The sequence below is a fragment of the Pseudoliparis swirei genome, chromosome 22 (genome assembly GCF_029220125.1).
Source record: "Pseudoliparis swirei isolate HS2019 ecotype Mariana Trench chromosome 22, NWPU_hadal_v1, whole genome shotgun sequence".
Classification (NCBI taxonomy): Eukaryota; Metazoa; Chordata; class Actinopteri; order Perciformes; family Liparidae; genus Pseudoliparis; species Pseudoliparis swirei.
The window spans coordinates 6,874,187-7,162,544 of NC_079409.1; the positions used below are offsets into that span (position 1 = coordinate 6,874,187).

The 288,358-nt window shown below is 43.4% G+C and overlaps 12 protein-coding genes and 2 long non-coding RNA genes across 27 annotated transcripts in view; 12 read left to right on the plus strand and 2 right to left on the minus strand.

Annotated features, from left to right (window-relative positions):
- Nucleotides 1–5,898, plus strand: part of LOC130212557 (mannosyl-oligosaccharide 1,2-alpha-mannosidase IC) — a 183,627-nt gene extending 177,729 nt beyond the window's left edge. For all 5 annotated transcript variants that reach the window (XM_056443558.1, XM_056443557.1, XM_056443561.1 and 2 more), the window contains exons 10-12: nucleotides 641–813; nucleotides 3,213–3,328; nucleotides 4,341–5,898. In XM_056443558.1, coding sequence (XP_056299533.1) covers nucleotides 641–813; nucleotides 3,213–3,328; nucleotides 4,341–4,482 — 431 coding nt within the window. In that variant the 3' untranslated portion in view covers nucleotides 4,483–5,898. The remainder of the gene's footprint in view (nucleotides 1–640; nucleotides 814–3,212; nucleotides 3,329–4,340) is intronic.
- Nucleotides 5,899–20,790: 14,892 nt separating this feature from the next.
- LOC130212568 (uncharacterized) lies at nucleotides 20,791–21,383 on the plus strand. The gene is made up of 2 exons (XR_008835375.1): nucleotides 20,791–20,863; nucleotides 21,118–21,383. It is a non-coding gene; the product is annotated as an uncharacterized LOC130212568 (long non-coding RNA).
- A 38,076-nt stretch (nucleotides 21,384–59,459) lies between these two features.
- On the plus strand, nucleotides 59,460–71,683 carry ifnlr1 (interferon lambda receptor 1). 2 transcript variants are annotated; one of them, XM_056443564.1, is made up of 8 exons: nucleotides 59,460–60,282; nucleotides 61,860–61,986; nucleotides 63,137–63,306; nucleotides 63,406–63,590; nucleotides 64,003–64,144; nucleotides 65,328–65,458; nucleotides 66,831–67,743; nucleotides 71,605–71,683. In XM_056443564.1, exons 1-8 carry the CDS (start codon nucleotides 60,234–60,236, stop codon nucleotides 71,610–71,612), a joined length of 1,725 nt encoding a protein of 574 aa, XP_056299539.1. In that variant the 5' UTR covers nucleotides 59,460–60,233; the 3' UTR covers nucleotides 71,613–71,683. The 2 variants fall into 2 exon arrangements, with proteins under 2 accessions (XP_056299539.1, XP_056299538.1); XM_056443563.1 differs by lacking the exon at nucleotides 71,605–71,683 and having other exon boundaries at nucleotides 59,465–60,282; nucleotides 66,831–69,214.
- A 6,579-nt stretch (nucleotides 71,684–78,262) lies between these two features.
- myom3 (myomesin 3) lies at nucleotides 78,263–133,047 on the plus strand. Of its 6 annotated transcripts, XM_056443548.1 has the most exons (37): nucleotides 78,263–78,360; nucleotides 81,402–81,524; nucleotides 85,971–86,075; nucleotides 93,456–93,603; nucleotides 94,508–94,665; nucleotides 95,759–95,851; nucleotides 96,417–96,505; nucleotides 98,847–98,891; nucleotides 101,209–101,328; nucleotides 101,412–101,573; nucleotides 103,389–103,530; nucleotides 105,304–105,503; nucleotides 107,715–107,768; nucleotides 109,552–109,679; nucleotides 113,514–113,697; nucleotides 114,786–114,960; nucleotides 115,107–115,228; nucleotides 116,387–116,577; nucleotides 119,854–119,980; nucleotides 121,763–121,944; nucleotides 122,185–122,299; nucleotides 122,962–123,118; nucleotides 123,505–123,611; nucleotides 123,945–123,989; nucleotides 124,094–124,230; nucleotides 126,162–126,306; nucleotides 127,820–127,879; nucleotides 128,407–128,474; nucleotides 129,184–129,294; nucleotides 129,569–129,656; nucleotides 129,921–129,959; nucleotides 130,179–130,284; nucleotides 131,351–131,514; nucleotides 131,642–131,678; nucleotides 131,798–131,820; nucleotides 131,930–131,985; nucleotides 132,133–133,047. In XM_056443548.1, the coding sequence occupies exons 2-37, from the start codon at nucleotides 81,418–81,420 to the stop codon at nucleotides 132,409–132,411; spliced, it is 4,269 nt and encodes a 1,422-aa protein (XP_056299523.1). In that variant the 5' UTR covers nucleotides 78,263–78,360; nucleotides 81,402–81,417; the 3' UTR covers nucleotides 132,412–133,047. The 6 variants fall into 6 exon arrangements, 4 of the variants coding, with proteins under 4 accessions (XP_056299523.1, XP_056299524.1, XP_056299525.1 ...); XM_056443549.1 differs by lacking the exons at nucleotides 101,209–101,328; nucleotides 101,412–101,573; XM_056443550.1 differs by lacking the exons at nucleotides 131,351–131,514; nucleotides 131,642–131,678; nucleotides 131,798–131,820; nucleotides 131,930–131,985; nucleotides 132,133–133,047 and adding an exon at nucleotides 131,288–131,338.
- A 591-nt stretch (nucleotides 133,048–133,638) lies between these two features.
- On the plus strand, nucleotides 133,639–134,529 carry fabp10a (fatty acid binding protein 10a, liver basic). The gene is made up of 4 exons (XM_056443576.1): nucleotides 133,639–133,797; nucleotides 133,911–134,083; nucleotides 134,175–134,264; nucleotides 134,388–134,529. The coding sequence occupies exons 1-4, from the start codon at nucleotides 133,731–133,733 to the stop codon at nucleotides 134,436–134,438; spliced, it is 381 nt and encodes a 126-aa protein (XP_056299551.1). The 5' UTR covers nucleotides 133,639–133,730; the 3' UTR covers nucleotides 134,439–134,529.
- A 92-nt stretch (nucleotides 134,530–134,621) lies between these two features.
- Nucleotides 134,622–138,769, plus strand: srsf10a (serine and arginine rich splicing factor 10a). 2 transcript variants are annotated; one of them, XM_056443570.1, is made up of 6 exons: nucleotides 134,622–134,885; nucleotides 136,091–136,195; nucleotides 136,933–137,036; nucleotides 137,162–137,330; nucleotides 137,764–137,814; nucleotides 137,917–138,769. In XM_056443570.1, exons 1-6 carry the CDS (start codon nucleotides 134,821–134,823, stop codon nucleotides 138,188–138,190), a joined length of 768 nt encoding a protein of 255 aa, XP_056299545.1. In that variant the 5' UTR covers nucleotides 134,622–134,820; the 3' UTR covers nucleotides 138,191–138,769. The 2 variants fall into 2 exon arrangements, with proteins under 2 accessions (XP_056299545.1, XP_056299547.1); XM_056443572.1 differs by lacking the exon at nucleotides 137,764–137,814.
- Nucleotides 138,770–138,820: 51 nt separating this feature from the next.
- On the minus strand, nucleotides 138,821–142,725 carry pnrc2 (proline-rich nuclear receptor coactivator 2). 2 transcript variants are annotated; one of them, XM_056443575.1, is made up of 3 exons: nucleotides 142,547–142,725; nucleotides 141,856–142,062; nucleotides 138,821–141,633 (listed from the first exon to the last, which is right to left on the minus strand). In XM_056443575.1, the coding sequence occupies exon 3, from the start codon at nucleotides 141,609–141,611 to the stop codon at nucleotides 141,141–141,143; it is 471 nt and encodes a 156-aa protein (XP_056299550.1). In that variant the 5' UTR covers nucleotides 141,612–141,633; nucleotides 141,856–142,062; nucleotides 142,547–142,725; the 3' UTR covers nucleotides 138,821–141,140. The 2 variants fall into 2 exon arrangements, with proteins under 2 accessions (XP_056299550.1, XP_056299549.1); XM_056443574.1 differs by having other exon boundaries at nucleotides 142,543–142,725.
- A 5,337-nt stretch (nucleotides 142,726–148,062) lies between these two features.
- On the plus strand, nucleotides 148,063–152,529 carry cnr2 (cannabinoid receptor 2). Its single transcript, XM_056443565.1, has 4 exons — nucleotides 148,063–148,102; nucleotides 150,842–150,876; nucleotides 151,157–151,251; nucleotides 151,417–152,529. The coding sequence occupies exons 2-4, from the start codon at nucleotides 150,866–150,868 to the stop codon at nucleotides 152,499–152,501; spliced, it is 1,191 nt and encodes a 396-aa protein (XP_056299540.1). The 5' UTR covers nucleotides 148,063–148,102; nucleotides 150,842–150,865; the 3' UTR covers nucleotides 152,502–152,529.
- Nucleotides 152,530–155,450: 2,921 nt separating this feature from the next.
- akirin1 (akirin 1) lies at nucleotides 155,451–167,355 on the plus strand. Its single transcript, XM_056443573.1, has 5 exons — nucleotides 155,451–155,778; nucleotides 164,169–164,315; nucleotides 165,538–165,666; nucleotides 166,645–166,716; nucleotides 166,846–167,355. The coding sequence occupies exons 1-5, from the start codon at nucleotides 155,574–155,576 to the stop codon at nucleotides 166,854–166,856; spliced, it is 564 nt and encodes a 187-aa protein (XP_056299548.1). The 5' UTR covers nucleotides 155,451–155,573; the 3' UTR covers nucleotides 166,857–167,355.
- Nucleotides 161,590–162,827, plus strand: LOC130212569 (uncharacterized). Its single transcript, XR_008835376.1, has 2 exons — nucleotides 161,590–162,126; nucleotides 162,478–162,827. It is a non-coding gene; the product is annotated as an uncharacterized LOC130212569 (long non-coding RNA).
- A 1,600-nt stretch (nucleotides 167,356–168,955) lies between the features above and the next one.
- On the plus strand, nucleotides 168,956–177,266 carry rhbdl2 (rhomboid, veinlet-like 2 (Drosophila)). The gene is made up of 8 exons (XM_056443569.1): nucleotides 168,956–169,372; nucleotides 170,367–170,610; nucleotides 172,752–172,900; nucleotides 174,415–174,527; nucleotides 175,028–175,128; nucleotides 175,377–175,437; nucleotides 175,522–175,583; nucleotides 176,106–177,266. The coding sequence occupies exons 2-8, from the start codon at nucleotides 170,380–170,382 to the stop codon at nucleotides 176,283–176,285; spliced, it is 897 nt and encodes a 298-aa protein (XP_056299544.1). The 5' UTR covers nucleotides 168,956–169,372; nucleotides 170,367–170,379; the 3' UTR covers nucleotides 176,286–177,266.
- A 2,545-nt stretch (nucleotides 177,267–179,811) lies between these two features.
- On the plus strand, nucleotides 179,812–181,193 carry gja9a (gap junction protein alpha 9a). The gene is given in 2 exon segments (XM_056443931.1): nucleotides 179,812–180,184; nucleotides 180,187–181,193. Coding segments are annotated over 2 exon segments (831 nt in total). The 3' UTR covers nucleotides 180,645–181,193.
- Nucleotides 181,194–181,262: 69 nt separating this feature from the next.
- On the minus strand, nucleotides 181,263–183,491 carry LOC130212759 (c-Myc-binding protein-like). The gene is made up of 5 exons (XM_056443932.1): nucleotides 183,243–183,491; nucleotides 182,667–182,739; nucleotides 182,208–182,256; nucleotides 181,913–182,042; nucleotides 181,263–181,824 (listed from the first exon to the last, which is right to left on the minus strand). The coding sequence occupies exons 1-5, from the start codon at nucleotides 183,474–183,476 to the stop codon at nucleotides 181,783–181,785; spliced, it is 528 nt and encodes a 175-aa protein (XP_056299907.1). The 5' UTR covers nucleotides 183,477–183,491; the 3' UTR covers nucleotides 181,263–181,782.
- Nucleotides 183,492–184,184: 693 nt separating this feature from the next.
- rragca (Ras-related GTP binding Ca) lies at nucleotides 184,185–196,858 on the plus strand. Of its 2 annotated transcripts, XR_008835415.1 has the most exons (8): nucleotides 184,185–184,418; nucleotides 188,561–188,764; nucleotides 189,685–189,884; nucleotides 192,228–192,342; nucleotides 193,426–193,568; nucleotides 194,114–194,262; nucleotides 195,024–196,433; nucleotides 196,566–196,858. XR_008835415.1 is itself a non-coding variant. In XM_056443930.1 (7 exons), the coding sequence occupies exons 1-7, from the start codon at nucleotides 184,236–184,238 to the stop codon at nucleotides 195,176–195,178; spliced, it is 1,149 nt and encodes a 382-aa protein (XP_056299905.1). In that variant the 5' UTR covers nucleotides 184,185–184,235; the 3' UTR covers nucleotides 195,179–196,858. The 2 variants fall into 2 exon arrangements, 1 of the variants encoding a protein (XP_056299905.1); XM_056443930.1 differs by having other exon boundaries at nucleotides 195,024–196,858.
- The last annotated feature ends 91,500 nt before the right edge of the window (nucleotides 196,859–288,358 follow it).

Below are 288,358 nucleotides of genomic sequence, written 5' to 3' on the forward strand. Positions count from 1 at the left end.
TAGAAAAGCACCTGTTTGATGTTTTTCCTCCTGTTTACACGCACTATAAAGGACCAGGTGGCCCTGCTGCCTGTCCCACCTCTTGTTCAGGATGAGCGTGTGGTCCAATCGGATGCCGATACTGCCGATCCCTCCGAGAACCCGCTCGCAAAATCACAAATGATAAGCCAGAGAAGAAAAAAAATCAACAAATCAATAGGCAGAAAGAAAATGTCAGCCTCGCCATAATACACCTTCCACTTCTAACGTGTTTCTGAGACGTTGCTATGCCGATGCTCCTGGCCTGACCGTGGCGAGAATAGATTCCTTTGTGCGGTATCATGAATAGAATCTCTTTGCCATGCAGTGTTGTGTTGTGATATAAATATAAAGGGAGAATGGGGAAGAGTAAGAAGGAAGGAAGAAAGAGAGAAGCCAACAGACCGTCTGGAACGCTGGAGAGGTCCTATTGGTTTAACCTTGAGCCCTTTTTGGGGGGAAACTAACAATAACTGAATGTTCTTTGTGCTCTGGGATGTTTTGTTCTCCTGCAAAAAAGAAAAACATTCAGTGTGTTCGGATTTTTTGGAGATTGCCAATCTGTGGGAAAAGTTCCCCTCGGATAAAGAAGTTCTGTTTGTGTTTCTTTTCCTCCCGTCAGCCACCAAACTGGGACCGGAGGCGTTCAGGTTTGACGGCGGAGGGGAAGCAACCGCGACCAGGCTGAGCGACCGGTACTACATCCTCCGCCCGGAGGTCATCGAGAGCTACATGTACATGTGGAGGCTGACCCACGACCCCAAGTACAGAGAGTGGGGTTGGGAAGCTGTCGAGGTGAGCTCCTCCAACAGAGCATGACATTTTCAAATGTTTTTTGCCTTTTTATATATTTTTTTATATATATATTTACACATACACAAACATGTACATATAAAAACAAAAATGTCGGGATGTCGTATGTGTACAGATTGTAAAGCCCTCTGAGGCAAATTTGTGATATCGGGCTATATAAAATAAACTGAATTAAAATATATATATATATATACCCACATATATATATATATATATACATATATATACACATATACCCACATATATATATATACACGTCATTCCGTATTGGCCCAATTTTTTAATTTTTTAAAATCTCTGGTCATATCTTATTCAACAACTTTAAATGTGCATACTAACCACATCAGAATATTCAAGACATGACGACGTGTCTTCAGATGTATCAACCAGAAAGACATATTGTCATATGTTCAGACTAGTGTGCTAAAAAGATTAGTTTCACAATTCCACCTTATTTTTAATTGGGACATGGCCTCGACATTTCTCTGAGGCGTAGCTCGGACTCTGATTTTATAAATTGTCCTCACCATGATGTCAAGCCCCTTTAACACCCTCAATTACCCCCTGGCCTGCCTCCGTGATGTCGTACGGCACGATACATTAGCTGCTCGATCAAGCAATCACACTGGCGGGAGGTGAAGGTTGTGGAGGGAGCACCGTTATTAATGTGGCAGTGGACAGGACGTTAGCTGGAATCAACGCTAGCGGGCTGGCGTGATAGATTTAGCGTTAATTTAGTGTGCACAGAAGTGGAGAGATCCGGCTGACGACTTTGACGGATCCTTAATTATCGGGCACAAAGGTTGAAAGTGGCGCACACCGCTTCCCTTCATGAACATCAAGCGTTAACACACCGGGGTCTTTGTTAATTAGCATATATAAGCCAGCCCTTTGGAGCAGGGGTCATAATGTGCTAATCCGCGAGGCTAGCTCAGCCACTCACCATTAGCCCGTGTCAGATATTAGCATTGCTCCGGCTCCAGTTGTGCAGCCGGCTCGACGCGTTCCTTCATTTTACGGTTTCGTTAGCCGTGTACTGACGCACTGCTGCGGCGTCAAGGATTTCCTCTCGCTGCACCATGATGCATCAGAGGAACAGGGTTTCACTTGGAGGGTTTCCTCTCTCCAGTGGGGAGGATGGATGCTCCTCCCACAGTGTGAGAGCTCCTCCCACAGTGTGAGAGCTCCTCCCGCAGTGTTAGAGCTCCTCCCGCAGTGTGAGAGCTCCTCCCGCAGTGTTAGACCTCCTCCCGCAGTGTTAGACCTCCTCCCACAGTGTGAGAGCTCCTCCCACAGTGTGAGAGCTCCTCCCGCAGTGTGAGAGCTCCTCCCACAGTGTAAGAGCTCCTCCCACAGTGTTAGAGCTCCTCCCGCAGTGTGAGAGCTCCTCCCGCAGTGTTAGACCTCCTCCCGCAGTGTTAGAGCTCCTCCCACAGTGTGAGAGCTCCTCCCGCAGTGTGAGAGCTCCTCCCACAGTGTTAGAGCTCCTCCCACAGTGTTAGAGCTCCTCCCGCAGTGTGAGAGCTCCTCCCACAGTGTTAGAGCTCCTCCCACAGTGTGAGAGCTCCTCCCACAGTGTTAGAGCTCCTCCCGCAGTGTGAGAGCTCCTCCCACAGTGTTAGAGCTCCTCCCGCAGTGTGAGAGCTCCTCCCACAGTGTTAGAGCTCCTCCCACAGTGTTAGAGCTCCTCCCACAGTGTGAGAGCTCCTCCCACAGTGTAAGAGCTCCTCCCACAGTGTGAGAGCTCCTCCCGCAGTGTGAGAGCTCCTCCCGCAGTGTTAGAGCTCCTCCCGCAGTGTGAGAGCTCCTCCCGCAGTGTGAGAGCTCCTCCCACAGTGTAAGAGCTCCTCCCACAGTGTGAGAGCTCCTCCCGCAGTGTGAGAGCTCCTCCCGCAGTGTGAGAGCTCCTCCCACAGTGTAAGAGCTCCTCCCGCAGTGTAAGAGCTCCTCCCGCAGTGTGAGAGCTCCTCCCGCAGTGTGAGAGCTCCTCCCACAGTGTGAGAGCTCCTCCCGCAGTGTTAGAGCTCCTCCCGCAGTGTGAGAGCTCCTCCCGCAGTGTGAGAGCTCCTCCCGCAGTGTTAGAGCTCCTCCCACAGTGTGAGAGCTCCTCCCGCAGTGTGAGAGCTCCTCCCACAGTGTTAGAGCTCCTCCCGCAGTGTGAGAGCTCCTCCCGCAGTGTGAGAGCTCCTCCCACAGTGTAAGAGCTCCTCCCACAGTGTGAGAGCTGATTGAGTTGGTGAATAAATATGAATGCATGGAGGAAGTAGAATTGATTCTGTTTGTACAATCAAGCTGGCAAATGTAAGAAGTGGTCTTTACCTTGTCCTGAAAAATAACACATGAATGTTCTTGAGGATTTGAATGTGCCCTCTCCCTCTCAGGCCCTGGAGCGACACTGCAGAGTGGAGTCGGGCTTCTCCGGGATCCGAGACGTTTACTCCATGACAGCCAGCCACGATAACATGCAGCAGAGCTTCTTCCTCTCAGAGACACTCAAGTAAGTCCCGTTTCCTCACCACAAATGGCTTCTTTATTCTTTTATTTTACGATATGCATGCATGAACCATCAGAGATGTAGAAAGTAATAATAGGGTCCAATGCTGGAACCTTTTGATCTGATCTGGTGAACAAAATTAAGAGGCTTGCGAAAACAAAAAGGGAGGGATGGGTATCGTTGGAGTTGTATCGTCGTCTTCAATCTCATGATAAAACATGTCACCGAGGATATTGGCCTTTAAATGTGAAGATACAGGAAAGACGGCCGTAATGGAGAAATACGAATTTATCTTGGGAAGAGATCTTAGTTGAGAAAAGGCTCGGCCTCTTTTTTCTTTTTTCCCCACCAGAACGATCCTGTTGATGAAGTTTGTTTGTCAGCTTTATTAACACGGGCCAGGATGGTCAGAGTAATCAGGTTTCACAAGAATTTGGTCAGTGTAATTACGCTGATGCACATATTCATCCAGCGGGACAGTAATTATGTTTCCCCTCTACCTCAAACCATATGGCTCACTTATTGTAACTGTATTAGCGGTATTAGACACGGCTTCCTGTCTTTCTGAATCTTCAAAATATAACAAATTAAACGGAAACCGACTAATTTCTACATCAAGAGGCTCTTAAAGGGAGTTTTAGTTCAATCTGAATTTAGAAAGAAAAAAAAAGTGAAAAAAATGACATTTTGAACGGGAGGATGTAAAGCTACATGTCGCTATCTTTCCTTTCATCTCACAGCAACGAGTCCAACAAGCTGGTTAGAAACTTGGTTGTGAGAATAGATGACATGAGCATGTACTAGACCCATGTACCGAAGGTCCCGTTCACAAGAATATGATTGATGAGCTGAAACCATTGATGTGTGAATGACAGTTGAAACGAGGGGTGCAATCCTCGAGAGTGAAGACGTGTCACTCTGATGGATTTGTTGGAACCACAGAAAACAGAAGTATTCAATGATCCGAGGTTTGGATTAAATCCAACTGTTAAATGCATTTCTCCTCTCTGCTCAGGTATCTGTACCTGCTCTTCTCCGACGACGACCTCCTCCCACTGGAGGACTGGGTCTTTAATACAGAAGCCCACCCGCTGCCCATCATCCACAAGAACTGCCAGCGGGACGAAGCGACGCAGGGCAAGACGGCGTCCGAATGAGGCCGAACGCGCCCCCGGCGGCCGAGACGGACGCGTTAGCACGGCTCCCGTGTGAACACAGAGTCGCAGCAACATGGCGACCACCAACTCAACGCCGGTTCAGTCTTTTCAGGAGTGCGTTATGGACTCTCGACTACTTTCCAGTAAAGGACGCCGTCGTTTTACGCTGTGATTGTATATCCTTCTCGCCGAGGGGTGACTTCCTGCTGGCGTAGTTTTGTTTTTTTCTTGTGAACAATCAAGACACACGTGACTTTTGTGAAAAGAGCACCTTTTTTTTCTTTCCTTCTTTCCTCCGTGAGGAAACCAGTATAACTTGCAGACCCAAATGTAGTGGGAGGAGGGTTGAACTTATGGGCCATAGTGTTAGAAAGAGAGAGAAGCGGATTGAAGACCACGTGAGTTTTGCTCTTGAGTTTGTCGTTTCGTTCAACTTAAAGTGACGAATGTTTTCCTTTTAATGTCATTGCATCTTTTCCTTTGCGACTACACTCTTTGACCAAAGGTTTCTTTGCATTTTTATTTCCCTCTTTCCAGTAATGTGTTTTTTGGTGAGTTTTGACTGAAAGTAAAACAATGTACAATACGGCTTGAATTGTAATGATTATTGATTAATGTACAGACAAACACACACACGTGATTCTCAAATTCACCTCCAAACTAATGTTGATGTCATGTTTCTTACTTGAAACGAGCTTGAATTAATTTCTTAAAAAGCTGGGAGGTGTCAGGCGAGGGGCAGTGTCTTATGCATCCAGGGGACAATGAAAAAAACAAATGATGTTGGGTCGGCTTTCCGTCGTATGCTCGGGTTATTTTATGACGAGGACAACGCTTTCTCAGTCCTCTCAGCCTTTCAAATCAAAGTAACTCATGGAGTCCTGTCCGTTCTGTGGCTGTAATTCATGCATTAAGGGTAAAAGAAGACATGTGCTCCATCTCCCAATGGGTTTCCCCGTTTCTGTTGTCGTTATTCTGCTTCACCCTGCCGTTTACATGCGAGTCCACACAGCTGACGACACTGAGGTTAAAGGCCGTGAGCCCGAGAGTGGAGAGAGATCTCGTTTTCATCACTGTTCTATTCATCACTGCTGTCCTGCAGTTGTGGAGTGACTGTGCTGTACATACAGATGAAGTGGAAGACCCTGTATGAGCTTGTCTTGATTTTAATTTGTGATCTTTTCTTTTTTTTCTTTTTTTTTACTTCAATGTTTTTTTTTCTCTTCTGGATTCTCTTTTGATTTGCTTCCCTCAGGTGTTTCAGTAAAAAAAAAAACTAAGGTTTTCTGACTTAAGTCTAGTTATCGCTGATATTAATTATTATTACTTATTCTTACTGTTTGATTTAACTTTCATTGTTGGATATTTTCAAATACTGATAAAAAGACCTGTGCAACTTTGTACATTTAAAACAATCCCAGTTGTGGCGTGTGCGTGTGTTTTTTTGATCAGCCTTGTTTGCTTACAAATTACATACAAAGTAAAATACTTTGCCCTTTTTACAAATAATTGTGCTGCTTTAAGTTAGAAGGAAACATGCAGTGACTCGCAAAAAGGAAAGAAACTACTTATTTACTGCTGGCGTTTGTTTCGGTATTTGCTCATTACAGATTAAATTGAAGGGGAATGTCTCGAGGTTGTGGAAAGTTCCAGCAATCACAAGGAGAAAGCGACTAATGGGGTTGAGCCGCTGCTCCTCTCTCGTGGTGTCAGCCTAACAAAGCAAAATGTAAAACCTTCCTCCCCAAACCATTTGACTCCAGCGGCTGTCAGAATCCTAATTTCAGTGTGATGGCTTGAAGGGATTTTTGCATTTGCTTTTAAATATAAATCGACATTCATTCTTGACACGGTTGACATTCAACAGTCACATTTTCATGAATCTAGTTATATGAATCTTGCCAAAAGGACTAATTCTAAATGTGCTTATGTTTAAATTCTTAGGGCCAATGTTTCCGACATTGAGGCATGCAGCGCTCTGCTGCAATCCACGACTTTCCCTCCCGGTAATCGGCGAGGACAAAGGAATAATATTTAAAATATTGTTTTCAAGCCAGCCGAAGAATACCGGAGCTAAACCGTAGACATTTTTTAAAAGGTGAATTTAAGAAATTGTGTAAAATCGAGAAAATGCCCCCAGACCCCAAAGGTCCAATGCACTTTGATAAAGGGTTGTCTGATATATCTCCATCGCCCATGCATTGTCATGACCTTTATATGACCTATTATATTACACTATGATTTTGTTTTACAACCACAGTCGTGTCTTATAATTCTTTCCGCTAACTTTTTTTGGGCTATTCCGTACGATGTTAGCACGGATCAGAATCGGATGCCTGGCAACGGAATAATTCAGCCAACGACCTTCTCTCGTTCTCTCCTCTGTTTCGGGAGACTTTTAATCTCTGATCACATGTAAAATACGAGCTGGCATGCGATTGCGATCACAGCGGGGGTCCTCGCCAAAAACGACTCTTCCCCCCCCCCCCCCCCCCCAAGCCAAATACGGCTCCCTAAGCACCCACATGTCGTGACGTCATCCTCATCTCGGATTGGCGCTGGTCTGCTCCATCGCCCCCCCCCCCTCTCACAGGACGGGGCCTCGTCCCCCACCTCCCATTGTAACAACATAACAAGTGTGTGTTGCGTTTGTGTGAGGCGAGTAGCGAACTGTGAGAAGCAGACGTACTATTTCTTATCAGACACATATTCCATCTGCTATGTGATGTTATTCTGAAATTGCAGGCGCTTGCAACACACCAGTACCTTCAATAATTCAGTTTTATATAACAATTAGGACTTTTATGCACTATATTTTTTCGACGTACGATACTATGATTTTTTTTATTTAGAGTATAACATGATTGTTTTAGACACACTGTCTTTTTATGATTCTTTGGGCATACTTTTTACTTAAAAAATGTCATGAAACATGACTTATTACTGACATACTATAGGATTACTTTTTTTGTGACTAACTACATTAACCTGCTTTGACAACAACTACGGTAAGATATTCCTCACCAGACACTCTGCTGGCACTTCACTCACGGGGCTCATAGGATCAAACCCTCCTGTGCCTTTGAGCAGTGCAGATTATGTCCCTTACTGAACAACTCAGAGAACCCACAACCTCACTGTATAACCTCCAATGCAATGAAGACACATATAAACTAGAACGGACACTCGGTAGAGCGCATACCTTCGCATATCACAAGATTGGGCATTGAATTATGAACATTTTGGCATTAGTTGCATGCCAATTTGGACAAAAATGTATCGTGCTATGGTAAAAAAAAAAGAGTTTGACCTTTCCATGACCCTTGACCTTTGACCCGATCGATCCCAAAATCTAGTCAACTGGTCCCCGGATAAGAAACAATCATCCCACCAAATTTCATGCGATTCGGTTCAATACTTTTTGAGTTCTGCGGAAGATTTTGACCTGTTCATGACCTTTGACCTTTGACCCGATCGATCCCAAAATCTAATCAACTGGTCCCCGGATAATAAACAATCATCCCACCAAATTTCATGCGATTCGGTTCAATACTTTTTGAGATTTGCGAATAACACGCATACAAATAAATGAATAAATAAATAAATACACGGCGATCAAAACATAACCTTCCGGCATTTTCAATGCGAAGGTAAAAAGGCAATGTGTAAGCTTGGTCAAACCCACAGTAAAAGTCTAAGACGTACCTCAGAGAAACGGTGGGATATGTCACGTCCTGGAGAAGAAAAGTTGATCCAACAATACCTGGCATCTTCAAAGCTGTAAATATCTGCAGAGAGCGGTAAGCGGTGCGTCACAAACTGCAGCGTCGGCATTTTAACATTCATGACAGAAACAATTCACATTCCAGCTCATATTTACACATCTAAGTGTTCCGCTTTGAGTCACAAGACATCATACTACGATATTGTTTTACACTGACACAATAGGGTTTGAGGTATATTTACAGAGTTCACGCTACATATTTGGAAAGGTACGAGCAATTAAATGTGAAAGTGGGAAAAATGTTTTCCCACAATGTTTTTGAAGTCATGAAACCTTCAGGCGCCGTCTTCTAACTCTTTGCCTCTGGCCTCTTTTCCTGTTGCATTGTTGTTCATTCACAAATCCCTCAAAACTACATTTAGTAAATGCAAACTCATATATTTCAGTGGTAGGGTGATAATTTTGAATTAAAATAATAAACTTTACTACCACCAATATTGTTGTGGGCTTTCCTATTCTATTGCCATAGAACACCTGGTTATTTCTATTAGGGCCTTCTGCCACTGGTGGTGTGCTCCGCATGTCTAATGGGAAGTTTAGAAAACTTAACGTAATCTGGAAAGCAGTGGAATCTTTTTGGTTTTTTTATGTCACCACACATCTCCATCATGGTGGAAAACAAGGTCATAAACAGCTGTATTTCTTCAGGACATTTAAGAAACCAAAACCTTCACAGAGAAGCAATATAAAGCATCCTGATTAGAGACATTACACACCTGCATGCACTGTGCCCAACCCACATCGCATGGGGGGGGCAACAATGCCCAAAATATAAATGGGTACCAATCTGAAGAGCCTCGGGGATATTGGTGACAGACGAGTCTGCAGAGTGGATATTAAAATACAATAAGGGGCGTCCACCCTGCTGCGTCCGGCTGGCTTACAGAAGTCTTCATCACACTTCAAAGCAGCTTCTTTCATCAGGTTATGAGACCCCTAAATTCATTATAAATTAAAGCATTGTATTTTCTTGGAGCAAAATTGTGCAACACAACTTAATTTTACTGCACAGACCTGTTGTACAATGACGATACATGAACGTTGTACCAAGGGGCCCTCATTACAAATGGACACAATATCAGGAGCTGGACATTGACCCCCCCAATATTTTCATGTATTTCTTACGTTTATTGATTGCTAATTCTTTCATTTATTCACCTGGCATGTATGTTGTGATCAGATATATGCTGTGGTCAAAGGAACAGCTGTAAAAAGGCGAACACATTTCATTTCCTATAGGTTCTTCACCATTAAAGTCCCCTGGAATGTTTTCCTCACTGCAGTGTTAGCAGACTTGTGTCATTGGAGATTATCCACCAGCACAGTTCTGCTAATTCGATTATAGATACATTTTACGTGTACATTTTAAAACCGTAAAAGTCCCGTTATTGTTATTTTGTTAAGCAGTCAAATCAGGACGTGTTGGGTCTCCATCGGGAGAACCTTCAGACGACTCAGACTGAGCAGCTCAGCCGTGCTGCAGACTTGTTTTCCTCTCTTTTCTCTTTTCTCTGGGAACTGGCTGATCGGATCCCAATGTGAGCAAGGTCCAATCCCAGAGCGGACGTACTTGAGCACCCTGGCATGATAGGATCACAACAGTTATCTTGAAAAGACAACAGCAGACTTCACATAACAGCACACAGCCACAAACATATTGGAGACGTGTTCTTTCACAGCATGTACACTACCGTTCAAAAGTTTGGGGTCACTTAGAAATGTCTTTATTTTTCAAAGAAAAGCACTGTTTTTTCCAATAAAGATAACATTAATCAAAAATACACACTATACATTGTTAATGTGGTAAATGACTATTCTAGGTGGAAACGTCTGGTTTCTAATGAAATATCTCCATAGGTGTATAGAGGCCCATTTCCATCAACTATCACTCCAGTGTTCTAATGGTACATTGTGTTTGCTAATCGCCTTAGAAGACTAATATCTGATTAGAAAACCCGTGCAATTATGTTAGCACAGCTGAAAACAGTTATGCTGGTGATATAAGCTATACAACTGGCCTTCCTTTGAGCTTGAAGTTTGAAGAACAAAATTAATACTTCAAATATGAATCATTATTTCTAACCTTGTCAATGTCTTGACTATATTTTCTATTCAATTTTCAATTCATTTGATAAATAAAAGTGAGTTTTCATGGAAGACACGAAATTGTCTGGATGACCCCAAACTTTTGAACGGTAGTGTATAGCAACAAAAAAATTATTAAAACGTCCATTAAATGAATAGAAAGATACACTTTTCGCATTCCTACGAGTTTTCTTATTGGACCGTATAATTGATTGTGAATATTAAATGATAACGAAGCATAATTTCTCGAAAACAGAATGGAGTTAATCATTATAATTATCAGCATGGGTTTCCATATTATCTGGATTATTCAATAATGAATCTTTTCGCTCATCAAATACCTTAACCCCAAAACAATGCGTCTGCATCTAAGAGAGCGACTTCAGTTTGTTACCAAAGCAACCCGGAGGCTCAGGCATGTCCCTGAAAACATGCACATGGAATTCATTAATGAGTCCCCGAATAATGAAAATAATTCAATATTCCTCTCATTGTGAAGAACAAACTCACATCTCTCTATACTTGGCCTCCTGTTGAGTGAGTTTAATATAATGCTATAGTCTTTTGACATCTCAAGTATTAAAATCACAAAAGGAAATTGTTCAGCAATAAACTCTTCTTCCACAATTAAGAGCAAGTACTTCACCATCGGCTAAACAGAGTAACAAGAACTATTTAGCAGAACATTCCAGAGTGGCTCCTCTTCCTTCCTTCGAGCCCGAGAGAAAATAACCACGGTTAACTAACCATGAAATTGTGCTGACAAGACACCAGAGGTAGGAAAAGAACAAAAGGAAGGAACAGGAGTTTACATTTAAGACTTGATTTGAAAAGACCTCATTGCAACACATGAAATGTTCACGACCTTAATTATTGTGAAAAGCTAACTGCAGGGGTTATACGTCCAACTCACTGAACTATTCTTTCAAAAGTTGTTCACTCACGGTTTGTATTTCCCTTGTCGGAAAGTGACATTTCAGGTGTGTCTGTGTTTGTTTTGAGCTCTTCGTGAGGAGACATTGTTGTCCCGCAATACATCAAAACGGACTTTGAAGAAAACTCTTTCATTTCCTCCAAAGGTCAAAGCAGGTGGTTTTATGATATAGGATAAGGACACTAAACCTGTCGCTGGAGATGACAAAGAAAAGCTGGCTTCTATTGTTATTATCTGCTGTTTGTGCTCTGGCTTTTTACTTTCCCTCGTGTCACAAATATAGTTTGAACTCAAGAAAATGATGGATGTTCTTTGACAGAAGAACACTTAGTTATGTCTTGAGTTTATCCGTATAGTACCTTCACCTTGCAGTGCCAAGAAAATGCTAAATCAGAATCGGTTATCAGTGTAATTCAAATCGTTTTAGGAGAGTCTGAACTCTGATGCTGGAAAACGTACAGCGCGTGCAGCAAAGCATCCACATCAAAGATGAGTCCAGTCGGGCATCTAAACCCTCTGGATCAAACAATTCTGGTCAAATAAAAAAAATGACATTTCATTCTAATCCAGATTATGTAAAAAACATTACATTCTGGTCTCTTCAGCACTTCTAATAAACCATGATTGATTTGCCTGAGTCACGTGACCAAGTGGATTGCAGGATGCTGAACACAGAGCATTGTGGAGAGGACCGAAGAGGGTGTAGACGTTTAAATAGTTTATATACGGTGTGTATACAGCACGTATAAAGCCTCCACTTGTGGGCACAGATGTTGGATATACTGTGTCCCACATTGTGTCAAAGAATATCTCAAAGCAATTCAACAATTTTCTTTAACACTGCACAAAAAGACACGTCTGAGTTCTCTCTCCTTCTAGCCATGAGTGTGCTCTCTCCACAGAGGTGCAGGATGCATATCTTTCAGGAAAAATCAAGGCCACAGAGAGAGATGTGACAGGAGCAAAAAAAACCTGTATACTAACTGGGAGAGTTGAATAAGACCATAAATAAGTTCCCACAACACTGAAAAACAAAGAAAAACTGGACCGCCATGACCACCGAGGCTGAGGTTCAGGAGTTTGGTCTCAGCTCGCTCCCAGTCTCTTCCTCCGCACTTCATGATCTTAACCTTTATTTAATAGCGTTTCTTTTTTTTATTACTTTATCTTATCGTCAGACACATTCACACCTGGGAAGTGGCTCAAAACGACGGTGTTCTACAGATGGACACTCGAGGATGAGGCCTGGAGGGCAGCGAAGAGGACCACACTGGGTGTGTGGCGAGCAGGCGTCGGGCATTGCTTAATTGGGCTGTAACCAGTTGTAAAACCATTACAACCAGTAGCCTACAGCGGAGGTACTGTAGCAGCGCTACTGTATATTATTCTCAGGTAAGACGTTATTATGAAATATAGCCTTAAATGTAGGACATGGGCTGCAACTTAATATTATTATCATCGCCGATTAATTGATTCATGGTTTGGTTTACACAACTTCAGATTCAATTATAATGGATTATTATGTAAAAAACTGCTCCTCAACTACCAGTTGTAAGCATGATTATTTAATAATTGTATTTGAGCCTAAATCAATACATTTAATATATATATACATATATATATGTATATATATATATATATATATATATCCTTTTTTTAACAGTCCAAAACCCACTTTTTTTTTTACAATAATAAAAAAAGAGGAGTTAAGTCTGACATTCAACATTTGGCATATTTGCTTTTAAAACGTCTCAAATGTAATTCTTTTTATTCTGTTGATCGTCTCATCAAATCCTAGTACCGCAGCGTGTTAACAGATGGTGTAATTTTGTCTAATTATTCCCTCTTTACACTATAAATACATACACGTATTGGCTGTGGACCGATACATTCAACATGGATTGACTGCTTAACTGCTTTGTTGCTTTTGCAATTGAATGTAGTTTATTAATTAGAGCTCCCATTTCACACCCTGATGTGGTGATCTGAGGATTCTCACAGGAGCCATCCGCTCTGTAAAATACAGCAACACAATTAACTTATCTTCGGCATTCACAAAACACGCATTATAGCTTTATAATGTTAACATAATCATCTGATCCTTATCATAACAGCCTGAATGTAAAAGGGAGTTCATCCTACTCCAAATATGAAATCCCAGCTGCGGTTTAATTACCTTCCATGATTTCTAAATCTCTGGATGTGTGTGGCTGCAGCGCTCGACACAGCTGGTAACTAATGGAACTCATATTTCTTGTTTTGGGTTGAACTAATGTTATTTGCATTGTTCTCGCTGCGCGTATTCACGCAGAGACATTTTGGGATTAATGCAAAAATAACGTGCAAAATCCATCGGTTTTGTTCGACACTCATTCTTTTAATTCTTTTCATCCTTGTTTGGAGCATACTGGATAGACATGTTGGGGGGGGGGGGGGGGGGGTGATGCTGAAGTGGTTTTAGGTGCTGTTTGACTCTTTGTCACCTTGGCTATCGGGCTCGTTTTGTGACACTCCATTTATGAATTTATCGTGAATATGATTGGCAGATAAAACAACAATGAATGAGTGTTTTTTAAAAACTTTTGTTTGCCATTAAAACTGGTTCCATCACACATTAAAACTGACGAAATTCAAAATGACCAGAAAGGAAACTAGTTTAAAGAGACAAGGAGAGAGCGTCTGATAATCAGACTTACAACACAGTACACACTTAAAACTGGAGGGTATGAAAGACCTTCTCACCCGGCGGTGAATTGCAAGTAGACATTTACAGCGATATTTAAGCGGTCTCCTAATCTTAGCCAAACTCCTCTTGCAATAGCAGATGGTAATTATCAGAATCCGGCTGCAGCGAGTGACGACTTGGCTATAGTCTCCACACTGGAGTCCTCCGGTTAAAACATGTTCTCAGTCAGTGACAGGCGGCCAGCTGGCGGCTTCTTTTAAAACAAATGTCAGAGGGTTTATAACTCTCCATATATTTAAGAATTAAGATGACCATTTGAGGCATCATCTTTCTGTCCAATGTGACGAAAGCACATTTAGAAATACATATAAATAACATGCCGGCGGAGGATGATCGAAACTTCCTGGTAGATTACATGACTGTTTAAATAATGATGTTCTCTTTGCTCAATATGCAGTTTGCAGTCTTTTTGCTTGATTACAGGGACAAATATATCATTTTGGAATTAAGCATGCAATCTGAGGATAGCAATACCTGTCTATGAAATATCTACATTTAAATAAAGATTTCCCTGCTGGGTGCACACGCGACCGAGCCATGTTTTCAACCGATTATCCAAATAAGAGATCCGCTGACTTCTAAACTTAGTTTATTATCCAATCACACTTGGTATAATCACCTTTTAGTTCTGGATTATGGTTTTTAGTGTTTCAATTTCCCTTTATCTGTCATATTTCTCACCTTTTAGCCAACATTTTGTTGATTAGCTGTGATGTACTTGATTAGTATTCCAGGCACGGAGCTCAGAAATGGATGTGCAGTTGCACATAATATCTAAAGAGGCCGCTGATTAAAAAATAAATAAACAAGACAAACGATACGCAAGTCTAATTACCCATGTGGTCTGCAGAGAGCCTGCAATGACACTTCAAGTTCATTCTTTTCTAAAGAAAGGCCACAATATTATCGTTTTACTTTAATAAAACTATGTTAATGACTATGAGTCCACGCTCACGTCTTGCTAATTTCCCATGAAGTCATTTCCATAAATAATATCTCCTGTTTATTACATCTTAATCGCACTTACGATCTAATATTGTACGACAACACCACAAAGCAAATAAAGTGCAGTCCTGCAGTTCATAACACAATTATATCATATTAATATAATGTACACTTTATTGATCCCACAGTGGGGGAATTCTTCTCTGCATCAAAGGTATAACCATGCTTTAGACATTAATGGGACTCAAATGAGATCCCACATCCAGAAAATATGTCCCACCTTCCAATCATTCATGTAACACAACGCATACAATCGGATGCTGCTCTTTTAAAAGTGTTGGGTATCATGCAAACAGCCTATATTTCAACTAGCACTTGTTAAACAGACCTAGACCACTGTGACAATGCGTCTTGCCGTCACTGGTAGGTTCCCCTTTAAGCACCCCGGAATGATCAGCCAGAGCGATAGTTCGTAATGTACTTTATTGCACGACCGCAGACAGTGTCTCTGCTCCAGCACTCCACCCCGTCTTCAGCCCGTCCCGCTCCTTTTGAAGCCAAAGCCTCGCAGATACACCCCCACAGATTGTCATCAGCTGGTCTGATTGTCCTCAGACCAGCTGATGACAATCAGACACCGTTCCCTGAACCACACCCCCGCTCCACCCACTCTGCAGCCGAGCTTACACACACCCCCCTGCCACATACCTCCACCGCCCGACTTAGGCCGGGGCAACATCCGGCCTAACCTACTCCCCCTCCCCCCCATGAGAGCGGGAGAGGAAGTCGGCCACGACCATCTGTGTCCCCGGCCTATGGATCACTTTGAAATTAAAAGGCTGTAAAGCCAGATACCACCGAGTGATTCGGGCGTTGGTATCTTTCATGCGGTGGAGCCATTGGAGCGGGGCGTGGTCCGACCAGAGGGTGAATGAGCGTCCCAGGAGGTAGTAGCGCAGGGAGTCGACCGCCCACCGGATGGCGAGGCACTCCTTCTCCACCGTGCTGTACCTGCCCTCCCTCTCCAACAGCTTGCGGCTGATGTACAGCACGGGGCGGTCAAACCCCCCTACCTGCTGGGACAAACCGGCCCCCAGCCCTCTGTTCGACGCATCAGTCTGCAGAGTAAAAGGGAGAGAGAAGTTAGGTGTGTGGAGGAGCGGTTCCCCACAGAGAGCTTGCTTTACCTCCTCAAACACCAACTGGCACTGCTCCGTCCACTGGACCGGATCTGAGGCACCTTTCCGGGTCAGGTCAGTCAAGGGGCTGGTCAGCTCCGCAAAGTTCGGGATGAACCGCCTGTAATAGCCCGCCAGCCCCAAAAACTGCCTCACCTCTTTTTTAGTCTTGGGCCGCGGGCAGGCTGCGATGGCGGCGGTCTTGTCCACCTGAGGGCGCACCTGCCCGGCGCCCAAGTGGTACCCCAGATACCGTACCTCCCTCCGTCCAACTGCACACTTCCCCGGGTTGGCCGTAAGCCCCGCCTGCCTCAGGGACTCCAGCACCGCGCCGACCCGCTGCACATGCTCCGCCCAGGTGGTGCTGTGTATGATCACATCATCCAGGTAGGCGGCAGCATATGCAGCGTGCGGACGCAGCACCAGTGGCGGTTCGTCCATAGGGGGCGCTAGGGCGCCGCCCCTCTTAAAATTTGGAGATGAAAAAAAAAAAAAAAAAAATCTGTCAAAAAACATTATATGCCAAATCATTTAAATAGTAAATATACCGTGTTGACGCTAAATGTGTGTGGAGACCGTAAGCCCTGTCAACAACCACTTAAGTTAATGTGAAAAATATAATATATCGCCATTATCACGGAGAGAAGCCCTCCCTTTTGGGCGCTGGTCTAACGTGTGTACGGCATTGATACAACATTTCAGTCGTTTTGGCAAAGACCGGCTTCACATTGGCGGATGAAACCGGGAATCTTAGGCGCTACAAATATGCGCCGCGATTATTCGGCAGATCAGAGACCCGTATGTTCCCTCAGCCCATAGAGCAGTGTTGCCAGGTCCGGTTTTCCTGGAATCGGGCCACGGTTGAATTTTTGTCCTTGGTTCGGTAGACCTATTTTGCATGCAAATTACATGAATATCTTTAAATAAAATCCATATTTTAAATGAAATAATTTATTCATACCCAAATCCTACCAAACTGACTCCAGATCAGCACGTACACATTTTATTTATGATAATATACTGTATCTAATTACACAAGGCCATTTTAGGACATAGGGAAATAACTGTTTAGGGAAAACTGCTTTTAATGCTGGCAAACTAAACATATGTTGTTACTTTGTAGATATTACAATATATTTGGCAATGATAGCAATGCTGTTGGACTTTAAAAGCAGTGTATATGGTTTGGCACGGGCATATTTTGAGTTCTGATATTGGGCTGGTTTTGGGCTGGTTTTGATTGGCCATTGGGCTGGTTTTGTCACACAGACCTGGCAACCCTGCTCACAATGGTTTTATATTGCTGAGGGTGAGTTGAGTGAAAACGATGTTGCACTATTTTGGCTATATTCTTTATAAAATTAACCGTTTATGTTACATACAGTAATGGTCGAAATCCAGCTGTCGTGTCATTTAGACCGTCAACATATACGTTTGGTGGCGGTCTCATTGAGCCACTTTGGCACCGTTTGTTTAGCTACATCCGGTCGCCCCGACGTATATTTTCCTTGTGTAAATTGTGTTCAAGATTCAAGATTCAAGATTCAAGATGTTTTATTTGTCACATACACACACAGGGTGTGCAGTGAAATGAAAGTGGCAATGCTCAGCAGGAATGTGCAAGGGCAACAAGTACACACTATTTACAAATAAAAAAACAACACAATATTTACAGTAAGTGTGTGTGTGTGTGTGTGTGTGTGTGTGTGTGTGTGCCTAAGAGGGGCAGTTGTGTGGGTCTATGTGGGGGTCCTGGTGAGGTCGGAGTTCACAATCCTGATGGCCTGAGGAAAGAAACTCCGTCTCAGTCTCTCTGTTCTTGCAGCGTGACTACGGAGGCGCCTGCCTGACCGCAGCAGCTGAAACAGTCTGTTGTTGGGGTGGTGAGGATCCTTCATGATCCTGCCGGCTCTGGTTCTGCACCTCCTGGTGTACAAGTCCTGCAGGGTGGGAGTGTAGTTCCAATAGTGCGCTCAGCCGAACGCACTACTCTCTGCAGAGCCTTCCTGTCCTGAGCGGAGCAGTTGCCAAACCAGGCTGTGATGCTTCCTGTCAGGACGCCTCTACAGCTCCAGAGTAGAAGGACTGAAGGATCCTCTGGGAAACTTTAAATTTCCTCAGCTGCCTGAGGTGGTAGAGGCGCTGCCTTGCCTTTCTCACCAGAGTGTCTGTGTTTGTTGACCATGTCAGATCCTCGGTGATGTGGACTCCCAGGTATTTATACCCGCTCACCCTCTCCACAGTAGTCCCGTTAATCCCCAGTGGTGAGTACGTCCTCTGTTGTTGTACCTTCCTAAAGTCCACAATCAGCTCCTTAGTTTTGGTGACATTCATGATGAGGCTGTTGTCCTGGCACCAGAGTGACAGATCAGCAACTTCCTCCAGGTAGGCCTTCTCGTGTTGTCGGAGATCAGGCCCACCACCACTGTGTCATCCGCAAACTTGATGATGGTATTGAGTTGAACCTGGCCACACAGTCATGTGTGTACAGGGAGTACAGTAGGGGCTGAGGACGCAACCCTGGGGGATCCTGTGTTCAGGGTGAGGGATTTGGAGGTGTCTGCCCACCCTGACCACCTGTGGCCTGGCGGTCAGGAAGTCCAGGATCCAAGCACACAGGGGTGTTCAGTCCCAGCTCAATCAGCTTGCCGGCCAGTCTGGAGGGACTATGGTGTTGAAAGCTGAACTATAATCAATGAACAGTAGTCTCACATAGCCCCTCTGGCTGTCCAGATGAGAGAGTGTGGTGTGCAGTACCTGGGAGACAGCATCATCCGTGGATCTGTTTGGGCGATAAGCAAACTGCAGCGGGTCCATGGAGGAAGGGAGGAAGGCGCAGATGTAGTCCTTTATCAGCCTCTCAAAGCATTTCATGACCACCGAGGTGAGGGCCACCGGTCGGTAGTCATTCATACATGCTGGAGAAGCATTCTTGGGCACAGGGACAATAGTGGATCTCTTGAAGCAGGTCTGGACCACGGACTCAGCCAGGGAGAGGTTGAATATTGTGGTGAACACTGGAGCTAGCTGGTTAGCACAGGTCTTCAGTACTCGCCCAGATATGCCATCTGGACCTGCAGCTTTCCTGGTGTTCACCCTCAACAGAGCCCTCCTCACACTGTGCTCGGTCACAGAGAGTGTGTGTTCATCCCCAGCGGTAGAACTCACCTCGGCTACGCTAACGGTGTTGTTGTTAGCTAGCGCTGTTGTTGCTAGCCTCAAACCGTGCATAAAATGAGTTCAGGTCGTCCGCTAGGGATGCGTCGGCACTCACCATTGCGTCTGCTCTGGTAGTTTGTGATAGTCCGTAGCCCCTGCCATAGGCGCCTGGTGTCGCGCTGCTCCATCTGTGATTCCACTCTGTCTCGGTACCTTCTTTTGGCGTCCTTCACCGCCCTCCTCAGTCCATAGACCGCTGCCTTGTACTGCCCCATGTTGCCGGATACAAGACCGGAGTTATAGGCAGCAGTACGGGCGTTCACAGCTTCACGGATGGATCTATCAACCCACGGCTTTTGATTAGGAAAGACCCTAACTTTTACCGTGGGGACGATGGTGTCCGTTAGCGTTTATGAGGCTCATTGCTACTTCGCTGACGCCACTGGAACTGGATTGGATCATGTCCCAGTCAACGATACTCAGAGCGTCCTGTAGCTCAGCCTCTGATTGGTCAGACCACCGTTCCTCGTCTCTACCGCTTCCCCCGCGATCCTTTGTTTATACTCCGAAACCAGAAAACTGGCGGCATGGTCTGATTTCCTAACGGAGGAGAGAGACAGCCTTGTAGCCTCTCTTGAATGGCGTATAGCAGTGGTCCAACGTTCTTTCCTCTGGTAGCACACGTAATGTGCTGGTGAAAGTTCGGCATGACTTTTTAGGTTTGCCTTGTTAAAGTCCCCAGCCACCACCACAGCCGCGTCGGGATACTTGTTCTGATGCCGACATAACACATCATGTAGGTCCGATAGTGCTACGTCGGTGTCCGCTTGTGGTGGAATGTAGACGGCTGTGGTGATGACCGAGCTGAACTCCCGGGGAAGGTAGAATGGACGGCATGAGATCGTCAGATGTTCAATGATGAGCGAGCAGGAACGAGAAAGAGTCTTAATGTTCTTGGGGTCGCACCACATGTTGTTTGTCATGAAGCAGACCCCTCCACCCTTAGATTTACCAGACTCTTCCGTTCTGTCTGCACGGAAAACAGAGAAGGACTCGGTTGGACATATGACTCGATCCGGCACCAGCGGGTCAGCCAAGTTTCCGCCAGACAAAAGATGTTACAATCCCGCATGTCCCGTTGGAATCTGATCCTTGCCCTAAAATCATCCATCTTATTTTCCAGAGACTGGACGTTAGCAAGAAGGATGCTGGGCAAAGGTGGACGGTGGGCTTGAACTCTCAGTCTGTTCCGACTCGATGTTTTATCGTCGCTGCTCCCCGTAGTAGCGGCTCCACTGCTGTTGTTGTGGTTCGCCGTACAATCTCCGCCGCCACGCTGGATCGATGGAAAAGTGGACAAAACCCTTGTTTTGCAAAGTTTATGTCCAAAAGTGTGCTGCGTCGTATGTTGTTAGTGCCGATGTGTTTGTGGCAAAGAAAATATTAAAAATAAACACAAAACTATCTCATAAAAACATTTGCGTGTCTAGGAAGTGGAAGTGCAGAGACAGATCAGAAGGCAAATGTGTGTGTTCTGTTGTCTTCTGCAGGTATGTGTTTCCTTTTGTTCAAAGTTAGAATTTTCTGTTTCTGCTGAAATGACTCTAGCTCATGTAGTTATTTATTTTGTCCATTAGGGTCTCTGTTTTCCCTGTATGTTACATGTCATGGTTTTGATGAGAATTGTTATTATTTAGATTTAATGTGGTCCTGTCTTCCATGGACAATGGTTTTATTTTGCTGAGGGAAGTGGAAGTGCAGAGACAGATCAGAAGGCAAATGTGTGTTCTGTTGTCTTCTGCAGAATAAATAAGTGCTGGGAAAATCCACCATCTGAGCCGACTTCTTCCATGCCCGTTCCACATCTGTAACATCTGCTCTGAACCTCTTTCATGTGAGGGTGAAACTCTTTTATTTTGCAAACCTCTAAAACCCAACCCAATGTTTCTTAAAGAATTCTGCTCTGAACCTCTCATGCCCAAAGTTACAGTGTGTTGATAGTTGTTATTGGACAGTGTTGATGAGCACGCTGTGTTCTTGAAATAAAGCTTTGGTTTTTACAATATTCTACTCAAAACCTCTTTTCTTCTCATTGTTGAGTGCTATTTAAACCGCGTCGCCCAACTGCGCCCCCCCAAAAAAAAATTTCACCAGCCGCCACTGCGCAGCACCCGGTCCATGAGGCGTTGAAAGGTGGCTGGGGCCCCGAACAACCCAAAGGGAAGCGTGGTGAATTGGTATAACCCAAACGGAGTGGAGAAGGCCGTTTTTTCCTTAGACTCTGGCGACAGAGGAATCTGCCAGTAGCCCTTGGTTAAATCCAGTGTCGTAAAGAAACGCGCCGTGCCCAGTCGGTCCAGGAGCTCGTCGACCCGGGGCATTGGGTAAGCATCGAATCGTGACACCTCGTTCACCCTGCGATAGTCCACGCAGAACCGTATAGACCCATCCTTCTTGACCACAAGAACAATGGGGCTACACCAGGCACTGTGAGACTCTTCTATTACCCCCATCTCCAGCATGGCCGCTAATTCCCGCTGAACCACCTTTCTCTTGTGTTCAGGTAACCTGTAGGGTCGTAACCGCACCGTCACGCCCGGAGGAGTCTCAATCTCGTGCTCTATGAGGTTTGTGCATCCTGGAAGGAGAGAGAACACATCAGCAAACTGCTTTTGCAACTGGGCAATGTCTGTTTTCTGGGTCCCGGAGAGACGGTCTTCACAAAGGAGCGAGGCGGATTGGTGGATTTTGGGACCTCAGGCCCCAGCTCCTCTCTCCGCTACCGAGGACACCAGAGAAACAGACTCCACCTCCCTCCATGCTTTTAGGAGGTTGAGGTGGTAAATCTGTGTAGCTCCGCCCCTATCAGAACGCACCACCTCATAGTCGACATCCCCCACTCGCCGTGTGACCACAAAGGGCCCTTGCCACTTGGCGAGGAGTTTAGAGCTGGAAGAAGGAAGCAATACAAGTACCTTCTCTCCCGGTGTGAATTGTCTCAGCCTGGCACCTCTGTTGTACAGCCGCTGCTGACGCTCCTGGGCCTGGAGCAAATTCTCACGTGACAGCTGACCCAGGGTGTGGAGCTTTGCTCGCAGGTCCAGGACGTGTTGGATCTCGTTTTTACTGGTGCTCGGCCCTCCTCCCAGTTTTCTTTAATGAGGTCGAGCACCCCGTGGAGTCCTGCCGAACAAAAGTTCAAAGGAGAAAATCCCGTGGAGGCCTGGGGAACCTCCCGTACTGCAAACAACAGAGCGTCAAGCCATTTATCCCAATTACGTTCATCGTCATTAATAAATTTACGGATCATGGACTTCAAAGTCTTATTCAGACGCTCCACCAGACCGTCGGTCTGTGGGTGGTACACACTGGTCCGAATAGACTTGATGCCCAGTAACCCGTAAAGTTCTCTCAGTGTTCTCAGTGTTCTCAGTGTGCATTTTCTACCTGTGAGGCGAGACTACTGACTACTTGGATCCTGCTAAGTATCTTCTTTAAACTAGTTTTATCTGCTAAAGTTACTGTTGTATTTGTTGTCTAAAGCTGCTAGATTGTTAGTCTGTCCTGTTTTAAGGAGTTGTTTTGGTAGAGAGGTGTGTCCTGTGTTCCGACACCTGAATCTTCACTGATTGGACGAGCGATCGTCACCTGGTTTCTATTGAGTGTCATTTGAATACCAAAAGCCAAGGGCGGTGTCAACGCTGCTGGAGGTAATTGGCACTAACTTGGGCTCATAACCGGGTGGGGTTTTTCGCGTCAGCTGTAGCGTCAGCGTGACTCATCGGACGAAGACTCGAGGACAAAGACATAGGAGTCTTCCGTTGGAGTCAAGACTCGAGGACAAAGACATAGGAGTCTTCCGTTGGAGTCAAGACTCGAGGACAAAGACATAGGAGTCTTCCGTTGGAGTCTTCGGGGGTGGCTGAGTATTTCCCCATTTTTTGAATATGTGTGTCTTTTCCATACCTGTGCGTATCTCTACTCGTAGTTACTATAGGACTCGCTCATTCATGTACCGGAACCCCTCCTCTGTTATCCTTCCTACCCGTTCTACTCACACCCAGCACCTGGTCACAGGAGGCCTCTGGAACTGTCAGTCAGCCAACCGCAAGGCCGACTTCATCTCTGGCTTTGCTGTGGAGCAGTCGCTGACTTCCTGGCTCTCACTGAGACCTGGATCACAGCAGACAACACGTCTACCCGGCTGCTCTCTCCTCTGCCTTCTCCTTTAGCCACACACCCAGACCCTCTGGTCGGGTGGAGGTACAGGTTTACTCATCTCACCCACATGGTGTTTCTGTCCCTACCGCTTCCACTCTTTATCCCACTGACTATTGAGCTACATGCGGTGACCGTTACTCATCCGTACCAACTTCACATTGTTGTTCTCACCGTCCCCTGGTTCTTTGGGAGATTTCTTGACGAGCTAGACGTCCCATCGAACTTCGGAACACGGCCCCGCTCATCCTTCTGGGTGACTTGAACATCCAGCCGCAGAAGTCATGTGATCTCTTACAGTTATTGTCTACCTTTAACCTCTCACTCAGTCCCTCCTCCTACTCACAAAGCCGGCAACCACCTTGACTACATTTTCACAAGAAACTGCTCTACCTCTAACCTCACTGTGACTCCTCTCCATGTCTCTGACCACTTCTTCATCTCTTACTCTCTCGCCTCTGGTACTGACAACCCACCCATATCTACAGACTCTGCACCTGTACCAACATTCGCACCCTCTGTCCCTCCTCTCTTGCCTCCTCTGTCCTATCTGCTCTCCCCTGAACTGACTGCTTCTCACTCATGCATCCTAACTCTGCCGCAGACACTCTCCTCTCTTCCCTGTCTTCATCTCTTGTTTCTCTTTGTCCTTTAAGACACGACCGGTTCGAAATCCTCTCCCGCCGTGGTTGTCGGACTGCGCGCGCAGAGAGCCACCCCTGCGGCGGAAAGAAAATGGCGCAATCGAATCAAGCGGAAGACTTGCTCTTCTATCAATCTCTCCTCTCCTCCTTCTCTTCCTCTATCTCTGCAGCCAAAAGCTCGTTCTACCTGACCAAAATTCAGTCTTCCTTCTAACCCCAAAAACTCTTCTCTATCTTTTCCAACCTCCTTGATCCCCCTGTCCCCTCCTCCTTCCACCCTTTTGCCGAGCCACTTTGTCGACTACTTTACAAACAAGATAGACGACATACGCCCTCCTTTACAAATCCATCTTCTATCACCTCACCAACACTAACTTCTTCATCCCCTCTTTCCTCTTTCACCCCTTGTCTCCCAATCAAGTTCTTAGCTTGGTGACCTCCGCCGACCGACCACCTGCGCCTTGACCCCGTCCCCTCCCATTCTCCAGGCTATTGCTCCTGACCTTCTGACCTTCCTCACCCATCTTATTAACAGCTCCTCTCAACTGGCTATTTCCCTAACTCTCTGAAGGAGGCGAGTCAACCCTCTCCTGAAGAAACCCACGCCGACCGTCTGAAGTCAGCAACTACAGACCGGTCTCTCTTCTTCCTTTTCTCTCCAAAACTCTGGAGCGAGCTATCTTGAGCCAAGTGTCCTCCTATCTCCACAGTAACAACCTTCTTGACCTCACCAGTCTGGATTCAAGGCCGGCCACTCGACAGAGACGGCCCTCCTTGCTGTCTCTGAGCAGCTTCACACTGCTAGAGCAGCCTCTCTCCTCTGTCCTTATCCTTCTCGACCTTTCTGCAGCATTTGACACGTGAACCACCAGATCCTGATCTCTTCTCTTCAGGACCTGGGGATCTCAGGCACTGCACTCGCTCTTTCTCTTCCTACCTTAAAGACCGCACCTACTGGTAACTTGGAGAGGATCTGTGTCTGATCCTTGTCCTCTCACTACTGGGGTTCCTCAAGGCCCGTCCTGGGTCCCTCCTCTCTCTCTGTACACAAATTCTCTCGGCTCTGTCATTCGTCGCATGGCTTCTCCTACCATAGCTATGCTGATGACACCCAACTGATCTTCTCGTTTCCACCGTCCGAAACACGGGTGGCGGCACGAATCTCTGCCTGTCTGACTGACATCTCTCAGTGGATGTCTGCTCACCACCTGAAGATCAACCCTGACAAGACTGAGCTACTATTCCTTCCAGGGAAAGGCTCCCCACCCACGACCTGACTATCACCTTCAACAGCTCTGTGTTGGCCCCTACCCGGACTGCCAGGAACCTCGGGTGACACTCGACAGTCAACTCTCCTGACGGCCAACATCGCTGCGACGACGCTGTTCCTGTAGGTACATGCTGCACAACATCAGGAGAATACGCCTCTTCTTACTCAGAAGGCGGCGCAGGTTCTGATCCAGGCTCTGGTCATTTCACGCCTCGACTACTGCAACTCCTCCTGGCTGGTCTACCTGCTAAGGCCATCCGACCCTGCAGCTCATCCAGAATGCAGCAGCTCGACTGGTCTTCAGCCTCCCGAAATTCACCCACACCACTCCGCTCCTCCGCCTCTCCACTGGTTACCGTGGCTGCTCGCATCCGCTTCAAAACACTGGTCCTGGCGTATCGTGCTCTAGACGGATCGGGCCCCGTCTACATCCGGGATATGGTCACACCGTACACCCCGCTCGGCAACAGCCAATCGACTTGTGCCTCCTGCACCTCGAGCTAATCACTCGAAATCCAGACTGTTTGCTGTCCTGGCTCCTCAGTGGTGGAACGAGCTCCCCACTGACATCAGGACAGCAGAAAGTCTCTACATCTTCCGTCGGAGACTGAAAACACACCTTTTCCGACTATATCTGGATTAAAACACAGATTAGCACTTCAGTGGCACTTAGATAGCACTTACTTATGGTACTTTTGTAGTTCGACTATGTTGAGGAAATGTTACTTCCTGTATTCTTGTTGTTCTTAGTTTGTACTCTAGGTTGAAATGCACTTATTGTAAGTCGCTTTGGATAAAAGCGTCTGCTAAATGACATGTAATGTAATGTAATGTTCTTGACATGAACTGGGTGCCCTGGTCAGTCAGAATCTCTTTCGGGATTCCGACTCGGGAGATGACCTGAAACAGCGCCTGCGCGACACTTTGCAGAAATGTTGCGCAAGGGCACCGCCTCCGGGTATCGGGTTGCGTAATCCACGAAGACTAACACAAAGCGATATCCGCGTGCACTCCGGTGAAATGGCCCGATGAGGTCCATAGCGATTCGTTCAAATGGAACCTCCATTAATGGCAGCGGGCGCAAAGGTGCCCTCGGAATGGCCGGAGGGTTTACCAATTGACACTCCGGGCAGGACGCACACCACCGGCGCACATCCGCCCGGATGCCCGGCCAATAAAATCGGGTCATTATCCGGTCCAGAGTTTTATCATATCCCATGTGACCCGCCATCGGGTTATAGTGAGCCGCCTGGAAAACCATTTCCCGGCGGCTGTTCGGCACCAGCAACTGGGTGCTTTCCTGCCCTGTGTGAGTGTCACGGCTCACTCTGTACAGTCTGTCCCTGATCAATGTGAAGTGCGGATATGTCTGCGCTGCGTCAGGGTGCACCAGCTGACCATCAATTCGCATCACTTGGTCAAAGGCTGAGCGTAGAGTATCGTCCCGAGACTGCTCGAGTGGAAAATCTTCCATGGAGTGAAACTCGGGAGCCGGAGGAGTCGCCATAGGAGGCTCCGCCGGTTCCCCCTGCAGTGTCGGACAACCTCGCGTCACCGCTGAGCACGGCGCACATACCGCATGACCCTGTCTGCCGTGACCGCACCCCCGCAGCCTTCCCCATTAACTTGTCAAACCCTGGCCAATCGGTTCCCAAGATTAAGGGGTGCGTAAGGCGGGAGCTAACCGCGACCTTCACGTTATGCTTTTTCCCCGTATCTAATTTCCGCTGACACTATGGGATACTCGTGAATGTCCCCATGCACACACCTTATCTTCACCCACAATGCCTCCACCAATGCCCCTGGTCGAACCAGGCTCTGGTGGATCATAGACTGTGTACAGCCGGAATCCACCATTGCCTGATGTATACCCCTGATTCTTACCGTACGCGGTATGTCGCTCCCGGACCTGGGGAGGGTGTTGGAGAGCCGGCAACCCGGATCACCTGGCCCACCTCCATCAGCGGACACTCCCGCCGGACGTGTCCGGGCTGCCTGCACCTCCAACACTCCTGCCCTGGCGTTTGAGGGACTACCTGTGGGTTGGGAAGGGTGCCGGTGTTTGCTGGGGCCTGTATGGGTCGCGTCAGTGGCGCGTCGGACTGTCCGGAGCCAGTGAGCTGTCGACCTGCCCGCCAGGGTGTACCGCCAGGTGGTCCTCCGCCAGTGCAATGGCGGCCTCCAGCGACGTGGGGCCGTGACAGCGGACCCACTCTGCTGTTCCGGTCGGCAGCCCCTCCACAAACTGCTCCCTGACGACCTTCTCCACCGCCGCCTGCGCCCCTCCGGAGTTCCCGGGCTGCAACCATCTGGTGGCGGCGTCCTTCAGCTGGTGTGCATAGGTAAACGGCCGGTCCTTGGGTCCCAGCGTTGCCTCCCGGAACCTCCGCTGGTGGTCCTGCGGAGTCAGTCCCAGCCGATCGATGACGGCTTTACGCACGGCCGCGTAATTGTGCCGCGCTGCCGGGGATAGCGACAGCGCCGCTGTCTGCGCCTCCCCGGTGAGAAGAGGCAGTAGACGGACCGCCCACTCCACCGCAGGCCAGCCACACGCCTCCGCCGTCACCTCAAACGTCTCCAGAAACGATTGAACGTTGTCTGCCGTCGTCATCTTAGTGACCTCCACCCCCGCCAAGGGTGAAGGGTTTGGTGGAGTCGCAGCTGTCCGGGCGGCGAGCCGGTCCAGGGCTTTCATCTGCCTCTCTGCCTGGGCCAGGAGTGCCCCCAATAGTTGCCGGTTTGCCTCTGACTGGTCCCGCTGCATAGCTGCCATCCCCTCCAGCATCTGCCCCAGCGCCATCAATAGCTGGGTCGGCAGATCCGAGTGTTGCTGGCTGCTCTCCATGTGCTTTTCCGAAGGAAAAAAAAATGTTAAATTTCCCCCCCCCCAAAAAAAAGGCTCCACGTTTGGCTCCACTGTGACAATGCGTCTTGCCGTCACTGGTAGGTTCCCCTTTAAGCACCACGGAATGATCAGCCAGAGCGATAGTTCGTAATGTACTTTATTGCACGACCGCAGACAGTGTCTCTGCTCCAGCACTCCACCCCGTCTTCAGCCCGTCCCGCTCCTTTTGAAGCCAAAGCCTCGCAGATACACCCCCACAGATTGTCATCAGCTGGTCTGATTGTCCTCAGACCAGCTGATGACAATCAGACACCGTTCCCTGAACCACACCCCCGCTCCACCCACTCTGCAGCTGAGCTTACACACACCCCCCTGCCACAACCACCAAAGCAAGAGAGATAAATATACCAATATTCTACAAAAGTCCTGCAAACACCGCCAAGCAGGCAATGATATGCTCCATTTGACTGATTAAGTACACACTGTGTCTCTAATCATTAGAGAGTGTTTGATTTAATATTGGTGTACCGGGAAACCGCTGTTCTCAATTTTGCAAAAAGCCTTCCACAAATGTTTGAGTTGAGATAATGGCCCTTATAATTTGAATTTTTTTCAGGCTTAAGAAAAATCCTAAGTGTTCCGAGTGACTGAAAACCCAATTAAGAACTGTGATTACTTTTAAACCCCGTTTAAATTGAAGTTAATTGTACTATTTACAATAGCCGTTGATGCCGTCTTTAAATTAAGTAGAATTAAAAATAACTGCATCCAAATTGTAGTAGCAGTAAATAAAACTCGTACGGAAGTGGCAGTGATGTGCGGGTTCTTTAATATTAACAAATAAGAACGTCAGCAAATGTCTGACTGTTCACCATTAGTCTAACAGCCATTTACATAATGTTTACCATTTTAGCTGAGCTTGTGTTTTCACGTGTCACACTCTACTCGACTCACAATGTGCACAATTTCGTTGGTGGGGTCCATCGGGTTTCATGACGTGCCGCTGTTAGCCGCTAATGGAGCTAAAGATGCAAGACATGGCGCTTTTACTTTTGATGAGATGCTGCCTTGGAGACACTTAATTGTATCTTAATAAACACGTGGAATCGTAAAACTGTTCCCAGGTGTAAAGGATCTAGCAATTTAACTAATGAAGTGACTCAGTTATGTCTAACTACACAGCAAGTAGCTCTCAGGCACGCTTGACTTCAGCTGCGATGCATCTTACAAGGCGTGTTTAACTGTCCATCATCTCAGGTGATGAAAAATCAATTATCACGTGGGTCCAAATTAAAGCGTGGAGCGGTCCGCATGCATTCATCATTTAGTAAAATATGGCCTTAATTACTTACTTCTATGGAAGTATAACAATAAGTATAAGAATAAAACATAACAAAACATCACAAGAGGTTCTCATCAAGCCTATGATTGTACATTTGAAAATTCTAAGTTGTATTTAAATTGAATAACAGCATAAAATATATTAATGAACAAAAAGATTTTTGAATAACATATTGGAGATAAACGTTAAAAAGTAAAAATGACAAGAAAACTGGAAGCTAATGATTTCAACTGCACAACTAAAACTGTTCAAAGGAGCAATAAGCATATTTCTGATTAACAACCCTAAACTGATTGATGAGTTATATTTAGGCCAAATGGTTCACGTTCTTCATGATGTATCCACTTGGTCTTTTTACATTGCACTTCGATGTGTTTAAAAAAAGATTCCAGCATTTTAATGCATACATTTAAAATGTACATTAAAACAAGTGGGTACCCATGCAGTCATTGTGTCTACAAATAGCCAGCGAAGACTTTTTAAAAGTGAGATTTAAATCCAGCAAGTTTTCTTTTACCATTTATCTGCTAGAGACCCAACACACCGAGATAACAAATCATGATCAGGAATAAAGGATGGAGTCTCCTCCGCTCCACTATAATCATCCCAAAGGGTGTTGAGGTGTTACACCAAGGACCAACCCTTCAATTAGCAACGGTGTTTGTAAGGATTACATGATTAATGGTGTCGTTTAAAAACATCAGTGCCTAGTGCAGGTAGACTGGGCTACCTCTTTTGGTACGCTCCTTAATTATCTCCCGACTCGCTTCTCTCATGTTTCCGGTCCTACCTCACCGTTTTTATTTCACCGGTTTGCCCCCTGTAGCCGTTTGAGTAACTGGATATTATTATTAGCTACTAATTTGACCTAAAATATGTTATAAGTGTCACGGGTGGTGGAAGGACCCAAACGCAACAGAATGAATGGTGGGTTGAAAGAAGAGGTTTATTCCAGCAGAAGGGAAACAGACCAGGAAGAAGGCAGAACACTTGGGGTTGGGGACAGAATATGATGGTGGCTGCCAGGGCAGAGGTAAGGTGGAGAAGTCCAAGCAGGCAGGGTCGTACTGGGGGGAGGGGTGCCGGAAGGTCACGGAGAACGAGCTGGTAGGTGAATGCGATAGAGCTGACGAGGTGGGCGTGACCAACAGGTGTTCAGAATGAGCTGACGAGGTGGGGGTGACCAACAGGTGTTCAGAATGAGCTGATTAAGTGTCAAGGCTTACTTGGAGCCGCTTGATTGTGTTTGTTTTCCTTTTGATTTGTGCTTCTATCTCTTTCTCTAAGTCTTCTGCTTCACCTTTCTGACTTCTTCTGTTACTTTTTCCCTCATCCTTGTCTTTTTTGTCCTACATTACACACAGAATCCAGGGCTGAAACTAACAATCTGTTTGTCAATAAATTATATGGATTTTTGAGTTGTGAATGTACAAAACATTGGAGAATAGTGACAAATATCCATCACAACTTCCTACAGCCCAATGTGATGCTTTCAAATTATTACAGTCTGAAAATCCGTCCAAAAACCCCAAAATATTGAATTTATGATGATGGTTGATTTGGAATGTGTTCCAAATGGAAGGCTATCAGACTAAACCACCAGCACGCCAACGCTTGTTGACAACTAGCCAGCGCTGTGGTGTGCAGTTTGTGCTTTGACTGTTGGGAGCAAATAATCACACTCAGTGGTCAAACTCTCGTAAAAAAAAGCGAGAACCGTTTTTTTATTTGGGAATGACAGGCCTTAGAACTATGGCGACGTTGACATTAAAATGCAACAGGCAGCGTAATTAGCAGCGTAAGCTGTCATAACAGATGGATTGCTCATACCTGCCGGAGACGATGTTGAGCAGATTAAAGTATCTGATAGTTAATGTGCGTTTGCTTTGTCTGAAACAGCCTCAAAGCTTTAAGGCACCTGCTGATAAGAACAAAGAGGGTACAAGCTCAGTCTGTTGTTGTTGTTGTGTTGGAGGTTATATCTAAGCACACGATGTCTACTTCATATTTTCTTCCCCCCAAATCAGCCTGCGAATAAGTGGAACTTGGGAATAAACTTTCAAGGTAAATGTTGTTGTTTTTTAGCACTACTTTCAAAATAAGAAAAATATTATTTATTACTAAAATTAGCATTTTCTCTAACTAGACATTGAATATGTATTCATACCAATTACTGTAGCGACGCCAACATATGTTAAAGCTATTTCTCCGGCTTTCATTACACCTTTGTTAAACACTGCAGGATAGATTTTCAATATTTAAAGTCCCGCGACATTTGTAACACTGTCTCCACGGCATCGTCAATTATAACAAACAAGAGGGCATTTCTTTAGTCGATCCCTTTCAACAAAGTTCACTCATCCGTCTTTTGCTAATCGCTGCAACGTCCTCTCGCGACAGGAGTGCAGAAGTTGTACTTGGCCTTGGGAAGCGGCAGACGAGCCGACACTTTCCCATTAAAAAGCCGCTTCGCCAGGTGTTTACGCTGTCGCTCAGAATTTTGGAGCGTATCCCAGTCGGCAGTGACGTCTCAGCAGAAGACAGCTTGTCAGAATAAGAACGGCATTCCTTTCAATTAAGAGGCGAATAAAGAACGTGTGATTAAGCGCTGGAGTCTCCGAGTAATATGCCGACATGGACTTGAAGCACGACACAGGACGTAATCATATTTCTGAGTGCTTATATCGAGTATATCCTTCATTCTTCATTCTGTCAATAAACACCATAAAAGATGTTAGACTGTCTCACAGCAAACTGAGTTAAACGTAATAACCTTATGAGATATACAGAAGATAAAACAACGTCATTTTGGGGGGGGGGGGTCTTTGAAGCCGGGCTGCATCTTGTGAATATTTCATCATTGGATAATCTGAATTATTGTTACTTTTTGCTCAATTATTCCAACGACCATTTAGCACATCAAAGGGTAAAACGTTTCGTTAAAAAAATCTACCAACACTAAAGATCGTTTTCACATTTTTCACAATAAATGAATTCAACAAATGATCAATGTAGGATATCCGAAGCATTGGGGGAGTTATTGCATAACAAATTGTTTCTATTTTTCTGCAAAACCATTTTCTCTCCGTCTGCCTCGCTGCGTCTTCCCGAGTTTGTGATGAACTGTTTTCCACATAATGCAATTTCCACATGGAGGGGATGCATCATAGGTGCATTTCATTGTTCTTATTTCATATTTCACCTCTTGTGTGACCTATAAATCGATTGAGCTCTTCCATGATTAAGTCTATTTCATTTCTCCTAATGCTGCTTAGGGAAGTGAGGAGGAAAAGTAAGAAACAAATAACCCGGGTAATGAGGCGGAAATTAATGTCAAGATATTAATACGAGTGAGTTGCACTATACTGCAATTCTATATATTTTACTATAATGCTCAAGTAACATTTTTCAACAGTCTTATATTATAATTAGTATTCATCTCTATTTTTATGGAACGTAATTTTAAATTGCATAATAACAGTGAACAGTGGTGGAAAAAGTACAGTAAAATGTACCATAAAGTGTTACAAGTAAAAGTCCTGCATTATAAATGTGACTTCAGAACATACATAAAAGTATCAAAATGTTATTAACCAAAGTAAAAGTGCCTCAAAATTTCACTTAAATCCAATACTTGCATACATGTACTTTCCACCACTGCCAATGAATATATTAGCAGTACCTTCTCAGTTTGCCTCTGTGTTCAGCTGAAGTTCTGCGTGAAAGTACATTTCAGAGGCTGAGGCCCTATATCATTCAGGAGTTTCAGGGGATAAGATACAGTTTTCTCCTTTCATATGAATGGTCTCCTCACTCATTCATAAAGTCCGCACATCCATCCGCACACCGAGATTGCACATGCATGCGCAGTAAAACACACGTTTCAGAACTCCGCCTTTTTTGTCCAAGCACCTTTCTTTTTTTTTTGCACATCAGAAATGAGAAGCAAATGAATGCTGCCAGGGTTGCCTGCACAGCTCATTGGCTTCGCGTGCAGCTTCAAAAGGTGCTCAGCCTTCCATACAAGCTCATGCAACAACATCACTGCCTGTTCAGGGGGTCTCTGTTGGCTAAGAAACAGACCATCTAAGGTCTCCTGGCAAGATTGAAGGACAACTTTACCTGCAGGGCCTGATTATTATTCATTTGTGCAGTGTAGTTGGTAATTGGATACAGATTATTAATCAAGTGTCAGCCTGATACAGGTAAATATATATATATATATATAAATAAATAAATATATATAAATAAATATATATATATAAATAAATAAATATATATATATAAATAAATAAATATATATATATATATATATAAAGATATATATATATATATATAAATAAAGATATATATAAAGATATATATATAAATAAATATATATCTATATAAAGATAGATATATATATATAAAAATAAATAAACAAACCAGTATGCTTCTGCGTCAAAGGTACAAACAGAAACCCCCAAACAGATACGGCCACCCCTTGAGCTAATCAAGGACACCAAGGAGAACAAGACACATTTAATCAGCACCAGATTCAGAGTTAATACCACTCTCCAAATGAATAATGATGATCTTTAAATACAACCACATTTACGTCAACCAATGGGATTTTTAAAGCACTGACATCAGTTGAGGGCCCTGATGTCGAACAGAGAAACACACAATGACAGTTTGGCAGACGACAACGTTTTGCAACGTCTTGCCTCAAAATAATCCGACTAGACAAACCAAGGAATGATCTGAGGAAGAGGAAGGCAGAACAGCACAATACACTCTTCTTCTCCAGTGTGAGATATGTCAGCTATTGTAGAGGTTTAGTCTGGAGTGTGTCCTTTGCAGGTTGGTTTCATGGAAGGAACTTCCAAAAGCCTGAACAATATATATGTATAAAAATGTAAGTAAAATTAAAAAAAGAAAGAGATCAGCTCAGAACAACTGCTGCAATGTCCTACTCATTTTGTTACTATTACATTATTAATATAAAATGTATGAATCTTCATTTTATACAATATGAAGATGCAGCAGCACTGGGATATAATTAGAATGGGATCCCAACTACAGTAATGCTTTATGGATCCAGGAATTATTTAGTATGCATTGCAGCTGTAATATAAGTATCTATAAATAATGTGCAATATACTGTTTACTTAGGGCATGCTTATACATGTAAATTATTCATTTACTGAGGGCTACATCTTAATTCTAGATATTTCTACATGCAGCATTTTAAATGATCAAATGCTGATCTATGCGTCACATGCTTTCTAATATTTGAAACAAGTGTTATTTGTAATCATCTAGCCTTCTGCCCACTGCCTGTAATAACAGTTTACTCAGAGGTGTTACACAATAATGAAAGTTATGCATCATTTCATTTAATTGTTCGTCAGCGTGGTCTGGTGGTTAAGTTCAAAGCTCATGGTTTTAGCAAATTATGGTACGAACACAATCAACCGTTCTAGTAACGCATATCAAGTTACATTTACCGCATTAATACACAACATTTTGTATTCATAGAACAAAGCAAGAGGTATGGGTTATTGCCATGCTTTGATGTGATTGAAGGAGCAGTGATTAGTTGGCCCCTCGAGAGGCCACGGGGGCCCCCTCCTGCATTTTCACACCGACAGTTGCAGAACAGGGAGAGCGAGATGAGAAATCCCTGTTTGTTTTACGTGATTGATTAGGTATATCTCTAAGAAACAAATTTCCTCTGGGTATCCGAGTCCGTTAAAAAGGCTCGAGAGCCCGTGTGGAATGGTGATATAGTAAGATGCAGAAGAAATGGACGCACCGACACATCTAAAGCCTGGCAAATATAGACTAATCACAGAGGCCCACAGCTCTATTCTTCATCCTATTACTCATAAACCTCCCCCCCCCCCCCCCCCCAGCTGTCATGCTTGCCACAGATAATGAGAAAGCCAAAACATTTTTCTCTCTGCTTTATGAGTCTCTCCTGTAAAAGTGGCTTTTCAGGCGCCTTCTACTGCTTTCCTCTCAGAAAACAAAAGTGACTGTGATTATCTTTGGAGGAGAGCTGTGATGAGATGCATTTAACAAACAGGAACTTGCTAATGCGCTTTTGCTCAGACCCAAACAGGCAAACATGATTTGTGACTTTAGCGTATAGCTTTCATGCGCTGGTTAAACTCTGTGAGAGACGAACGTCAAAAACCTGCGACTGTGAATTGTTATGATGTTCTTTCATTGTTCCATCTGAAATCAGACGGGACATAGTCATGGTCATAGTTTATGCTCTATTGATCGAGAACAACTCAAATTCTCTGTTCCATGCGAGGGTGGTGTTAGGTGGGCGGTGCGTTGGGCTGTGAGAAGCAGCAGGGTTTCTGGCTAAAGCCATCTGCACTGTTGGAACTGCTCTCCGTTTTTTAAGCAGTTGGATCAGTCGCTGCATCAGTTGCACTGTTGACACAACTCCAATGTGTGTGTGTGTGTGTGTGTGTGGGGGGGGGGGGGTGTTCTCTTCCTCTGTCGTCGCAATGACCATTTTGAGTTTAACACGTCTGTGCAACATACATAGGGGATTTATGGTTGAAATTATATTTATGATGAGGGCTATAGCATGTAGTGCTGAGCCAATTTGTCAAAAATTATTATTTATTGCTTTATTAATCAAGGACCGGCAGTGGCATGCACTTGTTGAACTGCCTGAAGTGCTTCTTTGAGGCCTTCACAGGCCAGCTTGTAACCTTCTCTGTAGGTTACTATAAATTATGTGGAAGTATTTTCACTATAATATAAAAGTATTCTCCTCGCCTTGCAAAAAGGCTTTTCATCTTGCCATTGTGGTACGTCTAAAGCACCGTGGTTGACTAACGTATTATTTTAAATCCTTGTATTATTCAGGATTGTTATATATATTGTTGTCTTGACCGATCCTACAGTCGGTTTATATCTGAATCAGATAATATAGTTTTATATGTGTATCAGTGCCAAGGCGTTTATCTCTTCACGCCCCTCGCTCTCTTTGGTGTAGTTTCTAGTTGTGTTATTGTTATTTAATGGTTATTTAAGAGGCCCTGACGTGTTGTTGCATCTCTAAGAGCTGCAGAGGATGTAACACACATATGTGTGATAGGTGTTGTTGTGTGTGTGTGTGTGTCGGTAGTATACATCTGTTATAATAGCATAAGTGGAGCCCCGAAGGTCGTATTTGGAGTACAATCGCTCTTTTGGAGTATGTTTGCCTGGCAGGCAAAGAAGACGTTGCAAACACACCTGAGGCGCATCACACCATCACGGAGGAGGCGTCAGATTGGACTGAGATTGATAAGGATGCTGCAGGGGCAGGCAGAGAAAAACAAGACCTGGTGTGGGGTGAGGGGAGAAAGAGCGGACGAGCACCCGGACTGTTTGTGCCATTTATGCTTTTAAATATAAAAAAAGATACTTTTTTAAAACTAGAGCACTGGTGTGTGTGTGTGTGTGTGTGTGTCATGTGTGTATGTGTGTATCATCAACTGCCAAAGGGCTTAGAATCTGCAAACCTGTTCCCCAAATTGCACACTTATTACTCGAAAAAAAGAAGCTTATCCAGTGAGATAAACTATTTAGCAGATGAGCTCGCAGCGAGAGGTGGTTGGAGAGGGGGTTTGGTGGCCCCGAGCCAGATCAGGGCACCATTTGGTCCACAGTTCACCCTGCTGGGTAATAATACGATTCACTCTCTCTGTTGCTCCTGTGCACTCACCATCTGGGGATTTAATGAGCCAATAACAGCCTTGTTGATGCCAACCAATTGCAGAGCATCCAGTCCTCCTGGTTAGTGAAACCCCAGCATGAGTCAGTAGCTTCATGTGTGAGTATAAGTGAGTCCCTACATGACGTGCATACTACTGGAACTATACACACACACTCTATCACACCAACATCTGTGTATTAATAGGCTGTATATTATATAACATGTCAAGTCCATGAGTGCTTTAACCCTCCTGTTACCTTAGGGTCAATTTGACCCCATTCGATGTTTAATGTCGGTGTTCTTTCGGGTCAATTTGACCCCAGGCTGTTTTTCACTGTGTCAAACATATAAGAAATATCAACTTTTTTATATATTTAAAGGGATATTTAGGTAGTCAACAAACAAACATAAAGTACCTCACACTTAAACTTGGAAAACAATATTAATTCTAATAATTTTCTGGAGGTTTTAATTGCTGGGGTCAAATTGACCCCGAGGGTAAAATATGTCAGAAAATATAAAGGCAACAGGAGGGTTAAACATTGAATGGGGTCAAATTGACCCTAAGGTAACAGGAGGGTTAAAAAACGATGAAGGAAACCTAACAGCACACGTGACCGAGCATCAGGCTTAGCAGCGTTCCATTATCTGAGCGAAACATCTGTAACTAGAATGGGCACTCGTTAGAGCGCATACCTTCGCATATCACAAGATTGGGCATTGAATTATGAACATTTTGGCATTAGTTGCATGCCAATTGGACACAAATGTATCGTGCTATGGTAAAAAAAAAGGAATTTGAGCTTTCCATGACCTTGACCTTGACCTTTGACCCGATTGATCCCAAAATCTAATCAAATGGTCCCCGGATAATAACCAATCATCCCACCAAATTGCATGCCATTCAAGAAGATTGGACCTGTTCATGACCTTTGACCTTGGCCCGATTGATCCCAAAATCTAATCAACTGGTCCCCGGATAATAACCAATCATCCCACCAAATTCCATGCGATTCGGTTCAATACTTTTTGAGTTCTACGAATAACACGCATACAAATAAATAAATAAATACACGGCGATCAAAACATAACCTTCCGCATTTTCAATGCGAAGGTAACAATGCAAAGGTAATTAGCAGGTCACATTGTTCGACTTTTCGTCAACACCTTGAAGTTCTAATACGTCAAAAACCGAACTCTCGGTAATTGAGAAAAGTTGTTGTTTCTCTCAAAACCCCCATTTCAACACAAGGACATCTGATAAGACGGGGAGGGAGCAGGAAGGGGGGGGGGGGGGTCAGTGTGGAGACAACTCCAAGTGGGGTTGAACTACTTTGCCTCGCAGTGTGTGGCAAAAAAAAGAAGAAGATCAATACTGCACATTGCTCATGTTGAGCCCTGCAGTGCTCTGAGTGGTGCCGTCTTGACACAGCAGCGGCCCCAGCTGAGGCTTCGGAGTGCACTGATGGGGGTGGAGGAGGACTTTGAAGCAGCAGCGCTCCCCAAAAGGCCTCGTGGGGCTCCGTCACACCACTCTGATGCTGCTCTTTAGGGATTTCAAGCGGTATGCATTTGGTTATATAAATAGAACCAATACAGCAAATGTGGACCCTGTTGTTTTTATGTATGGTTCTGATGCAATTACAAACCCTGTGGACGTTTTTATGTTTCGATTATTTCAGAAATAGAAATGTATTCGATTTCTTTGGCGATTTGCGAAATCAGCGCAATAGGGATAATTTGTGCAGATGTTTTTCCAACTGTTCAAGAGACAAAACAGAGTTAATAGTTGTACGACAAATCACGGAAGTGTTAGTTAATAGTGTTAATGAAGCTTGCTGTTGGTGGACTCGCAAATTCTAGGAGATTTTTTTTTAGATTCTCTTTTTTTTTTTACTACGCTGGTGAAATCAATTTTACAGGAACACGTCGGTGCCAATACAACTCAACAAAATCCTTATCAAATTTGCAACAGTGTGGAGCTTTGACAGGTTCTTAATCAGATTATGGAACAATCTGCTGCTCTTTAATTAATTTAGATTTGCCGATACAAGAATGAAATTGGGACGAAGTGGTTTTAGCAGATAGTCAAACACATATTCACACAAGATTGTTTGACGCCAAAAAACATCACGCTGGAAGAAACACGGCTTACACAACTAATTAAAAGCACACCTCAACTTTACTTGTTGGTAATCTTCCCAAATATCCAGTTCAGTTCAGTTTACACATTAAACGTTTGTTTTCACGGCTCCATGAGTAAAGGTTACATTCTTGGTTTCCACCTCGACCGAGGCCCCAAGCAAAGCGACGGTAAATAGCAGGCTCCATTTTTAACGCACACACCAAGGTAACAAAAAAAAAAGTCAGCTCGCAAAATTATACTTTCCACACGACGCACACCGTCCAACGAAGTGCACACGTGCCGCTTTCCACCCTGTGTCGTTGCTACGGCGACAGCTGAGAATCACGCCTACACGGGAGAGCGGAAACACGGATAAACAGCAGGCAGTGGAAACGCGGCGCAAAAGGCAACAAGCTGCATGAACTGTTGATCTAAGCCTTTGTAGAGTTTGCTTCAAACCTTTGACTTCTCACATGAGATGGTTCCTGCTCCTTTGAGCCAAGAAGAAAAAATGAGAGGAGAATGAAAGACCTACGAGGAACTAATAAACCTTTTTTTCCCACCCGATGCTTTTTCCTTACTCACACCACACAGATAAAAGTGACTTTGCTGGCTTTTCAGTCGTCTCTTTGACGAGGCCGACTTTGTCAACACAATTTAATTACTTCCTCGTTGGTCACACGGAGGGCTTTGTTTATTGACCGTCCCCATTTGTGTGTGTTTTTGATTCAGTTTTTCCCCTTTGTGAGACTTGCCAGTTATGCCCCACAGTCGCAAATAGCTAATGAGGAGCTTTGTTTGTGCATGCCACTTTTTCCTCTTCTTCTTTCAGCTCACATAATGTGCCCTTCAGGAGACCCTAAAAACTACTGAGGTGATTTTCTCCGTCTGTGCCTCTTCCCAACTGAGACTGTAATTAACTTGCACTGATTGAGCCATCAAGCCCACTCAACGTGTGCTCCCGCTCATTTGAATCCCACAGACGAATCAACGTGAACCGGACATGCTGCTGTTTGCTTGATTATAGTTGTGTGGTTTCCTGCTACCCACTCTTTCAAGTTGTATTGTGTTTCTATTTCAGGCGGTATCGCCTCCGACTCGACAATTGCACATTCCACCAAGGGTAAAATGCAAAAGAATAAATCAAGCATTAGATGAGAGCTCAGTCACGCACACGGAGGGCTTTCTTAGCAACAACTCTGAGTCATCTCTCTAAAGTCTCGTAGGCCCTGGCTCAGTGTGAGGCATTCTAACCAATCGGACGCTTCCCTATTGGGCTCGATTATGAGATACAAAAAAAACCTCTTCAAAGACCTCATTTCCAACCGAGGGGTCGGACGAGGATAGTCAGTTGTTTCTGGACCAACTACGCAGAGGAAATAAATTGTGTTTATTACCCTCCGGGGATTAAAGTACAGCGCACTGATCTTATCTTCAATTTGATTAGTTGAGATGCACTTGATGGGTTTTCCCAGAGGTTTCACATCTTGACATTTTATTTTAAAATTATTATTAAAGGAGTCACACTGGCTTTCAGAGAGACATGTCTCTGGAACTGGATATTACTGTCTGAGATGTCAACGTTATGCTATTTATATATTAGAAATGACATTAAATACATTCACGAGCCACCATCACTGGACTTTAGTAGCAGACTGTTGTTGCTTTTACATACAACTAATATACACAATATGTCCATTGATTGCGATTGAAACATTTCTTTAATTACTAAATTACCTCGTAGAAGCAAAGCTACTCATAAACAAACATGGCTTTCAGGAACAGACGGCCCACGTTCTAGAATAGGAATGCGTTCAGGTGATTCAGGTACACGTATGGTGTGCATAACACCACCAAAAAGACCCCTCCGCTAGGTCAAACACTAAACGTGATTTTCAATAGCAAAAGACAATATGTCCATATGCTTTAAAAAATAAGGATTTTAACTTATTAACATAATTAAATGACATTTTATGTGCATTGCTATGTGTCACAAATCACATTTTCCCCTCAGAAGCCTTTAAATTCTGTTCAGCATTCAGCAATATTGAATATTTGCTTCTTTTTTTGGTCACCATTAACTTTTAATTTTAATTTTGTTGCCGTTTGGCTTAGCACAAGTCCTGTTTGATAACGTATTCATGTGACAAACATTTATTACAAATATTACTGCAGCTGAAAAAATGAACAAACACAAACAAATGACTTTGTCCTGAAAAGGCCACATTACGAAAAAAGGTGACGCAAAATCAAATAATGAATGTCACATTGGCAAATTAATTAACGACAATATTTCTTTGTCACTTCGCGGCAACACCGGGTATCATGAAGTCAAATGAAGTCAGCGGATGTCGTCGGTGAATGTCGCCCAGACGGCACGTTGGAGTCGCAGATACGGCATCCCGTGCTGCTGTGTTGTTACCAGGGAGACGTGTGAGGAGAATGTGAGATTCAAGGCATTGTTTGGGAAACAGCCTGGAAAGAAATTAGGAGAGACAGCAGTGAAATGAATCCTGGTCGCTCGCTCGCTCCAGCTAATTAGAAAACAGCGAAAGGCGGCGGAGCACGGGGGTGTCTGTCGCTGGGAAGTTGGGGTCTGGAGACAGTGGGAGAGGAGCAAAGGCATTTGATTGGGGATGAAAGAGAACCTGAGGTCCCTCGGAGGAACCGAGCATCTAATTGCTTTTGTGACAAAGGCACCAGCAGGTGTCAGCAAAGCAAACGCTAACTAGGACACGGCACGTAAATTATTCACCCCGAAGTCTGATGATGTGTTGGGCCAAGCTGGAGTGTGAGGAAGAGAAGGTTAGTGCAGTCTACCGAAGATGATCCATCAGCAGTTTGAGGCCTGTCGTCGTGTTTTGCTCGTTCATATTCAATAACGTCTTCGCATTTTCCTCGAGTGGAATGATCGGAAGGATTCGGTGTTTTATCTACCCTGAAAAAAATTCAACGAATGACACATTTGACCGCGTCGTAATTACTCACTGCCTCTCAGATATGGAGCAGTCGGGGGTCCCGGCTCCAACTCCTTTGATATCTCTGTCTTACAGAGCGAGGGGCACCAAAACAACCTCAGACAGCATCAACACGGCTTCTACAGCTTGAGATACGGTGCAATAAACATGTCAATCAAATAATGAGATATCAACTGTGTCACTTATTGTTGTTGACGAGGCTCATTAACTTCACTTCGATAGGAGTTCAGCATATGTTTGATTGATGTTGATCAATTAAGGAAATAACCAGGAAGCTAATGATTATAGCATTATTATTTAAATGTTTACATTATTCAACTGAATACTTTTGGATTCCAGATTCTTGGTTGGACAAAACTGAAACGTTGCTATCGATCACTGTTTTTGACCTTTTATAGTCTAAACATTGACCAATAAATTGAGAGTATAATAAAAAACAAATTAAAAAAAGATGTTGGCTGCAGCTCTAATTTCATAAAAGCATCTCTTTCTGGCAGAAAACAATGGGTTTTCCCAGTTGTCATCAAATTATAGATTCAGCTGTTTCCAATGTCAGGAGTTAATTGTGGACTGCAGCATTTAAGCTCACATGGACAATAAGTCCTTCATGGTAACAGATCCTTACGGCACATTAAAACATTACTATGGTGAATCTGGGCAGCAGCAGAATACATTTATGTGTGCGATATGGAAATGTCCAAAGTTCATCATGCAGTTTTGATTAAAAACATTTAGAAAAGGTATAGTGCAGGTAAAGGTAAAAGCTGATCTGGCAAATGCTGAAACTGACTTCTAGAAGGTATTTAGTGACTCAAAAGTTGGCATTGTTGAGAATGAGGCAAAACTTTAAAACATATTCAGTTCATTGGACGGCACATTGAGACATCTTTATTCCTCTATGTGCATCAGTTATTTCACACTACATAATGGAGGATGTACTTTGTATCACAGAATGATGGCTCTGTAATACCACGAGACAAGTGGCAGTTGACAAGTTCATACCCGAGGGCGCCTCATGCACTGCCATCCACTGTGTGAAGCCTTCAATGGACTAATTCATAATAAATCCCATGGATGCAGAAAATGGTAATTATGGTAGTCCGTCATAAAGATGGAGTCCGGAAGACGTTTCGGGTAGATTGACAGCCGTCTTCCATGTCCTGTCAAGTTTATTTGCATCTCCATTCGGCTTCGATGCTGCTTGTAGCCAACAGCTGTCTGTCTCATGTCAGCGAGACGAAGCACTCTCTACTTCACTGTTGTTTTACTGTCTCACTCCCAGAGATGAGATTTATGCCTGGAAAGAAGTACTGACACTCACCATAAATACACAGAAACGTAATAAAATATTGAAGGAGAACATATTTTGGTCCACAGCTCAAGCTGTGGCACAGTTCTTTCCGCTATCATCCCAGCCTCCCTTTCGCCTTCATCCATTGGTAACGCTGTGTATTTTTCACGGCCGGCAAGATTGCGAAAAGAGTTTCAAATCAGTGTCAGCCCTGACCTTTCCTTTGAAAATTGGTCCGCATGCACGACATTAATTGTTGGGAGTTTGTGGGCGCGCATGTGTTTCCATGAGTATTTATGTGTGCGCATGTGAACGCGATCCATCACCACGAATAAAAAAACCAACCCGCTGTAATCAGAATGCCATGGTCATTACCCTTCATTTCTCCAGGAAAAACAGAAGAAGTTTACAAAAATCTATTTCGTAAAAGGTCACACTAGACCATCCAACGCTTTGCGATTTCATTTTAATTAGCAGGGCCCTCCTTCTTATCTCCCCCTTCACTGCCCCCACATCTGTCTTCCTCTCATTTCTCATCAGACAAACAGAGCCTGTCTTGCTTTCCAAAGCAGCCACGTCGAGCAGCTATCAGCCTGTCACATCTTATCGGAGTTTTCACCTTCTTTCCAGGGAGAGGAGACAGAGCTCCAGAGGAATTATGGCCCTGTGGGTTCTCAACCATTAAATAATAATAAAATAAAAAACAAGTCTGCCAAGTTCTCTTGGAAACCTGTTGACACCGTTTCTCGGTCCACACGATGTGTCACGGAGACGTTCTGGGTCACTTAAGGACAGAAAGTTGAATCTGGCTGGGTTTGGATACAGAAAACTCAATTTTTTTTCAGATGGCAGATTATTGCGTCATCTCTTATTGAGCCGTCAGTTGTAATTGTTTGTTTTACTAAACAGACGAAAACATTGACAAAATCCCCTTGGTGTTATGTTTCCATGTTGCATATTTTGCTGAAGCCTGTTTGTCAGACATTGTATCTCAATTAGCACATTTTACACTAAATGCATATTTAGATGCTGGTCAAAGAAAAAGAAAAACGTATAAGCAACATCAGATTTTCTTGAGTGCAGCATCTGTTTAGTGCCGATTTAATATATTATGTGAGGATAGGCTTATCCTTCTTTTTTTTTTTTAAACAACTAGAATCTGTTTATCCAACAATTTTATGAATCATGTGCCGATAATAACGCAAGCACATTTTCTATTCATTGATGCACTGGATGTTTTGCTTGTGAAAAAGTTTTTTTATAAAATCTGTATGGTAAGTGTTTGAGAGCTAAATGCCTGTGACCGTTAATTCACAACATGTTATCTTGTTAACCTTCAACATGTGATGTGATTGCTTTGCACAAAGTATGATGATTGAGAGCATTCTGCTTTCAAAAAGAAAAGGAGACGCGACAAGGATCACCGTGACGCTTCTTTGACATTCAGAAATGGGAACAGACATCCATGCCAAATTCTGAGGCAAGATGGATTTTTAAGAACAGAGCATGGGAGAGAATGCCTTTGTGGAGAGTGGCAGGTAACCTCGAGCAAGTCATTTCTTATTTGTATGGCTCATGTGGAGGATGATGGTCCAAATTCGCATTGCATTTTTCAGCTTTAGCTGAAACACCTTCAGGATTCTTGGTGACTTATTTTGCGTTGAACCACAGAAAAAATATGTTTTCAAAACCAATTTGTGCCAAGGTCACACAGGAAACAGAATAAATACGTATTATCCCTCAAATGTGTAAAATGAATTAAATAATCGAAAACATCGGGGTCGAAAAGGAAGAAAGCAAGAGAGCGTGAATAATTCTGCCCTTTGTTCGACCCGGAGTGTCGTGGCCATTTGTCCAAATAACTCAAATAAAACTATAAATCAAATTGCCACTGACGCACCGTGTGTTGTTTTTTTGAGTTGACGCAGCAAAAAGAAAGTAATGTCCTTTTCCCTATGTCATTATTCTTATAATTTATTTATTAATCAAACAAAAAGAACAAACTAAATGTTGACACTGCCTTCCGTGTGCTGGTAAAACACCAGATGCCACACTGGTGCATGCTGGTCCTGAAGCTACCCACACCTACATATAACCACAGGTGCCCAGAGTTACCCAATCAGCGAACCAATCCTAAAACTAAATATATTCAAACAACAATCACAATGAACTAAACTAAACTAAAATTATCATAAGAAAAAAGCTCTTCTAACATATCAAAATATAACCTAAATTGGCAATGATTAATCAATATTACTTTACAATAAAAGTAAATACAGATGTCAAAATAAATAGCTCCAACACAGAGGGTTAATGGAATAGCGTCTTATTTAAAGTCTCTGAACCAAGGAGTTGGGGGACTGGCAGCAGACACCGTGCATCTTTGATATCTGTGAGTGCTCGTTTTTGGGGGCGGTGTTCTGCATAATCTCTGGCCTCAGTAATAATTTACCAAACCACAGTTGACTCAAACCACAATTTAAGAAATTAATTGTTGTTAAGAATATAGCTTCTGTTGCATCACACAGTTGAGTCGGTGTGAAATGGAGAGAAGAAGAGACTGATTACGTGTTTACAAGCATCCTGCATTCAACTGTTTCCTCTATGAAGAGAGAGTGTGATTATCCTAGATTGATTAACTGGGGGGAATTAAAAAGTGTTGCACTCGATGGAGTATTTACTTGCAGATTATACCTTTCTGTTTTCTGTTGATAGATAATTTACTCTGACATTTCTTGATTTATTTCTGAGCAGGTTTTCACTAATTATCTCTGGCGAGGGAGCACTTTTCAATCAACGGTATCAAAAGGCACACTACCGTGTAAATATTATTTATTTAATATTTTTTTCAAGTTGTCTAAATGTGGTGCTTATTAGCACTCATTACAAAAGGGAAACAAGAAAGAAAATGGGTCCAGGGGAGTGATACATGATATTGTTTTTATCCTTTTCCTTTGTACTCATTTTTCTTTCTTCTTAGTTCTCTTTTGAAAAATTGCTTTATTAATAGAGTTAACTTAATAACCTCTTCTGTCAGATCACAGTATGGGGTTTGGTCCAATTGGGCAAACAATATTTGAGTACCTTGCATAAAATGCCATTTTAAGTACCTTCTATGGAGCTTTTGGATGGTTTTTAAATATTACTTTCTTTAGATTGCTTGATCAGACACATGGAAATAAAACCCAAATAAACCCCTGTGCAGATGTGTCCCAGCCAACCACACATCGTGGCTGGAGGTCGTGGATATGAGTTTTTTCCTCTCTTCAAAGTGAACTCCTGGTGACTCCTTTGCTCTTGTGTGCTCGGAGTCTCTTCTCACACATGAATTAATCACATCTTTAGAGAAGGGAAACATACGAGTATTTGGGGGAAAGGAGGAGGGGAAGGAAAGAGCCAATGGGCCCTAAAGTGGAAAATTGATGTGCGTCTAGTGTGTGCGTCAGAGAGAAAGGTGAAAGAAAATAGATTGATGAAAACATGAGGTATATAATTAAAAAGAGGGAAACATCTTCTGCTAAACCACTGGTAATAATAAATAATAAATCCACAGCTTTCCAATTTAATTTCTAGCATATTTTACTATTCTGGGAGGAATAACTCTCACTAACCTATAACATGAAGATAATATTTAATTTATTGATCTGTCGTAAAAATTGGGAAACGCAGCATAAGTATATTGATTAAAGTGCATAGTTTAAGAAATATTATATGGAGGTCAAAGATTATGTATGCATATTAATGGAAGTGAAGTCATTTTCAAAATTGGACATTTCAACATTGCATAAAATATTAACACATATTTCACAGAAAGATTGCTATAGTGACCTTTTCCAGGAGGCGGTTACTCTGCAATGAGATGCACCTGCTCTGAGAAACATTTCAGAAAAAATATAAAGATCTTTTATCCTGAAGGTAGATTTACAATAATAATCAAAGGATTACAACGCCACCTTGGGATTTACAACACAGGAAGTAAGTCCAACGACAACACGATATAGGTTTAGAATTATTATGACACACAGACTCTTTACCAATATTTGACCAGAGAAGGGTATCTTAAAATGAACCAAAGGTTATTAAATAATCAAACCAAACTATCCAACATATTCTGCCTCAGTCGTCAAGACCGCCTAAACCAAGACCAGAGAATGTAACACCCTGTCCCGTTTCTCCTGTGTTCTGTGTCTCCTGTCTCCTCTGTCTTGATTGTTTCATTCCCTGCACCTGCCATCAGCCACTCCTGCCCTTGATTGGTTAATTCCCTGCACCTGCCCCCAGCCACTCTTGTCTCGTTACTGTCTGATGCCATACACCTGTTTCGCCCCCTATTTTTTGTGTCAGTCTTTTCCTTGTCACCTGTTGGATTGTTTTGTCTATAGTTGTTGTCTTTGGTTCCGTCTTCCGTGTGCCCTGAAAATTCCTGACCTGACTGCCTGCCCTGACCCCCGATTCTCAGCCTGCCCCCTTTTGGACTTTTTTGGAACTATTGTCTCATTAAAGAGTTTTTTGTTATTCATATCGAGTCTAGCCTGTTTCTCTGCGCCTGAGCCTCACCCCGTGTTAAGACCCTGACAGAGAAGGGCGATTGTGGCTCGGTGGTAGAGCGGCTTGAGCCTGAGGACACGTGGACATCGAGTATCTCCCGTAGGTTGAGCGGTTACTTTATATGTGGGCGACACGTAGCTTTAAAGTGCTTTGAGTGGTCGGAATACTAGAAAGAGTGCCCCGAGAACCAAGACGTGTGTTACTACCACACCAACGATACAATGTGGATTGTGTTCGAACAATCTTAAAATAAATTCCTTTTGTCTTCATTTTTAGCGACCGAGACGACGCCAAATAAAAATGTGTTGGTCCAATTCCATCAAAAAGTGCAAAGAGCGATCTCGAGCGCTCCAACGCTGCTCCGCACCAAGAGTTATGGTTCCCGCGCGTCGTAAACGGGATTCAAAGACTTTGCTGAACAGAAGCTGCATTTTAGCATATAACACATTTGTCAAGCAGACAATAACAGCGGGCTGGGAATTTATACAACGATACAGATTTTGACATTTACTGTGTATTTATGGACCAGTGTATTGCCATATGAGGAGTTCTCAAAAATAAGAATCTCTCTAGGGCGGTGGAGTAATGAGTCGTAACCACACAGCTTTGAAATAAAATTATAAATGAGTAATGAGTAGTTAATCTTCACTTTGTTGTGACTTTTTACATAATTGCATACTAATAAGAGCCATATTCTTCACAGCTGTATGTTCTCACACAAATCCTGCAAATGCTGCAGTTTTGACTTTAAAAACAAAATTTAAGAGAAACTGCCAAAACATCTTAATAATATCCTCCATCACAAAACCCCTCTTCACTTCCCAGTGATGTCAAATAAAAGACATGGCTCCTCAGACAAAGTCCGACGACATTAAGAGTTGCATTTTATTTGAGTTCATCCCTATCATAATGCACTGAGTTATATTCGGATACTAGTGCTGCTATTTACTACACATATTTGATTACATCTGACATTCGTGCTTGCCTTTTTATTAGACATTTTCTCGACATTCCTCATCATTCCATCTTGCTGTCCGTCATCTCAGTCTGTGTAACCTGTGGCTCTATTTTAAGAATTTTAACCAAAGTCTCTGGACCTGTCACCAGGTTCGGCTACGGAGCTCAATTCTTGTGGGAAAAACACTAAAATCAAATAGTTCTGTTTTAACGTTTTTTACTGAAATGTCAACATAAATCAAGTAACACACACATTATTTATAAGTAAAAAGAAACGGTCAAAGTGGGCAGTCATCATGTTGAGCCAACTTGTGGGTAGCTCGCCATCGCCATCAGCTACAAAGTGGTATCACCTCAAAAACCTGACCGCTTTTTGGCACCCAATCAAAACAGGAAGTGACCTCCCTTGACCTGGATATTTATCAGGACTCTGGTTCTGGATTGGCCAATTAAATGATTTGCCTCCATGAGCCAATCAGTGGGTTACATCTGTCTTTCTTAAAGTTTAAATGTGTGGCCAATGGTGCCGGTTGAAAAAAAAACCCACCATAATTTAACCGTGTTCTCTCAACAGCAAGTCAAAACTTTTTGTTCGATTGTGTATCTTTCATTTCATTTCGACGTTGACTGATTTTGAAGGGTGGTGTTGTGTGCTTGGGCTTAACGCGTCCATGCTGTCAGAATGGGTAAGCAGCTTTCTAAATGTGAGAGGAACCCACGGGAGGATACGGCCACACACAAAATGTCACTACCGTGCAGCGTAATCCTGGTGCTGAAAGGCTGAGTGAGCGTAGTTTAATTGAGGATCGGATGCTCTGAGGACGAGGACCTGGGAGCTCTCTCTTCAAAAAAACAACCAAAAGTTGAAACGGGGACTCAGGGCTGCTGTCGAGTGGACGAAACAAACCGCAGCCGGCCGGGTCGGTGTCAACCATGTGAAAACCTGCGAGAAATGTCGACTCATACAAACTACCCGCAATCATAAAGCTGACCTGGATAGAAAAAAAAGGTGCAGCATGACTCAACCTCAGTGTTGTACAATTTGTTTTGGTCACAGTGACTTGAAGAAGAAAAATGCCAAAAAGGAGAAGCTGCAACAGTCGATTAATTTTGTTCAAGTAACTTTGCACTGTCTTAAGAAGATGGTAAAAAACACACGGTAAATGCATCACAGATGGATGTAACGGATGCAGACAGACCAACGTTAGGTTTATATTCTATGCAGGTCATTGATGATTTTTATTTAGACTGATCTGCGGTGAGTAAGCAAGCTCAATGTTGTGAGCACAGATGAAGTTCTCATGGCTGAGAAATGGTCCACATCGGATTGTCGCGGTGGTAAACCAAGCTTTCGGCTCGGGGTGGGAATCTTGTTGCGATTTGTTTGGAATTTCATAAAAAAAGTCTTCTTAAGCCAGTGAATAGAAAAAAGTAGCCCTCATTTCACTCTCTTATACTCTCCTATACTGTGAGCCAGATGATCATTTTCTGCTTTTAATTCACTGCATTTTAACTGGCAGCTTCGTAACTTCACTGATCTTGATGAAGGTCAATGTCAGATCAAACAGAAAGAGAAACGTGTGCGATTGTGCAGCTTTTTTCATTTGACAAAGTGAATTGCATTAATCTCCAACCTTGAATTGTGGAATAAAAGTGTGACATATTTCAGGCTACATGTCACAACAACAAAAAAGTTGGGGAGGAGAGCTGCTGTTACTAATGTTATGTCACACACTCGCACCGCTGCGTTGGTCAGCCAGCTTCTGATGTCAGGCTTTGGGTGGATGCAACCTGGCCTCACACCCAACTACCAACAGTCGGTCAGTGTCCTTCGGCATCTAATACCAACACACTTCATTTTTAACTAACTAAGACACATTTAATTGAGGGTCAGAGCAACTGATTGGGTATGAAGATAATTATGCATGCAGGCGGAAGAGAGGGGAGGTGTACGGGTGAAACAAACCACTTCATGTCCACAAGTGATACCAGCAGGGCAGCTAGAGCCTCATAGTTTGAAGCTTGGGGCCGCTGACCAGGCATTGCAATCTGACGAGTTGAGAGTGAGCATGTGTTCAACACAGTTCACACTAAAAGTCAATAATATGAGTATATGTTGTTACATTTTCCCAGCAGTGTTTGTTGCAGAAGGATTATGAAATAAAAGGCGGGTTCCTTCGTGCGTTATATTATTGTGTATTATTTATAGCTTTGCAAAGTGTTTTGAAAAAGAAACCTGATTAAATATCGACTAGTACAACAAAAGACAACGTTGAATCTTAAAAAACGAGAAAAAGCTGACCGTGTGAATCTATTGCCTCTGTTATAATTCAATTCCCAAGGTGGAGGGCAAATGAGTAAAATATTACACAGGCGACGGGCTATCGGCTGGTTTGTGCCTTTTAAATTGTCACGCTTTGATTTGTGAATCCGTAGAGAAGCCCAGAAGGGACTTGGATTCATTTACGCATTATTCTGTTGTGATGTATTTTGTCTTTTATCCACGCATGAAATGTTCAATATGCCTGCTTCCTCAGGAAGAATGATGGCATATGCTGACATCTTTTGAGCCAGTACGAGCATTTTATTAAAGTGTCACCAACATTTCACAAATACATTGTCGCATTATCCTTTGACCAGTCAGTTTAAAAGATAATTATCTCTGTGGTTTTGTGAAATGCCTTTTTTAATCTTTAAAAAAAATCTAGTTTTAGACTCATTTTCTCAGCCTTCAGTAATGTGTCAAAGCTACAAGAAGTTTTAGACCTGCTATTCCTCACCTGTCCACCAGCTGACGGTACAGTCATTGTTCTGCTAGTCTTCACTACGAGTCACAGCTGATAACTTACAGGTGTTGCCTTCGTGCCACAGCCTTCATTGTCTTTATTTATGACCATCTACTTGCTTTTTGACGACTACTTCTTGCTGCCTTAGCCCTCTAAAATTGTCTGATTCGAGATCAACAAGTCTAATTCTTCACCTTTGCCGGAAGTTGAATTGTTGTTTCATTGGCAAAAAAAATCAAGAAAGGACTTCTGGGAATTCTAGCACTGATGAAATAATGCGACTGTCATGACTTTTCCACCTTCATAGTGTATTCATCCTGCCTGCTTCATTAACTCTCCTGTCATTCCAGATCCTGTCATCCTCCCCTGATTGTCTCATTCCCTTCACCTGGTCCTCACGCCCTTCTCACCTGCCTATGATCCTCATTCCCTTCACCTGGTCCTCATGCCCTTCTCACCTGCCTATGATCACCTCGTTAGTCCCTCATTCCCTTCACCTGGTCCTCACATCCTTCTCACCTGCAGCCCATCCCCTTATTAGTCCCTCACTATTTAGCTCCCTCACTTGTCCTCTGCCAGATTGTCTTGTGTCATTGCCAAGCGCTCCAGCATATTCAAATATTAATTGTGATCTGCCTGTTCCGACCCTGTTTGCCTGTTGTCCCGATTTAAGATTTTTGCCTGCCCCTTTTGGATTTGTTACCCTATTTGACGGACCACCTGGTTTTGACCTTGCCTGAATTGCCAAGTAAAGATCGTTCTCCTGCATTCCTGTTTCCGAGTCGTGTTATTGAGATCAAGCTACCTTGCACTTGAGTGGACAGGTTGCACAGTGCCTTACAGATAAAAATTCACTGCGCTTAATTTTATTGTTGCATGACAACCTGGAATTTAACATGAATTTTTATTTGAATTTGATGTCGTGGACCAACACAAAATAGTAAACATTGGTGAAATGTAAAGAAAAAGCTAACTTATTTTCAAGAAGTGAAAAAAAAACTAAAATGTTGTGTGCATATGTATCACCCATCACTCCCTTTGTTATGAAGCCTCTAAAAAAGATCTGGTGTGTCCAATCACCTCCCAAATTCAGACTGTAGAAGAATCCATCATATTGAAATGAAAAGAATATGTCACGACAACAAACCTGCTGAAGAGAGGATGAATACTCGGAGACCGGGCAAAGAGGACATTAATCAGAGAGGCAACAAAGAGACCAAAGACAACCCTGAAGGGGCTGAAAGCTCCATGGCGGAGATGCAAGTATCTGTGTATAGGACCACTTTAAGATGTACACTCCACAGAGATGGGCATCCAGCTCCTTCAGGGTTATCTTTGGCCTCTTTGCTGCTCGTCTGATGTCCTTTTTGCCTAGTCTGTGAGAATCAGTCCTCTCTTCGGCAGGTTTGTTGGGTGCCATATTCTTTCCATTTGGTAAAAATTGATTTGATGGTGGTCTGTTTGATCATGTGACAAATCATGAGAGACTTACCGCTATTTTACTAATTCTGAGACTTCTGAAGTTGCTTTTAAAGGTTCCACAAAGGATATATATATATATATATATATACCACTTTCCAGGTACAAAAATAAATCAAATGTATTCATTTATTTTACTTCACCTACTATTCTGTCTAGCTCCATTACATAAGACCCCTCCCCCCAAATACATTTTAATTCCAGGTTGCAATGCAATCAAATAGGAAAAAGGGGGGTTGAATATAACATTGTACTCTGCTGTGTTTTAGTTGGTCCTTGAGGCCCAGTTCCTCTGTTTCACACACACTGCTGATATAGTCTCGCCACTGGGCTCCTCCACTTTCTGTGAGCTGCTGTTTTTCGGCATTGTATCATAGTTAAAACACATATTTAGACGCTCTGGCAAGCCAAGCACAGCCAGTCATGGTCCTGTGAAGTTATTGTTTACTTTTGGTTGCAGTATGCTCGAGTGACAGGGACAGCATGCTCTGACCTCCCCTTAGTTTAACAACATTTTGCATGAGTGAAATGTTGTTAGAAAAACTTGTTTTATTTTGTAAATAAAGTGTCGACAGGTTAAGTGGTCTCCATCCTGTGTGCTTTGAGATCGCAGGTTAAACTTGAGGGGTCTCCAGAAGATGAACAGTAGAGCTACAAAATTATGTTTCTGCTCCCTTAAATAAAGAATATACATTTTTCAAAAGTTCCTCCAAGCCTTTTTGAAATTATTCAAATGAAACAAGAAAAACAAGACGTATCTTTGGTTGAACAGGTCTCAACCGGCAGAGAAAGCAGACATTAGTTTGTTTTAAGGGGGCACAAGCTGCAATGATCGGGAACCGCTGGTTTAGTTGTGTAATGACATCATGTGTCTCGGCGTCCATCGGCATGGACACAGAGCTGATACAGCTGTTAACCAGAGGTGCGTTTAATGTTTCTTGTGCTTTTTAATATTCCTTATTGCAGAGTCAGTGTTGGATTATCTACTCTTTGCTATTCTAGAGGTGTAGATTTAAGGCATTTAGGAATAATTCATATGAAAAACTTGCATCATGGCCTTAACATTACATCGATGCATTCCCTCCTCATCCGAGCATTAATGCCGTTTCAGTTTCGCCCTTTTGACTCGTTGCCCTCACAAACATCTCCACCCCCCCTACTAAAACTATAATGATCTCGCCTTAATTGATGGGTTTGGATAATGCCATGGCACGAGGCCAGGCATGCGTGACACAAATCACATTACTGATGAGACCAAGGGTCTGAGCCTCGAGACACATCGTCGACGAGTTTAACGTAGGGAGAAGAAAAAAAAGAATCCATCCTAATTAATTTATGGAAAGGGCACATCTCACAACACTATTATGTTGCTGTTAGTGAGCGTGTCGTTCAGAAGAATCAAGCTATTTAGTGCTATAGTTTCAAGGTCAGATCTCTTGCTTCATTATGCGAATGTGGTGAGGCCTTAAGGAAAGGGGGAAATGAAAGAGATCAACAACGCCACCTGGGGCCTTGCACCCCAAGAAATACAAGTTCTCAACTCAAATATATAAATTAATTGTAAGGACACAGATTCATTTACCATGATTAGGCCAGAGACGTGTTTTAGTAGAATTTAAAACAAGTTTATTCCAGAAAATTAAGATGATTTAAAACCAAATAATTAAAAGCCCAAAACAATTAACCGTAACCAAACCATGCAAAAACAAGTAAAATAGTAGCAGGAAAACGGCAACAGGTAAATTTCTATACCGCCACTGATTGGGGCGGAGCCAGCCTAAGGGCTGCGTTCAAAATCCTACCCTTCCTTCTCTGGGGAGCGTTCCCAACGACGCATACCTGCTCACCTCCGTGCTGTGGTTCTTCAAAACGTTTGGATTCTATGTAATACGTCTCCAACGAGCCAGAAACACTGGAGGTGCTTTGCCTATACATTAATGCAGACCCAACAACAATGCAATCTTATCTAATGTTGTTTACGGATACGGATACTCTGATGTGCTTTTAATGGGAGATATCAACATGGTGTCAAGGAGTATCCCCTTGATTTAAATGCACAAGCTTGTCTTTAAGGGACGTGATCCGCTTACCCGCGTGGCGCCGCTCGTGTGTTTTCCGCCTATCTTTAGAACTGTATTTTTGATCTTTGTTCTCATTCTGCCCGTCGGTTAACTTGGCAGCTCGACAGCCGCTCAGTGATAACGCTAAACGCTGCATGGAACAGGCCTTTTTCTCTTTTTTCGTCCCGCATGTGTCCTCAACGCCTCGGGTAAATGTGTCACTGGGTTTGTCTCGCGATACACAAAAGACACTGCTGATTACAAAAAAGCCGCTGATTTACTACCCATCGTTTTAATTTTTTTCTTTCCCCAATTGTTTAAAAAGCTTATTTTCTTTGGGTCTTAGATAGATAGATAGATAGATACTTTATTAATCCCCAAGGGGAAATTTGTCGTCACAGTAGCAGCACCAATAAACTAAACACACGAGAATAAAATATAAAAAACAGGGATGAAAGATATAGATGTATACAAGTAAAATATAAAATACAAAATGAAGTATATATATGTATATAAAATGAAACATATGTATATATATATATACACACACACAAACAAATATAATACAATGACTGTGCAAAGTATACAAAGTAAAATATATATGTATATATATATACACAACATATATGCATACACAAATACAATACAATACAAATGACTGCAGTGTAAAATTAAATTAAATATTAAATATAGACAGTGTGCAAAGTGTGTGTATGTGTGTAGTCTAAATAAATGAAATGTGTGAAGTGCAGAACAACATAGTGTAAATATGAAGTTATTATTACAGTTATTGAACTAGGATCTGGCAAGAGGTGATCTGTTATAGAGGAGATGAGGTCGGGAAGAAGCGAGTTCCAAATTGCTCCAAAATCAAACCTCAATTGTAAAAATGGTTCTGCTGAAAAGTAACCTGGCCTCTCCTCACCTGATCCAGGATCTGCCCAGTGCAACTGGTGTTTACTGAATGAGATCAAAGGTGTGGCTCAGTCGTTGTGACTCAAAGAGGCCGACGAGGCGAGAGATGCAAGATGCATTTGATTTGCCGCGACACTGCAAAGGATGATTTATTGATGACGTCCTTGAAGTGCAAGAGCCCACAGCAGTGCATCACATCTCCTTCGGTTTGTGTTCAGCGACATCAAAGCCTTTTCTTTCGCTCACGAATGTAAATGGATTTGGTGGCGAGGGGAACAGAAATAAAGTCAAAACACCAGGTGCCATACCAGAGATGGTGTCAAACAGTGCGGCCAAAGAGACGATTCAGCGATAGTTGTGTTTTAGTTAACTCGTAAGGTTTTTCATGAGCCGCTTTCATAAAGACGGATGTTGCCGGAGTCATGAGCACAGTGCTAATGAGTCACAAATGCAGAAAACCCCAAATTATCTTTCAAAAGACGATACAGGAGATTCTGAGAGCCATTTTGTTTTCTAAAAACTTGTTCTCAAAAGTTTAGCACATCACGTACTCGACTCCCCACGTGTAACACCGGTCAATGGCTTCCATAAGGTTTACAAATGAGGCAGGGCCTTTATTATTTAGCAGCCAGGTGGCATATTGTGACGATGGCGGTTACAGGAGAGTCGTCAAACAACGGCCTAATTAAAACCAACCATCGGAACAAATCACCGCCAGGATGCTGTTGCCTATAAAAAGTTGTCACCGGCCATAACCAAATGAAAACAGCTGACGATAACACACAGTGTGTACACAAAGATCAGCACGTGCAATATTTGGAAAAGACTTGTAATCGATGAGGATTAAAGCGAGATTAGCAAAGTAGATTGTCTCAGCGTTGGTGCAACGGATCAATCTGGGCCTTTACGTGTCGTTATTGCAAATGCAATTTGAGTAAAGCTCGCAGTTATGTGAGACACAAGAACGACCTTCATTTACAGTCCGTCAGCCTGTTTGAGATTAGATGGATGGCTTCTTTTGTGTTAATAGTTTTAATAGTTTAAGGCCACACTGTTCATCAACACTGGAATAGTGGCAGCCTAATTATGACCATAGATTATTGCCTAAAACCACATTTCTTTAGCACAAATAGATTTAACACTGAATTTGAAGTCCGCTAAATCAACTTCTATACTGTGTCACATGTCGTTTATATTTTGGGATGCATGGAGGGAAACGTAGGGAAATGAGCCGGTGGGGAAAATCACAGTTTAGGAAAATCAAGAACATTTCCTTGCAGGAAACATAAAAGCAACTTGAGTGACACTTTCAAGGGATTAATATCATCTCACTAAGTCTAGAAATAATAATAATGCAGAAAGGGTTTTGTGAATACATTTACTATTTCCTTTGCAGACTTGTACAGAAAACCAGACAATAAATCCAACAGGCCGAGGCCATTGGACATTAAACATTGAGGGCTATATTGTTCAATCTGCTGATACAGTACTTCAATAAGAGAAAAAAGAGAACGGGAAAACCAAAGTCACCATCGCTTCTCCAAGTGTGATATCACAAATGAACAGATGCAACCCGAGCCAAAGGCATGCATACGTTCTGATGAGGTCTCGTGACTTCAAGGCTAAATTTAGTTGTATAAATTTGAGGGATTTAGATTCATCTGGTGAGCTGGTAGGTGTCTAATTCAAGAATGTCACTCTGCCACCTCGCCAGCTGCACACAGTAGAGGCGAACCTAGTTGCAAGAATGCTGTAATGCTTGTTTATTGTATAACACCATCTTTATGACATAACAACTTACATTTCTGTCACTTTCTGCTTAATATTTGGGTGTCTGGGTGTCCACTTCCAGTCACAAAGTAGAATTTAAGTAAAGTCATTACGCAGGGTTCAAACATCCTCAAATGCGTCACTTCATCGGGGCGTGAATCCACTCTCTAAATCGAGTTTCTGTTCACACGACTGCGGGAGGTGTTGACACCCGACACAGGTGTATCCAACATCCTTGATGATATCTGCATTCCATTCACAGGAGGCGGTCCAGCGACAGCTCGGAGTGCACGCTCGCCTCTTTACGAAATTGAATGAAAGTCAAAATGTCTGATGTGTGAATCATCTATGAGGCATTTCTCCGAGGCTCAGCTTGCCGACATGGATGCAACCATCGCTTTGTTTACCAGACACATTGGAAGTTCCCGTTCACCTCAGACCTTAGTGAAGTACTTTAGTTGATGGAGAAATGTCCAACCTGTACAAACACAACATGCTCAACTGTCTCTGTAATATTTTCTTCTTCAAAGTTTTCAATATTGTTTTAATCTAATATTCAAACCTGACAAGACACCCAACAAGGGTTTTTCATCTCAAAATGTCGATGCAGTATATTAGGTAGCATGCCATTACATTTTATGATTCTTAATAAACAGGCTGGTGAATTGACATGGAAAAGAAAAGAAACATTGTACTTAAGCAAAGTTCACATGTTATAGTATGACACACCCATTAGACAGGCCTTTAATTGTGTGTGTGTGAGTGTACATGCCAATTATAGGGTAATAACTCATATTTAGCGCGCATATTGGGTTTAACTTAGGGCAAAACAAGAGCACATCTCCAATGCAGGGCATTCATAATCATTACTCTAATGATATAATTAATGCAACACAGGAACATAAATTATCTCTTTTCATACATGTATTTAATCGCCTATTCATTTGCTGGTTACCAAAACAGTGTCATCATATTGTCTGAGCCAACGCCAGGTACACGATGGCCTTAAAACTATACACCTTAATCACCATAGGGACATTTGTTCAAACCAATCTGACGCTCTACACTAAAATAAGAGCAATGGTCTTTGAAAATGTTCGAATTCTCTTTACATAATCAAACGGATACTAAAAACGTTCCCATTGTGCGTTTTTTGTTTGTGAAAATGCTAAATAACACCTTCTGCTTGAAGATGAACATGGTTATGATGGTACATGAGACCGTAACATTACGCTTAAGTCAGAAGTCCGAGGTCATTGCTAACGTTGGTGAAAATGTAACATCAACTCAGTCAGCTTAGCTAAACATTTTATTCAACAGCATGGCGAACGACTTTCCAGTGCCCAGATACAGCTGCACCAGTCAGTGGTTCTCAGATTACCAAACGGCAAAATCCAACAGCAATCCAGATTTCCCAACGGCACAGTTTGTGCCAGAAGTCGCTCCGAGAGCCACTTTGCTAACCCACAGCATGTGTGTTTAAACATGTTCTTTCTCTTTCAGTCTTTTGCAGTTTGAATTAGTTTTTTTCCATTTCCTGTAAACTCTACAAACCAGAAATAACCTGAAAAACGAGCTGAGAAAGCGAGAGAGCGAGAGAGAGAGAGAGAGAGAGAATGTGAGTGGGCGGGACAGACAGTAAACTGAAAAACAGGAACAAGGTGATAACATGTGTCAAAGTGCACCTGCACACCTGAGTAAAGCCACTCCTTTCCCAGGACGGACACATTAGAGATGGTTGAGAAGCGGAGGCCGGAGAAATGCACTAAAACCCGATACAGCGTTAATATCTTTCAACCCTTTTGACATCCCCTCTGGTTTGGTTTTGAGGGATTTAAGAGATTAGAGTTCTTTTTTTTTTGTTGATTTAGTTTAGATTTGTATTTTTGTGCTTCGTATGTTGCTCTTGTTTTGATTCCACAACTTCGCGGCGGCAGCTTCAGAGTCCCAGACTTTGTTTTTCTTTTTGTGATCTGCTTGCCTGATGAAGATGTGGTCCATGAAGGTGATCATTCTCCTCCTCTTCTGCTATGGTAAGTACACAGGAGCGAATACGGTTTTATGCTTTGGATTTACAGATGTTGGTAACGGGCAGTCAAACATTTTATGGGTCATTTTCTTTTACAAAGCAGCATCGGCAAAAGGAGAAATAAAAAACGCCAATGTAATAAAGCCTGGTAATGTTTTTGACGGCTGATTTCCCTTCACATCCAAACAAAGCGTGGGCAATAAATAACATTACAGTTGAAACGTGCCCCTGATTTGTTAAATCACTAACTCCCAGGATGGCTTTGTGGTCTACATGGGAACGACTCAGAGCATCAACATGTATACAGGACTGTCTCAGAAAATTAGAATATTGTGATAAAGTTCTTTATTTTCTGTAATGCAATTAAAAAAACAAAAATGTCATGCATTCTGGATTCATTACAAATCAACTGAAATATTGCAAGCCTTTTATTCTTTTAATATTGCTGATTATGGCTTACAGCTTAAGAAAACTCTAAAATCCTATCTCATAAAATTTTAATATTTCCTCAGACCAAGTAAAAAAAAAGATTTATAACAGCTGAGTGTTTGTCAAGGCTCAGGAAACCCTTGCAGGTGTTTCGAGTTAATTAGACAATTCAAGTGATTTGTTTAATACCCTACTAGTATACTTTTTCATGATATTCTAATATTTAGAGATAGGATATTTTAGTTTTCTTAAGCTGTAAGCCATAATCAGCAATATTAAAAGAATAAAAGGCTTGCAATATTTCAGTTGATTTGTAATGAATCCAGAATGCATGACATTTTTGTTTTTTTAATTGCATTACAGAAAATAAAGAACTTCATCACAATATTCTAATTTTCTGAGACAGTCCTGTATTTACTTAAGCTATTAAATGTACTGTAAGACTTCACATGGGGAAGCTGGGGCTTCAACGTTGTCGTACAGGGAGACGGTGCAGAGTTTCTTCCCTTTTTTCCCCGTGAAGGGTTGTTTGGGAGTTTTTCCTGATCCGATGTGAGGTTTTGGGACAGGGATGTCTATTTGTACAGATTGTAAAGCACTCTGAGACAAATTAGTAATTTGTGAAAATGGGCGATACAAAGAAACTGAAGTGAACTGAACAGAGGGCTGTATACGGCTCTTGTTACAGTAGTGGTTCTCAAACGGGGGTACATGACGGCACGGTGAGATTAAAAAAACTATAACAAATATTTGCATATTTAAAAGTCTGTGACACATTTTTATTTAATTTATATTTAGTTAAATATAAGTAAGTTCATAAACTTAATTTGAGATGTTCTATATTCAGACACCGATGGCACGGCGCTGTGTATTACATCTTTTCTTCAACTAAAAATGTGTTGTGCTGGTTGGGTGGTACTTGGATGAAAAACAAATTCTCATGGGGAACATCATAAGAAAAAGGTTTAGCACCACTGCAGTAGAGAACAGTATCCTTAATTACTTGTAATTTAGCCCATGGTATTCAAACTAAATACTGCATTATATTATATGAATTTTACAGTCATTATAAAATGAAGCCAGGCTCATGAGAACATGGACATTAGTGAACTGATTTACAGACTTTTGCTCTCGTTCCCATTCTTCCAACAGCTTCTCTTTCGACTGGCAACGAAAGACCGTATTTTGTTTCAAGGAACTTTTACAACGTGCTCCACTGGGACCTCATGAAGCCGGCCTTCCCTGGGGAGAAGGTCCTCTATAGCGTACAGTACTGGAGGTAAGAGCCAGGATGACGGATGAGTGACTATAATTACACCTTTCCTTCCATTGCCCTCTTGCAGCTCGGTGAGAAGTGGGTCAGAGCAGGAAAACTATTTGAAGAGTAAACACCCGGTTTGCTCATTGTGTCAAAATGTGTCAAATCAGCATTTTGTAGACTGTTAAAAACACATTGGGTCAAACTCAAATCACATGTTACATTGTACAGTAGTTTTCATTTCAGCAACATCTCAGGCTGATTAAGACTTGTATTTAAATTGACTGGTTGAGATTTTCTACGGTAGGAACAATTAGATTTGGGATTTGTTGAAAATACAAAAAATTGCCATCCTAATCCTTTAATATCCAGGATTTCTGTTTTATGACGAGGCAACGACCAGGTGCGTTTCTGGCTTTCATTTGCCGCCAATAATCCCTTCGTCTCTTATAGAAATGGCTAGTGGCTCTATAAATGTAGTGTTCGAAAACTAGCATGCTGCGATGGATTCAACTCGACTACCAACGGCTTGGACGCAACAATAATAAGAGCTATAAGATCCGTTCTCAATCACAAGCATGATCAAGATGCTCACACAGAACTATATAATGTAACTTTCTTCAATCCGCTCAGACTCTAATATAGATCTCAACAAAGTGGAAATGTCATCTGGTTCTCGTCTAATTAATCATGACAGTCTCCAAGACAAATGTCAAGTGGCACCCCTTGACTTTTCTCCCAGCCACCGTCACCTGGAACTGCTGGAGCGACTTCCAGCATAAAATCTGCTGCAGAGGAAGACTGCTTTAACGACAATACCTTTAATATCGGTTCAAGGTTACCACAAAAGACGAGCATTTGTCTCCCATGAGGAGGAACCGTGTGTTCCAGTGACAAATAGCTGCTTGTGCGTGGTCGGTATGACCCTGTGTTTGTTTCACTGCAGCCATGAACATAGAACTGCCAGTATAAGAAAGACAAATATATTATAATATGTATATTTTGGAAGTCTGTGACTTATGTAACAATGAGAAGCAGTATCAAACGGTTCATATAACTCCCCACCAAAGATATTTTTTGTTTTGGTACCAGCGCACACACACTGGCATGATCCAGTGGTTCCACTACCAGTTTGATCACACTGTACTGCACCTTTTTTTTTTATTAATAGTGATGCCACGGAGAAATTCCAGATAAAAGAGGAGTGCCAGAACATTACCGCTCTGTCCTGTGACCTGACTGCAGAAACCCCATCAGTTCATGATGTTCAGTACCTGGCTAAAGTGTACTGTAACGGTCACTCGTGCGGCATCACCGAAAGGTTGAAGCCCATTGCACACAGTAAGAAGAGCCAAGCTCATCCATGAAATGATTTTACTTCCCGCCAAGCCAGATGTATTCTATCGTGACATTGATTCATTCAACTCTTTGCCTCCACAGCTGTTTTTGGTCCGCCCACCGTGTCTACGTACCCAAGAGTGTCGTCCTTGGACGTCAACGTAACCCTGCCTTTGGGCCCAAAGGGAGTCTCCATTGCCGACATCATCACCAGCAGCAAAAAAGGGCCTTCCAAAGCTGAAATCGTCTTCGTCTTAAAAATCACCCACCCAACGTGGGCTGCACAGGTGAGTCTCCGTTTAAACCATGCGATATACTCCACCAATATTCAGTCATATAATCATAAAAGCCCTCACATGTGTAATACAATGAGTAAATGCAATGATCAAAAACAAAGGTAATATTTTCAAATGCTGTCAAGAACAAGTCTATTTTTTCAATTAATATGAAATTAGAATTTTGTATTATTGTTGAGGCGAACTAAATTGTCTATGTGATTTACGCCCAATGGGTTGAAGGGATTTGGTCTTTAAAATGTGATGCAGTGGAGTTGCTCCTCTTATCATTCTGCCTGCAGGTTTCCGTGTCTCACAAAAGTGTTTTGTTTAATTTGATGATATACGTTTCAGGATTAACTGACCCATAAAACCAGCAACGGATTAAATCAGCTACAAACCAAATGTCCCTTTCTGTCTTCAGGTTCATGAATCCACAACTGGCCAGTTCGTCATCAGCTTGAAGAACAACCAAACCGAGTACTGCGGCTACGTGGTGTACAACGCTTTAACGGAGTGGGGTCGCCCACCGGGTGAGCAGGCCCCCTTCTGTGTCACACTGCCAGGTGAGGTCAATGCTGAACACAATTATCCTCTCACGCACTCTTGGTAAAAGCGCACATTATACTTACCAACACATTAATATTGACCATTAATCGCTAAGATATGCGTTTGGGAAATAGTATTTCCCAATATTTGATAAAAGATTTAGGTGTGGATGATTTATTTGTTAATACACGTGTGTTATCCACGATAGGCTCTTTCTACGTAATGTGAAAATCACTTGACAATCTGTAATGGATGAAGTTAATAATTCGCTTTATTTACATTACTTGAATTATATTTACTAAAACATTATATTTACTTGAGGCGACAGTGTGCCACTCAGCATCTCACTGGGAAGCTATGGAGGACCCTGCTGCTGTGGAGGAAATGCAAAACTTATCCTTGAAAATGTTACGTTTCCTGTGTTTGACTCGAAGTGATTGCAGCCACTCGGAAACAAGTGTTTGTAAATATATAAAGACAGTTTGTCATAAATCAGTTCTCTTTTAAAGACGCCTGCATCTGCACAAATCCTCAGTCACGGTATAAAAGGTAAACTCACTGGTCAAAAACCACCAGGAAGACTCTGGTTTGCAATGAAGCTGAATTTATTGATATTGGCCACAATGGCGAAGTTGTTCATACTGTGATCCAAGCCTCTAAAAATGATCTTGTTAACTCTTGAATGATAATACAAATAAATGGAGAGCTTTATTCAAGGAAGTCACTTCACAGGGAAGTGACCCCTCCCTCTTCTGTCGCTGTCAGACTGATGAGATTAGTCCGTTTACTCAGGTGACGTTCTTCTCCCCTTAGTTTGCCTTATTGTGTAATCTCTACAGCTAACACTGGCACTAACTAGTTCGAACATCTAGAGGCAACATTATACTTTGATACAATACACATGTGCACAAGCCAAAGCTCTCATACGCCTGAAGAGGGGACATCCCCGTCCGTCGGCTGCTGTGTATGTTCCTGTTAACCAACATACTTTTGGGAAGTACTTGGATATACTGGTACATCAACAACCCGACGTCACAAAGGCATTTCCACAGTGGTGCGTTGAGAACATGCTGAAGTTGTGTGTCACCATCGGAGCTTTGTACTCGCCGTTTTAAACGCCTTGAGGGTTGTCTGATGTTACGGCTGTGTGTTGTGTGTTTTCCCGAATTGGAAAATGACGGCGACTCTCTCCCCCCTCAGGTGACCCTCTGACGCTTTTGCCATGGTTTCTTGTTGGCGCTGTTCTCCTGACGGCCGTAGTCACAACTTCAGTTGTGTGCATGTGCAACTATGCGAGGGGTGGAAAAGAAAAGAGCATTCCAAAGCTATTGGTAAGATTAACTGCAGTGACAAGGAAATGTTTCCTGATCAGGAATTTGACACCTGCTGGCACTTGTCATGACTATGCACATGTTCAGGGGACAGATGTGTCACAGTAAGAAGTTGTTTTCGTGACTTTCAGTGAAGACAGGGAAGACATTACATGTTTCTTGCATGTGTATTATATATATATATAAATATATACATATACACTACCGTTCAAAAGTTTGGGATCACTTAGAAATGACTTTATTTTACAAAGAAAAGCACTGTTTTTTCAATAAAGATAACATTAAATTAATCAGAAATACACTCTCTACATTGTTAATGTGGTAAATGACTATTCTAGGTGGAAACGTCTGGTTTCTAATGAAATATCTCCAGAGGTGTATAGAGGCCCATTTCCATCAACTATCACTCCAGTGTTCTAATGGTACATTGTGTTTGCTAATCGCCTTAGAAGACTAATGGATGATTAGAAAACCCTTGTGCAATTATGTTAGCACAGCTGAAAACAGTTATGCTGGTGATATAAGCGATACAACTGGCCTTCCTTTGAGCTTGAAGTTTGTAGAACAAAATTAATACTTCAAATATTAATCATTATTTCTAACCTTGTCAATGTCTTGACTATATTTTATATTCATTTGATGAATAAAAGTGTGATTTTTCATGGAAGACACAAAATTGTCTGGGTGATCCCAAACTTTTGAACGGTAGTGTATATACAGGACTGTCTCAGAAAATTAGAATATTGTGATAAAGTTCTTTATTTTCTGTAATGCAATTAAAAAAACAAAAATGTCATGCATTCTGGATTCATTACAAATCAACTGAAATATTGCAAGCCTTTTATTCTTTTAATATTGCTGATTATGGCTTACAGCTTAAGAAAACTCTAAAATCCTATCTCATAAAATTTGAATATTTCCTCAGACCAAGTAAAAAAAAAGATTTATAACAGCAAAACAAAATCAAACATTTGAAAATGTGTTTCCAGGTGTTTCGAGTTAATTAGACGATTCAAGTGATTTGTTTAATACCCTACTAGTATACTTTTTCATGATATTCTAATATTTAGAGATAGGATATTTGAGTTTTCTTAAGCTGTAAGCCATAATCAGCAATATTAAAAGAATAAAAGGCTTGCAATATTTCAGTTGATTTGTAATGAATCCAGAATGCATGACATTTTTGTTTTTTTAATTGCATTACAGAAAATAAAGAACTTTATCACAATATTCTAATTTTCTGAGACAGTCCTGTATATACAAATATATATATAAATATATATATTTGTATATATTTATATATTTGTGTATATATATATATATTTAATATTTAGATTTTATATAAAAAAACATTTCCTGATCTTCAAAACAGGTAACCACCTTCAGCACCCCAACCACAGTCCTGCAGTCTCCAGACAGGAATCTCATCATTTCCAAGGCGGAGGTCTGCATTCAAAGTGACCAAACAGTTTACGCAACGATCCGGATGAAGCCTAATATGCCCTCAGTTGGGTCTGGAGGTTATTCCCCCCAGGACATCCTCTGCCAAGCCTGGCAAGATGGCACTGGCTCCTCTTTTGGCACAGGGGAACGCAGCATGACCCCAAATCCAGAGAGCACAAGTGCCCAGTCCTCCGAAATCTACAGTGTTGTAGCCGTCCATGCACATAATGAAGACATTCATCAGGCTACCAATGACAACAGAGAAACCTGTTACCTACCAACGTCCTCAAGTGGAGAAATCTGGGATAAAGCTGGAGCGAGTCCAAAGCTGAGCTCGCGTGGAGTACAACCGTTACCTCATCCCGACCCTTGTGAGGGCAATCCAGCCAAGCCACTGCTTTTGGAAACAGAGCGGGATACCAATGGACTACTTGTGTTGTCTCCACTCGTGTTTCAGTTGCAGAACAGCACAGATGACACAATGCCGCCCCTTAACCCAGACAGAAAACCGCTTTTATCTGACCTCACGGACTCCATGACGGGGCGGCCATCCTGGAAGAGCATCGACGGCTCAGAGTTCTCAGACTCGGGGTGTGATGAGGGCACCGTCACCACACCAACGCAGGCCTACTGCAACACCCATTATTCCCCATCGCAGCCAGTTGCTCCTTACTTCCAGCAGGGATGGAAGAACCCACCATCTCGTGATGGTGTGCTAGAAGCAGGCTACAAACAAAACTGGTTGCCCGCGATCCTTCTTGAAACTTCATCCGAAGAGCGTTGTGAATACAGAAAGACAGATTATCCGCGGACTTGGACGGGTCCCAAAATGGAGGAGCAAGGTGAGGAAGATGAAGACGAGACGAGGCACATTCTTCTCGGAAGTTGGGTGTTACCAATTCAAGAGTAATTTGCAATGAAGGAAGTTGATGCAGTGCAGAAAGCACTGATGGGTGCTTTAGTAACAGTTATGAACTTAATGTGACGACAGATGTTTTAAGTCTCCTTAAACATGCTTTTAACTCAGACATATCGAACAACCACATCTGGAACTTTAATTACAAATCAAAGTAATACATCATGCTTTGTTATTTCGGTTTTGAAAAAAAAATTATTCACATAATCATTTTTGACAGTCATACATTGTGTGTTTACATTGGAAGACATCAGCGAATATACATTATTACGTCATGTTTTTTTTGTTTTGGGACTGCAACCAATAATATTAGTTTTTTAATGTATCGACTTAATTTTTGGGTTTATAAAAAAATCGGAAAATAGTGAAAACTGAGAACCAGTTTGATACTGTATGAAGAAAAACAGGTCATCTCTTCATTTTGAGAAAAAGCATTTTCTACTATAACAAATACTACTATAGTAAATATTTTTTTCATCAACTAATTGTAGCAGCTCTACTTTGTTAAACAGAATTTCTATTTTGCTATGTGTTTATTATGCATATGAGAGAGGGACATATAACAACTGCAATATAAAGTATGAAGTTACGCTTACTCTTAACATTTCGATGTATAAAGCTGTGTTCAGACGGCTAATGTCTGTTTTGTTTACATATTGAGGGAAAACCCACCCGACACGTGATTTATTTTAAGGGATTTGAAATGAAGTTTAGATCTACTTAAGTGTTTTTCAACAGCGCCGCAATCACACAGTCAGAGTCGGCATATGCATCTGTGTGCTATCACCATGGCGACACATTATTACAATTTATTACACTCTAAATACACAATCTCAATCTGGTCGCTTTTAAATTACACTGTGGACAGTCGGCCTTAAAGATTAGATATGAAGTCAAATGTGATTGCTTTGTGGCTGACGTTAGCATCAGACGCAGCCGGGCGCCTGTTGTCCCTTTAAGCTGTTTACAATGGGACTAACATGACTGAATCTCCACTGGAAATAAAGAATTGTCCTAGTTTTAAACTTAAACATATTTCAGTATTTTCAGGGTTTGCATCTGTGGCATAATATATATTTTGTATTTTTCTGACAAAGTTCATGAACTCATGTTGGAGTCGTCATTGTTTGCTGTTCTTTCAGGGGGGAAATAGTGTGTAAAAACATATAAGGTGTGGCCACGCTGATAACAGCCTGAGCACAATCATTAACACACAGTTGTAAAGTAATAACATTGACGCGAGTGTTCCTAAATTAATGAATGTAATATGCATTTAAATTGTGTTTTATTGTGTGTAGACAGTGAATTTCGACTGAAATTCCAAATAATTATATTGAAGAATCTTTTCTCTAAAACAGAAATTCTGGAACTACAACAATAAAAACTGTCAAACTGTTTGGTGGCGGAAAGTTGTAAACGTTTTTTTAACTGGGAGTATTTCTTCACTCTATTGAAACCGGATCTCGCCGACAAACAATACCAGTCTTAGTCAATACTCCCGTCTCTTGGTGAGGTGAATACAATATGCCATAATAATAAACTTGCGTGAAAATGGAAAAATTCTTGCTACATACGGACCATGTTCCCCTTGTTAAACAAGTAGTTGGTGAAGTGGATAAACAAAGAATCCAAAGTTCAACTCAACAGCCTGTTGCGCAGCAGTGTGTGTTTTTTAAGGAAAGAGAAGACAAAAAAACAGGGACACTGGATGTCAAATGTCTGACTGACATCTGTAAGCTCCGTAAACTCCCGGTCATAGACTCCCTTCACACACACACAAGTAACACAAAAACAACAACATCCCACTTCACTCGCTCTGCCAATCCCAAGTACGCTCATGTGTCCCACCATCCCCACAGGGAGCTAGGATGATTGACAGCTTCCACACGACACAGAGGTCATGAGACCTTCACTGACCTGAACTCAGTAATTGCCATAACTAATGTTACTTAGAACACTTAATCCTGTGAACACAATAACACTTATAACAGGTTAAGATTACATGTCCCTCAGTCCGTTACAGTAGCATGACGTCCACCTGAAGTATCCTCTTCGGCTAACTACTCATTTAAAGTCATTCCACCCAAAATATCAAAGTTCACACGAAACATGTGTGAACTGTCAAGCTTGAACTGACAACTAATGGTGGCGCAAAATCTACCGTGATTATTATTTTGAGTGCGCGCTGATGTGAAAAACTCAGATAAATGTAAACAGCTGTGACATTATGGTTGGATAAAGTACACCTCGTGACTCACTCAACCAATCAGAATGCTTGATTACATCTACCTGTGTTATAATTGCAGAATCTCAAGAAAAGAAATGTAATCTGGTTTGAAATGATCTGGAAAAAAAGAGCAGCTTTTGTTACCATGAGGGGGATTTACCCACAATGTACAATTGAGGTCCTTTTCCTTCCCGAGCAGCGAGAAGAGGAAGCGATCCTCCAATTTAACTGTTTCACACGGAGAGAGAGAAACAGGGCACCTATGGGACTCGTTCCAAAGGATAACAAAAGCCGCCAGTGGTTCTCTGGTTTAATACCCATCGTGTGCTTGGTTATGCTGCCAGATACTCTCATGGAATATTTTACAGTAACATCCTGATCTGTATACACACAGGCAGGCACGTGCACAGATAGAGCCCTAGTGGTGCTCAAGCACCAGCCCTTTTGCCCTGGATGAGAAAAGTGCCCTTTTTGCTGGAGACACATTTTTTTCATTCATTCGTATTTAAGAATAAAAGTTACTCTCTCTGTCATCAAGTCCCCCCCAAATGTGTTTTAATATCCGACGGGGCATTTATTTGAGTTCTTGTGAGAATTTCGCCCCGACCTGCTCCGCGGCGCTCACGAGTTAAATCAATACATCCTGTGACGCAGTTTACATCATGAACATGTCAAAAGCTCAGCTGTATGGGCGGGTTGCCTCATACACATTCGTTGCACATGCATAACACAGCAGCACGCAGCTTTGACTGCTGCGTGAATGCAAAGACGTCATGTTGCCTGATGGTTCTTTCGTTTCCATTCCTCCACATCTTAATGATTCGATAGAAACACATTTAACTGTTCACGTCGTCTGCTGCCATGTCAAAGTTAAAGCCCGGTGTACAAGGAGGTCTGTGACTTTTACAGAACACAATGTATCAGGTGCTGCTAATATCTATATATACATCATGTTCTGTGCAAGCAGATCCAAAAGTATAAACCAGCAGGGTGCACATGATATTTCATAGCCCTTAGGCTTTCTGTGACCCGCTCTACATCAGAGCACACGCATGTCAATGAACACGCTGCATCTGTTCTACTACTGTGAGTGGGCTGACAGTGAGAATAGGGCCGGTAGAGAAGCAGAGGGAGAAGCGGGCATTGTAAAGGAAGGTTTCATACGAGCAGAGAGCTGGAGCTGGCAACGCACCAGGGAAGTTCACCGCTGCAACTGACATAAAAAGCACGTCGATGAAATGAATATGTGGCATGGCTATTGAGAGTGGGAGTAAGTGGGAAGTAGATAGACAAAGAAAATGGGTTGGATCCAGTCAAAAAAATGTTGGGACAACAACCGTCAGGAGAATCAAACAGGATGTGAAAAGGAGCAGAACCAGGGAAACCAGGTTTCTCACCCGTTTGGAAAATAAATGTCTGAGGGCATATTGTCCAGTTTTTCATCATGCTCTTTTCCTCTATCTTATTATCTTTCTTTTCTTTGGGTCACGTGCCTTTAAAGAAAATTCATTCTTTACTTGGCTGGCGGCTTTGACAGGTTCTTTTCTTTCTCTCTGCCAGGAGGCTGACCCTCCCCCGTCTTTCAACTCTCCAAGTCCCAAGAAGATCGAATGGGAGATTGCGGGGCCCTCTTGAGTACCACGGGCATGATACAACTTTGAATGGGGAGTAGTCGTTCAGACCAACCCAATGCTTCTGCACAAATAGAATTTCGATTATAGCAGAGGGTGTAATTAAAGTAATGATGGCCACTAAAGTCCTTTCTTGTCCTGCAGAGCACACCGGGACGCAAGCAGGTTTCGCAATTGTACAAAGTTGAAGGCTGGGTCAAATTCCTGAATGTGCAATACTTTGAGTCTTTCTTTCCTCAGAATAGAAACGAGGACGCAATGTGTCCTTGGAGCTTAATATATGCACTTGTATTGGAAGAGATTACAATTAAGGTTAAATGGCTCCTGTTTGGAGTGTAAACAGGACACATGTACACACAGTTTTCATTGCCTCATTTATTATATTGCTCATCCACATTCGAAGGAAGGTTCCAGCGTGGTGAAAAAAAGCCAATAAAGATCTCCTCTGAAGAAATGATAACCTTGGGCGTCTTTGTTGTAACACCATCATCCCAAAAGTCGCCCTGTCTTCGTGGTAGCCATTTAAAAACAATATCATTGTCGTTTCTGATGGGTCCAGTGAAATGAATTCACGGCTCACTGATAATGATTTTATTTTAGGACCTTGGAGTTACTTTATGAACGTTTCTAATTTACTTTCATGAGTTTAAAGACACTTTAAGGACACTTTTAATGTTGAATTTGAGAATGGAATTTGGTGTGGTGGTAGATTGAGGGTTACATTGGGCTTCTCACAACTGTACTGTAAAATACCAACGTTTGACATATAGGATGACGTATCCATTTTAAGAGTTGTGTTGTAGATTCAGTCAAGTCAATTATATTTATATATAGTCCAAAAACACAATTTAGCTTCAAAGTGCTTTACAATCTGTCCAGCAGCTCGTAGGACAATGATGTTCTCATTCCTAATCTCATTAGCTATCATTTTATTGGGCATCCGTTTCTCCAACTTGAATATAAACAGATCTATTTCGATCCTTAAATTAATCTGAGATCGAGGCGACTGATCAAAGGGCGCACCCAGACTGTCTGATAAAAGCTTCATTCAACAAAATGTCTCTGCTTCTTATATATATAAATATATATATATATAAAGCTCATTTTACTTTTCCACTTTGATGTGACATAAGGGGAAGCCCTTTCCCTGCCTCCCCCATTGAAAAGACACCTACCTCTCTCCAGACCAAATCACTTGATGAATTGAAGTCTGCGTGTAATTGGATGCAATCACGTCGTCCACTCCCTCTCCTCGCCTGCATCCTAATGAGCTCTTAATGGGTCCTTGATTAGAAAAAGGCACGAAAACAGCTGTCAAGGCCGGCCAGGAAATGATGGATCATCCCGGAGACGTTGGTGTCCATTAAGGTCTATTCTGGGCACGATCACGGGAAGGGGAGAAGATGAAAAGTGCGTTTCGTAATTTCCCGTTGAACATTGTTTCCGATTTGTAACTGACAGATGGCTGAACACTGAGTAGAGTGTCCAGCCTGAGTTTGCCAATAGTGTAAGAGTGATACCTCACTTTTATAACATGCATAATGCCAAAAGAACTGAGAGTAGCTTAAGGAGGATATGCTTAAAAGAAATGGATTAATTCAATAAAGGAATTGGGGTTTTGGAATATTATTGCTTGTCAAAACACGAAGAAGAAGAAACCCCACATCAAAAACAGTCATGCCAAGTCTACATTATTACATAATTGATATCCCTTTATATCCCGGCCTCTGGCTCATGTCATGCCACATTTACTGTTATGAGCCGCAAACTGAAGAAAAACATTAATACAAGCCTCGAAATTGTTATTACAAGTGGGGTGTGTGGGGATTTGCATCACGATGAGAGCTCAGGCTATATCACAGCAATTCATGCATTTAATGCAGCAAACACTGCTTTCAACTTAGTTTAAAGAGATGAACCGTACTTCGAGATACTGCAAAAAACTTGAGTCGATGCTGCTACACTTCATTTGCGGTGGATTTCCCAAAAATCCCTAAATATAATATTTCAGATGTCAACGGCATATCACAGTCCGTTCCCTCCACAGTGACCCACGGATATGGTATCCTTGACATCTGGGAGGTGCAGTCAAAATGCAAGAACAGCCATCAGGGAATAAATATTTGCAGACAGTCACTCTCCCTTATGGTTTTTATTCATAATTAATGCACGTAGCAGCACAGAGCAGTCTTGAATTTTGAATAGAAATCAATGATTGATAAAGCACATTCTCAGTGTGCGGCAAATATTTATTCCCTATCTGCCTGCTATACGTGGTCACCTTGTGCATGTACAAAATTCATTACACATTTTTGTGCTACAGGTGCTGTGGGAGAGTGCAACCAAATTGATTTAGCCTAAGTGGTCTAAATAAACATGGCACTAAACAGACAAAGGCGGCACAGGTTTAGTTTTTTAAACATGGCGGCTCTGCAGAAACTTCTTAGTAAAAGTGGTAAAAAAATCAGCACTTTTAATAAAACACAGCAGCGGCCAACTTTCTACTTTCAGCACGAAAGAAAATGGAAGCTGAAGCTATGAATAAAGATGTCGAAAAAAAGATCTACAATCTGATTTTCAACCCAAGGCTGACACTTCAAGTTACAGATAGACACGCAAGTCCAGTACCAACGTTAGCACCGCTGCCAAGACATCATTATTATCCTTTGCTCTGCACTTCGCCCAATTAGGTTGGGGCTACACACACACACACAGTATGTGGAGAAAATCTCACAACGCTATTAGAGTGGACCCAAGAGCTCAGACAGGAGTAACAAAGAATACTGTCTTTGGTTGGAAACAGGCTGGGTCAAAACCGGGAGATCAGTCGAAGAAGCAAACAAGTTCAAAAAGGGGCGGGGCAGAGAATCAGAGGTCAGGGCAGGCAGGTCAGGAATATACTCTAATAACACTGGAGAACTTGGCACGAAAACACAAGACAATCTGGCAGAGGACAAGTGGAAGTGAGGGAGCTAAATAGTGAGGGACTAATGAGGGGATGGGCTGCAGGTGAGAAGGGTGTGAGGACCAGGTGAAGGGAATGAGGGACTAACGAGGTGATCAGAGGCAGGTGAGGGGAGTTGGATTGACGAGATGGTGTGACAGGATGAAAACAACTATTACAAAAAGGAAGGCGTGGAGCTAAACTGTTACAGAAAAGCACTGCGCTGGACTGTCTTTTAAAAAAATAGTCCTCTCGATGCCGTCTCATTCAGCCTTGTGTCCTCTTATTAATGTGTCATGCAGTTGTTTTCATGAAAACTGAACTCCTGGTGTTCTTCACCACTGGTGTGAAAGAGGAGGTGCCATCACTGTGTGTGGGTGGTTAATCCCCCCCAAATTACAAAAGATGACCCTTATTCTGTGAATTTTCTCTCTTTTTTGCCGCTGTATCAAAAGAGGTACACAGAGTATCTTTTGTCATGCTAGTATTGAATCACGGCGATAACCTTACCCAGTAGTTATTCTCAGGCTGACAGTCACTGCTGATGTATGAGGGGAAGAGAAGGCCTGGCAAACGCAGCGTGTATAGTGTGCTTATGTACCGGGGGCAGGTGGAGCCGCTCCAGGCTTATAAATAACCCCCCATCCTTCCATACAGCGCTGTGGCCTCGAGTGGTGCCTTCTCTCCACAAAGCCTCCGTGTGCTTTCAGTTCCATGAGTCAGCTCCACAAGTTCACACACACACACACACACACACATTAAATCACACCACCATGACAACACAGATAACTCTAATGTCTGTCTTTGGACTCAAAGGGTCGGAGCATGTGCTCACCAGCTCTTACATGATAACATGTGTAACCCTACCAGCACGCAGAAGGATATTACTCAGCTGGAGGCAGGTAAAGACTCCGGCTCACTCTGCCGTGATGGAAAAGATCACACAGTACCTGCATTTGTGAATAAAAATAGTTCTCATTGAGAGAAAGTGAGAAACAGTTATAGGAGATCTGGCGCCTCTTTATCTACCGCTTTAAAAACTTCCCATAAATGGACCTGGATTTACAAAAAACACTATTACTACTTATCTGACAACTACTTACTTTTGTTATCTTTTCATCTAATATTTAGTTTTTATATTTTTGTAATGCAAATAGTTTAAAACGATTTAAGTAAATTTAATTATGTTTATTGTGTATAGCCCATTATCACAAATTACGAATTTGCCTCAGAGGGCTTTACAATCTGTACACATACAACATCCCTGACCTTTGACCTCACATCGGATCAGAAAGAACTCCCAAGAAATAGAAAAAAACCTTTCACGGGGAAAAAAGGGAAAAAACCTTCAGGAGAACAACAGAGGAGGATCCCTCTCCAGGATGGACAGATGTCATGTGACCAGAAGGAATCATTACAGAGTTATAACACATTCAATGAGTCTGACAGAGTGTATGAGTGGTCCACGATCCAGAAGGTCCAATGGACCCTTTGAGGCGTGGAGTCACAAGGACTCTGGGGAGGAAGCAGAGTTATTAATGTGTGATGGAGAGATGTAAATTCATCCATAAGGAGAGAGAGAAGAGGAGATAGGTGCTCAGTGTATCCCAACACGTCCCCCAGCAGCCTTTAAGCCGATAGCAGCATCTCTAGGGGCTGGACCAGGTGAACCTGATTCATGTGGGGACTATGTCTGCCTATTGTTCTCTATATTTAAACTGGACAAAATTAATTTGAAATCCTGCCTTTACCTCATACATGTATGCTAACGTTGGGTATAACGGTTGACTTGTGGTTGTCTGTTTTCATCTATTTAGTTGTATTGTTTTAAATCCTCTAACACCTCTACTTTAAATACTATATGTTCCACTCCGAAAGCCCAAATAAAAAGAAGTAGAAGAAGAAACTTTGGGCTTGCTTCACATTATTTGTAGCTCACACAATAACTACTGGGCTTTCTTCAAGTTATTGTTGGCAGAGCTAATAAAATAAAACTTTTCAGAGGCACTAGATATCATCCAAACAGACGCAGCTCTAATAAACCCTGTCTGAGTGTTTAATGAGACGACCGTGGACAAGTCCCCGGAACTAATCAAAGATCACTGTGAAAGGAAACGAGAGGCAAGAGCAAAGTGAAGGAGAACTAATGATATCAATGCTGGTCCCTGAGAATGAACTCGCATCAATGTACAGTGAAGCGGTAATATAACACACAGTATAAAATATAAGGGGATACTTCAGGTGTTTTTTCATCTTGATGCTTGTTACTCGGAAACTGAGTAAAAGAAAAAAGGCTGATGTGAATGTCATTAAAATAAAGTCAGAAAATACTGGATAAATTAAAAAGTTGACCTGATTATGGGCCGACAGGTAAAGTCGGGGGATCAGGAAGGTGACTTATTATCCGTGAATATCTGTAAACACATTTAAAGTGTGTGACCAGATCTGCCGTGCCCAAACTGCAAGCCTGACTAGGAAGTTACATCCAAAATTAGTTGATACTTCCAAACAAATGGCCTTATATGATATGTAAGAAATATAGGAGACGTGAAAGTGAAAGGAAGAGACAAGTGAAGCTGAAAATCCCCTAAAAAATCACTCAAAACTCTGCACTTTAATCACTTGTATTCACTTGTTTAAAAATTGTATTACGTATTTATAGTATTTATATATATATAGTATTTATAGTATTTATATATATAGTTTTTATAACAACTGTACGTGAATCTTTATGTTTACTTAGTATTAGGAAATGTCTTGTCTTATCTGTTGTGCCTGTGCACTTTTATATGTTTCACCGTGGGAGAGTGGGAAACGTCCTATCGATTCCTTTGTATGTCCTAACATGTGAAGAAATTGACAATAAAGCTACTACTACTACTACTACTACACAAGAAATAGAAATACAATGAATGATGTATAACGGCAGAATCCGGTGGGAGGTCCCAGGTGGTTTCTCCACCATCGTTACCGTCTTGCGTTTTCAAGTTAAAGGTCATATTTTTAATAAGGAGGAATCAAATAGTCCGAGTTCCTCTCTCCATCTCAACTCCATCTTAACAGCTGGTCGCCTTTCCCTTTGTTTCCATTCAGATCTTCCCACTCTTCTCTTTTGTTTTCCCTGCCTCACCCCTCGCCCCTTCCGTCTCCTCTCTCGTCCCGCTTGGCGTTTCCCCGCCTTTAATTTCTCATTTATTTCCGTACCCAGGTGGGATGGCGCTCCGAGGGCTAAAATACGTGTTCGCATTTCTTTTAGTGACATTTATGAAAGAGGCCTTCGTAATTCCGTCCGCAGACGGTTGTTCTCATGAGGTCGTTCCAGCTGCTACTTTCCGCTGCTCGGGTCATTCGCTCCAGCCTCTCTAATTGCAGAGGGAGCTATTGTGTTTTCTCTTGTCCTCAGAGCTGTCTGTAAATCGATCAGACTGGGTCTGTGCTGTGTGTGTGTGTGTAGGGGATGTGTCATTGGTCTATATTTACCAACTTAAGAATGAGGGCATTATGTTGTCCACATTCTTGGCACTGAGGGACACTTTGTGTTCAGGGTCACCGCCATCGCTTCATCAACACAGGCATAGTGACGGGAGGCAGTGGGGGAGACGACACTGAGAGGTGAGACAGCGAGGCGACGCACGCTCTTCAAGGAGAGAGACAGACAGGCAGACGGAAAGGGAAGTGAGACGTATCCGCCCTCAAGATCTTTGACACTCAGAGGACTTCACCTGTTTCTTTAAAGAAAGCGTGAGTGTGATTTCCTTTCCTCGGTCTTCATCGACACCATAAATGACATCCAGCTTTTCATCAGTTAAGACGGGTTAGCGACACATTAGAGTGCATGGTAATTGTTCATACAACTCTAAAAAGCATGTGCATCTCTGTCTGTGGGGTGAAACAGTGGAATATTTTAACTGATGACATCAGAGAAAGTAAAAATCTGGTGATATTCAAGAAAAAATGTAAAGACATGACTGGAGACGTACAGACGTATCAGCATTGATGAAGCATCATAAGTAACGGTTAATGGGGACAAGTTTTTTTTGGTTTTGTTTATTGTTTTATGTAAATATGTTTGTGAGTGTATTTATGTGTGTGTGTGGTGTATGTGTATGTATTTATGTATGTGTGTGTGTATATGTGGGTGTGTGAATGTGTATGTATATGTACAGTATGTGCATGTGTATTTGTGTATATATATATATGTATGTGTGTATGTATATATAGGTATACATATACCTATATATATATATATAGGTATATGTATATGGTTCTCTGAAATAAGTTTTTTCGTGAAATCATAGGTTAGGGCACTTATAAGCTTGATAGCTTAAGCCTTGACCCTTTCGGTCAGCCACTTTCTTCTTTTGTTGACATTTTGATTTTTGTTTATTATTGCTGATCGAAATAAACAAAACTAAACGAGAAAAAAAACTAAACCCCTCGAGGAATCTACGACCACAACACCGAGTCTGAGTCAAATGCATCTGTATGATGCTGTTAATTCTTCGTCTTTCTTTGTGTTATCACAAAGGATTCTATTCTCTGGTTGTTTCTCTCGAGTCTTTGCTCGCTTCTCCAGCTGGTTTAACTTCTTATTGGTCTCGCCCTCGTGGATGTACCTTTCATTTACTCTCTGGGGATGGCAAACAGAAGGTTCCTGATCGTGTTCATACAGCGACCTTCCTCTTCAAGTAAAATATGAAATCATTCGTGCTCTTGATCAGCCGTTGATAGTTTTATTTTCGTACATTTTTATTATGAGGGATCTGGAAACTGAGCTTTCAGTTCACTCCCGACTCCCGAGACTGAAAACTGCCCCGAGTGTAGAAAAGAGCACCGCTTCGCCTTCTGCTCCCTCCGGGGGCCCAGGATTCAGGCCGACCCATGGAGGCTGATCAATGTTAATGTGCCAGAGGTCGACCTGCCATCAACGCTGTTCAAACAAACCGCTCAGCTTGCACGACGGTGAACCACGACAGAAAAAAGCCACATGGGAATCGCCAGTCGTCTGTTAGCCTGTTAGCGAGCTCGCTGCGCTTTTCCATGATGTAATTGAGGGACACGAGAAGAAATAAACACATTACGCTTTGTTTATGGCGCTAACACCGGGGGGGGGGGGGGGGGGGGCGGGGTTGCGTCTGGGAGCGGGTGAATGAAGCTATCACTCAGGCACAAACTGATTTTGTTTGTTGGGTACGTTCTGCATTCACTTCCCCAGAGCAGCCGCGTGATTAATGACGGGCAGGGCGAGGGCAGCAGCGTGGCGGACCACGGCTGATGAATTATTAGCGGCTCAGCGGCCCACAAAGGGGTGATTCATGTAACACGGGACAAAAACACACCCAGCTAATACCACACTGGACTCCAATGGGAGAAAATGTATATGACGTGCATATATTTCATTCCAGAATAGCTGCAACAAAGGCCTTTTTCACTGCTCACATATACACTACCGTTCAAAAGTTTGGGATCACCCAGACAATTTTGTGTCTTCCATGAAAAATCACACTTTTATTTATCAAATGAATATAAAATATAGTCAAGACATTGACAAGGTTAGAAATAATGATTAATATTTGAAGTATTAATTTTGTTCTACAAACTTCAAGCTCAAAGGAAGGCCAGTTGTATAGCTTATATCACCAGCATAACTGTTTTCAGCTGTGCTAACATAATTGCACAAGGGTTTTCTAATCATCCATTAGTCTTCTAAGGCGATTAGCAAACACAATGTACCATTAGAACACTGGAGTGATAGTTGATGGAAATGGGCCTCTATACACCTCTGGAGATATTTCATTAGAAACCAGACGTTTCCACCTAGAATAGTCATTTACCACATTAACAATGTAGAGAGGGTATTTCTGATTAATTTAATGTTATCTTTATTGAAAAAACAGAGCTTTTCTTTGAAAAAGAAAGTCATTTCTAAGTGATCCCAAACTTTTGAACGGTAGTGTAAGTAAATCACATTACGACTCGATAAGTCAATTGACGCAAAAGCATACACCGTAAACTCTAGCCCAAATATTACTGATGGCAAAAAAAATGACATTCGCTCTTTTTTGTGGTCTTCTGTAAAAGAAAGTGTGGGACTGGGGGCTTGGACAAAACACCTTGGGCTGCCTTTTTGTATCGGTTTCTGACATGTTAACGGCCGACCCGTAAACAATTCATCGTGAAGTCAAACTGCGGATTAAAGAATCATCAAAGTAATCAAAAGTTGCTGATTTTTAAAGCGCCGAATTTCAGGTTTTCTGCATTCATGCTCTTTAGAAAATGGAAGACAGGAGGATGACATAAGGGTGATGCATGATCCAGGATGTACTTTCAGCAGATAGTAAATCAGACACATAATGTTATTAGTAGCACTCTGTCCTGTCCGGTCTTTGGGTTGCTCGTCCCAAGACACTTCAGCACATCTAAAGAGACTTATCTTTTGACCTATTCAAGAGATAAATGGCACAGTGAATATTTTGCATCCACTTTGACCACCGTCACGAGGCTGGAGACTGATTCACAATCCTGCACTACCGCAACTGAGCAAATGAATATAAATGTTACTATAAAGCCCCATATCAATAGAAAGCACAATAAAGATAGTCGTCTCTTGCCAAGACTAAAGTGACTAAGTGTTTAAAATGGACTTTCATTTGGCAGCTCATGAGAATGAATTGCCAAATGAAACTTACAGCATTGAGTTGGCTCCCTCGCCTTTAGTGTCTGACTGAGTCCCATTGACTCTCATCCCCCTGCATCTCCTAGCCTCAGCTCTCTCTCCACAGGTGCCATTTGGTTACCATGGACACCAAGATGGTGATGCAGCGGGAGCAGGAGGAGCAGTCGTCCCAGATGTCTCACAGCATGCAGCTGTCGTCCCAGATCAAGAAGAGGACCTTCACTTCCAGGTGCAAAAAGTGCTCTCCTGACTTCAGTGGTGGCAGTCGAGGTTTTCAGACCATTTACTTCAGTGAAAGTACCGCGACAATAAGAAATACTCTGCATGAGAAAGAAAACATTATTTAAGTAAAAGTACAGCAGTATTATCAACACAATGTATGAATACAATTAATAGTTTTTCCCCTCGCTTATATATTATTCAGGCATTATCAGATGTTCAATAGTGATGCATCAGCAGTATTTACCGTTGCAGCTGCTTGAGGTGAAGATAGTTTCAAACCAACATGAGATGAAAGCATTTTGATTGCCTCTTAACACGGCAGCGCCTGAGCCGGCTGCTTGTAGCTAACGGGCTAACAGTGCAAACTTAAAAAGTGTTCACTAATAAGATGTTTTTACAGAAGTGGAAATATACAATATGCCTGCATTATCTTTTAAGCAACACCCTGTGTAACTTTAATAAAAGAAAACAATATTAAAACTCTGGGCTTCCCATGACAGCTACAGTTTGGACGTTTTATTGGAGATAGATTAACAGCAATGCAAGAGGACATAGGCTCGTCTATTTTTACCACCCATACATACTTTTAAAACTATTAAATTAAGTACATATGATTCATATTTTGTTGCTCAAAGTTGACCTGATTGATCAGAGCAGACACTTTCACATACTGTATTTACAATCACACAATGTTATATTTCAGTGTTTCTCTGCACTTAACCTGACATTTTATAATGCAGAGTTTTCTGCATGTTTCTTATCAGTAAAGATACAAACAAACACACACACACACACACACACACACACACACTACTCAGTGGAGCTGGCCATTGAATAAATGAAGACAACTTTGCGTACGGTTGCAGTTCAGTGACTTTATGCAAAGCAGCGTTACTGTACCATGAATATTATCTTAAGTGTCTATTCCAGTAAACAGGAGGTGTTCCAGTCAACCAGCGCAGCTTGAAAGACAAATATGAGCAGCAGCAAACAGGACTGCAACCGAGCAAACATGTGAAAGACACAACAGCTCTCAAAATAAAGGGATAAAACAATGGCTTGACAGATTAAAATAAGAAACAGGGAGCGGCATTAGCTTCCTTATGTGTTCCATGAACTGGCTCCACTTTTTCCTGAAGTGACGTCTGAGACATGACGCTCAGACCTCATTCATGACAGTTGACCATTTCAAGGTGAAGAATGGACTTTGAACCTAATTTTTTTAAGCAAATAAAGACAAAACATTCTTAAAGTGTTCTTAAACAAATTTGAACTTCTACAATTCAATGACGATTGACCTCCAGGACAGGGACTAAATGAACCTCCAGATGAGTTTCACCCGAGAGGTATTGTGTTTCTTATAGTGTCACATTGGCTGCTGTTCAAGCCTCTGACCAGGCCAGCTTTAATATGTAAAATATCAATAATGTAAAATGCTTTTTTTCCATCACACTAAGATACCTGTGTCTCTTCCCCTCTCTCACTGTGACGATAGACACAAAAGGGAGAAGAGAACTAAAATAAATCAAATTCACAGAGCAAGTACCCCAGTGCTCCCAGATTATGCACAAAAAAAGAAGCAATTATCCTATCAAGCTCAGTTCAGATGATTTTAAAGTGCATCCCTCTATTTAAACTAGAACATCCTCAGTGGGAGGACACTTAAATCTATCTTCATGTTAGATTGAACAAAGTGGCCTCTGGGTCGGTTTTGCCCAATAAGTTCAGATCTCGTTTGAGCAACAGGTTCAAGACTGTAGGTACAGGTTGTTGACGTGAATACAACAATGAGGGCAGATCGTCCAGTGCCTCTCGGAGCTTTTCCTCATTCTTCATTACGCTCAGTTAATATTTTGAGGAAGCCTGTTGTTTCTAAAACACTAAAGCAGAACTTCCATTCTCCTGCTCACAGCAACAACATCAACCCAGGCTTGTTTGTTTGCGTGAGTGCACATGTGTGTGCATGTCCCTGTCCCTGTGTGTGTATATCTGTGGGCTTTACTTGAGCGATACTGCCCGGCCCTGAGCTCTGCGCTCCATTATTCAACAGCCTGAGCCTCTCTCAAACACTCAAAGGGAACCTAAACAAAAGGCAAAGAGAAAAATAAGACTGCAAAAGCAGAAGTCGTCCTCTGGATGTTGTGAAATGGGGAAATTTCCCAGGTAACAAACAAAAAAACGAGAAGTTGCATCAATTTGCATTGCCATTTGTAAAGTGGTGGGTTGAAAGTAATGCCTGAGGCTTAGAGGTTAACAGCAACAGTAGTTGGGGGTTGTGTAGTATTATACTGTATACAGGTATGGCAACTTTGAGATTTTAATTTTTGTATTTATCCTTCAATGCAGCGGTGTTGCCCTGCAGTGTATACTTTACCTCAACATTAGACCCTTAACCCTTGTGTTGCCTTAGGGTCATTTTGACCCGAATCAATATTACACCCTCCCCCCGCTTTAGGATTAATTTGACCCCATTCAATGTTTAATGTCGGTGTTCTTTCGGTAGTCAACAAACAAACATAAAGTGCCTCACACTTAAACTTGGAAAACAATATTAATTCTAATAATTTTCTGGAGGTTTTAATTGCTGGCGTCAAATTGAACCCAAAGGGTAAAATATGTTAGTAAATATAAAGGTAACAGGAGGGTGAAACATTGAATCGGGTCAAAATGACCCTAAGGCAACACAAGGGTTAAGCTTGCTGTAAACGTAGATCTATTAATAACACAAGTTAAAATACCCTCTCCCTGTGGTTAACTCTTGTTAAGAGAGCAAAAGCCATCCGTGGATTAAGGGGAGAGCAGAAATTATTGCCTCTCTTGTTACAAAAATGCCTTTCATTGCCTCAAGTGACCTTTTTCGAGAACAATAAATCCCCCTCTCCTGTTTATGGGGGTGCACATAGATAAGCTCAGTTTATTGTTGGTGCTCTAAATGGAGAGTTCGTATTGTCTTACACGCGTGGGCCTGTTGTCTATGTGTGTGTGTGTGCGTGACGATGATGAAGAGACTAATTTAAAGGTCCTGCAGAACGAGGCCGCAGCTGTCAGCGCTTTAGAGTTAGAAACCACGTCACAGCGCACGTGTCTGCAGCGTCCGCCGCGTGCGTTCGCTTCGTCATGTTCCGTTTGTGTTGCAGATCATCGGCTCGGAACACAACCCGGCTCGACCACCAGTTGACACGGACACATTGTGGGTTTAAAAAAAAAAAAAAGGAACGTTGCCAATAATTGCACGATGGCGCGGAACAGTTCAAATTGCCTTTGTACCGTGAGCGACCTGTTGGCTCACATCCAAAACCCGTCGGCTCATAAACGCCACGTTTTCATGATTTCAATGTGTGTGTGCACATCAACAGCTCCCGCTCCTCCTGATTATAGAAGCTCCCCGTAGACAATAGCACGTGTGGTCGTACTCCAGCGAGTAAAAGAGGAACACCAAGCGCAGCCGAAGCAGCTGATGGCGGCCGTCACATGTCTCACTCACCAGAAAGCAGCTCACTCCGCGCCCCGCTCGAGCAGCTGGATTAGGCTTTGCACCCCGCCCACGCCAAGCGGCTTGAAGATCAATCAGATGCATAACTTTAAAGTATTCCCAAAAAAAATGTTGCACAGTGCGCTCCAGAGACTACACACAGTTAATGCCCAGCAGCTGTGTGACACAAGTCGGTCCCCAAGCGGGGCCATCGTGCCGGATGCCTTCTTCTAGCGCTCTCATCTCTTGTTTGTCAGGAGAAAACGGTGGAAATTACAACACATGCACATCAGAATCTTTCAATTCCATTGTAAGACATATTTTTGGGGGGGAAAACTGCAGCGTCTCCATCTGGCGCGCCACACAATGAACGACCGTCGGCGGCTTACCCATGAGCCACAGGCCGCCGAGGGTACGAGTGGAAACACGATGTTGACATTGTAGGCTACTTTGAAGTGGGTTGTGTCGCTCATGGATTCTCCTTTCTTGACAGTTTACGTTGCTCTGTTCGATGTTGGTTTGTCAATGTTGACGCTATTCGCAACAGAAAGAGACGGCGAAAAAAAAGGAATACAAAAAGTTAGATAATGGTTTGCAGTTTCAAACAGAATTCCTGGAGAGCTCGATTTAAACGAGCCCTCGTGTGTGTATATGATGTTTGCCGACATTAAGCCGGGCTCTCTGATGTTGGGCCACCTCCGCGGTTCACACAGAGAAAAGGAGAACCGCTGCTGCTTTCTAGTGGCAGAGGCGAGAATAATGGTGTGATGAACTTGAGATTGGATAATGTGCCGTACACCATGACAAAAGGAACAGGCATGCTAATATGAACACCTTTCCATCAACAGGATACATAACTGTAAAGGATGACAAGAGGAATTCTCTTTTTTCTTTATCTGTCACCTGTGTCATTTGATGATGTGCAAGATAAAGTGTGTTAATCAGGCTCTGCTTCATTTTTTCATGATCCAACCCTAACAGTGATGAAGATGCTTCCTACTCTGATTTCTATCCCATCATCCCCGCTGACCTGATGTCCGTCAAGGAGATCCTGGACATGGACAACTTCCCCCGCCACAGGACATGGTGAGATATAAGATCCAGCTAAATACATGGCAGATGTTTCGGTTGTTTATGAACGAGACTCGGAGGGGTGGTTGATGTGAATAAAAAGCCTCCACTATCGTGTGTAATTATACCGGAGCATCAATTCAGAAATTGTTCAAGTGTTAAATAATCAGGCACGGGTGTCTGTTTCACATCACATTGATGCATTAATTATGAACATGTTCACGTTGCCATAAAGCAGACGATGGAGTCGCACACCATGAGAAGTTAAAGGGGGGCGGATACCAGAGTGTGTGCGGCATGGAGAAATCTCGGAGGGTTGACAAATGTCTTGCGTCTCAGTATCAGTCACCCTAAAGACGGGCACGATGCCAGATTGGGAACTCTTTTATATTCCCTCTACAGTTTTCATCGTGGTCGGCAGCGGCTCAAAGCTAACGGCGCTCACGCTACAAAGCTACCTACAGCTCCTTTAACGAGACTAATATGATGGTAATATGGTCCTTTAAAGGGTACCTGTAGTGCAAAACAACAACGTGCTACATCCATTCGGCGCATCAAATAAATCATATTTACCCCGCCGCTATTGTCAACAAGTCACGCATAGCCCAAGGATTTACATTTCTTTGTCAACATTCCGAGTCCGTGAACGCTTCAGGGCGCAGCCATTTTGCTAGTTATTTACTCATGTCAAAGCTAACTATGACGTTGAGTCGTTGAAAGGAATTCAGCCAATCCGGAGCCACTTCTACACGCGTTGCTTCTTGGGATAGATCGGTGGGCTCAAACCAGTTCACGTCTGGAGTTCACGCGGCCTTATTCGATATACCGCGGCCTCCATGGTGCGCGGCCTACTGAGACCGCTATATAAAGTATGGGCTTCTTAGTCTATGCTAAAGGATCATCATAATCATGGGCGATAGTATGCAGGCAAATGTTAGGCCTCTCGCTTATGGGAGAATAAAGGTGAATCTGGGGATACTGGGCCCCATCTGATACTTATATTTATAATGCAGCAGAAATGTTTTAGCAGGTCAAAATTTAAAGAAAATATCAACTTTATTTGTACCTGCTACCAATACATTAAAATGCACAATACTTAACCCTTGTGTTGCCTTAGGGTCATTTTGACCCGAATCAATATTACACCCTCCCCCCGCCTTAGGATTAATTTGACCCCATTCAATATTTAATGTCGGTGTTCTTTCGGTAGTCAACAAACAAACATAAAGTGCCTCACACTTAAACTTGGAAAACAATATTAATTCTAATAATTTTCTGGAGGTTTTAATTGCTGGCGTCAAATTGAACCCAAAGGGTAAAATATGTTAGTAAATATAAAGGTAACAGGAGGGTGAAACATTGAATCGGGTCAAAATGACCCAAAGGCGGGGGGAGGGTGTAATATTGATTCGGGTCAAAATGACCCGAAGGCAACACAAGGGTTAAGACATCTGTTGTTGGTTACCCCCAGCTGTTTTTCCTTCTAGGCAACACATTTGCATCATAAGTATTGTTGGAGCTATTTATTTTGACTTTTGTATTTTTATTGTAAAGTAATATTGATTATTCATTGCTTATTACCTTCGCATTGAAAATGCGGAAGGTAATGTTTTGATCGCCGTGTATTTATTTATTTATTTGTATGCGTGTTATTCGCATAAGTAAAAAAGTATTAAACCGAATCGCATGAAATTTGGTGGGATGATTGGTTATTATCCGGGAACCATTTGATTAGATTTTGGGATCGATCGGGTCAAAGGTGATGGTCAAGGTCATGAAAAGGTCAACATCTTCTTTTTACCATAGCGCGGTCAATTAATATTCAATTGGCATGCAACTAATGCCAAAATGTTCATAATTCAATGCCCAATCTTGTGATATGTGAAGGTATGCGCTCTACCGAGTGCCCATTCTAGTTTAGGTTATATTTTGATATGTTAGAATAGCTTTTTTCTTATGATAGTTTTAGTTTAGTACATTGTGATTGTTGTTTAAATAATATATTTAGTTGTAGCCTTGTAGGATTGGTTCACTGATTGGGTAACTCTGGGCACCTGTGGTTATATGTAGGTGTGGGTCGCTTCAGGACCAGCATGCACTGGGGTGACCTATCGTTTTTTACCAGCACACGGAAAGCTGTTTGTTTAGTAAATAAATTATAAGAATAATGACATACGGAAATGGACATTACTTTTTTTGGCTGCGTCAACAAAACAAAAAAAACACAGTGCTGTTGGAGTTGGACAGCGACACACCACACCTGGACGACACTCACTGGAAGAAAGAGCGGTAGACTTCTACGTTATATCTATAAGCGTTTTATTCAGAAATCAGGATACAAGTAGACATCATGCATGGACCCCCCTCCGGCTGGTACCTAGAGTATTCAGACCAGAGAGAGGCGCCTTAGCAGAGGGCGCAACGGTTTAAATAATCATCATGACCAGTTCTGATTGGTCAGGAGGTAAAGAGGATGGTGTCTCCTCATTGGTTCTTGTTCCTCTGCCTCCATCGCTGTCGCTCATTCATTGGTTCTTCGTGGGCCGCCAATGAGAGCACATGTTGTGAAAAGGTGTGGGAAGGGGAGATAGTTGATTTAATAGTCCCTCTCTTGTAAGAAGACTCCCTTCGGGCCTTATCTCTTCAGGGATGAGGCCTGGATCTTCTCCGAAGGTCGTCCACACACCGGGGGGGGGGCTTCTTCCCACGTGTGAGTGTGTGCGTGTGAGGGGGATCGGTGAAGGGGGGGGTCAGTGAGGAGAGACAGTGAGGGCTTAAAGTGTCTAAAAGGAGAATAATGGCCCCATCTGGACCCTTCGTTATCTATCCTCCCGACGAGGTAAGGACTGTGATTGCTCTTTCTAAACAATGAATACAATGAGCTCTTTCTCTAGTCATCTTCTTGGATGAGTGCAGTGCAGAGGGGGGTTTACATCAAAATTCCTTAGGTGTCACTGTTATCTTTCTTTAGATCAGCTCAGACACCAGAGTGCTCCGCTGGAGATTTTAACTTCCATTCAGTGTTTTCCAACTTACACATAATCTATATGCAAACAATACTAAGCTATGCTAAACTATAATATATATTCTTTACAGTGCGTCAGTGGCAATTTGATTTATAGTTTTATTTGAGTTATTTGGACAAATGGCCACGACAAGTATTTTGTATCTAATAAATACAATGCATAAGCTGTACATCTTGTAATAATGCAATAAAAACTATCTTCCTCTCATTGCTCGGACTGTAAGAGAGACTCCACATTTCTCCAGCAGACTTCCTTCCTGAATAATGTGAAGTGCTGGTCATGGCATCCTGCCTCTCCATCAGTAGTCTTCACCACCACATGCTCCCTCTCCACTTTATGTGAGAAAGTGGAGCGGGTGAAGTTTCACTGGAGCTTTGCCCTGCAAGCCGTTGGCTGCACATGAGCTCATATTCCAACAGAGGGTCTCGATGAACATCGGATATCCGGGCAAGTTCTTGACATTAATCTGTCTGTAAAAGGCCAGCTGGGGACTTCTGCCATCATTTGCTGCCTCGCAGATGTCAGTAAACCGGGACTACTGAGTCACAGTGGGAAGCTTTGTTTTTTTCGAATTGATGGGGAAGAGGAAGGAGCCTCACAAAAAGATGTTCAACATTTCATATTTCGGATGTTTTTACAGACCAAATGCATGAATAGATCAGTTATAATAAATAAATAAGTAGCATATTGATGGATAATTAAATACTGATTAGCTGTAGCCCTTGAAAAAATGAAAGCCGATCAACTTAATGAAAAACATCAAACTCTAAAAAACATTTGATAAACCAGGATATATAAATGATATGTTTAGTAACGGGTTGACAGATAAAGGTGCCAGACACTAGAGAGAAGTGAGCGCGTGGTTGGAAGCTGGAGATCATTTCCTGCCAGAACAGAAAGTATTTAACTTATTAGTGAATCAGAACCTGAGAGGATTTTGTCGATGACACGGATGAGCCGTCATTTACTTTCCATGTGTCTTATGATCATGTAGCGAGGACAGGATTACCTCTCAGCTGCCATGAAGAGGTGGTCACATATCTAAAAATAGGTCCCCAGAATAGGAAGGTATGACCCCTGTTCTTCTGGGGGTCCCGTAGCCCATCTGCAATGGTTCTCTCAACAGCCCTCTCACATTCGGTAGGCTTAGCTCTCTAATCTGTCCAGATATTAACTTGCTGTGTCAAAAATAAGTTGACATCTCTCACGTATGTAGACTTCTTTATCAACGCTAAGAATAAATAGATAATAATAATAATCTCGTCAGGAATCTCTGGCTGGCAACACTAATTAGATGGACGGATGAAGGTCCCAATGAGTATTGAAGAAGAAGAAGAAGATGGGTGATGCTAGAATATAGAGCTGTCAAGGAGGGAGAGTGAGAAGGGGGAGGGGGGGGGAGTCATTGAGGGTGCAATCTTATCTCACCCTCTTGAAAGACAAAACACATGGAAAGTGATGAGCCTCAGCTGCGGCGATGCGGCCCTGCCAACTTGGCATCTCCTTAGGTGCCCTCTCCCCAGCCACCGCCACCACCACCGCCCTCCGTCTCATCGTCAATCACCCCACCCCCCCCCTCTCAGAAGCGCTTAGAGGAAGATGGCGAGGGTGGATATTTTTAGGATGCAGGCTGGAAACCTAGTAATGCTGGATGTGATTGACTCCTCCCAGGATGAGAGAGGAAGGACGGAAGGATGATGTTGAAAGCTTTCGGGGGATTGGCGCCGCAATTTCTGGAAGGGCCCGAGCGTTGAAAGATGCCGGAGCATGACATTTGTTTTGATTTGTGTGTGAATGAATGCGCTCGATCTTTGTGTGTGTTGGCAAGTGTGGCTCCAATTGCTGCACATTTCCATTTGACTCGCATAACGGTTTCTCCCCTTTTCATCTCCAACATGTAAATGATGCAGCTGACCCACAAAGGCCGGGTTTTCCTCGGCAGGAGGTGTTTGCTGTTGTTCGCAGCAATAAGCAACATTCTAATTCCCATTTGGAGCAATAATTAAGCCATAAGACCTCTCTTACACACTGACGTTGTGTGTTGCACTGGTTCATTCCCTCTAGGCTTAAAATCTCCGAGCCCAAAGAGATTAGAAATACTGTCAGGCCGATACTTTAATAAACAATGAAAACTCAAAACCATCTTTCCAAACGCCTTGGAGGGCGAGTGTGCGCGTTGTCTGCATATGCATCTACGCATGCACATCTTTATTACCTTCGCATTGAAAATGCGGAAGGTTATGTTTTGATCGCCGCGTATTTATTTGTATGCGTGTTATTCGCCTAACTCAAAAAGTATTAAACCGAATCGCATGAAATTTGGTGGGATGATTGGTTATTATCCGGGGACCATTTGATTAGATTTTGGGATCAATCGGTTCAAAGGTCAAGGTCATGGAAAGGTCAAAATCTTCTTTTTACCATAGCACGGTCAATTTGTATCCAATTGGCATGCAACTAATGCCAAAATGTTCATAATTCAATGCCCAATCTTGTGATATGCGAAGGTATGCGCTCTACCGAGTGCCCATTCTAGTTTGCATATTTATTCGTGCTGTTTGGGCATTTCATTGAATTATTGTTGGGCCATTAATGCACTAGTGGCCATCAAAGCTTAGCTTCGTATTTCTGCTGTTTGTCGTGCATGTGTATGTGTGTGTGTATGTGTGTGTGTGTGTGTGTGTGTAGTACGTGTTAGAATAATTAATCCCAGGGGGCCGTCAATCAAAAGATGGTTCCTCCCCCCTCGAGAATGATAAAACGCTGCATTTAAAAAAGGAGGGAAAATTCATGATTGTGCATGTTGGAGTACATTTAATCGTCCATGCATGTGGATGTACACAAAAGAATATGTGTACATAAGCTATTTGGTATTCACATCCACAACGTACCGTTCACGTACAAAAGATGACCGGAGGGCCTTCTTTTGGTTCGGTTTGAAAGCCTTCACAATGAGCTCAGAGTTCAGGTTCACACAGCAACAATTTGAAGGGTCCACACTTGACGGAGTCTTGGAGAGGCACACGTCGTCACGCGAGAGATTTTTAGAATACCGGCAACACGTCTCTTCACAGTATTGTGAATCAGCCGTGGGACGTTATTTTTTTGACACGTAGGTTTAAATGGAGCAGCAGAACCACGACCTCATCGCCGAGCCTTTCAAACAGCAAAGTGCCAAATGCCATAAAAATAGCACGTGTGTGCAAATGGACTGAGATGAAAAGAAACGTTTACGAGGCAAAATCAATGTGAACGTTGCTGTTGTTTTCATGTGGTTTCAAACAGAGTGCCAGTCTTTGTCTGAACTGCTTTTACTCATCACCTCCTCTGATGGAGGGCTGAATTGCTTTGACGACCTATTCAAAATGTTCAGATGAGGCAAATTACTTACCTTGGTTGGAAATATGTGTGTGCAGCTGGAAATATCAAATGTGCATATTTAGGCCTTTGCTGTCCATCCTTCCAAGAGATATTCATCCTGAAAGTGCTTTTTTTTACGAGGCAAACCTCTTTTGTTGCTGTGTTAGATCTTTATTTACTCTTTACCAGTAACACATATACTAATATTTACACATCTGAACAAAAGATCACATTGTCTTTTATTATAACACCGACATTATTCAAAAACCTTTGTGGTTGCAGAGCGAAACACTTTTTAGTTTAGGTATGTTATTTCGAGCAGAAACCTCAAAACTCGAGTGGTTTGCAAAACATATTTACAATTGTTCATCGGTATTGTGAATTGGTCATTTGAAAGTTGCGGTGTTGTACACTACTGTTCAAATGTTTGGGGTCACTTAGAAATGTCTTTATTTTTCAAAGAAAAGCACTGTTTTTTCAATAAAGATAACCTTAATCAAAAATACACACTATATATTGTTAATGTGGTAAATGACTATTCTAGGTTGAACCGTCTGGTTTCTAATGAAATATCTCCACAGGTGTATAGAGGCCCATTTCCATCAACTATCACTCCAGTGTTCTAATGGTACATTGTGTTTGCTAATCGCCTGAGAAGACTAATATCTGATTAGAAAACCCTTGTGCAATTATGTTAGCACAGCTGAAAACAGTTATGCTGGTGATATAAGCTATACAACTGGCCTTCCTTTGAGCTTGAAGTTTGAAGAACAAAGTTAATACTTCAAATATTAATCATTATTTCTAACCTTGTCAATGTCTTGACTATATTTTCTATTCAATTTTCAATTCATTTGATAAATAAAAGTGAGTTTTCATGGAAGACAAGAAATTGTCTTGATGACCCCAAACTTTTGAACGGTAGTGTACATTTTATAACGAGTCTTCAACAATCTATATGTTCTGCATTTGAATATATTTGAAAGAAATGTGTGCTGTGCTCCACCAGGGAAATCCTGCAGGAAACGCTTGCTGAAGAGTATCACAGAGACAAGTGGACCATGTTTGGGAACGAGGCTGAGAAGGTGCAGCTGGACGTGAGCAGGAACCAGCGGGCTCTGCGCCGACGCGTCGACACAATGGCCATCCGCAAGCAGGTGAAGCTCGAGTTTTCGTCTAATGAAGGTCAAGGACAGCCTTGTAGTATTTATGTTGTATTGTATTATGACCGTAACCATGCAACATCACACTTTAGGAGTTAGCTGGTTTCACTGTGGCAGACAAACTATTTTATTAGAAAGAAATATTGCAGAATATTAGGTCCCAGTCATATGTAGTGATTTAAATATAATAATCTAAATAACTAAAATTAAATTTGCACTTTGCATAATTAGTGGACGCACACAATCGGACAGTGTTGTCATGATTTCCTTGCACGTCTATAATCTGTCGGAAGGAATGCATCTGGTTTATCATATGTGAGCCAACTGTCCATTTATAGGAAAATATAATGCTGTTTGGTAATTGCAACTATTAAAACTTTGAGCAAGTCCACATATATTAGAAAACATTAAACATGTAATGGAGACTTTTCTTAAATTGATGACTTTTTGCATTCTGCGCTAAATGAAATACAAACAAGGTGAGTCTGTCTAGAACTTCTTCAAGGTGGGCTGAAAAAACAAACACAGCATCAATGACCTAGTTTTAATCGACTTTGATATATCACAGGTTCAAATTAAATTCAGTTAATTTACCATTTGCGTTAATATTGTTGTCTTTTGGTAATTGGTAGCTAAACATGTTTATTTTTCACTTATTGTTTCGGAAAATGTTTCTCCTGCATCACATTATCCAGGCTATTTACAGTTTAATTCATTATTGTTGTGATTTGTATTAGTTTATCTTGTTCTGTTATCATGCCTCAAGAAGCAGGGAATGCTTGCAGTAAAAAAATATATAATAATGTACTTATAATATAATCAGTACATTTCATTACTTTGACCTCTTATTTGCAAAATATATTAATAGATTATTTCCCTGGCTTCATCTGTGCTGCAGGCAGAAAACAAGGCATCTGACCACCTGGAGTACCTGGAGCGTCTGCGTCAGAAGGCCCCAGACTTTCCAATCCCCCTGAGGGCTCACACTGTCTGGGAGGGCATGACGGTCACACTCACCTGTACCGTCCAAGGCTGTCCACCTCCAAAGGTCACATGGTAAGAGCTCCTCTTTTCTTTTTTAGACCCCCTTTGGCCTACCGTGATTTTTTTCTGGAGCAGTTTCTGGTACGGTCTATTGCTCGGGTCGCACTGCGAACCGGTGTCATTTCAATTTAGTTTCTCACTTGGTTTGGAAAGAGTTGGAGGAGAACAAGTGTCAGGGACCAAAGTTATAGCTCTCAGTGGACCACTACATGGATGTATAATAATAATGTGCACTTACTTTAACATTGTGTTGGAGCTGACACGATCAGTCGGTTAATCTACAAAAATCTAATTTACAACAACTACATTTACATGTAATCAATTCATCACTTCTTGATTGTGAAATGTTGCTTTTTTTGTTTAACATCACTGCAAATTAAATAGATTTCCATTTTTGACTGGCAAGCAAATAAAACAAAATGCGGAACATTCTAATTTACATCACAGCATTTTCTGACCTTCTATAGACTTTATCGTAAATAGAAAACACAGCTAGTTGCAGTCCTGCATTGTGTTATTAATTCATGTCTCATCCATGATGTGACACATGGAAATACTCGTCAATTTGTCATGTGGTCATTTGAGCAATAGTGTTAGACGGAAGGCGGTATGTTAGGTTATAACCTGGACATGCAAATGATGCAATACAAAGTAAGACTCAAAGTCCACGAGATGCTTTCAAAAAAACAGGTCATGACACTAGATTTCCGAACCCTGACTTGAATATGGCCCTTTGTATAAATATGAAATGACCCGAGTTAATTCAGGCAGCGTTCCACACTGTCGACGTTGATACTCGAGCTGCTGTGAGACTGGCTGATGAAGCGTGCGCTCAGTATTCATGAACCTAGGCTGAGATCAAGATGACTGGAAGATGGTGGGGGTCTCGCCATCCCATCGGGGGCCCATCGAGCCCAATGAGCTGCAAAAGCCTGCCCTCAGCGGTGCCCAGCACAAGACAGCATGGGAGATCAAAGGGATTCAGCCACACTAACATTTGATTTGTTAAAAGGCGTGCATAAGTGATCAGAGGGCAGGATCATGTGACATAAGTGAAGCCCGTTGTTTACTTTGTCTTTGATTGAATTCTAACTTCCTACCTCAGGTTTAAGGACGGTGTGCCACTGATGATGTCAAACCAGCCATGGAATTACCGTCTCCAACAGAAGTATGGTCTTAACTCACTGGAGATCAGAAGGTAGGTCACTCGCTCAAATCCCTAATTAAAGATGCAAATCTCTGAGCAGGACGAGAGTGATGTAGCGGGTGAGTAAGCTGGGGCGTGCGTGTGGATAGCACGACCTCGCTATTGATTAATTTAGAATTTAATTAAAAATTACAAATGTTCAAGATCCGAGAGTGGTAGCAATTGTAATTCCTCTCAACGGCTCTTAACATGTCGACGGCGAGCCGACGTCTCTAGTTAACGGTGCCGTAGGCATCACTCTCTGCTCAGCTAGACATTACTTCCCTGTCTGTTGTTCAGAGGGCTAAATGCAGCTCCTTTAAGAAACTACAGTTTCAGAAAATGTGGTGTTATAAGAAAAAAATGTCTGTCAAACTGAGAGATTAATGACGATGCTAAATTGTAAGTATGACTCCTTAACTAACTTCAAAGAATGAAGAAAAGTCTATTAAATTAATTCTGATCGTAAGGCACCACATGTTGTATTTGGGGTTAATTTGACAGCAATCACAATACTGCTACTACTGCTAAGATACTTGTATTCCAGCTGTGGGTAAAGATAGGTTTATATCCTCAGGTGCTCACCTGATGATGCTGGCGAGTACAGAGTGATAGCTAAGAGTCCCCTGGGTGAAGCTCGGACATTTGGAACACTTGTGGTGAACTGTGAGTAGTTTTGTTTCATATCAGCTCCAGCCTGCTGACGTATAAGACTACGATGGGTTACAAGAGTTCTGTCGCAGGCTCTAAACTGGTCACGTGAATATCAGTGATATTAAAAGGACATATAACCAGTCCAAAGTGAAGGAAAATTGATGTTTTTCAAAACATACGCTGGTCAGCTTTATTACTGAGCCCTTGGCACCAGCTGGTCCATCAAAACTCCCGGCACACTACTCAAAAACTCAATATATTGATGGCAATGCCTCTTAGTGTTTGGGTTATGTAAGCTTGACACGTTGTCAAGCGTAAACAGACAACAAAGCTTAGGCTTGACCTTCTTTTTTTACACAAACAGTAATAAATTTGAGGTCATAAAGAATATATTTATATATATATTCGTGAAATCAATGGATACACAAGAAGAAGAAAAAAACAGTTAACACCGAGTAGCTTTTGGGCCAAGTGTTGGCCACGTTTTGTGCATTTCTTTAAATAGTTTATATTTATTGAAAACACCTGGATAACATTAAAAGTTCAAATTGAGATTTTTTTTCAGCACATATTGATATTTTAAATCTACATAACATAATCAAGAAATAAAACAAATTTTTTAACAAAGGTCAATTTAATGTCACTTTTAATTTCATACAAAGAAATATTTACACACGGACCTTATTATTACTCATTATAGCCAAATAAAATAAAAAATGTCGAACTCAGTGCGAAGACAGTCCAATCTTAGTGTAACAAATAAGGAGGACCAAGAGACCGTTGAGAGGAAAAGGTTTAGAGACGAGGTGCAGCAAGGAAGAACTGGACGAACCAGAGCACTGACTGAATGTACAATGAGCCCACGGCAGCGTGTGAGTGATACAACTCGCTGTCATTCACAATTCAACAGCACTGAGAACAACAGCATGGTCCAAATGCCAACGGCCATTAAAAATTAATGAATGAAGCTTACTCTCAAGTCGTAGTCTGCTAGTGTTGGAGTTGACCCTCTCCAGGATACCCGTCAGTGGTTTCCTGCCCTTGCAGACCATGAGGTCTATTGCCAAGATCATGAGGTCTCTCGCCAAGGCCATGAGGTCTATTGCCAAGGCCATCAGGTCTATTGCCAAGGCCATGAGGTCTATTGCCAAGGCCATCAGGTCTATTGCCAAGGCCATGAGGTCTATTGCTAAGGCCATGAGGTCTATTGCCAAGGCCATGAGGTATATTGCCAAGGCCATGAGGTATATTGCTAAGATCATGAGGTCTATTGCTAAGGCCATGAGGTCTATCGCCAAGGCCATGAGGTCTATCGCCAAGGCCATGAGGTCTATCGCCAAGGCCATGAGGTCTATCGCCAAGGCCATGAGGTATATTGCCAAGGCCATGAGGTATATTGCCAAGATCATGAGGTCTATTGCTAAGGCCATGAGGTCTATTGCCAAGACCATAAGGTATATTGCCAAGGCCATGAGGTTGATTGCTAAGGCCATGAGGTCTATTGCTAAGGCCATGAGGTCTCTTACTAGGTCAGTTGTCAACTCTTATAATCAAATTGAATTATCAGGAACATTTTACGTGATGGGATTTAAGTTACAAAATGTAATTATATTTTCTAATCACATTTTTCAAAAAATCTATATTTTAAGAACCTCAGAAATCAAATAATGGTCAGGTTATTACATGAGCATTTACATTTTCCCCCTTAATTTTGCACAGACATTAATTAATGCCCCCAGGGTGCTGACACAGGCTTTGCCTAATTGTATCAGATATCCCCATCCTCCTAATACCTCCAATCTTATCATGGCCCAGGTGGGATGTATTTGATATTTTCTAAGTAAGCCCAAAGAGAATGATTTCTAGTTAGAATTTCTTTCATTTGAATGAGAGTCGACTCAAATGATGAGAAGAACGGATCTCATTGCAAAGCTCGTGCGTTATGAATTATAAAGAGGGCAGTGGATGTCGTGGTGACTGATGGGCAAACATCTCAAAGTGGCCTTACAGCATCGAGTCAGAAGCATTTACATTAATGAGTTCTCTTTACATCTTTTAAAGAGCTGCTCGCTGCCTGGCAGTGAAGCTCCCTAATGCTGTAGATCATTGAGACGGTCAGGGCTTTAATGATGCACTTCAAGTCTCCTCCTCGTCATCTATATTTCACACGCTTACTTCGGATGTTCAAAAACAGGTTGAAAGGGAATATTCGATGTGACTTGCATAAATGTGCCGTTGCCAGGTTGGATATATCTGCTGCGTCTCGTTTTCTCGACATCTCTGTTTCTGTCTCCATCTCTGACCTTGGCCGCCGCTCTCCAATCCGTCCTGCTCCGCCGCCCCTCCGATGCAGCGTACCGTGGAGCCGTGGAGGGTTCAGAGCGCTCGCGGACCCCCGGTGAGTTTCACGCCATGCAGGGCCTAATGAAAAAGTGTCCACCTTTGAAGTTATTTCCGCTCCACCTGGACGAGCGAGTGGAGGGAGGGCTTAGGGTATAGCTTTGAAGACTGTGACGCAACACTCTCCTCCTGGTACAGATGTGGATGCCTTTAAAAGGGAGCGGCGCATTTGACGTTGTTTACCTTCGCATTGAAAATGCGGAAGGTTATGTTTTGATCGCCGTGTATTTATTTATTTATTTATTCATAGATTTATTTATTTATTTATTTATATGCGTGTTACTCGCATAACTAAAAAAGTATTAAACCGAATCGCATGAAATTTGGTGGGATGATTGGTTATTATCCGGAGACCATTTGATTAGATTTTGGGATCGATCGGGTCAAAGGTCAAGGTCATGAAAAGGTCAACATCTTCTTTTTACCATAGCACGGTCAATTTCTATCCAATTGGCATGCAACTAATGCCAAAATGTTCATAATTCAATGCCCAATCTTGTGATATGCGAAGGTATGCGCTCTACCGAGTGCCCATTCTAGTTGTTTGTGTTTCTGTGTGGGCATGCGTGCAACACGGGACGCATGCAAGGCTACAGTGGCTGCAGAGAAACGAAAGACTTGCTTGCAAATGAGCACAAAAAAAGCGACAGCATATATCACTTCAGGGATAGCAGGAGATTTATTCCGTTTTGCTCCAAGCCGTGGAGCATCTTATTTTGGCCTGTGGCTCTCTTTGACCTAGATTAGTCCCCACCATGTGTGAGGATCATCCTGTACCTGCACACATGCTGAGTGTCGGATCAGGCTAGCTGTTCCTAAGAGGAAGACCTTCAGATTTTCTGTGAAAATGACTTGTGATTAATTTAGACAACAGCAATTTAGTATCATGAGATCTCAATATATGATTTCATCGCCATGTGGTTCCACTCCATTGTCCAGCCCGACTTATAAACAGAAACTTGCTGAGCCATAATACTCAATGCCCATCTGCATTGTCCAAGAGTGCAAAGAGACAAAGTACAGCGAAGCGTCTCCTGGAGGAGACAACAGACGCTGAAGATGTCAAAGTGATTCCTTCTGCCGCCGTCCTCTCCCTCGAAGCACTGAAGCAATACGACCTGAAAGTGAGAGATGTGCGAGCCACGAGGTCTCATCAGATCCTATTCTGCAGGGAATGCGTCTGAGAGTGTGTGCCATGTTTCTTATAATAATCTAGTTCTGCATAGTCGTCCATAATATCACAGGTGTGTGCTTCATCACAAAAACACCGCTTGGATCTTTATTTTCCATCATTCAAATCGTCCCTTAGCGCAGTGATGATTATGATGAATTCACCACGGTTCAACTTTTCTTTACTGAGTGATTCATGTTGGAAAGTATAATCTGCTTAATATATATAGGCTACACAGCATCATGGTTTTTTTCAACCTTTTAATGGAATTGAGCATTTTTGGACTGCGGAGGATTGATGCTATGGCTAAGTCGAGGCCTAAAGCATTCCCGGCTTTATGGTCTGTTCCCTCTAAACAGCACAATTATCACGATATAAACATCACGCTGGCAATCGCGACCATAAACTCATGTTTACAATGTTAATTTAAGTGAGAACTAGTGTGATTTTCCTCAGACTTCAATAAAATCGGACTTTTTTCCTAGAAGAGGATTCACCCCCTGATGGCCAAGAGAGAGAATGCAAGTTGAATGCTCAAGACCCTCCAGGATGCTTTGTTCAGTTTCATTCTCTACCACTAGTGAGAGAAACTGAGAGGAATAGAGTGTGTAACTGCTAGCTTGCAGATAATAATTTTTAAAAAACTGAGCACAGACCACAATACAGAGACATGAGAGCTTTTTTGACGAGCTTTCGTAAGCTGGGGACACGATGGAGTGAGCTTTGTTGTCGTTATTTTCAGGAATAAACATTTGTAAACCTGCTCACAACTACTGCACATCCTCTGCTCCCTGATTCCTCTCCTCCTTACGTGCCATGGTTATTTCATTTGCAGCAGCCCAAAGGACGTCTTTGCACTTTTAATATAAGTGCGACTATATCTGGAGTCGACCTACATTTCAATATTTATGTTTTCTTTGCCCAGCACCAGTGAGAAAGCAAATGCATATTGATGAAAACTTCTTCTCTGCGCTTCCTTTATCATCCGCAATCATTTATTTTTCCTTTTCTTCTGCCTTCCTGATTCGTCTACCGTTTCCTCACATTGACTCTTCCTTCTCGTCTTTCTACTTTTCCACGTTCATCTTTCCCTTTTATCTCTGACCGTGTCACCCCCTCTCCCCCTTCAATCGTGGGCATGAAGTCCAATTTGGCACCACCTTCCCCCCGACATGGGTGACAGAGGGCGACAGCCTCACCCTGCAGTGCACCTTCACCTCCGCTCTGCTGCCCTTCCGGCAGGACGTCACCTGGTTCAGAGATGGTAGGTGCCCTTCGAGGTGAATCAAATCACAACCTAGATGCGTGCTTGAGGTTCGTCAGTCGCCGTTTTTTTTCATTCTCTAGGCGTCCAGCTGTGTTCGTCGAGCAATGTGGACATCGAGACAGCCGGCGACAAGGCCTCCGTCACGTTAAAGGCTGCACACAAGGAGCACGAAGGCGTTTACACCGCCCGACTCCGGAGCTGGGATGAAATGCAGGAGCACAGTGCTTTTGTCTACGTCGAAGGTGAGGAACCCACAAGGAAGTGTTTTTTAACCCTCCTATTACCTTTGAGGTCAATTTGACCCCATTTAATGTTTAACGTCTCTAAAAAAATGATTGACATCATTATTTTTGCTTCATATTTCAGGACTTTTCCTAATTTATTGGGGACAACTGGGAAAACATCAAATTCACATGATGATATGTTTTTTTGTACGCATTGGTGTTCTTCGGGGTCAATTTGACCCCAGGCTGTTTTTCACTGTGTAAAACATATCAGAAATATCAACTTTTTTATATATTTAAAGGGCTATTTAGGTAGTCAACAAACAAACATGAAGTACCTCACACTTAAACTTGGGAAACACTATTAATTAAAATAATTTTCGGGAGTTTTTAAATTGCTGGGGTCAAATTGACCCCAAGGGTAAAAGATGTTAGTACATTTGAAGGCAACAGGAGGGTTGAACAAATCCTGTTCCTGTTTCTTTGATCCGATGTCATGCAATTAATAAAAAAATGTGCAATTATGTCGTTTCACAATGAAATGTTGAGAGTGTTGAGAGTAAAGTGTCAATTTTCAACCTAAATGATAGTTTTCGCAAAAATAATGTAAACACAAGTTCAGCTCACAGAGCCTGCATCCCAGATTACCTGTGTTTTAGTGGGGGGACTCGTCATGTGTTGTCCCAAACTGGATACATGGTGTTTTGATTGTCGCCGTCACTCAAAATGCTTTTTACATTCATCAGATTTCAGGTCTACTTTCATTTCCTGTCAGCAAGCTACCCTGATTCATACAGGGGAATTGCACCATCAATCAAGCTGTTCGGCTGTCGGGCTTGTTAACGTTGTTCTGTGAAACTATATTTTCTTCACAAGCTGCTATTTCCACTCTTACATTGTTCGCCGCGTGCAGAAAAAACCAGAGAACCGCCCCCACTTGACTCATCAAACATTTAAAATGCATCTCTGCATCTTTTCAAAGAGGCTTGGCGTCTTTCAATATAATACCAGTGCTTACTCATGTATATGTTGCACCGTAACAGCCACAATCGCAGTGTAATGTGCACTGAATCATTCATGAACTTGGTGCGCGCATATGTACGAATCGCACTCGCCCGAACACACACACACACACAAAACACTAAGCCGACACTTTAATGTAAAATTAATCTTCATGCAAAGCTCCCTTAAAACCTTGGCTCAGGCCTCTCTCTCTTATTAAGGAGCTTGTTTACAAGAGCTGGAGGTACTAATTAGTGAATCAGCAAACTTTCCTGCCTGTGCGGTTTTCTCCTTCATTCATCCATCCATCACATGTGCATTACAAATAGGCAATAACAAACGAGAGGGAAGGAGGTAAAGGGAGGGTGAGGATTTGAATTAAAAACAGGGAAGAGATGAGCTTGATGTCGGCATGTTGAAAAAAGGCATCTATTGCCAGCCTCAAGAAGAGGTTCAGGAACACATGCAGGCTCCTCAATCCGCTGAGCATAATTATCTCATTTAATTGTTCTGGCTTCTCTCTGCGGCCTCACTGGTTGTGATTGTATAGAGTATGTTGAGTAACATATGTTAATAACATATGTTAATATGTTACTTCCTCCAGCCTTAGCCGTCACGTTTCAAATAATACGTAGAAGCCATAAGCTACAGCTCCTTAAGATAGCATGTTCCTCCCTTCCAGGTTTTTCATCACTTTTCCCTCTGCCACTCGTTTCTTTTTGCCAATTTTCATTTCATATCCATCTCCTATTTGTTTAGATTCTTCACTTTGCTTATTTTCTGTGTGAAGTCTTCCTTCTCTCACTGACTCTCTCCCTCTCATCCGGGCAGATGCGTCAGCTGCAGCGCTGGGAGGCCCCGCTTCCCCTCTGGCGGTCCAGGTAACCGACGTCAACAAGGACTACGTCTTCCTTACCTGGCAGCCACCCAGTGCTGATGGAGCCTCGCCTGTGGAGGGTTATTATGTGGAAAGGTAAGTGGGCCTGTATATCGGGGTTCTCTTCACTTCTGACAATGGAGTTTGATTAGCGAGCTCGTAGTGAAGCTGTCAAACGCTCACGTGATTTTGAATACAAAGTGTGACTGTAAACTTTCAACAGCACAAAACATCTTTAAACCACGCAGCGTCAGCTTCTGTGACGTCTCGGTTATGAATTACAAAGCGTCAGCACATCAATTTAATCATAATGAGCAACTAATGATTAGATTTATGATAAATGAATCCGACAATTAACCAAATGAACATTTGGTGTATAAAATGTATGAACATCGTGCTCAATGAATGCTCGAGCTGACATGAAAAGCATCACATTTTTGTAACGGGTGGTGAAAGGACCCAAATGCAATGAATGGGGGGTTGAAAGCAGAAGTTTATTCTAGCAGAACACATTTGGGAAATACTGAATGGAGTTGGTGCAGCAGAGTGGGCAGGTGAGGGCAATAGAGCTGATGAGGTGGGTCTGACCAACAGGTGTACAGAATGAACTGATGAGGCGGGTGTAACCAACAGGATAATAAGGCAACGAGGTGGGTGTGACCAACAGGTGTACAGAATTAGTTGACGAGGTGGGTGTGACCAACAGGTGTACAGAATGAACTCACGAGCTGGGTGTGACCAACAAGTGGACAGAATGAACAGATTTAAGGTTTTACCTTGCAACTTTATTATTGTTCTTTGTTTGATAATCTGTATATTTTTTTCATATTTAGAAAAGCAGATTGTCAAGATATCAAATATATTATTATTATTTTTTTTTTAAAATATTTGTATCAGTTAGTTCATAATAATAAACTAATAAATGTAAAATCAGTTTTTCATTACATATGGCTGTTTTTTTTCTTTTTCACATGCACTTCAATAGAAACACATATTTAGAGTATTGATGAAACGTCTTTTGACTGCATTTCATTTTCCATTGCCAGAGGAAATGTACCTCACACTGATTTAATCTCCATAAAAAGTATTATTTTAGATTGTGTCCTGTATTGCAAGTCACCAAAAGACATACAGTAAATCCATGAACATGCATGCTGCCATTGAGGAAATTAGATTAGGGCAGATAAAGATGCCGCTGGTGGTTGTATCCATTTGGCAGTGTTCACATGAGATGGATGGTATCCATGATGAGTGTCATGTATACCCCTCAACACTATGTGAACAGCAGAGTGAAAGACTCCCACAGGAGAACAGGTGCTGCACTTATCACTAACACCAATCAATCAGGAGTGGCCTGTATATTTTTCTGCATCATTCTGTGTGTTTGTGTGTGAGTGTAAACCTGTTCAATTGTGTGTGTGTATCTTTGCTGGAAATGGAAGTCAAGTATGTATATGTGTGTGTTCTTGCATACACTCTTTATTTTGTGCAGAAGACTTTTGAATGTTTTTGGGTGAGGAGAGGACAACGCAAGACACTCAGTTCCCTAGCAACCTCCTTATCGTTAGAAAACTGCACTCTTTCCTGTCTTTTTTTTTCAAGTTGCAACAATTTGTTATGGATGTTGTATAATATGATCTTGCGTTCTTCTTAAAAAGGCCGTTTTTCGCTGCGTTTGGAGGCCCCTTATTTTTCAATGTCGCCGTCTGGTCACAATTGGGAGTCTTGGTGGGATACACACTGACATAGATGTGTTGTGCTTTAAAACTGTTTGCATAATGTGACACCCTGCATACTGAACATACTGTTATGTGTTTTGTTCTTTGTTTACCTCTTATTTAAATAGCTCTCTCTCTCTCTCTCTCAAAGATATGCCGTCTGTGAGGGTCAGTGGGTGCGCTGCAATGTGCATATTCAGAAAATGTGCTACTACCCGGTGTTTGGGCTCCAGGAAGGAACTCTGTACCAATTCAGAGTTCGTGCTGTTAACCAGGCGGGAGCAGGGCGCCCCTCCAAGGCTACCGAGCCCGTCCTCACTGCAGACCCCCTGGGACACACCAGGACCAAAGGTACCACATCACACACTCTTCACAGATGAACACAAATTGATGACAAATGTTAAGGAAAAAAAACAACATGATCCGTTTGGTTCAGACAAAGTGAATTAGTGGTGAGAAAAGCAAAAACAGAACAACCCCAAGATTGATTGCAGGTATGTGACTTGACCATAAATGAATGAGATGAATCCTTAATGAATCAGTATGCTGGTCTTGAGCTCTCAAGGCTTTATCATCGAGCAACCACGTGGGCTTTTCAATCAGAAAAAAAACAGAGGCGTGCTGAGCTGGAGTCCCACGCCGTGTACCAGATCCTTTATTTAAAAAAGGAGTGAAATGAGTAACTGTCACACAACTGAGCCCCCTGTTATGTTACATCACAAGATGCAGTTTATATTATGAATGCGAGCACGCAATTATTTATTCATGAGCTTGTTTCAGAGGATAACTAAATGCATGGCGCAGCTGTTAATCCCAAAATTCTGATCACCTGATCACCTCAGCTAGCGATGCATAATGCAATCAACCCAAACTGTCCAATCAGTACTTCTCTGTCCAAATTACTTAATGTTGTCCTGGTTCTGGACCAGGCGGCAACCTCAAGTTCTGAAAAGTGAAGCCAATGAGGAAGTGCTAACTTGCATTATCTCTAATAGCCATCAAGTTGGAAAAAGGAGTCCGCTCGTATGTTGTATGGTTGTATATGAGAACATTACACTTGTTCTCACTTGATTGGTTCCCGGAGGAAAAGTTGCAAACATGAGTTTATGGTCTTAATTGCTTGTTTCAAGTATCCTTCAATGCAGCATGATATTGTCACGCCGCTATTAGAGTGGACCCAAAAGCACGACTCAGACAGGAGTAACAAAGAATACTGTCTTTGGTTGGAAACAGGCTGGGTCAAATCCGGGAGATCAGTCGAAGAAGCAAACAAGACCAAAAAGGGGCGGGGCAGGTCAGGAATTTACTCTAATAACACTGGAGAACTTGGCACAAAAACACAAGACAATCTGGCAGAGGACAAGTGGAAGTGAGGGAGCTAAATAGTGAGGGACTAATGAGGGGATGGGCTGCAGGTGAGAAGGGCGTGAGGACCAGGTGAAGGGAATGAGGGACTAACGAGGTGATCAGAGGCAGGTGAGGGGAGTTGGATTGACGAGATGGTGTGACAGGATGAAAACAACTATTACACAAAGGAAGGCGTGGAGCTAAACTGTTACAGATATTCATTTTCTAAATGATGTTGCCATTTTGAGTAAAATAGACGATTAAGCACGGCACACTTAAGGGCGTGGCTACCTTGTGATTGAAAGTTCGCTATCGAGCCACATCATAAACCATGTACGGTGTCGCTACCACTGCTTCACTCCTACGCAGTCCAAATACAGTCACTTGGTTTGCAAAAAGCAAAAATGGCTTCACGAACTAGACATCCGCTTCTTCAAGGTCTTCCTTGGCGTACGCAAGTCCAAATAAATCTATAGGAGGGATGAACTCATTCGTGCATTTGTCTTTTGATGATGCTGGTGGTTCTGTCTAACACGTCGCTTTGACATCTTCCATAAGTAGAGGGGAGATCTGCAACTGTGAGGGTCACCGCACACAATTCAAATTATGTTCACACTCAAATGTGTCACCCGTTTGCATCTCCTACGACAACGAGCGTCACCGATGTGTTCACCGCTCCATCCCGCTGTTAAAATCACCTCGTCTGCCTCAGTCGCTGTGTTTGCACCTGCAACACTTCCAGCACCACCAGGGAAAACAGATGTGTGCAGATGTGGATTCTCATTTCATAACGCTGGAAGCTTTGTGCAGATGTCACAGCTTTTTTTTCTTTCTCGTGGCGTCCTCCACCGAAACACTTTGTTTCTTAAAAGGGCACTTTTGAGTTTTAAGGTCGTGTTGAATACGGCAGACACTGGAGGGATGGTCGAGAGAGACGTCGTGTGGATCACTGAGTGTGTTTGTGTGTGTGTGTGTGTGTGTTTGAGGTAGGACAGATGGGCTCTGGTCCGATGCTGTGGATCATTAACCACAGATGAAGGACAGACAGAAGGTTGACTTGCCTCCAGCCGGCTGTCCATCCTTCCATGTCGCTCCCTTTAATCTCTCTGTGTCTGTCTCTGGCTCTCTCACCGGTGACTGCTCCTCTAACATTAACGCTAATAGTGTTATCACGAGCTCTCGTATCTCCCTCTCCATCTCCCCCCTGTTTCTCAGTGGTCAAAGTAGACAAAGGGAGGACGGTCACCGTGACCAAAGATGAACTCGAAGGTGAGAATGACGCATTTCTATTTCACCGTGTATAATTTAGTCATTAAAAGATCACGTTTGAAAATAACATCGATGTTTTCCTGGCGCACAGGGCTCCGCCTCCTCGCACTTAGGCTGCCTCGGGCTCGTGGCTTAATGCATCTTCACATTATATTTAACAAAGAGCTGCAGTAATTGTATGGCTGAGCCATTGAGCATTTGCTCCATTTGCAGAAGTGAAAATAATGAACCGTCCTTGGTGGAGTCCTGCTAAATGCACATAATGGGCCAGAGGTAGAGTGAATGCCTGTGAAGAAGGCTGCTAACCTTGGCAATGCAACTCAAAGACAGAGATAAAGGGAGAGGAGGAAGAGGAGGAGGAAGATGTTTTTCGACGATGCAACCAAAAAATAAATATAGCAAGGACAGTGCATTCATATCTGTTTTAATTTTCACCCTGTTTTTTTAATGGAGCAGAAAGTAGTTTGTCAGAAAGTGTGTGGAAGAAAGAGAAGTGTGTTTTAGTGCAGCGCTTGTCAAAGTAATCAGATGACGGAGAGAGAAAGTTACATTCAAGCTCATTTTAAGGCCAATGACTCGTGACGTCACTTGAGCCTGTTGACCTTTCCCCAAGCCCAAAGATTTAAAAGTATTTTATTTAAAAAGTGTGCCACAAATCCATTGATTTCCTAAACTGTTTAATGGTCAGGAAACTTTTGCTCGCTACAATTACTAAAGTGAAAACCTTATCTTTTGTTTATCTTGTAAAATCAGGATGGGAACTCTCCTAATGACAAGTTTTTACAGGGAGTTATTTGCTGTCACTATTTATTCGTGCAAAGATAAGGTAATCGTGTTCTCGCTTCAGCTTCCTACTATTCCTTTCAATAAGATAGTGTGTAAAATACGAAATACAAATTTAAGGGGTCAAAAAGAAACATTATTTAAAAACAATATTCCAATATTTATTGGTTTTACAATTACCTCTTGAATGTTTCAAAAACTTGTTGGTGTTATTTCAGGTTACACTCCAGGTCCTCAGGCAGCTATCTGTACGATCCTGTACCTGTCAAGGTCCATTTCTCCCTAAATATCTCTTTATATCTATTTCATTTGCTGCATGTTTAAGATCATTGTGATGCTGTGTCCTACAATTTAAAAAAAAGAGCTATGAGTCCTACATTGTCCACCCAACATGGATGTGGACATCCACCTCCACCTCAAAATAACACATCAGCATTTTAACCTCATCGTCATGGTTTGGTTTCAAATGCAATGTGCTGACTGCAGAGCTACAGAGGAAAATACTACACACACACACACACATGCACACACACACATGCTTGCTACTTCTACCCATTCTTATACACTCTATGCTTCTCCCAGATCAGCGTCTTTCATTTCCTCTCTGACCCAGATCGCAGCTCTGTAACTCTTCGAGAGTCACAAACCAAGACTAACAAAGAGACAGGGGGGCACAAAAACGCAAGACGCTAGATCTGAAACGCTTTCTTAAATATTGTGGAGAGTTTTTGAAAAAGTGCTGTCTCGGGCCATTTGACTGTATTTTATCTAATATGCGTATTAATATACCAATATATATTATAAATGGAGGTGAAATGTGGGGCAGTAAAGTAAAATCCACCCGTCGTGGGCCTGCGATGCTAATATTTTGATTAAAAAGAGTATTAAAAAATAAACCTGACAGCACTTTTTGGACTTCACATTCTCACTGACCTTGTTCTAACTTTCCCTTGTCCTCCTCCTCCTCCTCCTGCTCCTCTTCCTCCTCTTTACTCTACAGGTCAGGTCAAAGCTCCTTTCCCTTCCACCAATGTCCACGTCTCTGAGGTGAGCGAAACCTACGTGGTGCTGAGCTGGACCGAGCCTGAGCCCAGAGGCAGGGAGCCGCTCACCTTCTACGTGGAGCGGGTCTGTCTACACCCACACACACACACACACACACACACACACACACACACACACATACACACTTAAACAAAACCTTGGTCTTCCTAAAAGACAACTTGCAGAAAACCGGCTGAAGATACTGTAGGTCATCCTTTTTTTCTGACAGAAGAAGTAATATTTTAGTTTTATGAAGTTTGGGAGAGCATGGAGGTTTTTGAAAGCTGGTAAATTCCAGGAAGCAAAGACATCTGACATATTGAGAGTAGGTTGCTATCTTTGAGCTGTGTTGTCAAGGAGAACTTATATAAATATATATATTTATACATTTAAATATATATGTTTTAAGTGTCAGGCCAATCTGTGAAGCAATATATATATATATATATATATATCTCATATCTGGAGAAAGGGATGATGAAAAGCACTGGTCTGGAGTGTTGACTGAAGACATGTGATTGTTTTTCAAAGAAGTTTCTTTATTTTCTCTTCATGTCTGACAAAGCCTCAAAATGTCAAACTTCTTAAATCCACTGAAGTCATTTTTGAATGAAAGACATCACCTTCAGAGATAGTTTTAAAAACAAATGCATTACTTCAAAGTAAAATAAAAAAGCTGACTACTTGGTTATCCCTCTCAAGCACGTTCCGGGTCTCAGCGAGTTCATCTTCATAACATATTTCAAGAAACAGAGACCAATGGCGGCCTTGAAGATGGGAAATCAACGTAATATATAACAGGATGCCGACCCACCGGGCAGGAAGCATCAGATATCCTGTATCGGTCTTTTACCGCAACTTTATATGAATCTAGTCTCACTGCTCCATCATCATCTTTTCCAGCAGCAACAGCAGACAGCTGTTACCTACCTGCCCAATCTTAAACAAAAGACAGACACAGTGAGCGACTAGCTATGAGCATTATGGAACATTTAACTCGTAAAATGTTAAATGGGTTGGTGGAGAGTAAATATTGGACTTATTTGGTCCAGGTTCCCAGACACATGACTTTAAATAATGAATGTGTTGCTCCATATATGCAGAATGAAACTAAATAGGCACCAGTTTGCTGGCTATTTGCCACCAGGAGCCCCTTGAAGGTTCTGTGTGTCGCATTTTTCTGGGAATCGTAAACAAGAAAAAGCACAAACACACCTACAAAGAGGTTTTCAAGCGAGCAAATACAGGCATGCTATCTCGTACACACTAGATCCACACAAGAAGTATGCATGTATTCAAACTTTAGCCCCCTTGAGGATGCATCCACTGAGCACAGGGATACATTTTCTTGCATCATCAGTTCCTCCATTGGCTTGCTGGGTTTAGGCAGTCCATTGCTGGAGTGTGAGCCAAATTAACAGCAGGCTCCTGACCACAGCACTAATTAAAGAGACATGAGGAGGAAACATGCACACTTCTATACCACTGTGTCAGTTTAAGTGGGAATTTGTGGACTCATTAAAAGTGAGCAGAGCTTGGTGTTGCAGTTTTGCTTCTTGCACTTTGCCATTTGGTTTATTTTTCATTCTTGCAGACTTTCTAATGGTGATTTTAAACTACCTGGATCTGTGATCTCAGGGTTTGGTTTCAAATAAGTTGGAAAAAGGATATTCTAGTGTTACCGTAAGCAGCACTGTTTAAATCTTGATGATGCATGGCTATAAAAGCTTAAGCGGCTTAAATAGTGAGTTTAAAAAGAATTCAGTGTTCAAAGGATGCTAATATAACAAACATTTTCTTCCTCATATCAAAGGCTCCGACCAGTTCATTATAACAATATAGGGCTTCAGCTCTCCTATATCAACCCACACACCCAACAGCTTCTACAGCTCCAATAATCGGAAAACTGCCACAGGAAATAGATTTTTTTATTGGACTTTTGTAAATTGCCGTGATAATAAAACTGTCAAATCTTTCAAAGGCCCCTGAAATTACTAAAGTCTGCTGCTTCACTTCTGCTTATGTAATGAGGTGAACATTTAAATATCCCCTTCACCCTTGAGCAAGCACTTTATAATCCCTGATCTCCTGAATATAACCTTTCTTCTTCAAACATGGAGCTAGAGAAGCAAATACTGGTATCCTCTGAGGAGGATAACCGGAAAGAAAACTCAGACTATGAAATAGAGAAGGTTAATGTCATTTAGCACCATTAGCTGAAACGATTAATTGATAAAGATGAAGAAAGATGTCAGTATAAGCCAGTTGTTCTCCACAAGTTACTTGCATGTCCATCGGTCTTTTTGACTCCATCTTGGGATTTGTTTACATCTTGTAAGATCATCTGCACTTTGATTTGCCTTTCTGAAACACACCAGACTGCTGTGATTTATTTATTTTTGCTCTTTTCTGCAGGTTTAGTGGTTTGCTGCAAAAATTAAATAATCACCATTTTAAGGGGCAAGTGTTTCCATCGCCTCTAAATGGCTCTCAAACATGATGTCGGCTGAACCGCCGAATGGTGCAAACAGCTAACAGGGCAAACTAGGGCACACTAGGACAAACTAGGGCAAACTAGGGCATTACTAGGGCACACTAGGACAAACTAGGGCACACTAGGGAACACTAGGGCACACTAGGGAACACTAGGGCATACTAGGGCACACTAGGGCAAACTAGGGCACACTAGGGTACACTATGGCACACTAGGGCACACTAGGGAACACTAGGGCAAACTAGAGCACACTAGGGCACACTAGGGCACACTAGAGCATACTAGGGCAAACTAGGGCACACTAGGGCACACTAGAGCATACTAGGGCACACTAGGGCACACTAGGGCAAACTAGGGCATACTAGGGCACACTAGAGCAAACTAGGGAACACTAGGACAAACTAGGGCAAACTAGGGCACACTAGGGCAAACTAGGGCATACTAGGGCAAACTAGGGCACACTAGGGAACACTAGGACAAACTAGGGCATACTAGGGCAAACTAGGGCATACTAGGGCACACTAGGGCACACTAGGGTAAACTAAGGCACACTAGAGCACACTAGGGCACACTAGAGCAAACTAGGGCACACTAGGGAACACTAGGACAAACTAGGGCATACTAGGGCACACTAGGGCACACTAGGACACACTAGGGAACACTAGGACAAACTAGGGCACACTAGGGCAAACTAGGGCACACTAGGGCACACTAGGGCAAACTAGGGCACACTAGGACACACTAGGGCACACTAGGACACACTAGGGCACACTAGGACACACTAGGGCAAACTAGGGCACACTAGGACAAACTAGGGCACACTAGGACACACTAGGGCACACTAGGGCAAACATGCAGACCCAGCTAACAGTATTCATCTGAAGGGGAACCGAAGGGTGGGCTCTACGCTTCCACTGCGACATTATCAACGTGTACGTCCGTATGAGAGCAGTGCAGAGAGACTAGCATGCTTATGTTAGCATGATAATGTTAGCATGATCAAGTTAGCATGCTAAAGTGAACATGCTAAAGTTAACGTGCTAAAGTTAGCATGCTCATAAGCACGAACATGCACTAAAAGCATGTGTGGCCCGTGCCGCGATGTCAAAAAAGCAATGAGAGGCTCAGATAACACACACAGAGGGACAGCGACTTCATATGCTCAGGTAGATATTACTACTCTATATCTTTACTTTGCAAATAGTTGTTTGCTGATATATTAATGCTCTGAATCCCGATATTTGCAAACCACACAGTAAAGATTATACAAAATCTGAATTAATTCTTAATTTTGTCTTCATTCAAAGCAGGTTGAATCCCCCAGGAAGTCTGAAGGAGACTGAATAATGAACATGTCCTTGAGTCCGATGTAGACGGTGCTTTGAAGTTGTTTTTGTTTGTTTTTTTGGGGGCGTGGGGATCAGTCCCTGGCAGGGAAGAGCAGCTGGGAGCTGGCCAGTCTGGACATGGAGGTAAACTCTCCCAGGTTCCCAGTGTTTGACCTGGCCAAGGGCGAGCAGTACTGCTTCCGAGTGCGCTCCATCAATAAGTACGGCGTCAGTGACCCCTCTGAGCCCAGCGCCCCGGTCTCCTTGGGGAAGCCACAAGGTGAGAAATGTGCTATGTCCGATATTGTAAGCATCAATTGCTCTGCCGGTTGTGACGGTCAATTGGGTTTTGTCGTGGTGTGAACATACTGTGTAGATCATCGTAACGTTCACCTATATTTTCCGTGGTTGTATTATTACCTCCTGTGAGACCATCTGCCCACTTGTGAAGCTGCACACTGCGTCAGGATCACAAGTTGCACAGTTATACTTCTTGTTTGATTATAATCATAATCGTGATTTTTTTTTGTGATAAGGTGTGTTTCTTAGTCTGCAACTAAATGGAAGCTGGAAGAAGTTCTCAGATCCCATACTTAAGTTAGAAGAAGTCGTAATATTGCACTGCAGCGTAAATAATACCTGCCTATTCAAGTAAATTGACTCATGATACAGCATTGCCCCTTTTAGAGTGTTACATTATTATAAACTAGATCATAATGATGTATTTATTAATGTATGAGCAGCAATCTAATGTTATAGCTGCGTAATTGGTGCTTATTTTAACTATTCTCTATACTTGGGGCGGCTGTAGCTCAGCGGGGTAAGAGGGCCGTCCTGCAACCGCAAGTTTGTGGGTTCGATCCCCGCTCTCCCCATTAGTTGCAAGTCGAAGTGTCCTTGAGCAAGGCACTGAACCCCCAGTTGCTTCCCGGGCGCATCACTGCAGCCCACTGCTCCTTAATAACTAAGGATGGGTTAAATGCAGAGAACTAATTTCCCCTTGGGGATTAATAAAAGTGTATATTATATTATATTACTGACGACATGATTTATCTCTCATATTCGGTTTGTTGATCATATTCTATAAAAAAATATGCAAAGTAGCTGAAAGCTAGTTGTCAAATCGATTGGTTAAGGAGCTATATTCATCCGTAAAACTAATTTAAAATAGTAAAAGGTATCATAAAAATGAAAACACTTCATTTCAAGTACCTCGAAGTTGTACTTAAGTGCAGCACTTGAGGTAATAACCCTCCACACAGGTTACATATCTGTACATCTCTGGAGAACGCGTTCTGTGTGTTCTGTTGATTGAATTGTCTTGTATTGAACTTCCACGTGATGATTTATGTGTGTGGGACCCATCAGCGGTGCCAACTCCGCCTCACTCCGTCCTGGCCGTCAGAGACACGGACACCTCGGTGCTGCTCCAGTGGCAGGAGCCCGAAGCGAAGGACGACGTCCTGGGTTACTACCTGTACTGCAGCGAGAGCGGCGAACAAGACTGGAAGACTGTCAACAACAAGCCTGTTCCCAAAACCAGGTAGCAGGGACAGATGAGTTAAAACATTGTCTCCGAATGTTTTCTCGTCATCTTTCTGTCTTGGAAGAGGAATGAAGAATAGTTTAAATCTAAATAAACCAGTCTGGATGCATCCAACCCGCCTGAACCTTGTCTCATCTTCTCAGATTTACAGTTCATGGCCTCAAGAACCGAAAGGAATACGTGTTCATGGTGAAGTCGGTGAGCCGAGCGGGAAACAGCGGCTACTCGGATGAGTCTCCCCCCATCCGCGTCAAAGCGGCCATTTGTAAGTGCACTCGCGAAATAATGGAGACGAAATGTCCTTCAGGACAGAACTCAAGGACATTCTGAGTCTTTACTAACACGTTTACTTAGAACGCAACTCTTGCATCGTTTCTTTTTACAGCGGGTAAGATTAAAATGTATCTAAATGTATTTGTGTTAAAGGTTTTGAGCTGATGTGTTATTCTTAGACCCAACAGTAACACGGCCGTTATGTGTTTTATTTCACCTTAGAGACATTTCCTGTGTAACTGAAAGGTTAAACTTTAGGAAAAAAACGTGAGATCACATTATTTTACTTTTGCACACTAAACGCCTCGGCCTACTTCGAAACGATCAGATTATTGACTCCATCCTAAAGTTTATTCACAAGAGCTTCCGGACTTATTCATGCGTTGTAGTTTTCTTTCACAGCCTCGGGAGCTCTGCATGCACCTGTTGTCCAAAGTTTAAAACGTGTGTACGTAATATAACTATGTTTGCATGTTCCTGTTTTCATTGTCGCTTTTGAGTTCAGACATGTTTTTTTCCAATCTTTTATTCAACTCACACATCATATAATGTCAAACAACACTCTTCAATGCCACTACTATCATATTCATACCCCACTGACATTGTGCTCCATCCACATGTCCTGCTCCCTGTGATTGTGGTTGGCTTTTAAAGCGTATTGCAAAATTGGTATCCCGCTGGTGAATCTAATAACGGTCAAGCAACTTCTAAATTCGAGATGATTTATTCTTCTGGCGGTGGAGATGTACCTGTTGAAGAGCTTTCTACTTCCTGTGTTGAAGTCCCAGATATAGTGCTCTCTGCATCCCGCAGTAAAGTGCAACGATGACTCATTCTGCTTTCCACTCACTCACCGCCGGCATATCCTCGCATCTACTCTGCCACTCAGCCATTACCTCAGGATGAATGGCTGCCGTCCAAATCTTTGGAAGGAATACAATTTTATCAAACAGAGGATATGAGATGAATATTTCTTTCCTCCTCATACAGAAACGCTCAATATTGGGCCTTTAGTTCTGAATTCGCAGTCGGCCTGGGAGTTATTGGCATTTCTCGGTCCATTTAACAAGGAGAGGTGCCTTCTGAGATTCTCCCTCCTGTCACGTATCACGCTTCATTTCTGTTTTTTAATCCCCTCTGCTCGCTGCAGCCGTTCCCTCTGCTCCCTCCGCCATCGCCCTGCTGCTGTGCACCGGTTCGGAGATGGTGTTGGGCTGGAGGGCCCCCGCCCGTCACGGGGGGGGGGACCCCGTGCGTGGATACTACCTGGACCAGATGGACCAGGGCACGACCGCGTGGAGGGAGGTCAACGTCAAGCCGGCCAAAGAGAGGAAGTTCAAGGTCAGTCCTGCCAGTCAGTCCACTCGTCGCTCCAGACTGAATCTCAACAATCGTTGGATGGATGAACTTTTGTCCAAACATGCGTGGTGCCCTGAGCCATGATCCTATACTGATTTTTATGATCCACTCACTTCTCCTCTAGCGCTACATTACTTGAGCTTTTACAAATATCGTTGTCTTCCCTAAAAGACCATGAGACATTGTTACACATTTCTGTACCAGGCCATATTCCACAGACTTTCTTTTTTATGTTCTTTACTGATGCCAAATATGACTAGTGGCAGAAGGAGCGAGAGACATTTTTTTAATCTGTTATTGTTTGTTGTCTGTGATTTATGTGTTTTTGTCGTGAATCTTTTGTATATGCCATCTTGTCCTGGACCCCCTTGAAGAAGAGATTAAAAATGAAATGGGAATATCCTTGCCGAATTAAAAAAAGATGAATTCAAATAGAGAATGAATACAATTGTTGCAGTATATCATTTGGTTTATGATCAAATACCTGCAAAGCTAATGACATTTCCATCATCCTCAGCTGTACCTTTTTTCTTCTTCTAAAAAGCAATTTAGCATGCTAACATGCTAATCTAAGATTGAGAACATTAAAAGGAGTACACCTGCTAAACATTAGCATGTTCTCACTGCCATTGTGAGCGTGTAAGCACGCCGACTCTCACATTTAGCTCACAGCGTGCTAAGAACAGTCTCAGACCTTGGAGACTCTTGTCTCTGAGTGTATATAACTTTCCTCCTTTCACATCACATGCATGAAGCATTCTCTGAAGCTGTTTTACATAATGCTCATGGGAACTTGCAGTGTCCACAATGCACGACAGTCTTTTCTGTTCACTGAGAGCACGTCAACAGATGATTACCTTTTCAGCGTTTGATGAAGGAGAAACAATCATTAGAAATCCGACGATCGAGCGATATCTCTTGACACTATTTCCGAGAAGAGCTTCCTTTTATTATAATCACACACATACACGTTACCTCTCCATTTAGCAGTGGCATCAACGTAATGGAAATACTGGCTAAAGCTCCCTCATCCACGTTGGCTGTGTCACCAGGCAACAAGCAGTGTCCATGGAGACCTGGAGAAAAGTTAAATCTTGAACCCGTCTCCGGGAGATTACAGGTGCTCTCCGTAATTAGACATTGTTCAAATGTGTTGTATGCGAGTCGTTGTTTTTAACTCGTGGGAAAGACAACGCCAATTAGATTAGCTGCAGAGTCTTCGAGGATTGGAGAACCCGGAGGGAACCCTCTGGCAAAAGAGCAATGTGCTGTCTCCACGTCCCACTTTAGCTGATTTATGTTATTTAAATCCGGCTGCTGACCTCCCAGTTGCAATTTAGATCATAATTTAGATGTTGATTCTATTTCAGGTTGAAGGTCCTCATAAAATGAAAATGACTTCCGCAAACTAGATGTCAGGATGTCACCAAATTAAAGATTGTATTTCTCTCTCCTTGGATTTAGATTCCACCACTAACCATCCAGTAGTACACCGATCACTTATTTAAGTCAAATATCAACAAAACACGGTAAAAATACCGAATTGCAAGCGAAAGTTCTTCATTTTAAAACCTCCTGTGGAAAATACAGAAGTATTATCAGCAGAATGAACTTGGACAGTTAACCTAAAAGATATAATAATAAAATATAATATTCTTCCTCATTCCCATCGTGCTGTTTATCAATCGAGGCTGTTTTGGTGTTCGTTGTCTAGTTTGGGAGGTATCGGCTAAAGAGACGTCTATTATAACTGCTCACAACAAGGGACTGTGGATTATCTTTAGTAACCGAGTCATAATTTAAGTTTGTAAGAGAAATAGAATGTAAATCTTTGGAACTTTCAACAACTGAAACATGACGAGTTGCCCAAATAAAAGCCAAACATGTTGGGAACCACCGTCTCAGTGGCTAAGCTTATATGTTTTATAAAAGAATATTTTTGTAAAACCTGCATGAAGAAGCATTGAATAGACATATGCAAGTACAGTTGAGAACAGTTAAACCAGAAATGTACCTAGTTACTTCCAATCGCTGCTAAAAGCAAATATAAATGAGGTTCAGGTTCATGGTGAGGGAGTTTGTCAGGATGAAGCAGCGCTCATGGTTTCAGTCTCCCAACAGCCGGACCTGCTGATGTTTCCCTGAGAACAAAAATAGTCCGATTTCCCACTGGAAGATGAACACAATATATCTGCCGAAGGACTCAAGTGGAGACTGTTCGCCATCTAGTGGATGAAAGCTCTGCTCTCCTCCACTCATTTTGGCAGACTGGTTCACCTCTGCATTCCTCGAGGTGAACTGTATATCCATCTGATGAGGGGGTTGTCGTTCTATCTAAATGTGGTTAGAGAAGGGACTGGTATATATAGGTAGTGGTGAGGGGAGAGGGGGGGTGGGGGTCTTTTGTTAGGTAGCGATTGCCATTGCTGTGAAAAGAGTTCCCCCTGGTTGTGTCAATTAGTTGCCGGGAGCAGCGGCAAGTTCTCAACCATTCACCGAGGCGATAAGGGCCTTAAAGTGGCTGTGAATAAGAAGATCGATGAGCTGATCAATAAGACTGAATCCCTTCTCCTCCCAAAGCCAGAGTGCACCGCGGGCTCTGCAAAAAAATAATGCGGCGGCAGCAGCAGAGCTAAGACCTTGTCAAATGCCTGCTTGAGTCTGGAGGGGTGTAACTGTTCCGTGTAACCTTTGGTCCTTCGGTTTTCCTCCAGGAAGAAAGTGTGAGACAATTTTATTTATATGTTGGATTGAAGCTTTTATGCAAACATATATATTTTTTAAACAATGCCACAACAAGCAAAGAATTTTATCAATTTGAGGAAGTTGTCTATTGTGGACAACAAAATCCACAAATCTCTGATAAAATGAGCACTGTATTCTCCCGGAGAAATACGATTCATTAAAATAGATTCTTAATGGTGTCTTCTCTTCAAGGCTTTTCAGTGAACAAACTTAAAAACATACAAAATGTAATTTAAAAAATGAAGTGCACCAGTGTATTTCAGTTTCTTTTTCTGGTTTCCATCTGAATACTTTTAAATCTTCTAATTACAGACGTCAGAGAAAGAAAAGTAGCAGTCAACTAAATGTCTTTGGCGTAATTGAGCTGAGAGATGTTACATACAGTATGTCTGGGGTTTCTTTTCAAACCATTAGTGTCATTATTTCAACATTATAAAAAGTAAGCTGGACTGAAGGATACTCCCACCATTCACGGTGAATGTCAGTTGTTCTGTGCCTGATGTCAATCCACAGGTTTGCAACCTGACGGGTGGAAACTTCTACCAATTCCGTGTGTTTGCTGCCAACATGGCCGGCGTGGGGAAGCCCTCTGAGGCCAGTGAAGCGTTCCTGTGTGAGAAGTGGACCATGCCAGAGCCAGGTGAGGACAAGATGTCACCTCGCCTTCAGATCGGACCACAGGGTGGAACTCCTGAGAGTCCTGAGAGGAGTGTGTGACAGGTTCCTTGTGACAAGTGAAAACCTTTGTCGGATTATTTAAATATCTCCTCCTCACATGAAATAGTCTTCTTTGAATAATTTCTATATCTTTTAAGGTTACAAATGTCCATGTTGGGAAACGGCAATTTACCCTGCCTCACTGAGAAGTCTAGAATCTCTGAACATGCAAATATTCTTTTGCCTTTTTAAAACTTGAAGACGTTCTCCTCTAACAGCTGCATTCTCAGTGCGGATGCCCTGAAGGGTTTCAGGTTTCCACAGCACACTTGTGTGTGTGTGTGTGTGTGCGGGATTAGCTTCCAACTCTTGCTTCGACATGTTCAAAAACGAAATGAGCAGAGAGAAAACTTTTCTCCCTGAAGATGAATGTGAGATGTATGACATTAATCTTTTTTTCTTTTTCTTTTAAATGATCCAATTTTTTCCCCGCAGTCAGTATTTGAGCCTCAACCATTAACTTCCTGACCAGCAGTTTCTTCCAGAGGCCGTTAGTTCGCAAAACTGAAAGTGTATTGACCCCGGCTGGGAAGGGAGATTAGATAGATACAAAGACCATCCATCAACTGGAGGCGCCATTACCACTCGCCCCATGTTCCCTTCATTTAATCACACCATTTAAAAAGTCACAACAAAATAGATTTTTTTTATTTTTAATGGGCCATTTGCACTATTCCACTACTAATGTGCAGGTAGAAATTGGAAATGATGTGCTGCATATGTAAGGCTTGTCCTTTAGTGTTGCATGTCTGCGCTGCCTCAGTGCCTTTGAGCAAGACCCTGACTCCTCCATCAGCTGCTCTGAATAAGTGGCAAGCAAAGACGGATATTTATACTTTTTGTTACTTTTTATGAATAGCATACGTGTCTTATTTTAATTTACAGTTACACTTCTATTGAGCTAGCGCTTGAGATAGTGGTGGTAATTGTATCCTCTGCAGTATTGTGAATGCAGTAACAATAATAAAATAGTTTCCTTAATATGAAATATGAATTTGAACATTTGCAACAAGAAACTCTGTTTCTGGGCTTCGTTTTGATAGATGTTGTATTTGTGTGTCTTTACTGGGGCATGTTAACTATATTTAAAATATAAATCACATGAAAAACCTTCCGGCAGCAAAAAAAATCTGAAGGAAGTATCAACTCCTCTCTTCTCGTATTTGGACTGTGGACAGAAAAAAATCATTAGATTCTAATCTGAAACAATAAAATTGTTAGGGCGGCGCATAGATAGGACTTTAAAAGGGGAACGCACGCCCATTGCATTAATATTACAAACACACATACTGTATGTGCACACACACGCACACACACACTCAAAGTCACTCCGGTGGTTCAGCAGTTATGGCTCGCTCTATAAGCTTCTTGTGCAGACATTAATATTGAAAATGGAAGGAGGCTCTCTCACACATGCCACTTCTAAAGCACAGCTCATTAATCTTGGCAAATGGGCTTTCTTCTGTGCCGTTAATAATTTAAAAGTGAAATCATTAAGCAAATTAACTTCCAAGTGCCAGCATGGAGTCAGTGTCACTGTACTTTTTTTTAAACTTTACTCAAGTTTCTGATTTGTTTTGTTCTGACTTTCCAGGAAGTGTTTGGTTGCATCTTATACGGCAAGCGAGGGAATATATTTCCTTGTTTTTTAAATTTATTTGTGGAAGCATGGGCCCTGGTATACAGCATGTCTCCCCTCCCTCAGGTTGTCCCTATGATGTGCAGTTCAGGGAGGTGAGGGACGGCTCCCTGGTGCTGCTGTGGGCGGCTCCTCTGTACGAGGGGCGGAGCCCTGTCACTGGCTATTTCCTGGAAATCAGCCAGGGGGACCAATCGGACAACTGGACTGCTTTGAATGAAAAGCCGATCTGTGACACACATCACAAGGTGACTGGAGCTGTAGTTTAATATCACACAGATGTATCTTTGGGATTCATCCATTATCTGATGGGGGAAACCATTGCTGTTTTGTAGTTTGAGACTATATAATAACTATCATTACATTATGTTTACTCCAACACATTCCATTCCTCCTGTGTTTCTGTGGCTCCACATGTTTAAATAGTCATGATACAGCATGACAATAAGCTTTAAATATTTCATGAGTTTTTTTTTTATGACATCCAGGTGTCTGGTCTTCAGGCGGGTCAGACCTACCGTCTCCGTGTGTTGGCTGTCAATGAGGCTGGAGTGGGCTGGGCCTCCCTGCCCACTGAGCCGGTCACAGCCGAGGCCCAACCAGGTCAGACAGCAGGATTTCAGACATTTACATTTTTACATGTATTTTAAGTCAGCTCCGAGGCTTGTTGGAGGTTTTTGGACCTAAGATATGATAATAGGGAAATCCTCCACGCACTCCAGTCTGTGTAAGAGTTATTTATTGAGTCAAGATTTGAGAGACCTTCATGGATGTACGAATATACATGACCAATGGATTAGTTCCCTCTTATTTGGTTTGAGAGACTTGAGAGAGATATTAGTCGTTTCATCTTGCTCTCTGCAAGAAAGCAGATTTCCCAAAGTTTGGAATTCTTCCTCTAAATGCATCTTTTCAAGTCAACATCGGTTCTCTTTAGTCTGGCAGTGATGTTGCAAAAAGACACTGACATCATAAAAAAAATTTAACTAAATGTTGTAACCCATTGGAACGCACTAGATTATATATCATGTGACTTTCAAGCATTTGCAGGGAAAGAAATTAAGTGATGAAAAATGCTAAAAATCTATTAGAAATATTAAAAAATTACACATTTGTATACAAATATGAAGAACAATAAAAAGCACAGCATGTGTAGAGGATAAATCAAATTAATGAAAAGTATCTTTGTGTTCGCCGTCTCCTTTCTAACGCTCTAATTGCTGACCGTCTCCTGCAGCTGCACTAACCGACTCGTCCGCCTTCAGGTGCCAAGAACGTCGAGATCGGAGTGGACGACGATGGTTTCATCTTCCTGGGCTACGAGGCCGATGAGCCGGACGACGAGAGCAAGTGTCTGTGGAACAAGAACTACACGGAGCCCATCGATGGCAGCAGGGCCCGGGCGGACGCCAAGAAGGACGGGTACGTCTGCGCTGTTTAGATTGAGAGGCGATACTTAAACTGACTTATTCAATGTGTGAGAAATGCTGTTTACCCTGTGACTTTGGATGGATAATATAATAATGTAACAGGATTTTAGAGAGAAAGAGAGAGAGAGAGGCAAATTGTTTTAAAGCTTTTCTCTCACTGGGATTGCCATTCAAGGCCAGTCTCCTTTAATGATCTCTTCTCTTAGCTTAAGGGGAAGTCAGCCGGCCCACTGTTCCCCTCGTTGACATCATGTAAAACAATAGCCAGCGGAAAGACATCGGGACACGGAGCGCACCCGTCATCATCATCACCCGCGGGTGCTGCGGGGTGGACGGATGAACAAGAAGGTGCTGATCCGTCTGTGTTGTCTCCTTCAGGTCGGTGCTCACCTTCACAGACCCCTCTGAGGAGGATCTGGGTCTCTACACAGTGGAGATGAGCGACGACCCGAACCAGTCGTCCAGCTACGACTTCACCGCTGAAGGTGAGCCGAGAGCGGAAGGTGGAGGAGCTTGTCTCGTCCGGTTTGAAAAACTTCGCCTCAGGCACAACGACAAGAACGATTAACTCCACATCGGTTTACGAAGCTGACGACGGCACGAATAGCAGGACTTTTAATTTGAAGGGTTCTCTCGAGCGAATAAGTATGCGCCTCACGACCTATTCCACAAGGTCACCGGTCCAACGAAGCATATGTTCTTAAGCAGCTTCCAGCTTGAGAATGGAGCCATGTGACCCATTGTTCTTTGACAATGGGGCTATGAAAGTCCCGTCCAAAGTTGAATTGACCTCCAGCTACTGTTGTGCTTCTTTGCAGACCTCGAACGACTCAAAGAGCTCAGCTGGCGAGTCAGAAATCCACGTATGTACAAAAGACAATATAAATCATACTTTGGAAAAAAGTTATTCTCACCAGTAAATCTGGTGAGCCGACAGGATTTGTTGGTATTGTTGTTTTTGTTGCAGTGATAGCCCTGAAGTCGGACTGGCAGGTGGAGGTTTCTGAGCAAGGCGACGTATGTCTTTGGCTTCAGACGGAGAGTCTGAGTGACGCCGCTGAGCTCCGTCTCGTCTTCAATGACCAAGAGATCACCAGCACGCCGGTCAGAACCTCGAGATGCGCATCCATCCATTACCTCGACCCGTCGATCCTATTCAGGGAGATGTGATGGAATGATTCAGCCGGCATGTGTTGGGCTTTTTTAGAGACCAGTTGTTAATCGACTTTGACGAGCACGTGGCCGAGGGCTTAATTTAGGGTTTGGATTTTTAAATGAGAAATATGTGGAGCCCATCTGGACTCGCCAAACTATCATTTCTGCAAAGAGGAAAAAGTGTGAGAAAAATCTATAATCCCTACGACATTTTTAACAACCCCTCATCACACTGTGTGGATTTTGGTCGATGATTTTAGTGTTGGGTTCAGGGAGGTGGAAGCGAGTTTGGGGAGACTAACTATCATACGCTGAAGATCCGTGATCCTCGAAACGTGTCAGACGGTTTCAGTTCAAGGGTTTGAGGCCCAAAGAGGTCAAACCCTCCAAGATATGTTAAAGGTAATACAGAGATTGGAGAATAGGAAAACAAAACATAGATTTGTGTCACAGATTACACAATAACGTCTCCATAACCCTCAGGTTTACGGTGTGACCCTCTTGAGCGGCCCCGAGCCCCAGATTGGGAACCCTTCCAGGACTAAACTACCTCCCCGTGTACAAAGTACAGTTCAGCGACATTAGTTGGAAGCCACCTGGAGTGCTTGTTCTGAAAAGAAAAGAACATTCTGTCTGACTCAGTCTGAAGAGAGCTGCAGGAGGAGGGCTGTAAATGTTCAAATGTTGCCTCGGGGTACAACTTGAATGACAACATACTGAAAGCTTCTTACATGAGTTTTTTGCACAATGACGCCACAGAGAAACTGCTGACTCCAGCTTTATTATGCGTGTCACATAACTCATAAAAATGTCCTCCAGATTAATTTACTTTCATAAAACGACTCGGTGGAAGCCGTCGCTATATTTGCAACAAACAAACAAACATCATAAACATTCTCACCTTGTTGTTGACAAGATGACGGACGGCGACAGCGAGGACGACTGTGAAAAATAACCACGGAGCGATTTCTCTTCAAAGATCAATTGGAATGAGATCATGTTGACCTCAAATGAAACGGCGTAATCATCAAGGAACAATAACTGAAATTGAACAAACCTCCTCGCCACTCGCATGCAACGTGACACCGAGTTAAAAACAGTCGGCGCTGCCGTCGAGGTTATTGGACCTTGTACTGACGTGTCCACGGAGGGGAAAGCACACACAGAGCAGAGTATCTGTGGCGCCTTTTTTGTGCAAGTCGGGCGAACGCTTCGAATCCAGCAGCTTGTGTTCGTCCCTTCTGTTGCATTTTCATTCATTCCATTATTTGAGCTCCGTCTGAACGCTACTGACTACCCGTTATTTCTAATTGATCACAGCTGAGGTTTGCAAATTCAAAAGCCATTTGGCTGATTGGGGCCCTCAGGCTTACCATACATCACACGTCCCATCCACCACTGAGGCCCATCAACAAGCAGGCCGGACACTTATCTCGATGAACATAAAAGTCATGAAAACCAGGCTGTTTTGTTTGTCTTTGTGTGTGTGTGTGTGTGTGTGTGTGTGTGTGTTCGTGTTCGAAAATAACAACACTTCCTCTGCGCCGTGTATTTTTGTCGTCTCGGTCCCTCTTCATTGCACGTATCACATTTGTTCTCTCCGCATGACGACCTGTCCATACAAGAGATTTGCAAGCGGCGTGTCCTCCTGCCATCCGGGATCATCCGTCTGCACATGAGCTGACGTGCAGTGTGTGTGTGTGTGTGTGTGTGTGTGTGTGTGTGTGTGTGTGTGTGTGTGTGTGTGTGTGTGTGTGTGTGTGTGTGTGTGTGTGTGTGTGTGTGTGTGTGTGTGTGTGTGTGTGTGTGTGTGTGTGTGTGTGTGTGTGTGTGTGTGTGTGTGTGTGTGTGTGTGTGTGTGTGTGTTTGCTCTCCCGCAGCGCCGTAAGATCAACTTCGACAAGGCCAAAGGTCAGGTGGAGATACTGTTTGAGCAGCTCTGTCAGGAGGACGAGGGCTCGTACACGGCTCAGCTGAAGGACGGCCGCGCCAAGAACCAATTTACTTTGGTCTTTGTGGATCAGAGTGAGTCTTTTACTCCGGTGTAACTAAGCCGTCCTATTGGTTGTTGTTTTGTTGGACACTTCATGATGACAAAATGTGTACAACTGAAGAGGGACATGAGAACAGAACAGACATAACTTCCTAAAAAGTGATGAAGACGATAGAGGCCAAACACTTTTTGCAGCAGGTTGTTTCTTTCTATTAAATTGGGCATTTTAACATGTTGATCTATGGGGTTCGATGAGTTTGTAGCCATTCTCAAGTGGCAATTTTAGGAATTGCACCTTTTGGCTCAATTAACCTATGCGATCAAAAGTATGTCATTGGATCCGATAGACACTTAATAACTGAGTCAAGGTAAGCTCATATCGCTGTTAGACATAACGTCATTCACCATCAAATACATACAAAAAACGTGTTTCTTGTTTCTGAATGGAAAGATGGAACAAGTAAAAGTACTGTATCTCTGAGCTATATCTTTCACCAAATCCCACACATTTAGTATATTCCATGTGATCTTCTTTTGTAACGAATGTAATATTTTTACACTTGTATTTACTGAGCCTCCTCTAAAAACTGCTTGGAGCCTCTCTGAGGAGGCGCTTTGCAAGCCTCTGCTTTAGGAATTTCCCCCACCACATTTTTATTCCAGAGTAGAGAAGCGTTTTAATCTTTTAGGTCTTAAATAATTCCTCTTTAATCGAATTAAATATGAAAAACCACAATAAGGATTTGTTGGGTTTATTCTTTTATTTATTTAAGTTAGAGTCCTGGGACAGACATGTAGGGAAATGTCATCGTGTATTAGTGATATTTTTTACATATTTGTTTGTATAAATCAAGTGTATTTGTGAAAACAGTTGTTATGATTACCGTGAACTAAGCTGGTTGGTGTCGTATTGCATAAGGCAAATGCAATAACTCTTGTGTGTGTCAGTTTTATTTAATGATCTGTTCCTCTTTTGGGTGTTTTCTGAGTGAAGAGCAGTAAAAACAGAAAGTGATTAGCCTAATTTAGGACTGGATCATCTTGAATATGAATACAGAGGGATTTCAGTTATCATTTTACACTTAAATGTTGCATGAGGTTACATGAGTGAAAAGGTTTTACAGGAAACTAAAGTCTGCAATCATGGTGCATTTATTAAGTGGAAAATATCTGATGTTTTTAATGACCTTTCCTTTAACAACAATTAGAGGGCCCAATGGGCCCAATGACTTCAGGAAAGATTACATTAATACATTATCATATACTTATTTTCTCTTGTGTTGCTTTATAAATGTTATAAACCAACGACCTGTGCTCAATTCATAAGATTATTTTGTATCTGTTTTTATTCTGATGTATTATCCATTTTTGGTCACTTTGACTCAAAAGTCCACTCCCTCACCTCTGACGATTGGCCGAACAGTTCAAAATGAAGTTGGGATTACTCTGGAAGTAAAAAAACAAACAGACTGCCATCCCTCCTCCCCACATGACCCCCACGATTCTATTGTGTTGCACTCATGATATTGTTTGTGTCTCGGTCAGAGTTTCACGAGACGCTGGCCCTGGCTGATAAAAACCGGCGTGACCATCGCAGGAAATCTGGTGAGAAGTCTCCCAACATCCCGAACATACTTCATCGTAGATAGCGTTGCATCTAATGGTTGCAGTAGCTTCTGTGCAGCGACACGGCCGCTTCGTGACGTCCGATCCTCTGAAGATGAAAGCGTTGCATCCCGAAAGAGAGGAAGCCTCCCGTGCTCCTGAACTCTGTGTTCTCCCCGAGCTCTCGGATGTGATAAGGGGCAGCTGTACAACTCTTTTGTGTCGGGAGGCCGATGCCCCAATGCCCACTTGTGCAAACGGACTGCCTTCCAAAGTAGAGTCCACATTGCACATTTAGTCTATTACGTGCAGAAAAGCATGATGCAAAACCGATATTAAAGCGGGACGAATTTTATTGACTGCATGCTGTTATGTATTATCACACCACTCTGATTTCAGGCAGCTGACACTGTCAGTAATTGCCATAATTTGCCATATAATGATGCATTTGTTTCAGCGGTTGCTCTGAATAATTATTGTCTGGTGTTAGTGTGATAACCATGTGTTCTGTTCTCTCTGTTCCCAAGGACCGTACTTCCAGGAGTGTTTGTCCTGGTGTGTAAATGAGGATTGTGAACTGATTATGAAGTGCAAGGTACTTTATTTATTTTTTACAAAATAGATTAGCTAATGTTAACGTTATTAACAGCCCAGGCATGTTTCATCTTTCATTATTACTTATTTACGGCAATGTTCTACTTTTAATATCACTTGTCAAAAGAGTATTTTGACATTTTGGGTGACTTCCGTGGTCCTTTGTGCATCATGTCAATCTTCTCACTTACTTCCTGCAAGACGGCAAAGACGTGCATTCCTTAACCCTCCTGTTACCTTCGGGTCAATTTGACCCCATTCAATGTTTAACCCTCCTGTTACCTTTATATATACTGACATATTTTACCCTCGGGGTCAATTTGACCCCAGCAATTAAAACCTCCAGAAAATTATTAGAATTAATATTGTTTCCCAAGTTTAAGTGTGAGGTACTTTATGTTTGTTTGTTGACTACCTAAATAGCCCTTTAAATATATAAAAAAGTTGATATTTCTTATATGTTTGACACAGTGAAAAACAGCCTGGGGTCAACTTGACCCGAAAGAACACCGACATTAAACATTGAATGGGGTCAAATTGACCCTAAGGTAACAGGAGGGTTAAACATTGAATGGGGTCAAATTGACCCAAAGGTAACAGGAGGGTTAAAATGACAAACCTTTACAGTGATGCATTTATTTCAAAGATAACATAATCATGATTACAAATCCCTTTTTGTGGATTTTTTTTTTTAACTTCTCCACACACAGGTGACAAATACAAACAAGGACACGTCACTCAAGTGGTTTAAAGAAGGCGCGGCGGTGCCCCGAGTTGTGTACGACCCGGCATCAGGGGTCAGCACACTCACCATCCCGCAGGTATCCAAAGAGACTCTGCTCTATTTTCAGACTCCGAGAGGTGGGGAGGGGAGTTAAGGCCTCCGGGAAATGTAAACCAGCGTTTAGAAATGTGCATCTGTGTAGCGAGACAAAACAAGACCAGCATTATAGGATTTCTCTTATTATATTGCGAAAAAGTGTATTTTAAGGTTAAATAAAAGATGAATTAAAGTGTTTGGTTGTTCTCCAGAGTCATCAATATTTGATCACAGGAGCTATGAATAATGCGGTGGATGTTTTTTTCTCTCCTCAGGTTACCAAGAAAGAGGCCGGTTCATTCAGAGCGGTGGTGTCGGACCGGAGAGGAGAGGACGTCAGCGCGTTAGAGTTGCTGGACGACGGTGAGACGGTGTGACGTTGTCACCGGCGACCAGATGTTCACAAACAGCAGTCCCCGCTAGTTCCTGTGTGCATTTCAACTTTCCATCTCATCATGAAAGTGAGGTGATTAATATCTGTTTTTCCATCTCATCATGTGCCCTCAGTATTCAGTCGTCTCATCATGTGTCCTCAGTATTCAGCCGTCTCATCTCCCACTAATCTGGCGTTTAGTATTCATCGAGCTCCAGAAGCGACATGAAAGACATTGTTCTTTTTATTTACAGAGTATGACAAGCTTCTCCAGCAGCTGAGTAAACAGTGCGGTGAGTTATTTATTCACGAGTGGAAGCGCTATACCTTTGTGGAATGTGATAATAAAATGTCCAGCACACTTGCTGTGTTGGGGATGAGGATGATGCATCTGAATGTTTAGTGTTTTGTTGTGTGTGCGTCGTTTCTAAATATGAATGCGTTGAAATGTATGCAAACTGTGGCATTTAATCACCGGGAGCTCTGCCGTCTCTCTGCCAAATCTCCTGCAGCATTGTCTGCCAGCCCTCTGCAGATTCAGAGCACCGCTGAGGGTTTCAGGCTCTACTGCTCCCTCAAATACTACATCAGCCACCTGAAGACCAGCTGGCTCTTCAAGTGAGTCCACACGCAGAGCTCCTCTCACCCTGTGTGCGTCTCCTCCCAGCCGATACCAATGAGGAAGTAGACCAGACATACATGAAGTTCCTTCAGAGACTTGATTAGAAATGTTGAAAATCATAGCGAAAGGCTTGGCTGCTACACACACACACACACACACACACACACACACACACACACACACACACACACACACACACACACAACTCATTCATGTTCAAAGGTCTTTTAATGTGCTATGACATTTATCTTGATGGTGGCAGCGTCTAGGGCTCATTTACTAAAGTTCAGCCTCTGAAATGCGAATCAAAGTTCAACTACTGACGGCTTAAAGAGTTTAGGATTTTCGGTGTGAAAGTAGAGCCGGATCTTCTCTCAGGTGGCACATCTGGACGCTGAAACACCTGGTTCCTCCGTCTTATCATGTGTAATAATTGGTCCATTAAAATATCTCTGTGAGGCTCGGCCCAATGTTTTTAAACACGCCAAATATATCAGTTTGAGTTTTGCATTGATGAATAAAATGGTGACCATCCATAAAATAATGAAGAAAGAGAGAAAGCTGTTCCACTGGACCATCGGCAAGCTGTGTTTCTCAGCTGGGCTGTCGTGCATGTGCATTTCATCTGATTTATAGATTAGTTGATATTAAATTTGATACATTTTTAATTATTTAAAGGGCGGACTGGAACAGGATTATGACAGGGCTCGGGGTAAAATCGGTTTCCATAGTAAGGCTTCTAGCCCCACCTGCTGGGGTCTTGAGGGATTGCCTTTACTAAAGAAAACAAACAGCTGAAGAAAATCAGACTAGTTTTAATCACATTGATATGTTGTTTTAGTCTTCAATAAAATTAGTTTTGTACATGACTTCCAGTCAGACTAAAAACATGTAAATACAGCTGTTTTTGTTTCCACTCTTTCTGAGTTTATAAACTGTCATCCTTTCTTACTTTCCTCTGACGTTTGATAAGATGATGTCCATGTCATGTTTTGATAGGAATCTGTAAGTCTTGATGTAAAGCAAACGTACAGAGGAATGTATTCGCTTGCTATCGTGCAGGGAGAAGAAGATTGGCCAAGAGGCCAGGACAAAGCCTGGCAGCAATATGGAGAAAGTCTGGATTGAAATCTGTAACCCAACAGAGAATGATAAAGGCAAATACGCGTTGGAGATGTTCGACGGCCAAGAGACACACAAGCGGCATCTGGACCTGTCTGGACAAGGTGGGTCGGAAATGACAAGTTTGCTCTAAAAGATCTTAAAGGCAACGTCAGATCAAGAGAAGGTTTTTAAAAACTTTTTAGAGCAGATCAGAGAAATAAAAATCTTGATTATTTTCATTTTCTACAGCGTTTGCCGATGCCTTGTTGGAGCACCAGAGGTTGAAGTAAGTGCCGCACGACATGAGGCTACACGTTGAGCGCGGCTTGCAGCGGCACGAACGGGAAACACCCGCTAACCGACGATGTCATATTGATTTGACTCTTTTTGTGTTTCGTCCCTCAGGCAAGCGGCCATTGCCGAGAAAAGTGAGTCACAGGCTGTGAATCCCGGAGATGTGTTTTGCCCACAACAAAGGTTAAAAGAGTCCACACTGTGCATGTCAGCAGGGACTTTCTGACGCTGGTTTTGTTTCAGATCGGGCCAAAGTGACTAAGGGCCTTCCGGATGTGGTCGCCATCATGGAAGGCAAGGTAGGACATTGTCAGGGAAGCAGTGCTACTTCGAGACCAGTGCATGCTCTGTGGTGGTGTTACCGTCATCATGCTGTGTGGTTGGAGGCCTAACGGCATCATTGACGCACGCCGTATTTTCTCGACCGCTCCCGGTCCTCTCTCCAGTCTTTGTGCCTGACGTGCTTCATCGACGGCGAACCGGCCCCGGAGATCACGTGGCTCCGCAACGACAAGGAGGTCGCTCAGCAGAACCAGTTCGTCATCACTAAGGAGCCCAAGTGCAGCACCATCACCATCAACGACGTCAACGTGGCAAATTCCGGAAAGTACAGCATCTTTGTGCGCAACAAGTACGGCTCTGAAACGGTGGATGTGACCGTGAGCGTCTACAAGCACGGGCAGAAGCCTCCGTCACACGCGGTGGAGATGGGTTTTAATGCCTGAGGTGGAGGTTTTTTTTTTCTGAATAGAGAGAAAGAAGTATTTGAAGGTGGACGGGTCGATAGGTGTTGAGATGGAATGATGCTGGTTTGTTGTTGTGTTGGGACATTTTATTGAGCACGAGGAAGGATTAATCAATTATGTAATATCCTATAGTCTGCCAACAGTCTCTATAGCATTTAAATTCTAAACAGTGTATGCCATAAATACAATGTCAGGCTTCTCCTGCGATGGAGATGCAGAATAGCAAAGTTGTTTTTATCAAAATTATTTCGCCAACTTATTTAAAAAGAGGGAATTGCTCCAATTCCCTTAAATAACTAGTTGAATTTATAAGCAGTAAAATGCACAAATAATTAAATAAAATATAATCAATTAAAAAACACTCAGAGGATGTGTCTTACTTGTTCTGGTGTGTCTAACTTATATATTCTAAGCAACTGGATGTCGGCTCACATTAGCCTAAATGAGCTAACACTAGTTTGCTGATAGAGAGTTGGCCGACTTTGACTCCTCTACTTTTGCTCCTGTCACATTAGATTTGATTCTTTATCCATTATTATGTAAGTGTCATGTTTAAAGGGTTCACTAAGAATCTGTTTGTCTCTGTGTGTTGTGAATAAAGCAATTTCAAGTGATTATCTTTTCTTTGTTTGTTTATTTTTAAGAGCACGAACAGATATTACATTTCCTTTATGGATTCTTAACCAGTAAACTACCTGATTTTTGTATTAAGTATTACAGAAAATATGTTCTGCAGCTTTCTGTGTGATTTTTGCAAGCAGAGATCCAGCTTTGTTAAAAGCAAACAGTCCGTAGTGTCAATAACCTGCTGGTCCTCAGTCAGGAGACTCGTGTTAGAGGTCAAACGACACATTGAGGAAAAGTTGCATCTATTAATGTTCAACACATGAGTCCTGAAATAAAATACATGTCGGCATGTATTAAATCAAAAATCTTCTCGTTTTGATTCTGCGGGTTCCCATCCTCAAAATTCATTCGAGGGGGGGGTCTCTGTAAACCAAAGTAAATGTTCTGAAAGACAAAGCAAAAGCAAAAAGTCCGTCCATATTTCTTATCAGTGAGACTTTTGATCACATGGGACAAAAATGAACATCTAAATTCCTCTTTGGTGTTTGTCCCAAGAGGAGTACGTGAACTCCAGGTTGTTCAAACAGCAGTGAGGGGTTTGTTACTCATTAGACGCTTGCTTTCCAGTATAAGAAGGTGCAGCGCCACAGTCACATCCTCCACATTGTGTTGAGCTTCACACAGCTGTCTCAGCCTCCAGCCTGAAGGAGAACCCACATCTTCTCGAGAACATGGACTTCAACGGAACATGGCAGGTGTACGCCCAGGAGAACTACGAGGAGTTCCTCAAGGCCATGGGTGAGAAAACAAACCAGTTTCAGAAACTAAAAACATCTACTATCTTTGGAAGCTGAAGAGTGTCAATTGCACTGTGCAGGAATTAACAAAAGCACATACGCTTTGCTTGCCAGAACTCCCAGAGCACGTCATCAAGATGGCCAAGGACATCAAGCCCATCACTGAGATCCAGCAGAAAGGTAATGACTTTGTCGTCACCTCCAAGACACCTGGACAGACTGTGACCAACTCCTTTACCATTGGGAAGGAGGCTGATATCACCACCATGGACGGCAAGAAGCTCAAGGTTTGTTCTTTATGAGTTTAACGCTAATTTTTATGTCACACCACTGTTTTTTCTGTAAACGATATGAACCGTCTCCTCATATTACCTGCAGTGCATTGTCAATCTGGAGGATGGCAAACTGGTCTGCAACACTGGCAAGTTCTGCCACATCCAAGAGATCAAGGGAGGAGAGATGGTAGAGGTGCGTATCTTACAAGAAGTCGCTCATTCTATTCCACCTCGCTGTCTCGTAAGATAACATGTAACGTCATGCGTCTCCTGGCCACACTTTAAATGTGTTTACTTTTCATGTGTCCCCTTTCAGACCTTGACCATGGGCTCAACAACTCTCATCAGGAGGAGCAAAAAGATGTAAATGTGTCAGTGAAGAAACCAATTTATATTTAAATGAATAAAAACGTGCTTCTTAAGTGTGGTTTTTGCACCATCTTTGATGAGCAAATGACTCTTTTTGCCTACTTTCAAAATCCTTACTGAGAAAATATATATCATTCAGAAAACAATGGAATAATCAGAAATAAAACCAAATCATAATTGGAAAAGGTAGGTTAAGTCAAGTGTGTGTGTGCAGCGTTCTGTGCCGTCGTGGCTGTACAAAGGTGCGCATGCGCACTCGAGGGGAACTCTTCGACCACGCAGTCGCCGTCCAGTGAAAAGCATCAGGGCTCGTGGAAAAGAAATTGCGGTAGTAAACAAATTCCCGTGCACAGAATAATTGCAAACGGGTCGTTACAAAAATGGCGAGGTACCTGAGGCCGCCTAACACGTCTCTCTTCGTTAGAAACATCGCCGACGACTCCAGGTATGTTCTCGTTTTAACCCCTTCAAGCTAACATGATGCTAGTTAGGTTAGCGAACATAGCCCAAATGGCCAAATGGCGTCGACGGAAAGAGTGAGCCCAAATTAGGGATGGACAACCAAGAAGCTGTGGCGGTTTTGTTTTAACCGTGTTTTTGCGCCACATAAGTATTTAAATGATATAATGTAATGAGGTTCGCTCACACGAGGCCGAACGTGTGTGTGTCGTCGCAGCTAACGTCGCAGCTAACGTCGCTCACTGCCCCGAACAAGCGAGTCGCTTTTGATAATGATATGGACATAAATGAGTAGCTAGTAGCTAATGTAGCGCGACTAGGATGCCAGTCGGTGGTGTTTCGTGTGCGATACGTAACGTAACGTGCGCGTTGTAGAACACGTTTTTCCACTATTTGTATTTCTATTTTTTTATTATTTGGCAACCAGCGTCAAACCCTCTCTTCAAACGTACGGGGCAGCGATACTTTATTTATTTATTAAGTAATGTTCGCTGGAAATAGACCTGCAGACACGAATAAAACGTGGAGCTCACGTTACAGTCCAGTGTAAATGTGGGGAACGAAATTAAGAGAAAGCGAAATGCTTCATTAAACTCTTTGTTTTGTTATCCCAGATTTGTCCTGGACATGTTTTGTTTGTTGTTAATTAAACGGAAATTATACAATGTTCACCCAGAGCTCTCTCTATATATTTATATATTTGTGTATATATATATATTTTTTGTTTTTAAGTATTTTTTAGAAATGTGCTACTGTTATTTGCTGCTGCCCCTCAAAAGTCCATACACAAAATACATTTATTGCTAATTATATAATATAGTCGGCAGAAAACACTGGCCTCCTTGCATATGTATTTGTTAAATTATCAGTAATTTGAAATGTTACTATAATAAATGTACATGCTGGGGTTATTTTTTAACCCCTGTGACTTTACCACCTTTTTGTTAATGAACATTAATGCAATGTCTATCTTTTTTATGGCAGCTGTGGATGTGTAACTTTGACTGACTGTTTTTATTTGTTTTATACAGAACTTCCCTTTGACGTGGGAGAGTAATTTGATTTGTCTGTAAATAACTTTTGTCGTGGGCGGTGCTGGCACCAGCTCCTGTGTATATCTTGCACACTGAGCTCCAGCTAAGTTCACATGACAGCCAGCAGAATAAATGTGCTTATTTCATGACACTTTAGGCCAGAGGATATTCGACGTGAGTTTGGTCGTTATGGGCCTATAGTAGACGTCTACATTCCACTTGACTTCTATACACGCCGGGGAAGAGGATTTGCTTACATTCAATATCCTTTATTCTTTTATTTTGGAAATGGTGTTTTCACAGGGATTGTAAAGCATTATACTTTGTGGTTGCTGTTTATTCAGGGGCCACTATCAATGACAATGTATGTGTTTGTTTTTTTTAAATGTAATTGAATTTTCTGAGAATTATTTGTTTCTAATAATTTATTTAACTTATTCCTAACCAATATTTCTTCTGTTGTTGCCTTAGAATGGTAAAGATACAGTTCTGGAGATCCCGCACCAAAGAAAGTTGAAAGGCGGTTGTAGAGTAGATTCAAGCACAAGAGACACCCAGGCGACAAGCAATAGTGGAATTTGGAAAATAAAGAGCAAAAGCATGAAGATACAAAGAGGAAAAAAGAAAGCGCCCAGGCTTCCATTTGTCTACCAAAGGAAGGAAAAGCAAAGTGTTTATTGGGCAAAGACAAGCAGGAAACCTCAAGTTCTTCTGCCAAGACAATAAAGATCAAGCTGAAGGTTAAAGGTAACAAGCCAAATGTTTTGTATCCTACCGAATCTGATCACCATCAATATGTCTTGTCTTTTTCAATTTGAGATCACAAATGGGGCCAATGATTCAGTTTTATGTTTGATTATCTAAGTCCAGAAGCTGTGTTTCATAGACTGGAGCTGTCAACCTGTGTTGCAGCCTCCTTTTCTTTCTTTTCTTAAATTGTGCATGTGTGCAGTCTTTTCTGTCCAAATATCAAAACAAAAGGCCTTAACAATACAGCACGTTTGAAGATGTCCGGGATGCAGAGGACGCTCTTCACAACCTGGACCATAAATGGGTCTGTGGGCGTCAGATTGAGATCCAGTTTGCCCAGGGGGACAGAAAGAGTACGACATAATTAAATTTCTATCCCAAAAGCGAACATTTAACTTCTTTAACGCCTCATACTGCATTGTATGAGACCTGAGTTTATAGCAACAAATGTTCTGGTCTATTTTTCTTCTTCTCCAAGCTCCGAACCAGATGAAGACCAAGGAGCGCCACTCCCCTCGCAGTTCCTCCCGCCACGACGACGATCGGGACGGCCGCCGAAGACGTTCCAGGAGCCGCAGCTACGAGCGCCGCCGGTCCCGGAGCCCCTCCCATGAGCGCCGTCCACGGCGATCTGAAAGCCCAAGAGAGTGAGTTCTGGCACCTTGAATCATTTGCAATAGTTGAAATGTTTTTCACTTTATGACCTATTTGTCATAGCTGAATCGACACTCAATCTACAGGTTAGTCACAGAGCGGCAGCCCTGTCCTACAATGTGTCGTAATTAGAGCCGGCTATAAAACCTCAATACTTTGCTGCTACTGTAGCATAAAAAATAGTTGGCACCCAAATTCTTGACGTGTGACAAAATATACAGATCTAAAATCAGAAAATGTCTTGCTATATTTAATGATTTAAAAGTATCCTGACGAACGAAAGTTATCTGGAGCTGATATAAACCAGTTGGTTTGGTCATAAAGCAGTAACCTGATGTTCTCATATCCTGGTCATACGGTGGTGCGCCCAGTCATTTATGGAATCCGTTACACCCTGAAAACCGGTTTGTCTTTTGTTCTCTCCAGATCTCTGTCCTACAGTCGACACAGGCGGAGCAGAAGCCATGAAAACGACAAGTAGTCTAATTTCTCATCTAGTTTGTTAAATAAGCAGAGGCCATTGTACTGCAACTTTACAATCCAGTTGTCGTCATTGATAAGTGATGTTCGTTCCACCAGGTTCAGAGGGCCTCCTCGGGAGCAGCACAGGGCTCCACGTCAACCGGTCTCACGTAGCCACTCTGCATCCCGCTCCCCTGCACCCTCCAGGCCCATGCCCAAAGGTAAAAAGAGCCCGTCCAGGTCCCACACCCCGGCTGAAGACTACCAACCCACTGCCAGTTCTCTGAAGCAGCCCGTGGGACGATCGCCATCCCGCTCCTACTCGAGATCCATGTCCCGCTCACGTTCTCGCTCCAGGTCCTGGGCTGGACGCAAGTCGGGAGGCCACTGACTGTCTGCCCCCCCCCAATGCTCCGTTAATCTGTCTCCGTTCAGTTAGAACTATTAGGCCGTTGGCATTGGTTTAGCTTCACTTAAAGGAGTATGTTGCCAAAGGGGGAGACGAGAGCTGATATTTCTTTTAGTGAAAAGGGTTTTGTTCCAAAGTGATAGGTGGTCAGTTTCTTTTTTTGGGACTCTTAATGGTTGCTGCAGGAGAAAACATGTTAGTTTGGCATTGCCAATAATATTTTTGTACTTTTGACTTCCATATTTGTTTAATGTCTTTATGGCTATTTGTTTGAACTATACAAATAAAAATTGCATTTTACTTCAGGCCGACTTCAGTATTTACCAACTATGCTGCCCAGCGTTTACAGCAGGCACCAGTTAAACTGCAGTAGCTGTAATTATATTGGCTGATGTATTGAATGCAGTTAGTTGCCATTGTCCAGTATGCTATGTGACAGTATGATTAACTGAATTCATTTATGTACTTTGAGTGAAACATTTGAATATTTCAAATGTGCCGTTAGTACTGTTCTAGTTTTACTTGGTATGCTTTGAAAAATAAAGACATTTTACAACCTAATACTCTGTGAATGTTGTAGGTAGAATGAAAAAACACTCGAGCAGACAAAGGTAGGGGGGGGGAGGGACAGGGATTTATTTTCTTTTGTAAAATGTGTTTCAGAGTGCATTTAACATTTGCTCTTTTTTTTTACCAATTGATACAAATCTTTAACGGGGCATTTTCTTTCCATAGTCGGTGACTTTTCCAGGGGGACAAATTAACAGCCAATTCGTTACACATTTCAAATTTAGAGTAAGGAGACTGCCATGCACAACTCAATAAGGGCCAGAACATTAATTTTGTTTTACATGAACAACCAATAGTAAGAACTTAAAACAGCATTAGGCCAAGTTCAATTGTCAGCTGGCGGAAGAACAGCAGACAATTGAAGATGGCTCTGATGAAAAACATTAGTCAACTTGTGGCGTTGCCACCAAATGAACATCAGTTTCAGCATGGATTTCAACTTAGGCACAAACAGGTCAACTCGAGATTTAAAAAACATCACATTTACATAATGTAAGCACATTCAGAACTCAAATTCTTACATAGGCAGGTCTCCTAGGATCCAATTGGTGTTTTGCAGTTTTACTTAATTCGCATCTTTCACCCTACACTGCATAATACAAAACAATAAAAAACATGTGCAAGATCTCTGGAAAGATAACAGTGCAGGGGTGCTGAGAAATGCTATTTGCAGCTTTTTTTTAACAAAAATATTCTTCAGTATTGAAGTCAAGACATTGAAGTCAAGACACGTCCTTAGCATGTCTTATACATTCAGTGTTATTACTAAAAATACTTTTGTCAGACAGGCCTCAAACTCGGCCTGCAAATTTACATATGCTACAAGTACTTTATACATTTAATTATTTACATGGCTCTAACACATTAACACGCTCTCATACTTTGTTTCATCATCTTTAGGCTGGCAATAAACAGCTCCAATTCTGCAAGGGGAAAGCAAAAGAATGTCTCAAGGGAAACGAGTCAAACGAAAATAGAGAATCCATGGGGAGATAGTCAATTACGCCTCTATTTCAATAGCATCCTGGCCTGTAACTTATTAAAAACGTGTCAGATTGCAGTGCAAGAGGGTAAACGCAGAGGCGGAAAGTGTCTGTCGATGATGGGATGGTCAACTATGGAAACCTATTTTGTAAACATAAACGCCAACCTCTCGCCTCACGCCGAGTCCTCGGGGCCACTCCTTCAGAAACCCTCCTCCGCTCCACCTTGCTTACAAACGCCTGCAGTAAACGGGGCCATGTCACATGACTTAGAAAGTGAAACCCACGACCAAGTCTGGCCCTCTTCCGCGAGTTTACGCTGCAGCGCTGTCCTGAAAAGGCAGAGACCGAGGAGCAATAACAGTGCTTATTGAGACAGATGAACAGTTAGAAGTGACCGTCGCTCGTTTACCACACAGGCCCGTACGGGTCAAGCGGCGACGGCGACAATGCCGGCCACGTCGAGAATGTCCAAAAGAACGAAAAGAAAATACAGCGAAAACATTGCTTTGGTTACACAGCACTTCTTATATCTTTCAACCACAACAATAAAAGGACGTGTACAAAATAATGCTATGATAGAGTGATCGGCCTCAGACGAGCTCAACTCCTATAGTGCATGTGCGCACAGCGCAATAAAAAAAAAAAGGTACAGGAGTCAACAGTCCAAGGCCGGTGTGCCATGGTCTCTTATTACCCTTCAGTTCGAGGTGATACTTTTGAACTGTACTGTTCAGCGCATTACCTCCAGTAAGAAAGCTTTTTTTCCCTGCAGAATTGCAGTTTTGAGTGTCCTTTCCATCACAAACAAGGATTGTTAAACATAAAAGAAAAGAGGGCCCTACTCCAAAAACTATGTAATTGCTACAAATGCAAGTTTGCTTTAGCACCTGATGCTTTAGAAATTACCTCGAAGGCTCATCATGAAACTTATGTAACTGAAAAAGCATGTCTGTCCACAGAAATGGACTGTAAAAGTGGTGGGAATTTACCTGACCGATACTATAACCGATGTTTGCGGGGGGGGGGGGAAACGGAACACTCAAATCTGCTTTGATAGCCAACATCAAAAGAACAAAACAAATAGAGAAGTAGAAGGGATATCCAGTTTGTCATTAGTCACAGAAACTGACTCCACTAAAAAGGCATTACCGACCAGCAAGGCTCCAAGGCTGTAATATCTAGAAACATAGGCTTACACATTTTGTGTTGAATTCACATTTCACAGCAAAAAAAATTGCTGGAAATGCCTCCGAACAGAGGTCAATCTTAAAAACAGCTAAAAGTATTACAGCACTGAGGCGTTCCTGGTGGGTGGGTGCCCTCAAGAGAGTCCCAGTTCGTACATGGGGTTTTTGGATGAGTATGGGTACCCCCTCTCAGGCCTGCACCTTGAGGAGACTCTTGAGCTGGAAGGCCATCATCTCCCGGTTGTCACAGGCGCCCATTGGGAAGGACACCCAGTGGCTGGGGGGCTTGGGCAACACGCTGGGCAAGGGCGGCTCGCTGAACTTGGGTCCTGCGTAGCTCGGACTCCCCTGTGTGGCAAGGAGCGTGTTGAGGTGAGACACCACACCCTCCCAGTTCTGATCATAGTTGGTGGCAAAGCGGACAGAAGGGTCCTTTTCTGCGGACGCGGCCTGCCGCGCCTCTGGAAACCGGTGGTAGGTGGCGAGCTTGTCGCTCCGGCGGTGGCTGTGGTGGTGAAGGCCGCCCGCTCCCCCTGCAGATGCCGGCGCTCCGTTCTGGTCACGGCTCCTCTGCTTGGCCCGGCCCAGCTGCTGGTTCTTCTTGGGCAAAGGGCGCTCGGGGTGGGAAACTGGAATGTTGTATCTCTCTCCACCTCCCATACTGCTTCTGCACTAGTGTCACCTGTGTGATAAATATATATATATATATACAGTTAATGCCAAGTGCTCGGAAGCCTTAAATCATGATCCGCTCATTCTTATTGAGCGGTGTAATACCTAATCCGTCCACACAGCACGCGCAAAGTTTCAGTGAAAACAGTGCAGAGGGTTACGTGCAGAGACTGCAGACAGCCTGCGACGCCCCTCCCCCACACAGCCGGGAGCAAAAACAACCCCAGCTCACCTCTTTGTTGTGAGAAAGTTGGTGCACCAGAGATCTCTCTTCAATCGTTCACCTCCAATCGGGTCCCAGGTCCTCGAAGTGGTGATACTTCTCGCTGTACTTCTGTGTCCAGCGAGGTCTGAAGTTGTCATGTGCCAATGAGTGTTGTTTTCCCGTAGAGCCGAGCTGAACATCAATTCACCTCGGCACACGATACTCCGAGAAGACCTTTTTTTTTTTAGGGAGGAGAAGAGATTGTCAGTTAGACGGTGTTTTTTTTTTACTTTAACTTCTGTGGTTTAGTGAGTTTGTGTTTTCTTCCAGTGGGACGTGTGTTTTCAGAGTGCGTCATAACAGCAAATGAATAAAAATTGCGTAAACGACAGCACAGTTCGTGAGAACATAACAAGAGTACACCAAGGTAAATGTGAGAGAGGGCTACATGAGATAACTACGACAGTGTTATTACACTTGTTTGTCACTTTGTTCCCGTCATGTCGCTTTGTGTGGGATATTTTCCGGAGTTATAAAAAAAGGAAATACATGTTTTTAATCACGATTATCTCGATGGCCGTGCATTCCCATTAGTAAGCCCGACGGCAGGTGGGTTAATTGGCGACGTTTACAGCCTCCGTCACATCGTTTTAGACGCGAACCAAAACAAAGGAACCGTGAAGCTCAATATGGCGACGGCGTTGCTTCTCTTACCTACTTCCTCGGGCTTGGTTGTTGAAGAGCCCTTCGTCCCAAGAAAATATGCGATAAGCCTTTTGCGGTCCCTCGGCGGACTATGTGAGGAAGCACAGCGAGCTATGGTTCCTACAAAATCCCCGTCGCCTTCGAAGCTTATGCGTTGTTGAACAGCGGCCGTACGACGCCGCTTCACTCTCTCCCGACTCCGTCTGAATTGCAACAAAATGGAATCCACAGCGGAGATATGTAGCTTGCTCTCACCCGGATCCGACCAATCGCGTGCCGAGTTGGAAGCCGAGCAGCCAATCACCGGAGAGACGGCCAGACGCATTCACGCCTGTTGCCAGACCGGTGACGTCAATTGCCGACAGTCCTCTCGCTTCCTTTGTTGGAACTCGGGTATTTCCTGAGAGAAGTGAGGAAAATAACAACGAAACCAACGCTTTAAAAGCACCGTGACTGTTCTGCCGTGACACTATGTTACGTAATAAAAACCTGTTTTCATGTAACGTATTATTAAGGGGTTGGAGTCGCGTTATAGATATCCATGTTGTTCTTATTATGCAATGGCAATCCCTCGTTCAAATAACAAGGCAAACACGTCCAGTTTATATTTATGATTCAAACTTTTTTCTGCTGTGTGAAAACAGATTTGTTGTTGCACAGTTCCTGTTAGCGTGTTGTATTGCTGTGCTGTGAAACAGCTGCAACAGGCTGTAATGATAGCCTACACAACAGCTCTTGTCTGTGAGCTGCCCATCCCCCACGTCTCAGTCCTCTGGTTGAAACACAACCTTGAGCATTCTATTGAAACGTATCAATTAGCCCTCTTATTAATGTCCAATTACGGAAAATATACGGGAAAAGGACAAGTGAGATGTTCCTGTTTTAACCCGTTCTCCATGATAAGATATTCGTATGGGATTGTCATTAAATAGACCAAGCACTTTATGTTGTTCCAACTTTTGTGCCATAATCCAGTGTGACACAAAGGCCCCACTCAGTTAAACTATACTACCCATGACATGAGCATCACATTCGTCATGTCGTAGTCGTAGATCGAGCCACATGTGAGCCAAGACACCTCAAATTGTATAACAATGAATAGACTCCAGTATCCTGCAGATGTGTGTGGGGGTTGCTAAAAAAAAAAAGTGTAGCCACAACAGAGAACATTTCAGAGCATACAAGGCTATATACCCAGTTATTGGTTTCAAATAATTGTATAAAGCTTATAATTTGGCCTGTGGTTCCCTGTTAGTATCCATATACATTGTTGTATATACTAACATTAACTTGAAATGCAGTCAGTACACTCCTCTTAGCCTTTACAAGGACAATGGTGGTCGTGAGTGAGGCAAGGCCCTCGCAGCTAGTTTTATGGGAGTCTGCAGGTCCAAGTTTGAAGAATACAAAACAACTGGCGTGATGGATTGGCTCATAAATCCACAATTAAACTTACTCCCCCCTCTCTGAAGCGTCCACAACAACAGTTGTGCAATGCATTTGACGTCAGCCGGTGCATACAGCTGCAGGCCATCGAAGGACACTCCCCAAAGCAAAGCAACCTTTGTAAGGGGGCTGCTCCAACCAATAGACACATACAGAAAGTAGGTCAAGGGGAGGCTTCCGAGGGTCGTGCAGATCTTAGGAGGCAAACATTTTTCCACTTTTAACTGGTTGTAAAGGCTTTATACAAACGCCCATGATCGCGTGAACATGTCATAGACTATAAGGTAGGGACAGATATATTCAAAGCAACAGGGGTATACAAAGGCTGTTGTTTACTTCTCACACAGCATACACAGAGTCTCGTTATCTCTGTCTCTTAGGCCTTTTACAGTAGTTGTATGGGCATAAATGGGCTCACATGAATCTGAAGAGCCGGAAGCGAGGTGTGAAATCACCCACACAGTGACGTGTAAGAAGAGAAGCAGAACCAGTTTTGCACCAATCAGCACATTGTAATGTTAGCCTCACATAAATAACATATTTTTCTTTGTATGTTTTTTTCCAGTTGAGTTCAGTGAAGGCTCAGAGACACAAAGGAGCCTGACTACTCACTCATAAGAATCCTCACAATTATTGAACATCTGAGTACAGTCGAGTCAAAGGACAGAAACAACATGTACTTACATCTCTGTCTCTACTACATAGAGATTAAAAAGGAAGATTAGATAAGCAACATATTTAACCTATACTGTATTTCCTACGGAAATGACCAAATGGCAAAAAAAGAATGATTAAGACAAAATACATAGAAACACTACAATTGAGAGTATTGTGAGGTTTCTATCATGTGTTTATTTTCCATTCCACCCTCGGGCTTTCCAACTATGGAGAATCAATTGTTTAGCATTTTTGTAGATAATGAGATGTCCTTCAGATGTATTTTGAAACTAAAATATCTTCTGCTATTGCTCATGGCCATTTTCAAACAACCCCCCCCCCCCCATTGTTCCTTTAAGGATGTGGGTCAAACACAGGACCAGTAGAATATATTAGTTGCTGTTTCTTATTGGATATCAACATATGGATTGTAGATTCCACTTAGGTCAAGTCCTTTGTATTTTTTCTTGGGATTTAGCTTTGTTTTCTGAACCTGGGAGGAATTTATATTCCACAGTTCAAATCGTACATTCGTATTTTATTACTTGATTCCAGTATTTAAAAATGTTTTACATTATATTTCACTATGACAAAGAATTTAAACGTTTGTGTTTAGTAAAAATAAGGTGACTTTTCCCGCAATTTCCTCATGAGACATTTTATTGAAAGTAACATGTCATGTTTTTCTTCTTCAAAGGAATGAATAAAACAACTGCTAATCTTGCAGATAACATATAGAACATCTAACTAGAACATTAGAATATGACAATCCAAACAATTGAAGAGTAATTGGGAACCTGAACTCATCACCTAAACCTAACTTAAACTACAACTCATTTGAAAGCATTGTTCTTTCACATGCACATTGGAAAACATTCCAGACAATTATATTTGTGATACTGCACCAGGTCCATATTCTGAATTTCTATCAGAATTTTTTTAGTTTCTATCAAGTTTAGTCCTTAAAACTGATAAAGTTATTACTGTAGGAGATTTTAATATCCACGTGGATGTGGCTTCTGTCAGAGAGTACAGAAACCCACTCACTGCTTTGGCCACACCCTCCACCTTGTTCTTGCATGTGGCATTGACATTGAGCAATTGGAGGTCTTCCCACAGAACCCTCTTCTGTCAGACCATCACCTCAGAACTTTTGAGTTCAAACTACTGGTATGTACAACATTAGTCAGAAGTTTCTACACCAGATGTGGAACTGACTATTTAAAGAAGTGATTCCTTCTGCATTTGATTTTCCTCCAACATTTAAAAAATCAGGCACATCTTGTTTCAAAGCGATGCAGAAAAACACGTGCAAGTTACTTCTAGACTAGATTACTGCAATTCCTTATTATCAGGCTGCTCTAACGAGTCTGTTAAATCCTTCCAGTTAATTCATAATACTTGAGTTTGTGTACTCACACAAACTAAGAAGAGAGATCACATTACTCCTGTATTAGCTGCTCGGCACTGGCTCCCTGTAAAATCAAGAATCACATTTAAAAATCTCTCCTCATCTACAAAGGGATGCACCATCATATTTTAAGGGGCTTGTAGTACCACATTGCCCCACTAGAGAGCTGTACACATGACGTCTACTGCTTCTGTCCAATCCGGGGAGAGGGATCCTCCTCTGTTGCTCTCCTGAAGGTTTCTTCCCTTTCTCCCCTGTGAAAGGGTTTTTTCTGTTGTTTTTTGTTTTTTTGTGAGTCCTGATGTTTGTAAAAAAGGAAGTTGTAAAACAGGATGATGTAATCCAACTGATAATTAAACATGTCAGGCTTTCTTTTATCCTGTGGTCTGGGCTCTTAGCTGCACCTGGCCGGACAGTGACTGAGAAGACATCTTATTGAAGCTGTGCTGTCTGCTCCTAATCACATTTCCTGCCTTCTGGCCAGCTGAATTGATCAGTTCAGTGGAGGAGAGGACACAGTGCACCAGATATCACTGCCTTATTATTAACCATAATTGTCTCTGAATGCTGTCTATATATAAACATGACATCAAAACATCTCTCTTTCTGACCTATTTTCTTGTCTCGTCTTTTTGTGAGTCCCAGTTTCTGTTTCATTTGGCATATCTTTCTCTAAAAAAGGATGGCAATTCGTTTCATGTCTCAGGTTTGTGATCTGATTGAATTGTGATTGAGCTACGAATGTACTTTATTTTCACCAGAGGGGTGTAAACCAAATTAAACAGCATTAATTGGTCATTAAAGTGCTGGATTAGTTCAAATTATGCATATGTAGAATGATAGAGATTAAAAACTGAGCAACGTTTCATTATGTCCACTCGTTCATGGCTACTCAGCACTGCCCCCTGTTGTACTGCAAGTGGTAATACACCCCGATCCACACTGACTTCACTGGGCATTCATTAATCGGTAATGTAATGTGAAAGAAAAATCTAAATCCAAGCAAATGTGTAATGAAGGCTGGTTTTCACACCTCAGCACTCACCGCAGATTGGAAGTAAACAATAATCCACAGACTGAAGCAGTCAAATATTTGCAAAACAACTCTTCATTGTGTCTTTCCTACATAATTAAATGAATGAAGCACACGTAAATTAAATCTCATTTTAATTGTTATTATTATTAATATTATTATCATTATTATTATTATTATCTTCTTTGTGCTTTTGGTCCAAAGAATGAGGGCAATTACGGTTGAAATCCTTCAAGAAATATAGAAATATCATAAGACCTCATCATGTGATGCTATACTCAAAGGAGGATGAGTGGAAAGTAAGAGCAACCGAGATGGAAGGAAAAATAGTTGCTGTATATAGCTGTAAATAATTCAACATATCTGTGGTTATGAATTTGAAGAGTAGTTTGCCACAATAATCTAAACTCAATGTCCACTTAAAACGTTATTTATGACTCCTAGGTCTAATGGATTCACAGCCCAACAATATTTTTGAGGTAACTTTATTCATTTATTTTCATAAAGGGAGTATGATGTGTTTTCTTTTCTTTTTCTTATTATTGGCATGTCTTTCACACCTGCTAAGTGCTCTCGTCCCCTGGGTCCAACATGACCCTCTCTGCTGGCAAGACATCACTCTAGAAGTGTGATCATAGTGGGGTCTCTATTACTGTATAAATGTTTCATCCAGTACCTTTAACCTCTAATACTTATCATCAAATATATATATATATGCAATTGGACTTTACTGTCATTCTTAGTTCCATCACAGACTCCATTGTCCTCCTAATTCATCATTTGGGCTCTTTCATCATTTTCCATCTGGTTCTCTCTCTCTGTCTCTGTCTCTCTCTCACTCTCTCTCCCTCCCTCTTGTCCTTGTGTCATCACAGCCTCCCTCCTTATCTTCTCCACTCAGTCATGCACTTTGCCACCATTCAGGTTTGTAGGTCTGTGCGATCATGCCGTGGTTGTCGTGCTGCTCAGGAACCTAATTCAGATCCCCTAAAAAAGGAAAAAAGCAGAAAGCGCCACACAAGGTAAGCTCTTCAAAGGTTATTTTATTACAGGATTTAAATCCAGCGACTTTAAGTAGTATGTCATCATTTCCGAGAATGCATTTAAACTGCCGTTGTGATGATATACAGTATTTCTCTGTGAAACTACATTTATTTTTTCAAAAGTATTGTCTTGTGTTTTTTGACGATCCGGTATTCACTACATGTATTTGTGCAGCAGATCTGCTCCTTTTATTTTGCTTTGCTTAGATTCTTCTTCTTCTTCTTTTTCTGCTGCTACTTCAAACAGACATTTCATTTTGGTTCTGCTTGTACCAGAAGGGTTTGTTATATTTTGAAACAATGTGACACAAGGGGTTGTTGCCCCATTATTTCGGCGTGCATGACTAAAATTGACGCCTGCACGTTATCTTTAATTATGAATTAAGTTTCCAGGACATGACATGGCTGCTTTTGTTGAAGAGGCGAAATATATTTTTTTTAATGATGGTTCTTAGTCAAAATACTGAATCAAGATGCAACACAAGGGAGAAAAGAGCCTGAGGTGGTGTAATATCCACAAATGCTTGCATGCATATGGCCCAAGGTGTTATTGTGAAATATTGTCCCTCAAGCCAACAATTCCACCACTTCTGCTTATATATATACAGGACTGTCTCAGAAAATTAGAATATTGTGATGAAGTTCTTTATTTTCTGTAATGCAATTCAAAAAACAAAAATGTCATGCATTCTGGATTCATTACAAATCAACTGAAATATTGCAAGCCTTTTATTCTGATTTATTGCTGATTATGGTTTACAGCTTAAGAAAACTCAAATATCCTATCTCTAAATATTAGAATATCATGAAAAAGTATACTAGTAGGGTATTAAACAAATCACTTGAATTGTCTAATTAACTCGAAACACCTGCAAGGGTTTCCTGAGCCTTGACAAACACTCAGCTGTTATAAATCTTTTTTTTGACTTGGTCTGAGGAAATATTAAAATTTTATGAGATAGGATTTTAGAGTTTTCTTAAGCTGTAAGCCATAATCAGCAATATTAAAAGAATAAAAGGCTTGCAATATTTCAGTTGATTTGTAATGAATCCAGAATGCATGACATTTTTGTTTTTTAAATTGCATTACAGAAAATAAAGAACTTTATCACAATATTCTAATTTTCTGAGACAGTCCTGTATTTGGTATGCTTTCAGAAGTCAGACTTCAATTTGTGATGAAAACCAGAAATAATGTTAACTGGAAATAGACTAAAGGGAAAACGATGGCTTGAAGGCCTGATTGGTTTAAAAAAGTAAAAAACCTTTAGTTTATCAATTCAATTCAATTTTTCAATTCAGTTTATTTGTATAGCCCAATTTCACAAATTACAAATTTGTCTCGGAGTGCTTTACAATCTGTACACATAGACATCCCTGCCCCAAAACCTCACATCGGATCAGGAAAAACTCCCAAATAACCCTTATCACTCATACTGCATCACATACAACTCCTTTTATTTATCAATTTGAACGTTTCTTTTTGTGTTTTTTACTCAGTTTCCCAGCCTTTTCTTAAAGCTTACTGTGGTTTTCATTCATGTGATTGGGTCATGTGTTGGCCTATAAAATGCATCATCTATAATGTAAGCCTCACAGGGTTATGGTGCAGTTATAGGTGGCCACTCTCTGTTTATCACAGCATCATCTACTTTCATCAAATCCTCTCACATCGGCCTCCCACACATTTAATCTATTGATTGCACAAAGGTGATGCACTTAACAGGAGATTGTTCATCTCTGAGTTGACCTTCACCCACTGATTTACTTTTTTGTTCCAATACAATCCCCTTTCATTCCAAAAGGGGGCAGTCTTCATCCTGTTAAATATGATAATAGGCCCAAAACATGTGTTTGCTATGATGTTTGTCAGCAGATAACTGAATGCACTCAGTCAAAAGTGATTGTGGAAAAATATTTTTTATATTAGTTATCTGATTTTGCTCAGTTCATTAAAAAAATCACTTAAAGGGACAGTAAAAAATAAAAACATCCAAAATACATATATTTATTTTACTTGTAATGCTATTTATCAATCTACGTCGAGTGTTTTGGTGTGAGCTTCCTGGTTTTGGAGATGTCATCCATAGAGATTACTTTTTGTTTTGGAATTTATAGTGAGATTATGATCCAAATTTGTTTTCTTAAAAAAAAAAAAACTCAACATCATTCTCTTTCTACAAGTCATAACCCATTTACTCAAGATAATCCACTGTCCTTCTAGTGAGTAGTTTCATGTACACAACAACAATATACCTTAATACATTCCACAACAGGGAAAAGGAAGAAAAAAATATATTTTGGGGTGAACTGCCCCTTTAAGTTAGAGTATGTCTTGCAGGGACAGGTTTGAAGGTTATGTGCACACAAGCTCTTAAAACAAGTTGCTGGAATTGATAAGGTCGTACTCAACACCCCATGAGCACACTGGCTGTCTTAAACATGGATACATATTATAGACTGAGGTTTAACCTTTTAGGCTTTTTAAACTAAACTCGTTGATTGATTTATGATTTGCGATTTAAACCCTGGCTCCTTGCAATTATCTCTTTAATACGAGCAGCAGCAGATACTGTAATGGCCATTGTCTGTTTACCCTGACCTCTAAGTGACTTTCTGCCTTGACTCACTGATGTTAATGTTCCCTTTAAGCACCAAGGTCAATATTGAAGAGAGAAAAACACATCATATTTTCATACTTTATTTGTTTCTCCACAGGAAGTTTTCTGCTTCAGTCCCTTCATGAAAATAAGGTGTGTTATCAATCAAATAATACACGCGTATCTTATATCATTTTTTTCTGTAGATGTGTGGATCTTGCTTTGTGTGTTTGGTTTTGTGAAATTCTTTAGAAGTTAAGAAAATATTGGAAATACGGCAAGGTGGAACTTATATATATCTATATATATATCTATATATATATACATATATGTATATATATATATAAACATATATTTATATATACATACAGATATGTTAGTTATGTGTATTAATCCATATAGAATAACACATTTAAATGACTTACTTCAATAGTCCTGGCCCTCCAGTAACAGTTGAAATGGATCAATGGGAGGCCCCGACTTCTTTAGGACCCACAGAAGCCAAAGAGAACGCCTCATCACCGATACGTATGTAGCCTCAAGCCTTGCTTCTTAAGAAATCAGAAATTCTTTAAGATAATGTCAGTTTTCCGGCAAAAATGTACTTTAAGTGTGCGTTTGTATTAAAAACGGTAGTTTCAGTACACTTGCCCGATAAAATCTGTCCTATATAAACCTGTGATTTTCTCACAGTTAACAGTTCTTGCGAGAAACTGGAATTCTACATGGTTCTCACCAAGGCCGAGAGGACCGCCATCGGCTCCATCTGTTTCCTGGCGGGTCCCATCACACTGCTGGAAAACGCTCTGGTGTTGGGAGTGATCGCGACAACCGCCTCCCTGCGACAGCGGCCTTCGTATCTGTTCATCGCCAGCCTCGCTCTGGCGGATGTCTTCGCCAGCTGCTTCTTCACCACCAGCTTCCTGGACTTCCACCTCTTTCGCCGCTGCGACGGCCCCACCGCCTACCTCTTCAAACTAGGTGGCGTCACCTTGGCCTTCACCAGCTCGGTGGGGAGTCTGCTGCTGACCGCTCTGGACCGCTACCTTTGCATCCAGCAGGCCTCCAGCTATAAGGTGCTGCTGACCCGCCGGCGGGCCGTGCTGAGTCTGCTGATCCTCTGGAGCGCCACCGTTTTCATCTCCTTCTTGCCGCTGATTGGCTGGAGGTGTCCCACGGAGTTTGAACCACGCTGCTCGTCCCTGTTTCCCTACGTCACCCGGGGCTATCTGGCCTGCTGGACCAGCTTCACGCTGGTGCTTCTGGCTCTCATTCTGTGTGCTTATGCTCTCATCCTGTGGAAGGCCCACCGCCACGAGTCCTCCATGGCCAGCCTCCAGGGAGCAGCAGCGACAGGCCATGCCCGCATGAGGATGGATATCCGGCTAGCACGTACCTTTGGCCTGATCCTACTCATCATGGTGGGCTGCTGGCTTCCTGCACTCTCATTCATGGTAGCTGACGTCTCTGTGCTCCTGACTCCCACCCAACAGAGAGCGTTCGCCTTTTGCAGCACCCTCTGCCTGCTCAACTCCTCCATCAACCCATTGCTGTATGCGCTGCGCTGTCGAGAGCTAAGAGTCGCTCTCCTGCAGCTGCTACAAAGGCTGTGTGAGATTGGAAGGTGTCGAAAATCGACAGAGGCTTTGACCCCAAGATTGCCCTCCACAGAAGACAACAACTGCACTGCCATCTCTGAGGATGAGACGCCCAGAACCAGAACCACACACGTTGCCTCAGTCCCAGAGATGATGAACAATCGAGAGCCGAACATTTGAAAATGAGTTAAAATTGAGGAGTGGTTGTACAGATATAGACGTGTTTGACATCGCAGAACATTATGACTGTGGATAAAGAATCAAATATGAGCTGGATTCATTCCCAACAAGTGTATTAGTTATTGTATGTTCTTTAGGGTTATCATGTTCAAGGCTATTAAGCAATAGCGTCTGAATATTGTTAGTCGGCCATTTAAAAAAAAATGCTACATAATGTGTTTTATTTACATTTATGGTATATACAGGGAAGACAGCTCGTAAGGAGAAACCATAAACCTTTCCAAATACAGTTAAAACTAGAACGGGCACTCGGTAGAGCGCATACCTTCGCATATCACAAGATTGGGCATTGAATTATGAACATTTTGGCATTAGTTGCATGCCAATTGGATAAAAATTGACCGCGCTATGGTAAAAAGAAGATTTTGACCTTTTCATGACCTTGACCTTTGACCCGATCTATACCAAAATCTAATCAAATGGTCCCCGGATAATAACCAATCATCCCACCAAATTTCATGCGATTCGGTTTAATACTTTTTTAGTTATGCGAGTAACACGCATACAAATAAATAAATAAATACACGGCGATCAAAACATAACCTTCCGCATTTTCAATGCGAAGGTAACCATAGATAACAGAGGAAATAGAGCGTATCATTCTCTGGGCATTGGTTCAGGTCAGACAAACGGTTTATTGTATGTTGGACTGGAAGTGCGATGATGTCACGTGGCCAGCTGACCTTTGACCCCTCCATCTCCAATGTCAGTGCTTTATCGCTCTAACTCCTTTGACATACTGTGTCCTGTGAACTGAAGTGCTGACTTAACTTTTGGGTTCACCACGTGGTAGGAAGGCGTATTTATTGTTGGTATGCTTATTTTCTTTGGGGAGTATTTGTCCCCGAGCGCGCTGGGACAGAGGACGCGGTGGGTCGCCTCTCCCATCTGCACATGAATGCCAGGATTCCACAAAAGCCCCATGCACAGGAGGATTTCACACAATGTCCGCACACGTGAATCCAAGCAGTGTGCCGAGGTGAATGGAGCACATGCCAGGAGGAGAACGAGCACACACACACTAGAACACTCTTTGCAATTGTGACAACAGCTGCAGCAAAGCGCTTAAACTCACAGGTGCACATGCTACACCGACCACGTGTTTCAACCACCATATCAACTGATATAAGATGATACTCGACCATACTTTATTGTGATATATACATCTTACTCATCTGTCACCCTTAATCATTGTCAAGTGGCAACAAGCCAGCAGCCTTGTGTTTGCAATGATTTATAAGTGACTCTGTCTCTGTATCAATCTCCTGTGTGGTGCCAGAGGTGACATGCTGCATACTGGGAGTCTGCCATGCCAGAACATCCAGAGATGGGAGAAGTGGGAACAGAATGAGTACACAGCATTTTTATACACACTGTTCACAGAGTGGGTGATCACAGGTCATATACATAGAGTTTATAGTTCATTATTGGGTGTACAAAGCTCTGAAATAAATTCAGAGCTTCATAAAAGTAAATGTGAAAACAGTTCTAGAGATGCGTGATGATATGTGTTTTAGGCAACTTGTATTATTTTGTATGAGCCTACTCCATGTATATAAATGAAGTTATTGACCAATTAGAAACACCTCTCAGTAAACAATTCAAGAGAATTTCAAAATACAGTCTCCAAAATTATCAAGAATTTTGCAATGTGTGGATATTAATTTTGAAACCGTAATAATAATACATCACTAAAGATAACAGTAGGATATACATTTGTCCGTTGTAATAAAAAAAAAGAAATATGCTTGCTCATTGTCATTTACAGCTTTTAGAAAGAGATGCTAAAATGCTACTTTAAATGATATTGACAAATTCTTCCTAAAAGTTAAGTTTAAGATACTTAAAGCTTAAATAAATACTGTATCACATTATCCTAACTGTATGTTTAGTTATTTGCATAGGTTAGGTGATAACAATAATGACTGCATAAGACTTTATTTAATTTGAATTACCTACAATAATTGATTATGCTTTTAAAAAGTCAGGAGGATACTCCTGTAATAGGGAGTTATATTCCTAGTGAGGCCGCTATCATCACATTTTTTTCCCATGAAAAGAGTTACTTTAATTGCATGTGCAGAGAAACCCATTGCACGTTCAACCAACTCTCACATCAAGATGCACACCCAGTGGTGGAGACAGCAGCGTTTATAAATTGATGGGTGATTCAGTTCAGGACATTGCAAGCTTCAATGGGTTACTAAAAACAAGAGACTGGTGAGTGTGTACCTGGTTGTTGATGCATGTTATACACGATAGGTATGAAATAGAGTATCTGATAAAAAAAAAGCGAGATTAGAACAGAAAGTAATCTCTATCCCACATACTATACACATGCTTTGTACATACAAACACAGTTACATTTTCGGTCACAGTTTATAGTGTGATCGAGAACTGTTGCTGTATTAGAGACACTATTGCAGCCACAGTGTTAAGTTTGCAAATACTTTTTTTTTTTAAATACAATAAAATAAATAAATATGAAGTAGATTAAAGAGTAAAATCAGTCTGGAGTTAATATGTAATCTACTTGATTTACCTGACCTCCACCACCAGACGTCTCGTGAACCTTCAATTTGAGTTCAACGGAAACGAAAGCTATCTACAACAACAATAGGGTGAGTAGCAAGAAACCGTAGCATAAAGATAGTTAGAACTTTTTTTAAAGCGAATTGATTCAAATATGTATTCCTACTAAAATACGACACAATACCTTTGGATAAGAATGCCAATTCAAATTAAGAACAAATACAATAAAATATCTTCTAAATATTGCCGAACGCCCCTTTTCCCGTTAATGGTACGGTCTGCTATTGTGACGTTTTAAAAATTCAGCAGGCAGGGTCGGCAGTTGGCTCACTACTCATAGAAGAAAATCCGTTGTTGTGGAGAGGAAGAAAGGCTCAAGAAATTCGAGCAACGTTTAACATACAAACCACGAGCGACAAACTCCCAGTTTTGCGGGTCTTTTTTTCGCCAACTTACTTTGCACAGTTTTCTTTAGCTAACATGGCTTGCGGGGCAACATTAAAGCGGTCGATGGAGTTTGAGGCCCTCCTCAGTCCCCAGTCTCCCAAGCGGAGAAGGTGCAATCCACTACCGGGGACTCCTGGCACTCCGTCCCCGCAAAGATGCAACCTCCGTGCCCCGGTCGACAGCCCATCGCACTCGATGTCTCCTCCGGCCATGGGAGGCGAACACAGGCTCACTCCAGGTAGGAATTGTAAGCGGATTGTACGGGTTTTCCCCCTGCGTTTCAGGGTGGGTGTCATGGGGGAGGGGGTTTGGGTGGAGTGGACTAGAAGGGATAGCGAGCTAACGTCGGTTCATCTGAATGGGGGTTGGAAGCTAACGCTCAACGTTAGCTTAGCGAGGCTAACGCCGGGAAGAAGGGGGGACGTCGTCGGCATGTTGCCGGCACGGATGTATTTTTTTATATTTTTACGAAGCTTAATCAATCAGTGGATTCACAGAAGTAGAGTGGGGGCTCTGGCGGCATTCGTCGGTGGCACATTGCCAGCTCATTGTACTCTTGCATAGTTGGCTGAATTAGCTGAAAGCTAATGTTGAGTTACCATTGAAGATATTAGCCTCAAAGTTATTTGCATAGCTAACGTTAAATCAAATATCGTAACACAGTCTAGCAAGGAGCACATTAAATTATAGCTGTATGACTACCCTTTTCAGATTTGCCTGTATAATCTGTAGATATAGTATAGATTATGGAATATATCCGGTGATGTATTCAATTGGACATGTATTCGAAAACTGGAAAGGGGTTGAAACAAAAGACCCTGTCTGTACTTTAACACACGGGTGACAGTCGAGCCTTTTGGCTCTCCTGACGAGACAAATGGCCTCACAGCAGCAGCCACATCATGGCAGGCTGTTAATTAGGAGCTGCCTGGGTAATGTTCATTGGCTTCATTGGCACAATTGTCTTTCATTGAAGGGGGGGGGGGTTACCATTATGCACCACAGCCATTTCTATTCCTCTTAAGGTCTGCAGGACATTGTTCATTTCCTTTTATGTCTGTCATCAACTCTCCCTTTTGACTTGAAGAGCTCCACTGTGAGCATTGGCCGGGCGTGGGGCACAAGACAATGACCTAGATGTCTGCACTGCGATCAGGGGAGGCTTATTGCATGTGCCAGGCACTCGGATTGGGCAGCATGATACCACCGAGGCCTAATCTTTATGCTTTTTGAATGTCGATTGCAGCACAAAAAAGAAGCTCGACGTCATAGTTTATTTTATCACTTCATTGCTGTGAACTGAGACGGGATTACAAGATGGAGACTGCGATACTACCTGTGCTAAGACGGGCTGTGAACTCGTAGTTTGTCGTGATGTGCTTTCCAGTGGTTAGAAATCCACTTCCCATAGCCCAGCATATTATAAAGCACAGGGTTACTTATGGAGCTCTTTATCCTCCCTGATGCGAGGAAGTGTAACTTGTAACTGCCTTGAAAGTGAACAAATCTAAAATGCACGGATACATTCCTCATAACCAGTTTTTATTGGCATGACACTGCTTGGAGAAGTGTTCTTTGATAGTGTTCAGTGATTCATGTTCACTAGGTGGCTCTGTTGAGATAATTAACCTCTGTTAAACCTGTAAACTGGGGGTTACATCGCCTTGTTTCTTCCCTTTTTTTTAAAAAATGTCGTAGATTGACATAACATGAATAACTACGGCTGGTCAAATGTTATGACGTTCCTCTATATTTCTGTGCATCTTGACCTAGGTTTCGGTTGACGTTCTTCATGGACGATGTTCCCCGTAGGTGAATATTAACTTGTTCCCTCAAAAGTGAAATGTGACCTTTTGGTGATGTTTAAAAAAAAAATGTTTTATTAAACATTAAACCAACAAGGGCACACACACACAAACACACACCTACTGGTGTGCACATTCAGACAAAGGCCAGATCGTGGTGTCTCTGTTCCTGTTTTTTCTTTTTTTTGCACTGTAAGAAAAATAGTGCTTTATGGTGCATATCGTTGTAAGATGACGCTGGAGGGCGGTGCACACATCACTCTTAGCAAAAGCCAGGGAGGGTTTGCTGAGGGCATTGACACACACACACACACACACACACAGATGTAGGTGATGATGGAGATGGCTTTACAGCTGGCTTCCTGTGAAAGGCATGCGTTTTGGTTTCTGGTGTACTCTGCAATTGTCATTCTGGTAAGCAAAAGATGTGTCGTGATTAAGAGGTGTTTTGTTTCTCAGAAGGGAGAGGGCCGTTCCTGACAGTTGCAGATGCCTGGAGGTGAAGACGCATTGTCATGCTCCTGTTATTGCGCACATCATTTATACAGTCTCACTTGCTCATTATGGTTGCCTTGCTCGTGTCGCTATGTTCATACAGAAAATGAGTTGTATCCGGGTTTTTTTTTCAGGTTTCCTCTTCTGCCGTTGCTTATTTAGTGTGAACCTTATGCAACAGGCTTCTTGTGTGTTCCAGTTCTTTCAGATTGTGTCTGTTCCGGAACTGAAGCTGCGAGGGGGAAGTAATGTAGACGTGTCTGCCGCAGACATAATACGCTCAAGATACCAGGTATTGCACTCACCTTCAGCCAGGAGATGGCCCCTTATGGGATGGGTGTCGCAAGCATGCCTCTCTGCTGCGGTTTGCCAAGTGAAAGCAGTTTTGTATTTAGCGAAAGGTCAGCTGTCATCCCTCCCACCCGGCTCTACCCACACATGCTTTCCAGCTATTCAGGTTTGCTTTTGGTGAGCAAGGCTGTGTGTGTGAGCCGGGATCCGAACCCTGTCATTGTGTCTTTGTCGGGTAATAGTTTCATAGTGCAGATAGGATCACTCACTCCGTTCTCCTCGGTCTCATTCTTATGCTTCTAGTCTAGTGCTTTGATTAAAGTAGTGTTTTCCTGAGACATGTTGTAATCTTTAAGGTTGGACTGGTACGACCCAGAGGAAAGCGGGCGGGTCATCGTTCAGGCCTGAAACCTTGGTCAGACTGCTCCTGTCTGTGTGTGTGTATATATATATATAACTATATATATATTTAAATATAAACATATTATATATATTATCTATATTTTATATATAAACATATTTATATATAAATATTATATATATATAAATTTATTATATATATATTTAAACATATTATATATATATAAATGTATTATATATATATTTATATATAAACATATTATATATTTATATATATATAAGGTGGGCTGCTGTCTGGTCTGAAAGCTCTTTGATCGGAAGATGTTAAAAAGTCATACTTTAGTGTTTCTCTTTGTGTTCCAAATGCGTTTCATTTAGTATTTGACTCCTACGACGTTACACCTTGTGAGTGCGCTCTGGTCAGTGCGATCAGAGGATGTGCGCTTTGTGCGTTCGCCCGAGTTCTGGCAATCAGTTGTGTCCTCGCTGATCTGTCCAGGCTCGTCCACGCAGCCACGACACTGGAAGTGTCGGGGAAGTGATCGACCGCACATCGGACTTGCTCTCCTTTTACGATGTAATGCGAGATGTATTCCTTTAAAAACAAATCATTGTTTTGCGATCTTTTTTCCCATGTGTGCCTCTTTTTTCTTTTGGTCACTGCAGAAGGGGACAACTTCAACTGACTCATAATACATCACAGGCTACTTCCTGGCAGCGGGGACATCCGAAACCCACCTCCCCCCACAATTCTTTTGCAGTGGAGGGTGAAATTAAATGAGTCAGCTTTGTTTCCTCCCCACCACCACATCCAATCTCTCTGGCCGATCTCATGTCATATTCACCGTTCGGCCCGCGCCTAAGCCTTTTAGCCGAGGCTTTCTCCGCCGGGTCCCCTGGCTCCCGGAAGCCTCTGTGATTGATTGCTTGGCCTGGTTGTGACAGGGTCATTGTTGCCAAGCAATGCCCACAATTGAGCAACTCGTCGTTGTCAGAGCTGGAAGTGACAGGCAGCAGGAGAGGGTTTTCACTTGTACGGCTAATCTAGTCGTGCTATTTAATTGGACCCGTGCATTTGCGACGACTCTCAAATCCGTACTTGTGAAACTGGGATTCATGGATATTTGTCATTCGTCCTCAAGAAATGGCGTACATTTAAAATTGATGACGAATCAGTTTTTCCGTCTCCTAATCGTCCGTCGTTACAGCGCCATACGATGACTGGCACTCTGCTTTATTACAAATGAAAAGCCCCGTGATGTTTCAATAAACAGCCTGTCAGATTGGGGTCCCGTATCGTTAATTCTGGAATGTTTCAGAGGCCACGTGCGGCAGAGGGTATCCGCAGAGGCACGAGTTCAAAAGGGCACGGCTACGCATGACGCGTCTCTCCTCCCCGTCCAAACAAGCTGACTGAGGAGCAGGCTGAGGGGGCAACGCGGCTTCTCGGCCTCCCCACCCAAGATAAACAAGGCAGGCTTCTCCAGATAGAGGCGCGACATGTGTAGAAGCTTCACTTCCCGTATGAATCGAGTGAGATAAAGTCCTGCCTAAACATTTGGTTATCAGCTCTATTTGAGGCTCTATCTCATTTTTCCCATGATTTTTTTTTTTTTAACCGTTAAGCTTATAATTAGATGTGTGCGCTGGCTGTGTTGAGCTGTAACAGCAGCTGCAGCGTCGGCTTTATCCCACAGAGGATATGTTTGAGATAACGGGAGAGCTCTACTTTTTTGACACATTGCATCTTTCTGCATGCGTGCCTAGAGTACCTTTTTACCATTATTTTATTACAGGGTTCGTACGGTCATGGAAAACCTGGAAAAGTCATGGAATTTTAAAATGGTTGTTTCCAGGCCTGGAAAAGTCATGACAATTTTTTTTTCATTCACGCCGAGTTTGAAATAATTAATATATTTTTTAAAGAAAGACGCTCAAAATATAAGCCAGCGATAGCTCTCAATACGCTACATTTTTCATGTTTATACCGAGATTTTAGTTTGGTCATGGACATTTGGTTTAAAGTCCTGGAAATCCACTATAAATTAAGTTGACATTCTAAGGCTAATAACTAATTTTTGTCATTTTGAAATTTGAGTAATGCAGGGAACGACCAGATTTACATCCCACTTTTGTTGACGTGCTACGCTTAATATTGGTTGTGGTTGCATAAACTGTGAATTGCAGACGAGCGTCAACACAAATCTCCACATTCGGAGCTTCCAGTGAACAGGGTTCGTACGGTCATGGAAAACCTGGGAAAGTCATGGAATTTTGAAATGGTTATTTCCAGGCCTGGAAAAGTCATGGAAAAAACTTAAATCGTAAACGTTTGGGAAAAGTCATGAAAATTTGTTATCACATCATTTACGCCGAGTTTGAAATAATGAATACGTTTCTGAAAGAAAGACGCTCGAAATATAAACCGGCGTACGCTCTCGATACGTGACATTTTCTACATTTTTCATGCTTATACCGAGATTTCAGTTTGGTCGTGGACATTTGGTTTAAAGTCCTGGAAATCCATCGGTCAAAATGTGTAAGAACCCTGCCACCAACACCGCGGTTGTTTCTTTACGGTGTAAAACTCCAGTTTCAGTCAAACATAAAGGAGATTATATTTTACGTTTTCTGTCCATACAACTTGTTATCGCAGACGAACTCGAGTACTTATTTAAACGAGAAGCGCCGATCACCACGATCCTAGGACAGGGTGTCCGCGGGTCCTTAAAAAGTCTTAAAGTCTTAAATTGCTTTTCCTAAAAATAAGGCCTTAAAAAGTCTTAAATTGTCTTAAATTCAGATTGGATTGGTCTTAAATTTTTTGGGTGTCATGTCCAGGGGTTTTCCTGGGTCAAAATGGGTCTTCGGTGCTCCCAAAAAATATGTTGGCGCTGCTTGCACCGTCTATTCGTGCAGGTCAGGCTGTTGAGTGATCAGCAGCTGTCCGCTCGGTCCATTCGCGCACCTCACAGTTGCGTATTGATCAGACAAGAAGACACGCTTATCAACTCCAGTGTTTCCCCTATAACAGGGTGAAATCCCCGCAGACAATTCTCGGCTCGCGCGACAGAGCGATGCGCGCCGGCATCGAAGCTCTGACGTGATGCGCGCACACGGGTGAGAACCGCGTATTCGGTCCTATCAATCCCTACAACGTGAAGCATCGGCTACTTTAGAAAACATGGCAGGATGCAAGTTCAACAACGGCTTGAAAAGAACGAGTGTTTCTGGTCACGGTCGGTGAAATGCTTCTGAAGCTGCGTTATGTGTCGCGAGACTTTCCAGCGGTGGAATCTCACGAGCAGAGCAAGAAGCACAGAGACTAGCGAAGGCCGCCAGCAGCCCGCGGGGCTAGCTGCTGCTCCGCCGCTAGCTCCTGCTCCGCCGTCCGCAACGACGTCAACTACAACGCTGGAGGTCACTGGAGGAAATCCAGCGCCTTGCAACAAAGAGCTCATCACCGAAGACCAACGCTGCAGTGCGTTCTTCATTCTGTTCCACGAGACTCTGGACCAGACCACCGCGAGCAGACAGCTGGACTTCATGTGCGCTATTGGTTAAATGACCAGGTCCAGTCAGGATCCTGTGGAGCTCATGGGCCATGACACCAGGACCTACTTCAGCATCTCAAAGTAAGTCTAACATAAATATATGTATTAACTAACCTCATGTATATGAGTATATGTTTCATATAGTTAAGCTTTACTCATGTGTCAAGTTAATAACAGCTATGCATAGGCGCACTACACATTAATTAGACTAATTAAAAATAGTTTTAGAATGGTAGTAAGTAGAGTGGTGTTTACCTGTCAATATGTCTACATAGTGTTCACTAGGCTCAAGAGATGGCTCACGTTGCTTAATTTGTAAAAATAGTATTCATTCCTATTTATCCAGTCTGACATTAATCTGAAGTGGTGGTGTCATAAGAGATGTGGTGACTGTTGTTTGGCTAATGTCTGCCTTTTCTTTCTTTTTTCCAGGAGAATGGACCAAATGTCAACTGGAAGTTTTATATTAATACAGTTTGAAAAGGATTGTTTTCCTAGTATATTCACAAAAGCTCAGGAGTAGACATGAACCTGTGCACAAACATCCATCACATAGAGACATGATAACTCACACTCACTCACCCACACACACATACATTCTATTATGTAAATGAATTTGCATTTTAAAAGCAGCTGGAAATGTTATTTGTTATTTTATGGATTTTTTGTTCAAAAGGAACTATGTTGCATGTATTTTTTAAATATATTTACTTAATTTTAGAGACATTTGTTCATGGGACTTAAATGTTCTGAAAATGTATTAATAAATATAATTTACAACAGCAATGACATTTATGTTATCCTTTTGCATTACACCATACTGTTAATTTTGAACAGACATCAGTGTGTTTACTTTGAATTAATTAATTTAGATTAATGTATATTTCCATCGTAAATTAGGTCTTAAATTTTATTTAGACGTGGTCTTAAAAAGTCTTAAATTTCACTGGTTTATTCCTGTAGACACCATGTAGGAAGACGCAATGTCCTGTTTTACATAGTTTGCAGTCACCCAGAGGTTTTTGACAAAAATCCGTTCATTCTGTCCATCCGCCTCGAGCATTTATACAACCAGGAGAACGAGAGGCTTTCCCTTTGTTCCAGCTCAGTCACTAACGCTGTGTTGACGCCGACGTCGTACATCATTTCTGGAAGAGAAGTGAAAGCGACGGTCACAAGATCATAAAGTGTTTCTTTAAGTCTGCCGTGTTTGTGTTTGTTTGTCTCGGCTGTCGTCGGCCTGTCAACACCTCGACTTCCTGTTGATTCGTTTGTTGTAACCCACGTCGGGAGCTGGACGGCACGGAGGAAGCGAACATGGCTTTAGATCTTCTCAAGAGCCCCGTGAATGAATGCGCCGTCCTGTAATGGTTCTTATTAATGCTGGAATGCATTAAACGTTGTTTTGTGGTTGTGGTGGGCGCAGTATAGAAAAGAACACGCATCCAAGACCAAACTAATAACAGGGTTCGTACGGTCATGGAATACCTGGAAAAGTCATGGCATTTTGAAATTGTCATTTCCAGGCCTGGAAAAGTCATGGAAAAAACTTAAATCATTAAAGTTTTGGAAAATTCCTGGAAATTTGTAATATTCACATGTTCATTTACGCCGAGTTTGAAATAATTTATATATTTTTTAAAGAAAGACGCTCAAAATATAAGCCGGCGTACGCTCTCAATACGCAACATTTTCTACAGTTTTAATGTTTATACCGAGATTTCGGTTTTGTCATGGAAATTTGGTTTTAAAGTCCTGGAAATCCATCGGTCAAAATGTGTAAGAACCCTGTAATAAATACTCATTACTTCCTGTAATGAATCTGTGTAACTAAACCGATTGGGACGACTGCGACGACAGGAGATTCGTAATTCCTTTTCACGTTCAGAATGGGGACTTAAACGACACATTATTATTATAGTTTATGGGCATTTCCTCACTAAAGGAAAATGTTTCAGTCATGAGGCGTGTGCCGACATCCAGGCGACAGAGTGAGCGAGTCCGGGTTGCATATCGGGAGCCCCTCTCAGAACCGCCAAAGGCTCTAAAGGAAAGTGTGCGGCCTTCGCTTGTGTGCGTCCTGGTTTCAACACTCTGTCCTTGTGTCTGTCCGCTCCCCACAGAGCAGATCTTCCAGAACCTCCGTCAGGAGTACAGCCGGATCCAGAGGCGGCGGCAGCTGGAAGGGGCCTTCAACCAGACCGAGGCCTGTAGCTCCAGTGACTCCCCCAGCCCCAGTTCCTCCCTCAACGCTCCCAGCTCGCCACCAGGTAGATAGATAGATAGATAGATAGATATATACTTTATTAATCCCCAAGGGGAAATTTGTCGAGCCAGTAGCAGCAACACACAAGAATAAAAATAAAAATAAAAACACAAATATAAGAGGGTAGGGTGTGTGATGGCAAGAGAGGTGAACTGTTGTAGCCTCATAGCCGTCAGAAGAATTCTCTCTCTCTCTCCTCCGGAGGCGTGAGTGAGGAGTAGGTAGGAGAAGTTCACGTTGACCGTGGACACACACACACACACACACACACACATATATAACTCCGATGTTTTCTCCAATTAGCTAACATGCTTTTAACATGTGTGCGCTTTTGTGAGAGCACTTATCTCCCTCTAACAGTCCAATTATTGAAACTCCTCTCTTTTTGCTTTTGAGTGCCGTAACGTTTCAGTCACCGTTTAGACAGTTTTGTACTTTTGCCACACGGGGGATTTAAATAGCACGTCTGCTTTTTGTTTTGTTCCGGTGATCGAGTCTTTGAAGTGACAGCAGAAAACCATCAAAACACAGAATGCAACCTTTCTTTAAGCCTAATCTTTGTAACGGTTGGGAATGAGAAGGTCGTTGGTTCTGCAAGGCCTGCCAAAAGACCCTTGGCTGGACCTGCATGACCAACTCGAGTCTAGAGGGCCAGGCTGCTGCTGCTCATCAAAACAATCACAAGGGCAGAGGAATTGTGATCCCAGATGTGTGTTTGTGAAAGATGTATGCCAAAATCCAGCCACTCCTAAAATGGGGATGTCTCTCTCATCTGAGTTCAGTCATATCCTGTTTGAATTCCTGACAAGTCCGCTTTCGTTCTCTGAGAACACTGTTTACAAAAAAATTGTACTTTCATGCTTCATCATATCTACAAAGATACCAAGTCTAACTGATTTAAAGTGTCATGGAATAACTTGCCGTGAGCTCAAAACTCAAAGATATGATGCAATATTTTCTTTGTGAACACATTAATAAATCCAGATTTCTTACGGGTAAATGTCCAAATCATTTTATTTTTTAAAATCCGTCCATAAAGGCATATTAACATTAGTGCTGCATGACCCTGTTGACTGGCAGAGGTGAGGCGACGACGGAGCGCACGCTGTAAATTTGCACCTGGCCGAGCACCTATTTCTGGAGAGAGGACATTTCTGTCGGAGTGACTAATCGCTGCGCCGCCGGGGTCGTCCTCTTCACAGCCCGTCTGATCTTGTGTTTCTCAGGCGCCTCAAGGAAGGACCAGCCGTCGTTTACACTGAAGCAGGTGAGCTACCTGTGCGAGCGGCTGCTTAAAGACCACGAGGAGAAGATCCGGGAGGAGTACGAACAGATTCTTAACACAAAACTCGCAGGTAAAGAAAAGTATACAACGTTGCTCTTTTCATGGGGAATACAAACGATACGCATACCTGCGAACTTGTCACCTTTCGGCGAAATTCGCCGTTTTGAAATCAAAATAGGTCATCCACGTGAAGAGTGTAGATCCGAAGAGTTTTTGTTTTGGGGCGGGGGGTAAATTGGACGGCCGGCGTTTATGAGATTGGAGTGAGACACGGAGAACATGCGATGTGGTGATCTTCGCAAAATAACATCTTTGATGGGACACGTCGAAGGAACAGAATCATGGAACAGAATCATGGAACAGGCTCAAAGCTCAGCAGAGCACACAAGTAAAAAAAAAGGAAGTTGGTTCATGAATGATTTTAACCATATTATATATAATGATAATGTAAAGTTGTTATTACTATTTTTAGGGCCCGATCACTGAATTATTCAGAGGACCTTTTTAAAAAAAATGTTTGTTATGATTATTTAGATATGCGGTCAGAACAATCAAAAGACCGTAGTTGTAAAAGCTTTGAGGTGTCATCAAACAACGTGGATGTGGTGTGGCGACGACAACAAAATAGTCACCTGCACCTCCCCCCCCCCGTTGTCACCTTTATCACCCCTCATGAGTTTGCAGGTATGAATATATGAAGCGTCAGAGCTCCCACCGGTCCGTCGGTGAGGTCCATAAAGGTGTGACTGTAATGACGTCCTGCCTCCGCCCTCATGCGTGTATATTTTCTCGTCATGACTGATAACGTCTGCAGTGATTGCATTCATTACAGTTTACATATACTTCGAGACGCCATGGATGTAAATGGGAAACACGTGGAATAACGATAGGTGATCACACTGTGGAAAAGTGGTTAGGACTCGACGTTGGGAGGAAATTATTCGACTATTCGACCCCAGCCACAGAAGAAGAGATTTAGCCGTTGGGCAAAGATATTGTTTGTATGGACAGCACTCCTCACTTCTTTTTAATCTTCTTCTTTTTCCAGAACAATATGAATCTTTTGTGAAATTCACACAAGACCAGATAATGCGAAGATACGGAGCCCGGCCTGCTAGTTGTAAGTTTCTTAAACCACCATTTTCTTTGCTGTCAAAATATACATTCCTTTGTGTGTTGGGAGTAAAAAAAAAGAAGTTTGACTGATCATCGTCTCTGACTCCAGTATCGATCATCTTATGTGTTTCAGATGTCTCTTGAACTCACCGTAATGAGATCCCAGCTTCCTCTCACTGGACGGCTGCTCTTCTACTGCCCCCCCGCCGCCTCCTCCCTGCCTCCCCAGTTGATTTTCATTTTATTTCCCTATCCCAATCCTCCCCCCAGTCCCCATCTTAAACTGTTTGGGTGCCATTGTTTATCCTCATTTTAATCCATATGTTGATTTCTTACTTTAAAACTATTGCTGCTGGCCAAAAGTTCGAAGAACATGAAAAACTATGTATGAAGCCCCTTTTTTTTTCCTTGTTCATATGCGCTTTCTCAAATTCCTGACTAAAGCAGATCTGTGTCAAATCTCTTACCGGCGCTGTAGAAAAAAGCTTTTTGGCTCCTGTGATAAATCTGTATAATCTTCCAGCAGCTCCTGCTCCTCACATTGCCCCCCCCCCCTTTTCTTGCCCCCTAACTCCCTCTCAACTCTACCTGAGAATGTGGATTTTTCTCCCTTTTGAAAAAAATAAAAGTTCTGTGATTAAGATCTGGTGTCTATTACATTTTCTTGAAGCCACGATGTGCTTTTTAGTGATATGGGTAGTTCTTCTCAGCAGATGAAGATTTCCCAATGAATTGTTGATGTTCACATTTCCATTCCGTTGGCTGAAAAGTTTAATTTAATCTAGACGGTCTCACCGAGAGTTGAAGCCCGTGCTTTTGAGACACTTTGTGCCAAAGTTTTCTTTTCTTTTTTCTTTCTCTGTTTAAATCATTTTAAATGTGATATGTTCTTGTTTGGAAGTTGGACTTAAAAAAATAATTACGAAATGTAAATGTCCACAAAACGATGAATCGAATAGTAATCGGACGGGAATAATTGTTAACCATGATGTCGACATAGTAGCTGTTCTGGACATGTAAGGATTTAAAGAAAATACCATGTTTTCTCAAAGGGGTTCTCAGCCAAGATTATAAATGATATCTGATGTTTTTTATATTAAAGTTATGTTTTTAAGAAATTACAATAAAATGATTAATTAGCTATTATTCCTTTTATATGTATTTATTATTATTATTTTATATTAGCTATTCATGAGGACGATTAATACATAAGTGAACTAGAATGGGCACTCGGTAGAGCGCATACCTTCGCATATCACAAGATTGGGCATTGAATTATGAACATTTTGGCATTAGTTGCATGCCAATTGGACAAAAATGTATCGTGCTATGGTAAAAAAAGAGTTTGACCTTTCCATGACCTTGACCTTTGACCCGATTGATCCCAAAATCTAATCAAATGGTCCCCGGATAATAACCAATCATCCCACCAAATTTCATGTGATTCAAGAACATTTTGACCTGTTCATGACCTTTGACCTTGACCTTTGACCCGATCGATCCCAAAATCTAGTCAACTGGTCCCCGGATAATAAACAATCATCCCACCAAATTTCATGCGATTCGGTTCAATACTTTTTGAGTTCTGCGAAAGATTTTGACCTGTTCATGACCTTTGACCTTTGACCCGATCGATCCCAAAATCTAATCAACTGGTCCCCGGATAATAAACAATCATCCCACCAAATTTCATGCGATTCGGTTAAATACTTTCTGAGTTCTGCGAAAGATTTTGACCTGTTCATGACCTTTGACCTTTGACCTTTGACCCGATCGATCCCAAAATCTAATCAACTGGTCCCCGGATAATAAACAATCATCCCACCAAATTTCATGCGATTCGGTTCAATACTTTTTGAGATTTGCGAATAACACGCATATAAATAAATAAATAAATACACGGCGATCAAAACATAACCTTCCGGCATTTTCAATGCGAAGGTAATGAGTATATAAAAAAAGCAGCTTTTACTACTCGACATCTCCAGTTGAGACATTTGACACTTCCTTTGTTCTTCATGGTGGACTCTACTTCCCCCTGGTGGTTCATTCAAGTCAAAGCAACATTATAAAAATAAATTAACTTCACTTAGGGCTGTATAATATTTGAATTTGTCGGCGTGGATCAAAGATGGTCGCATTCGTGTGCGTGCAGGGCTGTGTGAGTGGGGAGATGTGGGGGAGGAGGAGCGCTGATCTGGAACACCTATCGGTGACGTCACCGACCCCAGGTGTGGCACGGGGAAACAGGTAGGCTGCTGGTGTCGCGCGCGGGTTGCAGACAGCGGAATTCACCGTGTTTCCGTGAAACTCACCTGGAGTTGAGTTGGAGAAAAGAAAAAGGGGGCATCGCCAGTGTGCCGTCTGGGACGAGGGAGGAAGCTTCTTGCAGGAAGAAGCAAAGAAAGGTCTATAATTATCTCCAAGTGGCTTTGCTCCTTCTTCACTCAGACGGACGGTGGGCTGACGGAGAAGAGACTGAAAACATGGAGGAGCGGCGTTGAACACGCTATTGTTTAAACTCCAGTGCCGCATGTGAACTTATGCACTCGTCACTTCGCCAATTGATTTAAAAAAAATCAGTTTAGCTGTAGTTGAATCGATATCGTTGCGTTCGGGACTTCTTGGAGCCCCCTGCACTCTTCCTGTCAACACTTTAGGTGAGTAAAGACCAACATTAAGTCGAATTAATTCAACAACAACAAAACTACAGGAGACGTAACGTTATCATGTTGGACTACATTTTACATTCATTTGTCAGGAATAGTTTGTGTGTGACCCACAAAATTAGTACTATCACCAACAACGCTCAGTAAACAGGAAACGCTAATTGGCTGCAGCGTCCTGACTAACAGGCCGCTGGGCAGCTGTCTGCTTCTGTCTAGTCCGATCTCACAGGAATATTAATATTATTTAAATATCTCAGCCCGGGTAATACAAGGAAGTAATACAATTTCAAGTTAATGTATAGTACTGACTGACAGCTGTCAGTTGTCTTACTCAAGGAGAGTATTTAATGATACTTGAAATGCATCTATTAGTGACGTATAGTAAAGGTTCAGAGAGTATTTTAAAGATCATGTGTACACGTTTTAGTAAAATTTTTGAAGTACGTTTCTGACTCTGGGGTCTGAAAATGACGAGTGTACATTATTGATCTGAGTTCTTTGAGATTTCCTTTAATTGTTATCCTGCAAACTAAGCCCTATGTTAACTTTCGCATGAAGACAAAACTGGGAATTTCAAATGGCATTTTTCATTATTTTCTGTGGTTTCTTTATACATAGAATGATTAATCCTATTGAACATACGTGTGAGTTGTGGTTATCAGTTATGTCTGTTCGTATGACCGAAGTACTGGAGATATAGATTTGTATTAATTCATACTAATTGACTTCTAGGCACTTTAAGAATACAGGTGGGCAATATGGATAATACATCCTCGATCACAGTAAATGTCATTTTACATCTCAATATATTTATACGCTGGTTTATTAGGTACCCCGAGCTAAACCTGGCCTTGCAGTATGTCCTACCTTCATGAAGGTTCTGATGTTTTTGTTGAAGCTGTACAAGAGAGGTGTTGACTCGTCTACGGGGTTCATTTGGAAAATGTCATTTCCCCACCACCTTTCTGTTTAATCTTCTGCGTAGGGCTGGAGCAGTGATGGAGGCCATCGACCTCGAGCAGCAGGAGCCGCTCCCGGTGGACCGAGACGGGCGGCGGCTCGGCAGTGAAGCCGACCAGCCCGATGGTGTTAGAAAGATGGGATGTTGCGAGAAGTTCCAGCGGTCCGTCTCCAAATGGATGCTTCCAAAAGACTCCCGCAGCAAGTACCTGGAACGGGCCAACTGCTGCCCGCCCCCCATCTTCATCATCCTCATCAGTATTGCAGAGGTAGCTGTGTGCCCTGAATGTACACCACACACACACACACACACACACGTACTGCACGGGCACTGGGACGATCAGTGTGGATTCTGTGATCTAATTCCAAATGCAGCCTACATTTGTGTTATCTGCTGTCGAGGTGTTAATTCTATATAATATAATAATTATAATTATACTTTATAGATTGGCTGTGATTGTATGTCGTGGAGCAGATATGGAAGTGAAGTGGTAGAAGCCCGACTGGGATATTGTGTCATTTAGAAAAACAATTGACCTCCTGAGATGATCTTGTACAGCAGATATCGCTCTGGAGATAATCAATTATCTCTAGTTTTGACCAAATATCTATATCGATAGTGTGACAATATTGTGGGTTTGATCACTGGTGCGTTCACAAAATATTAAGTTAGTGCGATTTTTGATGAATGATCATCAGTGATGAGGATCTAATGACAAAGTGGATACAAGCTAATAATAGAATGAAGAGAACCGTCTGGTAAGTTCTAAAATGTCTTTTTTTTATTGTAATGCAACCCTTAAAACCAGGAAAATATGACACTTGTGCCATATTACGATATCCAAAATATAAGACAGTATCTGGTCTCATATCAAAATATAAGAGCGTTCACTTTCTTCTGAATGTCCTGATTCATAAAGTGCGCACCAGCAGGCCGTAGGCGTTGGGGGTCGTGGGGGTCATGGAGCCGTAGCTCTAGGTAGGACCTCGTGCAGCTGATCCTCACTGGTGGGATTCCTCAATGTGCAAACAGAAAGACACACTGTGTCTTCTTTGGCTTTTTAGAATCGGGTAAATAAAGTGTGGAATGTGGAGGATCAATGGGTGATTTGTTAAAATAGCAGGAGGGGGCAGGAGGGCTGCTGTGGCCTCCTTTTGGCTCCATATCTATGGCTTTAAAGGGAAGTGGACTCTCTTTTAATATATCCCAAAGCCAATGCCATCAGGAATGTGTTTGAAAGCCTCCATGTGGAACAACAGAGCGACGTTTGGTTTCTAGTCCTGAAGCTGTGAGACGAGTGAGAGATGGTAAGTTGCCATCAGTAACTTTAAGAACTAGAAAATGCATTTCCTGCTGAAAATGTGTTGTAATGCTAAGATTTGAAAGTTTGAAGCTAAAATATTCAAAACAACTGCTGAAAATGCCTGAAAATAGTTGACATTTGTTTAAAGTTGAATATTTTCTCCATAGGAATTAAAAAACACATTACATTATTTAAAGATCGAAAGATTAGAAAAACTAGAAATATGAAAGGTCATACCCTCCTGCTCCTGAAGAAGATGAATTTTTTAAATATTTGAACGGTTTCTGAAGCTGAAAATATGAAGGAAGAGTACGGAAGAAATAGAAGAATACGTATGGAAGAAATAGAAGAATAAGTTCAAGTAAAGATCACAAGAACAATAGTGAAGCATTCCAACTAATAAAGCATGGTAGTAGTAAGCAGATGTATGTATTTATTATTGTATTGGTTAGCAACAAATACACTGAACAGATAGTGAATGACAATAGTAAAACTCCATGGTTGACAATGAAGACTTACAAATGTCTATATTTTGCTTATTAATGTTTAGTTATGGAACTTGAAGTAAATATTCGCCTATATTTCGTCTTATTTTTAAATATCTTTTGTGCACATGATACAAATGTTTGTGTGTTTTTATGTTTTTGAAACCACAAACGTTTTATTTTTAAATGAATTGATTTGTATATTTCCTCTACATTATCACGACTAGGGGATACATCCAGACACACGCGCGATTTAAAATCCTGGAACAGAACTGGTGGTAAAGTCCGTTTGTCTGTTGTCACCGAGTGTCTCCTGAACACTCGCCTCCTCGTGATGAACGGCTCTTTCTCCGCTCGCAGAGGTCCAATGTCACCGCTTTTGAATGTCTGCGAATACTTTATTCACCCGGGGAGGATCGACTGAGCTGCACTGTTCTTCCTCAGGGGGATCTCCCGCGGTCGGTTAAACACACGCCGACATCTGTATTTCTCGATCATCCTTCCCCCTCTTTATTTTCTCAGCTGTCTGTGATTTGTCGTCATCCCTCCACTGCCGCCAACCGTAAAGTTTGACTCCTTTAAAAAGCATCTCTGACTAACGGTGTCTCTGCTCTCCGTCAGCTGGCCGTGTTTGTCTACTACGCCGTGTGGAAGCCTCAGAAGCAGTGGGTGACCCTGGACGAGAGCATCTGGAGGAGCCCCCTCACGTACAAGCCTGACGACCGGCAGGAAGCATGGCGCTTCATCTCCTACATGTTTGTCCACGCCGGGTGAGCATGGCCAGGCGCTGTCAGAGGCCTTAATTACACCGCGGGCGCTCGAGTCACATCGGGGGCGCGGCCAAAAACAAACCACCGATACTTTACAGCGCCGCGGCCACCAAGCTCATAATCTGCTGGTTTTTTTTCTTCTTCTTTTTTTCCGATGCCGTCAGGTGTTGATTCAATTCCGATGTCATGTTTGAGTGACACGTCTTTACTGATTACAGCGTTCCGGGGTTTGGGGGAAACGTCGTCGTGATTCTTACACCTGCTTCCGCACTACCTCACATTCACGGCCACGGCGGCGAGGGGCAGAGCGCCGTTTGCGTTTCGTACGGAGCACATCTGTCAAAACACGGCCAAAGCCGAGTGGCGCGGCACACGCCGAGAAAAACAACCGCGTGCACATGAGCCGCGAGACGACAGGGAAAACCCACAAAATCATGAGCAGCTCATCTGGGCTCCGGACCTTCTTTGTTGTCCCCAAAACTCTTTAGAAACACGACGATGAGCCGCACCGTCGAGGTGCGTTCACACCAAAAGCGGAACTATTTTTCGCGTCGCCCAAAACGCGTGAGTTTACTCGCTCGACCGTTCGCCGTGTTCAGGTCATGAGCGTCGAGACGCTCCGCGAGGGGCGGGGCTTATCTCCGTGTCTCGTCTCAGTAAAGACCGTTATCATCTCCTTCATCCACCAGAATAACTAACCGCTAGTTCTGCTTTATATTTGTCGTGGACGTCCCACACACTAACGCCCTCGTGTTTGGGTTCATGACATCACCCGTAGGCTCACTCAGCTCGGTCACTTTCACCGATGAAGTTACTGTTACGTCTGAAAGACTTCCGCTTCCAGCGCTACGAGAGCGGAACTCAAGAGCGGATTGGCCCGAGTTGGGAGATGACCGCCTCAAAGTTGAAATATTTCAACTCGGGGTGAAAATTGCGCCGCTGAAAACGCGTCGCCCCAAACGCGACGCCCGGGAAAATATTGCGTCTATCGCAGCCACACGCGTCTGTAGGTTAACTTTTCATGGGATTCGGTCGCGCGAAAAAATAGTTTGGCTTTTGGTGCGAACGCACCGTGAGGCAGGATGACGCGTTGGCACAGCCCACACATCCTGCTGCTCCAAAGACTCCAGAGTGCTCCACGTGGGATTTGATTCCCCCGATAGTCGCCCTGTGCGAGTGATGGATAGATAGATATATACTTTATTAATCCCCAAGGGGAAATTTGTCGTCACAGTAGCAGCACCAATAAATTAAACACACAAGAATAAAATATAAAAAACAGGGATGAAAGATATAGATGTATACAAGTAAAATATAAAATACAAAATGAAGTATATATATACGAGTGCCCGACGGTTCTTATACGTTTGGGATTTGTTTTTCTGGGAGCCGCGGGATATGTCTACGAAGTCAAAGCTACAGAAAAACAGCAGCCTTACCCGCCGACATTGTTTTTACAGTCAACTCGTGTTTCTGATGAAGTCCTTCTCCTTCTCTTCTCCGCCCGTCTCTAGCGTTCAGCACATCGTGGGAAACCTGTTGATGCAGCTGCTGCTGGGCATCCCGCTGGAACTGGTCCACAAGGGATTTGAAGTGGGGATGGTTTATATGGCGGGCGTCCTGGCAGGTTAACAAAAAATTGTTTAAATCACCTTTTTTTGATTTATTACCTTCGCATTGAAAATGCGGAAGGTTATGTTTTGATCGCCGTGTATTTATTTATTTGTATGCGTGTTACTCGCAGAACTCAAAAAGTATCAAACCGAATCGCATGAAATTTGGTGGCATGATTGGTTATTATCCGGAGACCATTTGATTAGATTTTGGGATCGATCGGGTCAAAGGTCAAGGTCATGAAAAGGTCAGAATCTTCTTTTTATCCAATTGGCATGCAACTAATGCCAACATGTTCATAACTCAATGCCCAATCCTGTGATATGCGAAGGGATGCGCTCTACCGAGTGCCCGTTCTAGTTCTTTATTTATTGGCGCTCTGTCGTTGCACAAAGCAGCTCGAGCGAGCTGGACTTGATCTGCGCTAGAAGAATCCTCCCTGACGCCTCACACGAACTCGTCCCGCCGGTCTCGAAGTGCGTAACGCCGCTGATTGTCTCCGTCTCCCCGCAGGCTCGTTGGCCAGCTCCATCTTTGATCCCCTCAGTGCTTTGGTGGGAGCGTCTGGAGGCGTCTACGCCCTCATAGGGGGCTTTTTCATGAACGCAGTGGTGGTGAGTTCAGTGTTTACGTTGTTGTTCAGGTGAGAGAAGAGGCCGTCCCGACTCTGTTTCACATGTTTTAAATGCTATAACAGGTGACATGCAAAGGTAATTTGATCGTTTATGTTTTGAACATTTCCAAAGAGAAGGCCAGGCGACAGATTTCATTGTCTGAAGGTTGTCTGGGGGCGTAATGAGTGCAGCGTGCAGGAGCAGCTCGCTCAAATCTTCTCAAACAAATGTCCGATTTCATTTCACAGAATTTCCGAGAGATGATTCCTCTCCTCGGAGTATTTCGGATCCTCGCGATAGTGATATTTGGTAGGTTCTCCTGCGTGTTGCGATCGGCTTTCTAACTGCCGTGATCACACTTCCATAATATTTAATACTGGTTTCTTTCGCCAGTTGGGACCGATTTTGGATTTGCCTTCTACAGACGGTTCCTCTCGGACGAGGCTGGATTGAAGGTTTGTGTTCCTCCCCCGGTACAGTAGAGGACTCCAGCAGAAGCTCCCCCGAGCTGTCGCTGCGTGGTGATGGATGTAACCGGCTTGTGGCCACAGGCGGCATTAGTAGCTCTTGCTGGGACTTGATTATTCTCCCGGAGAAATACATCTGTGTGGGCACCAACTAATGAACAAAGACTAAGAACACAACACACTTTCACACACACACCGCTTCAAATCAGTACTCCGAGTTGAGAAATGGTGACCGTTGTCTTTCGGCTGCATCGTCTCCTGAAGGATCTTCTTCCTGTCGGATGAGGCGTGTTTGTCTTTCTAACTGATTAGCAGACTCCAAAAAGCTGATTCCTTGTTCCCTCCGCCGTGTTGTTATCTCGCTTCCTTTTCCTTTGTCTCTTCTTTTGCATCTGGTTCTGCGGGTATCTTGTGTGCGAGGTCGGATGACGGGAGCCGACGGCGTGCGCTCTATTCAATTTGGGTCATTACAGGCTCACTGAAAGCTCACTTCATCGTCTCCCCTCCCAGGTGTCTTTTGTGGCTCATTTTGGAGGGATCGCGGCCGGGATGACCATCGGCTACGTCTTCTTCAGCGCCTACAATAAGAAGCTCATGAAAGACCCACGCTTCTGGCTCTGCATAGGCGGATACATGCTGTTCGTGGTCTTTGCTGTGGTCTTCAACATCTTCCTGAGCCCGGCTTCATAGGACCATGAAGCTGAACTGAACCTTTTTTAAAAATGTTTACACTAAAGCTAAACTAAAGCTAAACTAAAGCCTCAATGTCACTTAGGACGCTGTATTTCACTGATGTACTGAAGGGTTTCAGTGAAAAGTTGCTTTTCAGTGACTTTTGGTAAAGTGCACAGAGTATTTTAATTTTTTTGTCTACTATCCGATTGTCTTGTTTTTGGAGCTGAATTGGTGAGTTTGAGGAGAAGGGTGCCCCCTGCTGGTCATGCGTAACATTGCAGACAGCATATTTTCTATATTTAGACAATGTGGAGCAAAACGTGCCTTAAATGAGCGAGTCATTTAAAACTGAATGGAAATTTTATCTGAACATTTTAATGTGTTATTCATGTTTTAATGTTTGTGAGTTTCTAGACCTCTTTGACCTTCATCGGGAAGTCAAAGAACACACCGGTCCCATTTCACCTCATTTTTCCTTCATAAAATCTCTTTTTCTCAAACTGTTAAACTGAATACTTTCTGTTGAATCATCAAGGACTCTCTCTCTTGGACTTTCAGTATTCATGAGACGTGTTTTTAAATTACATTACATTACATATGTGGTGAAATATATTCAGCATGTGAGAGACATGAAAGAACCCGATGAGTTTCTCAGGAAGTGTCAGCTGTGGCTTAATGCCACGTTGTTTCAGCCACTTCCTGTTGACATGACGGGACTCATTAGATTTGTCTTTTTGTAAACCTGCTGATTGTTTTTCATCCTTAGAAGTACAAACCTTTGTCTTCTGTTTGACTGCAGTCGACTGTCATGGAATAAAAAGGGTGGTTGATGTCGGACGATACCCCAACTTCACTTTGGGGAAACTGTCTTTTTAACTTTTAGTTCAGCGTTGGTACATTTTCTGTAGATTAAGACCAAACTGAAACCTCCCACACTTGGTTTTACATTTCCACAACTCAATGTCTTAAAAAAAATAAAATGATTTAAAAAAAATATATTTGTCGTCAAATTGAATCTTTGGCAGAATCTGATGATTGATTTTCATCTGGTGAATATATATTAAAAAAATATATAAATGTATATATACATATATATACATATAAGTATATATATAATTACTATTGAAGACTACATTTCTCTTGGTTGTCTATTCATTGTCAATTAGCGGGTACCGCAGCGCGCACAGCAGCTGGCGTTTTGATGCTGCAGGGTCTCCCTTACATGTTGTAATTGTACCTGAATGTCGGCGACTGCTTTCTACAGTATGTGGCAAGTTCTATAGTTTCCAAACACAGCTCATCAATATGACTTAGTGCATCAATATGCAATTACCATGTGCTTGTTTGCCTTGACCCCGACGCAGGGGGAAAGTGTATGTTGTCCCATGTAGCAGCAATCGAAACATCTGTTGTCCCGGGACCACTCTGCTGCCGCCTCGTCGGGATGGCAGCGCATCCCGAGTGAACGGTGTGCTGCTCAGTTCTCGTTGCTGAAGTGTTTTTGAATTTATTATTGAAAATGTGCCGCTTCACAGTATAGTTAACGAGGATCTTTCTTTTAAGAGTTTCTCAATTGATTGAGTTCAATAAACTACTTAAAAGCTCCTAAACTTTCCAGTTACTGCTTCTCCACCATAGAATATGTTGAATCTAATGTGTGTGTATATATATATATTTATATGTATATACAGGACTGTCTCAGAAAATTAGAATATTGTGATGAAGTTCTTTATTTTTCTGTATGCAAAAAAAAAAAAAAAAATGTACATTCTTTCTGGATTACAAACAATCAAAATATTAATTGCAAGCCTTTTATTCTGATTTATTTAAAAACTATATCATGAAAAAGTATACTAGTAGGGTATTAAACAAATCTTGAATTGTAATTAAATTAAACACCACCTGCAAGGTTTCCTGAGCCTTGACAAACACTCAGCTGTTATAAATCTTTTTTAACCTGGTCTGAATAATAAAAAAATTTTATGAGATAGATTTAGAGTTTTTTTTTAAGCAAGAAAAAATCAAATAAAATAAAAAAGAAAAAATTTAAGTTGATTTGTAATGAATCCAGAAATGAATTTTGCATGACATTTTTTTTTTTTTTTTTTTAATTACATTAAATAAAATACTTTCATATACATATATATACATGTGTATATATATATATATCATTTATATAGATCACTGTTTCCACAGCCTGAGTTTGAAGTACAAGGAAAAAAATGATTTGTCTGATTGAAAATGTGGAAATCACATTGGGATTCTCCCAGTACGGTCTCCCAGTGTGACCTCCTGCACCCTTAATGTGTTTGGACCAGACTGGTTTGAATCAATCCTGATCTACTGGGCAGAGTGAGAGTTTTGGGGTCAGAAGGGAAGAGTTCATCATTTTGAATGTTGTCAAGCAAAGATTCCCCCTCGTCGTTCGTCTTGCTCTGATGGGCATACTTCTCCCACGGAGGTGTTTAAAGGTATTTAGAATAGGGCGGTGTGCACACTAATCCATTGGGATAGATTTCTTGTAAATGGGATGAAATAAAGTGTCACGTGTGTGAGAACATATGTACATCCAGAGAGGAACAGCAGGCTATGAAATCAGACATGGTGTCTCATTGATTACGTTGCTATAGTAGCACACTATTGATTACACGAGGCCTGGTTAAATAACGGACTGGTATTGATAATGTCGGGATCCCAAACCACAGGGACGGCTTCTTCTCCTTTGTTTGCACAAACGACTCCAACAACACCGCCCACGCAATACAGTCTGGACTTGCTAAGCACCTTTTTGGAAACAGGGTGGTTATTTACACACACATCACATGAACCACAATAACATATGCTCAGTGAGTTAGGAGCTCTGCTGTTCAATGCATGCCGTAGTTCTGTTGGAAAGGGAAGGAAAACAACAAAAAAGACCAAGTAAAATCATCCCTGATCTGCAAATATCGAGGTCAATATCAGTGTTACGACATCATTGCGAGGCCGTGATTTAAATGCATGGGTGAAGCGGTCGTTATTGACTTCCTCTGGTCAGAGGAGTGTTGGCAACCGCCCAGTGGTTCCCTCTTCGTTTGGAGCAGCGCTGGGCAGAGGCGGGTCACTTGGGTTTGGATGATGACGTCCAGGGTCTCGTGTGGAGGGTGGCAACGAGTTTAAAACAACTTTTGGGTGCAAGGTAAACGGAAACAGCGACAGCACAGAACGCCACCCTGGATCTTATGCTCTTATGACGCTGCGGCCGCAGGGGGCGCTGGACGAAGCGAATGTTTCATTTGTACATTTAAAAAGGTATTGCAATTTCTTCATATTTCCTTTGTTGCTGGGAACTCTAAATGAATACTTTAACGAGTTTTTCCTTTTGTTTGGGCTTTTCTTTAACATCCTGAAAATAATGTGTCTTAAAATCCAATTTATTTTCTCACGGTTGACTAGTATTTTCACTGTACTATTAATTGTTTTTACAACATTAAACAGCTCCAGCACTTATTCCACCTCTCTCCGTCACCCACGTCCTCCCAGTCACAATGGCAGAGTGAAGATGGGCGACTGGAACTTCCTCGGGGGGATTTTGGAGGAGGTGCACGTCCATTCCACGACGGTCGGCAAGATCTGGCTCACCGTCCTGTTCGTCTTCCGCATGCTGGTCCTGGGCGTGGCGGCGGAGGACGTGTGGACCGACGAGCAGGCCGACTTCATCTGCAACACCGAGCAGCCCGGCTGCAGGAACGTGTGCTACGACCACGCGTTCCCCATCTCCCTCATCCGCTACTGGGTGCTGCAGGTCATCTTCGTGTCATCCCCCTCGCTGGTCTACATGGGCCACGCCCTCTTCAGGCTGCGGGCGCTGGAGAACACCCGGCAGAAGAAGAAGGCTCTGCTGCGGAAGGAGCTGGTCGGCGTGGAGCTGGCGGAGGCCAGGAGGTGAAGCAGCTGGACCAGGGGAAGCTGACCAAAGCCCCCCTGAGGGGGTCCCTGCTGCGCACCTACGTGGCCCACGTCCTCACGCGCTCCGCCGTAGAAGTGGCCTTCATGACGGGCCAGTACCTCCTGTACGGCTTCCGCCTCCAACCGCTCTTCAAGTGCGAGCGGGACCCTTGTCCCAACGCGGTGGACTGCTACGTTTCCCGGCCGACGGAGGTGTTCACGGTGTTCATGCAGTGCGTCGCAGCCGTCTCCCTCTTCCTGAACATCTTGGAGATCACGCACCTGGGCTGCAAGAAGGTCAAGAAGGGCATCTTGGACTTCTACCCTCACATGAGGGACGAGAGGGACGAACTGGACGACTACCATCACAACAAGTGCAAAAAAGGCACAACCCCGGACCCCCGTCCTCCAGCTGCAAAACATCGCTTAAATACCCCATTGGAGTAATGAAACAGACATCTTTAAATGCTTTTGGTGACATTACAAAGATAAACTGAGGACCTTGTATAGTATGTTTTATATATTTTTCAACTGTTTTTGGAACAAACTTGTATTCTATTGTGACTGAGTGCATGCACCGCAACCCAATGAGCATGAACAATGACCATCCGACTGGTCCAACACAAGACCAGGCCTGCACTGTCTTTTCATTGAAGTGTGACATATAAACATTGCATCCAGATATTTGTGAAGAAAATATGGTTTAGTCTGAAGTTTGTAGTTCAATTCCATCTCTGTATGTTTTAGGGCATCAGCAGGGAGCTGTAGTTTTCACTAGTCAAGTTTCCCCCAAGCATATCAATAAGCAGATAAACATTACTGTCGATAGTTTTGACTCTAAAATGACTAAATCAGATTAAACCTGGTAGAAAACCGGATGTTCTCTGGTCTCCAATGTCTTCATTTGTCTCTATAATGTTATCTCATTTCTATACTTGTTTGTTTCCTGAGAAGATTGTTAATTTTGCCTTTAGAGTAGAAAGTAATGTGTTATAATAAACGTACACAGCTTTATCTGAACACAGTAATACAATCCCATCATGTTCTAATAAATGGCCCAACTGATACATTGTTTCTTTATAAATGAGTTTAATCAGCGATACAACAATGACTACAACATTGTGAAAAGTACTATATTTTACTGGTAACCAGCTTATTGTAAATTAAGTACGAGTGTGTCTCTGTCACACACTGTCACGATGCTCTAAACACAGCATGTTGGTTTAATAACTATGAAAGTAAAAGAGAAATAGCACATTTGTTTTTCAAATAGACGCCTCAAAAAAAGGACATGCCCCATGTCCTAAAGGAATACTTTATTAAGGGTGAAGTATTTCTTTAAGATCTGACTTTTTCAGCCATATAAAAGAGGGCAATTTCTCAAGCTAAGTTAAAGATTAAACAAACAAGGAACAAACTTATATACATACATGTACAGCATAAGTTAAATTCAAAGAAATGGTAGAAAAGAAGATTTACAAAAATAGGCACCTAAAAATGATCTGCCTTCATGTCATAGTGTTGTTGTGTCATAAAAGCAAAACTAACTAAATCTACATTGATGAAGCCAAAGTGCTGCTGTGGTCTAGTCAGCTGTTGCGCCATCTTCAGGTTCATAACGCTGCAGCTGGAGATACGGAAGAGAAAGCGTATCTACGTTAGGCGTGTTGCCTGAAATGACACGTAACTTACGGCGAGAAGCGGTCAAAACGCACCTTTGATTTGAGGTTCTTGTTTTCGTCTGTCAGATGTACACACCTCAGCCTCAAGTCGACCACCTCCTGCTGCAGAGCCTCCGTGTCCGTTAAAGTCTGACTCCCACAATTCAGATGCTGCTTCACAAATCTGGGAAAGGAGTTTGTTAAAGAATCTACTTCTAAACATTTCTCTATGTTTTGGTTCGGAGTCGTCGGTGCGGGAATTAATACAGTCCCGAGGCTCAACTCACGACCAACTACGAGCCCGAGAGGCAATGTCTGCAAATAGTTCAGCTTGTGTGTGGAAGGATACTCCAGAGCGTTCCCGGGCTTTTCAGGTTGTTCATACAAAGACACTAGAACTAAACAAAAACAAAGAGTTACATACAATTGCATAAATAGTGCTAGATATCAAATGTAAAATGAGGTCAAATGAGTATTACAAACAAAAGGAGTGTTTTGTCATCAGCCATGCAACACTGCTAGAGTTTACACTGATATTTCAATCTTTTTTTCAAAGAATACTATTCTCTTTTTACTCAGACCAAAAAAACTGCCATTTGTGTTGATATGCATTAATATATTCAGAACATTCCGGACAGATGAAAATCTGTGTCGACTATTTGTACAAATGTAGCTGGTTTCAGTTGTAGCATCGTCTTGAACTCTCCTGGGTTGCCTCATGTGCTTCTCATTACAAAAGTGAAGTTTGTGAACAGTGGCCACGCTCAGAGAGAAGACCTCTAGACCTGAGGGAGAAGAAGTGCCATACCACTGGTCAGACTGTCAACAACACCAGCTTTCTCCAAGTATCTCCTAAACTGTTCCCGTTTGGGGTCTGGAGTCTGAAGGGAGAGAAAAGTCATTCATTGTATTACCAACAAAACTGTAAACCGTCAGGACTAGTTAACGCGAATATACCAAAGAAAAGAAATGTAGATTAAAAATAAATAAAATCATGTTTAAAATTGACTTCACGCTTGCTTTCACGACAGTCGTTAATTTGCATGAATGTCTTGCTCGTTAGTCATTTTCGAAGTTAACAATGAACGTGACAAACGTCAGATATAAAATGGTCAAACTGTAACCTACGGGAGAATACGGAATGATAAAGGTAGTTTTCAGTCGTTTTATATATTATTATCTTTACTAAGGCGCACCGACAAACATTTACGACCCCAAAGCCACAACACGAGTCGTCACAGGTGGGGCACGGACTCCCTAATGAGCAGCTTGGTGCCGAGCGAGCCCATGTTAGTTTAGCTAGCTGGCCGCTAACGTTGGTAACATTAGACAATAACCTGTTCACTAAGAGGAAAAACAAAGCGACAGCAGCAAACACACTTACTCTGTAATGTGCCATAATGATGTCGTCTTTAAAGCTGGCTTTCTTCTTATAATTACTGGGTTTGGGGTGCTGCTTCTCGCTGCTAATCTTAATTGTGAAACGCAGGAAAGCTGTCGAGGCAGGAGAATTAAGCTTCGTTTTATACAACCGGTCTGCTGTAGATGGTGCCTTCAGGTGTCCCTCGTAGAAAATAATGCTTCCGGCGTATTGATTGGCGAGAGCGAAAAGCGTCATTGGCAATTGGCATAGATTGTTTTGTTGCTGCTGTTAACATTACTTATGATGAAAAGGCACAGGAATTATCAACTGTTTTTGTTTTGTTTGTCGTGTGTTTGTCGTGTTACAAATGGTCTACAACTGATACTTGATTATTTAACAGATTATGGACACTATTAATTCCGACATTGTCGAAAGACATTGAAAGTCTTCACTTTAGTTGATTTCTGCCGCCCTCCGCTGGTTATATCGCCCTCCGCTGGTTATAGTCGCCTCATTGTTTCACAACCTTCTTCAAACGCTTACTTATTTTACCACAAATAAAAATGTAAAAGTGAAGTGTTAATCTAACATACTTAAATGTATTGAAATATGTTTGTTAAGAGTGTGCATTTGCGTATTATTCGGGTGATAGGTCACAAAACAGGTCTTAGTACGAGTCAGGTGACAGCGACCAACCTCAGGAGAGTGACAGGAGTTGCAGACCAATCATCTCTTGCATATGAATTCAGATAACCAATCAGAATTAAGGGGTGGCAACAAAGGGGATAGTTTTTTTTTTTTTTTCACTGGAGAGGAAATCCGAAATGTGTGGGATCACACTCGGTGTTTTCAAGTAGCCCGAGCCTTTATTACACTATATTCATTGTGTGGCGACAGTTTGTGGTGCGTACCGACCGACCCGCAAACACGGCCGTTGGCGACCGACAAGTGCAAACGGGGGGGGTGGGGGAGAGAGAGGAAAAGAAGGGGGGACGCGACCGTCGTTAGGTCAAAATGTCGATTCAGTACGAGGTGGAACAGCTGGCGGACAGCTACGGGGTGGCGGACTCCTTCCCTAAAGATTTCGGTTACGGCGAAGAGGAGGCCGACATGGAGGACAGCCCGGCGCCGTCCGACAGCAAACCCAGAATCCTGCTCATGGGTTTGAGGAGAAGTGGGAAATCGTCCATCCAGAAGGTAGGGGGGAGACGTGTAAACTGTTAGCTGTTGAACTGTTAGCTGTTAGCTTCCCCCCGCCCCTGCTGCTTCACATTAGTAAACGGCACGTGAGCTTAAATATATAACGAGTCAGTTCAGCACGTCTGGCTTCACGTGAGGGGGAAGAGCCGGTGTTACGGTTCAACCTGAGTCCCTGTTAACTGGCGACCTTCGGTCGAATGCGTCTGTTGTTGTCGTAGTTACGGCAGATGTTGATAATAGCAGGAGAACACGCAGCTGTCCTGGCGAATGCCGTATTGTTCAATTCTACAATGCAATGAGAAAGCTTCTCGTGTCGTGTCTGGTCTGAACATAACGGAGGAGACGATGTAGAAGAGAAAGCGTCCAGCGACTTGAAGCGTCGCGTGTTGTTTATGGTTGAAACAGGAAGTTAGCAAACTGCCCTTCCTTTGAAATACATTTGGTCCAATAAATAAACACTTAATCAACATACAATTGGGAGTCTGTTTTGTGCAAACATGCATCACGTAGCATAACTCTGTAGAACAAAAACAACAAATATATAAGGATGTTACATTCGAACTCATGTCTTTGGGAGGAAAAAGGTTGATTGTCGGGGATTTTACCACTAGGCCAAAACCGACACGGTATACTCTGTTCGCACAATTAAATAACCTGCACTGCGGTCACTGGTCACCACGAAAGGCAGAAAACCACCAGATCAACTTGTGACCAAGCGCACTGCCGACCACCATGGAGCATGTTGACGTGAACGAAGGAGCACTCTGTTTCAAATCAAAACGTCTTTAAAGGGCTGCAAATTAATGAGGAAAATGTTTGTGTTGTTGTCATGAGGTAAACATACACAATGTGGACAATAAGGCCACAAATGTACCAACAGTCAATTTTCGGGATTCGAACTCATATCTACGGGTGGAAAATAATCAGCAGACAGCGACACTACCACTACGCCACGATTGGCATATCGAGTATGGACTTGGACTTGTACTTTTACAAACAAATAAATAAAAAACAGTCAACAGTCGCCCCTCAAGGCAGACGGCAACCAGATCAACTTGTGACCATAATGCTGCCGACTACCATGGAGTATGTTGACATGAACTCGAGCACTTAACCATATTCTCAAACCAATAAGTGGCTGTTCCAACCAGCCAAGAACACACAGAAGGCAAAACAGGTGAGTTCACTTGAGTTTGATATGGGAAATAAATAGTCACATTCCATTCATAGCATTACACGCTGTTTAGGGCTAGGGGAGGAGATGATTGAACCATTGATTCTCTGATTTCCCTTTTTCCTCCCTGTTGAAGGGGTTTTTTGGGGGTTTTTCCTGATCTGATTTATAGCCGACAGATAGTTTTTCACAGGGCGATACAAAATAAATTAATTTGGCATGTAATTGAATGTGACTATTTATTTCCCATATCAAACTCAAGTGAACTCACCTGTTTGCCTTCTGTGTGTTCTTGGCTGGTTGGAACAGCCACTTATTGGTTTGAGAATATGGTTAAGTGCTCCGGAGTTCATGTCAACATACTCCATGGTAGTCGGCAGCATTATGGTCACAAGTTGATCTGGTTGCCGTCTGCCTTGAGGGGCGACTGTTGACTGTTTTTTATTTATTTGTTTGTAAAAGTACAAGTCCAAGTCCATACTCGATATGCCAATCGTGGCGTAGTGGTAGTGTCGCTGTCTGCTGATTATTTTCCACCCGTAGATATGAGTTCGAATCCCGAAAATTGACTGTTGGTACATTTGTGGCCTTATTGTCCACATTGTGTATGTTTACCTCATGACAACAACACAAACATTTTCCTCATTAATTTGCAGCCCTTTAAAGACGTTTTGATTTGAAACAGAGTGCTCCTTCGTTCACGTCAACATGCTCCATGGTGGTCGGCAGTGCGCTTGGTCACAAGTTGATCTGGTGGTTTTCTGCCTTTCGTGGTGACCAGTGACCGCAGTGCAGGTTATTTAATTGTGCGAACAGAGTATACCGTGTCGATCTTGGCCTAGTGGTAAAATCCCCGACAATCAACCTTTTTTCCTCCTAAAGACATGAGTTCGAATCCCGTAACATCCTTATATATTTTTGTTGTTGTTGTACGACAGAGTTATGCTACGTGATGCATGTTTGCACAAAACAGACTCCCAATTGTATGTTGATTAAGTGTTTATTTATTTGACCAAATGTATTTCAAAGGAAGGGCAGTTTGCTAACTTCCTGTTTCAACCATAAACAACACGCGACGCTTCAAGTCGCTGGACGCTTTCTTCACATCTCCTCCGGTATGTTCAGACCAGACACGACACGAGAAGCTTTCTCATTGCATTGTAGAATTTAACAATACGGCATTCGCCAGGACAGCTGCGTGTTCTCCTGCTATTATCAACATCTGCCGTAACTACGACAACAGACGCATTCGACCGAAGGTCGCCAGTTAACAGGGACTCAGGTTGAACCGTAACACCGGCATTCAACGACCTGATCCCGCAGCCTCCAGTGTTGGCTGACGCCAGTGTAGCCACAGCGGTGGATCATTAACCAGGTGGACAGGTGACGCCCACGTGCATCCTCTGTGACACATGGACACGAAGGCACGTGACTGTTTGCTGAGCAACTTGTCGAACATTTTTGACAAATATATCTCAGTCCCACCGAGCTGTGAGGCACTGGGCGAGGACTGGCGTGTAGCTCGTCACGTGACTGCAACCTGACCACACCTACCCGGTGGCTGCAAGACTTGGTTTTAAATCGGTGCACCAGGAGAACTACCTCCAGTTTGGCCAACATGGTCTTTCAGATTGTTTTTAATTTAAAGTTGGATTATATAAAGATGAATGCATCTTCATATATATATATAATTATTACATTATTTCCCTCATATTTTGTTCGGACATGAGCAGCCATGATCTGTGTTTCAGGTGAGATGGTCCACACCTCTACAATAAACTGACAGCAGGGAAATCTGAGTTATATACTGGAATCATATTTGCATTTTTACTTTCATAACATAAAACGCAAACTCTTTTAAAGTGAGATTTTGAGACGATCCCTCGACAAGACATGCCTTCGTCACTATTGTTCTTTCGTGGAATAACTTCCAGAACAAAGGTGTAATTAATCAAGTGATCACAACCCCTTTGAGTTGTTGCCCACAGGTTAATCCCTCCCAGGTTAATCCCTCCTTGATAGCGGTTAACTTTGTGTCATACATCCTACGGCAAGGTTAGCTGTCTCGCTTATATTCTTCAAGTCTACACTTTCAGGAGGGCACTCTGGTTGAATAATAGATGAGATGCACGTTTTATTATTTATGTTCAAATTCAAGGGGGAAGTAGAATCACGCCTGATATCGCGTGACTTGCGGGGAGCCTGAAGGAATGAACGTAAATACTGTCAGATCTCTGTACAGAAGTGAACAGTTGCACCGTTTGCTATAATCCACACGCCGTCAAGTCTTAGATTAATATTCTCTTGTAAACCTCCAGTCTGGGCTGCAAAACGTGATTTGGCTTATTGCTGGTTCATTGGCCTTTGACCTCAGTGAACAACATATACTGACTCAAAATGGCAGTGGTGGAGAGAGCAACACATTGTCGACCCTTTTAACGGTATTCACTAAAGAGCATGATCAGACTTTAACTTCATGTCGCTGCTTGACTTCATGCTGCTGATGAATGCGTTTCATCAAAGTGCTGCATCAGAGTGAGTCTGCAATGGCGTGCCCTCTTCCCTCTCGATGTCTCTTTGCGTAAATCGCCACATCAGCCAAAATACGATCCTGCCGGGGTATTTGCTCCCATGAAACATTATTTTGACAGAAGCAGTTTAGCAAGATACAAACGTATTGCTGGACAATAATTTCCAATGCGTCACTTTCTGTGTAACTAATGACTAGTAAAGGAAACACCAAAAAGTCTGCATATAAAGTTATGTTCTATATTTATTTATTATTATTGCAAAACCATCAGAAGCATCCACCCAAGAGCACCAGGGATAGTTGGCAACCACATTTTGGAACAAATCTCACATTGGCAAATTCTGTAAATCAAACTTCAAAGTTCTTTGTTAAATTCCACACGGATTCAAGTCGTCTGCATTTATTGTACTTGAACATTTACACTTCTGATTTCAGGTGGTGTTCCACAAAATGTCTCCCAATGAGACTTTGTTCCTGGAGAGCACCAACAAGATCTACAAGGACGACATCTCCAGCAGCTCCTTTGTCAACTTCCAGATTTGGGACTTCCCGGGTCAGGTCGACTTCTTCGACCCCACCTTCGACTACGAGATGATCTTCAGAGGAACCGGCGCTTTGATATTTGTCATCGATGCTCAGGTGAGGAACCGACACAAAAGTCGCGACTGTTCCGTGGTTATAAACACTGGCGTGTTTTACCGGCTTGAAACGGTGTCACATGTTTACGCTCTAAATCTGACGATATTCTGAATAACTTTTGCAAATATTTTTCCTTTTTTAGCCAATAAAAAATGCACTCGTACAGAAAACAAATGTTTTTCTGTGCTGTAAGGTGAAGGTGAAGTTGAAGCCCTCGAGAATAAACTCTGTGACGGACAGCCAGGATACGAGACCATTACGAGCCATGTCTTTTACGCCAGTGATCTAAGTGCTTTTAAGGAGTAATCTCAGCCGCGATGTCTGCCACGGCGGGTCTAATGGCAGGGTTTGTTTGTACTAAGTGCATCAGGTTCAATTAGTTTCAGCAGTTGGTCACATGGTGATATATGAGGAGCCTTGTTTTTTGTTTCTTGAAGATAATGCAGCGGTCCATTTCCTCACACCTGGTCCAAAGCGGATCAGAGTGTACACCTCTAGGTGGCGTCCCTGTGACGCTTCTCTAGACGGCGTGTGTTGATTTTCTTGCCCGTATTTACTGAAGGGGATTAGCTGCACTTGCAATTAAGTATCGTATCACTGCCCTAAAATAATTAAAATACGCCATTTTCAAGGTTTATCCCAAGCAGAAGATAGTTTCTCTGAGATATTTCATTGGACATTTTGAGGTATCTAAAGATTTAAAGAAGCTTCATTGTGTTGTTCTCAAACGCTTGAACTCATCTGACAGTATAACCGAAATAACGGTGATTCATTTGACGGTGATTGTGTGCATTAATGTAGCCATAGAAGATAACTGTGGTCCATGTTTTGTCCGGTTTTGTACCCAGTTTCATAATTCACTTTCTGAAAAGCTGTGCAGATTGACTATGCGTATTAATGCGTCGCTCTCTTCCTCTTAGGATGATTATGTGGAGGCCCTGGGCAGGCTTCACCTCACTGTGTCCCGGGCCTACCGAGTCAATCCAGAGATCAACTTCGAGGTGTTCATCCACAAAGTGGACGGCCTCTCCGACGATCACAAGATCGAAACCCAGAGAGACATCCATCAGAGGGCCAACGACGACCTGGCAGACGCCAGCTTGGAAAAGCTGCATCTCAGGTAACATTTAAATATTTTACTTCTACATCTGTACAAGGCGGACGAATACCTCATGTATCACACACACACACGCACACACACACACAGTCGCACCTGTTTGTTGCTATCAGTTCTCATTGCTGCATGGCTGTAAAAGTCGTGTAAATAGGCCGTGTGTCTTTCTCCCTGTGACATCAGAGTACCATCAATATAAGACAATGATAACATTGTATGTAAGTGGGAGAGAACACCTGTAACACACAATGGCTCAATCCAATATAAAAATACACCAAAGCACATTTGGCATCAGGTGGTCTGACCTGCGTATTACTATTATTTTTTTTAAAATAGTGCCGTAAAAACACAAACTCTCCACAACAGAGAGTTGGATCAAAAAAACACAGTCCAAGGATTACTCTATGATTTGAATGCACGAACAATGTCATTGTTCTATGATAACCAAACATCTATCCAAAATCTCAAGTTTTCATCAGCGACGAAAAATGATCTTTTATCTTTGTGACGATTCATTTATCAGATTGTCCAGAGGGGTTTTAATGTTTTTTTAAATCTTAATAAATAGCAGCTTTTCTTCTCAACTCTTAAATCAGAATCGTCTTTATTGTCCATGTCTGTGTGCACGTGCATGGAGTTTGACTCCAGTTACACGTACCCTCTCGTTGTACACGCATGTAATATACAAATATCAAGGGAAATATGAAATGCATTACAGACGACAGAGTATCAACATTAACATTTAAAAAGTGTGTACAATATGAAAAAACAATGAATTGGTGACGTTGGTGGAGAAGGAAACGTATCCGGAACACCAAAATCAGAGATGCGTGGTTTTGTTTGGATGGTGTCACAAAAATGAAATCAACAACCAACCGTTGATGCCTAATTATTACCCACACATCAAAAGAAATCACACATTGTATTCAATGTTTAAAGCTGGACGTGCAGAGTAGATTTACCCAAACGTGATTAGAAAAGAGCTTTAACAGGTCGGAAACATAATCAGAAACATCAACGTGTTTTTAACCCTGTGGGGAATTTGTGTCTGTTTTATTTGCACGTTACAGAAGTGCCTAATTTCTAACTTCTTTAAAACAATTCATCCTAATCTTGTCGAAGTTATTTCTCTACTGTAGCTCATCCTATGATGTTTGTTTATTTGTAACTGGAGCTGCTGTATTCCACATTTTCATTCATCATCTGTTTGCAGCAATGCTCCGTGTTCCAACAACTTCGACAACAGCTTCCCCAACACATGGAGGCGTTAACAAGCAGCCAATCAGACGGCTGCATTCCACTTGGAGAAGCCGGGCTGCACTCGCAGCTTCAGGTGTTGCGCTTAGTAGTGCAACACCTGACTAGTGATTTAATCCTCGAGTTTTTTTAATCGGGATGATTCTACCACTATGTGAGACTGTGTGAAAGGTAACTTGTGTGTGACACCGTAGTTTAGGGGAGGAGCTTATTGGTTGATTGGTTGGTCGTGTGATTTCAGTCGTGTTGATGACGCAGAGCAGCTGATGTCCTGCAAACTTTGAGCGTTACTGTGAAATTCCCCTCTGACCTTCTAATGAAATTTCGATCTAAGTCCGACATATTTATTGTTGGGCTGAATTGATTAGTTGACTGAATGCTTTTTTTAATAGACAGGAAGTTAATTCATGACCGTATTGGAAAACGATTAAAGAAGTAATTTAAGTCCTTTCTTCAGAGTAAAACACTTTTTATTTGCTTGTTGCATTTGAGGATTTGTCGAGCATGGCGCTAAAATAATTGTAGATTACTTGATTCAGTAAATTCAGTAGTTCCAGCTTCTCAAATATGAGATTTTTCTGTCTTCTTTTTATCCGATTTGTCATAAATTCAATAATCAAAACGTTGTTTTCACTGTTTTTCTTTCTTCACGATTCAAAGGCAAAATTATTCGTCATTTTAATAGTACGTTAGATTAACCAATCGATTTTTTAAATATAATGATAATTCTTTTTTGCAGGCCCAATATATAGTGACGCTGAGAGGGCCTTTTTATTATTTTTATGGCTCTGCTTTGTGGCTCTCCGCTGCGTTCTTCCCTGTAATGCGCCTCCTTTATTTCTTTATCTCAGTAACAAAACTCTGTCATCATGCGTGTCGAGTTTGGCATATAATTTTTTTTTTTTTGTGTGTGCAAGCGTTTCGTTTTTGTTCCCGTCTTTTCACGCCTGAATCTGCTTTACTGATCTTTTCTACCATCCGGCGTCTCGTGATCTCGTCTGTATTTGTACCTGCTGTCACGTGAACTCAGACGTGTTCCCGACTAGAAACGGCTCGTTCACTTCCTGTTTTCTTTTTCTTTTTGTCTTTCAGCTTTTACTTGACGAGTATTTATGACCACTCCATCTTTGAGGCCTTCAGCAAAGTGGTGCAGAAGCTCATCCCTCAGCTCCCCACTCTGGAGAACCTCCTCAACATCTTCATTTCGGTAAGTAAACTTGGAGCAGCCGAGGCTTTGTAAATCAAGCTTCTTGTGACTTTGTCGTCGGCCGGCGTGATTAATGTGCGACAGCCTGCATTGTGTGAGTCACCGCGGTGGCGAGCGCCTCCTCCAACGCCCTTTCTAGGGGTTGATTGCGATGCTGGTCTGTGGATGCTGCACACATTCTCGATGATACATTTTAAATATTGTTGCTGTCGACGACGCCAGACAAGAAGCCCTGCCTCGCATGATGATTACAAAATATTTATTTGTATTTTTAAAGTTACATTTCAGATGTGCTGAAATTTACGAGCATTTAATTGAACTTTGCAGTTGCTTGCAAGGTTCAGCTTTGAAACGTTAGATTGATTTGGTTGTGTAAATGACTGTCATGACTGAATGATTAAAGTTACATTTAAAACATGAAGTAACTCTGTATTTTAAAACTCTGTTATATAAATACCATTCACTATCATGGTATCTGGAATTTAAATTATTGTACAATATGCATGTTAATTTAATTTTAGAAAAGCATTTATAGGTCAAATATGCACCAGCGGGGTCTAATTGAGCAAATAAAATAACAAATGATGCTACTTCATCACGATGATGCAAAATCAATAAAGAAACAACTTAACCTAAACACTGTACACCCTGAAATATTAAAGGGTACTACACAGTATAAACATATCTAGTGCTTAATCAATAAACTGTGCGTCAGAATAATAATCTGCAAATACTTTAGTTTCTATTATTATACTAATTAATTAGTTTTTTGTTTTTTTAAAATTTTGACTCAGATGTTGTTGACTTAGATTTTGTTACATTAACTTTTGCCTCAGAAAAATTGGATTTGACTATTGACTCACATTTTAATACAAAATGATGAATAAAGAAAAACCTGTTAGTTGGTGCTCTTGTAAAATATGTTGACCAGTTGCCAAATGAATAAGTTGCCTTCTGTCTAAATATGAAATGTTCAATGTGTGAACCATATCTAATAATTTCCTAATGCCTCTTTTTTTCCTTCCCCTTTTTGTCTCCTCATCCTTGTTTTCTCTTCCCCTCCGTCGTCTTCGCCAACGGCAGAACTCGGGGATCGAGAAGGCCTTTCTGTTTGACGTGGTCAGTAAGATCTACATCGCCACCGACAGCTCTCCTGTCGACATGCAGTCCTACGAACTGTGCTGTGATATGATCGACGTGGTCATCGACGTCTCCTGCATCTACGGGTGAGTTAGGCTTAGGGGGGGGTGGGGGGGGTTGTCTATAGATTAGCTTAATTAACACTCTCAGGATTCGTACGGTCATGGAAAACCTGGAAAAGTCATGGAATTTTAAAATGGTCGTTTCCAGGCCGGGAAAAGTCATGGAAAAAACTTAAATCATACATTTTGGAAAAGTCATGGAAATTTGTTATAATCACATGTTCATTTACGCTGAGTTTGAAAGAATTAATATGTTTTTTTTAAAAGAAAAACGCTCAAAATATAAGCCGGCATACGCTCTCAATACGCACAATGTTCTAAATTTGTCATGTTTTTACTGAGATTTCAGTTTGGTCATGGAAATTTGGTTTAAAGTCTTGGAAAAGTCATGGAAATCCACTGGTCAACATGTGTAAGAACCCTGACTATTGATTTACATATAAAATGCAAAAAGAAGATGCATTTCTTAATACTGTAGGTTATAGAGTTCACAACCTGCGTTTTCTGTGCATACTTTAATTGATGTGTTTATTTGCTCCATAATCCGTGTTTGTGTTTTGCCACGACAGTCTGAAGGAGGACGGCAGCGGCAGTGCCTACGACAAGGAGTCCATGGCCATCATCAAGCTCAACAACACCACGGTGCTCTACCTGAAGGAGGTCACCAAGTTCCTGGCGCTGGTCTGCATCCTGCGGGAGGAAAGCTTCGAGCGCAAAGGTGAGCCTCCGGTCCCCGAGCAGCTCGGTTGGCGTGATCGGGCCAACGCTGACGCGGCTTCCGAGTCGAGCGCGTTCATATTCTCTTCCACGTTGTTCGAGGATGAGAGCGAGTGTTTATCGGCATGGTTACATATGAAGTCTAAACACGGAAGGCTGAACAGTGGACAATGTTGCAAATCCATTAAAGGGAGGAAATTACACAATCTTATAATAATATTATTAAATCATAATGTTTTTGCCAGGAGGAAACTGATCTTAATCTGTTAAAGTGCCGGAGCTCCCGTTTGACTTTGTAAACGATGCTGCCTTTTGATGTTCTGTTTTTCATTTGACGGTGTGTGTCGAGGAGATGCTCAGCTTTGTGTTTGTTGTGTTTTTCTTCATGACTTGTTGATTTAAGGTGTTTTTGTTACAATGCAACAAGCTCAACATATCTATTGTGACACTAAAGTTAAATCGGCACCTTTCATTCTCCACATGAAGTAGAATCATCGGCTTTAAACATGTTTTGGATGTTTTGGATGTTTTGGATAGGTAATACACCGGGTTACGTTCCACTTAAAAAAAATTTAAAAAGTTTTATATTTTTTTTATGTAAAGGAAAATGTAATCTGTTGATGTTGAATGCGTACAAATAATAGCCAAACATGACGCCATATTGACACTGAAAATACACCAAATAATAATGTACGTTTTCTTTGTAACAATGCAAGACTCGTATAAGTCCTAACACAGTCTGTGTCTTGGTCGCCTCTGTAGGATTAATAGACTACAACTTCCACTGTTTCCGGAAGGCCATCCATGAAGTATTTGAGGTGGGCGTGTCCACCCAGCGGCGCTCTGGCTCCCAGGCGGTGGGCTCGCCGTGCACCAAGGCCGTCGCCCTGAACGGCACGCCGCGCAACACGGTCTGAACACTGATGCGACGTTTAAAAAAAGGAAAAAAAAGAAAAAAAAGATGGAGACTGGCCACAGAGAAGAGAGACGACTTAACTGGGGGCTCACGCCAACCTCAATCCCTTTGCCCCCCCCCCCAGCAACCACAGTACTGTGAGACGGTGACACGGCACTGGAGCGCCGCGGGGTCCGGCCTCTCGAGCTCCGACGGAAAGGGAAATTCAAGCGGTGCCGTGCATTTCGGTGAATGCACGGCACCGTGTTGGCCGCAAGGAAGTCAAAGAGCGTCACGCTGCACCCGCACAGGGAAAGGTCCGGCAACCCTTTTCCGAACGCGGCCAAAAGGCCGCGATGATAAGCTGCTCGTCCCTCTTTACCGACGATGTGAGGAGGGCAAACAAACCCGCGTCGCCGCCTCTCGCTCACGGACGACCGCTGCGGTCGGTCTGCAGGAGGCCGTCTCGCGAGGAACCCACCCCGACCGCTCCTGTGCCGACTGAGAACTCAAACGAAGGTGGGCGTGAACTTCTCGTCCCCGACGTGTTCAGAGACGGCCTTATGTCGACGGACTCTCGGCACCACTCGCCTCGCGCTCCCTGAATGCTGCCCAAAACTCGCTTTTTGGTTTCACTCGTGAAGTTTCGTGAGCAGACTGAAAAGGGATTGTGTTGTCCCCCGAACTTGGTCTTGTGTGTGTGTGTGTGTGTGGGTGAACGTGTGTGTGTGTGCGTGTGTGTGTGTCAAGGAAAGGTTTTAATTGGATCCCATTCTCGGACCGTTACAGAAAGAGTTGATGTCCTCCTCCTCAATAACCGAAGCTCAGCGTAATTAAACTCTTTGCAGTCAGTGAAAGTAACTTCACTGTGAATTACACTTTTTTATTAAGTTTGTGATGGTTTTGTAAGAAACACATATTTGGTCGGCGATTTGGAAACTCGTCTTTGCAAAAGCACCGCCGAGATGATTGAGGAGCTCCGTCGACGCGATGAGAACTCGTCACGATGTTCGTCGCCATCTGAGAAGGACAAGAATTCGGATGAGACGCCGGACTGGGGACCTCCACATCGTCCGTCTGAGACATTTTGGGATGACGATGCTATGAAACGTGCATGTCTTTCCCCACCTACAGTTTCAGTCCTGCTCAAAACGACTAACCCATGTTGTGTATTTAGTTTGGCTCTGTTCGGCCGGATCCTCCAGAACAAAATGTACCCATTCCAAGCATGCCTCCGTGGACGCGTTGTCAACCTTTACACTGCTCGTTGTTCAAAGGTGAGAAAGTGAAGCTAACCAAGACAATTGAGAGCATACATATATATACAAGGAGGGAAGAAGACCAAATTTATTTTACTTTTGCCATTACAATGAGATGCAATATGTTCATGCCTGTGTGTTTTATTTCAGGGGTGAGATGTGGGAACTCTGGCTGCTCCTAAAGAACAGGAACCCGACTCGCGAAAAAGCCGCAGTGACGAGTTTTCTTTATACGTTTGCTGAGTAAAACGCGAAACGTTGGGGATTTTACTCGGCAAATATATTTTTGTAACTCTGTGACTTTGCTCCTTGAAAACCGGCTCGAGCTGTTCTCAACCCGGTCATTGTCAGTGAGCAGAAAATAAACACTTTGCACATCAGAACTGTGATGGATGATTGATTTTCATGTTTTGTGATGTGACATAAATGAGAATTTAAATTTTTGTTTGCTGTCTGACTGATCCCTGGATTGATTTCCTAAAACGTCTCCTAAACAATCTTGTACTGTTTAAAAAAATGAAGAGGCGACTAATTAATTCTCCTTCACGTCCCTGAATCTAGTGCAAACACAAGATGGCGCTGTAGGATTACTCGGTTGTTCCCCCCAGTTCTGTGAGTTCTCTTTCCAAGCCCAGTAACTTTTCATTTACAGTGAGCGTGCAGCACTGAGCTTGTGTAGGTTTCCTATCTGTTAAAAGTCTGAACAACTTTAGCTGAAATGCTCAAAATATTAAATACACAATCTAATTGTCTGTTTTCTTGAGGTGGCTAATGGTCTCCTGGCATATGAGTGAGAGGGGAGAGGGGCAGAAAACATCTTTCTGTTTTCGTGGGTATAAAAACAACTCTCTGAATAGCTTCAGCATGCAAGTTATTCACCAGTTAAGTTAAATAAGCCTCACAGCTACTGTCACGAGCCATTATGTGGGGAGCAGGCGAGACAGCTAAACACCACTTCCACACAATTTAAATGCAATAAAACACTGGCAGCTATTTTATCCACTTCATTAAGCCAGTAATTTCTTATAAAAATCTCCCGCATTAATCCCGGCCATGGTTTCCCTGCGGTTCCTTAAGCTCTCCTCCAACCTTAGCCGCCTTGCTTTGATGCTTACTCAAATAGGCGCTAATTTGAGATAAATTATGCATCCGCATGTAGACTTCCCATGCCAAGGAATATAAAGTGTGACACTCTGAAAGATGGTGAATTAAAGCAAAGTGTGATATCTGGACGGCCTAATGGCAGATAGGTTAGACCTGTCAGCCTGATGGTTTGTTGATCTGCGAGTCCCTCCACGTTCGGGGCAGGGGAGAGGTCGTGTTTATGATGTTTTGAAGGTCATTTGGACAGGATGGATATAGGGCCGATGCACTGGGCCTTTAATGCACTTTACTCCACTCACATCTTAATTGTCCTTTTAATGTTGATGAAGTGAGAGAAGTGTTGTGGTTTCAACTCGGGGAAAGTCAACTGTTTGAGCAGCAGAAGTAAAAGAACAGATACAAACATTTTGTATATATATATATATATATATACACACACATTTATATATATATATAACAATACATATACACGTATACATATATATATATAAAAAATACATTTATAGAAAAATATTAATATATATAAATAAATATATATATATATAAATATATATATATATATAAATAATAGATGTTCATAGTTACGTCGTATTCTGTTTGCCAGAGCAGCAGATTCTACAATATATAAATGAAGTATAACAAATGCCAAATAGTATACAGCAACATGTATACTAACTATAAAGTGTATTGAGACAAAAAAATCCCTGAAGTTGCAATTAAAAGTTAATCAGCATTGACACTTTGTTTTGAGCAGTACTGGTCTAAAGCACCAGCAAAATAAAAAAAGTGTGCAAAAGTGTGTGTTTTATAGATTGTGTTCATTCTTAATGACACACGTTTACTTAATGGCCACGACAATCTCACATAAACAACCCTCAGCAATAACAAGAACATCAAATAGGAGAAATCATAACCCCAATACAAACTACATCCACGAGCACCTGGATCCAACCACACAGTGACGTCATCCCCTCTCTAGATGGCGCTGTTGTCTGCTGGTTCGCCGGCTGGTCCCTCTCTCTCCTCCCTCGGCCTTTCTGCTCCACGGTGCGGGCAACATGGAGATCAGCATCACCATACAGCTAGAAAGGGATGGAGAAGTTGAAGGAGAGAGAGAGAGATTGAGAGACTGAGAGAGAGAGAGAGAGAGAGAGAGAGAGCGAGAGCTGCATGATCTACAACTGTAATTTGGCAGCGTAGCAGCTGCTGAAATTGCTTTGCTTTATCAAAGCCCCCCCCCCCATCAAAGCCCACCCCCCCCAAGACGGAAGCTTAACCAATAATGAAATGAAGCCAGCAGAACATATACTTTTTGCCTGTGATGTCACGCTCACTTCCGGTCGCCGGCCCGCCCTTCGCCTTGGATGTCTTAGTATCATTACAACAATGATATTGCCCATTATACGTTGTTAATAAAAAAAATAATTAAAAAAACTCAGTCAGCCGCGTACTATCTCCCATCTTTACATTTTATTAGCCGTGCTTATGAGAGACGAGGGGAAAATGATGAGACTAAGTGAGACGTCTCGGATAGGTGACGGATGTAATACAGGCTTCATTTGTTATATTGTAAGGTGATGCAGCTTCAGAGAGTAATTATGAGGCACGGCCGTGGCTCCCAGCAGCCTGTCTCTATAGCAAGTACATGTGTTTGATGCTTCTTCTGCCACTTCTGGACCAAATGAGGCAGTTTTGAGGTTCCAGGTAGTAATAAAAAGACATAATGCATCGATAACGCATTTTGATTATAAGTCTTTGGATGTGATATTTACAAAGTAACTTTTTCAGAATATCCCCAAGAGATATGGGTTGTAACTTTTGTAATAGTCACAAAAACGGTTTAGTTTTGGCAGTTTTCTTTAGAGGTAGGAATGTAAATACACATTATGTGCCAAACCTCTTTGAGTTTCAAAGTTATTTAAAAAAAATTATTATAAGGGCACACATTTCTATTATCTCCTCTTAAAAATGGCTTTTTGTTCCTCCCCAACAGATTGTGCTAATGAATTAAAGTCTGTTCGAGTTGATGGGATTAGTTGGTTGACGGAAAAGTAACCGTAAACTATACTGATGAATCATTGAAGTATTTTCAATCATAAATGCCACACATTCCGTTGTTCCAGGAAAAATGATCAATCGTTTGATTTTGAAAAAATGTGTTCGGTTATCGACAGTGAAAGTAACTCAGAGTTGCAGCTCTAAATGTTGATTCATTTGCCACGTTTACATACCTGTGTTGGAAAACGACAGAGTTTAAAAGCAGTGGATATCAAACAATCATTCTTGTTGCCATTCAGCTGATAGACAAAGAAACAAATAAACAAACAAACACACAGCAACTACACGGCCATGCTTCTGTTGCAATTGAAACCCAACCCGCCTTTAGTTGTCCTCCTTTTAATTCCCACCTTTTACAGTTGACCGAGCTACCTGACTCCTCTTAATCCGAAGAGGAGGAGCTGCAGAGGAGAACCGGGGGGGGGGGGGGGGGGGCGGAACGATAACGAAAGTGGGAGTTAGAGGAAGGGACAGGCGTCTCCTGCGTTTTCTCGGGCCAGGCAGCAGAGCGTGGAGCCGAGGGGCCAGCGGGCCAGCAGCCAGCTAATGGGGACCAGCAGTGAGCAGGGGCCGGGGCCGGCCAAAGGAGCAGCGACAGATGCCATTATCTCAGGCTCATGTAGATACAATGGAGCTGGCCGGCTCAGCCCCCCCCCTGACACTGACAGACGTGCACGGCTGTGTTGGGCCTGTGTGGCCTAAGAGAGGGAACATGTGTGTGTGTGTGTGTGTGTGAGGTTAATGGAACACGATAGAGGAGAAGTGGATTATCGTGGACACTGTACGATTCCTCGGTTACACTTGTCTGAGCTCCTCTGGGCCCCCGTGCAATTGGTGGGGGAGGGGGGGGGGTATTTTTGAGACCAGCCTACGTGACCCTGTCTCGTTACAGCCAGACGGGCGGATCAGTCGGCCGTCACTTGCTCGGGATTCGGAGGCGTCGTGAAATCTGCTCGCTTTGACCTTAAGATATGCCGCGTTCAAGGATGTTCTGGTCATTCGGAGAAGCACGCGCGTGTCAAGGGTGGGGTTTTCTGGAGGAGGGGGGGAGGTGTGAGGGTGGGGGGGATATGGCGATGCGTTTAGCAGGATTGGCAAAGCCAGAGAAGGGCTGTTAAGCAGCAGTTCTTTTGGGGGGGGGGGGGGGGGTAAGGGATAATAAATGTGAGCTTTAGCCAGTGTGGTGCGGTGACACGGGACAGCGGTATTGACTGTGTGTTGGCGCGCGCTGACAGTGGAGTGTCAGCCCCTGCAGTCATTTGCCAGACTGAGCGAATGCAGGGATCAGAGTTTTACGAGCTTAGAGAACCAGAGAGAGAGAGAGAGAGAGAGAGAGAGAGAGAGAGGACAAAAGAAAGTGAGAAAGAGGAATGGCGAGGGGGTGATACTAAAATAAAGGAGAGGGCAAAGACTGGCAGTCTTACAAATGCTTGAGTATACACATAACACACAGACACACATGCACACACACGCACACGCACACACACACACACACACACACACACACACACACACACACACACACACACACACACACACACACACACACAGTGTGCTGTGGATGCCCCGCTGAGTGTCTGACACTGATGCTGCCAGACTAATCAGGGTATCTCTTTCGAACAACCAGTTCTCTCTCTCTCTCTCTCTCTCTCTCTCTCTCTCACTCACTTGCTCATTAGTGTTCGAGAACAAACCAGACAGTTGTGACGTCACGGTGACGAGGCTCGAGTGTAAAGCTTATAAGTGTAAGGCGCTCGAAACAGGTCACTGTCCTACTTCGAATGACACAAGTAGCTCTATATATTTGTTAAAATATTTGTCTTGGTGGCGGTGAAGAATTCCGCTTTCTTTCTTAGACTAAGCCTAATGAGCTTTACTTTTACAAAAACACACAGTGCTTCAATACGCATTTTAAAGATTGACCAAAAAATAAAAGGAGGCTTGTAAAATCCTCATTTAGAGAGGTTGTCTGTCACAGAGGACAGTCCAATGGCGTTAATTGGACATGTGCACATTTAAATAAAGATTTCCTTCATTACTCTATGCCAGTTTTGGAGGCAGGCCTGTAGTTTGCTGCCAACACCATGCAGCACAATAAAAGATTCAGAAAGAACCTTTTTAAAACTGGAGGGAAAATGAATGATTATTCAAGAGTTGAAGGTAATGGATAAATAGTCGAGAGGACGATGAGGAAACTGAATTGAAATTGAATTGAAAGGATTCTTTAATTTCATGAGTAGAAGAGGGGTCAACAACTGAGTCAATAACAATGAAAAGGAGACGGTTCTTCAGAAGGAAATTCATGAAGTGAACCTCTCCGTAACCAGTTTATGATTTTTCCGCAATAAGTCCTTTACAACACTGTAGGTCACGCAGACTCTATTAGCCTTTCTATTGGTGTTTGGCTTTGTTTTAATGTCTTCGCTTTACAGCCTAGACATGTCCTTTAGCATTCAGTTTTATTTTTCTTGATTTGTTGTTCCTAAAGGGAGCAACTGCAGCACAAATAATACTGAAGGTGCTGCTATTAAAACAATAAACAGGCGCCATGGTGTTGAACGGAGGGGAATAGTGTTGTAATGGCTAAAAGGCCTCTGAGAAGCTTTGTCACAAGTGGACTTAAAGATGATGGAGTGGACTGATGCTTAGAGACTGAGGGCAATTGTAATGCAACAGGACATTAGAGACAAGGATCCCCAGGTCCCAGAACCATAAAAGAAAAGATTTGTGTTTCAGATGTAACACATCCAGTAAAACGGATACAATTAGGGGAGATGCACTGGACATCTGTGTATAAGTACTCAGATCCTTTAAGCCAGGGGTCCCCAACCCCCGGGCCACGGCTTGGTTGGAACCGGGCCGCGAAAAAAAAGTGAATAAAAAAAGTTGTAATTTTTTTTTTAATCAGTCGGAAAAATATATTATTTTGAAAAAGGACCGGATCCACCCGTGTGTACGTCTGAGCCGCGTTCAGGAGTCTTACAGTTCGGGTTTATCGCTGCAGGCGAGTCTCACGCGCCGAACCCTCTGCTGGCGGCACATTGACAAAGAATCTTCAAACATATTCAACCTGCTCAATGAATTCTGTCACTTCAGGGAAATGACAACTGTTTTCAAGTTGGCCGATAAAGTCGCTGCTGTGTCGGCGAGTGAACAGCGGAATATTCTACATGTTTCAGACGTTGACCGGATGGAAGAGGCTTTTAAAAGAGTTTGAGCGGTACTCCAACCACAAAAGACCCGACTGCAAAAGAATAGACCTGCAACCCATTTGTAAACAAACCCACCCGGTGAATCGAGCCCGTCCGAGCTAGAAAAAAAGTTGTTCGAGATGCAAATGACGGTGGCCTTAAGGGACATTTCACACAACTCTGCCGGTGTTCTAATGACAGCGACCAGAACTCGGTTAGGAGCAGCGGACCAAACACACGTCTGTGTCGCCGTCTCCATTAGCGGCTCGTTGCAGGTAAACAAGCGCACGGCTCACACTAATTCGGCGTAATGATGAGTTGTAGTTTTGGCACTTTATGCCCTTCGTATAATTGTATGACGTCATATTTATTACGTCATTTATATTGCCGGTCCGTGAAAATAATTTCTGACACGGAACCGGTCCGTGGCTCAAAAAAGGTTGGGGACCGCTGCTTTAAGCAACAGTAGAAACACAAAATGTCAAATTCCAAGTACTCATTATGCAAAAATGTGGCCACTGCGACACATTAATAAGCATGTAGCAATTTACTGTTGTAGTTGTATGAAGTGGCACTTGTTTAAACTACTTTAAATAAATATATATGCTCATAGTTGTCGTGATTAAGTCAAGTGGGTCACAAACTAGGGGGCAGGTTCCTTCAAAGGGTCACAAGATAAATCGAAGGGGTGACAAGTTATTATTTATTTTTAAAATTTGTTGTCGTCTTTGATTTTGTGGGAGAATATTGGATACGTTTACACTTTAGTTTAGCTCAAAGCATGGTGAATGTGTTGAGTTACAATACGCACTTTGTTAAGGTCAAGTTGGGGTTTAAAATAACCAAATTTGACTGTGAAACACAACAACTGTAAGTGTTAGAAATGTAGTGGAGTAGAAGGATAAAGTAGCAGGAAGATGATGGACATACTCAAGTAAAGTACCTCAACATTGTTAGTTAGTTAATTGACAGGGATACTAAAAAGAAAGAAAGTTTACCTTGGAGGTGACGGACACAGTTCGACTGAAGAGGAGTCACTCTTGTGGACGTGAAAGGTCGGAGACCGTGTTTGTCTCCGGGTGATCTGTGAACTTACGCCTGGACACTTTCTTGTTTCCCTCGAAAACTTTGGAAAACTTGGGTGTAATTTCTCTCTTTCTCTTCACCCTCCCTGCATCTTTCCTTCCTTCGGTGCCTCCTCCTTCTCCCCCTCTCAATCTTGCGGTCATGCTAATGACCCATGCTGTCCGCCCTGGCAGTTTCCCATAACACAATTTATCAGCACCGAACAGGAGTATGGGCATTTCTAAAACTCTGCCACAGACAAGCACACACACACACACACACACACGCACACGCACACACCTGCATGCATACACCCTGTTACTATTCAGGAGACTTGCGGGGAACCTGTGCTCAGGTCCAGATTGAAAATGTGATGTGTGCTAATGCATTCAGAACAGAGGTGAGGCCGGTCCTCTCCTTTTCTGTAAGCCAACAGTGGGAACACCAGCCCCAGTATGGTAAGTTAGAAAGCCCAGCCCATTACAGTGGCTGAGTAATGAGAACCATGGAGCTCCAAGTCATTCCCACACACACACACACACACACACACACACACAGGCTGGTCTGTGGGAGTGTGTGAAGCAGCGTAAGACTCCAGCAGAGTCCTACCAGCGCGATGCTCTCCTGATGCTGATGCTGTGTGAAGTGCAGAGCTGTTCGACACAGACTCCAGCTGCTGCTGCCCTGTATTCAAATGGCACCACAAGACATCAGCACGCCGTCTCTTGGTTCTTATTAGACTCAGCCTCTCACTCTTTTCGTCTTCGTCTTTTTTTCCTTCTTCCCAAAAGTCTCTCACAACTCTCTGCACCCGCGGCATCCCGCTCACACGTTGCTTCCCTCTTCTTCCTGTCTTGTGCGCGGACCTCTTGTGACGGTCGGGCGTCAATTTGTGGAGGAATAAAAGAAGATGCATGTGGAGAGATGTTTATAAGTATTCATTTATTTGCGGACAGCTGAGAATTTAAGTGCTTTTATTTCCCAGATACTTCTACTTGAAATGATCTGAATGGGATCAGCCAGTGTGTGTACATATGCTCATGCATGCATAGTATGTTATATTGCGTATTTATGTGTAAGTGAGAGAGTCCATCTCTTGCACCTGCATACATGACACACAATGACTGGGCTATAATAAAGCACGATGCATTTGGCTCACGTGCAGTTGTTCATAATCTAAAGGTCAGAAAGAACAAGGTTCCTGATATAGATGTTATGTAAATGTAATAATGAGGTAGGCTACCCTTTATAGTCACACACATAGAACAACAAATAAAAAGTGAGGTTGTTTGCATCCAGAGTTTTACATTTGTGAACTAGTATGTATTAGAAAACATATTTGTTGACAATCCAATAGCCTTTATTCTGCACTAAATGAACAAAACACTCATAATAAATTAATCTCTGCCTACATTATGTGTTGACTCTGTCAGTGGCAAATGTAACACCCTGTTCTGTCTCTCCCCCGTGTCTCTTGATTGCTCATTCCCTTCACCTGCCCTCATCCACTCCGGTCTCTTGATTGCTCATTCCCTTCACCTGCCCTCAGCCTCCGGTCTCTTGATTGCTCATTCCCTTCACCTGCCCTCATCCACTCCGGTCTCTTGATTGCTCATTCCCTTCACCTGCCCTCATCCACTCCGGTCTCTTGATTGCTCATTCCCTTCACCTGCCCTCAGCCTCCGGTCTCTTGATTGCTCATTCCCTTCACCTGCCCTCATCCACTCCGGTCTCTTGATTGCTCATTCCCTTCACCTGCCCTCATCCACTCCGGTCTCTTGATTGCTCATTCCTTCACCTGCCCTCAGCCTCCGGTCTCTTGATTGCTCATTCCCTTCACCTGCCCTCATCCACTCCGGTCTCTTGATTGCTCATTCCCTTCACCTGCCCTCAGCCACTCCTCTGCCTGCCTGATTACTCATGCCCTACACCTGTGGTTTCCCCCGTTATATACTCCCATTCTTTCCCTTGTCCCCTGCCAGATTGTTGTTGATACCTGTCTTTGTTACCTGTTGTACATTCCCCATGTTGATCTCTTGTGTGACTTTGCCTTCTAGACTCAGGTCCTTAAAAACAAAAAAGTCCTCAGTAAAAAATGTTTTGGTTCACCTTTACCTGGACTCCTACTTGTTTCTTCTGCACTTGAGCTTTTCCCCCACCCCGTGACAGTTAAGACTAGTTGGTTGTCTTGTTGAAGGCTAATTTAACTATTAATAATATAGTGTAAGTGCTGTTTTTAATAATTATAGTAATGATAGTATAGCTATGTTTATTTTTAGGTTAAGCTCTAGGTTTCCCGTAATCCAGGTGTAATTCTGAATGGTTGTTTATAGACTGTCGATCTGCATTGCCCAATGTGAGCTGGAAAGTGTCTCGCCACTCCTGCACAGGATGAGCGGGTATTGGGAAAAAAAAGATGAATGGATGCATGGATTTGTTTATTGTGGTGCAATTAAAAAACGAGGCTGCTTTAGTTAGGATTAAAACAACTGTCCCTAAATTGAAAATAATGTGAGGTTCCCGTTCCTTGATCACATCGTCTGTGATATTGCGTGTGTGGGAACTCACTGTGTGTCTGCTGGTGTCGGCTTGGTGATGCTTACGATGTGCTGCCCAAATGATTTTATAATGACAGAAGTGCTGAGCGAAAGCTCTGCTGTCACTGGCTGTGCCTGTAATAGTGCCGCTGTAATGACTTTAATGAAGCAACAATAAGAGGAACGCTTGAAATGTCTTCTGAGGTAAAAAAAAACAAAAACAGACTGATATTCTGGCCATCTCTGGCTCATAGCCATATCTAATTTAAATGACATGGGCCACCAGGACCACTAGTGCATGCTAACGGTGCAGTTCCATGGACCTGCAGTTTCCACAGAGCAGTGACTGTGTGTATTCTAGACCCTGCTGCAGCCGGCTTTCCTCTCTCTTGTCACTCTGGCTCTCCTTCCTGTCTCCATAACTATCTTTTCTCAGACTCATATGCATGTGGATGTTTGAGCTCAAGTGCACCTAAATTAAACACACACACACACACGCACGTACACACACACCACACACGTACATACACACACGTACACACGCACACACAAACACACACACGTATGTACGTACACACACACATGCACGCACACACACATACACACACACACACATTTGTACACACACACGCACACGTATGCAAGTACACACATGCGCACACACAGCAGGAGTGGGGCCTGCAGCTCCCGGGGGTTTTGCGGGTTGGATTCACACCGACGCTTTCTCTGACTGCACTATTGTTATTTAAATGTGGGAGGGCGATCAGCAGCACGCATTAATGGCATCCTCAGCACCGTGGAGTAAGCACAAGACACACACACACGCGCGCGCACACAAAAGCGTACCCGCTCACAGACATCCACGTATGCACATGCAGACACACACTTTCACGCAAGCCTTGTGGATGCACCTTGAGGGCCACATGAATAACAAATACCTCTGCCATCTGCACTAGCACGGAGTCTTTCCAGCCATTTCGGCACATTAGTCAGCAGTCTTTTGACTCGGCTCTCCACGCACCGCTTGGCGTGTTAGCGACGCTCTCCTCGGATGCGATACACTCCGTTTAAGGGTGCACTTTGAAGAGAAGTTTGTTTTCTCAGATTAAACTTTATGTTGCTGCCGCTCTGACCTTGTCCTCTTGAGTCTGATATAGTGGGAGGTGCTTGAGTCGTTTGCTGCGGCGATGTTTTGTTCTGTCAAAGCCAATCAGAGCTTAGTTGGAATACCTGTGGTGATGGTATCGTTTTAAACTGGTGAAGACCTCCTCCACTTTCCCGACACTGCCAGACCAAATGGGATAAGACAGGCATTAAGACAGGCCATTAACACTTGATCCTTACCTGCTTTCTTTCTCCTGAGAAAAACACGGCTACTACAGTTGGACACGTTGCCTTTCAATCCCACTGGAATCTTCTAGTTTTTTATTTAGTCAGATGTAATTCACGAACAAAAACAAAGGTGTGTATTGTTGCTCGGTGTCTATTGAAGCCAACTTGCCTTTGGATTTGGGTGGAAGTCACTAAGTGATGCTTATATTGCAACACAAGCAGTCAACAACATCAACACAACAAATTCAAAATTCATTAATTTGAGGCAAAGCACAATTAAAAAGCACATAAGCATCGACATTTTAGTTTGAGAAGTCATATTTTGTACACATTTTTACAATGATGATGGGAATTAGAATATATATTTTTTCTAAGCCTGCATATTTGCAGATTATTTATGTGTCTGTTCTGCAATGCAATCAAATATGTGGATAGACGTACCTATAGTTGTTTTCAGAAAAGTACGATTTTATACTTTTCTCATCTCTCCTTGATTTGGTTTCTTAGTTGATGATAACATCACTTTAAATATGTGTAAATGTTAAACATCTTTTAACCCCGATTGGACAAATGCCATGTCTTCAGCTTCCATATAATAGTGTTTTCTTCTTTCCTTCAAAGAGAAGTAAACAACAAAACACTTCTTGGTAGAGAGAAAGATAATGCAACTCACGGTCATCTTCGAAATATACATATTAAATGGACTCTTTACCGGAATTGATATCACAACTATTCATCACTTTCAGTTTCCAGCCTGTGTGCCTCTCATTTCTGTGTAATTAAACACTGTTAATTAGCTCCTCAAACTAATTCATTTCCTACAACGCAACGGTTTTTAACTTCAATTTATCAAAGACAAAGAATCAATTATATTAAATAGTAGAGAAAAAAAAAGGCAATCTCATTGGGAAAAAAAAGCCACGTCATGTGAAAGAGGTAGTGTGTGTGTGTGTGTGTGCGCTCATAACAACCACTTGGGTCCGGCTATGTTGGGGTGTTTGGGTTGCATCGGTATGTTTTGTGTTTTGTGTGCGCGGGAGTGCATTTGTGTGAGTCTCTGTGTGTGTCGCAGAGTGTTGTCAGAACTGATCCTATTTTCATTACTCACTGGCTCAAAGAAGGAGGTGAGGCCCTGGCTTGCAGCGGTGATAAATGCATTACCCCAATAAACCCTGTCTCCACTGAGGTGCTGAATGCTGACACACACACACACACACACATAAATACAACACAAACACACACACACACACATTGAGGAAGGGAGAGAAAGGATGTAGGTGACAGAAAGAGGGAGGGGGGAGAGAGAGAGAGAGAGAGGGGGGGGGGGACATGGATAGATGAAGGGAGTAAAGAGACAATCAGATGGGATGAGAAAGACAGTGACAGGTAAGAGGAGATGAGAAAGAGGAGATGGAGAAAGAGAGTGGAAAAAAAACAAACAAGAGATGGGAAGACAGGGAAATGTGAAAAAGGGAAAAGTGACAGGTGCCGAGGAAAAGAGAGCGACAGGAAAGAGAGGAGACTCAAGGAAAGAGGCAGCCAGGGAGGTGGGAGGAGGTGGCGGTGGGTGCACCGAGACAGAAGGTTAGGGGTAGAGGGGTGCTAATGGCTGTATGCAGAGCAGGACATGGGGCATGCAGGGGGTTTTGAGGGCAGAGGGGTTAGGTGTGTGTGTGTGTGTGTGTGGATAGAGAGAGGTATAGATGCAGTGATAGTGGGAGTGGGGAGGTAAAGGATCAGTGGTGTCCAGCTGGCCTCTTCTTCGGCCGCTCATTAGAGCAGGACTGTCGCCACTCGCCAACCGTAATCCCGGAGTCGGCAGCAGAGAAGATGTATGTAGTCGGTGTTGTAGACGGTACACCGGATATCATTCATATGTGTGTATGCTTGTGAGGTGGGAGTAAGGGAGTGAATGTGTGTATCGAAGAGAGTGTGACCGTGGCTGCAAAAAACACACGTGTGCATGTGTTATTTAATGCACGTGTCCTATTGTGTGTGTTAATCAGCAGGTATGTGATAAGAGGTGCATGAGAGACACTCTGTGTGTCTGTGTTCACGCATACACACGCGTGTGACTGGAAATGCTTGTGTGGGCATATCATATGATTAATCTCTTTATTTATTCTATAAATACAGTACGGTGAAATGGGTGCGCGTTTCGGTTGAATGCACAGGACTGTGTGTGTGTGTGTGTGTAATGATGTCACTGTGTGTGTATGTTAGCGTACATCGCATGGCAATATTTAGATGTGGGCCTGTGTGCAAGCAGTGTGTTTTCTTGAATATATTTGAATGTGTGTGTGTTTGCACCCTAACTCCTAATCACCATCTCTCTCTCTCTCTCTCTCTCTCTCATATTCTCTCTCTTCTTTCCCTCCCAGCCCCACCACCTTTGGTAATGAGGTGAAGGTGGATCAGAACCCTTAGCAGAGTGGTCTGGGCCCCGCTCTCAGTCGCCCTACATGCGGGTCAGGCCTCCCTCATTAGCCGCCATCACAGTGACATCACAGGCGGAAGCTCCGGTGTGCAAATTGAAAACACCAAGTTCACCCAAATCAAATCAAGAACCTTAGTAAAAACCTGGCCAGTCTTGAAAAAAGAGCTTTAAAAAGAAAGAAAGATAGGAGAGAAAAAAAGACTTTCATATCTTTTTTTATTTTTTTAGGGGATGGGGATGGGGGGTTCTTGAGGAATTAGAGGAGTTTTGACATGGTGTATTGGGAGAGAGGGGGGCAGGGGGGGTCAGATGGTGAAAATGAGAGGCTGAGAGGGGTGGAGGGCAGAATACAATTAAAAAGGAGCAGAGAGTCAAGGGGACTGACCTGGTGAGGGGAGAGGGGGCAGTTCTAAGTGCACGTGCACCACATAATGAAAGGTTGAGCTCTTTGTGGCCGGGGTGGCATACCAAATCAACTCACCCTGGGAGTGTTGAGGGAGAGAGGGGGGGAGTGGAGAGAGCGCGGAGGGCAGGGCGAGAGAGGGAGAAAGTTGAAATGGAAACAACAGGCGACCCGAAAGAAAGTGGCAAAGGCGAAGGAGAGGCAGAGGCTTTAACGAGGGACGAGGGAGGTAGAGAGGGGCTGAACACGGGGATGCGGGCCGACTCGCTGAATGAGTGGAGAGGAGGATGGAGGACGGAGGAGGAGGAGGAAAAGGGAGGGGGAGACGGCGAGTGAGAGGCCCCCCCCGCGCGACGTGGCTGCCACGGGGGCCTGAGTGACAGAAATTAATAATTAGTGACAATGATTGACAGCGCTCCCTCCATCTGCGGCTCACTGCCGCCTCACAACGCCTGCCTCCGCCAGCGACCGCGGGCACAATGAGCTCCAGAGGGATTGAGGGAGACGCGCTTGATTGACAACTGCCTCCTGGAGAGACAAGGAGGGGGGGGGGTTGAAGGGCTGGGCAGAGGGAGAGAGAGAGAGAGAGAGGAAAGAGAGGAGGGGGGGGGGTGTACAAGAGGGAAGGACGGCGGATTGAGGTGGGTGAGGAAGGGCAAAGGGGGGGGGACAGAACAAGAGAGGGGGTGGGGGTGGGGAGGGGGCGTTTAGGAAGATGGTCAGATATTTTTTGGGGGGATTTTGTTCTCCGAGGAAGGAATCGCAGCCTTCAACTCCTCCGTCCTCCCTCCCACAACCGCCCCGTGCGTTCTCCATCACACCTCGGGCCGCCTCAATCTCGCCATCTCACTTCCACGCGGCGCCTCGCAGCAGTCCACGCGCGGCGTGGAGGAGGAGCCATTATGCAAAAAGTGACAAATTCACCACGGAGGGAAAAAGGAGAAGAATAAACACAGAGGGAGGAAATGAGAGAGGCGGGTTGAGGCCTCGGGTTTCCGCGGTGACGGGGAATAGCCTGTGAATAGCCATCAGATGGGAATGTGTCACTCTCTCCACCCCTGTCCCGTCTCCGTGTTCCTCTCTTTATCCATAGCTCCACCCTTCCGTCGCTCCTGCTCTCCATCCCCGTGAAGTGACACCTCGGAGTGCGTCTCAGTTTTGCGACACGTCTCGTCTTATTCCGGACACGAGGAATCCACCCGCGTAGGAGTCGCGTCTGACATAGCAGTCACACACGTCCTGACATTCTCTCTGTCATATTTTCTTTGAACATTTTTTTTTTTTAAATTCTCTTCTGATCCCATTTTCCCTCTCCTTTCCCTCCGGTGGACCCGCTTGTCTTCATCCGTTTCCCCTCCATGGCGGGCTTGTTTCAGCCTGCCGTGACATGGCCCGGGCTAATGTGCTCCAATACGGCTTAATCGCTGCACAGGTCTCCAAGGCTTACTGCTACACACTGTAACAAAGTACACTATTTACCTCAGGGCCACGCAGAGAATGCATGGCTCGCACAGAGCACAGCGAAATCCAGTGGGGAATCAGTTTCACATCACAACACATTATTGATTCCCCCCCCCCCCCACCCCAAAAAACAGACATGTTATTCATTGTTGCCGGAGCTCGGTTTCCCATCTCTCTGTCCCTCACAGAGGTGGGGAGGGAGTTTAGGATTAAGGTCATGCCCTAGAGGTAAACACTGAAATGCGTCTTGTATTTTTCCACCAAATCTATCCATTTTAGTGATTTATGGTTCTTTCTCCCGCTACCGTTACTGGGTGCATCACTTTTTAATTTGCACTTTTAACAGCTGGAGCAATTTTTCTTGCACCGATGCACGGCTTCAACTAACTAATTCATCAATTATCAAAGTATTTTGTCTCTAAAATGCCTGGAAATGGTCATAAATAAAATCCACATCCACCATAATTCAAAGAGTTTCAATTTACAATGATTTCAAAAGCAGAGAGAAGGAGAACCGGCGAGTGTTTAACACACTGGGTGAATAACTTTAACAATCAGTCGATTATCAGTATTGTTGACCATATTATTTTAATCAAATTGATCAGATAATGATGCGACTGAATGCTTGATCCGTATGTGAAGAGCGGATTTTTGTGAAAGGGGCGTTTTAATGCTATTTAACCCTGATCGTTGGGAACTTTCCTTTTAGGCTCGTCTCAGATGTAAAAAAAAAACATTTATAGAGAAATTATATATAGCGCTGACTCGATTTAAGAAAATGTCTAATCTAATTAATTTCTATTTAAAAAAAAAAGTTTGTAGTTTCCTTTTGTTAGAACATTTGGTGAATGCAGGTAAATGTCCTTGAAGGTCCCTCATCACTTTCTTCCTCTCTGTCCACGACCCAGCTGAGGCATGTAACTTTGCTCCCCCCCCCCCCCCCACCCCACACACACACACACACACACACACACACACACACACACACACATACTAAACAGACGGCACAGAGCACGTGGATTTGACAGCTGGTCACTGCAGGGCTCAGCAGGTGTGTGTGTGTGTGTGTGCTTGGCCCCCGAGGGCCCCTGACTCATGGCCAGAGAGGCAAGCAGAAGTGTGTGTGTGTGTGTGTGTGTGTGTATACATGTGGATGCAATAGGGGCCTGGCTGACTGACTAGCCTGGAGTTGGCTTCACTTCAGCTCCGGTGATTGATTGGAAGGCCTGGACACGGGCGATGCATTGCCTTTGGTCACTACCTTTGACTACCTTCATTACATCAATATCCCCCTCTTTCCTGTTTGTTGTTATTTGTGTGTTCTTGTGGCCTTGTACTGAACTTTGATGAGTTCACTTTATTATGACCATCAGAGCAAGACACGTGTTCCCTGTCCAGGAACTTCATGGAAAGATGAGCGCTCTGATCTGCTTTATGAATGGCTTGGCAGGATGGAGGGATTATTTTGCCTTGAACACACTGCAGATGGGAAGTTTGGAGGATTTAGTAAACACTGAACAACTCTTTATCTCTCTTTTTTTTAAAAATCTCCCTCTCATCAGAACCAGCTTGTTCTTGGTCAGTATGCCATTTGATCTTGTGGGCTTGCCAGCCCGACCACCCGCCTCTGGCTACGGTGCCATCTTGAAAGGCGCCGCGGCACACACACACACACACACACACACACACACACACACCTGGCCCGCCGGCTGCCTCTTTGGTCTGCCTCACCTTTTGTCAGCACCATGTTAATGAAGGCCCTGTCAGTGTCCACCGCCCGCACACCGGGGCGCCTTTTAATGAGTTCGCTATTTGATCGCCATAGACACCCGGCTCCAACGACGCTCATTTTTTTCTTCTTTTTTTCCATCCCACATGAACGATGCTCCTTCGCTCTTGTGTATGTATACATGTTCACAGGAGTGTGTGTGTGTGGAGGGGGGTGGGGGGGCTAAAGGGGAGGTAGACAATAAGAAGGGGGCCGGTCAGCTGATCAGGACGAGTTTATAATAAAAGGGGGAGGGTGGTTGTCTTTTTAAAAAAAAAAAAGGAAAGAAAAGAAAATTATTATTTTTATTCGCCCCCTCCCTCTGTACACAAGTGAGCTGTTGCTCTCCCTTTTCAGGGGTAGATGAAAGCAGCTGGGCGCAGGGCTTCCAACAAAAAGTGCCAAGCGATCACAAACAAACCTTCAGATGAATCACATCAAAGGCGCTGCCCCAATTGTTCGCCCTCTCGTATCTGCGGGAAATTGGCTCATTAAGGGCAAAAAATGACATTGTTTACATTAGCCGGGGCCTGATTAGTGCCAGCCATGTTTGTTGTGTTGCTCTGCTGTCCGCTTACCGACAGACCACTTCAGCCGCTCTGCACAATCGCTCCTTTGAAGGCTTTCTTTCTCTGGCAAAAAAATAAAAAAATAAAAAAGGACAGAAAGAGTGAGGACAACAAACAAAAAGAAAAGGGAAAAAACACACACACACACAAACACGTACGATCGCCGTTTTCCGAAGCCCACACAAATGGACATGATAGCCGGTCTCTTTTCTCTCTCTGCCGCTCTCCTCTCCGCCGCTCATCGGCTTTTCTCTCTTTAGGACTAATTAGGTTGCTTGTGGAAATGGAGGCGATAGGGGAGGACGGTCGGGCCGATGATGAGTCTGTTTGTGCTGTAATTGCACTGATAAAGAGGGCGGTGTTGTTTGGCGGCAAAGAAAAGAAAAGAAAGAGCTTGACAATGAAAAGGCCGGGGGCTCTCCTCTGCGCCCACGGCCTCATCTCTGTGAAAAGAACACCTTTTGTGTGGAGCGAGGCTTTTGTAAACTGAGATGATTTCTAATCTGTGGAAAGTGCCATGTGTTTTAGACGGCCGTGTGTTTTTGATCTCCTACATCTGAGGTGTAAGGGTCCTTCTAGCTTCTCATCTCCCACTTGAACTCTTCCTCCGGTCCTTTTCCAAATTATTTTAAACCATTATAAAACCTCTCGGATCATTTAGCACTAGAAACCTCGTTGAGATGTAATAAAATGGTACAGAAATGACAGTTTTATCTTAATGTCAGCAGTGATACTGTCAGGTTCTTGTGACGGGGTGAGGCTCAGGCGCAGAGAGACAGGCTGGACGCAATATGAATAACAAAAAAAAAGCACTCTTTAATGAGGCAAAACAGTTTACAAAAAAACAAGGTCCAAAAGGGACAGGCAGAGAATCCAGGTTCAGGGCAGGCAGGGTCAACAGGCAGAACCAGGAACACGGACAGGACGACGGGAAAAGGACACGGAACTATAGACGACAACCCGACAGCAGACAAGGGAAAGACTGACACAATATATAGGGGGGGAAACACAGGTGTACGACATCAGACAGTAACGAGACAAGAGTGGCTGAGGGCAGGTGCAGGGAATTAAACAATTAAGACAGAGAAGACACAGAGGAGACATAGGAGACACGGAACACAGGAGAAACAGAACAGGGTGTTACCGATACTGGACTCCTGCAGCAAGAAAAAGGCCACATTACATATTATGTCCACATAAAACTGTACTCCATTTGTACAGGCCTATTTATTCTCTTTATTGAAGACATGGATGCATAAATAAACATGCATAACATTGCCGCTCCAAATTAATCTGATTAGAAGCACTTTTCATTTGTCCAAATTTCTTAGAAAATAACTTTTCAGTGTTTTTTAAACTTTTTGTTAAACTTCATCCAGCGAGTTCCCTCGATGAAACATTTGATCTATTAATATTCAGACGGGGACATTTAATCTATCCCGGGTTGTTCTGGCAGCGCTGAGAGAGAACGAGACAGAGGGTGACCGAAAAAAGGAAGAGAAGCGTTTGAAGGAAACGGAAGAGCAAAATAAAAAATAAAAAAACACAACCCAGAAGAGACGTTGGGAGTAACACTTGAAGTTGTAGGTGAGCGGGTCAAGCTGCAGCGCTAACGACAGCCGCTGACCCCGCGCTCGGCCCGCGCTGCCCTTCACCTTGCGCCGCTCCCCAGGCCACCTCACCTTTGCCCTGGGAGAGAAATGGAGTCTGAGAGCAAAAGGGGGGAGGAGAGGAGGACGGAGAGCACCTCCCCCTCAACATAATGATAACCACTGAGATCTGGCCACCGTCCCCCACCGGCCCCTGGACACTCAGCCCCGCGGCCCCCAGGTCAGCTCAGCACATTATACCTCCTCTCTCCTCCTGAACTCTCTGACTCCACATTTACATATTCCCAACACTTCTTCCCCGACGTTTTCTCTTTTTTTTCTGGTTTAAATTGCTAAATTTGTTCTTTTCTACACCTCATTTTCTCTTCTGTCTCTCCCTGAACTCCTCCCTTTCTCCTCTTTGTCTTTTGCATTTCATCTGTACAGTCCAGGTAGTGCGTATGCACCCCTGCGAGTGTGTGTGTGTGTGTGTGTGTGTGTGTGATAATTACCATTTAGAATACTAGCAGATCTCCGAGGGAGGGAACCCAAGTTTGCCAACAGTGAGGCATTGTGGGAGCTTGTTTGGTTTGTGTTTAGGTGCCCTTGGTGTGCTGTGCTGAGGAATCAGAATTTCCTTGACTTTTGACCGCCTTTGTCCCCCGGGGGGAGACAAGGAGGGATGGAAGGGCACAGACTGACTTCCATTCGCCGTTTAAGGACCCATATGGAAAATATAAATTGGTAGCAGCAGGGAAGACTGAAAGCATTGGCATTCCGGGCATCGCCCATTTGAATTCATGAGGTTGTGTTGCGTCTCTGCCCACTTCTCGATTGGAATATTTAAGAATGTGTCACATGAGGAAAGATAGATGGAGATGTCGACGGAGCTTGTTTCTGTCATTGTTTTCTGTCTAAAATCTTCTAAAAGTCTCTCTTTGGGGTTGTTGGCTCTATTTTTTTGGCAATATCTGATATATAAATCAACAAATGGATGTTGACAGCTAGGATGAGTTGATTTTTGGGTCAACAGGGATTCTTTTTAGTCTTTTAGATTTACAAAATGCTGCAGCCTGATGAAAAGCTTGTCCATTCACTTTAAATTTCTATTCCTATTAACATTTATGATATTGGTCAGATGTTCTCATCCTGTGAAACTAACATAATGAATAATATTCATGATACATTTTTAACTTTTCAACTGTTTGTAGCTTCTACGTCTTAAATTAGCTGTTTTTTGTCCAAATAACAATCAAAACCGAAAATATTCCTTTTTCAGTTATACAAAACTTTTTAACCCTTGTGTTGCCTTAGGGTCATTTTGACCCGAATCAATATTACACCCTCCCCCCGCCTTAGGATTAATTTGACCCCATTCAATGTTTAATGTCGGTGTTCTTTCGGTAGTCAACAAACAAACATAAAGTGCCTCACACTTAAACTTGGAAAACAATATTAATTCTAATAATTTTCTGGAGGTTTTAATTGCTGGCGTCAAATATGGTAAAATATGTTAGTAAATATAAAGGTAACAGGAGGGTGAAACATTGAATCGGGTCAAAATGACCCAAAGGCGGGGGGAGGGTGTAATATTGATTCGGGTCAAAATGACCCTAAGGCAACACAAGGGTTAAAAAGCAGGAAAATCTTCAAAATGTTTTGGCCTTATTGATTAAAAAATAAGGCTACTTGAATAATAAATGTATTATCAAAACAGCGTAATCAATTCTACATGGGGATTGATTAATTATATTCCATGTTAACAACCCGAAAGTGGAAAAAGAAACTAAAAAACAAGTGTCTTATGTCATGAGTCAGTAATAGACCCACCTCCTTACATCACATCTTCTCTGTGTGCGTGTGTGTGTGTGTGTGTGTGTGTGTGTGTGTGTGTGCCTGTGTGGAAGAGCAGGGGCGCTGCAGTGAGTCTGGCTTCTCAGGAGCAGGCCTGAGAGACTACATTAGGACGGGGTGGTGTCCTGCTCATGGGACAAGGGACCGACTGCGACCTTGTGGATAATAACTGCCACCAGGGGTCACAGCCAGCTGCGAAGGGTGAAGGTGAGTTCGAAAGAGAGGACAAGGCGCCATCTCTTCCCCGTTCTCTCCATCTCTACTCCGAGTGCCCTCCCGCTCATGTCACCGCGATCACTTTAAATGGAGCATTATGCAAAGCGGAGATGATTTTGGCTTCAGGGGGTGTGATGGGGAGAATTGCGGGTTAATGTCGGGTAGAAAAGAAAAGAAACATGGGGATTTTGTTCGGTGGGAAGAGAGGGTTAGAGCGATAGTGGGAGGTTGTGGGGTTGAGGGGGGGGAGAGTGTTGGGGGAGAAGGGGAAATAAGAGGGTTAATATAAGTGACAAGTGAGTGTTTCATTCTATCTGAGCCACCCTCCTCGACAGGTAACTCACTTAGAGGATTCGCTGAGTGAGGGAGTCAGGCTATTGGGGCACATCGTCACTTTGGTGTCTGTCGCAATATAAGCCAGAGGCGACACAGGACCCCAGGGTCCGGCCTTCCCATATAAAAGCCCACCTGAGAGCCAGCACAATAAAGGCCACTCAGCCGGATGCAATATACCACAAAGAGAATTTCCTGAAAAACTTAATATAGGCCGGAAAGGAATTGAAAGTTATTTGCAAAAGGCGATATCCAAAAATGATATACCCCAGGTTGACTTAGGAGAGCCATTCATATAAGATTGACTGTTATCTACAAGCTAAATGGATTTGGTTTTACCTGACTCAAAAGAAAAGGTTATTGAAAAACATACTTGGCTAAGTCTGTTGTCTCTTCGCGTGGACTGTCGGGGGGGAAGCGAGTCCTCGGAGGGTTTTCCATTTTCCTCGCCGACACGGTTTGGAAAGGGAATCTACTTTTAAAGACGCGGCCACATCTCAGACTTCATGCAAGTTTATTGGACTCGCCACGAGTCAAAGATGCGATTGTTTTAATAACATTCTGGTTTAGTCCAATCAGAATTTTATCTTCGTCATGTGTTCAGCAATATTGAATTCCCAATCCACAGAGTTGATTTGATCTCCTTTTGTTATCGACGATATGTCGCTCTAAATTTTGTCAGATTAAAGGCTGAGTGCAACTTTTGTTGTTAAGGGGGAAAGAATGTATTTTCATTTTTGGCGGCCATTTAGTCAATTACATTATCAATAAATTAGCCAGACACTAACTCCATTCTTACAATTTGTCGATGCAGCTCACTTCGGTAGAATTGGATGAGCATTTAAATCTCTAGATGTCAAAACAAATTTTTTTTTTTTCATCAAAAAGTTTTATTGCAATTTTAGAGAGGACAATATAGTAAAAGGTGAGCAGAGCTGGTAGAAACACTAGTTCAGTTCCATGAAGAAATAAACACCAAGCATGACATCTTGACTGACCACTGATTATTTTAATCATAGATGAATCCATTGATTATACAATTTTTTATGTCAATGTATCATTTATAAAATCTCAGTTTCCTCCAAACATGTACTCTTTAAATGTCTTTTTTTTTCAACCAACACTACAAAACCTGTAGATATTACATTTATAATGCATTAAAACAGGAAAACTGAAACACCTCACGTTGAAGAAGCTGTGCCCAGAGACTGTTCCACATTTCTGCTTCATAAATAACTATGAAACAATCATCAAACTTCAGGAAGGAATATTATTGTCACATTTTTGACACATATCTGCGACTGAATAACCATTATTACACCTACAGTGGCACTTTGGTACCCAGAAAGAGGCGTTCTCTGTTGGCCAGTGTGACCATGTTGGAAAATCACAGAATATCACTGGCCAACAATATAATGCAGTGGCTGAGCTTCAAGAGTCCATATAAAACTAAATAAGATTTCATATTCATATCACAGCCGGCTTGATTAGATGGGACACATCCGCTCACACATTATTGCATCTGATCTGTTAGATAAATGAAAGTTATTATCAACCTGAAACTCAGCAGGTTGGAACTGCAGCCTTTCCTATTTTTTTTTTACATTTGAACTTCTGGCCAATGCGCTGCCACAGTGTGTGTGTGTGTGTGTGTGTGTGAGAGAAACCCCTGGGGTGTGTTAAACAGTTTCTGTGTATCGCTATTACAGAGGTTAACAATTATTCTCTCCCTTGAAATGAGGGGCGCTGACCCTAATATGAGGCCACTTAACACCCATCATCAGATGATAATTGGCCAATGATGATGGTCTTGCCCTTCCCCCAAAACGGTTATTTGTAATAGATTATCCGTGTATCAGTTACATTCATCATTTCCGAAAATTAAGCACGTGGAGATAATAATGCTTCGTATCGTTCTCCCCTTCTCCATCCTGTTATTTTTCTTTTTTGCGCTCGACGCCCGACTTCCTCACGTGCGCGCTCCGCTGATGACTGTCGTAATTGTGTGTTCACAGGCTCGATTTCCCCCGAGGGGTTCTCCAAATTAAAAGAAGTCATCCCACTCTTTCCTCATCTCCCTTTCCTCCCAGCACCCTGTTTCTCTCACACACACACACACACACCACCCCCATTGTTTCTCTCTTTCCTACAATGCCGCTCCAGGGATGCCGTGCCTATTTGAATGGAACTTTCTTGTCTTTTTTCTTCTTCTTCCTTTTCAAGCCGCGTGTCACTAATGAATAAATAAAACACACACAAGCAGTGGATTGACTTTCATGCATGGGTGCACTGGCTTTGATGAGACCCCCCTCCCCTCCAATCTCACAGTCAGCCTCTGCTCTGCTTGGCTACTGTTAAACATTTGTTCTGTATGCAGATGGTGCACGTTTAGAACCACAAGGCCTCTGATGGGGTCAGATAACTGTAAAGAGAAAGGAATCTAGCTCTACATATTTATTTAGAAAGGAAGGTTATTAATCACACACACGTTGTTGCTCTCACAAACCGCTGATTAACAGCGATTCAACCTGCAACCAGCTGACACAAGCTTTTGAGCAAATGCACACCTGCAGCAGCAGTGCTTTGTTTAGAATGACGCGCGCCACCTCTCAACAGAACATCTGAGGTATAAATTATTCTTGAACCACACAGTTTGTGTGTGTGAAGTGATCACTGGGATGTGCAAGCAGTAGAATGACATTAAAATACTTTAAAAACGGATTGCTGCTTTAGATACGCAATAATGAAATAATCTTTAAATCGCCGTGTTACATATCAGGAAAAATGTTTTCGCACAAATAATAAGGTTGTTTCCCCGAACAATGGCAGCAGTAGATACCACTTCTACTGCGACTTGTATAATGCTCCTGACGTGGCAGTCTCCTGTATTTACCGACCTTTACGACCACAGTTTAAAAGGGAAATGAAGCCCAGGCCTTTGCTAGTACTTGTTCAACCAAAGCCAGCAGTGTGTGTGTGTGTGTGTGTGTCTGTGTGCCCTCCAATAACTGCCAAGGGCCTGGCATGCCGAGCAGGGCAGAGGGATCCTGGCACTAATTAGCTTGTAATGGCATCATAAATTATGGACAAATCAAGGCTGTACATCGGACAGACGTTTTAATGAAAAGTTGTAATGGGTCACCCCCCGAGGCCCGAGGGCTGAGGTCGTCTCACCTGCCAGGGTTATCCATCACATCGCCGCCAGCAACAGGATTGGACCCGCAGACACACGTGTGGTGGGTGGATGTCAATTCCGTAGTTTCCGTTCTCTTCACCAACGCTACCCGTTTGATTGTTTTGTAGTTTAATTTTTTTTATTTTTATAGATTCTTCTTACCCGGCAGAGCTGATCTTGGATATTTTCCAGTGAAGTAATCTTGTACCTATTCTGCTACATTTCACCACCTTGCATCACATCTAAACAGATGCATATCCATTCAGCTTCACACACACATGCATCAATTTCCCACTTGTGATGCAGCACAGATGATGAGATCTTGATTTTTTTTTTTACCAGACAGAGGTGCCTGTCTTTCACCTAGGAATCTTTACGAAAATGTACATCAATCCCTGGAACGGACGGTCAAATAAAATCATTCCGGGACTTATTGACGTTTCTTTTGTCCCTCCGTGCGAGACCCGATAGGGTTCCGGCCGCGGCTGCCAGATGAGCGTCTGAGAATCATTAGCGAAGCTGATTTGATTTACGTCCTGCGTAGACGGGGCCACCCAAATGATCTGCCGCGCCATGGCCGTCATCAATCACCGCCAACCAGAGGGCACAGCGAGCACGCATGGGAAAGAGAGCGGGGTGGCACCCCGGAGCACCCACAGGGCTGTGCACGTGTGCACACAGGTTGTACAAATGTGTGCTCTGTAAATGGATGTGTATGTGTGAGTGTGTGGGGGAATGTGTACACATGGGAGTGATGACGTGTGTGTGTTTTTTAAAAACGTTTTCAGGTTGTGTGCATGCTTGTTGTCACTATTGGAGCATCAGCCTTATTATGAATCTGGATTTGTAATTATTCCTTTCTACCGTTTTAATCTTCGGAAGCATTACCTTAACGTCAGTCTATTCTCAAATTCAGGCAATGCAGTTTGGGCTGACATTCAGTACCTTTTGTTATTTTATGTTTTCCCAATGTTTTAAGACCCAACACAATAAAAAACTAGAATGGGCACTCGGTAGAGCGCATACCTTCGCATATGACAAGATTGGGCATTGAATTATGAACATGTTGGCATTAGTTGCATGCCAATTGGATACAAATTGACCGTGCTATGGCGAAAAGAAGATGTTGACCTTTCCATGACCTTGACCTTAACCTTTGACACGATTGATCCCAAAATCTAATCAAATGGTCCCCGGATAATAACCAATCATCCCACCAAATTTCATGCGATTCAAAAAGATTTGGACCTTTTCGTGACCTTGACCTTGACCTTTGACCCGATTGATCCCAAAATCTAATCAAATGGTCCACAGATAATAACCAACCATCCCACCAAATTTCATGCGATTCGGTTTAAAACTTTTTTTGTTATGCGAATAACACGCATACAAATAAATAAATAAATACACAGCGATCAAAACATAACCTTCCGCATTTTCAATGCGAAGGTAACTAGTGCAACAGTATGTTCAGTTAGACATTCAAAGTCTGGAAATAAAACTAGCTCAGACTAAATCCATCTTTAAAGCAAAACATCTTAAAGGGTCTAAAGATTACAAGAAAGAGCATTGACACCGTTGCTTTTGCTAGAAACGATGAGATGAGAGACATTTTATTTTTTCTTTATTATGTCAGACTGGCTCATCATCTGTCCATATGAGACCAAGAACAGAAACGTTCCCTGGGCCATACTTCTAGATTTATGTTCGGCATTTTCTTCTTCTAGCGGAGGAGTTATAGTCACTCTGCAGTTGGAATGGTACTTCTAAATAAAAGTCATTTTTTACTGGAAAAAGACTCATGAGAATTTAATAATTTTGGTCCGAAACATGCCCAATAAAACAAGAAAAAGGGATAACATATTTATACCTGGTGTATAGACACAATCCAGACTTAACTCTGAATGTAAGCAGATCCCTGGGACTCAGAAGATGTTTTTTTAAAGCACGTTTAGCAGATACCAGCTCCATATATTTAGAATTCTGTTCAGAGAGCAAAACCATATTCTGACCCGACCGTTGAGCTGGTGACATTCCCATGCTGTTCATGAGGTCCTGAATTCACCGTCAGATCACAGGAGCTTTAATCCAGACATTCGGGGAGCTGATCAAACTTCCCCCTGAAAGTACTCCCTCCTTTAGTTTTTCCCCGTCACTTTTAGTGCCCCTCTGTGTCTGTGTGTGTGTTTGCATGTGTATGAATAGCCGTGCCTCTGTCTCGACAAAAACCGAGTGAAGCGGCGGGCCAGTGAGAAACCGGTTTCCATTTGACGGCTCATGATTGACGGCCGACTTTGGTTTCCCCGGGAGGATGTCGTCGCTGGCAGGAATCCAGGGCCCCTTGTTCACTTCCAGAGAGTTGGCACAGGTTCCACTCCACAGTGGCGCACACAATTCACATGCCAGCGCACTGTTGCGTCAGCAATAATCAATCAAAGCCAACAGAGACGGGGAAACGGATCGACGTTTCGTCGATGGTAATGCTTTTATCCCGACCTCCTCCCATCGTAACCGCCTCCACGCGAAAACGCCGCGCCGCTCGTATTATCGGAACACGCGTGCTCAAATATTTCCCTGTGATATGGTAATGAAACACTAATCCCTTGCAGTGTCGGGTCTATTTGCACTTTTGTAGCGTTCGGCATCCAGATTGGATTCAGGTTGAAGGAATATCGAATTAGACATGCGGTATCAAATCCTGAATTTATGACTCAAATATAGGCCTATTTGTTTTGTTTTTGCTAATTCGCCGGAGCAAAAGTGACGACGTTCACCCATTCAACACTGTAAAAATACTCACCCGCATAGAGCACACACACACACACACATGCTGGGGTTTATATTAGCAACATGAATATCAGGAGGGTTGTGTGTGAGAGTGTGCATGTGTGCAGGGGGTGAAGGCCAAATTAGCCAGGTTGTATAAGCAATTATTGGGGCACACTATGTACCTAAGCACCCTAATAGGTATGTAGAGGAGGCATTATTCAATTAGAGTGGCAGTTTGCTGTAGCGAGGAGCAGAGCAGTGGTGACAGCGCTGGTGTCTTCTCCTTATGAAACAACCTATTTAAGCTAAATCAACTCCCACTTAAGAGCCGCGGTAATAAGCGCGCGGCGACGCTCACCGGCCCGCGGGGGCCCATCCGTCATGCTGTAATACGGAATCAGAATGAGTGATAACACCTAGTCCTGCTACAGCGCCTGAGCTGCCGCCGCAGGAATGGCTCTCGAGCACACACACACACGCGCGCGCGCGTGCACACGCATACGCGCACACGCACACACATTGCTAGCAGCAGCAATACCGCTGGATGGCTCTGCTCATTTCCCTCTCCCACACACCTCCTGCTCCAGCAGCTTGCATATGCGGAAATAAATTGTGTTTCTATGGATTTGCAAGTATGAGCCTCTTTGTTTTTGTTTGGTTTTGGTGTGAGCCAGTGTGTGTGTGTGTGTGTGTGTGTGTGTGTGTGTGCAAGCGTGTATTCAGTTCAAATTGTTACTTATGTTCAGATGTATTGTAAGGCTGCAAATAACAATTATGTTCATTACCAATGCATGGATTACAAAAAATTTATATGTGTACATTATTTTTCAATTGGCATGCACACCTTTTCAGAGAATTTACAATGACAACAAATGGACAAAAGATCTGACATGGGAGAAGCTGAATCTGATATATTTTAGCTCGATTTAAGACTTTGACGACTAATTGCTTTTTAATAGTTGTAACTAATTAATTTGTCTGTCGATGTGAGTAACGTACTAATGATCTCATCCCTTAGTCGCCATGTCCCGCTTAACACTCAAATATGCCCTCGCCGTCGACAACCCATATTGTATAATTGGAATTCTAGTCGATCAATCCATATTTTAATTGATATTATTTCTGTCTCTATTATGCCCAGTCACTATAGTCATGTGATGTTTCTTCTTCCTGTCAGATAAGCTGCAACGTCTGTCTCGACACTGGGACAGTGCACGCACACACACACACACACACACACGCACGCACACACGCACGCACGCACGCACGCACGCACGCACGCACGCACGCACGCACGCACGCACGCACACACACACACACACACACACACACGTGCCTTAGTCAGCTACACAGTAAGAACACTGTACATCAAGAAGAAGGGGGGGGGGGCTGCAGTGTGAGTGAACCTCAAAGCTCCCGCATGTCCGCATGAAGACATCACACTCTTACCTTGCCGACAAACACACTGATCACCGTCGTCCATGCAACATAATCTAGCAGTTAATCCAGCTGCATGAACATCAGTTCACTTATTTTAAATGGAGAAGTTTCCCAGATGTATTCTTGACCAAAGAATAAGTCCCTTCTTATCGTTTTTTAACCAATCATTTACATCTCTGTTGCCCAGCAGGTGCTTCACATTAATTAGACATGCAGATGGCGCCAGCGTATTTAAAGTTGTTACTGTACATTTACTCCAAACAGAACTTATTGCAAAGGCAACAAATACAAACAAACGGGAGGGGGGAAAAAAGACATGTCGAGTATTTCCTGAATTATGAATAGATGAATGAACAGATGAAAACAACAACAAAACATCTACAGAGTGATGAAAACAGAGGAGGGAAAAACACTCAATAAGCGGCATGCTTGAAATGTTTGCGAAGCCTGGTTTCATGGGCATCCTTCTTTCTTTTTTTACATCTTGTTTGTTTTTCTCCTCTACTCATTTCACATCTCTCTCTCTCTCTCTCTCTGTGGCTCATCAGTGTGGTTGTTCATCGGTAATGACTCCCACTGTGGCAGGGCCCCTTTAAGGTTGAGCCCCCCCCCCCCCTTTATCCACCCCTCCATCCTCCCCCCCGCCCCTTCAGTCCCATCCGCAATGCATTATTCATGTCTTCACAATCAAATGAGGGAACTACGGTTGGTAGCAGGAGACATGGTGCATGGCTCTTCCTCCCCAAAAGTCCCCCGAGGTGCCCCAGTCTGGTACCCACCATCACCATCACCCACTCCCCCTAAACCCCCGCCACCTCCCACTCACCCCTCCCGACACGGTGACAGATTTGTATTTTTATGTAAAATAAATTATTGCGGAGGGGGGGGGGGTTCCAGACACATCGACTCCATCCCACCCTTCCCCGGGGTCATTGGCAGTCACGCTGGTCAGCGGTGACCTCAGTTGCCCTTTTGGGGTATATACTCACCGCTTCCACTTCCTCTCCACAGGGAGGCACCAAAGTGTCTGGCACCTTTTTTCGGGAGGGTGGCAAAAGATGGATGGGAGGGGGCTCAGGATAGGTTGCCCATTCTTTTCCCACTCAGAGCTAAAACACCGGTATGACATCACTGACAAGCTGTTGAACTTGTAGAGATCATTTTGTCCAAACCGTCGCTGCCAAGTGGTCGAGCTGCCCCCCTCCCCCCTCCACCCGCCGCCCCCCCTTTGAACTCTGTGTGTAGCAGCGGTAAAACCGTTCACGTGCCCGGGCGTCATCGTCAAACCGAGTCCACTAACTTCAATTCAACATAATACATAATGCATTGCTCTGAAGTGCATGCCACCATTCCCACACCTGCCAGTGGCTCCTTTTTAACCGTGTGGGGAAAAGAGGCAGAACCAACCTAAATCTCCAGTAGCAGACTCTTAGAGCGGGCAGACAGCACGCTCATCATTTGAACACTCCCTCACACGCCTCACCAGATATATTATAAAGTCAATGGACCCAGTGATGGTGGCGGGATCTTTTCGGGAACAACCAAGTAGCGCTGTCCCTCCCAATAATGGAGATGATGATGATACCCAACGGCGCTAATGGGAGCACACCTGAGCCCGAGCTCGTGGCAAACCGTTAAATATATGAGCTGCGAAAGCGCTTGGTGGTATAGGCCCGGGCCAAGTGGGGATCAGATGCTAAATTTCCTTCGCTGATATTTAGGCGATTTTAACTCGCTGTTAGAACTGAGATGTTAAAAAAAGAAGAAAGACATTCTCTGGAATCTGCTCCCTGCTTAGAGATGTTTAGTGGAGCGGCGTGTTCGCCCGCTGAGCCTCGTTAGTCGGCACGAGGGAATTTTAGATCCTTAAGAACAAACCAGTTTTTCTGTCACCTTTCACCCTAAAAAGATTTTGTGTTTTTGTGGTTCTATCTATGTACTTCATGGGGCCGTTAGACAGCCCTGTTAACTCGGGCTGCGGCGAGCGGGAGACACACTTCTTTTGACCACAGTGACCACATGTTTGTGTTTTTGACAGTCTAAATGTGAGTTTTGGAAATGGTTACATCTATGATTTTCTTTCCAATACATTTTGACTTGGATCCACATCAGAGAGAGAGAGAGAGAGAGAGAAAGAAATAGAGAGAGAGAATATATATATAATATGTTCTCAGTCTTTTATAAACGTTTTTATCATGTAACTTTAACTCTCTCGCTTGCAAAAAAAAGCCGGTTTGACTCCAACGCTCCTTAAGAGCTGAGTCATGCCCCGGCAACCAAGAGGCAGAGCAGCAACTTTATTTGTTACTTTGTTTTATTGTTTTCGTTGGAACAGCCCCCCCACACACACACACACATAAACACACACACACTCAGAGAGAACTTTGCTAAGTTGGAGACATAGCTCATTTGATAATTGCGTTTTAAAACAAAGACTGTAAAAGTCGTGTTTTTAAAAGGTCTCCAATAGAGAAATGCAGAGCGGGAGAGAACATTTCTTCCACGCGGTCCCCGTAGTAAAATAGTTGAATGAAGAGGAAGATTACAGATTAACATATTAAATGCCAAGTCGGGCCCACCTGGTGTGTGACAGATCTTTTACACGGCGCAGCCAGTGGAAGTGGAAATGTATCATAACTAGGTCTCTTGTGAGTAATTTTATTCTGATCACTCCTGGTTTCCTCCTTTGCTGCTTCTTTTATTTCAGGCTTTTTTTTCATAAGTAGGATTAAGTCCTGTAATCATGTTGGTAATTGAAACAGCAGCCTGTGATATTGTGCTTTGCTTTAAGCGGTGCAGCCTCACACAGTCACCTGTCTCGGAGTTCTCCTCGTTGCTTTCCTGCCTTTCTGAATAAACCCCAAAACTCTGCAGCCAGTCTCTTCTTCTCCCAGCCAGCCCATAAATATGCCATTATGGTACTCTTATTATCCTCATTATTGGGGTGGCTGGAGTGGCGCCTGCGTCTATCACGGCCCTCTAATGTGGGTCTAATGGTTCTGACCTGTACGGGACACAGGTGGTCCCCAGAACAGCCTTGATTGGGTCCATTTATTAAGATGCTCTGGCGACAGAGATGGTCCAGTTAGTCATTTGCGTGCGGGGCAGGTTAGATTCCCGAGGCTGATGGGCTGGAATACCCCCCCCCCCCCACACACACACACACACACGCTGTACCCCCGTCTCGCCTCATAGCCCCGGCTTTGTTCTTTCCTAATGGCTCAATTAAAAGGGTTAATTCGGAATAGAGACCCTCTTCAAATCTGTGATTATCACCTAGCCCCCCCCCCCCCACACACACTGTGCGATTGCTCCATTGCCCCCCCCTCCTCCCCCAACTGCAAGCCCACACATTTATTATTCATCGCAATCAAATAAGTGAGGTGGTTGAAGAAAGTTGCTTTTCTCTCTCTCTTTCTTTTTCCTATACCTCTCTCTCATTCTCTCTATACCTCCATCGCCTCCTCCTCCTCCTCTCCTCCTCCTCTCCTCCTCGCCACTCGTCACCTCTCCTCTCCCAGGGAAGAATGTATTTTATTGCGACAAACACTCTGTGGAGCCCTCGGCTTTCAGCAGCCCCAGCCAGTCATTGGTGCAGGCAGTCAGGGAAGCAGGCCGCCAAGCAGCAGCCAGGCAGGCAGCCCTCCCCGTCAGGAAAATGAGCAATTCTCTCATTGTAATAATGCGCCTCTGTCATCTTCCCATTATCGGCATGATAAAAGATGAAATATTCAGGGAGGCTGGCCTCCTAACCTGATCTGGGTGCGATATTGGGCCTGTGGAAAATGAGTTTTATCAGCTTTAATATACTCCTTGGCAGACTGACCCTTGAAATTAAACATTATTACAGAGCGGATATTTAAAAAACCGGGGCCACAAATTACATCAAAATGAAAATATTAAGGAACATTACGAATATATCAAGTGGCGCTTCTCTCTCCCTCTCTTCTCACGCTCGCGCACCGGCTCTCCTCATTCTGACACCCCCTTTCTCATCCAGCCTAACCCGCTCCACCGTCTCACCCCCCTTCACCATCTTCGATGAGAGTGGTTGTAAGTGTCACTGTTGTTGTTTGTGTGTGTGGGTCGGCTGGTATGGGGAAATAATAACAATGCTGCCAGTCCCACCAGCTTCATACGTCTGCATAAACTAATTAGAACTCAACGCTCTCATCACCTGCTTTATTACGAACGGAGGGGAAGAGAACAGTGGCAGGAAGTGTGGGACTCGAGGAGTGGAGTGTGTTCCCACACTCGTGTGTTTTTATGTTTGGGAGGAAGTGTGCCACGGAATCAGTGCTTGATGTGCATTTGAGAGGGAGACAGGAAGTGTGTGAGCTTCTTCGACACGGGTGGCGTGCGACTTAAATACGATGCACATCTGCGAGTGTAGTAGTGCTCAGTTGAAATTTTGTCGGATAAATAATCCCTCTTCAAAACGACTGCAGGTATTTTCAGCTGCATGTTTTTTGTCAAGGTGGAGGTATCGCTGGACTCCTAACATGACAACTTGTGTTCACGGAACATAATAATGGGGAAACCGGTAGGCTACAGGAAGTGAGTCCCTCTAATCACTTTAAAGTAAAAAAAAAAAAAAATCCCCCCCAAATCTATCTGTCCCCCCAAAAAATGCAGAGAAAGTGATGTTGGCTCTGTGAAGTGTGTGGTGATTTGTCACTTTGTGATGGGGGGATATGAGAAATGCAATAAAAGGCGGAGGAGAGATGTGATTTGAATAGATTTCAGAGGAAGTCGGTCCTTGGGGGAGTTGGATGAGTAAGCAGTGTCCCCGAGGACCGAATTAAAACTTTACTTTTGGTTACGGCGCCCCCTCCCCGTAGTGCTCCTTTGCTTATCGCCCGCATATGCGAATGTGTGCACGCGTGGGTTATGTTATGTGTGTGTGTGTGTGTTGGTGTATGAGCATGTGTGCGTCTGACTGGTCCGTTTGTGTCTCTGCGTGTGAAAATGTGTTCTCGGACGTGTGTGTTTTCCACTCGTGTATGTGTGTCCCGCGCAAATGGAGCGCCCTCCCTCGCCCCGAGGTTATGGGGGGATAGACACAGCTCTCTCCCTCTGCCAGGCTCAGATGAGTATTCACAGCAGCACGCCCCTATCCCTTAACCCAGCACAGGGGAGCTTTGCATATTGAGGCCGTGTGTGTGTGTGTGTGTGTGTGTGAGCTCCAGCCTGTCTCCCCTGCCCACAAACGAGCAGGGGATCCAGTTGATTCCACGCACATCTTATTCTTCCCATTGGCGATTCAGCCGGACTTGCTTGGCGCCGCGTGCAAGAATGCACCGGACCGCGGCCGATACTGGACGGAGCCGGTGGACAGAGCCCCGGCTAAAGACATGGAGGCCGTCACATGAGCTCTGGAGTGTTGTGCCGAGTCCAACGGGCGGGCTCTCGATGCCGCGCTGAAGGAGGCAGCAGCGTTCTGATCAGGCCAAGCAAAGAAATACAAGGGGGGGGTGGGATAGATGGGATAGACACCACCACCACAGGGGCTGGTTGCAGAGAGAGAGAGGGGAGAAAACAGCAGAGGGGAAAATGGCTTTCTTCATCCCTTCCACCCTCCCTCTCTCTCTCCCCCCCCCCCCCCCCCTCTCTCACTTGATTCATTATGCTGATATACACAGTATTTGCTTCCTGACTGAGCCCCCCTGCACTCCCGCCCTCCTGGAATGCACACACTGGTGAATGTACACACACACACACACACATGTGCACAATCACGCAGCAAGATGGTGGCGGTGCCATAAATATAGCAAACGACAGAGCCCAGCAGCCGAGCAAGGTCAGCTGCGGCCCAGGATGACGGTGCCGTGGGCGCTGCACCGAGCTCTTGTTAGAAATGCACACAGATAGCTCATTAGGACGGGCCCCCCCCCCCGAGGGCCCCCGGACGTGCACGTGCACACACAAACATTGATCCATTTACTGTTTAATTGCAAAGTTACAGCGTATATGCGCCGCCGTAGAACGCCAAGCCCTCTTTGACGAGATCCCATTTGCTCCCCTCATCAGTTCCTGCTTTATGCCATGATGTCTGCTGGCTCTCAGTGTGTGTGTGTGTGTGTGTTTACAATGTGTACTTGCAAGGGTGTACATGAAAAGTGTGTTTTTAATTTGAATATCTTCAAGGTAAGTGTTAGACTCATGCATTTACACATTTCATATACACTACCATTCAAAAGTTTGGGATCACTTAGAAATGACTTTATTTTTCAAAGAAAAGCACTTTTTTTCAATAAAGATAACATTAATCAAAAATACACACGATACATTGTTAATGTGGTAAATGACTATTCTAGGTGGAAACGTCTGGTTTCTAATGAAATATCTCCATAGGTGTATAGAGGCCCATTTCCATCAACTATCACTCCAGTGTTCTAATGGTACATTGTGTTTGCTAATCGCCTTAGAAGACTAATATCTGATTAGAAAACCCTTGTGCAATTATGTTAGCACAGCTGAAAACAGTTATGCTGGTGATATAAGCTATACAACTGGCCTTCCTTTGAGCTTGAAGTTTGTAGAACAAAATTAATACTTCAAATATTAATCATTATTTCTAACCTTGTCAATGTCTTGACTATATTTTATATTCATTTGATAAATAAAAGTGTGATTTTTCATGGAAGACACAAAATTGTCTGGGTGATCCCAAACTTTTGAACGGTAGTGTATATATACAGTCTATATGTTCTGCTTGGCTGTGTGTGATACCTTATCCTCCAGTACAAGAGTTACCGTATATTAAAAGCAGTGAGCGCTGCACACTCGGCTCAGTGTCTGAGCATAAGCACTTCTCTGAATGCAGAAACTGTCATGTTTACATGAGCACGGGACAGCTTCGGATAACATCACAGAGATACACGCAGACAATAGAGCCGTCTTTGTGCTTTTTCGTTCCTCTGCGAAGGGAGACATCTTATTAAGGGGAGATGTTGGAGGGGAGAAAAGCATTTAGAGGGACGTCTCTGTCCCGCTGGAACAAGTGAGGCAGCGTGGACGTGTCCACTGTGACTTTGCATGAACTTTAGAATTGCCGGGGTAAAAGTTTGAGAGTGTGTCGGTGCGATGAACTGCAAGCATGTACAGCGCTGTGCGTGTGTGTGTGTGTGTGTGCAGGTGTGTTAGAGACAGCAGGTGTGTGTGTGTGTGTGTTCTTGAATGTAGTAGAGGTACTAGGCTCATGCTCCGGACACGCCTGAGAGACTCTGTGAGTGTTACCCTCCTGCCTGCTCCACGCCAGCCTCAGACACATGCTGGGACACACTCTCCTTTATCTTTTTTTTCTTCTTTCTTCTTCTTCGTCTTCTTCTCCCCTATCTCATTCTTCTCTTTCTCTCGCAGAAAATACTTTTTTTCCCCCCTCTTCTCTCACTCGGCTACAATGTTATCGTAGCTGCGTATTGCGTGAACTTCTATCTATCTGTCCATTACATGCCGAGTAATTGCTGTCTATCGAGTGCCCCCCCCCCTCCCCCCCGCCGTACACCCTGAAACAACCTCCGACAGCGGGCACACTGCCACGCCGTTGACCGCGCCTCCGCTCGGTGTCCTCTCCACCGCTGCCCATCTCTATGAAATAGACAAATGCATTGGATACTGATTGTCCCCACCCGTGCCGACCTCCACCTCCGTTACACCCCTCGCCTGGCCCCCCCCACCCCTCCCCCAGCCCCCTCTCGGCCTCCTGCCGGCCCGGGGGTGGTGTCAGTCTGGCAGGCCTTTGGGCCCGTCAGGCGACCAGCGGGCTGTGACGGGCAGCAGCTCCGCGTCGCTCTCCCTGCAGTCTGGCGCCCGCTGGGGTCTCGTCCGGGAGCCCAGCCGTCCAAAGTGACCTCACTCCAACCGAGAGAGAAAAAAGAAAAGAATTAAAAAAAACTCATACAGACCAGACACGCCATTTTCACTCTGGACAACGCTGAAATGAATCTACATCGGCCACGTTGAAATACATAATGTATCCTCGCAATGAGAAGGGCTTCATTAAATATATATATATAAAAATGCTGACTCATCTTGCTGGAGAGTTTTAAACCAGTGGTTTTACAGAGAGTGCTGTTCTTCAGTCTTCAGTCTTGTTTGTGCTTTCAAAAACAGTATTTGAGCTTGTTGATCATTGTTAAAGCTTTATTATCATAGTTTACCACCACATTGTCCAGCAGGGGTTTAGGATCTTAAAGAACAATAAGCAATTACATTACAGAAAAGTGTACAGAATAATACAATTTGTATATCTTTATGTCTCAAAAACAAATGCTGGTTGCCATATTATTAGGAAACTCTTAATTTAGTGTTTAGTTTTTTTTAATATAATGTGAATGTATCTGGCAATATATTTTGATTATTTCTACATGTTTGTTTTATAAAATACAAATACAAGTCTTAATGTCTTTAGATCGGTCATTAATGTGCTGCTTAAATCAGCTATTGACACATTTTTTTCATGCATTTCCAATTTTTTTTCAACAGCATCTTTATAACTCCTGGATGCCGAGAGGTTTAGTTGCTCGTTATCTGGTAATCTCATCACAAATGCCACTCACTCGCTTTCAATCATCCCCCAAAGGAGGCACTTCTAAATCCATCTTCGTTTTGAGGACTTCCGAGGCAACATTTAGCTGCTCTTGCAGCAGATGAGGGGAGTAATTATTAGTGAGCCAGAAAAAGATGCAGGTGCGTTACACAAACAATTTCCCCGGCACCGTCTCCGGTGGCAAAAACACAACGTTGCAGTCTCTCCTGTGACCGAGTGTTGAGCTGTGCCTGCTGAGGCGAACCTCCCCCCCTGCATCCCTGAGAGGGTGATGCAGCGAGGTGACACCGTCAGGGAGGAGAGCTCTGTGTGTGTGTGTGTGTGTGTACTTGTGTATCTGCATTCGAAACAACGTGTGTGTCTGCTGCTGCAGCAAGTGTGTGTTTTCTTTCTCTGCTCTTCCTCTTTGTGTGAGTTCTGGTGACTTCACATCCAGTTCAAGCACTCTTTTCCTGTGTGTGTGTGTAGTGTGGTGGGGCCCACTGTGTGTGTGTGTGTGTGTGCGTGCGCATCCATGAAGTGTGTGTGCGTGCGTGCACAGTTGCAGCGTGATGCACTGTGCTTTACTTCCAACAGCCCGCCTCCCCCTCCCCTCCCCGCGGTGCCCCGCCCTACCTCAGCCCCACGGAGATGCGTCGGGGTCAGGGAATATGGGGAGAGGAACATAGGGAGGCCGCACTACACAACTTGAAAGGAATTCTAATGAACCAGCACAGTCGCGCTGCCTATTCCCACGACAACAGGCCCCAAACAAATAGCTGCATTTGAAGTCCCCTCGTTTTATGACTTTGAAACTGCTGCGCGTGTGTCTCTGTGTGTGTGTGTGTGTGTGTTTGTGGTTGTTTTTGTTTTTGGGGTACGTTAAGTGTTTGTTGTGTGCTCGAGAGTCTACCTCTACATTTTTCGAAGAAATTGGCCTGGGAACTGATTTACTTTAATGCCTACACAAGAGGATGTAATTATCGCCCACTATGACCAGAGATAGACTTTTTAAAATGTGTAATTACCCGACTCATACCGGTGTGCTTCTTCCTCCAGTAAACACTTCCCATGTGCTGCGAGGAGCTGCGAAGTCTGCTCCGCGTGTACGAGTGGATACTTAGAGGATCATTTCTATTTTATATTTAACATCAAGATATGCATTTAATCCAAGAGGCAGGTCATCATTGAAACATGTTGGTTCTTTATTTCCCATAGTATTATTTGTTTACCTCCTGGATACTTTTTAGTAACTTCAATTAAAGGCAAATTCAGAAGTATAATTTGCAGAATGTGAATGTTTATTTTTATTTTTAACATATCACAAGAATATTGCCATGTTTTCCTGCTGAATTTGAAAGTATTACTGATTTAAACAGACCTTAAGAAGGATCTGAAAACATGAACAACTTTTCAATGGAGTAAAAGCAGGTTTCAATTAAGTTTGTTATTGTTTATTTTAGTAGTGTGGTGAACATTATTTTTAACAATGGATCTGAGTTTGGGCCTTTAAATCATGCTTTCAGCTATAAAACCCCTCCTGCCCGAGGAAGAATTTAAATGATTCTCAATCATTAACTAGAGGAAGGAGATTTTCTTTAAAAAAAAAAATCAGGATTACCTAAGAAAAAGAAAAGCAGTTGTCAATTTTTTCTTTAGTCTGAGGCTAAGAAAACACTTTTATGTCTAATGACAAGCAGAAAACAACCTTTCACACATTGTGCACCTGCTGTCATCATGCAGCACACACACACACACAGCCATGTTTTAATTCACACAAAGGACCACTTTGAAATCAAATGAAATGAAAATGAAATGAAAATGAAGAAACAGATGAGTGGGGTGGTGGCCAGTTAGGTGTCTACATAAATATTAATATCAGTAACCCACCCACTCCCACCCTTTTCCAACCCCCTCTGTGTGTGCGCGCGCGCGTGTGTGTGTGTGTGTTTCTTTGACAACCTCAGGATGCGTGCACAACGGCTCCTATGAACCGAGATGTCTTTTATTTCTCAGTCCAGTGGCTTTGCATCAACTGAGCATGGCGTGGAGCGCGTGGCTGCCCGGCCTGGTTGGCTGCCCGCCCGCCCGCCTGCCACGTCTGTCTGCGCCGCGTCTTGTTCCGCCTGCTCTGCGCAGGCGGCGCGGGCGAGAGTGTCACTCCACACAAGCAGCACGAGTTGAGCAGTGTAAACAGTAAATAATAAACAAGCGCTCTAATACATTATTGAGAGAATCACTTTAGGCAACTGGGACAGCATGAAACGCATACCCCCCCCCTCCTCCTCCTACACCCCCCCCCGCCCCGCCCCCTCCCTCTCTTTCTCTTTTCAAACTTGCGCTCTTTATGTTTTGAATCGGTGATGCTGCAGACAGGCTTCAGCACTGTGCTGCTTGTTTGCATTGCCATTCACTGTCATAGCCTTTATGTTTCATTAAAATGACTTAGATATGCTTTGACACGTGTTCTTTTCTCTGTTAGTGATGGTGATGCTACTAATAATGCTATATAAACCCTGTATGGCTTTTCATTATTGATTAGTCTGCAGTTTTTCTTTTGATCATTCATTGAATGATTTCGTAAATGTTGATTAATAGAGCCCAACACAATTTCATGGAGCCCATGACTTCTTCATGTTGCATGTTTTTGTAAAACTCAACAACATTCTTATCAGGGCGTCTTTTTTAGTTTGATAATGATATTCATCATAATATAGCATGTTTTGGGGTTTTCCTATAAATACATATTCTATATGAAACTACCACATGATTTTGTAATTAGCAAATTCTGAAAAATTCGCATTAGCATATGCTAAAGATGATCAATGTAGAAACATAAAGTGTGTGTCGCGATATCTTGATATTTGATTTCCTCACGATATGTTTCCATTGAGATGATAAATCATCATTTTGCATTATTGCCCAGCCCCATATTTACAATGTTAATAAACAGAGGAAAGCAGCAGATCTGTAAAAACCAGCACTGTACTTTTCAGTTCTGTTTAATAGATGATTTGAACCATAAGTTGATTTTCAACTCATCACATGCTCCTTCTTCACCAACAGCTCCAAAATTCATACATGTTCTCCCCTTCTTAATTGTGAACTAACATGAAACCCGTTGATGTATGTTTGATATTCTCTCCCCTTTTAACCAGTGGCATGTTTGCCTATATTGCGTGAACATAAAACAGCTTCTGAATCTACCTGCTTTAGAGCGTGTCGTAAATGGAATATCCTCCTCCAGTGGCTTATTGAGCAGAATAATTACATTGCACATATTGAATTCCACTAATGCTCCAAAGGTAGATCTTATTTAATACCACAACTCCCCGAGGGTTCGGAGCATGATTTGAAGCACACATCTCCTCACTGTACCTAATGCTCTGGATAGATTTGTACATTAAAAAAAAAGTCCAGTCGTTCAAAAAGTAAACTTGGCTGCATTGGCTGGAACGGTATATTCCTGGGAATTGAGACATTATTCCTGTGAATATCTCTGGTGGTTTGAACCACAATGATTATTTTTGCCTTCGGCTTGCCATATATTCATATGGTGACTCTCCTGCTGTTCATTTCACACGCATAAACCATTCATGCTTTTGAGGCAAATGATTACGATGTGCATATAAATCCGTACGAATTGGAACTGATGATGAGCATTTATGTAAACAGACGCCACAGTTAATGATTACGTGTAATGTACGTCTTAGGGTTATGGCTTCTACAAATCCTTGAATGAAATTAGAAGAGATTAGGGGTGGGGATATCTAATTTTCATGAAGGAACAATCACCATGTTTAGCTCTAGGGCTTGTAAACCCTGTGTTGGGAGGGTTATACTCACAACCGCCTGAAGATGGCAGCCAAAACCCAGTTAGCTGCCATGTGCATTTTACAGGCCCGTTTTCCTAATATTACTTCATAGGTCAAATGTATCTTCTGTGTAGAATCATATTTTACCTGCACATGTTCAGTTCTCTTGAAATACAGCAGTCAAAGTAGCAACAAGACACATTTAAGCTTTGTTACCTTCTAAGTGAGATGCATTTTCAATGTTCTCCAATAAAAGGAAGGTTAAGCATGATGGATGACATTCAGAAAACACGGCGTCGTAGTTGGTAAGATGGAACCAGGAGGACAATTTGTATGATTGGGCAGAAAATACGCCGAGGAATTTCGTCACTTTTGTCAGTGAAAATGTAAAACTTGACGTAAAAGCACGAAAATGACCGAAGGACTGCGTGCGTTAGATAAAAAGGCGACATAGTTACGCTAATTTCTGATTAAATAAAGTGTACATTTGTTTGTCGATTAAAAAGGAGAAGGTATAAAAGAGCAGATGAATCTTTCCCTCTGTTGCAGTCTCAAGTTTAGCGATTGCAAAAGAACACATCAGCAAACCATTTATTTTGTATTTTGGTATTTTTTGCTTCAGCCTGTATGATGAACCTCTCTGTCGACGGTTCTCTGAATCAGCATCCTTCTTCACCGGCTGCTCATCCCTCCATTCTCAACTGAGACAATGGAGAGGAGGAGAGGAAACAATGGGAGGTTTGGGTGGAAGAGTGAGGAGAGGGGGGGACTGGGGGTGTGGGGTTAGGGGAGGAAAACGGTCTGTATGGGACACACACACACACACACACAGGCCAACTCACAGACAGAAGGAGGGTAGCGAGGAGGGAAAGGTCACATAGGTCAGCGATCAGGCTCTCTTTATCTGTGTGTGTGTGTGTGTGTGTGCGTGTGTGTTTTAGTTAGTGTGAGCTCACAGGATTGTATGGATCCTTCCTCGCGCTTGCACACAGACACACATGAACTCCACGCCACGGGCAGTCTGGGTCATGGCTGTCCCTTCACAGTCCACTGCATGATTATTGACGGCTTGAACTGATAGCCCAACAATGATGTACGTGAACACGCGCGCACACTTTGTGTGTGTGTGCGAGGGGAGAGGTCGGTACTCCTATAGGTGTCAGGGAGATCCACAGTTTTCTCTCTCACACACACACACACACACACACACAGCCTATGTTGACACACCAACTGCTGGTATTTTGCACACATGCACACGCCGGCACAATAGCACCCGGGTGGGGAGACGAGGAATGGGGCCCCCCTACGGGAGGGGCCTCCTCCTGGTCCAAATCAATATATGAGAAGCCATGCAAGTATAACAGAATCATTACTCTCACAGGGCTTAGGAGGGTACAATATGGTCTGTGTGTGTGTGTGTGTGTGTGTGTGTTTTCCTCGACACCTGTTGTCTCCATCCCGCCGGAGTCATCTTTTAAAGCCGACTTTCTTTGATATCATTAGTCAGTCGGGCGATGCTCATCGCTGGTTCCTCAGCATCCTCAGTAGCGTTTCCTCTCACAGTGCAACGGCACACACATCTGACACTGTCAAACACCGCAGCTCCAGGACGAGGAGCAACACGCCATCGCTGTCTCAACCTGTGTCGAACAGGACTTTGTGTTTTTCACACTGATCCTGATTACTGCCACAATCTTCCCCTCCAGCCCACCTCTCTTCTACCCCCTCACACATCAATGACAACCTCCTCCACGATGTATTTACAAGGCCCGAAATGAACAGAGCAATTATTATCAGTCATGTTAATTCCGCAGATCATGATCAAAAGCCGAGTCCTGCTCCTCTTTCCCGTTCCCCTCTCCTGTCGCCGCCTGCTCTGGGGAGCGAACAGCGGTGACAAACCTCCCCTTTTATTATTTCATGGCCTGTTTAAAGATTTAGTGAGGCCCACAGACCACTACTTTTAATGACCAATTAACGGGAGCAAAGCTCTCTTCGGAGCACCGCGGCCTCGTTCAGGATTTGCAAGAGTAAACAGTGGGAGCGGCGTCGGTTGTGTCGGTGGTGGTGGTGGTTGGTGGTGGTGGTGGTAGAGGGGGCGTGTGTCTCGTTACCGGCTCACCGTTCAAACTGGCTCACATACAAACAGCCATGCATGTACACAAACACCCCCCCCATCCCACACACACCCTGTCCGATCCTCTGCTTATTAAAACCTGGAGGAGCAGCATTGCTTACCAAAAACCTTGAGAGAGAGAGAGAGAGAGTCAGTCAGCAAGTCAGAGTGAAGAGTCCCGCTCCCACTGGGTATATGTTGTTTTTTTTTTTTTTTTTTTTCTCGGAGAAGGGAAGGGTTGAAATATCTAAAATGATGAAGCTCGCTGCAAAGTCAGCCGGGCTAAATCTGAGGCGAGAGCCAGCGGAATGGTGTTGAGGAGGGAGTAAATGAGTCGAGCCTGGATCATTAGCATTGCTCAATAATGTAGCTGGGGGGTAAGACAGCACCACTCAAGGCCACAGGCTTTCCGAGCGGCTAATTTGGATCTTGTTTATGGGTATAGCAAGCACGCCCCTCAAGATGACTGTCAAGCGGAGGCGCGCTCCCCAAACTGAACAAACACCAATGAATACACACTCCTTGATGAAATCCACAGCATGCATGAGTGATCAAGCACCAAAACATATCCATACATGGTTCACCACTGTAACTTGTGAGCAGTTTGAAGTATGACTTTTGCTATGTAGACTTAATCTGTCGTGATGCTACAGTGGCTTTTTTGATGAGTAACTTATTTTAGATTTAATTTGTTAGTCAGACAGATAATCTTCAACTATTCTGATAATCAATTAATAGCCTTGGTCCTGTTTCAAGCTGAGATATCAACAAACTCACTTCTCAAATGTGTCTGTGTGTAGATTTGTAGACACGTGATGATAAACTAAATGCTTGCGGGTGTTTGACGTTTGGCTTTCAAAGTTTACATTTTGATTTTACTCTTTTAACCATTTCATGACCAAATGTTGGATGAATCAAGAGATGAAAATAACTGGCTGATTAATATTGAGACTAAGTCTATCATCAAAATAAGTACAAGCGTAAACTTGTACCTTTTCTTTTCAGTATCGACAAAGTTAATCAGACCGAGGTATCTTTAATCTAATTTCTGTGCAATATGTATAATGCATTTTATTTGACCTTTCTTCAACATATTTTCTTTCTTGATTAGCTACCATTCTAATACTGTACCTGAGGAACTGTATCGATAAAGTTTGGTTATTTTGGTCATCTTTTATCTCATTTATGTGCAGTACGTTTAATGCATTTTATTCGACCTTCAACATATTTTCTTTCTTGATTGGCTACCATTCTAATATTGTACCTGACGAACTGTATCGATAAAGTTTGTTTATTTCGGTTTGTATTAACGTAAACACCGACACAGAGATACAGTATTATATGAAGCGCCTTCATTTTGCAGTTGGCTGCTCTTCTGTTTACTTTCTTCAAACTAAGCGATGGACCCAATAGTTATTTGCGTCGTCGTCGCCATTCCCCGCCACCGTTTCCCAATTACATACCAACGTTGCATTGTGTGCGTATGCAAACCCGTATTTACATTTGCTTCACGGCGTCTCCATCGGCACATTGTGGCGGACAGAACACACACGGAGACGCGGTCTTGTCTCGCACGAGGGTTGTAGGGGAGGATCAGACGACCTGGTTAATAAGACAGTGCGTTGATTGTATTTGTTTTCCATTTGTCTATCGCTTTGCATTGACGACGCTCAGCGGCAATTAAGCCACTAAGTGAATCTCAAACAGGCGAGTCACGCGGCGACATTATAAGACGAGAACAACAGACGCGGAATAACAAGAGCTTGGGAGAACAATGCCAGGAAGTGGAATCCCCCGCGATCAGGATTGTCTTATTGTAACAGGAAAGACGAAACCACAATAGACCGAAAGAAAAGAAGACAAAATAATACCACAATGTCGGATTGATGCCAAAGTGTTTAGCATGACATGATGAGTATGAGCGAGTGTGTCATGAAAGTCTTGTCCATCGACTTCTTGAACTTGAAATGAAACTCGACTCTCAAACACACCGCTCTGAAACACAGACTGCACCTCGACGTAAACACAGGACGTACACTGTCGACCCAATTAGGGCTGCGATTAATTACCCTTGTCATTATTGATTGTCGTGCGAGACATTTTATGATTAATTGATTCATTAGAGAATAAATTGCCATACGTCGTTTTAGAGACATCACATTGCTACTTTTGTGGGATTAAAAGTCCAGAACCCAAATATATTTAATTTTTTTTCTATTACAATAAAACAGAGAATAGAAGAAAATTGTAAAATTGAAGATCATGTAAATAGGAATTTGCTGTTTTTACTTAATAAATGACTTTAGTGCTTAATTCTCTGTTTTTTAAATTCATTTTAAACAAATCACAAACTAGTTTTAGATGTAATATGTGCTTAAACCTACCACATAAAATATAATTAAACACATTGTACTGAGAAACCTATACAAACAAATTAACACAGTTTTCATCCCTCAACTCCCCTCTCCGTGGAGGTCCAAGGGAAGGACGGTGGACCCTCTTTGGGTCTCTCTTGGATTCCCCTCTTTGGTCTGTCTTCCTTACCCTTCTCAGCAAATCCCTCTCACCCAAAGCACCCCAGCTACAAATCAATGGCCGGGGATAAACACAAATCCCCTGTAGAGGTGACTTATAGAAAACAATTTGAACCTGCGCACCTCAGTTAGGCCGCCCTGCCCAGCCTCTCCTTACTGTATGGTTCTAACCTCAAACCTCCTCTGTCTGGCAGTCAATTGAATTTAGATTCCCAGGTAGATGGGCGTGGGCGGGGGGTTGCAGGGATCAGGTTAGTGTCTCTCCTACGCTTGCGGAATACATGGTCGACGACGAATGTGTTTGCATTACAATTATGCTGCCTTTGAAACGGAGGAGTTGTAAGTGAGTGATGGGTGGGGGGGGGGGGGTCACTGCACTTTATATTATCAAATATAGAAGATATTGATACTGCGATTGACACTGATTCACCGCGAGCTGCTGTAGAGGAGGCGTGCGGACACTTGTTTGCCGAGGTCGTTCAATGACGTTATTGATCTCAGTCAACCCCCGTTTGAAAGGTGAGCGACGGAACTCTGCAATATGTAAAAATCCAGCGCGCGGTGTCGCCGTCCGACCTCAAACACACGCGGCGACCTTATGGAACCGAATGACCTACAAAATGTAATCCGACACGCAGAGTCTAATGCGAGCGAGTCTGAAGAAGACGCAGGGACGAGGCCTCGGCTTCCTGAGGGGGAGACCTGGGCCCAAAGCTGCAGGCACTGGGGAACTCCGGGAGGCGGCAGGGGGGGTTCAGGGAGCTCGGGTGAAGAGACTGAGGAGGAGGAGGAGGAGGACGAGGTTGCTAAGACCAGGGCCTTGTGCTGAGTGGGCCCTCAGAGGGCTCCATCCCCATTTGCAGAACTAGTAAGGTGGGGGTGCTTTGCATTACCTCCTTCTTTATTCTGCTCAGCCCCCCTTCTCTCTCTCTCTCTCTCTCTTTCTCCCAGTCTCTGTCTCCGTCTCGCTCCCTCTCTGGTCATGCTAATTGCTCCCAAGGTCAGAGCGTCGGCTGCGCTCCCCTGAACGCCCCCCCCCCAGCAGCCCTAGCTTTGAATGGCATGTTTTGATCAGGCCTAATTTGATTGGTCGACGCAGTCTGGGGTGGATAGGGACAGCGCTTTACAGCCCACTGCTTTTGATGTGTGTGTGTGGATGCGCGCATGTGTGTGTGCGTGTCAGGGTGATGCATGTCAGGTTATGAAGTGTCCGTGGATGAGTGCATGAGAGTGTTACACGTCAGCAGGGAAGTGTTTTTTGAGGGGTGTCAGAGTGTGTAAAGGGGAGTGTGTGTATAGGGTGGTTCATGTCACGGCCGATGGTGATTTTGTGTACTTGAGTGTCAAGTAGAGTTTGATGCGTTTTGATACAGCGTATGGCAAGTGTGTCGGCAAATACGGTCAGACATGGATTGAAATGCTGCCGCTAAAATAAGAATCCTAATATTGCCAATATTTGCCAAAACTCAAAATGTTTGCCAAACATATTTGCAGTTCTCTCTCGATGTGGCTCGCATGGCGGGCGAATGGTTCACTCTCCAGTTTACCGTAAATTACTTTTCTAAAAAGTATTTAAATCCTCAAAACCCATTTTGATATTTCATATAAACTATTTATTTATTATATTACAAAAAAACAATGCTATATCTTGATATATATTGCAATTGAGATAAGAAAATACCAATATTGTGATTGAAAATTTTTTATATATATTTTTTATTTTATAACACATCCAGTATTTTCTATTTTGCTATTGCATTCTTTCGACTCATTTTAGGGGTTTTCAAACAAATTGAAATGGTGTTTGTGATTTGACTCATCTTCTAATTGGCTGATGCAGCGGCTCGATGTTGTTGTTTCACATTGTGAGTTTTATACCTGATGTTTTATTTAAACCCAGCAGAGTGCAGATCTCCGACAGGTGTGTCTCCAACCACCAGCGCTGTACTGTGTGACTTAATGAATCCAACCAGTGCTGTAGAACGTAGTCGCGGGGCTTTAGCTTTGTTCTTTTCCCGTTTCTTTCTGAACTTCACAATGGTTTTGCACAACAAAATAAGCATTGATTACAATCCCCTTTTGTTTTATACTTATAGCCTTCCTCTAAGCCACAAACTGTGCCTTCAAATGTCTCTTTCGTAAGAGCTTCAGGAGTCGCATATACGATGTAAGATAAGACAGCTGCTCGCATAGACAACAAGGCCAGCAGCGTCGTGTGGGCGCTATAGGCATGAACCTAGAAGAGTCGATGCACTCAGCTGTGTTCCCATCAATAGCCCCTATACCGGCGGGTGTGGTTGGCTGGGTGAGGAGTAAGCAGGCGGTCAGTGGCAGTCTATCAAACAGACAATGAAGGGTGTTTTTGACAAAGTGTGAGTCACTGCAACCGTGATTGGTCCTTGAGCATGCAGCCGGAACTGGCGACCCACCATATTGTGCAGGTTTTCCGCAACAGCATGCAAGATTAGTCGTGGACACTCGCTCAGTCGGAGAAGCATGGACGCACACGCCACAGAACACACAACTTCTCCCACGGGCTCACGCCTGGCGGAGGTAACGGACCGGCGGACCGGATACGGGGAATTCAAACTTTTCTCTTGCAATATTTATTTTCATTAAACGGCCAAACATTTAGAACAGTAGCCCTTTTTTTAAATATCTGAAAACATGAAACAAGCACGTTTTGGCAATTCTGCATGATGATGAATATATAACAAAGGTGACACATTGAGTAATTATTCCAGCAGTTAATTACTGAACACAAAAGACACATATATAACTGTGACATTTGACATATTCAGTACAAACCGCTGTCACGGCTTTGCTAGAAACATATGGGATCTTTCCCAACATGGCTTCAACTCATTTCACCCCTATTCACGTCCTGCCAGCAGCATCTGAGCAGAACTAACGTATATCTCCCTCTCTGGAGCTCCGGAAACCTCAGCATCCCCTCTGTGGGTCTCCCCATCCCAGCTTCCGTCACATCCCCAGTGAGTGCCAGTGCGCTTGGTACAGTAGGAAGTCCTAGGCAGGCAAACGGGCCGTGTGTGTCTGCTGTCTGACAGCGGCGCTGATCCGGCCCCTATGAGTGAGATTGATAGGGCCTGTGATCAGGGACGCCGCGCTCCCTCCATCGCCGGCGAGATGGATCGCATCACACTGCCGTCTCCTCCGCTTCCAGGATAAATGAACTGAGAGGGAATCTATCACTCCCCGAGAAGGAGAGAGAGAGAGAGAGAGAGAGAGAGGGAGGGAGGGACATAATACCTCACAGAGATACTGATGAGGATACAGAAGTATAGGAGGGGATATAAAAGAGGTAAAAGTGATAAGGGCGACCAGGGAGGGAGGGATGAAGAAAAGGGGAATGGGACGGAGGGAGAAAGAGGCGAGTGAGAGAGAAAGAGAGAAAAGGGAGGTCTGATGGAGACAGCTGTGGAGGCCTGCTGCTAGGTCAGCCCCCTCCCTGTGCCCCAGTCCCCCTCACAGGTTAGGCGTTAGGGTGTGGGATTTTTTTTCTTTTTGTGTGTGTGTGTGTGTGTTGGGCTGTCAGCCAGCGATTTGTCACAGTGAGCGATCCGACGCTTCGCCGAATCAATCACGCCGGAGCGCCGCGGGTTGCGCGTACTGTACACATGCGTCTGTGTGTGTCTGCACGTGAAACTGTGTTTGTGTGTGTGTACGTTCACACGGGACAAGTGAACGGAGGGAGGCGCGCGGCGCACGCTCCTCTCAGCAGGAGGCCGCGCTCGACGCTTCATCTTACTCACAAAGAAGGGCTGCTTTTCGGCTGCAGCGCTCGTCTCTCCGAAAACCTCTTTTTTTATATCACGCTTTCCAACGGTCACGATCATTACTCCCCCCGGTCCCCTGACCCCCACTCCTCCTGCTCATTTGGCCTGGCATAAATTAGACTTTGTCATGGCTGATTGGGAATCGGCACCTTATTGCATTAGGCCATGGCTTATTAAGCAAACGCTCTCCGGACGAGCCTTGCTTAACTTGGTGACAGCTTCTCAATTAGGTCGTCTGTGAAATATGTCCCGAGCTAATTGCCCCCAAACACGAGCTCAAGACTCGGATTAGAACTTTTGTTCCATTTGACGCGTACAGACATGTTTTCGTTTAAGTTCACAGGTGTCACGGAGCTCAAAGTGAAATTTTTTTTTTTTTCCATGCGCGCCGATGATTTCTGAGTCATTTGGAGTTATTCAGATCCTCCCGTTCATATTATTTTTGTGTGTGCGACTGAGTAAAGCAATGAGTGTCTGTCTGTATGTGTGTGTGTGTGTGTGTGTGTGCGCACAGCTCCCTGAAACGCCGGATACAGCTCTCATGAGATCCCCTCTTCTCCTCTCCTGGAGGAATGACGGCTTCAGAAACCTTTCCCCAATGATTATAACTGACTGATTGGTGAGTCCTTAACTTCCTCTGCCTCCTTCAATAATCCCAACATGGCTCTCAAGTGGCTCCGGGCTGCCTTTATGAGTGCCTGCTTGCGTACTTTATGATTGCCTGATGTGAAAATGGCAATGGTGGTACGTGGGGCTAATTTGTCGGGAACTCAACAAAGAAATGTTGTAACAATTAATCACGGGGTGAACACCGAAGAATGTGGTAATTATGTTCATTAAGTGGCGAGCATGAGGGCAATTATCTGGCATCAGCTCGGGTTGTCACAGGCGTGTCAGGCTGAGATGTTGTAATAACTCACCGCTTTTTAAAGGGTTATCCTCTCCCATAATGTGGTCCGGTGGGTAAGGAGTAGCATGTATGCAGCAGTATGGTCACAATAGGGTCACATGGTTGTTATGCTGTTTAAAGTACTGCTCTGTGTCCTTGAGTCTCTATACAAAGCCGGTAAGCAGCAGACTCTATGGGAGGACAAATAAAACACTCTGAATATGCAAATTCACGTTTTGCTTCTCCTACATCCCCATAAGAGACTCGCCGACCATGTAATTATAGAAATGTTAACCGTGGCTTTTTTACTTTCCAAGGTCACCCGGTCAAAACATACAGTACTATTTATGTTTGGGCCATTTTAGGAAATTGGCCAGAGCGGGATGGGACAAACTGTTCCATGTAAAGTGGGATCGCGTTAAATAGATGCTCTGAATGCCCTCACTCACCGGGAGAAAAAAAAAAATGCCATCATAAAACAGGTTATCATGCTAACTTTAACCAAATCTGCCAATGAAGAAGGAAGTTGTACATGTTGAAATGATCATCTGGTTTTAAGCTACTGCAGAAGAAGAAGAAGCCCCAACCACACGTCGATGTCTGATGATACTGATGTTTGCTTGATGTATTAATGTGGGGAACTAAACTCTCTCATCAGTTCCTTTGTGCCATTTTTTTATTTCTTTTTATTGAATCAGTTAAAACCTTTTTGTGACTTTCTAAATTCTTATGTGGTGGATGGAAACGCATTCCTAGGAAGGTATGAAGATGTGACGATCGTGCAAATGTTGTCACGATGCTATTAGAGTGGACCCAAAAGCACGACTCAGACAGGAGTAACAAAGATGAATGTCTTTAGTTGAAAACAGGCTGGGTCAAAACCAGGAGATCAGTCCAAGAAGCAAACAAGTCCAAATAGGGGCGGGGCAGAGAATCAGAGGTCAGGGCAGGCAGGTCAGGAATATACTCTAATAACACTGGAGAACACAAGACAATCTGGCAGAGGACAAGCGCAAGTGAGGGAACCTAAGTAGAGAGGGACTAACGAGGGAATGGGCAACAGGTGAGATGGGCATGAAGACCAGGTGAAGGTAATGAGGGACTAACGAGGGAGTGATCAGAGGCAGGTGAAGGGAGTTGGATTGACGAGATGGGAAGCAGGATCTGGAATGACGTGATAGTTAGAGACAGGATGAAAACAACTAATAACTAGAACGGGCACTCGGTAGAGCGCATACCTTCGCATATCACAAGATTGGGCATTGAATTATGAACATTTTGGCATTAGTTGCATGCCAATTGGACAAAAATGTATCGTGCTATGGCAAAAAAAAGATGTTGACCTTTCCATGACCTTGACCTTGACCTTTGACCCGATTGATCCCAAAATCTAATCAAATGGTCCCCGGATAATAACCAATCATCCCACCAAATTCCATGTGATTCAAGAAGATTTGACCTGTTCATGACCTTTGACCTTGACCTTTGACCCGATCGATCCCAAAATATAATCAACTGGTCCCCGGATAATAAACAATCATCCCACCAAATTTCATGCGATTCGGTTCAATACTTTTTGAGTTTTGCGAATAACACGCATACAAATAAATAAATAAACTAGAATGGGCACTCGGTAGAGCGCATACCTTCGCATATGACAAGATTGGGCATTGACTTATGAACATGTTGGCATTAGTTGCATGCCAATTGGATAAAAATTGACCGTGCTATGGTAAAAAGAAGATTTTGACCTTTTCATGACCTTGACCTTTGACCCGATCGATCCTAAAATCTAATCAAATGGTCCCCGGATAATAACAAATCATCCCACCTAATTTCATGCGATTCGGTTTAATACTTTTTGAGTTATGCGAGTAACACGCATACAAATAAATAAATACACGGCGATCAAAACATAACCTTCCGCATTTTCAATGCGAAGGTAATAAATAAATAAATAAATAAATACACAGCGATCAAAACATAACCTTCTGGCATTTTCAATGCGAAGGTAATAAAAGGAAGGTGTGGAGCTAAACTGTTACAAATGTGGATCACACATTCGGCCAATCACTGTGCGACATGGTCGTGCTTTTCGGAAAAAGTCCATAAATTGTCGGACAAAGCGCACCACATTTCCGATGTCTGAAAGATGAGTTAGAGAGGCTGTGCGATGATCTGACGAGCGCTTCATCTCAACCATATGACGCCTTCAGTATCAAACACACATTATTTATTCAGGGGATCGTGGTCGTGGGATAAGTTTTCTCCTCTTTTCATTATTCCCAACACATTTATGATTTACCACCAACAAAAAACCATCTGCCTCCACCTGTATGAAACTCCTACCGATGCTTGTCATGCTCCCATATCTACTTCCCGTCTGACTTTCGGTGAAGGAGACTTGCAAGCCCTAGTGAATCCTGAAACAAAAGGCTGAAACTTAAATCCTAAAACTCACAAATCCCAGCCTTGTAGATACAAAACCTGGAAATACCATCGGTCTAATTAGGCTGATTGGCTCCGTCTGTCCTGAAAGAGGGCCGGCCTGCCACTCAAACGTGGATGTTTTTGCCGTAACAAACTCTGGCAGCGGCTTTTCTTCCCCTCTCGAAGCCGGGGAGGGGGGGAATCAACCTGACAGTGGAGCGTGTGATTGGACGGAACTGCGCGGGCTGTAGTTGTCAATCAATCAGTGAAGAGTTGAGTATTTCTTATCCTTTTCACAACGCTGCACACCTCTCAAGCTGCCAGGCGTGAAAATAATAGATGCTTAGGTTAAAGACTCCCGGTATAATTATACAAACCTGCAAAAGACACCCATCCTTCACTTTGTGAACTCACTCCTGACATACTCTCTCCTCCATCTCTATTTTTTTTAAAAAATCTCCAGGTATCTCTGCTCTCGAGGAGGGCAAGGCAAGAGAAAGACAAACAGCGTGGGCTTTTAAAATGATTTTTCTTTTTATTTTTTTTATCACCAAAGCCCTCCTGGAAACAGACAATAGCCACACGGGTCTTATTTTAGTCACTGGCTTTTGTGGCTGCCAGGCTTCTCAAGCCCCCTCTCCCCTTTCCCTTTTATTTCCTTCTGTTTTTCCTTGGGCACAGCTCTCTCTCCCTCTCTTCCTCTTTCTTCCCTTCTCTTTCAATTGCCAGCCTATTTGGAGCATGTTTGTTTTCACGCTTTCTCCTCTCCTTCTCAATCGCTCCCTCCCTCTCATTTTCTCCTTGCCTTCCCTCCCTCTCTTTCCCCCAGCATGCGTGTGCTCGCCGCTCATCCGTCGGTGGATGCGAGGCGTGTATAACCTCAGGTAGGCTCACTGAAGCAGCCTGACTAGCCAGAGTCTCTGTGGGAGGCTCTGGCTCATCTCTGCCTGCATCCCTGTAGCCTTAATCTGTGACAGACCATTTCATAATCACAGCCAAGGGGGCTTCTCTCTCTCTGTCTCTCGCTCCTCCTCCTCTTCCTCTTCTTCCCGTGCTCCTCATCTCCCGTCTGTTTTTTTCCCCTCCCTCTCCCAAAGTGCAATAATTCACAGGCATGCACCCTCCCACAGGCGGATTAGCAGGCGGCGTGCTCGTCCTACATAATCGCAGCACAATGGGGCCCATACGTGCCGCCGCCACAGCCACGCCACGGGGCACAATGCATCTGCGCCGTCCCCCCACACCAAATGACACTGGACCAAATGGACCCCATCTCGACACACCCACCACCTGCAGTGCTCCTTCAGTGGCCCACTCAGTGGACAAGATAGGAATCGGATGCATCGGTGATGACCTGCGCTGAAACCAAAAAAAGAAAGGAAACATCTGGAAACCCTCTTCGTGTTCGTCTTTGAGTGACGTCTTATTTGTCCGTTGAAAGCCGGCCAAAAAAAAACAATCTCTCTTCTCGAGGGAGTTTCCTAATCAATATATATATTTTTTGTGTACATAATTTAGACCATGTAGGTCAGTGTGTGTGTGGATAAGTCTGCTACAAGTAAGAAAGAAATAGAATAGTCTCACCGGCTCCTTCCAAAAAACGGAAGTTCTTTAAATGAAAAAGAGACGACGTGATATAAGATTACATCCTTTCGTTGGTCTTGATGTCAAAATGAAAATTCTCTAAAAAAACGTTCCCCAATCCAAACTGTTCCGTGAGCCCAGTCGATTACAGTGTGCGACATTAACATATTGTAAAAAGGAAAAAGCATCTTATGATTCATTTTCATTGTCGTAATAATAGCTGAGCCGATTAGCAGCATTGTTGCCATTGGAGAGGCAAAACATCATTACGCTCCTCAATCTGTTTGAGTAATTAAACCATTTGGGAAAATCATCTCACATTTGCTGATTCAGTCGGAAGAAGAAGAAGAAGAAGAAGAAACTGCTGTTGGGAGCTGCGGCTATATGTAATGTTACATTTATGTATTAGCTTTAAAGGGCTTAAGTGTGAAGCAACTGCTCCGGTAACGGAATGTCAAATAGGATCCATCGCTCCATTCCAATGCATTTCATATAATACCATAATGAAAGGAGAGGATTTATACCGCATTAGTATCAAGCTCCATCAGATTTAAAGCCATAAATCCATTCTATATCCCTCCAAGTTTTTTCACGAACATTTTCTGGGCGCTTAATTAAATTTTCTCTGAAAGTGCCAGGCGACCGCTGTTCTTTGGTGTCAGGTGAATGAAATAATTTGCACATACTTTGCGCCTAAACTGTGGAAATCCAGGGGGCAATTGCATGCTTTGCTCCAGTATATCACACAAACGCGCCAAATCTCCTTTTTTTCCCCTCCTTCCTTTCACTCTGCGGTTCCAAACGGCGCTACCAGGCTCACTTTCAAAGCGTGCAGTTGGAAAACCCTTGGCTAGCCTATTTGATTTATCCAGCTTTAACAAAACCAGATAAACCATGTCATTTCATGAACACCTGTGCTGCATCTCTCCATTCCCGTCTCTCTTTCCACTCCGATGGCAACGGATAACACACATTAACGTCTCCCCTCGGCGGGGTCCGACACAACTGCGACCGGTCTCCTGGAGACCGGGCCTGTATGTAAAGCACAGACGCGTTCAGCCCGGTATCGCTTCCTTATCCCTTTTCTTTCTTCTATTCCGCCACCTCAGCACAAGAACCACGCTGCGGTAATCCCTCACAAGTCGGGACTAAATGAGTGACACGGGGCGGGTCGCAGCTTGAACACACACCTCTGTGCATGAGATATCTCCGAGATTGTGCCCCTACCTGGGTTTAGGGACACACTCCGAATGTATTAGCGTTTTTTTTTTGGTAAACCTCGAGGCCTGGCAAGCCTCACGCAATGTGGGCCTTTTCACGCACGCAGGTTGAAACACACAGGACGTCATTAAAAGCGTAACGGCAAGATGATGCTCCCTGTATGTAATCCGCATGCATGTTCACCCCATTCCGCTTTGCAACTCCAAAGAGGCTTGTTAATCCTCTCGCCTGTGAGGAGGCAGATGCTGAACTTCACAGCCACGCACCGTATAAAACCGCACACGCACTCACACACACACACACAACACACACACACACTTGTGCGCTCAGACGCGTTCACACTAAAGCGCCCATGCAATTGTGGCCTGTGGCTCAATTTCAAGATTTAATTTCTAATGTCTAAAATGTTGTCTCCAGATTCGACTATGGAGCTCAAGTCGTGTGTGAAAAAACACAAAATCAAATAGTTGAAGTTAAGGGCTTTTACTGAACATAAAAATAAATCAAGTAAACATATGTATAATGAGAAGAAACTTTCACAGTGGGCATTGTATTCATCCATCTCGTGGGTAGCTCGCCATCTTCCTCGGATACAAAGTTGGTATCTCAAAAACCTGACCGCTGTCTGCATCCACACGAAAACAGGAAGTGACCTCCCTTGACCCGGATATTTATCAGGACTCGGGTCCTGGATTGGCCAATTAAAAGTCTTTCCTCCCCTGAGCCAATCAGTGGGTTACACAATGTTTTTTGCAGGAGTTTTTGATATGAGAAATATCAATGTAATATCATAACACATGTACGAGACGCTTTCAAACATTAGCAGTTTTTGTTGCGCTTCTCTCCTCTTTAAAAAAAGAAGGAGGAAAAAAAAAGTCCCATGAGCATCTCAAACACGGTGCTGCAGCTATATGTTTGAAAATACATGAAGGTAAAGGGGTTACAATCGCACACCACCTCACTAGAGGGGGAACTATAAAGTGAGACATGCACACTGTGGGAAGAAAAGAGAGAACATTTATACGGCATAAAAGAAGTATGCAGGAAGAAGAAGAAGAAGAGTTCATCCTGCAGGTTGTTGGGGCTAAACACCGGTAATGTTATGCTGTTGTCGTCTCACTTTTGGTTTTGCTCTGTCTCCCGCTCTCTTACACTCTCTCTCTCTCTCCCTCTCCTGCCCTCTCTCCGTGTCAGTCTGCTGATTTATGGCTCTGTTTAAGCGAAGGCCACACGTCTCTCCCGACGCTGCTATTTGTTTCAACGCCGCTTCACTTCCTCCCCCCCCACTCTTCCCCCTCTGAAGGCGAACCAGGAACCAAACCGACATTAACCCTTTGCCGACGATACGCACAGCAACGTGTGTTTCGAGGCTCTTCCCGGCTTCTACCCGCTCGGGGGGGAACATGTTGACAAGGCTGCATGGTGACTCCACTGTTGTTCTGGCAAAGCGCCGAGGAGTCCCGGCCCTCTGCTTGTTGGCGTATTGAGCCGGAGTTGGAGATGCAGAAAGATGACATGCCGCAAGGATGACATTAATAATGCTCACGGGCAAGGTTGGGAAAATGTCCGACGTCACAAGGCCCTTTTATCAGCCTAATTTCACAAGAGGGTTTCATGTCTGAGCAAAGAGAAGTGGCTATTTTTCCTCTTCTTTTATATTGTAAACACCCATTACTTGGAGAGGTACACCGCCCTGCCCTGGCAGTAAGTGGATATGAATTTCAAGACAAAACCATCCTTTCATATCAGCCTCTCACACAAAACGCATTGACATAATCGTGACGTCAGACAGGCTCACTTTTTTTTCCACCGCACTCGGGTTCCAACTGTTTCCTGATTCATTGGATTTTCTTGATGAGACTTTTTTTTCTTCTCCCTTCCCCATTGGCGATACTGAAAATTAGTTCTTATGGATTTTCCCCCGCAAACTAAAGCAATTGTTTGACTAAATCAAAGAGGCAGCCGGAGCCACAATTACATATTGTGAGTGTGATTGTGTTGCCATTGATTCTAAACGTCTAAAGCACTGAGAGGGATGCGTCTGACTCGGCGCCGTGCATTGTGGTTGTTTTTTCCCCTGCTACCAAGCAGTATTGTGCTATATTTGCACTTCTTCTTCCCCTTTCGCTGTCTGTGCCTTTGTCGCAGGGCTGGCAAGGAGGAAGCAGTTGTTTACCCTGGTAAGCTGCCCATTGTCTCTGGTGGGAATTCCCTTTGGGGAGAGCGCACCGCGGGAGACGAGCCTCGGCACAGCGCGAGCAGCTAACTGCAGCGCGGCGGCGGCGGGGGCGGGGCTCCCGTGTGCGTCCACTGGGATCTGGTGCCAGGGGAAAGATGGCCGCCCCCTGGGACGGGAAGAGATGGCGAGGTTGAGACAACAAAAGGGAGAACATGAAAAGACCAGCAACAAAAGGGGGGAGGGGGGGGGGACAATGGACACAGCCGCGCCAGTGAAGATGGCGCGGCTGTGTCCAGACGCCGTCGAGGTAGCTCCGCGGAGATTGTGCGCTCTTTTAGTTTTAATGTTTTCTTTGCCACAAACACATCGGCACTAACAGCATACGACCACAGCACACTTTTGGACATAAACTTTTGCGCAAAACAAGGGTTTTTGTCCACTTTTTCCATCGATCCAGCGTGGCCGGCAGAGATCGTACGAGCGAACCACATCAACAACAGTGGAGCCGCTACTACGGGGAGACGACGAAAACATCGAGGGAAACGGAGCGGAATTCGGAACAGACTGAGAGTTCAAGCCCACCGTCCACCTCTGCCCAGCATCCTTCTTGCTAACGTCCAGTCTCTGGAAAATAAGATGGATGATGTTAGGGCAAGGATCAGATTCCAACGGGACATGAGGACTGTAACATCTTTTGTCTGACGGAAACATGGCTGAACCCGCTGGTGCCGGATCGAGTCATATGCCCAACCGAGTCCTTCTCTGTTTTCCGTGCAGACAGAACGGAAGAGTCTGGTAAATCTAAGGGTGGAGGGGTTTGCTTCATGACTAACAACAAGTGGTGCGACCCCAAGAACATTAAGACTCTTTCTCGTTCCTGCTCGCCGAACCTGGAACATCTGACGATCTCATGCCGTCCATTCTACCTTCCCGGGAGTTCAGCTCGGTCATCACCACAGCCGCTACATTCCACCACAAGCGGACACCGACGTAGCACTATCGGACCTACACGATGTGTTATGTCGGCATCAGAACAAGTATCCCGACGCGGCTGTGGTGGTGGCTGGGGACTTTAACAAGGCAAACCTAAAAAGTCATGCCGAACTTTCACCAGCACATTACGTGTGCTACCAGAGGAAAGAACGTTGGACCACTGCTATACGCCATTCAAGAGAGGCTACAAGGCTGTCTCTCTCCTCCGTTCGCAAATCAGACCATGCCGCCATTTTTCTGCTTCCGAGTACCGACAAAAGATCGCGGAAGCGGTAGTGACGAGGAACGTAACGCGGTGGTCTGACCAATCAGAGGCTGAGCTACAGGACGCTCTGCGTGTCGTCGACTGGGACATGATCCAATCCAGTTCCAGTGACGTCAGCGAGTTTGGAAGTAGCAATGAGCCTCATAGCAACGCTTAACGGACACCATCGTCCCCACGGTAAAAGTTAGGGTCTTTCCTAACCAAAAGCCGTGGGTTGATAGATCCATCCGTGAAGCTGTGAACGCCGTACTGCTGCCTATAACTCCGGTCTTGTATCCGGCAACATGGACGAGTACAAGGCAGCGGTCTATGGACTGAGGAGGGCGGTGAAGGAAGCCAAGAGGAGGTACCGAGACAGAGTGGAATCACAGATGGAGCAGCGCGACACCAGGCGCCTATGGCAGGGGCTACGGACTATCACAGACTACCAGAGCAGACCCGCGCTATGGTGAGTGCCGACGCATCCCTAGCGGACGACCTGAACTCATTTTATGCACGGTTTGAGGCTAGCAACAACAGCGCTAGCTCGCCGGCTAACAACAACACCGTTAGCGTAGCCGAGGTGAGTTCTACCGCTGGGGATGAACACACACTCTCTGTGACCGAGCACAGTGTGAGGAGGGCTCTGTTGAGGGTGAACACCAGGAAAGCTGCAGGTCCAGATGGCATATCTGGGCGAGTACTGAAGACCTGTGCTAATCAGCTAGCTCCAGTGTTCACCACAATATTCAACCTCTCCCTGGCTGAGTCCGTGGTCCCCGCCTGCTTCAAGAGATCCACTATTGTCCCTGTGCCCAAGAATGCTTCTCCAGCATGTATGAATGACTACCGACCGTGGCCCTCACCTCGGTGGTCATGAAATGCTTTGAGAGGCTGATAAAGGACTACATCTGCGCCTTCCTCCCTTCCTCCATGGACCCGCTGCAGTTTGCTTATCGCCCAAACAGATCCACAGATGATGCTGTCTCCCAGGTACTGCACACCACACTCTCTCATCTGGACAGCCAGAGGGGGGGCTATGTGAGACTGCTGTTCATTGATTATAGTTCAGCTTTCAACACCATAGTCCCCTCCAGACTGGCCGGCAAGCTGATTGAGCTGGGACTGAACACCCCTGTGTGCTTGGATCCTGGACTTCCTGACCGCCAGGCCACAGGTGGTCAGGGTGGGCAGACACACCTCCAAATCCCTCACCCTGAACACAGGATCCCCCCAGGGTTGCGTCCTCAGCCCCCTACTGTACTCCCTGTACACACATGACTGTGTGGCCAGGTTCAGCTCCAACACCATCATCAAGTTTGCGGATGACACAGTGGTGGTGGGCCTGATCTCCGACAACGACGAGAAGGCCTACCTGGAGGAAGTTGCTGATCTGTCACTCTGGTGCCAGGACAACAGCCTCATCATGAATGTCACCAAAACTAAGGAGCTGATTGTGGACTTTAGGAGGGTACAACAACAGAGGACGTACTCACCACTGGGGATTAACGGGACTACTGTGGAGAGGGTGAGCGAGTATAAATACCTGGGAGTCCACATCACCGAGGATCTGACATGGTCAACGAACACAGACACTCTGGTGAGAAAGGCAAGGCAGCGCCTCTACCACCTCAGGCAGCTGAGGAAATTTAAAGTTTCCCAGAGGATCCTTCAGTCCTTCTACTCTGGAGCTGTAGAGAGCGTCCTGACAGGAAGCATCACAGCCTGGTTTGGCAACTGCTCCGCTCAGGACAGGAAGGCTCTGCAGAGAGTAGTGCGTTCGGCTGAACGCACTATTAGAACTACACTCCCACCCTGCAGGACTTGTACACCAGGAGGTGCAGAACCAGAGCCGGCAGGATCATGAAGGATCCTCACCACCCCAACAACAGACTGTTTCAGCTGCTGCGGTCAGGCAGGCGCCTCCGTAGTCACGCTGCAAGAACAGAGAGACTGAGACGGAGTTTCTTTCCTCAGGCCATCAGGATTGTGAACTCCGACCTCACCAGGACCCCCACATAGACCCACACAACTGCCCCTCTTAGGCACACACACACACACACACACACACACACACACACACACACTTACTGTAAATATTGTGTTTTTTATTGTAAATAGTGTGTACTTGTTGCCCTTGCACATTCCTGCTGAGCATTGCCACTTTCATTTCACTGCACACCCTGTGTGTGTATGTGACAAATAAAACATCTTGAATCTTGAATCTTGAATCTTGAAGTAGAAGACAAACACACAGGAGTAAGAAATTCAGAGTAAAAAAAATAAATAAAAATAAAAACATTTAAAAAATAATTACTAGAAGTATGAATACAAATCCAGTTACAGTCCCATCAACGTTGTATGAATAGAAGTATAACTGAAGAAGTGAACTAATGTCAGGGTCTAGCATTTGCTATAGGACGAAAATACATAAGAATGGGAGGAGAACATTCTATGACTTCTATCGTCATTCGTCGTCAGCCCATCATTTCTAAAAAACAAAGCTTCCTTTAGTATGACCTCACCCTCCTCCATCTCTCCACACCACCGAGTTCTGACTCGAGGCCCGCCGTGCCCGCGGCGGCAGTGGAAGGCGTGCCCCAGCTCAGGTGTGTTGGTAGTGGACGCCGGGCGCTGACAGCATGGGTTAGTCTTCTGGCTCGATGCGACCTGACAGCGGTGAGGCTCGCAGGGCCCAGTCGGCAGGTTGGCTGCTGAGGGCCTAATAGTGAACCTACAGCACAACGGACTCCATGGGGGGGGGGCACTGAGTCACATCTCTCAAGTCAGACAGGATGAACTGCTGTTCAATCAGCGTCACTCCCTGTTGCTCTGCTTCTTCATAATGATGACAACAGACAGCTTAGCAGACACTGTGTCCTTCAATAGACATTTTCCAATGTTTAAATTTTTTTTTTAATCAAAGTAAGATTGTCTACTTATTATCGTGTAAAACATACAAGATTGGCATTCATAAAAAATCATAGTAACATGAACCATTTAGCATTTTGTTCACCTAAATCAAATCCCCTCTTGCCTTTTTGAAGATGCAGACTTCATGGCTTTGCGTAGTTTGGCAGCATTCCGCTACTTTGGAAGAGGTTGAAATGCCATTGGTTAAGATAATGGAAGAGAGGGATGTAAAGTTCAGTGGAAGAGAGCCTAATGCCTTCTTAAGGTGAGCCATTTCAGCACGCAGCCGCATTTGTATACGTCTGCGTATTTACCCGCGAAGGGAGGGAGGTGACCTTTCCATGTGGGGATGGTGTCTGCGTGGAAACGCTGCTTGCTGCATCCTAATGGCCACCCAGGGCCACCTCGCCTCCGCGGCCGTCCTGATATTTGCCTAAACACGTTGGTGGACTTTTTTTTCATTCTTTTTTTAACCCATCTAGAAATATTTACAGAGAATTTGTGGTCAGCAGAAATGAAGGGAGAGAAGCGAGAGAGTGGGAGTGAGGTCCACGGGGGATGTGTGGTGTCAGACACACTGGGAGCTCTTGTTGGCCAAGGTTAACCGGCTTTTAATTGATGCTGTGGTAGACGAGTGCACACTCAACATGTTAAGTTTGTTATGTTTTATTTCCAAATAAAAAGATATTTGGATCTTCTATGTCTGATTTTGAGCTGAAAGTAGTTTGCTTTGCAAAGTTTCAGCTTGTGTTTCAAATAACAAAAGTTTACAAACTGACAAACACTCAACAGAGTACGACTGCCACAGTATCATTAGCGATGCTGCTCTGAGTTCGGGTTAAGGTAGAGGTCTCCCAGTCAACATGGCTTCCTGCCTCCTGCTGCTCTGCGGATCATTAGGAAAATGAACGATCGGAGAGCTGTGTGTACGTGCATGTGTGTGTGTGTGTGTGTGTGTGTGTGTGCTTTTTGTGCCACTGGGCTGTGGCAGCCTGATTACTTCGCTCTGTCTCCTACTTTACCTGCCGGCCCACTGACTTACCTTCAGCATACTAACTCCCTCTCGTTCTCTCCTCCCCTCCTACACACAGGCACGCACGCACACACACACACAGACACACACGCACACACACACAACCACACACATAGGAAGGAATCACAAATGCATTAATTTGTCTAGATTCATCTCTGCGAAACTTCTGAATGTATCACATCCTGACAGACGATTCTAGGCCAGTAAATCTATTCCTCGGGGTATCTGTGTACCTTTGGAAAATAAAAAATCCCTTTAGCTTGCAAAACCACTCACTACCACCCGTTTTCCCTCTTCTGTTTTTATGTGTGTATACCCAGTTGTATACTCGAAGGCAAATGGCACACATACATTTTAAATAGCACATCAACGGCTGGGGCAAAAAACCCCAAAGGTGGGAGAAATTACAGGATCAACGATTGATGTCAGGGGAACCATTCTGAGCAAGAGGCTGGAGATTTTTCACTTGTGCTTCGGCGTGTGTGTGAGATGTCCCCATTAACAAGCAGAGGAGATAATGTTGGTGGGTGGACACAGTGTGTGTGTGTGTGTGTGTGTCTTGCCGAGCCTACGTCACACTATACGTGCGGAGCTTGACAAAATAAGGGACGGGGCATTTACTACACATTCAGCTTCTATCTTTATTTCCCCCAATAATATAAAATGTAAAGCTGGTGTTTCGAAGAAAGAAAATATATATACAGGACTGTCTCAGAAAATTAGAATATTGTGATGAAGTTCTTTATTTTCTGTAATGCAATTAAAAAAACAAAAATGTCATGCATTCTGGATTCATTACAAATCAACTGAAATATTGCAAGCCTTTTATTCTGATTTATTGCTGATTATGGTTTACAGCTTAAGAAAACTCAAATATCCTATCTCTAAATATTAGAATATCATGAAAAAGTATACTAGTAGGGTATTAAACAAATCACTTGAATTGTCTAATTAACTCGAAACACCTGCAAGGGTTTCCTGAGCCTTGACAAACACTCAGCTGTTATAAATCTTTTTTTTACTTGGTCTGAGGAAATATTAAAAATTTATGAGATAGGATTTTAGAGTTTTCTTAAGCTGTAAGCCATAATCAGCAATATTAAAAGAATAAAAGGCTTGCAATATTTCAGTTGATTTGTAATGAATCCAGAATGCATGACATTTTTGTTTTTTTAATTGCATTACAGAAAATAAAGAACTTTATCACAATATTCTAATTTTCTGAGACAGTCCTGTATATACTTACAAATTATGAAATAGTGGTAATTATTGGAAAAAAATCACAGCTTCTTGAATCAAAAAAGGAAGCAGCACGTTTGTAGTTTTCCACAATTATAAATGAGTAAAGAATTACATATAGACATATCTAGCCTATAATTTCATCCATAATGGCTTACAAATTCACCTCCTACTTCTCTGATTACCCGAATGTTCTTCCAAAGCAAGGGAGCTTTGTTCTTTTTATAAATTCCCACCATTCTTTATTTTGCCACACAAACAAATTCACATGTCGCTGTTCACACATTAATTATGCAGTTAAAGAAAAAGCTGCAATGGTGGAAAGGAAGAGAAGGTGACAATGAGGAATTCAGGTTCTTATGCTCCCTTGTTGAATATTCATATAAAATAAAAAAAATGTATGCTATCGGGCATTGTTTGTACCATGGCGGGCGGAGTCACTTCCTATTCGTGAAGCTGTTAGGGACCAGGAAATGGGCAAATCTGTTTTTGGTGAGAGGAGAAAGGTGTCTGTGCTCCAAGGTAAGACATATGTGAGGTGTCTGTGGCAGAGTGTGGAAGGTATTCAAAGTGTGGCTTGATCACCAGCTCCACTCTTTACCGAAATTGCACCGAAATTGAATTTGATTAAAATAGTTTAATACGTCATTCAGTGCGATGTTGACTTGCTCCGACAGCCAATGCGCTGCACGTCTGACGAGCACTTTTGCAGCTCTTTGTAGCGACCCGTCATGCTTTCTCTCGGAGCTTCCGCACAGTGTGTTTCACCTCTCCAAGATGTTCCAGAGCACTTAAAGATAATTATTGCCAAATGATGCTCTAATGAGGGAACAACTGTCCTTAAAGTCTTTGCGCGAGAGCCGGGCCTGCTTGCTGTGACGCCGGCTTTTTAGGCTTCAGTTTGTTTGCCCGTTTGACAGTGTCACACTTTCTATAGATGTTGCCTCAATCTGACGCATGCCATAATAATTGGCTGGGCGCGGGAGATGCAAATTGCTGAAGATTTATTAAAATGCACCTTAAAGGGGTTAGAAATGTCTGTTTGCAAGTCAAATTACCATTTTGCTTCTCTTTGAGTCTTTCCTTTTTTGTGTGTTTTTTGTCAACCTCTGTTAAACTTCCTGCGCTCTTGGAAGAGGTCAGACGCAGCCCTTCCTTTGTGGAGGAGGATTTTTTTCGTCTCTCGTGGAAAATTGCGAGGCATTTAGAGCTATCGGAGAGGGTCAGGGACCTTTCCTTTAATTTCCCTTTATCTTCTCGACCATGCTGCACGACCCCAAGCACATCGCAGTGCGCTGATGTCTGGCCTGTCTCCATGCATGCTGTTTATTTGTGTACCTTCTCAATCAGACGGGATGGAATTTTCTCTCCAGAACTTGGCCCCCCCCGTCTCTCCAAGGTATTTGGATAATTGTTCATGCCTCTCTTAAGCCGTATGAGCATAACATGTCAAATTCACATCGCACATGTGAAGTATTAACTTGAATTATTTCTTGAGATTTGATGATGAGATCAATTGCGTTTGCTGGGAGAGCCTCCCTGCAGGTAAAGCTTTTGTGCTCCAGCCGGAATCTCCACAAGAATATTAATGACTTTCGTCGATTGTTGTCCATTCGGCGAGTCGCTTCCTCGCGGCTGTTTTTGTATCTCCCCGGTGTCTCTGAAAGCCACGGTTGCTACGGGAACACACATTGTGTCACCGGTCAGCCATGAGTGACAGTTGTTTCTCATCGGTAACATAACGACTCAACGGTGAGCGCTGAAGGACGAGAATCTCCTCATATATATATATATTTATATATATGAGCTTTCCGAGAGGATGTTAGCACAAATATTTCCCCAATAATCCGTGACCGTGACTAGCGAGCAGAGGACTGGAACTAATGAAGACAACTATTCAATTACGAGCTCAATTAATGCAAGTGCCTCGAAGCGTAGATCACAGATGAGCCCAGCAGCGAGCCCTCGATGTTGTGGACTGCCGACGAACAACGCACTTAGACGTTGAGTTTCTCCCTGGATCCCTTGGCTTGGCACTCTGGGCCATCTTCACTTTAGAATGGCTTTTTGGGCTCATAAGATGGACCTCTAATATGGGCCTTCGTCCACTGTGTCGGGTCATAAGGACCTGAATTGTCGTTTGTCTAGATATGGACCCACAATCTGGATTTAAGTATATGACTCCGTTATTGCCGTTCTCTCCCAGGGTTCATCTCCAGCTGCACTATATGTGAGCAAGCACAACACAAAGTCCAATTTTGCCTGATTTCCCTTATTCCAGCTTTGATTCTTGCTTAGGCTCATATTGATTTCATACAACTTGTTATGTTCGGTTTCTTCTCTGTCTTGTTTTTGGTTAAATCCATGTTGTTTACAGTGTGCGATGACCCACGGGGAGCCAAGATTATTCTTAACCCTCTTCCTCGCTGCGGTTTTGTGGGGTATCGATAGGTAGCCATGTTTGCTTATAATTAAGTCCCTACCACACCACAGATGGGACTCCGTTCAGACCTCTTGGTCCAATTAAAATAAGCGTTCCAACTTCAGTACTACCTGCTTTGTTACATAAATAAATAAATAAATATATCTATATATATATATATATATATATATATATAGGTGCATTAGTTTGATAAAGAGGTTTCCAGCGGTGAGGGATTCACACTGGTTGATACATGACACTTGCATCCTCATAATGCAATGCAACTCTGAATAACACATCTTAGCACAAAGCTGCTCGGCACTGATTAAAGATTAAATTAAAAAAACAGACACTTTGCAAGAGAGAAAAAAAAAAGCTGTAATTATTTCTCTACAAATAAAATAAAAATGATATAGGCCACTGGGGAGTTGGGTCTAAGTATTTAATTCATCTGTAAAATACATTGTGTGGATGTTTCCTTCCTTTAATTTTATATTCTCTTCTATTTTTTCACCTTTAGCATTCTTTTCATTACTGCGTTATATTTAATCTCTTTCTCTAGTTCATATCATATTTTCAGGATGTATTGAGGACAGTAATGCAGAGCGGAGACATTGATGGTAATTAGTAGGTGACTGTAAGTAATTCAAGCTAGTCCATAGTGTGACTTATTAGAAGCTATGCTAAAACCCCTCTCCTTGATCACACTTTAAATACTATAATGGTATTTTAAATAACATGATAACTGATCTGTTCAGTATATAGCACACCTAACTAACTGGTGGCTCATCGTGGCTGCAGGCTGATTATGTTACTATTGCTCAATACTGTTTCTGTATGAATATGTTTACATTCCTTCATATATTTTGCTTTTGCGATGCCATATAATTATTTACATACAGTTTGTGACAATCCATGAGAAAATACATATTCATTGGAAATATCTTTTTCATTTCAAATTTTTTTGGTACATGTTTTTCTTCAATAAAAACTGATCGGTGTGTTTAGGGTATAGTGCTTGAGTGAATATTGTCTGGTGTCACACGTTTTTCCATGTTTCAGTTTTTGTCTTGGCCTCAGTTTTCAACCATCAAAACGGAATTGGTCGTCCCACCACAAAAAAGTTCAGATATTTGTTTTTTTTAAGCTTTTGTTCTTGGCCTTTGTTGTTTGTTAAACCTAATCATATTCCTCTGCATGATACATGTCTTTGGTGTTAACGCCAACCAACACCGATTGCGCCCCTTTAAACACTCACGTTGCTCTGATGACAGTGTGTCGTTGAGATTTCCCCCACTTTCTTTAGCATGAAACAACATCGCTGACATAATGACGCCGACTGTGGCGACTGTCGTTAACGCGTGACAAGCCGCGACTTCTCATTGCGTTTCTTTTTCTAAAGTGTGCCTATAGAAAAAAAAATGATGACATCGAAGTGAACAGTCTTCAAAAGTTTGTATCTTATTTTGAACTTTATATTTCAAAATAAGATACAACGGCTTCATGTGTTTTTGTTTTTTCCTAGAATTGGACTGATACCGAAGGTGACTGTGGATCCAGCACAGTCTAACTATGTCCAAGATAGTTGTTGTTCTCAGAGTGTGTGTGTGTGTGTGTTTGTGTGTGTGTGTAAGGAGCACCCAAAACAAGGTTTCCCTGGTGAGGTGACAGAGGCAGCTAAGCCAGTAAACAACGATGACAGTAATCATATGTGTTTGTGGTGCTATGCTTCATCACCTGTCCAACACCAAGGCTTGTTAAAGGACAAATGACTCTTAATAAAGCATATTCTTTGGCCTCATCTCTCTCTCTCTCTCTTTCTCCCTCTCCCATCCCTCCTGTCAGTGTTCCTTTGCTCCCCGCAGCCCTGCCCCCCCACCTGAGGAGGCCAGGTTGCCAGGCCGTGGGGCGGTGGGATTGGCCGGCTCCACGCTGAGATTGATTACCCCTCTAATCTTAGGACTGCCAGTGTGTCTCCAGGGCGAAAACTCCAGCATGAACCCCCCCCCTCTCTCCTTCCTCTCTGCCCCGACTCCCACCCTTCCTCTGTCTCTCTTCCTCTCCCCCCTCTCTCGCTCTCTCCCACCATCCCCTTCATCCCTCTGTCCCTGTGCTGCCAGAGGCACTGAGGGACGATACTAAGTCACAGCTCCAGACAGGGCCGCTCGCTCCCAGTGCCTGCCTTGTTCGCCATATGTCACAGCAAATGGGGCTCCCGTGGACTCTGCCTTGGACTCACAGGGAAGGGAGAAAAAAAAATGACAAGGGGAGGTGGATCGGGGGTGAGGGTTGGAGGCTGCATGAGTTGGGCAATAGAGTGGAGCAGAAAAAAAGCTAATCCAGCTTTGATTCAAATATCTTTTAAATCACAGAGCTCTTGTGGGAGTTGTGCGGATTCAAGAAAAACTAAAATGATAGATGGATGTATATGTATATATATAAATATATCTATAAACAGAGACCAATTGCTTCCATTTGCTCTTGGGTGTTAATAGGCTTTGCCTGTGTGCTGTGTTCACACATGATTTGTTGAGGGGATGACATGACACCCTTCCACTGTGCATTATCATGGCATCCAGGACACAAGGCACATGACAACTTGTAAAGGTGTAAAGGTGACACTTGTGCTTGGTGAGGGTACGACTTGTCATCCAGATGCTGGTGAAATTAGCTCTCTTGGCAGCTCTCTCTCGATTCCGAGAGACTTCCGCCGTGACTGGGTGGTGATGTTACCTCTCCGAATGTCACTTTGGCATTCCACTTGTCTTCCAAAGCCTGATTTATTTAGGATGAGAGTGGGAACACGGTGGAAACCCGCTGACAGAACAATTAGCACTGTTGAGATTCAGCACTTTAGGAGTCACAGAACTAAGTGGAAATAATGAGGAAACATCATTAGAAGTCTAAAATTACATATTTTATTTCACAAATTATAACGTGTACAGGACTAGCAGAATAACAACACAGCCATTAGTTTGAAATTATTTAGACATTTCTTTAGAGGTTTTTTTTGTGGCCTTTCGGTCCATCTCATGTGCAGCCAAAATGCGATGTCCGTGTTGGCTTCTGAATTGAATCAGACCAAGATTACGCAACACTTGAAGGATGAACACAGGCGAACACAACGCCTGATGGCTTCGGTGGCCCCTGATTCATGGCTGGGGTTATATTATGGTTACGATATTGTGTTTTTGAAGTGGCGTTCACATGCGTCTGCATTTATCCACCCCCCAATGGTCAATCTTGGGTGTGTACAGTGTTCAGTGTTTAAATATACGATAGCTTTAATGGCAAAAGTAGCAGTTGAAATGATCTACTTAACCCTTTATGGGGCACTCATTGAAATACTTTTAAATTCAAAATGTCAACACTACAGTGCTATTGGAGGACACACAAATACTGTTTTACTGTTGTGAGATAAATACATTTTATATATACATATATATATATTTTTTAGGTAGAAAGTGAAAATCAACGAAGTTACCATATTTGGTTCCTCGCCCGATAAATGGTTAAAAAATGGTGTTCAATTATACTTTAAAATTGCGGGTTCAACTTTTATTCCAAACATAATAACAGTGAATGCTGATATTCATTAGACACTCAGACCATTTAGCTTTTTACCATTATGCGATAAATAAATAAATAAAAAGGAAAGACCCACATTATTTCCAAGGTGAAACTTTAAATGTACCACTCCACCTGCACCAGAGATATCGTCTTCAAAGAGGATGAGTCATGCTCAAAAGCTGAGTTCATTTCGTACATTGAGTGAGTCACCAAAAGCACATGGAAATGGCCAGACAACCTCAGAAGGCTCTTTGAAGTGCTCTTTCAGGCCACCATGGGTTGCCCACACACAAGTACTCACAAACACACACTTGAGAAAGTCTTTGAGGGCACTGTTTACTAATTCACCTCTGCACCTGTTTATACCTTCTCCCCATTCTTCCTTTTTTGCCACGTCTAACTGAGTCCGAGTCATAGAGAGGCGGGAAAAAAAAGGAAAGAAAAGCAGCGTGGGTGAATCTGAGCAGAGAAACATCCTCTGGGTCTTTTTCCTTTTTTAAAAGAACTCCTCCAGATCTCATGTTTAATTTATGAAAGAGGGCTCAGGCGTGATACATCCTGGCATGACAGGCACAGTCCATCTTTGTCTGGGAAACATGGATCGGACCGGACCAGGGGGTGATATGCCAGGGCCCATCGGGGCCTCCGGGGTGCCACAGACTGGTCAACAGCTGGGGGCCAAAACCAACCCTTTCATTGGAACCAGAGCGCGGTTAATTAAACAAGTTCCCCTCGGTCAGAAAGCAGCTGGAGTCGCTTTACTCCATGTGCCAGTCAGTGCCAGGCTGGCTGGAAGGCACACTCCGTCACACAAAGGAAGAGGAGATGCGACAGTGTTCTTCAACGTGGGAATGTACACACTCAAAACACACAGGAGAGGATGTCGCTGCTTGAGAGTATTTAGATTTAGAGATTCTTGGTCTCAGCAGAGGAGTGGGATGCGCTCGCTTTGGCTCACCCACATCCAACTGTAAGCATCAATCCACAACCCACGCCCTCCAAAGCCAAACTCCAGCTTTATGTGGCAAGCATACGATGAACAAATCAAATTTGTTTTCGGCTCTCCAAATCCGGATGCTCACAGTACAGACACACACACACACACACACACACACACACACACACACACACACACACACACACACACACACACACACACACAGGCGCGAAACACGACCGCAAACAAACTCCAACGTAGAGAAATCTTGTCAAGCTGAGCACCGAGTAAAGATTAGGCATCCTTGTCCGCCTTCACAGCCTGAGACGTCGTGGTCAAACCCGGGGCGATTTCCAAGAGAGAGAGAGAGAGAGAGAGAGAGAGAGAGAGAGAGAGAGAGAGAGGCAGCTGATAGTAAACGGAGCGGCTGTGAGAGAAACAAGACGTTATTCCGAGTGCTAAATCGCTGGTAGGGTTGCAAACTGGGGGAGGGCAAGAAAAAGAGGAAAAGAGAGAGACAGGGGGGGGAGGATGGGTGCAAAATAGCCAATTTCATAGTACACATGTGGATTAAGTTCCCCCCTTTGAAAACGCGGCGGAATGCCCATGTAGCAATTACGCCCCGGTGGTACCGGCGGGAGCTGTGGGGCCGTGTTTCTGGATGTTCTTGCGCCCGTGTGTGCTCGGGCTTGCCAGATTGTCTGCGGGCAGCGTGTGTGCCGGCTTTGATTCGGTGCCAGCGAGGCCTCGCAGGCTCTTGGCACCCTGACACCTCCCCATCAATACGCTGGCACCGTGCGGTAGGGGTGTGTGAGTGTGTGGGGGTGTCGGGCGGGGGGGGGGGGGGATATCAAAAATGACCCAATTAGACGACGGCAATGTGTTCTGACAGGCACTACCTGGCCGGGTCGTGTTTTTAAAAACTGCCATCTTTTCTCGTTTTTTTTTCTCGTCCTCCATTCTCTTTGGCGCACGCTCTTCTACCTCTTCCCCGCCTCTCTGCTCCTCTTCCCCGGTGTCTTCTTCCCCCGTGTGCTACTCACGGCGAGTGACAATGGCGGAGATGTGAGTGGGTCTGCATGCCTTGACACCCTCTCTTTGTGCGCTTCGCTCAGCCGTTTGCGACAAACATCCCGGCACTTTGCGAGTGTACAGAAACGAGGGGATTGGTTTTGACTAAGAACACTGTGATTAGAGCGCTCAGTGACAGAAACATTATCCACAGAGTTGGCTTGTCAATGTTCATTGCCATGACTGACAAGTCTCTGGATCTCCTGTTCTCTTTCTCTATGTCTCTCTGCTTTTTCTCTGCTGCTCGCCATCTCTCCCCCCCCCCCGCCCCGCCCCCCTCCTCCCCTGCGTCTCGATATTCTTGATCTGTCTGTCTTTTCCGTGTGTAGCTGAAGTTCAGTTGGATTCTCTGCCAGAGTGTGTCAGCGTTAGTCTCTCTCTCTGTGTGTGTGTGTGTGTGTGTGTGTGTGTGCAGGATGTCTGCAGCTCCTTTTTAAAAGTCGAAAAGATTTCGGCACCACACACGTTCGGCGTATTAAAACTAAGATTAACTATAACGAATAAACGAATATTATATTCTACGTTTCGTAGGTCGATCTCAAGTGACGTCCTCTTCGTTTTTGAAATATTTACCTGTGAACATTTTATGAATTCACCTGTTTTCCGTTTTCTGGCCGTGAGTGCTAAAATGTCATCATTACCTCCAATGGATGATACACAATGTTCATCCTTCAGATACGTTCTATACATCGAGTTTACGGACTGATTGATTGATGTCACAAAGCTGCAGCAGAGAAGCTGCACTCACGTCAACTCCATCAAGCAAACGTGGATATCTCCCACTAATGTTTTGACCCTTCATGATGCAACATTCAGTCTGTGTTACAAGACCTGTGTGGACGTTACTGTACACAGGGACTTCTCGCCGCAATCGTTAAATGTTTTTTATGAAACAGCAGAGTGGAGAAAGAGTCAGTGAACTTTCAATCCACTTCGGAAAAAGACTGGAAGTCTCAAAGTGGTATTTTACTCACTGTTGACGAACTGAGATGTGATTCTATTCATTTTGACTTGATTTGTATTTACCACATGTTCAACATCTCCAGGTTTTACGAGGCTATCTTTTTTCGGTGGGGGGGATTCATTTTCATCAACAAAAAAAAACAACCCACAAACATCCAAATTGCTTTACTGCTCATTTATATTAGTACTCGTAAAACTGTCCATTGAACGACTTTCGGGTCCCTTCTCATTAGATTTAACGCCTCAGTTGGTGCATCTGAGAGCGGACTGTGAAGGCTTGGCAGCTGATATCCTCTGGCGGTATACTGGTCATGAGCCGAGCCCGCACAGGTCTCGACTGGCATGTTAAAGCAAGCTGCCGGCCTCGGTGGGCAGTTGGCTCCGGGTCCACGACCAGCTGGTGAGGTTCCTGTTGCCATTCTCATGGCCGTCGGGCTCATCTGTCAAAACTCCTGCGACGACCTCTCCTATGTGTAGTTAATGAAAGTGTCCCCCCGCTACTTTGAGTGAGCACAGATCACACGTGGACCCTGGAGAGGAGCAGTGTTCTGTGGCAGGATCTATGCAAAAAGAGTTTGTTTCAAGCAGTGTATTTACACTTCATTTTCCACATATGGTGGGTTACTTGATAACTTATACCTCAAAATACTTGTAGTTTCACTGAAGTAACATATAAGGATACATTACTGTACATAGAGCCCTGGTCACTGTGAAACCTTGATGCCAATGTACCTATACATCTTCTCCACTTATTATTGTGTATGTGTGTGTGCGTCTGCTTCCTCTACTGATTGATTGGGCGTGCGGGTTAAACGATCAAAAAAGCTTTTACGATTATAGGACAACTGCTTCTCTTGAGGCACATGTTAAGTTGTTTGTTGCCAGGAGAAACGGACACTTCATCACGCTACTGTAAATGATGTCCCTGCTCTCTCAGCCCGAAGCTTCCGTCTCCTCGTTTCATTTCATAGAGGGGATTTTTTTTTTGCGGGAGACCTCCTCATTTTTTTTGTCCCCGGTGTAAAAAGCAGGGAAGGCTCAAAGGGATGTAATGCCGTTTGAGGACAATAGCTTATCTACGGGCAACGGCGTCTCGGCTAATTTGTACGACTTGCCACTTCCTGCCGACCAACAGCTGAGTGCTTTCGTGGGAAAGACTGATTTGACTTTGGCCATTATCTTTTGATAGATAAGGGGTCCGCAGGTGCTTTTCTCCCCCCGCAGGGTGGGGTTTTTGAAGATGGAGGACATGTTTTTGCCCATTGACATTGATGCAATACAACCCAGAAGCGAAAGTCCTAATGTCTGTGTGGAGTCCACTCAATCCTGGTGCCTAGTGTCCTCTCGTCGCCCCGGACACGGCCTGCGGAGCCCTTTAACCAAGCACTGTGCGCACCGACCGTGAGTCATTAAGGCCTCTGTTTAGACAGGGCTAGGGGTCATTGAGGTGGGAGCTAATGTATCGTCTCAGGATGGACTCGCAAATCGGAGGCAGTCCACTTCAAATGCCCCTTTTTCTTTTTTTCTTTGAGGAAACAAAGAAGAGAAAGAAATTAAAAGCAAAAAAGTCAGATATTTCTGTTGCAAAAGTCGAAACAGATGATTGCCAATGTTTCAGAAGTCATTGAGCCTCAAATCATGTGTTGATTATTCCAAAATAGCTTTAAATACGGGTACAAATGTTTTGGCAAACTCATCCTATCACTCTCAATTGCAAGCAAACAAGACCCAAACTGGTATTTATCTTGCAAAGGTAAGTTTTGAATGGCAAGAGTTCATGAGTATTTGGAGGGGAAAAATCACACTTTGCAATTAATTAAAGCAAATCCTTTCAGTGTAGTTTGTACCACATTTAAAAGCCAGAAACTTGACCATTAACCTCCAAATGGATGTGAAACACCGCGAGTGTTCCCTTTTCGCTTGCTAAAAACAATGTTCCTCAAAAAGGACTGTAAAATGAAATGATGAGTTTTAAATGCCTGTTTTTTCCCAGGCAAACTCAATTAGCAACCTCTTTTTTCCTCTCCTCTTTTGCAAAGAGCCCTACATTAGCACCACGGCTTGTTATTATTTCCAGCGTGGGCATCTTTACAAATCATTTATTTTTGCCTTCCCACCACTGCCTCCCGTGTTCCACTATGTTTCAAAGTGGGCTCCAATTATGAAAGCATTAAAAATGCTCGTGAAGGATTTAGGTGCATTACACCACTCAATGACATTCTACTTGCCATTATGTTATTAGCAGAGTGCTATGTGTAAAAAGGGCCTTTAATTTGGAAAGTGTTGGAGAAAATACTTTTAAAGCTGCCACTGTTAACCTCCCAACCTCCTGCACCGGCAGCTGTGCTCGCTGTGAAAAGCTTCCCATCTTGGCCGATTTGGCTAAAATCCCTCACTCATGACAGGTCTCTTAGGGTAGGACCTACACAAACGCAAGAATGCGCACATTCTTTCGTATACTCTCGATCTCTGCCTGGAAACTCCTATAAAAGTCACATCCAGACCGAATTTATAAGGTATATTACCTTATAAACCCACATCCAGGATCAACCAATGGTGATCCTCATTATCGATACATCTGCAGATACTTTTTTTAGTAATAAATGATGTTTAAGTTAATAATGTGACACATGGAAGTGTAAAATGCTCAACTCAAAGGTGACGTCTTCAGAATAAAGTATTCTATTTGCTAAAACTGGCAAATATTCAATTTGGATGAACCGGAAACACATATGTTGATTATCTGTCGATCAACTCATCACATCATGAACTGACAGTTAATCCTCCACTGCGTGTCATTGCTGTGTGCATGCGGCTCATGTCTCGTTCTACCACAGTGTTTGATTCAGTGCATTTTAGTGTTCACCTCATTGGTTCCTGAGGGCTTTGAACGATTCTGATGTGAAATATATTATTTCAACCAAATATGGGAGCCTGCCATTCAAATCACAACGTTACAATCCACAGATAATTGTTTATTAATTGAAAGGAAAAGTGCCTGCATGTGCCCCCCCCCACACACACACACACACACACACACACATTTATACAGTGTGGCGTCTTTCACTTTGGAAAGCATCTTCCTCTATGACGGAGTAACAGATGGAGTTTGGGATCCGTCCTGTGCTGCATCCACACACCCGATGTGTCGTCTGTCATTATATTCAGGTCATTGTTCGGAGCTCGGTGGCAGCGTGACTGAGTTGGCCGCGGCTTGACAACTGTCTCTGTCTCACACAGACTGAGAGAGAATATGCAGAATCTGTGTGCCATTGTGTGGCCTTGTTCAGTTTGCCCAAATTAGGACTAAGAAGTTGCATGCGTCAATATTTATATATATATATATATATATATATATATTCTTCACTGGCCTCCTGATGTTCAATATTAGTGGATACTCCATGTGTGCTCTTCTGCATGAAGTCTGTGATGTTTATTGCGCTGCCTTAAATTTTTTTCTCCTGCAGGACAAAAGATGGTGTTGTGTCACATTGTATTGCATTATCAAAACTTGTATTGTGCACATAAAACGGCCAATGCATGACATATAGTCCGAATTGAAAAGTCAACAATAAACCAATAAAGGGTCTGAATACTTATGCCCTTGTGATATTTCAGTTTTTCTTTTTGAATAAATGTGCACAAATTTCTACATTTCACTTTTTTTTCAGTCAAGATGGGGTGCTGAGTGAACATTAATGAGAAATAAAATGAACTTTTTTGATTAGAGCAAATGGCTGCAATGAAACAAAGAGTGACACATTTAAAGGGGTCTGAATACTTTCCGTACCCACTGTAACTGGATCGTGGAATTGAAGGGCGAGTCATGTGTTAACGCTGACCGAGTCGTGGCGATGCCCAAACAAGATAGTTACGTATTGTAACTCTAGTTCTGCGTTCATTCGCGGAATAGCTGGATTACTTATCGGACAGGTTTAGTTTTATTGGTTTATACGGACCATACCGCAGCTGGATCAGTGTCTCTCGGGTCCGACATTCACGGGACTCGCACCAAGGCGGCCGCGTGGGAACCAAAGCACCACTAAGGAATGTCAAAAATGCCGAATGGACCCTCGTGACTGAGTTCGGACAGAAACAGGGTTCACGCCTTCTGACACTGTGTGGTCATCCGAAGAAGAGTTGGGTAATGGTAGCAGCAGGGACCTCTGTAAAGGAGGATGGGCCCTTCCTGACGCTGATTTTCCGAGTGTTCCTGCTTGGACAACTGGGTAATTCCTCGATTCTGTTACAGCCCGATTGACAGCCGTTTGTACGAGTCATCTTGGTTCTGTTTGCTTGTGTATTTGGGGGGCCGCTGAGCAGGAATGAGAATAGCTGGCCCACCCTAAGTGAGCCCGGGCAGATGTTGGCGCTAACCCACTTCACTTTAATCAGGAGGTGGAAAGCAGCACACGGGACCTTGGCTTGTGTCTTGAGGAGTTGTAGCATTTATATACTGATAAATAGCCTTAACTGCTCATGCTCTTCATGGCTCTCTCTCTCTCTCTTTTGCTCTCTCTTGCTCTTTCTTTCTTTCTGTCTCTCTCAACTGCACACTTGCTAAAGTTACACACCCAACCTATACAGACATTATTCCTGACAGGAGTTTAGCGGTTGACTCCGGAGGTCACTGGCGGAAACCCCGACGACAACAATGAGTCTGAGAAAGCCGACAGTCTGAAGTCACAGAGACTGCGAATATTTTGTTTCTTTTCTTTTTTTTATACGCTCAATAGACACTGACAATATTTAACTGGAATGTCCCGCCTCTTAAAGTATGTTGAACTGGCTGAGTGTTAGCATTAACTTCTTTTCCTTGCCTTCATTCATCCTTGTATACCTTGCCTCAGCTCCCGCTGCTTGATGCTGAGACAGGTTATTATTAATGCCTTTCAGAGTTTAGACTTTTCCGATGCATCTCCCTGTCCTTGCTCTAGACCTGCAGGGTCAGGGATTCCACATCGGCTGCTGATTATATATGTATGCATAAATCTATCTATAGGGTGGCTCGGCGGTGTGTGCGGTTGTTCACAAGTGTGTTTTACATACGTGTGTTTGTCTGTGGTCATGTGAAAGCAACAGTGACATATAATGTTGTGTGTGTGTGTGTGTGTGTGTGGCTTGTTGAAGTAGACCTGTGAACCACGTTACATATGTACCTCTTTGGCTTTCTGCATTCTGATAAAGTAGATGATCAACCCTCATCCTCTAATACATTTGACATTTCTCTAGCTGGAAGTATTTACCAGAACCAAAGCCCCATGTCACTCATGTACAGTATACTCATGTATTAATAGCATTGTCGGGCTCAGTCGCGCACTTCAACTGCACGTTTTACATTCTGGTGAATAAAATATATCCTTTGAAATACATTTATTAATAAGAACTATTGACCGGCAGTATTGACTGAAGCTCAAGGGCCTGTATCCAATAAAATCGGTTAACCTTGTGCTTGCCAGGCACGGTGGAGTCAAAGCTACTGGAAGAAGCGGAGGAAAAACAAAGCGTACATGTTTTTTTGAAAATGTTCATTTTGTAAAAATGTGCTCAGTAAATTGAATGTTGCATTTTAATTCCACCGTCAACATTGCAGTTTCAAACAACCACATTCTTGTAAAGATGAAACGTGAAGTAGACTCTCAGCTGCATCTTTTATATTTTTATTATACTTTTAAATATTTTTTTCGTATTACTACCCCTAGCCAGCTGTAATGATGATAAAATGACAAAACGGACTGTTCCCTCTCTTAATTGTTCACACCATCCCACACTCACGCTTCCACAAATGGCTACAAACCCATTCTCTTTGTGTGTGCGCGTGTGTGTGTGTGTGTGTGTGTGTGTGTGAGTGTGAGTGCAGCTCTGCCTTTCACTACCGGTTAGAGGGCTAACACCTCTTTCAGGTTAAAAGAGAGCGAATAGCAGCATTTTGTGTTCCCTCCTCCCTTTTTCCTTTCCTTGCCCCACTCATCTGTCAATGAAAGACACAGTTTTGCCACAAGGCATTATGTGTTTAGCGGTGGTGCCAGCAACTGCCATTTGGGTGCAGCAAGGGGATCCACCCCCTTTGAACTGCTGCCAAGCCAGCCAGCTTGCACCTTCTTCAATAACTTCCCCCGAAGGCACTTCCTTCTTTTTCTCACCCTCTCCCTCCCCTCTCTCTTCTTTTTTCTTCTTCTTCTCCTTTCTCTTATTCCCTCCCACCTTCCTACCTCTTCTATTTTTTTTCTTCTTCTCTAAATGACTGCAGTTTTCACGGGTAAAGCTGCGATGCTGATAAGAAAGGTAAGGCTGCTTTTAACTGGCAGCCTGACATCAAATCTCGGTGGAAAATACACGCAAATGAGGAGAGGGTTAGGAGCGTTTGTGGACTTACGGAGGCTTTTTGAGTGTTTTCGGGAATAGATATTGTAAATTGTATTAAAAAATCCACTTAACATGTCAATTTGTTCTTTTGTTAATTTATAAAAATCTTCAATATCAGTCCATTAAGTCTCACGAATCTATTCTCGTTCCTCGTAATAACACATTTTTTAAATCAGAGAGAGCATGGTTATTGCAAGTTCAACTTTTAACAGATTACAAATGAGTATAGATTGTTGCACTCATTACTCAGTCCTTGTACCGCCTGTTTGTGCGTAAGAGTACTGACAAGGGTCCTGATGAATAAAAACTATATCTGATTCTCAATAATGTATTTATTAACGAGAAAACACACATATGTGAGTCTTCTGGAGTGAGCAAGTGAAATCACTTCTTCTTTATGTCATCTTACAGGAAGCTACAAAGGAGGAGGAAGGTGGGGGGGGGGGAGGAGGAGTGGAATAAATATAAAAGACATGTAATGAATTCTACCAGAAGTACCCCCCCCCCCCCCCCCCAAAAGAAGTCTAAATATCAGGGCATCCTCATCCTTTGCCCCGCTGGACTGTGATTGTTCTTCCTTCCTCCCTCACAGCCTCTCGGCGGGCCTCTCAGGACATGGTTAGCTCCGCCACGAAGGCCCTCTGTGAACTCCCGACCTGTCAGTTCCACTGTGCAGCACCATGGCCCCGGGACAGACAAGCCAGAGCGGAGCGGTGAGGAGACCTGGCTAAAAGCACAGTATAGGCAATAGGTGTCATATTACGGGTGTGTAATGCACTATGTCACCTCAATGGCGTAGGGCCCATTAGGACTTTAACCGCACACACACTGGCGTTTATTGTGTCACTAGGGATTATTCAGAACAAACAGACTTTGCCGGGGAATGTGTGTGTGTGTCTTTGTGGATGCTTGTATTCTGTTTGTGAGTGTCGACAAATTTATTGTTTGTGTGCAGTGCCCGTGTCTCTGCGCCTTGATTTATATTATCGGGAGGAAATATTGACCCTTTAAATCCACGGCCACCTTATTTTTAATCCGTGTGTGTGTGTGTGTGATCATATGGTGCGCACTTTACGTGGTGGTGTATTAAAGGATGGCGGGGTAAGAAGGGGAGGTTGAAAATGAGAATGTAAATACAGGCGTGAGCTCACCCAACTCCCCCATCACCTCATCATAGTCCTCCTCCTCCTCCTCCTCCTCCTCCTCTCCCTCCCGTGTGAGGGTGAGCCAGCTAGAGGGTGACCTTGCCCAGTGTAATTAAAGTGAAACACCTTGACTTGTCACCATTGCCTGAGACAGCTTAAATCTCCCTAATGTAAATGAAGGCTGCCGCTGACGTGCTGCTAGGCATGGCCGCGGAGAAGATACAAGCGCTGGTGATCCATCTCTGTACACACACACACACACACACACACACACACACACACACACACACACACACACACACACACACACACACACACACACTACACAATCTTTCTTTCTCTTCTTCTCTCTCTCTCGATTGTAAACACCCTCCTTCCTCTCCCCTCACACCCATCTTTGGCATCCTGCAACCCCCACCTCATCTCGCTGTCCACTGCCTTTATTTATTTTACACCCCAGACAGCACAATGCTTACCTTTTATAGCAGCAGCAGCAATGCCTCATGGGATAGCTCAGGTGTTGTGGTGAAAGATGGCACGAACATGGAATGATTCAGAGGGTATCGTGAAATTATCAGTCCTATCAACACGATACAAATGATTCTCCTGTTGTCAGCGTGATGATTTATAAGAGACAATTCATCGTGCATTTTGAAGTGTGTTGGATGTGTATGTGGGGTTCAAAAGTGCCTCATGACATTTTCCGGAGACTTCCCACGCTGCTCTGATTAATCCTGTTCTCGCACTAAGAAACACGACTCCTATCCACTTGCAGTTTTTTTTTGTTTTTTGGGAGGGGGGGTGTAGGGGTGTGTAGCTGTACGGATGGCAATTAGCAGTGAAATTCTGTTGACTTTGCCCTTCAATTAAAGCTCTGTTATACAAAAGTCTTGTTGACCCTTCTGTCCTGCCCCCCCATTATAAGTCATGGCAACACATTGCTGAATGACCGCCTACTAAATTCCAGGCTCATTTGCTGTTTGGGGGTCCGGGGACCGCCTGAAACGTCAACAGAAGCAGGACCCCGGTCTCTTGCCAAAGAAACAAACAAATCGTCCTGTCTGAATGCCACAATGGCATGTGAAAGAATGCTATGTGGCCCCCTGTGCCAACTTTACCAGTTGCCGGTGCCCTGTGCCAGGCCTACTCCCCCCCCTCCCCCCGTGCCCTGAACAGGCAGTGGGCACCGTGACAGGAGCCAGACGCCCATCATGTGTCTGCACCAGGCGGCGCGGCCTCTCGCCCTGATCCCCGGGGCGAGAGCAGTTACTCTCCCATACTCTTCTCCGTGGAAGATGCCAAGGATTGTGGGTGGTGCCAGGCGGCGGATATGTCCCGCAGTACACCCGCGCTCTTCACGGCCTTTGGAGGAGGCCCCGGTTGTTGCACGGCTGTGCCAATCCAACAGGGAATCGACCTGGCACACTCACAAAAACGATTCAAGCCCTTCTTAGAGGTGACACATTTAAATATTGTTTGATACATTGAAATAAATCAATTACAAAAATAGATATTTATATTTAATGGGTGTAACACAAAATGTATGAATACTTTCATTTATTAGATTTATTTAGGTTACACTCACAAAAACGATTCAAGCCCTTCTTAGAGGTGACACATTTAAATATTGTTTGATACATTTAAATAAATTAATTACAAAAATAGATATTTATATTTAATGGGTGTAACACAAAATGTATGAATACTTTCATTTATTAGATTTATTTAGGTTAGATGGTGGGCATATCAACTCAAAATAAATGTGTTTCATTGATTGAGACTACCCTTTGCGCATGCGCCAGCTGAAAATCAGTTGTTTACATGAGGTGAAGACAATTTCAGAGCTGCACGGTGGTGTAGTGGCTAGCACTGTCGCCTCAAAGCCAGAGGTCCGTAGGTTCAATTCCCAGTCGGGGCGTTCCTTCTGTGTGGAGTTTGCATATTTTGTTAGTTAGTTAGTTTATATTTTGAGTTGGACAAACACAAATTAATTTAATTTAATGAATATCGTTATTTTATTTTAGATGTATTTGATACAAATGAGTTGGACTAACTTAATTACATTTTATTGCACTGATGTGCTAAATTTGAGTTGGAGTTGCATATAATTATTGGATGGAAAACCTGCCAACAATTTAATTGAGTTCATCCAATGAGTCATTTCTTTGAGTGCAGAGAGGGTCGCTTCTCTGTTCTGCTCGCCCTCCAGTAAAGACCCTGCTGTGGGAATCCTCTCCTCTTTTGTAGATGCCCGTTGACAGCCGCTGACTGAGGTAGGGTCTTTAGTGTCGGATATTTTCCTGAGCATACAGAGAGGAAACTGCGAAGAAATATTTCATGATCCACGAGCGGCTGCACGCTCCTGTGGATCTGACAGATCAGATAATACTAGTTCATCCGCAAAAGGGTGAATCCATATTCTCCGCTCTTACAAAGACTTGAAGGCACAGACTGAAGACAAAGACCGTTTACCTGCCTCCGTGCTGTTGCATCAGAGACACGTACAGGTTTAGACAGCAAAGCAGCAGAGAGAGAGAGAGAGACAACAAACAAGCATGCTGCTATTGTGATGGACAGCATCCACTGTGAGGTTCAGTGTGTCAATGTGTTCGGTGTATGATGTAGCAACTGCTTCAGCCACGGGGGTCTATAGGCGGGAAAAAAAAAGAGTGAGCAAGTAAGAGAGACCGCGTGGGAGAGAGAAAAGAGAAACAGAGAATGAGCAATGAGCTCAGGTGGGTCTGACATCTGCATTCTCTTCCTGTCTTTTTTTCTGAAGGGAGGGAGGGAGGAGGAGGAGGAGGAAGAGGTGAAAAGGAAGGGGTTGCGGGTGGGGTAAAAGGGAGGTGAGGAGGAGGAGGGGGGGGGGCAAGCTTGAAGAAAGCAAGTGCGAGATGAAGGCCTTTCTGGAGGCGACAAAGGAGCTGCACACTGGAAAAGGGCCGGGGAGCCCTCAATGGGGCCGAGGAACATACAGACAAAACTTGGGAAGGAAGAAGGCATGTCGTACAATGGCACCGGGCCCCATGCTCGGTTCAAAGAGCCAGTCAGAAACACAAAAAGAGGAACAGAGCGAAAGACAGAGTGGAAATGATGGACCTGCTGGGAAGTATCGTGGTCGTAGCAGCAGGGGGGGGGGGGGGGGCAGACGCTGGGCAAAAGGCCACCGAGTTTTCTCAGCTATTCATTGGAAAACAAACATGCATCTGCAAACTGCATCTAGGAGTGGAGTGGATTTTGTCTTGGTGCTCAAAAAAAAAAGAGAAGAAAAGCCCACCAGTGCTCCATGTGTGGCCTTGTGCTAAAAGTCAGGCCGGATAGGCGGAGAAAGGGAATAGTGTGGGAGGGCGAAATAAGGAGGGAGGAGAGGAAGTAAGAAACAAATGAGGAGAGTCGGTGGGAAATACAAGTGAGGACGAACAGCGGATTCACTATCGATGATGTCATACCATTACTGGAACTGTAACAATAAAAGGAGACTTTGTCTTTGCTCCGATTCCTCACGATTTACCCAAAGTTTTTTGGGGGTTTATTTAACTATTAGATTTAATTTCGATTCAACACCTGTCATGTCAGTCTTCTAGAATTGCTCCGGTTAGGCTATACGGCAGTTAGCCCGGGCGCTATTTTGTGGACACGGCACACAAAGAGAGAAACCGAGTGACAGTGAGCTGTTTGCGTGTCCTTGGGATGCCAGTGTCATTGTCAAGGCTTATCAGAATCTAGGGGCAAGGAATGAGCGCATGGAGGGGGGGGAGGGAGGGAGGGAGGGAGGGAAGGGCAGGGGGAGAAAAAAAAGAAGAGGGAACTGAAAATGCACATGGCTTTAATAAAACTTTATCAGGAGTTACCTCAGCTCTGTCTCACCCCCCCACCCCCCCACCCCCCCTCCTCCGCTACCCCGGTGACACCATGGCTCTAATATTCAAAGAGCTCTGGGTACGCGGCTGCGGGAATCACGTTTAACTTTACCAATTTCTTATTGCCTGTCAGTCTCTCTAATTTGATCTGGCGTTGGACAGTTACAGTTTTGGACAGCGGAGTCACGGCACATATTGGCAGGGAGACTGGCAGCTAATAAAAGCCAGCTTGGTATTTACTCCCCTTTTTTCCTTTTCTTTATAATCTATCTCAATATTGTTATTATGAATATATATGCATTTAAGCCTCACCTATCTCTCCGGGTGGCTTCCCGGTTAATAATATCTTATTGATTTCCATACCGGACTGGCTATATATCTGTTTTAATTTAAAGGCCTTATCGCGCCCTCTGTGATTCACATGAACCCTTCCTTTATTTCTTTCTCTTTTTTTTCCCCACAGGCATTATTAAGTCTCTGTAGGAGTAAAGGTAACATGTCTTTTTACAGTCTGACTGGTTGCTTTATATGAGGGAGGGATACTCATTACAGGCACCACACCTTCCCCAAGTCAGCCTTCATCTTTTCTTTGACAGATTGGATCAGGGGGAGAGTGGGTCAGTAGTGTGTCTGGATTTCGATGCTGACCCATTTTAATTGAATAGAGTAAAATAGAAAAGAATCCTCACAGACTTGCTCCTGTAAAAATACTGACCATGGTCGAATTTATTAAAAGTCATTGATTGTTCATCCAGATGCTGGAATTAGTTTCTTCACAAGTTCATCGACAGAGGACATCGGGGGCAGGCGGCCTCACCGGTGCAACCTTTGGCCAACCCCATTGGATAGCCTGACCTCTGAGGGCACCGCCTCGCCCTCCATCCCCTCGGCCCACCACCGAGCAGCGGGATGTTAAAAAGGATGGAGATGAAGGAGAGGAGTAAGAGAGCAGGAGGAGGAGGAAGACGAGGAGGGCTCTGCGAGAAGGAGGAATAAGCAGTGCGTGTATATAAGCGAAAATATATGCGCCATCAGCAGAAAAGGGCCTGAGTCAGCCGTTCGCCGGGCCTTGCCGCATGCTAAAACACATAGAGGCAAATCCCATTAAAAATGAATGCCACACGATAATCACATTCACACTTAAAAATTACTGTTGGTGTGCCGCGGCCGACAAAGAATAGGCGGCATAGGGCGCTGTAATTATGACCGTGTCTGCTGTACTTCCTACTTTGAGGTGACGCCTTTGCATGGTCTCTGCAAGTGCTTTTCGGATTTTGGGGGGGGGACCAAGGGCAGGTCATGTACTCCAATTGTTTCAATTAACCTAAAGAACTATAGAACACACTGATATCTGCGTAAGGGAGAGGACATCCTGTCAGGTGTCTTTTCCCTCCCAAGTCAAGTCTAGCGGAGGATAAATCCCACATATATTTTCATCTCATTTCTGCATCTCCAGATCTGCTCATCATGGAAGTGGCTGGCTTTTTTTTTTGTAAAGATTTTTTTGTGTGGGCTATTTTTTCCCAAACTGAAGGGGACAGCGTGTGTTATATGCCTTAAACTTTATACAGATTGAGGGCAACATACATGAAAATGAGTTCACCGTGCGCCATAACTTAATCCTGAAACAAGTAAACATGTTCTTCTTTTGTCGGGAAAGAAAGGACAGTAAAAAAAAAGAAAAAAGGAACAACTCGGTGGGGTGGGGTGAGGGTTGGGTGGCAGCAGAGACAATGAGTGGGTTGGTGGTGGCGGGAAGGATTGGGGGGAGTGGGGTGGGGTGAGGGGGGGGGGACTCCACTCCAATTGTAGCTGAAGTGGGCTGAAGATGGCTGAGAAGTGCACTTCCCTTCAAAGAAGGCAAATTAATGTTCTTCTTGCCCAAACATAATATTGTCAGAGAGGTGCACAATAGAAGTCTCTCACCAGTGTTTCCTTGCGCTAAGTGTGTGCATTTACTGTATGTGAGTGTGTGTGTGTGTAAATGTGTGGCCATGACGGCCCCACTTAACCCACCATCCTTGGTCCATACGAGAGTAGGAACCTCCTCCTGGTCTTCCTTCAAGGTCACGCTGGAGTTTCTGAAAGACACTCTCCCAGTCAATCGTACCTCCTTATTCAGGCAAAGGATATCTCTTTTAACCTTTTCCCCTGCTCCTCCATCCTCCCGTCAATTACAAAAAACCCCGGGCATCTGCTTTTGACAATGACAGGGTCCTTGGAAAGAGAGGAAAAGAGGAAAAAAGAATAGCAACACACGTTTGAAAGAATGAAGAGAGAGAGAGAGCAATGCATGTGGGCGAGCCAGAGGTTGAGTGCAGCTTCTGTGTTCGCTATACATCAGATGACTTTTGGCTCTCTTAGTCTCCTCTCATTGTGAAATGTTTAGATAAACATAATGGAGACAAGGAGCTGCTTCTTGGATATACAACAAAAAGTGCAATACTTTTTTGTGTTATTTAATTTGTTTTAGTTGTATACCAGATCGTTCTTCACATACCAATTTATTGAAATTATACACATGTGGTGGTGGAAATTATGCAAAAGTCTTCTATTTTGAGACAACTAGACCAATAAAATGAATAGACAAGTGTCAAACACTGGCGAAGGCAGCGCTACCTATAAGAGTGAAGTTTTTTTCTTTATCTAGGTCACAATATGTGGAACAATTTCAACAGATGGGCTGCACAGTGGTCCCCAGGCGAACAGAAGTTAGTTTCTCTCTTCTTTCTCTTACTGTTGCCCCTGCACCCCTCCTCTGCCTTAAAGGATTCCATCATGGCAGTTTGTTGCAGGCACATTTGAGTGCACGCCACACACATATACATGCATGCATACACACACAAACACGCACACACATACATACACACACACACACTCACATTGTAGACAAACACAAAATGTGGCCAAGTAGGTCAGAAAAAAAATTCATTTTTCTTAGTCAATGGTAAATATATATTAAACCAGCAATGACCGAATTTCATAAAGGAGTTGGCTGTCATGTACAAATACAGAAATCATAATTTGATCATTTTAGATTTTAACTCCAATCAAAGTGAACAATTAGAAGAAATAAACTTTTTTCTGGAAACCTGGGATGTGAAGAGCTATAAAATAAATTGTTATTTTGTTGAAAGGGATCTTTTACTATGTCCCGTGAAAGAAACAAAGACACAAACAAACAAACAAACAAACAAAAAGGAAAAGTACGAGCGGGAGGCAATGGTGGGAAAATAAAGAGTGGGTAGAAAATGGCTATGATGTGGATGCTGCTTGAGTTCCTTCAAAACCCTTAAACACACATTCACACACTCACTCACTCACACACTCACTCACTCACTTACTCACTCTCACACAAGAGCCTATGGACTGACAGAGGATATGGTGAAAAATAAAAAACCCTAGGGAGATGCGGGATGCGGGATGCTTTTTTTGGAGGTCTTGGGGTCCAACAGCAGCAAAGACGAAAGAGAGGTAGCCTTGGGAAAAAAGCGTGTGTGTGGGCTTGACTGTGTGAGAGACAACGACGTAGAAAGAGACAGTCGGAGGTGGAGTGTGCGAGTGTAGAGGGGGTCTCATATAATGGAGTGGCTCCACCTGTTTACACTTCTTTGCCCCCAGCATTCTTGAGCGGGCCCCTTTAGAGGGCCCTCGTTCCCGACAGCCAGCTAACTGCTCTTGGGGAGCCCTCCGCGGGGAACCACAAAAACAGCTGAAGCCTCGGAGGGCTTCCTGAAAGGGAGAGGGAGGAGAGTGGGGAGAGAAGCGAGGGCATGACAAATGGCCAAGATAGAGCAAGAATAATAGCAATAAAACCAAATGGAGAAAGCAAGCAAACAGACAGAGACAACTTAAAAGAGTGTATCACTAGTGAGCCACTAGTCCAAACAAGCATTTCTAATGAGGTCCGCCATTAAAACAGAAAAGGCACGCGGAGAAAAGCAAAAGAAGAGAAAGCAGAAAAGCAGGAGGGGGCCGGACAAGGAAATGAACGAATGGGTGATATTGTGCGAATGCCGTGTGTGCGCTGAATCACTTTATCTTTGTTTTTCTGCGACTGTACAATGACCTCTGTTTGGGGCTGGAATGAAGACAGTAGCGGGCTGAGTGTGGGGATGAAGAGAGGGAGGAGGAGGAGGAGGAGGCGGAAGGGGGTGTTTGGGTAGTGGGAGGCTAACAGGCCAGACACCAGGCCTTTGTGTGCAAATTTCCCAGCAGCGCCTTACCAGTTAATTAAGGAGGTCAGTGAAAGAGGGGGAGAGATGGAGAGATGGAGAGAGAGAGAGAGAGACGTAGAAGGTGGGGTGGGGGGGGGTCTGCCCTAACGAGCTGTCCGCAGCACATGAATGAGGGGTTTGTCCTAAACTAAGCAGCGAGAGGCCAAACAATGTCAGCGGCAATTAGCAACCAGTGGTGGGCAGCCGAGGGCCTGTTGACTGGGCGGGCAAAAGATGTGAGAACAGAAATAGGAACACGGGAACACGCAGACGCACATTTACAGCGACAAACATCCAGGAATAAACAGGGCGGAGCTGAGCAGGAGGAGGAGGCGGCTCGGTGGCGGAGAGAATAGGCAGAGGAGGGTCATGTTGCCTTCACCTCTCCACACAGCGGGGGCCTTGACCCTGCTGGCTGAGTGCGTTGAATCTACGATACTGGTGGAAGGTAACAAAGGTCAAAGGTGGAGCAGTTGTGATCTGTATGCCGAAGTTACACTTGATATGGTCGATAGAAGCTCCGAGGGTGTGAAGTTCAATTTCTCCGCACGAAGCTAAAATGAAGGGCGCTCCGTTCGTACCGCGCAAGATTTGACGAGAGTGAGTCATCGTCATTGTTTTTCTTTTTCGTAAACCGCTTCGTGAGGAAAAGCATTGAAATGTTTTTTTTCGGGGCAAGTCACTCCACTCGGCTCTCCGGCAAACCCTGTTTTTGGCTCCGACCGTCTGTTACCGTTCCTGGCACAATGCGAAAGACTTCAGTCTTTGTTTCATTCTAATCTTGGAGGTGAAGTGGCCCTCTTGTGCCTCGGGCTCTAATCGCTGGCAGAGACGGTGTTCTCTAGTGGCGCTGGACTGCGATGAAAACCCCACATCCACACAAAGAGAAAGAAAACTGCTGCGTTCAGGCTTTGTGTGCAAATATAAAAGCACACAAAAGCGGGAGCCTGAGATAGTGTCAGAGTTAGAATGTTTTTACTCTCCAGTTCTAGATATGGATAATAATTTTTTTATTTTTTACACAGTGATTATTTATCGGCCGCTTCTTTGCCTGTGAGAAAGTTGAGCCTGCAGACTGTAGGTTGTGAAGAAAGCAGGTTGCCGTGTCGTGGAAAGATGAGAGGGTTCACCGGCTGACGGAGGCGATGGTCACACAGGGGCATGAGAAATGCGAGAATTGGACTTTGTAATTGGCAACCTCCGAAATGTGCTCAGGCTTTTAAAAACTTTTGTACAGTACATATATATATATTCTTATGAAATGGTTCTGAGTAGGTGTTCTTACTTGTTTTGCCTCGTATTATGAATCAGAGTGGATGTATTATGAATGTCTCAATGCATTTACACAGCCCATTTACACTAATTGCCCCGTTCTTTCCCGCTTTCTCCGCGGACTTATTGCTCCAAATGTGCAGATAAACCAATCTCCAATCCATCTAATCGACGGACAAATAAATCCATTCATATTCTCACTTGTGAAATCCGGCCTCCTGCGCTATCTTAAGGGGGAGAGAGCGATTCATTGGGACAAGTCCCTCCTGTCCTTCAGAGCAATCCATATTGCTGCTCCGCCAGTAATCAGGGCATATAGGGCCCGGGTGATCAGTGACAAAAGCTAGGCAGGGAGACATCAACCTGCTGGAGGAGAGTTGGGAAGAGGAGGAGGAGGGGGGGGGGGGCTGGCAGGATGAGCGTGGCGGCGATGGAGGAGGAGTAATGAGAATCCCATGCAGCCCCAGTCTCCAGAAATTGCCATGCAGATTTAAAGCCTATAAAAGGAGCATCCTTGGAATGCTCCTTCTCCCCGCTGCCACTCCAACACAGCACAGACCTCCACCCCCTCCCCCTCCCACCTCCCTCACTCCCTCTCCCTGCCAGGCTTATTGGAGGCAGGTAGACCACAGATGCGGCATGGGGGGGGGGGGTCTACCAGGTTACCGTAACCTTGGTGGTGAGATCGGCTGTTCGCCTTCATGCGGCCGGCTATTCATCAAGATGGGGGGGGGGGGGGGGATTGGCGGTAGAGGGGCAGAATATGCAGCAGGGGGAAATGAGCGTCCAAGACAGCTTCCCAAAAGGGTAACAAATCACCCTCCTTTCCCTAATCCGCCAAGGGGGGACTTGATGGACCAATGGTCACAATATGTGGCTGTAAAGATACAGGGGGGGGGTGTCAAATAAAAAATGTGGCCTCATCTGGAAAAAAAGATGTTAAAACATAAAATTCAGCTGACGATATTCTCTCAGTTGCTGTGACGTCGTACACTGTAGTACCGGGGAGTGCAGAATACTCTCACAAATAATAACAAAAGGTGTGTCTTTGCTTTTGCAATATTCATTCAGCCCGTACTGTACACACATTTTAGAGGATAAACCTGCAGACTGCTGCAGCAAATGCAAATTGCCAATGCACGGCAGTACTGCGAGAGTCTTATCAGCAATATCCCACTGATCGATCGCTGCGGTTGCATTATCAATCATCCATCATCACATTGATATCTCTGCAATACCTATAATCTCACCCGATCAGAATATCATTGATCGATACTGTAGCAGGATTGATCTCCTGCGCCA

Coding starts and splice junctions, on each gene's coding strand:
- LOC130212759 (XM_056443932.1), bottom strand. CDS start 183,476: ATGACGCTTTTCGCTCTCGCCAATCAATACGCCGGAAGCATTATTTTC. Junction 182,257..182,666: donor TGTTGACAGTCTGACCAGTG/GTATGGCACTTC, acceptor GTTTTTGTTTAG/TTCTAGTGTCTTTGTATGAA. Junction 182,043..182,207: donor AAGCCCGGGAACGCTCTGGA/GTATCCTTCCAC, acceptor CTCCTTTCCCAG/ATTTGTGAAGCAGCATCTGA.
- fabp10a (XM_056443576.1), top strand. CDS start 133,731: ATGGACTTCAACGGAACATGGCAGGTGTACGCCCAGGAGAACTACGAG. Junction 133,798..133,910: donor GGAGTTCCTCAAGGCCATGG/GTGAGAAAACAA, acceptor TTTGCTTGCCAG/AACTCCCAGAGCACGTCATC. Junction 134,265..134,387: donor AGGGAGGAGAGATGGTAGAG/GTGCGTATCTTA, acceptor GTCCCCTTTCAG/ACCTTGACCATGGGCTCAAC.
- myom3 (XM_056443548.1), top strand. CDS start 81,418: ATGGACACCAAGATGGTGATGCAGCGGGAGCAGGAGGAGCAGTCGTCC. Junction 86,076..93,455: donor TTCCCCCGCCACAGGACATG/GTGAGATATAAG, acceptor GTGCTCCACCAG/GGAAATCCTGCAGGAAACGC. Junction 98,892..101,208: donor AGAGCGCTCGCGGACCCCCG/GTGAGTTTCACG, acceptor GTGGGCATGAAG/TCCAATTTGGCACCACCTTC.
- rragca (XM_056443930.1), top strand. CDS start 184,236: ATGTCGATTCAGTACGAGGTGGAACAGCTGGCGGACAGCTACGGGGTG. Junction 192,343..193,425: donor TCCTCAACATCTTCATTTCG/GTAAGTAAACTT, acceptor CGCCAACGGCAG/AACTCGGGGATCGAGAAGGC. Junction 194,263..195,023: donor GGAAAGCTTCGAGCGCAAAG/GTGAGCCTCCGG, acceptor TCGCCTCTGTAG/GATTAATAGACTACAACTTC.
- srsf10a (XM_056443570.1), top strand. CDS start 134,821: ATGGCGAGGTACCTGAGGCCGCCTAACACGTCTCTCTTCGTTAGAAAC. Junction 134,886..136,090: donor AACATCGCCGACGACTCCAG/GTATGTTCTCGT, acceptor ATGACACTTTAG/GCCAGAGGATATTCGACGTG. Junction 137,037..137,161: donor TGCCCAGGGGGACAGAAAGA/GTACGACATAAT, acceptor TTCTTCTCCAAG/CTCCGAACCAGATGAAGACC.
- pnrc2 (XM_056443575.1), bottom strand. CDS start 141,611: ATGGGAGGTGGAGAGAGATACAACATTCCAGTTTCCCACCCCGAGCGC.
- rhbdl2 (XM_056443569.1), top strand. CDS start 170,380: ATGGAGGCCATCGACCTCGAGCAGCAGGAGCCGCTCCCGGTGGACCGA. Junction 170,611..172,751: donor TCCTCATCAGTATTGCAGAG/GTAGCTGTGTGC, acceptor GCTCTCCGTCAG/CTGGCCGTGTTTGTCTACTA. Junction 175,438..175,521: donor CCTCGCGATAGTGATATTTG/GTAGGTTCTCCT, acceptor TTCTTTCGCCAG/TTGGGACCGATTTTGGATTT.
- cnr2 (XM_056443565.1), top strand. Junction 151,252..151,416: donor GAACGCCTCATCACCGATAC/GTATGTAGCCTC, acceptor ATTTTCTCACAG/TTAACAGTTCTTGCGAGAAA.
- ifnlr1 (XM_056443563.1), top strand. CDS start 60,234: ATGAAGATGTGGTCCATGAAGGTGATCATTCTCCTCCTCTTCTGCTAT. Junction 63,307..63,405: donor GTTGAAGCCCATTGCACACA/GTAAGAAGAGCC, acceptor TTGCCTCCACAG/CTGTTTTTGGTCCGCCCACC. Junction 63,591..64,002: donor ACCCAACGTGGGCTGCACAG/GTGAGTCTCCGT, acceptor TTCTGTCTTCAG/GTTCATGAATCCACAACTGG.
- akirin1 (XM_056443573.1), top strand. CDS start 155,574: ATGGCTTGCGGGGCAACATTAAAGCGGTCGATGGAGTTTGAGGCCCTC. Junction 155,779..164,168: donor CGAACACAGGCTCACTCCAG/GTAGGAATTGTA, acceptor CGCTCCCCACAG/AGCAGATCTTCCAGAACCTC. Junction 165,667..166,644: donor TCTTAACACAAAACTCGCAG/GTAAAGAAAAGT, acceptor TTCTTTTTCCAG/AACAATATGAATCTTTTGTG.